The sequence below is a fragment of the Monodelphis domestica genome, chromosome 2, assembly GCF_027887165.1.
Source record: "Monodelphis domestica isolate mMonDom1 chromosome 2, mMonDom1.pri, whole genome shotgun sequence".
In the NCBI taxonomy this organism is placed as follows: domain Eukaryota; kingdom Metazoa; phylum Chordata; class Mammalia; order Didelphimorphia; family Didelphidae; genus Monodelphis; species Monodelphis domestica.
Window position 1 is genome coordinate 407,921,813 of NC_077228.1, and position 288,358 is coordinate 408,210,170.

The following is a 288,358-nucleotide window of genomic DNA, read 5'->3' on the forward strand; positions in this document are numbered from 1 at the left end:
ATAAGGCAATAAAAATAATGATCAGTAAGGGTACATGGAGAGTCAAATCAAAAATTAATTGGAAATTAAAAATATGATTCTCCAAAATCGATTAGTGAGAGAACAAATCATAGAAGTAATTAATAATTTAATTGAAGAAAATGATAATGATGAAACATCCTTTCAAAATCTATGGGATGCAGCCAAAGCTGTTCTCAGGGAAAAATTTATATCTGTGAGTTCATATATTAACATATTAGGGAGGGCAGAGTTTTAATGTATTGGAAATGCAAATAAAAAAAACTTGAAAGTGAACAAATTAAAAATCCCCAAAAGAAAACCAAATTAGAGATCCTGAAAATTAAGGAAGAAATTAATAAAATCAAAAGTGATAGGACTATTGAACTAATCAAAATGACTAGAAGCTGGTATTTTGAAAAAACAAACTAAATAGACAAAGTATTGGGTCAATCTAATTTAAAAAAGGAAAGAAGAAAATCAAATTAACAGTATCTAGAATAAAAGGGAGAACTCATTTCCAATAAAGAGAAAATTAAAGCAATCATTAAAAAAATATTTTGCCCAATTATATGGCAATAAACATGCTAATCTAGGTGATATGGATGAATATTTACAAAAATATTAAATTTTAATTAATGTAATCATTTTTATATAATAGTATATATAATAATAATAAATCATTTAATTAATGATTAATAGGAGAAGAAATAGAATTCTTAAATATTCCCATATCAGAAAAAGAAATTGAACAGGTCATCAAAGAACTCCTTACGATAAAATCCTCAGGGCCTGATGGATTCACAAGTGAATTCTATCAAACATTGAAAGAACAGCTAATCCCAATATTATATAAACTATTCGACATAATAAACATAGAGGAAGTTCTACCAAATTGCTTTTATGAACCAAATATGGTACTGATTCCAAAACCAGGCAGGTCAAAAATGAAGAAAGAAAACTACAGACCAATCTCCTTAATGAACATAGATGCAAAAATCTTAAATAGTATACTAGCAAAAAGACTCCAGCAAGTGATCAGGAAGGTTATTCACTTTGATCAAGTGGGATTTATACCAGGAATGCAAGGATGTTTCAATATCAGGAAAACCATCCGCATAATTGACCATATTAACAAGCAAACTGACAAAAATCACATGATTATATCAATAGATGCAGAAAAAACCTTTGATAAAATACAACACTTATTCCTATTAAAAAGAGTAGAAAGTATAGGAATAGAAGGGTCTTTCCTCAAAATAATAAACAGTATATATCTAAAACCATCAGCCAACATAATCTGCAAAGGGGATAAACTAGATGCATTCCCAATAAAATCAGGTGTGAAACAAGGAAGCCCATTATCACCTTTATTATTGTACTAGATATAGTAGCAGTAGCAATTAGAGAAGAAAAAGAAATTGAAGGTATTAAAATTGGCAATGAAGAGACCAAGCTATCACTCTTTGCAGATGATATCATGGTCTACTTAAAGAATCCTAGAGAATCAACTAAAAAGCTATTGGAAATAATCAACAACTTTAGCAAAGTTGCAGGATACAAAATAAACATGCATAAGTCATCAGTATTTCTATTTATCTCCAAGACATCTCAGCAGCAGGAATTAGAAAGAGAAATTCCATTCAAAATCACCATAGGCAAATAAAATACTTAGGAATCTATCTGCTGAGACAGACACAGGAGCTATATGAAAACAACTACAAAACACTTTCCACACAACTAATACTAGATCTGAACAATTGGAAAAACATTAACTGCTCATGGGTAGGACAAGCTAACATATTAAAAATGATCACCCTACCCAAACTCATCTATTTTTTAGAGTCATACACATCAAACTTCCAAAAATCTTTTTTACTAAATTAGAAAAAAAACATAACAAAGTTCATTTGGAAGAGCAAAAGATCAAGGATACCCAGGGAAAAAAAAATACAAAGGAAGGTGGCCTTGGAGTACCAGATCTCAAATTATACTATAAAGCAGTGGTCATCAAAACAATTTTGTACTGGCTAAGAGATAGAATGGAGGATCAGTGGAATAGATTTGGGGTAAGTGACCTTAGCAAGACAGTATATGACAAGCCAAAAGATCCTAGCTTCTGGGACAAAAATTCACTATTTGATAAAAACTGCTGGGAAAATTGGAAGACAGTGTGGGAAAGATTAAGTTTGGATAAACACCTCACACCCTACACCAAGATAAACTCAGAATGGATGAATGACCTTAATATAAAGAAGGAAAATATAAGTAAATTATGTGAACACCAAATAGTATACATGTCAGACCTTTGGGAAGGGAATAATTTTAAAACCAAGCAAGACAAAGAAAGAGTCATGAAATGTAAAATAAATAAGTTTGACTACATCAAATTAAAAAGGTTTTGTACAAACAAAACTAATGCATCCAAAATTAGAAGGGAAGCAACAAATTGGGAAACAATCTTCATTACAAAAACCTCTGACAAAGGTCTAATTACTCAAATGTACAAAGAGCTAAATCAATTGTACAAAAAATCAAGCCATTCTTCAATTGATAAATGGGCAAGGAACATGAATAGACAATTTTCAGTCAAAGAAATCAAAACCGTTAATAAGCACATGAAAAAATGCTCTAAATCTCTTATAATCAGAGAGATACAAATCAAAACAACTCTGAGGTATCGCCTCACACCTAGCAGATTGGTTAACATGACAGCAGAGGAAAGTAATGAATGATGGAGGAGATGTGGCAAAGTCAGGACATTAATTCATTGCTGGTGGAGTTGTTGAATTGATCCAACCATTCTGGAGGGCAATTTGAAACTATGCCCAAAGGCTGCTAAAAGACTGTCTCCCCTTTGACTCAGCCATAGCATCGCTGGGTTTTTACCCCAAAGAGTTAATAAAGAAAAATACATGGACAAGAATATTCATAGCGGTGCTCTCTGTGGTGGCAAAAAAAAAATTGGAAAATGAGGGGATGACCTTCAATTGGAGAATGACTGAACAAACTGTGGTATATGTTGGTATTTGGAATACTATTGTGCTCAAAGGAGCAATAAAGTGGAGGAATTCCATGGGAACTTGAACAATCTCCAGGAAGTGATGCAGAGTGAAAGGAGCAGAGCCAGGAGAACATTGTACACAGAGTCTGATACACTGTGGTACAATCGAATGTAATGGACTTCCCCATTAGTGGCAATGTAGTGATCCTGAACAACCTGGAGGGTTCTATGAGAAAAAACACTATCCACATTCAGAGGAAAAACTGTGGGAGTAAAAACACCAAAGAAAAAAACAATTGCTTGATCACATGGGTGGAGGGGGAAACAATTTGGGATGTAAACTCTGAATGAACATCCTAGTGCAAGTACTAGCAATATGGAAATGGATTCTGGTCAAGGACACATGTAATACCCAGTAGAATTGTGCATTGGCTAAATGAGTGGAGGGGAGGAGGAAGGGGAGGGAGGAATAGAAAATGATTTTTGTAACCAGGTAATAATGTTCAAAATTGACCAAATTTTAAAAATAAATTAAAAAAAAAGAATTCTTGGTCTAACAGCCTCTCAAAGATCTGTTATTACTCTATAAAGCATTTTTGTTTCCTCAGTCTCCCAGAAGAACATCATTAGCAAGATGTACTATCACGTTAATGTGTTAGTACCCTGAAAACAGAAATGATTTCTCATGTTTGTATCTCTAGTGTTTAACATAATACCCAATACATGGCACATTAATACATGTGCATCTTGCTTCATTGATCAGCCTTTAAAAGTCAATGAATGAGAAGCAGTGGTATTGTGAAGAGGAGAGCCGACCTTAGAATCACCTGGGTTCAAGTTCGACTTGTGACATATACTTTGTGACCCTGGACAAGACATTTAATTTCCAAGTTTTCCAAGAAATTATTCAAAAAGTCCAAGGCAGTTGCTGATAAAAAGCACTGGTAAACAACACTTCCTCATCTCAGCTTGGGTGACCTATCCAAGGTCAATAGAAGAACTTCTTGTGAGCTTATCACTTCAAATTATACTTCTGACGACACTTCTACACCCCTATATGAGACAGAATATGGAAAATAGCTTGTGTTACTTTCTCTCCTCTCAAATTATAGTAGCTTGATCACTGGGGTTCAAACCCTTCTAATCCACAATCTCTGCTTTCTATGAAACATTTCCTAGGGCCTAGGAAATTACCCCACTATCCTGATTGCTAAAGTCACCCTAAACTACAGCATAATCTGTTTGGCCTTGCTCTGAACTCCAATGCCCCATTTTTAATTTATCCCTGTGAGCATTGTTAACCATACCTGAAAAGGGAACACTGCCAGGTCCAGCATAAACACCTAGAGTAATAGAAGCGTCTCTTTGTGTTTATTCTGATTCATTCTTTTTTCATAGTATCCAATCAGGTCTTGCGGCAAATAACAGATGTTGTTAATAACACAGTATGGGCCACCATTATGCCCATTTTCTCAGGAGTGCAATTGAAGGATTTTCTGTGAATGTAGTAACAAATGACAAATTGTTCGTGTCTATTTTCATGAAATGTTTTGACTGCTGAAGTTGTTCTATAGCAGTTCATTAAAGGACTCATAAAATATGTAAGTTTACATTTTATAAAAAGATCATCAGGAATTCCTTGGCTGATAGTTTTCTTTCTATTAAGCATCTGTTTCCTATTTTCTAAAGGCTTACAACAGTGGATGCCGAGTTGTATTTTAAGAATAGTTGATCTAAGCTGGATGAAAAATGCTGTAATTTCTTATTAAAGCTTAATATCCCACAAATACAATGTCCTTTCCCTCAAACTGCAACCAGCAATGTGTATGTACACATCTGGTTTCAGAATATTAAAAAAAATGATAAACACTCACCGATATAGTCCATCTGCTCTCCCCATCTGCATAATTATGTCTTATTTTTAAAAGTGGAACATGGTCTCAGCTCAGCCTACTTAGTGGAAAAATTTGCTCCTCTTGTAAGTAGGAAATGATGAATGGTTGGCTTCTTTGTCTTTGAAATGTAATGATCTTGCCCTATTGTCTCATAGAGGTATGAGTTCTGGATCATTGTTCAAAGATGCGTTTCATAATAAAGTATGATATTAACTTGCAATTGTAGGTGAAATTAAGCTTGACAAAACTCTGAGAGTTAGACTAATTATCCTTCCCAAAGACTGTCAACAGTTTAATTTGAGTAATTTGTTAAGTTCTTTTCCCTTAAATCCTTCTATGCTTTTATAACTCAAGGTACTTAACCCTCAAATGTAACTTAGCCCCAAATGTATACTGGGGTGAAGCCATTCACAGGATCATAGGACTCACTAGCTGGATCTGGAGGGGACTTCAGAAACTAGCTGGCCCATCCCTTTACTTTTTATAGATGAGGTACCTGCAGTCCAGGGTAAATAAGTGGCAATAGCAGAGGTCGTATTTGAACCCAGGTTCTCTGAGCCCAGAACCAATTCCCTCATCACACTGCATCAAAATAGGCAATGTACCACTATGCTAAGTGCAGGCACACTGGGTCAGAACTTTGCCATTGTCTACCTTTGTTGCTAGTTCTGCTTTATCCTTGTACTCTGGTTTCATTGGATCCTTATCTTATATCCCACTGAAGGCCCTGCTCAGTTACTTTATACCTGGATTCCTGGGCAAATATACAAGTTCTTCTAGGGGGAGGACCTTGGTTCTTTCTCCTTCCCTTTTACAGAAGTCCTTTAAGTAATCAGAATCTTGACTCTAACCCAACCCTCACATTCCTCCTCCATTGTAATAGTAGATTTCTTGATGATGATTGGTTGCCTATCTGAATTTCTAACAATAATCTTATCAGGATCCACTCAAATTATTCCAATAATATGTAATGACTGCTTCATTGTATCATACGGCAGAACAGAGTAGAAAAAGCACTGAAATTGGATCTAAAAGCAGCACAGATTTGAACCCCAGCACCATTATTTATATTTACTGTATTACCCTGAGCAGTCATGCAATCACCAGATCTAAATTAGAATAGAAAATATAGACTTTGCGGTTGTAATAAGTTATTTTCAATGTGCTTATAAGACCAAGAACTTCCTTTTGGATTCTTTTGACAAGGGGTGTTCAAGTTTTTATTTCAGGACCACTAGGAACGGTGACCCAGTGTCTCCCAAGAAATCCCATTCCACTTTTCAGTCAATATTTATTAAACACTCATGATGTGCTAGACAATGTGCAAAGCACTGTGAATATAAAGAGAAGCCGAAAGGAAGACAGTATCTGCCCTCAAAGGTCTTATATATATATATATATTTTTAATAACCCTTACCTTCCATCTTGGAGTCAATACTGTGTATTGGCTCCAAGGCAGAGGAGTGGTAAGGGCTAGGCAATGGGGGTCAAGTGACTTACCCAGGGTCACACAGCTGAGAAGTGTCTGAGGCCAGATTTGAACCCAGGACCTCCCATCTCTAGATCTGGCTCTCAATCCACTGAGCTACCCAGCTGCCCCCAAGATCTTCTATTCTAATGAGGAGGATAACATAAAGGAAGTTGTAAAAAAGAAAGGAAGAGAATGAAGGTATTCAGCCTGGAGAAACTGTAGGAAAGTTAAAATATTATATCTAGGAAAGGAATGGATGCATATGTAGACAGGGCACTCTTTAAATTAGAGGTTCTGGGAGGAAATAAACTTAAAGGGAAAGCTAGAAGAGTGGAGGTTACTTCTAGAGCTAGAATGAACTTCAAAGGTGGAAAAGTTTCTGAGATGTAGGGAAAGTGGGAAAGGAGAGTCAAAAGTGCAATATGGATAGGAATAAAGGATAATAATTTGGGGGTAATTCTAATTTTCAGAGAATTTTCTTTATACCAAGCCCAAGTCTACCACCTTGTAGCTTTCACCCATTACTCCTAGTTCACAGCCATTGAAAACACTTTATAATACTTCAATTACTTGATCATAGTTGTTACATGCCCTCAATGTCTTCTCTTTTGGGATTCAATATTTACTTCCTCCAACCATATCTCTCTAGCATTATCTTTTCCTTACTCTTGGTTGCTCTGCTTTGGACACTCAGAATCTACTCAATGTATAATTTAAAATGTGTTACCCCAAAATAAGTACCAAACTCTAGATGTGGTCTATTACAGAGCAGAATACATCAGGACTATTACCTTTCTTATTTTCCACATTATACTTCTCTTAATGCAGACTAAAATTATATTAGGCATCTTGAACTACTATATCTCAACATTGACATCAATTGGGCTTGCTGGTCACTAAAACGCCAAGTTATTTTCCAAGCAAATTGCTATCTATCTAGTCATGTTTTCCCCATATGAACTTGTAAAGTTAATTTTGTAAAAGTCAAATAATGATGAAATGTTTTACTTATACCTCCATTAAATTTAACAACCTTACCTATCAAGATTTTTTTTTGAATCGTTAGACTTCCAAAGGTATATCCTTCACAAAATTTTGTCATCTTAGCATTTGATAAATATGCTATGATTTTGTCTAGTTCATTGATGAAAATGCAAAAGAGCACAGACCAAGGATAGATATTGTGACACAAGTATGTCATGAGGGATTTCTTGTCAAAATATTTTGCTTACAGGCTACTCCATCCCTCTGAGTCTCAGTTTCCTCACTTATAAAATGGGAATAATCCTACTCTTGTTAACTATCTCAAGGAGTTGTTTAAAATAAATAACTTTGTAATTTTTAAAATCCTATAAAAATGTGAACTATTAGTAATAGATGTGCTTCATCTACCTACTAGAATATTTATTTATCTATTGTTTATTTCTGGGACACTTATTTTTGTCCAAAACTTGAGATTGCTTAACTACATGATTTATCTGATCCTTTGATCTTGGCTAAGACCTTATCATCTCCCCCAATCTATACATCCTTATTATTAATTCAGGGATGCTCATCTTTGTATCCCAAGGAAAATAACTTTTTTTTTCTTCATAACCCACAAGGAAATTTCTTAGAAAATTTCAGTATATCTTTAGTTCAAAGTTAGTTTTCCAAATGAGTTATTTATCTAACACTTACTTCAATATTCCAAAGTTCCCTGATAAAATCACCAAACATATACTTCCATCATCACAACTCATAAGTTGTGGATGAAAAATGTCATCAACTGATTGCCAACTTTAATAAGCCTCTCCAGAATTAGTAAATTGGTCATTATATGAAAGCCATAAAATCTATCATTGGATGATATTTTAAACTTTTCTAATTCGATACAACCTATACTCCAATGATATGCCATAATAGACTGTCATACCAAAATAACACTTTAGTACGGCAACTCAGAATTTGAGGGATTCAAAATATAAAATCTGAATGAAGTTAATACCATTAAATTAAGAAGTTAAGAAAATACCCATTTCTAGTATTTTCCTTGGTAGGCATTAATTTCTTGGTACCTTGATTTGAAAGTATACACTGTGAGCTAAAAGATAGCATAAAAAACATGAAACTTGGATTCCAATCAAACATATTTAATTATTGAATTACCAAGGACTTTGTTGAAAAGTATTGTTCCTAAAAATAGTTATGGCAAGCCACTAATATATTTGATGGCTTCAAAACTCTACCTTGTTATAATTTGTACAGATGGTGTTTACTAACAAATTTATTATATTTTGTAGAGATAGTGCTTACTGACGGGCACTTGTAACCATAGGACCATTTTGAATCTATAGGGGATGCACAAAATATTTCAGAACTGTTATAGGGAAATAAGCAGGAGCAGGAGATCCTGCAAAGGCAGAAGCAAGAAGGTTCCAGAACTCTGGAGAAGTCGCAGGTCTGTTGCTTCTTCTAAGAGACAGTTGAGCAGGCATGACATTGAGTTTCTGTCTAGTCTTCTAGGGTGGACCTAGAGAACTAGATATTCTCTCTCCCCTGTGAATTTCCTCATGATCCATCTACCAACTGACTGTTCCTGTGGATCCTGTTGATGCTGAGAGATATTTCTACAGAGCTGCTGAAGACACAAAAAAATCATCTGTCAGTGAGAACATCCCTTTGAGCCCTGGTCCTGCTTTCCTTCCTACCTACTACCTCAATCACCATCCAAGAGGGGAACTGGGACTTTTAGGTAGACAGCTAACAGGCAGTGTAGCCACCATCTCTCTGAAGTTACCAGCTTGTTTTGTGGGAGGGTTATTTATTTTCTTTAGTTTAGATATCCCAAATCCTTTTCACCTTCCCCTTAGTTATTAAACTTAATGTCCTCTACAGTGTCCATGTTTATTAGCTCAGGGTCTGGCTCTGCCTGCCCTGGGATGGTATACCCCTCCCAAACCAGATTACTGACCCTATAATACCACCCTTGAACAAACAGGTGTCAAATTAATTATTTCAGTTAGATATTTCAGTACCTACTTATAACACAAAGAAATGTGATCAGTCCAATAAATATTCTATGAGTCTGATGTTGTTGAAAGTCCAGGATGTGACCCAGAAATTTATATTCCCATTATTTTCAAAGGTCTATTTCTGAATGAATTCTTTAGTATTATAATTACAGTAGACCTAAAGTATGTTTAAAATTTATGTCTTGTTGATTCCAAAGTTTGGTGAAAAATATTTTAATGATAAAGCCATTCTTTAAATGTATTCTTTCCTTCTCTTTCCCTCCTTGTTTTCCCCTTTTTCTTATTCTCTATTTCCCTTCTCTCTCTTCTTTCTTAATTGTCTCCTAAATTCTCCCCAGTAGTAGTTAAAAAAGTTCATAAAAAATGCACAAATTTTATAACAAGAGTAACTACAAAACACTCCCTTCATAAAACTAGGGCCCACTCTCCCCTAAATACACATAGTATGCATGGAAAGAGTAGGTTCAAATTAAGATACAGTGAGTACAGGGGGCAGCTGGGTAGCTCAATGGATTGAGAGCCAGCCCTAGAGACAGGAGGAACTAGGTTCAAGTCTGGCCTCAGACACTTCCCAGCTGTGTGACCCTGGGCAAGTCACTTGACCCCCATTGCCTAACCCTTACCACTCTTCTGCCTTGGAGCCAATACTCAGTATTGACTCCAATACGGAAGGTAAGGGTTTTGTTTAAAAAAAAAAGATACAGTGAGTACATAAGTAGAAAATATATGTGGAATTCTTTTTTTCATTTTCATTTTTCATTTAAATTTTCATTAAGTCCTCACACAGTCTCCTTTTGGTGTAGTATTTGCTGATTGATAAGCTGTTATTATCCTATTGTTAAAAGAGTTTTTCTTGATCTCTCCTTCTGTCTCTTTAAGAAGCAAGGGAGCAGAAAGATTTCTCAGTAAGAGCCTCTTAACTGACAGTTTTCTGTGTAAGAGCTCTGAAGGTTCCATTACCTAGGAGTCAAAGGACTTCTATAAGGAAAAGAGTATTTTGAAATTGGCTTTTGCCTCTGGAGTTTCCTAGAGTGCAGGAGCTCCATCTGTCTTTGTCCTATTCAAACTGGCAGTTGGAGTTTTTGACAGATAAGGTAAAGAAAATGGATTTAATGAGTTTGGAGATTGATTAATGCTTATTGATTAGCTTAGGTATGTATATAGATAGTGAATAAAATCTTAAGTAGACAGTATAGTTAAGATAGTCTGGTCCTGGCCCAGAAAAAAGCATCTGCCCTCAAGGCCAGTTAGATTAGGGTTTTCTTAAAATTTTTAACTAGGATTGGGGTTTTAGGTATAGTTATAAGATATTAGAGTAATATTCTTGCTTTTTTCCTTCCTATTTCCTATCTAAACTTTTCCTCAAAATAAAATTTTGTGTTTTACCAAACTGCTTGCCTAAATTTTGTGAAACTCCTACCCAAAATTTAACCCTCTACACTATGTTCTTCTCCTCACCATAATCTGCCCCTATTCTTGATTGCACAGGATCACTCTTTTCAAAGCTGCTTCCTCCCTTGAATGAGTTTCTCTCTGTGTCTATGTCTAGTATAAGTCATAGCTGATAATGAGGATTCCTTCCTCTAGCCCCATTTGCAGGCATCTCCTCCAAAATTGTCCCCTAGCTTGCAATTTCTCCTCCTCTCAAACTGCCAAAATTCATATAGGGGTTAGCTATTTAAATATAAATTTTAAAATAATTAATATTTATTTTAATATTTTAAATTATTTTTATTTAAATTTATTTTAATTAATTTGCATATAATAAATTAATATTTAATTTAATAAATTAAAAAATAAAATAAAAATAATAGAAATTTTACAAACATAAAATTTAAAAATAAAAAAATAGAGAAATGACTAATTTGCTTTCTCAGTCAATCAAATTGTTCCATTCTTTTTTTAATAGCCTTACCTACAGTCATAGAATTGATTATTGGATGGTCATAGAAGGAATAGAGTCTGAATGAAAAATTAAATATAACATTCTTTGCTTTATTTTCAGCATGATTTTTTTCTAGTGGAAGTAATATGTGTCTTGTTTTATAATATGATGAACATGGATATATGTATTACATGATAATATATATGTATATAATTATATCATATTGTCTTCCTTCTTAGAGAAGGAGGAATGGTAGAAGGGAGGGAGAGAACATTAATTACAAAATGTCAGAAAATGAATATTATAAACTTAATCAACATGTAATCAGAAAAAATTAAAAATTAAAAAAATAGAAATAAGTATTTATTACAAAGCCTTAGAGTGATAAAGGGTAGGCAATTGGGGTTAAGTGACTTGACTAAAGTCACATAGCTAGGAAATGTCTAAGGTCAGATTTGAATCCAGGACCTCCTATCCTTAGGCCTGGCTTTCTATCCACTGAGGCATCTAACTGTTCCAAATTTTCCTTTTTCCTTTTTTTTATAATTAATCAAAAAGATGGTGCACAACTCATAAAAAGATAACTATTTATGGGACTCCTAAATGTAATCAATTTACTTGCAGAGGGGAGAAAGATTCACATTATATACATATATTTGTATATAAATATCAATATGTATAAATGAGTACATATTGTATGCATGCATATATTTACATATAATATACATGTAAATATTTGTATATAATCATATGTGTACATATTTATGTAAATATTTGTTTTGTTGGTGAAAATGTATATATAAATATATTTTATGCATGTACGTATTTACATATATACACACATTTTCCAAAGAAAACCTACATATGTATAAATATATTTGTTTATATTTATACAGTTAATGTATAAATATATTTACATATATACACACATTTTTCAAGCAAAACAAATCAATTCATTGACCATTTAAAACTCTAGTTTATTACCAATCCATTGAGAGGTGGAAAGTATGTGTCATTATTAGTCTCTTGAAGTTGTCATTACAATTACTTTGATCTAAGCTCTGTGGTCTTTCAAGTCCATTTTTCTTCTTCTTATTGTTGTCATCACATAAATCATTCTCCTGGATCTTCTCACTTCACTCTGTATCAATCATAATATCTTTCCATTAAAAATTTTTGTTCTGTGATCCCATGATTCATGTTTTTCCCTCCCCTCATCCTTCCCCCCTCTAAGAATTGACAAGCAGTTCCACTGTATTATACATATATATTATCACTCAAATCAGTTTCCATATTATTAATTTTTGTAAAAAAAAAGTAACCCTTTAATACCAAAATCCCCATCACATACCCATGTAAACAAATGATAAATTACACATTTCTTTCTGGATTTCTACTCTCACAGTTATTTCTCTAGATGTGGATAGCATTCTTTCTCATAAGTCTCATAGAATTGTTCTGGATCATTGCATTGCTATTAATAGCAAAATCATTTTCCTTTGATGGTCCCACAATATTACAGTTTCTATGTACAATGATCTCCTGGTTCTGCTTATTTCATTGCACCTCCATCCATGTAGGTCTTTCCATTTCTTATAGAAATCCATCAATTCCTCATTCCTTATAGCACAATAGTATTCCATCACCATCATATACCACAATTCATTCAATCATTCCCCAATCAAAGGACATTGCCCATTTTCTTCCATAAAAAAGTGTAGCTATAAATATTCTTTTATAAACAGATTCCTGGCCCATATTTTTTAATCTCTTTGGGATATAAACCCTGTAGTGGTATTGCTGGATCAAAGGGCATGCATCTTTTAAGGCCCTTTGAACATGATTCAAAATTATCCTCCAGAATGGTCAGATCAATTCACAACTCCACCAGCAATGCAATTGTGCCCCAACTTTGCCACATCCCCTCCAACATTTATCATTTTCCTTTCTATAATATTGACCACTCTATTAGGTATAAGGTGGTACCTCACGTTTATTTGTATCTCCATTTCTCTAATAAGGAAGGATTTGGAATATTTTTTCATATGATTATTGATAGTTTTTGATTTCTTCATCTGAAAATTTTCTATTCATGTCCCTTGACCATTTGTCAATTGGGGAGTAATATAATTCCTTGTACATTTGACTTAGTTCTTTATATATATATGAGAAATTAGAGCTTTGTCATAGAAATCTGTTACAAATTTTTCCCCTAAATTTATTGCTTCTCTTCTATTTTTGGATGCATTGGTTTTGTTTACACAAAAACTCTTTAATTTAATGTAATCAAATTTATTCATTTTACATCTTGTAATGTTCTCATCTTGTAATGTTCTTATAATCATCTTAAATTCATCCCTTCTCCATATATATAACATGTAGACTATTCCATGTTCTCTTAATTTACTCACAATATTACTCTTTATGTTGGTTATATACCCATTTGGAAATTATTTTGGCATAGGGTGTGAGATATTGATCTGCACAATTTTTGACATACTGTGTTCAAATTTTCCCAGCAGTTTTTGTCAAATAGTGGGGTTTTGTCTCCAAACCTGGGATATTTGGGTTTACTGAATACTAGCTTGCTGAGGTCATTTACCCAAAGTCTATTCCATTGATTGAGCCTTCTGTCTCTTAGCCAATACCATATTATTCTGAAGACCACCACTTTATAGTACAATTTAAGGTGTGGTAGTACTAGAATCCCATCCTTCACATTTTTTCATTACTTCTCTTGATATTCTTGATCTTTTGTTCTTTCAGATGAACTTTGTTATAATTATTCTAATTCTATTAAATGTTTTTGGTAGTTTAATAGGTATGGCACTGAATACATGAATTAATTTGGGTTGGATTGCCATTTTTATTATATTAGCTTATGCTACCCATGAGCAATTAATGTTTTTCCAATTATTTCAATCTAGTTTTAGTTGTGTGGAAAATGTTTTGTAGTTCTGTTTATATTATTCCTGTGTTTGTCTTGGCAAATAGATTCCTAAATATTTTATTGTCTTGGGTGATTTTAAATGGAGTTTTTCTTTCTAAGTCTTCCTGCTGTGTTGTGTTGTAAATATATAGAAATGCTAATGATTTATGTGAATTTATTTTGTATACTGCAACTTTGCTAAAATTGTTGATTATTTCCACTAGCTTTTTATTTGATTCTCTAGGATTCTTTAAGTTGACCATCATATCATCTACAAAGAGTGATAGTGTCTCCTCATTGCCAATTTTAATACCTTTAATACTTTAATACCTTTTACTTCTCTGATTGCTGCCACTAGTGTTTCTAGACCAATGTTAACTAACAGGTGATAATGGCATCCTTGCTTCACTCCTGTATTGGAAAGGCTTCTAATTTATCTCCATTGCAGATGATGCTTGCTGATGGTTTTAAATATATACTGTTTATTATTTTTAGGAAAGATCCATCTATTTCTGTGCTTTCTAGTGTTTTCAATAGGAATGAGTGTTGTATTTTGTCAAAGTCCTTTTATGCATCTTTTGAGATAATCATGTGATTTCTGTTTGGCTATTGATATGGTCAATTTCCTTATATTAAACCATCCTTGCATTCCTGGTATAAATCTCATTTGGTCATAGTGGATAATCCTTGTGATAACTTGCCTTAGGCTTTTGGCTAGTATTTTATTTAAGATTTTTCATCTAGGTTCATTATGGAGTTTGGTCTACAGTTTACTGTCTCTGTTTTTGATTTGCCTGGCTTAGGAATCAGTACCATATTTGTGTCCATAAGAGGAATTTGGTAGAATGTCTTTGCTTATTTTATCAAGTAGTTTGTATATGATTAGGATTAGTTGGCCTTTGAATGTTTGATAGAATACACTTGGGAATCCATCTGGCCTTGGAAATATATTTTTATGGAATTCCTTGATAACTTGTTCAATTTCTTTTTCTGAGATGGGATCTTTAAAGTATTCTATTTCCTCTTTTGTTAATCTAGACAGTTTATATTTGTGTAAATATACACTCATTTCCCTTAGATTGTCATATTTCTTGCATATAATTGGGCAAGATAGCTCCTAATAATTATCTTAATTTCCTCTTCATTAGAGATGAGGTCATCCTATTCATCTTTGATACAGTTACTTTGATTTTCTTCTTTTTTATTAGATTAGCTAGTACTTTATATATTTTATTTGTTTTTTCCAATATAGCAGTTTATAGTCTTAATTATTAGTTCAATAATTCTTTTACTTTCAATTATCTTAATTTCTCCTTTTATTTTTATGATTTCCAATTTAGTTTTTATTTGGGGATTCTTAATTTGTTCTCTTTCTAGTTTTTTTTAAGTTGCATGCTCAATTCATTGACCTCTTCTCTCTCTGATTTGTTGATATATGCACTCAGGGACATAAATTTTCCAAGTATCGCTTTGGCTGCATCCCATAGATTTTGATAAGTTGTTTCCTCATTCTCATTCTCTTCAATGAAATTAGTAATTGTTTCTTTGAACCACCCATTTTAAAGAATTATATTGGTTATTTTCCAATTAATTTTAAATTTGCCATTCCATAAGCCCTTATTGATTATGATTTTTATTGTATTATGACCTTAAAAATGTATTTATTACTTCTGCTTTTCTCAATGTGTTTGCAATGTTTTATGCCCTAGTACATGATCAATCTTTGTGTATGTGCCATGTGCTGCTGAAAAGAATGTATATTCCTTTTTATCCCTATTTATTTTTCTCCAGATATCTATTAGCTCTAATTTTCCTAACATTTCATTCATTTCCCTTATTTCTTTCTTATTTATTTTTGGCTCAGTTTATCTAGTTCTGATAGGGGAAGGTTGAAGTCCTCCACCAGTATTGTTTTACTATCTATTTCCTCCTTAAGCTCCTTTAGTTTCTCCTTTAGAAAACTGTTTGCTATACCATTTGGTACATATATGTTGAGTACTTCTATTTTTTTCATTATTTATACTACCTTTCATCAAGATGCAATTACCTTCCTTATCTCTTCTAATCAAATCTATTTTTGCATTAACTTTGTCTGAGATCACAATCACTACTCCTGCATTCTTTGTCTCAGTTGTAGTCCAGTAAATTCTGCTCCACCCTCTTAACTTTACCTTGTATGTGTCAACCTGCCTCAAGTTCGTTTCTTGTAGACAACATATGGTAGAATTCTGGTTATTAATCCATTATGCTAACTGCTTCCTTTTCATGGGTGAGTTCATCCCATTCACATTCACAGTTATGAGTACTGTATTTGTATTTCCCTTCATTTTGACCTCCTCCTTTGATTCTACCTTTTCTCTTATCCTTCTTACCCTCCTCTCCAACTGTTAACTTTTAGTCAGTCTACCCCTTTTCCCCTCCCTAATGTTACTCCCCTTCCCACTTTGCCTTTCTTATTATTCCCCTCTTACTATAGTGCCTTTTAAATGACACCCCAACCTCTCTCTCCCTTGTATTGCTCCCCCTCCCCTCCAGCCCATTTATTATCCTTCTATTTCTCTATAGGGCATGATATAATTCTCTGTCCCAATGTAGCCTGCTATTCTTCCCTCTCTGAGCCAATTCCAATGACCATGAGATTTAAGTATTACCTGTCACCAACCTCTTCCTTCCTTTCATTGTATTGGTCTTCTCTCCCTTTCCCACCATGTGTTTCTTTATCAAATATATATTTACTTCATTTCATCTCTTTTCCCATTTCACTTAGTATTATCCTCTTTCTTGCCTCTAGTTTTTTTTAACGTATCCTTCTATACAGTTTACCACTGTGCCCTATTAGTATACTTCTAGCTACTCTGATGATAATAAAAATTTTAGCATTACCAATATAATCTTTTTATAAAAGAATACAAATCATTTGAACTTATTGTGTTCCTTAATTTTTTCTTTAGTTACCTTTTGGTGATTCTTTTGAGTTCTATATTTGGGCATCAAATTTATTGCTTAAATCCGGTCTTTTCTTCAGGAATGCCTAGAAATCTTTTTTATTAAATGACCACAATTTACCCTGCAAGAATATAATCAATTTTTCTGGGTAGTTTATTCCTAGTTGTAGACCAAGTTTCCTTACTTTCTGGAATATCATGTTCCATGCCTTCTGGTCCTGTTTGTGGCTCCATGATATCTAAATTATTTCTTTTTAACAATTTGTAGTATCTTTTCCTTTGTTTGGAAGTTCTTGAACTTTTCTATAACATTCCTAGGTGTTGTCAATTGGGGCTTTAATGAAGGAGGTGGTCTGTGGGTTTTTTCAATCTCTACTTTACCCCGTTGTTCAAGAGTATCAGGGCAGTTTTCCTGAATAATTTCCTATAGAATGATGCCCAGGCTTTTTCTTTGGTCATGATTTTCCAGTAGTTCAAGAATTCTTAAATTTTCTCTTCTGGATCTATTTTATATGTCTGTTGTTTTATCAATGGGGTATTTAATATTTTCCTCATTTTTTTCCATTCTTTTGATTTTGGTTTATTCTTGCTGCCTTGTGAAGTCTTTAGCTTTTTAATTGTCCAATTCTAATTTTTAAAGACTGAACTTTATCACTGACTTTTTTATTCTCCTTTTTCTTTTGATCTATTTTTCTTTGTAGGTCATTGCTTTTATCTTTTACTTTATTTGCCTCATTTTTGAGCTGGTTAATTCTGGCTTTTAAGACATTATTATTTTTGTTGTTGTTGTTTAGTTCACATACCTCTGTTTCCAGATGACCTATTTTGTTTTTTAAGTTATTTGCCCAATTTTCTTCAGCCCCTCTTAATTGTTTTTTGAATCTTGTTTTGAGTTCTTACAGAACCTGGTTCCAATTTGCTGGAGTTATTGAGTTTTTGCTTGATGTTCCTTTGTCCTCCTCTGTTCCATTTGTTCTTTGTTCATTACCTGAATAGAAGCTGTCCATTGTAATTTCTTTTTTTCTTTTTCTGTTGTTTACTCATATTTTTTTCCTTCTTTCCCCCTCCTTACTGACTCTATTCTTGCTACTTTGTTTATTTTCTGGATCTGTGAGTTTGGCCTGTTCTGCCCTGAAGTGGCTTCTTCTCAGCTCTGCTGATTAACTGGATTAGGCTGATGGAATTGACCTGTGGTATTAATGTGCCCTGAGGCCAAATCTTCCCCAGATGCCAACAGAGGCTAATGAATATGTGAAAATGAATATGTGGAGGGTGAAGGTAGTTGCCCTGAGTTCTCCTCTCTACTCCTTTCTGCTAGCTGCCTTACTAACAGCTGCCTAGTCAGAGCCCCAAGCTTCCTGTGATGGTACCAAGGTACTCCATCATGGTTTCAGGCTTCTCTCTGCTATACCCCTCAGCTGGAGTCCTACTAAGACTCTCAATACATTATGTAGGAGACGGGTGTTGCATCTTTCCCTTATACCCAATTATTCAACTTTATAAGAATATCTTTCAGGTTGAATGGAGTAGGAGGAGCCTGTGGCTCTGTCTTGTTGTTGAGTTTGGTTTTTTGTCTATTTTGTCTATTTGCTTTTCTGGTTGTCTGCTAGTTCTGTGAGTTTGGGCTTTTCTGCCCATTAGAGGCTTCTTCTCTGCACTATTGATAAACTGGATTAAGTCAGTTGAGCTGATCTGAAGAACTTAATTTTGCCTGAGGCCAAAACTTCCAGGGGCACAGGCCCAAGATGGAGGCATAGTACCTGAAGACTACAACCAGCCTGCCTTTTTCTCTGCTTCTCTCTTTCAGATGCTTCTTTGCCATCTTTGGTCAGAGCCCTGAGCTTCAAGTAGTTGTGGTAGCAAGGTACTCTGCCCTAATTGGATCCCTTATCCTGAGATCCCACTGACCACCTGAGTCTCTTATAGTAGGTGGGGGAGGGGCACTGGGACCTTCCTTCCTTTTTTCCTTAAACTTGAGAATTCACCTTCTCTATGTCCCTTTCATATTGAATCAAGCAGGAGGGTCCCACAGCTCTGTCTTGTTGTTGGATATGGTTTTCTGTCCCCCTAGAAGCATTTGGTTTTTAATTGGTGTCTAAGGATTTTCACAGAAGAATCGATTTTTGCTCCTTCTAAGTCACCATCTCAACTCTGCCTCTTTTCCAAGAGTTTTGAAGGTAGCTGAACCATGTACTTTGGAAAACTTAGAAGTTGGGAACTGTGGGGAATTTAGAGCCTGATTGAACATTGAAGATGCTAATATCATCGGCTGCATCACAGGCCAGCACCAGTCATCTTGAATTTTGTCTTTCCACTTGACTTTGATGACTCTAGAAGAGTCAGGCTGATGATTTTGTGAAATTCTGCCTCACTTAAATCAAATTAACACAGAAGACAAGATATCACTCTTGTGAAGTAATTGATCTTCAAAAATGAAGGGTGAAGAACAACCACAAAGGAAAGCCCCAGAAATAAAATGCAAGAGAAGTTAAATTGTGAGAACTTAACTTCCAGGCTTCAGGGCATTGAAATTGATCTTTTAAAGAAAGATAGATAGGAATTCAATAGATGTCATGTAGACATTTGTAAATAATTATAGAATCATAGAATTTAGAAATTGAAGAGAACCTGAAAGTCCCTCTATTTGAGTACCTTTCCTTTACAGTGAAGTTGAGTCTGAGAAAATTTAAATGAACTTCCCATGGTAAGATAGGTAGTATGTGGCAGAGCTAAAATTTTAATTAAATTCTCCTGACTCCAAATTCACTTTCACTTCCTCTGTACCAGACAAGATGAAGAACTAGAGGTCAGGAGAATAAATTTAAAAGATAATCTCAAAGAAGTTATGGTTTGAGCCATGGAAGTGAATGAAATTGCTAAGGGACACTAATATTAAGTCTTCATAATAGAATAACTGGTGTGAAGATTGGATTTGACTCTCCCCTGATTATAACAATAAAGGTACTTAGCTCTTCCTTGATTATAAAGATTAAATTGCAATCAGCTGTCTATTTTTAGAGTTTTAATCCCTAAAGTATAAACCCAGTGCTTAAAGTATATCTACCCATTTTAACCACAAAAAGGTATGAACTAACTACAAAAAAGTGTGAACTAACAGAAAAAAAAGATATGAACACCCATTTCATACATCAAGTGGGAAATCTGTGACCCACATGTGAAAGAGTGGGCAGTCCTGGAGAAGAGTGTTGGCTGTGATTGGTAGATGTAAAACTTAGGGGAGGTGACACAAGAGAAAAAGGTCTTTAAATAGTGGAAACTGAGACACACTGGATTCAATCAGTCACTCGGGTTTGGAGTGAAAATCATTCAGTCACTTGGAGTTGGACTGGAAAGCAGGCACTTGGACTTGGAGTGAAGAGAGACACTTGAGAAGAAACTGGAAGTCAGATACTCAGACTTGGTGTGAAGACACTTGGCTGTGGAACTGGACCCCTGGAGGAGCTCATGCAGGAGACCTCAGACTGTTTTCCTTTTAGACAGTCACAGTGGTGAGTATAAAGGCTGACTTCCTTCCTCGCCCTTTCTGAAGGTATGAACCTCCAAGAAAGGCCCATCATCTTGAGACTCCTTTCCCCTGACTGGTGACTTGGAAATTCTAATTTTTTATTTTGTTATTTTTTAAACATTATTTTTTTATTTGGTCAATTTCAAACATTATTCCTCGGTTACAAACATCATTTTCTATTCCTCCCTCCCCTCCCCCTCCCCCTCCCATAGCCGATGCACAATTCCACTGGGTATTACATGTGTCCTTGATCAGAACCCATTTCCATGTGGTTGGTATTTGCACTAGGATGTTCATTTAGAGTCTACATCCTCAATCATATCCCCTTAGACCCACATCATCAAGCAGTTGTTTTTCTTTGGTGTTTTTAATCCCACAGTTTTTCCTCTGAATGTGGATAGTGTTCTTTCTCATAGATCCCTCTGGGTTGTTCAGGGACATTGTATTACTACTAATGGAGAAGTCCATTATGTTTGATTGAACCACAGTGTATCAGTCGCTGTGTTCATTGTTCTCCTGGTTCTGCTTCTTTCACTCTGCATCACTTCCTGGAGGTTGTTCCAGTTTCCGTGGAATTCCTCCACTTTATTATTCCTTTGAGCACAATAGTATTCCATCACCAACATATACCACAATTTGTTCAGTCATTCTACAATTGAAGGCCATTCTTTCATTTTCCAATATTTTGCCACCACAGCTATTAATATTCTTGTACATGTATTTTTCCTTATTATCTCTTTGGGGTACAAACCCAGAAGTGATATGGCTGGGTCAAAAATGCCTTAGAAATTCTAAGTGGTTCAGAGGAAGCCCGAGCTCTCTCTTGCTCTCTCTCTCTCCCCCCTTTTCTCTCTTCCTTAATTTCTTCCCTCTATTGTAAAATAAATTACCACAAATTCCATTTACTTTTTGGGGGATTTAGTCATTAAATCCCTGGCAACCACCAATTTAATATTCAGTCAAACCATAAATAAATCTAACACTGGCAAGGTAACAGGGAGAACATGTGAGTGTGGCATATGAATAAAAAGCAAAGGAATAGAGAAAACTAAAAGATGGGAGGTGGTGGTCAATAAGAGCATCAAATACTGCAGAAAGGTCAAGAGAGTAAATTATTCCAAATTAGGTGAAATATGACACATTCATAATAAATCTTGGGGTCATTGATCATATATCACATTGGGTCATTGAATACTATGGTTGAGGATCTCCCAAAAAACAATGGAGAGATGCATTTTATTAATAAATAATTACAACAGATTAAGAATAAGGAATTAGGTCAGAAAAGCAGTTTCATGTATGTCATTAGAGAAATAGATGATGTGAAAAGGGTAGTATATTATATGAGGAAATCAATAGACAACTGGACAACCAGTTTGCTCCCTTTGAAGAAACAAATGGTAAAGATAGAGGATGGTTCTGAGCATGGTGGTTGGCTTCAGATTTGGTAAATGCATGAGAGTAAATGGATTGGTTCACATTAATACTGTAAAAATTAAATTAATCTCAAATAATAAAATATATTATATGAGGTTTATTAAAGATCATTAGAAATTAAGGAATAAAGAAGATACAAAATGAAACCACATGCAAATGGCTGATTAGCCCATTTAAAATCCTCAAGCTTAGCTTACTACCATACTTGCTGCATCACACAAGAAGAGAGCACATGGCAGGTGTTACTACCAGTTAAATACTAATAATGTGATCTTGCCAATGTGGAGAAGCAGGAGAGATTACAGGGAATTCTGGGAAATACCAAGGACTTCTGGGGAATGAAGTCTAAGGTTCAAAATCTCCATTGATATGTTGGGCAGCAACCTTGCATCACTGGAGGGAATATTTACATTGATAAGTTTAAAATTTGAATTTAGGAATACATGAGCTATTTTAATTTCTAGCAATAATTATGATTAGTCACTCTTCTGTTTTTCTGAATTCAAATTTCATTTTAAATAAATATCAATTGATTCTTTAAAGGGGAAAACACTTTCTTTCTTTAGGCAAGTAATATATTTCATAGTAGGCAATCATAGTTCTTTGGCATTTAGTGTTGATTAATAGCTAGTTAGACTAGAAAAAACATTCTCTCCTTCCTAACATTATCTTTAATGCTCTCAAGAAAGATTCATTTCTAATTAAAAACAGGAAAAGGAAACTAAGGAGGCTTTCTTTGTTGTTTGTAAGACTTAAAAGCTTCACAAAAGGATTTTGATTTCAAGCTTTAAATAGATCACTTGAAAGATCATATATTTAGAGTCAGAAGGGACCTTAGAGATCATTTCATTCAAGACCTTCTTCCCCTTATTTTACAGATGAGGAAACCTTGCTAAAGTTCTTCACTAGCTTTTAAATGGAAGAAATATTTTAAATATGTGTAAAAGCTAACTATGAAAGACCACTTAAAAAATACTTTTCATAGCACATCTCAGTACCAGGAAGTCTTAGATTGATAGCAGATTTGATGAAGGTTTTTCAAAAGAGGAAGGAGGCATCATTTTTCTGTCTTGTGTATTAGTCTAAGCTACATTTTAGAAGTTCTTTTCTACAGACAATCTAAATGAATATTTTGTTAATTTGAGATTTTGTGAAATTCTATATGATTCAGCAATATAATGCAATGTTGTTTCATATCTGCAGTCAAAACCACAAAAATCATGGAACTTTTCTTGGCTTCTACTTTACTCTAAAAATGTGCTGAGTCTCATGTTCCCATTATTAATTCTATAGAATAGCTGTGAAGATTGAGGTTTAACAAGTAATGTACTTTTGAGAACTACTTACTGGGATCTGCAATGTACAAGACTTGCTAGATGCTTATAGGAATACAAGGTAGTATATTGAAAAGAGTATTGAAATCTAAGGAAATCTGCATTCATACCTTGATTCTGAAATTTACTTAATAGATAAAGAATGAGCATATTTTTTAACCTGAGATTTATCATCTTGATAAACAGAGATAATATATAGGGTTGTAGAAAAGAGTTTTATGGTCTCATAGGCCCATGTAGTCATGTCCAGAATGGACTTTAAAGGTCATCCAGTTCAATACACAAACACACACACATTTTTAAGTTGAAGAAACTGAGGTCCAAGTTACTCACATAGAACAGAAAATGTCAGAAACAAGATGTAAACCCAAGACCTCCAACTCCACATTTAATGCTTATTTAAAAGACTACATGCTTTGTAAACCTTAAATCTCTAGAAAAAGATGAATTAATATCTTAAAAAATCAAGTCCCCTCCCCTCAGAGAACTTAAAATCTTATTGGTTATCAGTGATGGGCCTGGTTTTCCTCTCATAGATATATAAGGAGATTATTTTCCTAAAGATTGTCAGATATATCTTTGGGGAAGGAGAAAGGGAAAATAGAACTGTGATTTCAATGGTTTATGGAGCTCCTTGGCATGGAAAAGCCTTCCTCCAATGCAAATCAATGATAAATCTACAATATAGTTTTAGAGAGTTGCATGTTTTATTGAATCTTCCTGATTCTAATAATTGGCCCTCTCTCCATGTCATCTTATCTTTTAAATATACATACTTCATGAAATACAAATTGCTTTCACTATAGCAGTTACTATCTTGGTGTCACAGTTTTTCCAACAGGTGTGCTGGGGAAGTAGGGATACACTTTTACTATCATCAGCATCCATTTTCCTTTTTCACAGTATCATATCTTCAACAAAAGAGGATCTCAAGGATTGTTTGTCAAATAAATCAATGTGTGAATCAATAACACCCATAATGAGTAAATACATCCTGCTGCTTCTATTCCAGCTACTTTTCTTGCCAATTAGGAACACAGAGTTTGGTATTCTGGCCAGATAAAAGAGAAAAATGCTATAGGTCCCAAGTATATATAGAACACATGTAAAATATTTGATTTCCCTCTTCAAAGAAGGAAGCTTAGTTAATGGCATCCTTCATATGAAGGGAGAAGATGCAGTCACCTTGATCTCTAATGTGGGAGTGGGGAGTGGAGAGAATGGCTTCCAAATTCTCTCTCTGAGTAGAGAGAACCAATTATTTATGATATTTCAGTACTGTCCCATATGACACTATGGTGCTTTTTTAACTTTATGAAAATATCCTGGAAAAATGGAATTATTGATCACATAATGGTAGATTTTGAAAGGAAATCTGTCATCTAATCTTAATCTTTCATTTGACAAATGATGAAACTTGTAAAGTCTTGTAGAAGTGAGATGACTTTCCCAAGGTCATACATTCAGTAAGCAGCAGAAATAGAATTCAATCCCAGTTTTATTCCAAATATAGGATTCTTTTTCATTGTTCAGTGCTTCTTCCCTTCCTTAGTCTGTTATTTGTCTGCAATCATGGAGACATTCAATTATGCGATCAGCTGGCTCTGCCTTTGACTTTCTGCTCTGATAATGACCCCTCTGCAAATCTCCAGTTTCTTATTTCTAGAAAGCAACTAGACTATTCAGTGGAAGTGGAGAAAAATACATCTACCAGGGAAAAAATAGTCTTTGTAATATTGCCTACAGTTTTAGTGTTTTATACTGTTTGATCAAGTGGTAACATCTTATTTCTCAAGTCATTCTGGATAATATAAATCATGATTCAGTGACTGAATTAGAACATTACATTTAGAAAATATACTAATATATTCACCTCAAGAAAATTAAATTGTAAAATAATTATTATTATCATTTTCTTTGGTAGACCTTTACTTGTAGTTTTTTTTAATTTGATCATTCATTTCAAATTCAGCAAATATTTCTTATAAGATCATCATTGAAGTAGCATTTTTTTGTCTTTTCAATTTCACTTTAAAGAACTATCCATCCTTCTACTTTGAGTCCAGAGATCGTTTTTCATCATTAGGGAGAACAAAGTTCTAATCTTCTGGACACATGAGTTGTAATTTGAACTTGACCTGAAGAAAGCAAGTTCATAAGTAGCCTAGTTACTCCACATAAAATACTCTTGGGAAGACATTCAAACCCACATTGTCTTTTGCAACTTGGGACTGGGGCAAATTTTATGGAATCTCTAAAAGGTGACTCAAAGATTGCCATGTCGGCCAATGCTTGCTTCAACTCTTCCACTTTGCTCTCCATTAAGTAAGAGTTAAACAAAATGTTTGAATGGAACATTTAATAACAAAAGACATTTATGATGTTTACTTAATGTTTTGGACCATTAAGCATCAATGACATGAGTTATTGTAACTAATATCTGGCCAAAAATCTTTTGACCAATCTTTATTTTACAGCTCTCTGGCCTGACAGTATCCCAATTCGAAAAAATCTCTGGTCAAATCCGGGTTTTCTCAGAGGACTTTGGATTTGAAAATATCTCATCTTGCCAGAAAGTACCTTTTGAAGTTTACATTAACATGGATATTTATTTATTTTTTCCCTGTAACAATGACAGTGGTTGAGATAAACTGTTTAATTCTAAATAGAAAACACATCTGCTGTTTCTGCATTGTTTGTGGTTGCTGGAGGGGTGACAATTTAAACCAAGTAGCACACATGACATTTTAAGTGAGATGTTGTATGAGGGTTTGCAGCTGCTGACATTGTCTTTCTTTCCCCTTTCAGCTGGGCCTAGTGGGGCTGTTGTGGCCAAAGCACCAGCTCACATTTCTACTGTGAATGCCACTTCAGAGAGGATGCTTCTTTGGACTTGATTGATTCTCAGTGAGTATAAACAGGTAGAAATGTTGTTGTTTCTTAAATTGGCCAAGAAGTAGAAATTATTCTATATTTCTTTGGATGGAGAAGAGATGGTAAACTAAACGATGACTCAGGTCAGTGGAGGAATCATAAGACTCAAGAAGAAAAGAACAAATCTATGAGCATAGGATGAAATAAAGTCTCAGTATCTGATAAATATAAACTAAATAGAAAAAGAGTAGATTTTGGAGTAGTGAGCCAAATGCACTAGTCACTTAAACTTTGTATTCTATTAATGCTCCATGTTGGGAAACATGGATCATTTTGTGTAGCTAGATGACTCAGTGGACAGAGAGCTAGGCATGGAGAGAGGACATCCTGAGTTCAACTCTGGACTCAGATACTTCCTAGTTGTGTCAAATAAATGCAATTGCCTAGCCCCTCCTACTCTTCTCCCTTGGAACCAATAGTTAGCATGGATTCTAAAATAGATAGAAGGGCTTTTTTTAATGGATCATTTTCAGGCTATTGTTTCTGTTTGAGAATTGAGAGCTTGCTCATAGATCACTATACTTTTTGCTTATGTGTGATTTAAGGTAAGAATTTTCTAATTGGTTTGAGACATTTTATTTAATTTCTCTGTTTTCCTACATTTGCAATCATTATATTGAGATCTGAGGAGGAACCATTGTCCATTTTTTAAAAGTTGCTCCTCTTCTCTAAATTTAATAATAGCTTCCTTTTGCAAACTTCATGTAAATTATCTCATTTGAACTTCAAAACAACACTTTAATAAAAGCAACTAATATAACATATTAGTACTCTAGGAAACTCTCTAAGATGGTTGCAGAAGATGTACTGACTTTTATAGGTGGAAGAAGTTTCTTTTCCTGGGAGTTACCAATTAAATCATAAATATAATCTCTATCCCTCACTCTGTACATGTACAGATGAGGAAAATGAGGCCAGGGAAGAATACTTTACCTAAGACCACAAAGCTAGTTTCTGTATGAGGTAGGACTCAAATTTATATCACCCTAATTCCACATCTAGCATGCTATAGACTATGCCAGGTTGTTCTATACACTTTCAGTTCACACTATGTTGGTTGTGAAGTTAGAATTAACTCTCACCTTGCCTATTTTTAGCTAATCAAATAAAAAACTTAAAGTACCCCTACTTGACACTAAGTAAGAGAGTTGGCGACTTCCAGTCAAGATGGCAGCTTAGAGAAAGCTAAAGTTCAGAGCTTCAGAAACCCTTCCTTACCAATCTCAAACTGAATGCTTCTAGGGCAACGAAATTCAAAACAAACAATAGAATAAACCCCAGGAACACTCCTCCTGGACCTGGATCAAAAGGTATGGCCCCCCAAAAGTCAGAACCCAAGATCACTCGGATCTAAGGGGTAGGCAAAAGGAAGGTTCCAGGACCCATCCCCCCCAACCCAGAGCTCTGAATCCGAGGCAGCAGCAGAAACCTCAGGGCAGGCAAATGGGCCTCAGGAGTCAGCAATTCTGAAGGCCACACCCTGAAAACAACCTGAGCCAGTCTCGGGGGCACCCAGACAGCAGGGAAACAGAGAGAGACAGGGGGAGCCTGTAGCCCCCTGACCAGATCCTTCTATCTGAGTCTCACTGAAGGTAACTGCCTCAGGGCATACTCAGTCTGAGGTTAATCCTATCACTAGCCCCCATAGCTCCTGGAAGCCACGGGCCCTCCCCCTCAGAGTTCAGGGTTGTCTGAAACAACAGTAACCCTCAGGGCTGGCAAAAGGGCCTCGCAGCTGAAGGCCACATCCAGAAAACAACCTGACCCAGTTGAGGGGGCACCCAAACAGCAGGGAAACAGAGAGAGACAGGAGGAGCCTGTAGCCCCCTGACCAGATCCTTCCATCTGAGTCTCACCGAAGATCCCTGCCTCAGGGCATACTCAGTCTGAGGTTAATCCTATCACCAGCCCTCAGAGCTCCTAGAAGCCACGGCCCCTCCCCCTCAGAGGGCAGGCTCCTCTGGCCAGCAAAAGCATTGAAATACATCTGAGAGTGTTAAGCCAGGTGCAGAGCATTGAAGTAAGGTAACAGAGAAGCATCGGGAGGGAACTGAGGAGGGTAGTAACACAGAAACACCAGCAATTCTGGGCTTCCTGGGGAAGACAGACAATTTGCCTGGGGCTAAAGCCACTGAACACCAGACAGATGACAGAAGAGCCAGCCCCCCATCACTCAGATAGAGATGGCAAACAGCACAGAAACAAAAAAGCCTCAAAACAACAGGAAAAACAAGAAGGGGGCAACTTTGGACACATTTTATGGAGCAAAAATACAAAATACAGAGGAGATAGAGGAGGAAACACAAGTAAATGCACCGAAACCTTCCAAAGGAAATGGAAACTCTCCACAACCTTTTGAAGAATTTGAATTGAAAATGATCAAAAAGATGGAAGCCTTCTGGCAAGAAAAGTGGGAATTAATGCAAAAGAATTTCACACAACTACAAAACCAGTTTGACCAAACTGAAAAGGAAAACCAGGCTTTAAAGGTCAGAATTAGGCAACTGGAAGATGAGCAGGTAAAAGAGCAAGAATCAATAAAGCAAAGCCAAAAGATAAAGAAATTAGAAAAGAACGTAAAATATCTCACTAAGGTGACAGACGTGGAAAATAGAGGAAGAAGAGATAATTTAAGAATAATTGGACTACCAGAAAATCCAGAAATAAACAGCAAACTCGACATTGTAATACAAGATATAATCAAAGAAAATTGCCCAGAGATCCTAGAACAAGGGGGCAATACAGCCACTGACAGAGTTCACAGAACACCCTCTACACTAAATCCCCAAAAGACAACTCCCAGAAATGTAATTGCCAAATTCCAAAGCTTTCAAGCAAAAGAAAAAATCCTACAAGAAGCCAGAAAAAGACAATTTAGATATAAAGGAATGCCAATCAGGGTCACGCAAGACCTTGCAAGTTCCACTCTGCATGATCGTAAGGCATGGAACATGATTTTCAGTAAAGCAAGAGAGCTAGGTCTTCAACCAAGAATCAGCTATCCAGCAAAACTGACTATATACTTCCAATGGAAAGTAGGGGCATTCAAAAAAATAGAAGATTTCAAACTTTTTGCAAAGAAAAGAACAAAGCTCTTTGGAAAGTTTGATACCGAAAAACAAAGAGCAAAGGAATACCTGAAAAGGTAAATATGATGGAAAGGGAAAAGGAGAAAATTGTTACCTTTCCATTTATTCAAACTCTCTTCAAAGTCTCTATAAGGACTACATTTATATCAATCTGTATATATATTAATATATGGAAAATGTAATGTGTAAATAGGGGGAAAAGAAAAATCAAATAGAATAATCTTTCTCACACAAAGATTCAGATGGGAAGGGGAGGGGAAGAAAACTCCTATAAGAAGGAGAGGAAGATTGTTTTTACTTAAACCTTATTCTCAGGGAAATCAACTCTGAGAGGGAAAAACATCCAGATCCATTGGGATCTTGAATTCTATCTTACCCAACAAGGGTAGGGAGAAGGGAAAACCAAGGGGGAGGGGGGGAGGGAAAAAAAGGGGAGGGAAGGAGAGGGGGGTGGGGGAGGGAACAAAAAGGGAGGGGCTAGAAAGGGAAACATATCAAGGGAGGGGACAACGGGGACTGATTTAAAGTAAATCACTGGATTAAAAGGTTAGAGCTAAAGAAGAAAGGTTAGAATCAGGGAAGGATATCAAAATGCCAGAGAATTCACAAGTCAAAATCATAACTTTGAACGTGAATGGGATGAACTCACGCATAAAACGTAGACGAATCGCAAAATGGGTTAGAATCCAAAACCCTACCATATGTTGTCTTCAAGAAACACACATGAGGCGGGTAGACACCCACAAGGTCAGAATTAAAGGATGGAGTAAGACCTTCTGGGCCTCAACTGATAGAAAGAAGGCAGGAGTTGCAATCATGATATCTGATAAAGCCAAAGCAAAAATAGACCTGATTAAAAGGGATAGGGAAGGTAATTATATTTTGTTAAAAGGGACTTTAGATAATCAGGAAATATCACTAATCAACATGTATGCACCAAATAATATAGCACCCAAATTTCTAATGGAGAAAATAGGAGAATTGAAGGAAGAAATAGACAGTAAAACCATATTAGTGGAAGACTCGAATCAACCATTATCAAATTTAGATAAATCACATCAAAAAATAAATAAGAAAGAGGTAAAAGAGGTGAATGAAATCTTAGAAAAATTAGAGTTAATAGACATATGGAGAAAAATAAATAGGGGCAAAAAGGAATACACCTTCTTCTCAGCACCACATGGCACATCCACAAAGATTGACCATACACTAGGTCACAGAAACATGGCATACAAATGCAGAAAAGCAGAAATAATAAATGCAGCCTTTTCAGATCACAAGGTAATAAAAATAATGATCAGTAACAGTACATGGAAAACCAAATCAAAAATTAATTGGAAATTAAACAATATGATACTCCAAAATTGTTTAGTTAGAGGAGAAATCACAGAAACAATTTATAATTTCATCAAGGAAAATGACAACATTAAGACATCCTTTCAAACCTTTTGGGATTCAGACAAAGCAGTAATCAGAGGTAAATTCATATCCCTGAGTGCATATATTAACAAACTAGGGAGAGCAAAGATCAATGAATTGGAAATGCAAATAAAAAAACTCAAAAGCAATCAAATTAAAACCCCCAGCAGAAAACCAAACTAGAAATCCTAAAAAATAATGGATAAATTAATAAAATAGAAAGTGATAGAACTATTGATTTAATAAATAAGACAAGAAGCTGGTACTTTGAAAAAACAAACAAAATAGACAAAGTACTGGTCAATCTAATTTAAAAAATGAAAGAAGAAAAGCAAATTAACAACATCAAAGATGAAAAGGGGGACATCACCTCCAATGAAGAGGAAATCAAGGCAATCATTAAAAATTACTTTGCCCAATTATATGGCAATAAATACAGCAATCTAGGCGATATGGATGAATATATACAAAAATAGAAACTGCCTAGACTAACAGAAGAAGAAATAAAATTCTTAAATAATCCCATATCAGAAAATGAAATCCAACAGGCCATCAAAGAATGCCCTAAGAAAAAATACCCAGGGCCCAACAGATTCACAAGTGAATTCTATCAAACATTCAGAGAACAGTTAATCCCAACACTATACAAACTATTTGACATAATAAGCAAAGAGGGAGTTCTACCAAACTCCTTTTATGACACAAACATGGTACTGATTCCAAAACCAGGCAGATCAAAAACAGAGAAAGAAAATTATAGACCAATCTCCCTAATGAATATAGATGCAAAAATCTTAAATAGGATACTAGCAAAAAGACTCCAGCAAGTGATCAGAAGGGTCATCCACCATGATCAAATAGGATTTATACCAGGGATGCAGGGCTGGTTCAATATTAGGAAAACCATCCACATAATTGACCATATCAACAAGCAAACCAACAAAAATCACATGATTATTTCAATAGAGGCAGAAAAAGCCTTTGATAAAATACAACATCTATTCCTATTGAAAACACTAGAAAGTATAGGAATAGGAGGGTCGTTCCTAAAAATAATAGACAGTATATATCTAAAACCATCAGCTAATATCATCTGCAATGGGGATAAACTAAATGCATTCCCAATAAGATCAGGAGTGAAACAAGGATGCCCATTATCACCTCTACTATTTGACATTGAACTAGAAACACTAGCAGTAGGAATTAGAGAAGAAAAAGAAATTGAAGGCATCAAAATAGGCAAGGAGGAGACTAAGTTATCGCTCTTTGCAGATGACATGATGTTCTACTTAAAGAATCCTAGAGATTCAACCAAAAAACTAATTGAAATAATCAACAACTTTAGCAAAGTTGCAGGATACAAAATAAACCCACATAAGTCATCAGCATTTCTCTATATCTCCAACACAGATCAGCAGCAAAATCTAGAAAGAGAAATCTCATTCAAAATCACCTTAGACAAAATAAAATACCTAGGAATCTATCTCCTGAGACAAACACAGGAACTATATGTATGAACACAACTACAAAACACTCTCCACATAACTAAAACTAGACTTGAGCAATTGGAAAAATATTAACTGCTCATGAGTAAGATGAGTCAATATAGTAAAAATGACCATCCTACCCAAACTTATCTATCTATTTAGTGTCATACCCATAGAACTTGCAAAAAAATTCTTTACTGATTTAGAAAAAACCATAACAAAGTTCATTTGGAATAACAAAGGATCAAGGATATCCAGGGAAATAATGAAAAAAAAATACAAAGGAAGGGGGCCATGCAGTCCCAGATCTCAAACTATATTACAAAGCAGCAGTCATCAAAACAATTTGGTACTGGCTAAGAGACAGAAAGGAGGATCAGTGGAGTAGACTTGGGGCAAATGACCTCAGCAAGACAATATATGATAAACCCAAAGATCCCAGCTTTTGGGTCAAAAGTTCACTATTCGATAAAAACTGCTGGGAAAACTGGAAGACAGTGTGGGAGAGATTAGGATGAGATCAACTCCTCACACCCTACACCCAGATAAATTCAAAATGGGTGACTGACATAAATATAAAGAAGGAAACCATAAGTAAATTAGGTAAACACAGAATAGTATACATGTCAGACCTTTGGGAAGGGAAAGACTTTAAAACCAAGCAAGACATAGAAAGAGTCACAAAATGTAAAATAAATAATTTCGACTACATCAAATTAAAAAGCTTTTGTACAAACAAAACCAATATGACTAAAATCAGAAGAAAAGCAACAAATTGGGAAGCAATCTTCAAAGAAACCTCTGACAAAGGTTTAATTACTCATATTTACAAAGTGGTGAATCAGTTCTACAAAAAATCAAGCCATTCTCCAATAGATAAATGGGCAAGGTACAGGAACAGGCAGTTCGCAGCCAAAGAAATCAAAACTATTAATAAGCACATGAAAAAGTGCTCTACATTTCTTATAATCAGAGAGATGCAAATCAAAACAACTCTGAGGTATCACCTCACACCTAGCAGATTGGCTAACATGACAGCTATGGAAAGTAAAGAATGCTGGAGGGGATGCGGCAACGTAGGGACATTAATTCATTGCTTGTGGAGTTGTGAACTGATCCAACCATTCTGGAGGGCAATTTGGAACTATGCCAAAAGGACAATAAAAGGCTGTCTACCCTTTGATCCAGCCATAGCACTGCTGGGTTTGTACCCCAAAGAGATAATAAGGAAAAAGACTTGTACAAGAATATTCATAGCTGCTCTCTTTGTGGTGGCCAAAAATTGGAAAATGAAGGGATGCCCTTCATTGGGGAATGGCTGAACAAATTGTGGTATATGTTGGTGTTGGAATACTATTGTGCTAAAAGGAATAATAAAGTGGAGGAATTCCACGGAGACTGGAACAACCTCCAGGAAGTGATGCAGAGCGAAAGGAGCAGAACCAGGAAAACATTGTACACAGAGACTGATACACTGTGGTACAATCGAAGGTAATGGACTCCTCCACTAGGGACAATGAACAATCTGCAGGGATCTAAAAAACACTATCCACAAGCAGAGGATAAACTGTGGGAGTAAAAACACAGAGGAAAAGCAATTGCTTGACTACAGGGGCTGAGAGGAAATGACTGAGGCGAGACTCTAAATGAACACTCTAATGCAAATACCAACAACATGGAAATGGATTCGAACCAAGAACACATGTGAAACCCAGTGGAATTGTACGCCGGCTATGGGAGAAGTGGTGGGAGGGGGCCGAGGGGAGGAAAAGATAATGATCATTGTTTCCAATGAATAATGTTTGTAAATAACCAAATAAAATAAAGTTTAAAAAGTCAAAAAAAAAAGAAATATTTTGTTGAGTATGAGTATCCACACATCTTTGTCAGTTTCCACTTCTCCAGCATCTGGCATCTTCATCAGGAAGCCAAGTTCCTCTTGGAGTGTGGTCTCTGCTTGAAGTGACTCAGGTTCTTTTAAGGGCCACTTGATGGTGCAAGACCAAATAACTTGAGGTAAAATTTAATCTCTTCCAGGTCTAAATCTATTAATCTCCCTCTGTTCTTGAACATTTCAAGAACTTAAGAATGTCTGCTTCCCCCTCCCCTCTTCCCACCATCTTCATATGCTAAGTGTTTGCTCACATTGGGTATGGGACAATCTCCTGGTCTTGGTTGTTGTCTTGCTAAACTTTTTGAGCTTAACCTGAATTCATATTTCAGGTTACAGGAGAGCTGAAGTCACACCTGTGTGGTAAATCCACCTTATATATTTTACTTTTGTATTTATACTAGCTCTTGAGTTCTCGTTACCTTTGTGTTTATTAATTTCCTCCCGTTTTCCTCAACTTTAACTTTTTGAAGATGCATTGGATAAACATTAAAAAGGAAGGGGATGAGGAAATTAATGGTGGCTATAATAAAACAATTAGCCCATGCTATAAAAAAAAAAGAGAGTTGGCAAGTCACTTGCTAGAGTAGGTGACAACTCCAGAGGCCACTGCTCCACCCCTGGGCAGTGGTAGGCAAATTGAAAGACAGTGATTAGTTCCTGTAAAGTGGAGAAGAGACAGGAAGTTATGGGGGAAAAGGAATATAAAAGGTTCTGAATTTCCTGTCCAAAGGATCTTCTCCTTTGAACTTCTCCTTTATAGTTCATCTTTGGATGTGCTCTGCATTGAGGAGCTAGACTGAAGTAGGAGACTCTTTCCCTAGAACCCACATCAGCTTGCTGGGTGAGTAGCTTGTCTTTCTATCCTTGCTTCTGAATATATTGTTCCTGGAGAGGCCTTCCTTTCCTGGAGGAGGCTGTGTTGGTGGAATCTTTGTTGAAGACACCACTGGGACTCCTGGCTTAAGAGACTACCATGACTCCACATGGAGATCAGGACTTGAGAATCCTTGCCGGGTGGTGAGCTGGACTTCTTTGGTCAGAAATTATAGGTTATCTAGCTAGGCAATACTTTCTACATCCTACATTTCTCTCTTTTATTATGTCTCTATTAAACTAAATTGTTAAGAGAGGCTAACAGACTCATGAATTAAGAGTTAATTTTTAAATTGGCAACCACATATTACTTTATAACTTTAATAGTTATCATAAAATCTAAATTTTAAATTTTTAAATAGTTTGATCATTTTTTAATCAAACATTTATTGGGTCTATAATACTATAAGAAGAAATGTAGGGGATATAGAAACAAAAACTTCAATAAAAATTTATATTTTTTTGGAAAAGAATCTACAAAAAATTAATAAGCTGGTGGCAGAGCCACAATGGTAGAATAAAAGCAATAATTCCATCAAAGCTCTCCAAAAATTCTCCTCAGACCAACATTAAAATAGCTCTTGGAATCAAATTCTGGAGGAGCAGACCACACAAAAAAGAGTGAGATATTTTTCCACGTAAGACAACTGAAGAGATAGTCAAGAACTGTCTCTAACATTGGGGTAGAGACTCCAGTGTAGCAGCACCACTGGTGGACCATGAAGGGAGTTACAAAAATAGAAACAGCAGTAGCAGTTTTGTGAGCCCTTCGCCAAGGGAGCTGAAAAACTTGTCATAAAGATATTATAGGATTGTATACTGACACTTAGTGTATTGGTCACATGCGATTCTGGAATATAGTTCTAGGACAGACAGGGGGAACACTTGTATACTGTTTCATGGAAAAAGGACCCAGGTGCAATTACAAAGCATAGATAAGAATCAGTACTTGTGACTACAGGAAAGCAAAAGACTGGTCACAGATCCAGAGCCATGAAGAGAATTAGTTCTTATGACTAAAGGGAGACAGGCACCTTTCCTGGGGAAAGCAAGAGTGTAGACCTGGAGAGCAGTGACCTTACCTCTCTCTGGATTACACCACTCTGAAAGCACTGAAAACTCTCATAACCCCAGAAATATCTCTGAAAGTATTAGCAGTGCCTCCCAACTCCCAGGTGAGGAGGGCCCAACTTTAATACAAAGTCAAGAAATAGACTGAGGAAAAATGATTTAAAAAAACATATAAAAAAGAACTTTACAATAAAAAGCTACTATAATGACAAAGAAGACCAAGACAAACTCATAAGAAGACAACCACTTGAAAACTGCTATAACCAAAGCTTCAAAGAAAAATATTAATTGGATAATTGGACCCAAGCCCATCAAAAATTCTTGGAAGCATTAAAGAGAGAGCTAAGTGTGGGGGTAGTTGGGTAGCTCAGTGGATTGAGAGTCAGGCCTAGAGAAGGGAGGTCCTAGGTTCAAATCTGGCCTCAGACACTTCCCAGCTCTGTGACCCTGGGCAAGTCACTTAACCCCCATTGCCTAGTCCTTACCACTCTTCTGCCTTGGAGCCAATACACAGACAGAAGGTAAGGTAAACCCTTTAAATAAAAAAAGAAAAAGATAAGTGGAAGATGAAAAATTGGAGAAAAAGTTGAGAATGAAACAAAAAATTATGAAAAGAGAATTAACAGATTGGAAAAAGAGATACAAAAATACTGAAAAAAATAACACCTAACAAAACCGAATTGGTCAAATGACAAAAGAAATACAAAAATTTTCTGAAGAAAAGAACTCATTTAAATAGCAAAAGAGACAAAGTGGAAAAGGAGGTACAAAAATTCAACTAAGAAATGAATTTCTTAAAAAGCTGAATTGGTCAACTGGAAGAGAAACAAAAACTCATTGAAGGAATTATGTCAGAATTGTACACGTGGAAGCTAATGATTCCACAAAACATCAAAAAACATTCAAAATAATGTCAGAAGAATGCAAAAGAATTAAAGAAAATGTAAATTATCTCATTAGGAAAACAACTGAACTGGAAAATAAGCTGAAAAGAGAACACTTAAGAATTATTGGACTGGGGGCAGCTGGGTAGCTCAGTGGATTGAGAACCAGGCCTAGAGACTGGAGGTCCTAGGTTCAAATCTGGCCTCAGACACTTCCCAGCTGTGTGACCCTGGGCAAGTCACTTGACCCCCATTGCCTAGCCCTTACCACTCTTCTGCCTTGGAGCCAATACACAGGATTGACTCCAAGATGGAAGGTAAGGGTTTAAAAAAAAAAGAATTATTGGACTACCTGAAATCATGATTTAAAAAGTCTTGACATTATATTTAAAGAAATTACAAAGGAAAACCAACCCCAATATCTTGGGTTCAGAGGATTAAAACAAATCAAAACAATCCACTATCACTACCTAAAAAAGATCCTAAAATGAAAACTCCAGAGAATATTATAGTCAAATTCAAGCTTCTTGGTCAAGAAGAAACTAGGAAATATTGCAAGTGGAAAAAAAGGAAAAAAAAATCAAGTATTATGGATACATATTTGGCATCACACAAGATTTAGTAGCTTCCACATGAAAGAAACAGAGGCCCAGGATTACCGTATTCTGAAAGGCAAAAGAGCTAGGATATCAATTAAGAATAACCTATCCAACACAACTGAGTATAATATTTCAGTGGAAAAAATGAAAATTTAATGAATTAGGAGACTTCCATATATTCCTGATGAAAAGACCACATCACTGAAAAAAATTGACATTCAAACACAAAATTCAAGAGAAGCATAAAATAATGAACATTAAAGAATAATTGTAAGGAATTAAAAGTAGTTAAACTTTATATTTCTATATGGGAAGATAATATATGTATTTCCTAAGAACTTTATCATCTTTATTAGGGTTAGAATGAATCTGTATAGAAAGAGATCATGGATATGAGTCAATTATATTGGGATAATCTCAAAAAATGAGGAGATGAGAGAGGGGGGTGGATTGTGAGCAGGAAAAAGGGAAAGGTAGAATGGGGAAAATTTCCTCACATAAAAGAGGCATGTAAGAAAAGCTTTTATAGGGAGGGTAAAATAGAATGGTAAGGTGGCAGGCAATGCTTGAAACTCACTTTCATTAGTATTAGTTCAAAGAGGAAAGATTACACACACACAAACAAACATACACAGTCTCAATACTAGATATATACCTTACTAAATAGAGAAATAGGAGGAGAAAGGGATAAGAGATGTGGGCTAAGGGAGATGGTAAAAGAGAAGGCATATAAGGGAAGCAGTGATCAGAAGTGAAAGATATTTTTGAAGAGGAATAGGTTTAAAAAAAGAAATAGAAGGATAAAAAGAAGAATATAGGATGGAGGAAATAAACAATAATGGTAACTGTGAATGTAAGTGGGATGAAATCACTCATAAGACAGAAGCAGATAGCCAAATGGATTAATGTCGGAATTCATTAATATATTATTTACAAGAGTCACACATGGAATTGAAATAAGTGCTAGAGTAAAATCTATTATGCTTTAGCAGAAATTTTAAAAAGGCAATCACAATATCAGATAAAGTAAAAGTAAAATAGACCCAGTTAAATGAGATAATCAGGGAAACTAAATTTTTTGCTAAAAATATTAATAGACAATGATCTTTATAGCAAGTTTCCCTGACAAAGATCTCATTTCTCAATTATGTAGGGAATTGGGTCAATTTTATAAAAGTGAAAGCCATTTCCCAATTAATAGTCAAAGGACACAAATAGGCAATTTTCAGAAGAAGAAAACAAAAGATATATATATATATACATTTTATATATATGTATGTATGTATATAGAATTATGTTAAGATGTTCTAAATCACTACTGATTAGAGAAATGTAAATAAAACAACTCTAAGTTTCCACTTAATTCCTATCAGAAATGACAAATTCTGGAGAGGGTATGGAAAAATTCTGAAGAACCATTTGGAACTATGGTCAAGGGGCTATGAAACTGTGCCCTTTGACCCAGCAATACCATCACAAGATCTATACCGCAAAGAGATCAAACGAATAGAAAAATGACATATTTACATAAAAATATTTTTAGCAGTTCTTTTGTGATGACAAAGAACTGAAAATTGAGAGGGTGTTCATGAATTGGAAAATGATTGAAACAGTTGGGGTATAGGATTATAATGTAGTGCTATTGTGATATGAAAAATGATGAGGGTTTTAGTTTCAGAAAAGAAAAATAAACATAGTAAGACCTATATGAAGTGATGCAAAGTGAAATGGGAGATCCAAAATATTATTGTACTTAGTGTGGTAATGATGATCAATTGTTAAAGACTTGGCTACCTGATCAATATGATGATCCAAGATAGCTCCAAAGAAATCATGATGGAAAAAATGCTATCCACTTCCAGAAAGAAGATTTCTTAGTAAAAATTGAATTTTTTTTTACAATATGGCTAATATGGAAATGTGTTTTGCATGGTTTTACATATATAATTGACATTATTTTGCTTGTCTTCACAATGGATGGATGAGGGGTGGAAAACAAAGAGAACTGGGAACTCAAAGTTTCAAAAGAAAGATCAATTGAAAAATAAATAAATAATGAATGTGGAGGGCAAATAAAGAATTGAACTGTTGGGGGGTGGGGTGAGAGGCTACAATATACAGAATGAGATTCTCAGTTCCACAGAGGACAGACTCTGCTCCCAATAAGTTTTCATCTTTAGGTAGGAATAAGAACTATTCTAATCATCATAATTCAAGGTAAAGCATACACAAGATATAAGGTAGAAACCAGCATTTTTATGAGTGTGAGAAAACTAAACAGTTGATGTTTTTATTACTCTTGAGTATTATGAACAAGAAAAGTTATGATCTTTCCTTTAAATTTAATTGGTAGTCATTAGGATCATTATAGAGGATAGAGAAGAACTTCACGATCCTACCATCACACAATTCCTTTGTTATTCGTGGAATGGATGTACCCAAGAATTGTGGGAATGTAGATAAGTAATAAGGGATTTTAAAAGATTGATAATGATGAATTTTATAACCAAAGTCAGATAGTTGGCTAAAACCAAGAACTTTGGGTTTCCAGTTGAGTTGGTATCAGGCCAAATCCAACCAAAAGAAAAGGAAGTTTTAGCCTGGTCTTTTACTCACTGTTGATTAGATGTCTCAACTCATTGCCTTAATCTATGCAATAAAATATTTTTAACCCTTTCTTTCCAAGAACATTCTTATAAGCTTTTTTAGACCTTGAAGAAAATAGTAAAGAACTGCAGTTTCTGTAGTTTGTTCTGAAAGAAAAAAAGAAATGGAATAGCTGAAGATGGCACAGTAACAAGTAGATAGAAGAATTGTGGCAAATTTTGGCAAGCAGCAGGCACATCTATGATTCTACAGTGCCCTGAATTTCTGTGTGTCTTGTTCATCAATGTTTTTCTCTTTTAGATAATAAGGGAAAAGACTTGTACAAAAATATTCATAGCTGCGCTCTTTGTGGTGGCAAAAAAATGAAAAATTAGGGAATGCCCTCCAATTGGGGAATCTCTGAACAAAGTGTGGTATATGTTGGTGATGGAATACTATTGTGCTCAAATTAATAATGAACTGATGAATTCTATGAGAACTGGAACAACCTCCAGGAATTGATGCAGAGCAAAAGGCGAAGACCAGGAGAACACTGTACATAGAGACTGATATACTGTGGTACAATTAAATGTAATGGACTTTTCTACTAGTAACAATCCAGAGGAACTTTTGAGAAAGAACACTATCCACATCGAGAGAAAGAACTGTGGGTACAGCAATGTAGAAGAAAAACATATGATCGATCACATAGTTTGATATGGATATAATTAGGGTTTTGATGTTATCACTCTACTGCAAATATGAATAACATGGAAATAGGTTTTGAACAATGATACATGAATAACCCAGTGGAACTGCTTGTCAACATTGGGAAAGAGGAGGAAAGTGGGGGGAGGAGAGAAATCATGAATCGAGAACCATGGAAAAATAATTTAAACAAAAAAAATAATTAAAATATTCCTCTCTCTGTGCCTTCGCTGTGTATGCATATCCATGCCATATATGTTCCTAGCATGTATTATTTTTCATGAATGTTTCACAAACACATGTAGTCTCTATTTGTATGTCCTCCATGCACATTCCCTATTTATGAGTGGAGGCACCGTAATTGGGATGGTGTAGTAATCTGGGAAAGTACTTACCATCTGCCAACATCAGGGAAGGGGGAAGATCTTTTCTTGTTACTTAATTTCTTATAGTGTTTGATTAAATGTATTTTGCTTTGAACTAATATGTCCTATGCCTCATAAATATGTACATATATAATAAAATATGTATATATTATAAAACATATATGATATATATGTCTTCAAAGTACTTTACAGATATTATTTCATCATCACAACAACTCTGGGAGGTAGGTGTTATCAATATTTCCATTTTACAGATGAGGAAATTGAGAAAGAGTTTTAATGACTTCTTCAAGGTCATATAGCTAAGTACCTGAGGATAAATGTGATCTTGGGACTTCCTGACTCCAAGTTTAGCACTCTCCCCACTATCTTACCAGGCTACCTTCTTCTGTTGTAGAATAGTTAAGTAAAGTTTAGCTACAAATATCTAGGAAGTTCTGAAGTGAATATTTCAGGAGTTTTGTAGAAAAGGTAGAGGAGGTAATGTATAGTACATCTTGGTAAAGTACACTATCAAGAAAGTCAGGGAAGCAATCTCCTCGTTATATGTCAACAGAGGAAAATTGAGATAGCCATTTCCTGTAGGCAGCAGCTATGACAAAGTTCCGAATTTCTAACATAAGGCAAACTCATTTCTCTCCAGGAAGTATTTCAGACTTCTCAGATTATAATACCATCTCTTAGCTATAGTGTCAACCTGGAACCTTCATTAGTGCCTGTACTTTAATAATTGTTTAAAAAATCAAATGAGATAATATGAATAAAGCATTTTTCAAATCTTAAAATGCTATGCAAATGTTAATAATTATAGTCACAATGACATGTGTCTTATATCACAGCTTGAGAAATAGGGAAATATGTATTGCAGAAAAGCACTGGTATAATCTATATATGACTATTTACTGCCTCGGGAAGTAGGGGTGGGGTCAGGGAGGGAGGGAATACCTTACCCAGGTAATAGAAATGCTAAACTTCAATGGGAAAAGCACAGGTTCCTGGGATATTCCACTGGCATCCTTTGAAGTCAGATTAGAAACAATATATTTACCCATTCAAAGAATCCTAAATTTAAAAAAAAATTACTATCTTCTAGTCCACATTTTCCCACAAGAATATCATGAGAGATTTTGAGAAATGTTTTACTAAAACCTAAATAATATCTATCTCTAGCCCTCTACTAATCCATCAACTAAATAAACATGATCTAAATGAGGTTCATTAGCATGAATGGATCTTGATAAAACCATGCTGGCTTTATGTGATGTGACCAAATAAGGGGAAATGTGAAGAATGAATCAAACTTTTTTGTCTATCAATCAGCAAGTTTTAAATTAATCAATCAAAAACTTAAATACCACTACTTAACACTAAGTAAGAGAGTTTGCAAGTCACTTACTAAAGTGGGTGACAATTCCAGAGGCCACTGCCTTGCCCCTGGGCAGTGTCAGGCAAATTGAAAGACTACAATGGTTCCTGCAAAGTGGAGGAAGGGACAGGAAGTGATGTGAGAAAAGGACTATAAAAAGTCCTGAACTTCCTGTCCAAAGGACTTTTGACTTTGGCTCTTGCACTGCTTCTTGTAGACCTTTTCCTGAATCTTCTCCTTTGGACTTTGGTTTTAGAGGACTTCACATTGGGACTTGGCCTTCAGTCTTCTTTGGAGTTTGTCTAGGGTAAGTGAGTAGATGACCTTCCTTTCCTGGCTTCTGGAGAGATTCATTCCAGAGATTCCTGCTTTGGCTTTGGAGGAGGCTGCTTTGGTGGAACTCTAGCTGAAGATACAACCAGACATGAGGAAACCCCCACAGGGCTGAGCCTCACTTCGCTGGAGAATGGATACAAGTTCTGTTAAAACCTTTCTCTTTAGCTACCTTTTTCCATTTTCACTCATTCTACCTTTTTGTAAATAAAGCTACTAAAAGTCATTTTTGACTTGTTATAATATCTTTAAATTGGTGACCATAATATTACTATAGAATTCTCATTATTAGTATAAAAACCTAAATTTAAACTCTTACAGAAGGGTTAAATCTGGGGTAGGAGTTTGAACAAAAGTCAGAATCACAGCTTCTTAAACACAAAACACTTAGTTTGTTATTAGGAAAGTATGAATAGGAAATAGAAAGTGAGAATAATCTTATAATAGCTTATAACTATACCTGAGATCCAAAACCTAACTAAAATTTTTTAAAAAACAATTAATCTATCTGCCTTCAAGAGCAGTGCCTTCTGCTGGAGCCATGCTCCAGTCTAACTTTTCTACTCTATCTAATAATTTAACCATTATCTATCTATCTATCTATCTATCTATCTATCTATCTATCTATCTATCTATCTATCTATCCAATATAATCAATAATCAATAAAGTTCTTAAGGCCTTAAATCCATTTCTCTGACTCTTCACAGTCTCGGAGAACTCTTCCCAGAGGACCCAGAGGCAAAAGCCCTCTTTTCCAACTGCCAGCTATAACTGACTAACTCTCAGCCACACCCTTCTACCTGTCACAAACTGACAGTTTGCACAGCAGGGAGGCTCTTACTTAGAAATCTTATTGCTCCTTTGCCTTTTAAATATAAAAGGGGAGAAATTAAGAAAAACTCTCTTACCATATTAAAGGATTTGTTAATGAATGTGTAAATTCACTAATAATCCCTTTAATTTCATAACCTGAAATTTTGCCATAAAATTAAATTCAGTTTCCTAAAACTTACTGATTCTACTCTCTTTGTTTCTTTTAAAGATTAGAATAAAATTTTCCTATCTCTTCCATAAACTTTCAAAGATTACTGATAGTGACTCAAGCAATAACATCTGACAATTCTTCATATACAAGAATATAGTCATTCTGGGATTGGTTTTTTGAACATAGAAGGAGTTCCCAAGTATTCAGCAACTCCTAATCAGTCATTTATATTTCATCCTTCAAGTCCTAAAGGTCAACTTATTGGCCCACTGGAAAAAAAAACAAGAAAAGAGAAAATAAAACAACTCTTCCTCCTTATCTATCATCTATTATTATAATGTCATCTGTTCTAATTATCATCAGCTCTAAAGCAGAAGAGAAATAAGGACTAGACAATGGACGTTAAGTGACTTGCCCAGGATCACACAGGTAGGAAGTGTTTGAGGCCATATTTGAACCCAAGACCTGCTGTCTCTAGGCCTGGCTCTTAATCCCCTGAGCCACATAGCTGTACCTTCCCACTAAAAGAACTTTAAAAGAGAGACAACTACAATAGCAAACCCTTCCCAGCCACATATACTGAACTATAATCCTGATACCATTCTAATATAACCAGTTGTGCTCTTGATGTTTCCTCCCTCATATTCCTCCCTCCTTGCTAATATCTACTCTGTGTATCATTTAAAAATCTACATTGGTGGATAAAAAACAAATATACAAATATATTTAAACAAATCCTTCTTTTTTCTGCTTCATCAGAATTATGTCCATTTTAATGTTTCACTATGTAGAGCTTCCTATTCTTCTTGATATAACACTGTCTTTGGAAATTTAGGTCATAGATTCCTATTTATTCTTTTCCTGAACTCTTTGAGATCTGTTCCCCCAAATTCAGTATTCATGTTAAATAATTCTCAGATTTCTGCTCCTTCACTTTCAACAAATTGTAATTTTTTCCCCCTCACACCAAGTTTGGTATAATCTCCAATCCTGGAGCCATTTTCTGTTTGTTAAAGAGAATGGAGCCCCTTTATTCATTCCCTTCTTCTCCCAAATTACCAGTAAGACAAATCAAGAAACTATTGGCTACTCTCTTTTTTGTCATTTCCAACAAATATTTGAAAAACTTGAATTTCTCATTATGGTTAAGCAACTAAGTGGCAAAGGGCATAGAGGACTCAACTTAAGAGTCAGAATCATGGCAAATCTAAGAAAGTTGCTTAACCTCTGTCAGTATTGCTTGTTTTTTTTTTTTCCATCTAGAAAACAGAAATAATAACAGTACCTACTTCACAGAGTTGTTGTGGAGATAAACTTCTGATAACATGTGTAAATTGATTTCCAAACCTTAAAGTACTCTATAGATATTAATTTTGTTTATTATTATCATACAGGGTTATGAAGTTTCCCAAACTCCTTATCTATGTTTTCTTTCTTTCCAAGAAAGTGGTCTATAGTATACTCTAGCGAAAAATATCACTTTTATTTCTGCATTTATTGATCATCCATCAGATGATCAATCCCTTTGGACAGATGAATACAACTTTTAATGCACAATACTACTCCTTCCCAGCCTCTGCTCTTGCCTAGCCAATATATCATTCCATATCCATGCATCCCCATCTGATCAAATCTCTGCTATATCTATGAGTTAGAGTAGGCCTTTTTGCATTAGGATCTCTAGTTCTCTTTTATATGGCCCATACTTTATGTCTGTGTGTCAGAATATAGTTCTAGGAATCTTCTTTCTGGCTTCTTTCTAGGATTTTACTTTCTGTGAACTTTTAAGTGTCTCTTGCCATTCTTCCTGCCTTGTAGTCACTTTTTTATACCTTAGTATATTTACAATAGGCAATATTCACTGTCTTTCTTTCCAGTTCTCTACCCAGTGTACCACCTAGCTATACCAATAATGAAAATACTAATACTATTAGTTCATGTAGTGTTTAAACATTCTCAAAACACTTTATATTCTTTATCTCACATAATCCTTATATCAGCTCTGAAAGTTGAATGCTATTAATATCTATTTTACATATGTTTTGAGGGTAAGATTTGAAATCAGGTATTTCTAATTTCTAATCTCATACTTCACCCACTATGCTAGGCTGCTTCACACAAGTCCAAATCCAATTCTCATGATATCATTTTCTTTATTTACCTATTATTTCCCAGGTCTTCCTTTTCCTCTAAAGTCCATGTCTTCCATTGGTAGAAGTGACAAAAATATTACTCCTATTTCTAAAAATTTCTAAATTTTTATTTATTATTTTATTAGATAATATATATGAATAGATAATATTTATATATTATCTAAATATTACTCCTATTTCTAAAAATCTAAAATTTCAATTTCTTGCCCACCATTTCTTTTCTTAATTTAAATTTATTTGTTACATTAAAATATGCAGTAACTCCCTTCCTCCTCTCCTCTCCCACATTACAGAAGAAATCATTTAACAAAAAGATATCTATATGTATAAAACTATATTTTTGCTTTTTTCTATTTATCAGTTCTTTCTCTGGAGGTGGACATACATTTGAACAATAATTCAGTTGCCAAATACAATGTTCTCTTGGTTCATTTCCTTTCACTCTTCATAACTTCCTATAGGTCTTTTTTGTTGGTTTTAATTGATTTTAAAATAAAATTAAATTTTTCATTTAAATTATTTTAAAAATGAACTACTGTGCAGTAGTATTCCATCACAATCATATTTCACATCTTTTTTAGCCATTCATTCCCCAATTGATGAGCATCCCTTCAATTGACATTTCTTTGCCACCACAAAGAAAGCTGCTATCAATATTTTAAAACAGAAGATTTCATAATTTTTAGCCATACTTTCTGGATATGTCCTAACAGCATTATTTATATTCAGATGAATCACCAGAAGTTGTTAGTAGCTACCTAGTTTGAAATGTCTTGAAAGATTCTTTGTCCCATGCTGGATTCAATACAACTATTGTTTTTGTCAGCAAATAATTTCTTTTGTACCCTTCAGCATCACCAAAATAGGACTTCTTCCTCTGCACCCCAATAGAAACTCTCAAAGTTAGTGCCAACTTTGGATTCCTAGCCAAATACCTTAGGGGAGAAGCCCCTGCTTTCTCCACAGAATCTGGATTCCTCCTTTTCCAGAATAACTTCATACTTGCTTTTCACTTCCATTTGCTAAATAAGCCTACTTCTGTCCCTTCCTCTGTATCATATTCTTTTAGTCTGCACTCCCAACATTGGTTAATTTCCACATTCCATTTAATTTTTGTTAATAAACTAAATCTATTTTTAAAATATTAAAAAAACTTCACTATATCTCTTTGATAACCTTGAGAATGGACAAGATGTTCTCTAAGTCCCTCAATCTTTTCTTCCAGGAGGTAGTGTGATATGCATTTTGAAGAGAGATAACAATTATCAGGCCACTGCAGAAAGAAAAATAAAACAAAACAAAGTAAAACAATGCACACTTGATGCAAGAAATGACAAAATTCTCCCTACTCTCTGTGCTCTTTGGAAGCAAGATCTTCAGTCATTTTTTCATCCTTGCTAATAGCTTTCATGGCTATCACCAATAAACTGATATCTTGAAAATTCTGTCCCAATTATTAAAATAGAGCTAGGAATTAGGTATAACTTTATTTTGTCTATACCAAAGAAATGAGAGTAGGTATGGAAGGTAAGGACTTAAGTGACCAGGTTAACAACCATGGGAGGCAATGAAGGATAGAGCTGGGGAAGAAGCTAGGAAAGTAAAGAGCAGTCAAGTAGAGCTCCTTAAGAACATTTGTTTATGTCACAAATTCCAGAACAAGCCAGAAAGCATTCATTCCAGTATCAGGAGGTATGGTGTGGGGGACGGGGTGGTGGTGGAGGGGAAGATGGGAAGAATGAAACAAAGCAAGAATTCAAAAGAGTTAGAGCTAAGAAGATCAGAAGACTCTAATTTCTGAATATCATATATGAATATATTAGTTGGGCCTCAAAAAAAAAAGAGCAGTACTGGGGCGATGGGCAAATTTCTTAATGAAACCACAGATTTGACTCCATCTCTTTTTGAAGCATCACCTTAGAGTCGTTTTGATCATTTCTTTGTGCCAAAGACCTATTTTGCAATTTTGTCAAGGCAAAGTTATTTGCCTATTAATTAGGTTAAAAGCTTATTCAAAAGCCTTCCACTTAAGACAATATAGTACAAAATTACATGTAGCCCAGGTGGCAAAGTGGACGTATCACTGAACCTGGAGTCAGGTAAAGCTGGGTTCAGTTCTGTCTTCAGACACTTACCAGATGTGTCAACCTGAACAAGTTATTTAACTTTTCCCTGCTCTAGTTCCTTTATCTGTAAAATGAGGATAATCATAAAATAAAAGGATGATGGTGGGTAGCATCAAATAAGATAATACTTATAAAGTGCCTTGCAAATCTTAAAAGACTATATGAATGCTAGCCATTATGATGATAATATATACATTAAACCAAAATTAAGGAAGAGGACTTAAGAAGCTATCTATGAAAATATGTACCCATTTATTCAACAAAGAGTATGAAATTCTAAGTCTGCCATTAAAATTAGATGGGCATAAGTGAATCTACTGAATTTGTATTTGTGTAGGACAAAGTTTGCTTGAATAACGGAAAGATCTGATTCTTTTGTCTTATCCAGATCACAACCTAGCTATGATTTTGTAGAAAAATCACATAAAAAGTTGCCTGACTTACAGTGAAGTTAATTACAGGTTCTCAGAGCTTAAAGTTGAAATTTGAACCCATCTTCCAGAATAGATGAAAAAGCATTCATTAACCACTCAGTATATACAAAATTGGGAATACAAATAGAAAAATAAGGCATATTCTCCACTTAAGGAGCTCATATTCTAATTTGGGGAGAGCCCTGGTTTCTAATTTACCATCTCATGCAATACATCATGTTGCCTTTCAAATCTTCCTTTGTAAAAGGAGAAAACAAGTTTTAAAAGTGTTATATGTATATATATATATATGTACATATATATATATATGCATGTATGTGTATTTGGGGGCACAAAAGAGAGAGATAATAAATATGCTGCCACATAACCATTCAGTTTAGTATGGATTTACTAAACATAGTTTATTAGGCACTACACTAAGTTCTGGAAAATTAAATAATTTCTAATTCATAGAACTAACTTTTTGGGGGGGAACAGATAAGTAAATGCTACAAAAATATATAAAAAGTGCTGGGCACAGTGGCACATGCTTAGCTACCAGGGAGACTGGCAGATTGCTTGAACTTGGAAGTTCTGACCTTCAAAAGGCTAAGCCAATAAAATGTCTGCCATAAAAGTCTGCTACTAATATTGATTCTTTGGGGTTTTTGTCCTCCCCCCCCAAAGCCTCAAGATTACTTAAGGAAGGATGAAACTGTCTAGCTTACAGAGTACAAAAAAACTCCAATGTCAATCCTTAGTGAGAATGGTGACCTTCCCACTTGCAACTAGGCAAGACAAGGAGCTCTAATCTCTTTGTCTTTCTTTTTCTCTCTCTCTGAATAGGTTTAAATGTGTGTACATATATATTTATATATATATATATATATGTATGCATATATGTATGTATATGCATATTTATATGTATACCCATACATAAATAATATATGCAAAGTAAATGCCAAATAATATCTTATTAGAACACAGAAAATAGGATTCTGGCAAGATGGTCACTTAGATGCAGCAAAAGTCCAGACCTCTCTCAAATCCCTTCCACACTGATTAAAAACAAAGTGTTTTGAGGGGACAGAAAACCAAATCCAACAATAAGACAGAGCTAGGGGACTCTCCTGCTGGATTCAACTTAAAAGGCATGCCAAAAAAAGCCTGAATTCTTAAACTCTCTGGTTCAAGGGAAATGAAGAAGGAAGGGCCCTCCCTCATCTACTGTGATGATTCTCCAGTGGTCCCTATATTCTCTGGGTAAGCAAAGGTGCTAATCTGGAGGGAGTGCCTTGCTGGCACAGCTGTGCCAGCCTCAGGGTATTGAACACAGGCTGCAGGGAGGGAGCAGGAAGAGAAGTGCAAAGAGGGCAGCCTAGTCATAGCCAAAAAGCTCCATCTTGCCCCCCCCTCAAGGTTTTGGTCTCAGGGCGCATTGAGCTCCAAAGATCAATTCTGCCCTGGCTTAATCTTATTAATAAGACAAATAAGAAGCCTTCAGAGGCCAGGGAAGCCCAATCTCCAACACCCCTCCCCCATAGACAGTGGGGAGAGCTTTGCTGAGTAAGCTCTGAGAGTAAAGGCTGCAACCACTAGAGACTACCCTGATAACAGGGTGGGAAATCCAGCTCCCTTTAGCCTCCACACCTTTAGATAAACCTTTAGCTTCTGCTGCCAGCTGGGGAAGGTCTGACATCAGGTCTCATTAATACCACCAGCATAACCTAGTCAATCAGAAGAGGAGAGAAGAAGCCCTTTCAGGACAGAATAGCCAAAACTCACAGATCCAGCAAATAATCAGAGGAGCAAGATTACAGTCAATAACAGGGGTGAAAGAAGGAAAAAATATGAGTAAACAACAGAAAAAGAAAATTAAAATCACAATTGACAGCTTCTATCCAGATAATGAACAAAGAGCAAATGCAACAGAGGAGGACCAAGGAAAACCAAGGAAAAAACACAGAAATATGAGGAAATTGGACACAGGATTTAGAAGAACCCAAAACATAATTCAAAAAACAAATAAGGAAGGCTTAAGACAATTGGAAAAATAATTTTAAAAAGCAAAATAAGTCAGGTGGAGTCAAGATGGCGGCCTAGAAGGAGCAGGAGTTCAGACCTCTGAATACCCTTCCTTACCAATCACAAACTAAATGCTCCTAGGGGACTGAAAATCAAACTTAACAAGACAGAGCCAAGGAATCTTCCTGCTGGACTTAATTCAAAAGGTGCACCCCCCTGAAAAGCCAAAATCTGAGGACATTCCAGTTTAAGGAGAAGACATAAGGACGGTCCCAGGACCCATCTTGCCTCCCACCCAGAGAGCTGAGACTCCAGCAACAGCAGGAAATTCTGGGTGGGCAAAGGTGCTGATCTGGAGGGTATACCTTGAGGGCAGGGCTGTGCCAAGTTCAGAGTGCCCAACAGAGATGGCAGGGAAGGAGCTAGAGAGGGAGCATAGACCTGGCAGCCTGGCCAGAACTGTGCAGATTCTCCATATTTTCTCCAGCCTTCCAGGAGGTTTTGGATTCAGAGCACACCCAGTCCAAATAAGATGAATTTAATCCCATCAAAAGTCTCCAGAACTTAGGGAATCCCAGGCTCCACACCCATCCTCATTGACTGCTGGAATTTAATCCAACCAAAAGCCTCCAGAGGACAAGTAAGTTCAAACCCTCAACAACGCTCCCCCAGAGACAACAACGAGAGATCTTCTGTTAAAGCTCCAAAAGGAGAGACTGACAGAAACCCCAGAAACAAACCAAAACAACAACAACAACAACAACAACAACAACAACAACAACAACAAAATGAGAGGAGCAAGAGCACAAACAAATACGGGGAGTAAAGAAGGGGTGAATATGAGCAAACAACAGAAAAAGAAGAAAAATGACAATAGACAGCTTCTATTCAGCCAACTGAACAGAGGGGGAAAGATCAGCAAACGATAAATCAGAAATCCCAGTGAATTGGATACAGGCTGTGGGAGAACTCAAAACACAATTAAGAGAGGCTTTCTTAAAGATTAAGATAAGTCATCTGGAAACAGAGGCACTTGAACTAAAATAAGAAAATAGTGTCTTGAAAACCAAAATCAGCCAGCTGGAAAATGAGGCAAAGGAGATGAAAGATGAGAAAAAGGAGATGAAAGAGCAGGGAAAGAGGAGGAAAGATGACCTGCAAAGAAAATCAGACCAGAAGGAAAAGGATGACCAAAAAGCCAGGGATAAAATCCAGTCCTTAAGAACCAGAATACAACAACTGGAATTAAGTGACCTCACAAGGCATGAGGACACTATAAAACAAAACAAAAAGAATGAAAAAATTGAGGAAAATTTAAAGCATCTCATTCACAAAACAGACGATTTAGAAAATCGTTCAAGAAGAGACAATTTAAGAATAATTGGACTACCATAAGACCACGACAAAAGAAAAAGCCTGGACATAATATTAGAGGAAATTATCCAGGAAAACTGTCCCGAGATCCTAGAACAAGAGGGGAAAGTTGAAATTGAAAGAATAGACAGATCACCCCCTGTATTTAATCCCCAACTGACAACACCAAGAAATGTTATAGCCAAATTCAAAAACAATCAGATGAAAGAAAAGATATTACAAGCTGCCAAGAAGAAGCCATTCAGATACCATGGAAACACGGTGAGGTTAACACAGGATCTGGCTGCATCCACACTGAAGGACCAAAAGGCATGGAATACGATATTCCGGAAAGCAATTAACTAGGTCTACAACCAAGAATAAAATACCCACAAAACTGACTATATTCTTACAGGGGAAAGTATGGTCATTCAACACAACAGAAGAGTTCCAAGCATTCATAAATAAAAGACCAGACCTGAACAGAAAATATGATATCCAATCACAGAACTCAAGAGAATCATCAAAAGGTAATTAAAGAAGAGGGAAAAAAACAAACAAAACAACAACAAAAATTTTTTAAGAGACTCAATAAGTTAAAATGATATGTATCCATATAAGAAAAGAGGTCACTGGTAACTCTTAAAAACTATTGCTGGGCAGCTAGAAGAATTACCCTTAGAGGGAACAGTGACAAACTGTATAGGATGAAAGGACAAGACATAAATAGGCATATAGATATATGCATGCATAAATACATATACATGTGTATGTATATATATATATATATACACACACACAACTAGAGCTAAAAAAAGAGTTTATGACTAAAAGAAATGGGAAAAGAAACAAATGAGGGTAGATTTATATGTAACAAAGAAGCTCATGGCGGGAGGGGGTAGAATATCGATATACTGGACGGGTAAAGAGTTTGGAGATAAGAAATACTCAACTCTTAAGTACTTTGAAACTGACCCAAAGAGGGAAGAACAATCCAATCCATTGGGGAAGAGAATAGATTTGCGCCCTATAGAGGAGTAGAAGGGTAAAAAACAGACTGGTGGGGAGGGAAGCAGTACAAGGGAGGGAGAGGGTGGGGCAGAAATTTTTAAAAGACTACAGGGAAAATAAAGGGGGACAATAAGAAGGGAGGGGGTAGAAAGAGAAGTAAAATAAGGGTGGGGACTAGGGGGACTGTTTATAAACAAATATTGGTGTAGAAGGAAATAATTAAAAAAGAAAATGCAGGACCAGGAGTAGAAATCAAAATACTGGGAAATACACAGCTAGTAATCATAACTCTGAATGTGAATGGAATAAACTCACCCATAAAAAGCAAGCAAATAGCAGAGTGGATTAGAATCCAAAACTCTACCATATGCTGCCTGTAAGAAACACACATGAGGAAGGTAGATATGCATAGGGTGAAAGTAAGAGGATGGAGCCAAATCTATTGGGCATCAAATGATAAAAAGAAGGCAGGAGTAGCAATCATGATATCAGACAAAGCCAAAGTAAAAATAAATCTAGTTAAAAGAGATAGGGAAGGTAATTACATCATGATAAAAGGCAGTATATACAATGAGGAAATATCTGTACTCAATATGTATGCACCAAATGGCAGAGCATCTAAATCTTTAAAGGAGAAACTAGAGGAGCTCAAGGATGAAATAGATAGAAAAACTATACTTGTGGGAGATCTGAACCTTCCCCTCTCAGAACTAGATAAATCAAATCAAAAAATAAATAAGAAGAAGGTAAGAGAAGTGAGTTAAAGCTTAGAAAAATTAGAGTTAGTAGACATATGGAGAAAAATAAATAGGGACAAAAAGGAATACACCTTCTTTTCAGCAGCACATGGTACATTCACAAAAATTGACCATGTATTAGGGCACAAAATCATTGCAAACAAGTGCAAAAGGGCAGAAATAATAAATGCAACCTTCTCAGACCACAATGCAATAAAAATAATAATTAGTAAGGGTACATGGAGAGATAAACCAAAAATTAATTGGAAATTAAACAATATGATTCTGCACAACCATCTAGTTAAAGACCAAATTGTAGAAACAATTAATAACTTCATTGAAGAAAATGACAATGGTGAGACAGCCTTTCAAAATCTATGGGATGCAGCCAAAGCAGTACTCAGGGGGAAATTTATATCCTTGAGTTCATATATTAACAAATTAAGAAGGGCAGAGGTCAATGAATTGGGCATGCAAATTAAAAACTAGAAAGTGAACAAATTAAAAATCCTCAGCTGAAGACTGAATTAGAAATCCTAAAAATCAAAAGAGAAATTAATAAAATTGAAAGTCAAAGAATTATTGATTTAATGAATAAGACTAGGATCTGGTATTTTGAAAAAAACAAATAAAATGGACAAAGTACTAGTCAGTCTAATTAAAAAAAGGAAAGAAAAAAGCCAAATTGACAGTATCCAAGATGAAAAGGGAGACCTCACCTGTAATGAAAAGGAAATCAAGGCAATCATTAAAAACTACTATGCCCAAATATATGGCAAAAAATATGGCAATCTAAGTGATATGGATGAATACTTACAAAAATATTAATTGCCTAGACTTAAAGAAGAAGAAATAAATTACCTAAACAACCCCATATCAGAAAACGAAATTGAACAAGCCATCAAAGAACTCCCTAAGAAAAAATCCCCAGGTCCAGACAGTTTCACAAATGAATTCTATCAAACATTCAAAGAACAGCTAACCCCAATACTATACAAACCATTTGACAGAATAAGCCAAGAAGGGGTTCTACCAAATTCTTTTTATGACACAAACATGGTACTGATCCCAAAGCCAGGCAGGTTAAAAACAGAGAAAGAAAACTATAGGCCAATCTCCCTAATGAATATAGATGCAAAAATCTTAAATAGTATACTAGCAAAAAGACTCCAGCAAGTCATCACAAGGGTTATTCACTACAATCAGGTAGGATTCATACCAGGAATGTAAGGATGGTTCAATATTAGGAAAACCATCCACATAATTGAACATATAAACAAGCAAACCAACAAAAATCACATGATTATCTCAATACATGCAGAAAAACCTTTGACAAAATACAACACCCATTCCTATTGAAAACACTAGAAAGTTTAGGAATAGAAAGGCCTTTCCTAAAAATAATAAACAGTATATACCTAAAACCATCAGCAAACATCATTTGCAATGGGAAAAAACTCAAAGCCTTCCCTATAAGATCAGGAGTCTAACAAGGATGCCCATTATCACCTTTATTATTAAATATTGTACTAGAAACACTAGCAGTAGCAATTAGAGAAGAAAAAGAAATTGAAGGTATTAAAATTGGCAGTGAGGAGACCAAGCTGTCACTCTTTGCAGATGATATGATGATTTACTTAAAGAATCCTAGGGAATCAACCAAAAAGCTAATCAAAATAATCAACAACTTTAGCAAAGTTGCAGGATACAAAATAAACCCACATAAGTCATCAGCATTTCTATATAACTCCACCCAGTTCAGCAGCAAGAATTAGAAAGAGAAATTCCATTTAAAGTCACCCGGACAATATAAAATACTTAGGAATCTATCTGCTAAGACAAACACAGGAACTATATGAACACAACTACAAAACACTCTCCACACAATTAAAACTAGATCTAAACAATTGGAAAAAGATTGATTGCTCATGGGTGGGATGAGCTAACATAATAAAAATGACCATCCTACCCAAACTTATCTATCTATTTATTGCCATACCCATTGAACTACCAAAAAAACTATTTTACTGAATTAGAAAAAACCATAACAAAGTTCATTTGAAAGAACAAAAGATCAAGGATATCCAGGGAAATAATGAAAAAAATACAAAGGAAGGTGGCCCTGCAGTCCCATATCTCAAACTATATTACAAAGTAGTGGTCATCAAAACAATTTGGTACTGGCTAAGAGACAGAAAGGAGGATAAGTGGAATAGACTTGGGGCAAGTGACCTCAGCAAGACAGTCTATGACAAACCCAAAGGCCCCAGGTTTTGGGACAAAAATCCAGTATTTGATAAAAACTTCTGGTAAAATTGGAAGACAGTGTGGGAGAGATTAGGTTTGGATCAATACCTCACACCCTACACCAAGATAAACTCAGAATGGGTGAATGACTTGAATATAAAGAAGGAAACTATAAGTAAATTAGGTGAACACAGAATAGTATACATGTTACACCTTTGGGAAGGGAAAGATTTTAAAACCAAGCAAGACTTAGAAAGTCACAAAATGCAAAATAAATAATTTTGACTACATCAAATTAAAAAGTTTTCATACAAACAAAACCTATGTAACTAAAATTAGAAGGAAATCAACAAATTGGGAAACAATCTTCAAAACAAAAACCTCTGACAAAGGTCTAGTTACTCAAATTTATAAAGAGCTAAACCAGTTGTACAAAAAATCAAGCAATTCTTCATTTGATAAATGGGCAAGGGACATGAATAGGCAATTTTCAGTTAGAGAAATCAAAACTATTAATAACCACATGAAAAAGTGTTCTGAATCTCTTATAATCAGAGAGATGCAAATTAAAACAACTCTGAGTTATCACCTTACACCTAGCAGATTGGTCAACATGACAGCAAAGGAAAGTGATGAATGATGGAGGGGATGTGGCAAAGTAGGGACATTAATGCATTGCTGGTGGAGTTGTGAAATGATCCAACCATTCTGGAGGGCAATTTGGAACTAATCCCAAAGGGCAATAAAAGACTGTCTGCTCTTTGATCCAGCCATAGCACTGCTGGGTTTGTACCCCAAAGAGATAATAAGGAAAAATACTTGTACAAGAATATTCATAGCTGCATTCTTTGTGGTGGCCAAAAATTGGAAAATGAGGGGATGTCCTTTAATTGGAGAATGGCTGAAGAAATTGTGGTATATGTTGGTGATGGAATAGTATTGTGCTAAAAGGAATAATAAAGTGGAGGAATTCCATGGAGACTGGAACAACCTCTAGGAAGTAATGCAGAGTGAGAGGAGCAGAACCAGGAGAACACTGTACACAGAGACTGACACACTGTGGTACAAGAGAACGTAATGGACTTCTCCATTAATGGCTTTACAATGTCCCTGAATAATTTGCAGGGATCTATGAGAAAAAAAAAACTATCATCAAGCAGAGGACAAACTGAGGGAGTAAAAACACGGAGGAAAACCAACTGCTTGACTACAGCGATTGAAGGGACATGTCTGAGGAGAGACACTAAATGAGCACCCTAATGCAAATACCAACAACAAGGAAATGGGTTCAGAGTAAGGACACATGTGATACCCAGATGAATCGCATGTCACCTAGGGGAGGGGTTATGGGTGGGGGGTAGGAAAAGAAAATGATCTGTTTCCAATGAATAATGTATGAAAATGACCAAATAAAATAATGTTTTAAAAAATAAATAAATAAATGAACAAACAAATTAATTAATTAATTAATTAATTAAATAAAATAAACTTTACAAAATTGAGCAAAAAAAAAACTCCCTAAGAAAAAATCCCCAGGACCAGATGGATTCACAAGTGAATTCTATATATAGATATATATAGAATATAGAAATAGATGTATATATATACATATATATATACAAAGAACAACTAATCTCAATTCTATGCAAACTATTTGACAAAATAAGCAAAGAAGTTCTACCAAATTCCTTTTATGACACAAATATGGTACTGATTCCAAAACCAGGCAGATCAAAAATAGGGAAAGAAAACTAGAGACCAATCTCCTTGATGAACATAGATTCAAAGATCACATGGGTTGGTGGGGATATGATTGGAGATGTAGACTCTAAATGATCACCCCAGTGCAAATATCAATAATATGGAAATGGGTCTTGATCAATGACATATATAAAATCCAGTGGAGGTGACTGGGGAAAGGGGTGGGAAAGAACATGAATCTTGTAACCATGAGAAAATATTCTAAATTAATTAATTAGAGAAAATTTTCCAAATTAAAAAAAGACCTCAGAAAATATCATTTTGGAATTATTTTTCTGGCAGTTAAGGTTTATAGATTGCTTGGGTGTTGCATTTTGGTGTTTCATTACAGGCAGGGCAGAGTTCCTACTAAAAGGTAATCCACATCTAGAGAAATTTAGAAACTAGCCCCGAGAAAGCAAAAATCTGATCACTATACAATGACATCCATAAATTAGCTCTTGGTATGGAAATTTTAAAACTCATTAGGCCCCAGAATATAAAAAGTGATCCTATATAATCTGTGTGTGTGTGTTTGTGTGTGTAGCTAGATGGTGCAATGAATAGAGTACCTGGTCTGGAATCAGAAAAACATCTTCCTGAGTTCAAATCTAGCCTCAAACACTTACTAGTTTTGTGACCCTAGGAAAGCCACTTAGCTCTGTATGCCTCAGTTCCTCATATTTCAAATGAGCTGAGGAGAGAAATGGCAAACCACTCCTGTATCTTTGCCAATAAAATCCCAAATGAGATCACAAACATGGAACACCACTGAAAGGACTGAACAACAGATATGATCGCAAATTATGCACAAACTATAGAATAATTAGCATTAATAGGACAAACATAAGAAAAAAAGAAAAGCAATCACCTTTGTTTCCTGGTATTTGTGCTTAAAAAAGGGAAATGTTAATGTATTATTATCTATTTGGTTCTTATTATGGCTATTTAACATTTATTATGTGAAAACTGTGTACTTGACTCTAAACAAAGCATAAAGATACAGAAAAGACTAGAACTAAAAAAGACACCAGAGGAAAACTAATAAAGGAACTTAAAGTGCAGGGAGAATGCTGACATAGATTTGGCAGCAGGTCTTTAAATGGGCTGAGATCAGTGGCAGATTTATTGCATGGGCACCTAAAAAATGGACATTTATGGAGCAGACTAAGCCCTCTAGGCCTTAGCAAACTCATGGCAAGAATAAAAGAAACAGAAGAGAAAGATTTCAGGTTGGTTGTTCTTACCACAAGAATACAAGGGAGAAGTATTCCAAGTGGTATTGTAGCTTCTGATGCTAATACAATAAATCTTTTGTCTATTAACAAAGCTTTTCATATTTTCATTTGTAATTTCATAGAATCAAAATATCATAAGTTTAGAAATGGACAATACAGTAGAGACCATTGGAGCCACTTCCTACCCCTCTCCCTTTATTTTATAAATAAGGAAGTTTAGACTGGGAAAGATAAAGTGAACTGCTTGGGGTCACACAGCTAGTATTTAAGATGGGATCTGAATACATATCTCCCTGATATCAACGTCCAGAGCCCCAAAGATAGATTGTCTTGTTCATGGAAAAATCAGGAAGCTAATTTCCCCAAGAATACTTAAGAATGTGACTAGAAAGGTATGCATTAAGAAGTCAAAACATAGGGAATATCTGTTACTGCTTAGATAACATCCTATTTTCTACATTAATGCGGGAAATATATAAACCACCATTTTAAGGGTATGGGCCCAAATGCTTATTTAGCTGACCTTACTAGAATGTGATGTAAAGGAAACACAGAATTTTTAATTCTTAGATGTAAGTTCAATTCCTCTTGTTCTAAAAACAAGAGGGCTTAAACCCCTATAATTTATTCTATCAAGATAATCCTTTTGCCAGACATATTTCTCATATTTGGGGGGAATGCTTGATAGTGCAATTGGAATGGAAATAAAAACATAAGCAGAGTGCTAATGTGATTGGTAAGAAATGTTTTCATAAATAAGTACATTAGTTGGTCATATTGGAATTGAGAGTATGATGCTCAAATTCATAGGAAGCCTACGGTGAAAAATATTGTTTTGATTATGAAGGTTGTTGTATTGAATTAGGGGAAGTTATAATCAATATATGAACCTAGAAAGAAGATAGTTGTGTCATTTATTGTGATAATGTTGGCATATTCTGCTAAGAAGAATATGGTTAAAAGTTCTGCAGAATATTCAACATCAAAACCTGATACAAATTGCAATTCTCCTTCTTTCAGGACAAATGGAACTCAGTTTGTTTCAGCTAGTGTAGAAATGTATCATATTATGGTGAAGGGTCATGTTGAAATGAATAATCATATGTTTTCTTAAGTAATTGTTGGCTTTTTAGGGTCAATGAGCCATTAATAAGCATAATAGAGAGTAAAATAAAAACAATGTTAGTTACTTCATATGAGTTTATTTGGGTGACTGCTGCTAAGGCTCCAATTAAAGCAGATTTGGAGTTTGATGCTCATCCTGATCATAGGTTTGAATAGACTGATAGTCCTGATAGGGCTGGGATAAATAGGAGTCCTAGGTAAAGATAAAAACCAACAATTCCTCATGGGTAGGCAGAGCTAATATAATAAAAAAGACAATTCTACCTAAATTAATTTACTTATTCAGTGTCATAACAGTCAAACTATCCAATAATCATTTTATAGACTTGGAAGAATAAAAAAAGTCAAGAATATAAAGGGAATTAATGGAAAAAAATGTGAAGGAAAGTGGTCCAGCAATACCAGATCTCAAACTTTACTATAAGGCAGTAATCATCAACACAGTCTGGTACTGGCTAAGAAATTGAATGGTAGATCAAAGTACTAGATTAGATACACCATATACAGTGATAAATAACCTTAGCTATCTAGCCTTTGACAAACCCAAAGATCCCAGCCTTTGGAATAAGAAGTCACTACTTAACAAATACTGCTGGGAAAACTGGAAAGTAGTATGGCAAAAACTAAATATACTCTAATATCCCACACCCTATACCAAGATAAGATCAAAATAGGCATATAATTTAGATACAAAGAATGATACTATAAGTAAATTAGGGGAACAGAGAAAAGTTTACTTGGAAGATTTATGGATAAGGATATGACTAAAAAACATAGAGAATATTATAAACTGTAAACAAAGTATCAAATCAAAAAGCTTTCGTACAAACAAAAGCAATGTAATTAGATTAGAAGGGAAACAGGAACTGGGGGAGAAATTTATAACAAATTTCTCTGATAAAGGTTTAATTCATCAGATTTATAGAGAACTAAGTCAAAATTATTAGAATAGAAATCATTTCCCAATTGACAAATGGTAAAGATATGAAAAAGTAATTTTCAGATGAAGAAATCAAAGCTATCAATAATCATATGAAAAAATTCTAATTACACTTGTTTAGAGAAAGGCAAATTAAAACAACTCTGAGTTTCCACCTCACACCTATCAAGTTGGCCAACATAACACTAAAGGATAGTAATAAATGTTGGAGGGGATATGGCAAAAATGGGACCCAAAAGCATTGTTGGTGGAGCTGTGAACTGATCCAACCATTCTGATGTTATAAATATTAAAATTTCAAGATAAGATGTATCCCCCAGTATGAAGCAAAGCATACATATTTGTTTATGTTATATGTACATATATACATGTATGTGTGTGTATTAATTTGACATAATCTTTTTTTGGCAAGTATATGAGAAAAATGGGTTAATTATTTTGCTGATTCAGAGGCCTACAGAGTAAACCATCCTTCATCCTCATAGAACTTCATTTGGATTTAATGTAGATTGTGTATGAAAAACTGTCTCACCTATAAGACAAAAGTGATCTGTGTGTGTGAGAGAACTTTAGATCATGATTTATTTATCAAAAATGTGAGAGATTACAGATTTTGTGACATATAGAATATGCATTAGGAAAAACATAGAATACACATTAGGAAAAACACATAGGAAAAGAAGAAAGGAAGGAAACAAGGAAGCAATGAAAGAATGCAAAACAAGTATATTGAATTCTATAAAAAGAGGTAGGAGTTCCAGTATGAAACAGACTGCCCAAAAGCTCTTCAGACCCATATGGACAACTCAAAAGATTTTTTATTGATACAGCTACTTCATGTTTATTTTGGTCCAACTTTCTCTCTTGGGACATTCTTTGGGGCAAGTGAAACAACGCATGAATAGAAGCTGGGATTCCCCAACATAACCTTATTTTCATTAAAATGAGCAATTTGTCTCTTGCAATCCGCAATATCTTGACACTGCCAATAGTTTAATTGTTCTTTGCATAAATTGACACTGTTACAGTATCTTGCTTAACAAGATCTGGACAAAAGACTTTAGAATCTCAAAAACTTGCTCGAAATTGATGTGACAGAACGAATGCTAGGTTTCTTGATGGTCGGGGATTCTGAAAAATTCTTCCTAATTCAGTAAGCTACAGGACTATTCAAGAAATCAACTGGGTTCTTTTGTATTTTAATACCAACCAGTTGATAGTCAGCAAAAATGGAAAGATGAGTACCTAGGCAACATAATACACATCTCAGGAAAAGCTATACCATTAGCCAAATGAAAATTAATTTCAAAATGTCACCAACAAGGTAGAAAAAAATCACTCCAGAATAAGATTTATAACAGATGTATTTTTTCCAGAGCAAATGGTAAGTGATTGTAGATGTAATAGCAGCCAGGACTAAGTGAGTACTTGCTTCACCCTAAATGCTGTATACCAAACAAGACAAGAAGTGTCTGAGATGTCTCAGGCTATTAGAAGAAAAGGATATGTAACTATCTTTCATTCTTCTGCTTTGCATTTCCATTTTGTATGTGTATATATATATATATATATATATATATATATATGTCCATATAGGTGTTTTCAACAGGAAGGACAGAGAATTTATATATAAAATTTTTAAAGCTAGTCAATAGCAATAAATGAAAAAAATCCTTGAAGCAAGTTTTATTCAGGGGGTTATTGGTATGAACTTGAAAGAGCTTGCTTCTTTAAAAATGAAAAATGACAGACATGTTATCAAAATCATTAGTATATTATATAAATTAGACATAGCAATACAATCAATAGAGTATAAAGACCTTAAGATAAGAAATTATTTTACTTGTGATTTTCTGTCTCTAGTACCTAGCACAGTGCCGGCACAGAGAAAGTACTTGTTAAATGTTGAAAGGTTGTTGAATGCTGAACAAATGAATAACTTCTATCTTGAATGATTTAATTCAATTGAAGAAAAAACATTTATTAAGAACCCACAATGTGCTAGATGATATTAACAAAGAAAAAAACAAAATTGTTCCTGCGCTAATAGAGTTTATATTCTATTAGAAGTAAACAATGCCTATGTAGAAAATTAAAAACACAATATATGCAATGTTATTTTTGGAGTCAGGTATTAACCTAGCAGGATCAGGATAAAAGATAATTGTTTAGCTGAGCTCTGAAGAACCAAAGGGATTATGCCAAGCAGAGACACAGAGGGAGGACTTTACCAGCATTAGAAGGTGAGAGATGGAATGATATTTAGTAAACCAGTTTGGCTTGAACATAGAGTGAAAGAGAATGATTCTAGAAAGGTATATTGGAGCCAGCTTGGGAGAGACTTCAAGTACAGAACAGAAAACCTTCTATTTGATTCTTGAGGCATTTAGAAGACATAGTAACTTCTTGAGCAGGGAACACATGGTCAAACTTATGCTTTGGAAATGGTAGGTATGTTGAAAATGGAATTAAGAGGGGACAACATGGAAGCAGAGTTCAATTAAGTAACTAGATGAGTAGTTGCCATGAAAATGAAGAGAAAGGGGTGAGGGTTATAAGACATACTATGGAGGAAGAATTGAAAAAAACTTGGGAAATGATCAGACATTAATGATGAGATTTTGAAGCTCCAGCCAATGTACAAGCTATCTCCTTCTTTGCTTCTACCCAATTCAACCATTTTCCAACCCATTGCCAATAGCCTATTCCAGATGAACATAACTCTTCCAATTTTCCCTCTATAACGCCTACACTATAATGAGTGGAATTTCTTTCTCTTAAACCTCTCCCTTTCTCATTCATTCCATTTACTCTCACTCAATGAAAACAGGTTCCATTCTAATTTTACTACTTCTTTTACTTGCTCTTTCTAATACTGGCTATATTTGCTATTTGAGGGCAGCTAAGGTCATACTTGTGACAGGAATATTTGTGACTGAAAGGCTCTCAAATTGTTGTGACTTTTAGACACACACTGATACTCCCAGTGTGTACATGCATGTATGTTTGTATGTATTTGTGTCCAGCCACTGAGAGAACTTGTTTCGCTTGAGTATGCATATTTGCTACACTCCATTTGTGTTTTCTTTTTTTTTTTAATGGGTTGAAAAGTGAGAGGATAAGAAAATAGATTTTCATTATTATTTTTTTTAAACCCTTACCTTCCATCTTGGATTCAATATGGGGGTTAAGTGACTTTCCCAGGGTCACACAGCTGGGAAGTGTCTGAGGTCAGATTTGAACCTAGGACCTCCCACCTCTAGGTCTGACTCTCAATCCACTGAGCCACTCCGATTTTCATTATTTTTAAATAGATGGTTGTGCTACAAATGGGAAATGTGGCTTGAACTTTCAGATGAAGACATTTAGTAAAAACTTTATTAAACTGTTTTATTATGTTAAAAGTGAGCTGATCATGAAGTAGGAGTTATTTTTCAAAGTATGTATTACAAAAGTAAAGCATACCAATAAACTCAAAAGGGACAAAAATAGTGATTGATTTTACATAATACCCTAAGGTCTATACAGTTTTGAACATAATCTCGAGGTAAGATAATACAAATATCTTTATTTTATAGGTAAAGAAATAATTGGCCTACCCCAAGGCCTAACTGCTAGTAAAAGTTATGGATTGGGAGTCAGAGAACTTGGGTTCCCACCCTGTTCTATTATTTTCCATCCATGTGGCCTTGGGCAAGCCATTTCAGCTCTATCGATCTCAGATTCTTGACCTGTCAAATTCTTGAGTTGGATCAAATGATTTCTAATTTCTTTCAGCACTAACATTTTGGTACTTTTCTGTATTTAAATTCAATTAGTAAGGATTTAATAAGTTCCTACTATATTCTAGGCACTGTGCTAAGAGCTGGGGATACAAAAAGAGGTAAAAGATAGTCCTTGTTCTCAAGGATCTTACAGTTTAATGGGGAAAACAACATACAAACAAATATGTACAAAGTAAGCTATATGCAGAATAAACAGGAAATAATTAAAAGAAGGAAAACACTGAAATCAAGAGAGGTTAGGGTAGGCTTCTTGGAGACGTTGGGATTTTAGTTGGGACTTAATGAAAGCAAGAAGGTCAGTAGTTAGAGAGGAAGGAGAACATTCTAGGGATCAGAGAAAATGACCTAAGCTGAGAAACGAGTGTCTTATTTATGGAACATCCAGGAGGCCAGTGTCACTATGTATGTAGTTTTCAATGTTTATTAAGGCAGCATAAATATTTCTGTGAATATATTCTTTTGTCTTTTTCACTTGTACTCATTTGTCTTTACCATCTGGATTACAAGTTCATGGAAGAAAGGAAACATATTTTCTGTTTCTTTTGGATTTTTTCCCATCATATATACTAGATACAATGTTCTTTAAATCACTTCCTGAATGCCAGTCACAAATATGCCCTAACTACTCCTTAGCTCTGCTGCCACCTGCTAACAGTATTCAAAGGAACTAACATTTCTTTTCTAGCACGCTCTGAAAGCTGAGTGAGACACTCCACTTCTGCCTTCCTTTCTGTAGTGTAAATGATTTCCATCCGGAACATTTCAACCCTTGCAGAGTATGCATCAGGATTAACCAGAGCCAGGAGTATAGAAAACTGGGCCAGGGAATGTAGTAGGAATTGAGGAATGTACATTGGAAGAGTTATCTAGATTAGGTTCCACTGGCTGCTAGATACAAGGAGTGAAGACACAAGGTTTATGTAGACTTACAACTGCCAAATACACATCATGAAACATAAAGCACCATGGGAAAATGTAAAAATCCATCAAGACATGCCCAGGAAATACCAGTCCATTTACACAGTAACTCCTCATCTTCACCCTGAAACTCTTATGAGCAGCTGTACATTCTCTTTTTTTTCCAAAACTCTGGCCAACTCCCTCTTGACCCAGTATCTAGAGTCTGACTTTCCTTTACATTCTGACTGCCCTCTTTGCAAGTAAATGCCTGCTTGAGGAGGGTGGGAGGAACAGCAAGGTTTGAGGCTGGTCCTACTCCTGGTAAAGAATCAGTAGTTTCTCTTTGGAACTAAGAAAACATTGCACATGATTTACGTACCTCAGTTTCTTCGTTTCCTACAACATTCAATCTTTCTAAGAAATTCTTTGCCTCGATTCTGATTATAAAGTGGTTATATGGTACTAATTTGCTTTTCAATTTCATATCCTTAAATGCCTAATTAGTACAAAGTTCTTCCATTATGCTGTTTAAGCTTCTTTTCTACTTGTCAGAAAAGAACAATATTTGCACTTCAGATAATTGGCCTGAGAAATTATGATGTCAAAAATTCAAGTTCTGGGGAAATTATTTCTAAGATTTATCTATGTTTTTCAGGATTAATAGCAAAAATCTTTCATGGATTTTACTATATCTTTACTCATGGGTGGTAGGGACCATTGGTGATATCAGCCAACTGAATGTCTTGAGTGCATGGCCTCCTAAGCATGCCTGTCTTATATGGGTTTACTAATAGTTTTCTTTCCACAAAGTAAGTTAACTGTGCTGGGCAACAGCACATCTACATTTATATCCATCCCTGGAATGCTCTCCTCCATTATCTGTCAACTAGCTCCCCTGGCTTCATAAGTCCCAACTAAAATCTTATCTTCCACATGAAGTTTTTCCCAACCACTTTTAATTCTAGTGCCTTTTTCCTCTCTTCATCATTTCCTATTTATCCTATATCTAGTCTGTTTATAAATGTTTACTTGTTGTTTCAGCCTTAGATTGTCAGATCCTTTAGGACAGGCACAGAGTCTTGCCTTGTTTTTGTATCTCCAGCATTTAGCACAGTGTCTGGTACATATTAGGTACTTAATTAATTTTCACTGAATGAGTAACTGACTATTCTTAAGGATGATAAGTAAAGGCTGGATGGGCCCTAACCTTCATCCACTACAGTCAACCTGCCAGTCTACTTTTGTCTTGTTTCCTTTGGAATCAGATCAGCTAGTTTCTTCCCTCATTCTTGGCTACCTAAACAGTGGTGTATCCACAATTAGTGTAATTGTACTGGCAATAGTGGAGATGGGCAATGGGGTATTTCCTCATAGGAAGAGAAACCAGTGGGAGGAAAAGAGTCTTTTAGTCAGAGGTATATTCAAGAAAAATGAAATGTAAAGTAGATAATGAATAGCTTTTCACAATGTCACTGCAAAGTTCACTTACTAACTTTTCAAATAATTGTAATCAGAGTCAGTACTTTATTGCTTAGCATTTATTTCCTTTTATGCATGTGAAAATAGAACTGTCTCTGTAAGAGATTCTGGGTGCTCTTTTTACTGCCTGCTCCCATTTTGGAGAGGGACCCTTTAGACCAGGGCCAGAAAAAGAATTAGTCTTCAGAATTCAAGGCAAGGGAGAATACAATACCACTGTTAAGGAAACGGGCCACTCAGGAATCCTGAACCCAGGGCAAACCATGAGGGAAGCAAAGAAGAGTGATGGGCAAAGGTCACTAATCCATGAGACCTCAGCCTAATATGGTGCTGGACTAGCTAGATATAACTCTCTTTTATGAAGAAAACACACCCACTGGCCCCTGGAGAAGAACAGTTTTCCTTAGGGAGAACCTGCAACCTGAGTTGTATAAATGTAGAGGAATGCAATCTCTGATTAAGGGAAATCTGAACTGTTTGGAAGGATTTATTTAAATGACTTAGACATAGACTTTGAGAAAGGATGTGAAAAGAAAGATACATTGAGAGAGGCTGGAGATGAAATTTGAAATTTTGAATGAGAGACTGGAACCCTGGAGCTAAAGATATGTAAAGGGGTCAGTGATTCTTAACTGCCCTTGTCATATTCCTAGTCTTTTAGCCCTTGAAGCTTTAGAGACTACTACAAGTGGGTACAGAAGTGAGTTATTGTTCTTTGGTTTGAATTGGAACATCATCTTGTTCCCACATGAAGAGATAATTTGCTTTTGTGTATTCTTTGGTATATTCTTATCTGTTTTATTTCTCTGATTTTTATTGGCTACATTTTTTTTTAAATTTAAAAAACCCTTACCTTACGTCTTGGAATCAATACTGTGTATTGGCTCCAAGGCAGAAGAGTGGTAAGGGCTAGGCAATGGGGGTCAAGTGACTTGCCCAGGGTCACACAGCTGGGAAGTGTCTGAGGCCAGATTTGAACCTAGGACCTCCCATCTCTAGGACTGGCTCTCAATCCACTGAGCTACCCAGCTGCCCCCTGGCTACATTTTTAATAACAAGGTCTATTAGCTATTTGTGGTAATCTTTTGTGTACATTTTCTGAAAGAGGCTAATCTGTGTAAACTGAGGACATCCATCCCTCTTGAGAATGACCAGGGGAGCAGTTTTTGTACTAAACCCTTTTGAATCAAACTCTTATCCTAGAGGTATTTTGGGGTAGGAGATAAATATAATTATAGCTTGATATCCCTTCTTGGAAACTGGAGGAGCAAAAAATCATCCAATCATCCAGCTCCAGTGATGCTAGATTCTATCTGCCCTTCCTACCCATTTCTTCCTCATAATCTCAGCAAATATAAGCCACATGCCAGATCACAGCTACCTATATCATCCAGAAGCTTCACACCCATGCATACACACATATACACAGACACTATATAAAAAAGATAAATGGATTTTTAGACATTCTGTACCTATAAATATCCACATTTAAAGGTTACATGTATTTTTTTAGTTTTAATACATTTATGTTGCGTATACTTATATGTGTAAATATTACCACTCTAGATAGAATGTACACTTCCTAAGAACAAGGAATTTATTTTTGTCTTTGTAGCTTTAGAATCTAGAACAATGGCTGATAAATCATAGGTGCTTCACAAATGACTTTTGACTGATCATGAATCCTAAAGAAAATGAACAGTGTGGTCAGTCGGTTGTATATTTGCATGCCCATGTTTATATTTCATATCCAAATACATAATGATACTATCAATTAATATGTGCACTTGATCTTTAATCAATTAATCAGCAAACTTTTTTAAGCTTGTGTCACACACTGTGCTAAGTGCTGAGAGTGACAAGTTAAAACTGAGCAATTCCCTGATTTCAAGGGGATTACATTCTGTAGGGGGCATATTTGAAAATATCAGCATGTGAACAAATGTCTTTCTTAAAATGGAAATAATTAGAATGATGGTTCACATTTATACAATGATTTATAGTTCCCAGAGGCTTTTCCCAGAGTCACAACTAGAATAGAGCAAACAGTGTTTTGCCCCAGGGTGCTGACATCCAAGGACACTATGCTTTCCTCCCAGGGATTTCTACTTTTTCCTGTCTTCCTAACAATTCCATGACATAGGCAATATAATTATTATTAGTTCCTTTTAAAAGATGAGTAAACAAATAATGAAAGAGGTTTGTAGTTAGTGAATAGCAGGCCTATCTTGAACCCAGGACTAGTACTTTTACTATTTTTTCAAAAACCTTTCATATCCGTTCTATAATAATGGATTGAGAGTACACATATAACAAAATTTACATATTTATTTTGTACTGTAGCATGAGAGATGAATAACTAAAGATCCAGAAATCTTTTTCGCATCTTGATTCTTCTTTCCAAAAAGATGAAGAAGAACAAAAACAACAAAAAATCAAAACCCAGTAACAGACAGTGAAAGGGAGAAAATTTAGAAAAGAAATGACAAGAAATAGAGGGGATGTGGGAAAATAGGTACACTAGAGGATTGTACTGGTCTAATTATTCTGGAGAACAATTTGAAACTATACCCAGAGGTATATAAAATTATACATACCATTTGACCTAGCAATATCACTCCTGGGTCAATATCCCTAAAAAATCAAAGGAAAAGAAAAAGAGCCTGTATGTACAAAATATTTTTAGCAATTCTTTTTGTGGTGGCAAAGAATTGGGAAGACTGAACAAGCTTTGGGAGTATGATGGAATATTATTGTGCTCTAATAAATGATGAACAAAATGGTTTGAGAAAAATCTGATTTACAGAAATCAGATTTATAGAAGGAAAGAAAAATTTATATAAGTTGATACAAAGTGAAGTGAGAAGAACCAGGAGAACATTGTATCTGGTAAGCAATATTGTTATAATAATCAACTGTGAAAGACTTAGCTATTTTGATCAATACAATGACCCATGACAATTCTGAAAGACTCATGATGAAAAAAGCTACTTACCTCCAGAGAGAATGATTGAATTATGAGTGTAGAATGAAATTTAATTTTACACCTTATTTTCTTGGTTTCTTTTTTCAGCATGCTTAGTATGGAAATATGTTTTGCATGACCTAAGATGTATAATTAAATTGTATCACTTGCCTTCTCAAAGTGTGGAGCAAGGGCTAGAGGGAGAAGAAATAATTTAGAACTCAAAATTTAAAAAAAAATTAAACTTAAAAAAAGGTTTTTAATGCAGTAGAAAGCAAGTTGGCCTAGGAACCAGTTCTCTTCCTTTGTGATCCTGTGCAAGTCACTTGATTTCACTGGGCCTCTACTTTCTCATCTGTAAAACACTGTACTTGACAGTTCCTGAGACTCTTTTGTATTGTCTAACTCTAAATTTCTATGACTTCATGAAAAAGTATGCAATAAAAAAGCAGCATGATCATTAAGCCTATTGTACAGAATGAAGGCAGAAGTGTAGGGCAGTAATTGTGGACAGAGGCCCAAATGGGAGTTTGGAACCTGGTGTAAACAACAATTCTGGGACTTCTTCCCAGTTCCTTGGACTGACCTGCTGACTTACTCATGGATTAAATTTGGCATGATTTCACATATGATTGTTTAGCTTCTATTTAAGGGTAAGGTGACTAGGCTTCTTAAGGAAATAACTTCCTTTTCTACAGTAGAAGCATTTAAACTATGAGAAATATGTGTTTGTTGATACTTGTTGACCTTTTGGTTGTATAATGGGATGAAGGAAATGTGGGGGTCCTCACAATAACCTCTAAGTCAGTGATGGAGTGTGTTTCCAGCAATGCATTACTCTCAACTTTAGCTATAACCTTGTCGTATGTTATCCATTCCTCTCTTTGAAAAGTGAGACCAATAGCATCTGAGCCAGTAATAACAGAATTTTATCTCATCTGCCTCTAGAAGCAGCAAGTTAAAATCTTCTTCCTGAAACATTTGACTATCTTTAATATTTTCTCTCAAGTGATACCAAGAATTATAATGATTGGCTGAGTGAATAAATGAAAAGGCATTTATTAAGAACCTACTATGTGCTAGGTATGGTACTAAGTACTAGGGCTACAAATACAAAAGTGAGAGGGTATCTGTCCTTAAGTAGGTATCATTTAAATTATGGGAAATAATATAGAGAGAGTATGAGTGGCCAGAGAAGGGAGGATTTGTCTGGAGAGTCAAAGGACTTATGAGTGAAACACTAAAGCAATTCATTTTCATGACTTTTAAAAAGCAATGATAATACTAGGAAATGGCTAAACAAGTTATGATACATGAATGTGATGGAATACATTGCACAGTACTGTGAGAAGTGATGAGGGGAATGGTTTCAGAGCAACCTAGGAGGACCTTTATGAATTGATGCATAGTGAAGTGACTAGAACCATAATAATATATACATAAAAATATTATTGTAAGGATAAGTAACATTAAAAGATTATTAGGAATTCTGATCAACACAATGACCAGCCACAATTCCAAAGCACTTCTAATAAACATGCTATCTCACCTTCAGATGGAGAGCTGATGGACTCAGAGCACATAATGAGACAAGCATAAAATATATATATATATGTGTGTGTGTATGCATAAGTGTATATACATAGCTGAATGCAAAGACATATTACCTCATATATGTATATGCAAATACATGTGTCTCCTATATTAAGATATATGTCAATATATAAGGAATATGTGTGTGTTGTATGTAGGCAGATGTTGAAGGATTCTAGTGCAAGATATTTTTTTCTTTTTTATAGTATGAAGCAGCATTCTGGAAAGTTTTTCTGACTTGTGAAGGACTGAAGGAGTTCTTTTATCTGCTTCTCCTTAAAAAGCCAACATTCCTCTGCTTCATAGGTTTTCTACATTAAAAATGCAATAAAACATTACTGTTAACAGATGTACTGTTTTAGTTCCTTACAAACAAGAGGAGGAGTGCAAGAGAAGATTTGCAAAATTAGCATTGAAATTTTTTTTTAACCCTCACCTTCCATCTTGGAGTCAATACTGTGTATTGGCTCCAAGGCAGAAGAGTGGTAAGAGCTAGGCAATGGGGGTCAAGTGACTTGCCCAGGGTCACACAGCTGGGAAGTGTCTGAGCCCAGATTTGAACCTAGGACCTCCCATCTCTAGGTCTGACTCTCAATCCACCAGCAGCAGAGAGTGAATTTTATTTTGGTTCATTGTTGCTTGTAAGCACTTATACATATTTTTATACCCCATATAGATGCTTATTGCCTATATAAGATACATATGTAACTCATGTATAAATGCATGCCAATATATAAGGTATTTCTGTAATCTTATGTTTATGTTTATACACAGGCACATGTATACATGCCTTGGACATGTCTGTATTTAGGTGAATTCAAAGGCCTACCTTTGTGGAATTTATAGTCTTGTAGCTTTGTGACATATGAAGAAAAAGAACTCTGCCACCCAAAAGGATGTAATGAATGCAGAAGAACTGTCAAACAAATTGTTCTAAGTCCTCATCAGTATAGTACCTCCTGCCTAGGAAAGTTTCATGAACAGAATGGCATTTGAATTGGACTCTAGAGTAAGAATTCAATAGAAAGCATGAGATGTAGTTAGAGTCCAGAGAGTAGTCCAACATAGCGTGAGGGCAAAGTATATGAAAGAAGAGTAATGTGAAATGTGACTGGAAAGGAAAGGTGACACCATAGAGTGAAGGACTTTTGGAATCTATGTTTTATGCTCCTAAGATTTTTGAGTAGAGGACCAAACGGAATGGTTAGTTTGGTAGTAATGTGAAATGAGTAATTGATAAATTAATTATAATAACATGTGTAATTTATTATATATTGATAAATATTTTATTAATGTAATATTTAATATTAATTATTAATTATATTAAATTATTAGCCTGAAAAATATTAAATGATTACTTATTATGCTACATATTTTATTATATATTTATAAATATTTTCTTCATATAATATTGTAACATTAATTACTAATTATACCAAATAATTAGTCTGGTAGTAGTATGAAAGATGGATTAGAGGTTGGAGGTAAGAGGAAGAAGGAGACAGTAAGACCCTTCAATAGTCTATTATAATCTTCCTGACAGTTTGTAATGAGATCTTGTTTTTATCTTTTAATCATTTTAGTCATGTCTGACTCTACTGCTTTTGGGGTTTTCTTAGCAAAGATACAAGAGAGGTTTACCATTTCCTTCGCCAGCTTATTTTAAAGATGAGAAACTGAGGCAAATATGCTTAATTGACTTGTCCAAGGTCAAGCTAGTAAGTCTCTAAGGCCAGATTTGAATTAGCAAGTTAGTCATCTTTCTGACTTAAGGCCTAGCACTTTATCCTCTGTACCAGCTATCTACCACTAATGAGGCCTTGTACTAAGATACTAGTAGGTGAAACAAAGCGTGATTTATGAATTTGCCCCTATGTCCAATCCATATACACTTGCATCCTTTTTTTTCCTGTGAAGTAAAAACTCTGAATACTTTTCTTGCTTGATCATATCTTGAAGGAAGTAAAAAAAGAGAGAGAGAGAAAATGCACATTTTGGCCTTGTCAGGCATTATTCTCTAAGACAAATCAGCTAATAAACCTAGTAAAAAGGAAGATCAAAAGAAGTGGTGTAGAGGAGTATTCAGGAATATATATAGCAGAAAAACAGAAAAACTATTGAATAGATCAGTCTTCAAATTGGAAAATTTTTCTTTCCAGTTGGCTTTTTTTCTCCTTAAGTATTTCCAAGAGAAACATCAATTGACCTTTGCCTTTGAGTCTTCAAGGCAGCAAAATCTGTCAGCATCAGCTAAAAGGGGGAGGCGGCAGATTACACCACACAAGTCATATCAACACTATTTCTCCTCAGATTCAGATGAAGACAGTATTGGATTCTGAACCCAAGATTCTTGAAAAGACTGCTGTTTCTTCAGCCCAGTACCCTCAGCCATGATCCTGGGAAGCTTCCCTTGTAGAAATGTAGTCTGGCAACTGCTCAACCACAACTACTGAAACCTCAGAAAAGAAAGTTTTGCCCCCCAAATCCCCAGCTTTTCAAATTGTTCCACACAAGAAACTGATATCATTTTACCATTGGAGGTGACAATAAGGAAGAGGAATTCCTATCAGCTTTGCTACCACACACTAAGGACCATGGGACTTTTTCATTGGTCTTTCAGCTAAGACCTTCCATATGTGTTTATTTTCTCCATTAGAATATGAGAGCAGGGATGGTTACTTTTCTATTTTTATTTTCCTTTCTTGGCACAATCCTCTGCACATAGAAAGCATTCAGTGCTTTATTCCAACTATTTAACTATGCATACCATGTTTTGCCACCATTAAGTAAATCCCAATAAGCTTCCATGGGAAAATTCATGTCCATCTCATTTAATGTCCTCTATTACAAAACTCCAGGAAGAATGGAAAATGTTATTTTGATGAACATTTGGACAGAGAGGGAAAAAGAAGTTTTTAAGTGTGAATTTAGTCTCCAGAACACCTATTCCCATTCACAAATGGAATTCTACCCATGGCTACCAAAGACATTCAGATTTATCCTGATTTCCTCCAAAGTATACTGATATAACCTCAATAATAGCCTAGACTTATGTGGAAACTTCCCCACAAACTAGTCTTTTTCTACCTTTCCAGTCTCCTCACACTTCATTTCTTTCCATGTGTTCTACAATCCTATGACACTAGTCTTTTTGTTTGTTCCTTAAAAAAGGCATTCCCTTTACAGTCAATATATTTTCACTGAGTGTCCCCCATTCCCAAGGACTCTCCCTCCTCATCTCTTTCTCCTGAATCCCCTAGGTTCCCAAAAGATTTAGTTCCAATCTCACTTTATACAAGTCTTTCCTGAATTCCTCCATTGCTAGTGCCTTTCCTCTGAGATTACCTCCCATCTATTCTGTCTAGATCTAGTATGTATATAATCAAATAATCATTTGCATATTGTTTCCCAAAGTAAATTGTTAGGTCCTTTCATACAGGGATCTCATTCATGTCTTTCTTCAATTCTTCAATACTTAGAACAGTACCTGAAAATGCTATATAATTTTCTGGGGGAAAAATAAAAAGACATTCCTCTAGAATTCTGGAGTACTCAATGGATAGAAAAGATGATTATCTTTTTTCTCAAGTTCGAGTACTTTTATTGTTCTTTTTGCAAAAGGCATAGTCAATAAAAAATGACTTCTAAACACTTAATGCTTATTGACTGACTACCCTGGGCTCCACCTCCTAAGACTTACCCAGTCTAGTATATACAGTCAATATTTTCTAGACACAAACTTCTGAGGAAGTTGTGCCTGGAGGGAGGGAGGTGAGAGAAGAAGAAGGAAGGTGCTGGTAAATGTTTAACAAAAATATCTCTGACACAATTAATATTTTCTCCTTCAATTTCCTATCTTTACATCTTTGTGTTCATTTACTTGCTGGATTTTTCTTGGCCACTCCATTATCCCTGGTTGGTATGATGTTCCTCCACCAAGAGATTAAAATTTTTTGAGATAAATCTTTTTCAACCACTGTAGATGTAGGCCTGATTAGAAGTATATTACGACAATGCTGATGATAAATAATAGCTAACATTCATAGTGATTTAACATTTATGAAACACTTATAAGTATTATATCACTTAATCCTCACAGCAACCCATGAAGTAGTTGCTATCATTAATCCTATCTTACTGATCAATAAATTGCAATGGGTAGAAATGACTTGTCCAGAATCACACAGCTTTAGATTTCTGAGGCTAAATTCAAACTCAGGTCTTCCTTACTCCAAATCCAGTACTGCATATGCCTCTGCCAATTAGAAGTGACCAATTAGAAGTCTCTTAGTGTCTATGTTTTTTACAAAAAAAGCAGTAAAGGCTAGTGACCATTTGAAGGTGGAAAAAAATTTCATCCTTTCAACCCCTCAAGGTTCTAAAAGTAGATTCTACAGAAAAGTCTTTGTTCTCCAAGTATATTATAGAGGGTCTTGATGTCATTGAAAATTCTAATTATCAATGACAAAATGAATTATAATACCCTGGAAGAAAGTGCCATGAATCATGTAGAAGTAGGAATGGATCAGATTGGAAGGCTTATCTATTATCAGCTCCAATTATATCAAAAGGTTACATTCCTTAGAAGCAAACATTCTATAATGTAGACAGTTCTCTTACTGCATGCCTTTCTTTTTGCTTCATTTCTTCTGTATCAAGCAAAAGTTGGATTTGAAATTTGGATCTTCTTTCCCTGACTGGGGAGCTTTAAAATCCCACCCACAAGTTGTTTGATCAGCATATCAAGAAAGTGACTCCTTTTGCAAGGAAGACATCAAACTAAAAACACATTCCTCATAAAATTTCTATAGGACACCAGAGTACATCCCAGCATTTTTTAAAAGTTTGGTATTATTAATTGTTGCTATTATTATTATTGAAATAGACCCAAAAGATTGTGATATGATTGCTACCAAGAGAACTAAGATTTGAGAAAATTATTGGCTGCTTAAAGCATAAATTGTTATCCCTTGGCCAATTTCTTGTTATAAACCCAGTTATGCAATATTATACAAGTTCCTCCATATGGGACATGGACCCACTCTATCTTTTTGGATTGAATTTCAGCATCTTTTAAGTGATTTTTAGTATGTCTGCTACTTTATCTTCATTATAAAGAAAACAGACTTGTATATTGAGCTTTGAAGAAAGTCTATGGCCTCCTTAGGACACAAAGAAATTACAAATGGACATTTAAAACTTGTCATCTTAATTTAGATAACAGTTATTTATATTTTAATTGATTTTTCAGATTGAATCAATATGTCCATTCATCTTCCTTTTATCGATTTATTTATGTTAACAATCTGATTAAAGAATAATCTTATCCTTTTTTTGCTAATTAACTTTTGGAAAGGCTTAAGATTTCCCCTTAGTCCATTCTCCGTCTGATTTCATTTTCTTCACTTTTTATCACACTCTCTCCATGTCACTGTGTTGGAACAGAAACTCCATCCTTATCAAAAGCACCTATTCAATGGAAGTGTCGTTCATACCCAGACAGATGAGACATGACTGTGACAGTCAATTGTTCCCATTTGTTGGAAATCATCTTGAGGTTGTTCATGTGATAGGACTTCTGGTTTTCTGCATGCTGTGGCCATGGAGATGAGCTAATGTCAGTTGGATGGATTAAGTTGTAGTGTGTTTGTATGTGTTTTTAATCTTAACTGAATTAGCTATTATTTTAGAGAAACAGATTGTGTATCAAAAACTTCTGGCCATATCCACACACTGCCAGAACTCTGTTTCTACACTGAAAATGGGAATGTTTGTCATTTATACCCAACTGTTAGACCACTGACTGAATCTTTATAATCCAGCTATCAGGTGAATATTATATGAATAATTTGTGAACAAGTACGGAGGCAGGGCAATTAGGTTTCACAGTGGATTTAGAGAGCCAAGACTGGAGGCAAAAGAATCTGGGTTCAGATCTGGCCTCAGAATCATACTAGCTTTATGACACTGAGCAAATCACTTAACCTTGTTTGTCTAGCCATTGTCACTTTTGTTCTAAAATTGATACTAATACAGGATGTTAAGAGTTAAAAAAAAATGAAAGTTATAGAGGCATTGAAAGATGTGCTACTGAATGAATTAACCACACCAATAAGATCATGGATTCATCTGACTGCCAAATTAACAGAAATATTTCCATAACAGAAAATTAGGAAAGGGAGGGTGTATCATCCAGAGGCTTTCATATCTGGGTTTCTTTTTCTTTAACTTCTTTTAAAAGTTATGATGCAAAAAAATGATTGGTCCCTCGCAAAAAATTAAGGAAATATTTACACTTTCTTCTTAATACTAATCTTTATTGTATAATAATGACTTGTTCCTATTTGTGAAAATAAAATAAGTTGCCCACATTATAGAGATTTGTTGATTTGGTTATTTTTATTTTATTTAATTAGAAGATTTAGAATAATTTTCCATGTTTACAAGATTCATGTTCCTTCCCTCTCCTCCTCCACCCTCCTCCTGTATCAGAGGTGCAAGTCTACTTTCCCAGTCATAGCCCCACCGACCCATGTGCTCAAGCAGTTGTTTTTCTTCTTTGTTTTTTCCCCACAGTTCTTCTGGATATGGATAGTGTACTTTCTCATATATCCCTCTGAATAGCTCTGGATCATTGCATTGCTACTATTAGAGAAGTCCATTACATTTGATTTTACCACAGTGTATCAGTCTCTGTGTATAATGTTCTCTTGGTTCTGCTCATTTCATTCTGCATCAATTCCTAGAGGTCATTCCAGTTCACATGGAATTCCTTCAGTTTATTATTCCTTTGAGAACAATAGAATTCCATCACCAGCATCTACCACAATTTGTTCAACCATTCCCCAATTGGGGGGCATCCCCTCATTTTTCAATTTTTTGCAACCACAAACTGTGCAGCTATGAATATTCTTGTACAAGTCATTTACCTTATTATCTCTTGTTCACTTTCCGGTTTTTTTAATTTTCATGCCCAATTCATTGACCTCTGCCCTTTCTGATTTGTTAATATATGAAATCAAGGATTTAAATTTCCCCCTTAGTACTACTTTAGCTGCATCCCATAGATTTTGAAAGGATGTCTCATCATTGTCATTTTCTTCAATGAAATTATTAATTATTTCTATGATTTGTTCTTTAACTAACTGATTTTGGAGAATCGTATTATTTAATTTCCAATTAATTTTTGATTTGCGTCTCCATGTACTCTTACTAATTATCATTTTATTGCATTATTATCTGAAAAGGTTGCATTCATTATTTCTACTCTTTTGCACTTGTTTGCAATGTTTGGTTTTTTTGCCCTAGTACATGGTCAATCTTTGTGAATATACCATTTGATGCTGAGAAGATGTATTCCCTTTTGTCCCTATTTATTTTTCTCCACATATCTACTAAATCTAATTTTTCTAAGATTTCATTCATTTCTCTTACTTCTTTCTTATTTATTTTTTGGTTTGATTTATCTAGTTCTGATAGACGACGGTTCAGGTCTTCCACTAGTATAGTTTTTCTATCCATTTCATCTATTTCTCATTTAGAAATGTGAATGCTATGTCTTTTGGTGCATACATGTTGAGTACAGATATTTCCTCATTGTCTATACTGCCTTTTATCAGAATGTAATTACCTTCCCTATTTCTTTTAATTAGATCTATTTTTACTCTGGCTTTGTCAGATATCATGATTGCGACTCCTGCCTTCTTTTTCTCAGTTGATGCTCAATAGATTTTGCACCATCCACTTACTTTTACCCTATGTTTATATACCTTCCTCATGTGTGCTTCTTATAGACAACATATGGCAGGATTTTGGTTTCTAATCCACTCTGCTATTTGCTTCCACTTTACGGGTGAGTTCATCCTATTCACATTCAAAGTTAGAATTACTACCTGTGTATTCCCCATCATTTTGATTTTTTCTCCTTGTCCTGTCCTTTACTCTTTCATTATTTCCTTCCACACCAGTATTCTGTTTTTAATCAGTCCCCTAATTCCCACCCTTATTTTACTTTCCTTTCTCCCCCTTCCTTCGTATTACTCTCTTTAATTTTCTTTTGGTGTCTTTTTAAGCTACCCCACACACTCTCCCCATTTGTATTGATTCTTTTCCCACCCTCCCCTTTCCAGCCCCTCCCTTTTTATTCCCCTTTTGTTTTTTAATCTATTAAATTCCCTTCCCCCTCTCTTCCCCTCCCCCATTTAACTCCACTCCCCACTCCCCCCTTAGGTTTCCCCTATCAGCTTCCCAATAGGGTAAGATAGAATTCAATACCCCAATGGATCTAGATGCTCTTTCCTCTCAGAATTGATTCCACTGAGAATAAGGTTCGAATATTATCTTTTAGCACTCTCTTCCTCTACTTCTTATAGTTGTATTCTTCACCTCCCACTCCTGTGTGCCTTTTTGTGTAGTATAGATTATCCTAATTTTCTTATTCCTTCAAGTTTCTCTTGGTGCCATCCCCCCAACCTGTTTTCTTCTTCTTTATTTTTAACATTATTTTAAGCCTCTTAATACCCCAGTCTCTACATATGGATAATTCTTCTAACTACTATAAAAGTAAATACAATTTTGACAGTTACAAATAACATTTTTCCATATAGAAATATGAACAATTTGGCCTTGAGGCCCTTAAAGAGCAAAAATAAGACCCCTCTCTTTCTTATTTGCCTTTTCATGTTTCTCTTGGTTTTTGGATTTTGATGTCAAATTTTCTGTTTAGTTCTGGTCTTTTCTTTAGAAGTATTTGGAAATCTTTTATTTTGTTAAATGCCTATACTTTCCCCTGGAAGTATATAGTCAGTTTTGATGGGTAGGTGATCCTTGGTTGTAAACCCAATTCTCTTGCCTTTCTAAATATCATATTCTAAACCTTGCAGTCTTTTAGTGTGGAAGCTGCCAGATCCTCTGTAATCCTGATTGGTGCTCCTTGATATCTTAATTGTTGTTGGGGTTTTTTTCTGGCTTCTTGTAATATTTTCTTCTTAGCTTGGAAACTCTTGAATTTGGCAATTACATTCCTGGAGGTTGTTTTTTGAGTATTTAGTGTAGTGTGTGATCTATGAACTCTTTCAATGTCTATTTTGCCCTCTTTTGGGAGAACCTTAGGGCAGTTCTATTGGACAATTTCTTGAAGTATGGTGTCAAGGTTTCTGTTTGTTTCCAGGTTTTCAGGTAGGCCTATGACTCTCAAATGGTCTCTCTGAGATCTGTTTTCAAGATCAACCATCCTCTCAATGAGATATTTGGTGCTGCCTTTTAATCTGTCATCTTTTGGACTTTATTAATTGTTGCAATCTTGTGAGATCATTGGCTTCTACTTGTCCAATTATAATTTTTTATGACTGGTTTCAGCTAAGCTTTTTGATTTCCCCTTTTGGTTTGATCTATCCTGCTTTTCATGGCTTCTAGCAGGTCATTTCTGGTCTTCAATTTGCTTAATATTTCATTTAATTTCTTGCCTTCCATTTCCAAGTGGGTGATACTGTCTTTTAAACTGTTATTTTCTTTTTGAACTATTTCCCACTTTTCTTGCCACATCTCTTCCATTGTTTTGACAATCTCAGATTTAAAGTCTTCAAGAACTTGTAACCAATTTTCATTTTTTCGAAGTTTTGGGTGTATTTAATTGCTTGTCATCTTTCTTCTGTCTCTTCTTTCATCTGTTTTTTTTTGCATAAAAATTGTCAAGGGTCAGTTTTCTTATTGTTTTTTTTTTTTTGGTGTTTGTGGATTTTAGTTCCTGGGAGTTGGTGGCCATTGCCTTGTTCCTTCCTAGTCAGATGTCTAAGTGAGGTTTGTGGGTGATTTTTGTATTGGGCTCTGGAGAGGTTTTTGCCCTGAGGATATTTTTCCCAGTCCTCAGCAGTGTCCAGGTGTTCTTAGTGGCAGGTATAGCCCCTAATAACTTAAATATTTTCTTGCAGAGGTCTAGGTGTGAAGTGTAGGCAAGTCTCTGTATTGAACATTAGAGAGGTTTTTACCCAGAGGCTATTTTTGGAGTCTCTGTGGTGATTTTCTTTGAGCCACTTCCTTCTGCTCAAACTCTGTGACCTATCTCCATGTTTCCTCAGCCTCCTGGAGTCCCTAGACTTGCTATACATATGGCCAGGTCCAGCCCCTAAGAACTTAAAGATGCCTGGGAAGAGGTCTGGATGTGGAGTGTAAGGAGGTCTCTGTATTGAACACTGGAGAGGCTTTAACCTGAGGAATGTTTACAGTTCTCTGTGGTGTTTTGCTGTGAGCCACCCCTTCTACCCAAGCTCCACAACACCCTATCTTCATATTTCCTCAGCCTCTCAGTGTTCTGAGTCTAGTTTCTCTTAGAGGTAAATGTGTGTTGATCTCAGCCAGCCTCCCTCCTAGATCTTAGAAGTTTGTCCCATGCTCACTCAGACTCTGGAAAAGTAGGTGAAGTGGGGGAGGGGTGATGAGCTCATCGCTTAGTGGAAAAAATGTTGCCCCCTTTTAGCATGGAAATGTCCTCACTTTGCCTGCCTTCCATGCTGTGCCCTACTGTGGAACTCCTTCACTTGTTTGATTTTGGTTTTATCATTTTGAGGCACTCTGTCTTGATTGGTGGAGAGGAAAGGTAGAACCCAGCTTTTACTCTGGCACCATCTTGAACAGGAATCCCCAGATATGTTGATTTCCAGGCCAGTAAATTCAGGGTCATTTAGGTTAGGGGATATCTAGGTGGAATAGTGGATAGAGTACAATGCCTGAAGTCAGGAAGAATCATCTTCCTACATTCAAATCGGACCTCAGACCCTGTCTAGCTACATGTGACCCTGGGAAAAACACTAAACTCTATTTGCTACAGTTTCCTCATCTGTCAAATGAACTGAAGAAGTAAATGTCAAACTAGTCCTTTATCTTTGTAAAAAAAACAGATGGGCTGAGAAAGAATAGATGACTAAAAAATGACTGGGAAACAGCAACAAAATCTGAAATGTAGGTTACCTTTCTGAATGCACTAACTGGTCATATAACATAGATTTGCAACATGTTTTCAAACATTTTAACATACACAGCATTTTTGATCCAGCTTGCAAAATTTGAAATGACTCCTCACTTTCTAGCTTTCTAACATTTATACCAACCTGTATGATTACATTTTATCTCTTTAAAATCTTTATGATGATGATGAAAACAAGTATCAAGAGTAATTAATAAAAATATAAGAATAAAGTAGGCAGACTTTTGCTACAGATGATCTATAATAGATCTTACATCACAGCACAAAAAATGGCTGAGAGACATAGAGAACACAAGATGCCTCTTTATTTATTGACTGATTATTAGAGAAACATTTAATTTGGTGAGGAAAATGAAGCACTAAAGGTTCTTTTCTAATATCATGGTTCCAATTTATGTGTTCAAATCATACAAGATTCTTTTGTAGATACAACTTTGTTTTATGATCCTCTTACTGGCAAAATCAAATAATGCACTTAGCAATATCCTTTGAAAGGTGACAAACACTCTCACAACACATGCCCTATATAAAGACAAAATGGAAATCACTATACACAGTGTTGTTCTCCAAATGCTTTTAGTTGTGAATGATTTATACTACTTGCCCATGGATGTAAGACTTCCTGATACTTGCAGATACTTAAAAGATAATATCTGATAGAATGTAAATTCTTTGAGAAGTTTACTGCCCCTTCATTTACTGACCTAGAAATCAACATATCTCTATAATCTGGCAATTTATTTTTATTTTTTACAAATAGGATCAGACCTTAATTATACAACAAATATTAGCATTAAGGAGAAAATAAAAATGTTTTCTTTATTTTGGAGAGGGGTAATACTTTTTTGCATTTAAAAATTTTACATTATTACTTTTTACAAATCAAGACACATCACATTAATTGGAAATTCAATATTATATAATTGTTACATTAGATGAAGACTTTGCATTTCTTCAAGGGAATGACTTTTTATAACTTCTTTGATGAAACAACAAGCAACAGAACAGAGAAAACAGATTTATATAGAGTTTGGGAAGATATCCAGTAAAGACAGATCAATTGAAGGGCATTTAAGGATAGAACTGAAAGAAAAAATGGAAAATGTCCATGAAGAGCTCTACAATAAATTCTTTTCTCCATCAGTTATAGTGTGAGCCACCACATTTGAACTTCAACATCAATCCCTAAGGTGCCACATAAGAAAGCAGAAGTTGTTGAGCTAAAATTATGTAATTATATAATGTCTAAAGAATTCTAAGCATCACTTGTAAGACTATAGAGGTTCTCGGTAGGAGTGAGTAGATTGAAAATGAAGCATATTGCCCAACTCCTGACAGAAAGGAGAAGAAATTCAAATACTGAATGAGATTTGCATCGCTGGATGTGATCAAATTGGGAATTTGATTTTCTGAATTGTGTTTCTTTATTTTAAGGGTTTTCTTATTTGAAATTTTTTATTATTCAATTAATTAGGAGGAGGCAGTGAGTGAATAAATGATTGCTAGAAATAATTCATTATTTTTAAAATCTTAATCAAGAGCTTCTTCCTCAGTATGGCAGCTCAGAACACTTCAAAACAGCTAGCTGAAATACACCTTCTTGTCTATCTATTTATACCTCTAAGAAAATACACTACAATCTTGCATCATCTCAGGGACCATGCCATGGGATGATATTATTGATGTGCCTCTGCTATAATAAAGACACTCCTATTACTACAACCTTTTGGCTTAATTCTAGCCTAGCATTACACCAAAATTCACACTCCAGCAGTCTGTTTTTTGGTGAGATTCTAGATCACACAAGTGTTTGAAAGTAACAGCTTACTCCTTCCCAAAACATTTGCCATCATGTCAACGTGACCTTAAAGTGGTAAAGCATTTATTTGTATGACTCCTTGGAGGCAGGGCCTTCTGTATGTCTAGAACACTGTGAGTCTTTAGGAAATATTAAACAGAAATGCTATGTCCGGTACTTTTAGTCCAACAGATTAAAAATTACCAGCAGAAATCAGCTATGACTTTGATTTTCATTTCCTCTACTGAACTTTTTTCCATATTGTTAGCCAGATGTTGTATTTTAAGTCAGAAGTGATATATTTGGAGGGTGGGCCTAGCTATAATGGGAGGGGGAAAGGACAGATTCCAAGAGAAGAGGAATGGGATTTTGGATCAGAAGAAAGATAGAAAATAGGAGAGGATAAAAAGAAAAACTATAGTTACTAGACTGAAGTAAGGGAGTGCTAAGAGCCTAAATATTTTTCAAACCCTCACCTTCCATCTTAGAATCAATACTGTGCGTTGGGTTTCATGACAGACGAACAATAAGGGTTAGACAATGGGGGTTAAGTGACTTGGCCAAGGTCACACAGCTAGGAAGTGTCTAAGGCCAGATTTGAACATAGGACCTCCCATCTGTAGGCCCACCTCTTAGTCCACTGAGCTATCCCCAGAGCCCAAATATTAGAGGTAAGAATGAGAATATATTTTTCTACTAATCATTCAAGAAAACATTGTAGGAAAAGTTACTCCACAATCAAAGAATCTGGGTTCAAATACCAGCTTACTATAAATTACCTGTATTATATTAGGTAAGCCCCTAACCTTCCTTAAACATCAATTTACTTTTTCTATAAAATAAGGGGCATAATCTCTGAAGTCACTTGCAGTTTTAAATCAATGATCCTATGATTCATTCAACCAAGAATTTGAATATGTACTATGGAATCACTTAAATACATACATATATCTCGAAGCAGACAAGGCCATTTTTTATTCTTGAGGATTATAGTCCAGTTGGAAAACCAAATTTACTTTGATGATGTTACCATAGAACTAGGAGGTAAAAAAACAGTTTAAGCAAATGCCTGATAATTCAAACTCTGTACAGGGAACATAAAAGAAAGTGATTTATATAGCTACAGGCCAATCACTTAACTCTGATCCCATTGTTCATCCTTTGTTTTCAAAGAAAACCATTCACAGCACAGAATGGTGCTTGATTTACCAGGGAATTGGATTTAAGGTAGGCACTGTTAAATACTTGTCATCCTCACTCTCAGAGTCATCAAAATCTGGTGGCAATAACTAAAGATGGCTCAGGAAGCAGGGGATAATTATGACATCTTTGATGTCTGAACAAGCTCTAAGCACTCCACAGTGTCCACAGAAGCTGCCTTCATGCCTGTAGGACAACAAATTATTTTCATCCTCCTATTCCATTCCCTTATTTTGTGGAAGACACCTCCCTAACTTGTCAAAGGCTTTGAGGCATGTCACTTATTTTCAATCCAGTTTTGTCCATCTGTTGAGAAGATAAGTATGACTACTATACATACCGAAGCCTCTTGTAGTCAAAGGTGAAATCTGAGTGAGAGACAGATACCAAAGTTGAATGAATAGCCCTGAAAAGGGCTCGATACACCCTCACTCCAGAGGTGCTAGTCATCTTTGAGCATTGCAGAGCCTACAAAATTAGTGCTTCAAGACTGAGATTTCAAATTCCTTAATTTGATCCTTGAATATACTGAAGTCTGGAGCACCAAGGTGATTTAATCAGAGCTCAATTTTGACCCTAGATCTTCTTATTCCATATTATTTGACTCTTTCCAAAATATCATGCTGCTTAGGGAGTTCCTGTGAGGAAAATATTTTGAACAAACAGTCAAAAAAATCCTAACCATAGAAAATAATTATGTAGTCAAAGAGAAAGGCACAGACTCAGAAGAAGACAGTAAGATTAAAGCAGTCACAGTAAAAATTGCAAAGAAAATTGGCTCAGATTCTAGAAGAACTCAAAAAGGAATTCAAAAAAAGAGGCAGAAAAATGGGAAGAGAATTGAAAGTAATGGGAAAAGAAAATAACAGGTTAAATAGAAGAGCTGGCCAAATGGAAAAAAAAAGATGCAAAAAATCCAATCCAGAAAAGTTTCCCCAAAAGTAGAATTGTTCAAATAGAAAAGGAGGTTCAAAGCTCATGGAAAAAAAATGATTTCCTAAAAACAACTGATATGGAAAATAGATCCAGGAAAAATAATCTAAGAATTATTGGACTGCCTGAAAGCCATGATTTAAAAATAAAAAGGATAGCTATCATATTATAAGAAATTATCAAAGAAAACTATCCTGATATGCTTGAGCAAGAGGATAAAACAGAAATAGAAATTATCCATCAGTCACTTCCTGAAATAAACCACCAAATGACAACTTTCAAAAATATTATAGCCAAATTCAAGAATACCCAGGCCAAGGAGAAAACGTTGTAAGCATCCATAAAGAAAGAATTCAAATGTCATAGAGCCATACTTAGCATTACACAGGAGTTATAGTCTTCTACATTAAAGGATAAGAAGAGAATATGATATTCCAGAAGACAAAGGAACTAGGTTTGCCACCCAGAATCATCTAACAAGAAAAACTCAGTGAATTCTTTCAGGGGTAAGATAATTTTAATTTAGTAAAATAGGAGATTTCCAAGCACTCCTGATGAAAAGACCAGATGAAAACAGAAAATTTGATGTCCAAATAAAAGACTCAAGAAAAGCATAAAATGGTAAATAAGAAGGAGAAAATTTAAGGGTTTAACAAGTTTAAATTATTTATATCCCTACATGGAAAGATGATATTTCTAACTCTTAAATTTTTTGTCACCATTAGAGTGGGTAGAAGGAGTACACATAGACAAAGGGTGAGGAAGTAAGTTGATTAAGATGGCATGATATTTAAAAAAATTCAAGGAGTGAAAAAGAGAATTGCACTGAAAGAACAAGAAAGAGAAAGTTAAAATGGGATAAATTATATCATCCAAAGAGGCACACACACACACACACACACACACACACACACACACACACACACACACACACACACACACACACACATAAACCCATTACAGAGGAGAGGAGAATGAAGGTGGGGATGAGCAATGCTTAAACATTATTCTTATTGTAATTGACTCAAAGAGAGAATGACTGCCACGCTCACTGAGGTATAGAATCCTATATTAGTCTAAAAGAAATAGAAGAGGAATAAGATGGGGTGGTCATGGAGAGGAGAGAATTGGAAGGAGAAAGAAAATATTTGCAAGAATGGATAGAATAAAAGGAGAGAGAAAGAGGAGGATCAAAAGGGGAAAATAAGATGGAGGGGAATATACGTATGGAAATCATAACTGAATATAAATGGGATATACTCATCCTTCAAATGGAAATAGATAGCAGAGTGTATTAAGAACTAGAATCCTATGATATGTTGTTTACAAGAAAAACATTTGGGGTATGGAGACACACACAGAATAAATGTAAGAGTATGGAGTAGAATCTATTGTCCTTTTAGCTGAAATAAAAAAAAGTAGGAGTAACAAAGTTAAGGCAAAAAAAAGATTTAATTAAAAGAAATAAAGGAGGAATTTACATCATGATAAAGGGTATTATAAACAATGAAAATAATTTCAGTACTATACATATATCCATGAAATGGTATAGCCTCCATATTTTTAAAGGAGAAATTAAATGAGCTTCAGGAGGAAATGTATAGTAAAACTATACTAATGGGAACTTTTATCTTATCCTCTCACAACTAGATAAATCTAACCAAAAAATAAACAAGACATGAAGGAAATGAATGAAATTTTAGAACATTGGGATTTAATCGAACTCTGGATAAAACTGAATGGCAATAAAAAGGAATATACCTTCTTTTAAGCAATGCATGGTATGTACACAAAAATTGCCCATGTACTTGGGCATAAAAACTTCATCCAAAATAGAAAAGCAGAAATAATAGATGCATCCTTTTTGGATCATCATGCAACAAATCATATAATTGATAAGAATATAGGGAAATACAATTTAAAAATTAATTAGAAAATTAATAAACTAATTCCAAAAATGGGATGAGTCAAAGAATAAATCAATAAGTTCTTTAAAGGGATTAATAATGAGGAAATAACATATCAAAATTTATGGGGTATAGCCAAAGCCTTAATTAAAAGAAAATTTATCTCTGATTGCTTATATCAATAAATTAAAGGAAAGGCAGATAAATGAATTGGGCATTCAACTTTGAAAAATTGAAAAAGAACACATTTAAAAACCCCAACTAAAGATTAAACAAAAAAATCAAAGGAAAAATTAATAAAATTGAAATTAAGAGAAACATTGAACTAACATACAAGAGAAGGAGTTTGGTTTTATAACAAAATAAATAAAATAGAGCATTGGTTGATTTGATTAAAAAAGGAAAGAAGAAAATCAAATTACTAGTTTCAAAAATGAAAAGAATTAATTCACCACAAATGAAGAGGAAATTAAAGCATTTATTAGGAAGTATTTTGCCCAATTATGTGACAATAAATATGATAATCTAGGGGAAATGAATGAATAGTTACAAAAATATAAATGGCCCAGATTAACAAAAGAGGAAATAGAATACTTAAATTATCCCATCTCAGAAAAAGAAATAAAGCAATCACCAAGGAACTGCATGAGAAAAATCCACAGGGAAAGACAAATTCACAAGTGATTTCTATCAAACATTTAAAAAATAATGAATCTCAATACTATTTAAACTGTTAGATGAGATAGGCAAAGAAGGAGTTCTACCAAAAAAAATTCATGACAAGAATATGGTGCTGATACCTAACCCAGGAAAACCAAAAAGAGACCTGCTCCATCCTTGGCAACGATGCCCTTGCTCTGACATGTTAAAGGGTATCCAGGTGTTCTCTCCATATGTCTCTGTGACTCCTATGTCCTGCACTGGGGTGCACAGATCCAAGTCCACTAAATAATTTACTTCACACATAAGAATATATTGGGAAATTAATTGGTAAAAAAATTACTTGCGTACTGACCAAGAGACAGAAAGGAGGATCAGTGGAATACAATTGGGGTAAGTGACCGCAGCAAGACAGTCTATGATAAGCCCAAAGATCCCAGCTTTTGGGACCAAAATCCACTATTTGATAAAAACTGCTGGGAAAATTGGAAGACAGTATGGGAGAGATTAAGTTTGTATCAACATCTCATACCCTACACCAAGATAAACTCAGAATAGGTGAATGACTTGAACATAAAGAAGGAAACTATAAGTAAATTAGGTGAACACAGAATAGTATACATGTCAGACCTTTGAGAAAGGAAAGATTTTAAAACTGAGCAAGAGTTAGAAAAAAATCACAAAATGTAAAATCAATAATTTTGATTATATCAAATTAAAAAGGTTTTGTACAAACAAAACCAATGCAACCAAAATTATAAGGGAAGCAACAAATTGGGAAACAATCTTCATAACAAAAACCTCTGACAAAGGTCTAATTCCTCAAATTTACAAAGAGCTAAATCAATTGTACAAAAAAAATTCAAGCCATTCTCCAATTGATAAGTGGGCAAAGGACATGAATAGGCAATTTTCAGTTAAAGAAATCAAAACTATTAATAAGCACAGGAAAAAGTGTTCTAAATCTCTTATAATCAGAGACGCAAATCAAAACAACTCTGAGGTATCACCTCACAACTAGCAGATTGGCTAACATGACAGCAAAAGAAAGTAATGAATGCTGGAGGGGATGTGACAAAGTTGGGACATTAATGCATTACTGGTGGAGTTGTGAATTGATCTAACCATTCTGGGGGGCAACTTGGAACTATGCCCAAAGAGTACTAAAAGACCCTTTGATCCAGCCATAGAACTACTGGATTTGTACCTCAAAGAGATAAGGAAAAATACATGTAAAAATGTTCATAGCTGTGCTCTTTCTGGTGGCAAAAATTGGAAAATGAGGGGACACCTTTCAATTGGGGAATGGCTGAACAAATTCTGGTATATGTTGGTGATGGAATACTATTGTGCTGAAAGGAATAATAAACTGGAGGAATTCCATGTGAATTGGAATGACCTCCAGGAATTGATGCAGAGTGAAAGAAGCAGAACCAGGAGAACCTTGTACACAGAGACTGACACCCTGTTAAAATCGAATGTAACGAACTTCTCCATTAGTGGCAATACAGTGATTCTGATCAACCTGGAGGGATCTATGAGAAATAACACTATCCACATTCAGAGGAAAAACTGTGGGAGTAGAAACACTGAAGAAAAATAACTGCTTGATTACATGGGTTGAGGCGGATACGATTGGGGATATAGACTCTAAATGATAATCCTAGTGCAAACATCAACAACATGGAAATAGATTCTGATCAAGGACACATATAATACCCAGTGGAATTGTGCATTGGCTATGGGAAGAATGGGGGTAGGGGAGGGAGGGAGAGAATATGATTTTTGTAACCAAGGAATAATGTTCTAAAATGACTAAATAAATTTTTAAAAAATATATTTGCCAAAAAAAAAAAGAAAGTGCAAGAAGTCACTGAGCAGTCTCCTTTCTTCCCTGCTGTTCAAAGAGATTGACCAGTTTTTGAGGAAGCAATTTCCTCCATTTTCTTGGGACAGAAATTCAGGAAGATTATGAGGACAGATTGAACTCAGAAACTCTCATCCCTGTGGGGGAGTAAGAGGAGAAAGCAGCCAGCAGTAAGCGTGGTTTCTTTTTGCTCAAATTTGCTTCTGATTATTACCAGAGTCCTTTGTCTTTCCCTTAAGGAAAAGACCAGGCAGCTAGCTGGGTGCAACAGAAGACAGAATGGCAAACTAAAAGTCAGAAAATGCTTATACTCAAGATACTGACTGTGACAATGGCTGAGACACAGCCCCTTGGCTACAGTTTATTTATTTATTCAAGAACAAGAAAAATAATAATTAAAGTAGGCTTATTACTGATACAGAATGTTATTAATTAACATGGCTAGATTAAAAGAAAAATGGGTATTAGGGAAATGTATCAGAATTTCTAAAGTTTAAGAGTAAAAAAAGCAATCCCATCAATAAGGAACTCCATGCCACAGGAATGACATTTATAGGAGTCAGATTCTAATATATTTTAAGTTCTTTGGAATAATTCCAGGAAAACTAAACCATGTCCCCAAATTATGTGTATAGAGCTCTATTTTAAGGGAAATGGGAGTAGGTAGATGACTCAGTAGATTAACAGCCAGTCCTAGAAAAAAGTGGCCCTAGGTCAAATCTGGTCTCAGACATTTCCCAGATTTTAAACTTTGGACTAGTCTCTTAAACCCAAACACCTAGCCCTTACTGTCCCAATTCACAGTAGTCTTTCTAAGCAGAAGGTAAAGTTTTAAAGAAATAAGTGAAGATAGACTAAATAGTATTGTGTGCTAATAATATAGTACAGTGAATAGAGTGCAAGAAGCAAAGGAAAGTGGTAAATGTTGGAGGGGATGTGGCAAAATTGGAACACTAATCCACTGCTGGTGGAGTTGTGAATTGGTTCAACCATTCTAAAGGAAAATTTGGAACTATGTTGTAAAGGGCTTTAAAAGAATGCCAACCCTTTGACCCAGCCATTCCACTATTGGGTTTGTACTCCAAAGAGATAATAAGGAAAAAGACTTGTACAAAATTACTTATAGCCATGCTCTTTGTGGTGGCAAAAAATTGGAAAATGAGAGGTTGTCCATCATTTGGGGAATGGTTGAAAAAATTTTGGTAAATGATGGTGATGAAATATTATTGTGCTGAAAGAAATAATAAACTGGAGGAATTCCATGGGAACTGAAAAGACCTCCAGGAATTGATGCAGAACAAAAGGAGCAGAACCTTGAGAACATTGTACACGGAGACTGATACTTTATGGCACAATCAAATGTAACAGACTTTTCTACTCATAGCAATGCAATGACACAGGACAATCTAGAGGAACTAATGAGAAAGAACACTATCCACATCCAGAGAAATAATTGTGGAAACAAAAATGTGGAAGATAACATATGATCAATCACATAGTTCAATAGGGATATGATTGGGGTTTTGATGTTAAAAGATCACTCTACTACAAATATAAATAACATGGAAATAGGTTTTTGAACAATTATATATGTATAACCCAGTGGAACTGCTTGTCAGTCTTGGGAGGGGAGAGTTAAGGGGATGATGGAATCATAAATCATGTAACAATGGAAAAATATTCTAATTTTTTAATGCTCTTAAATTCCTAGGTCAAGAGGATAGTTCAAAACAAAAGCTGTATTAGCTAAAATATTTTTAAATGAGAATGCTGATACTTTAACAAATTAGGGTAACATTCAAAGATTTTCTTATAGAATCTCCTGTCTTGGAGGAAATATGGGAATCTCAGGCTTCTTTCCTCTCAGAGGTCCATACTACATTTCCCTGAGTGAAGATTAAACAGCACAGGCTTCCTTCATATGACAAATATTAGATAATATATGAAAAGCACTTAGCAAGTGCTATATAAATGTTAGACATGGGTATTAAAATCATTCCTAACATGATAAATAGATCAATATCCCAATATCATGTGAAAATTTTGCCTCATTCATCAGCAAATTGTAAATGAGAAGCATAGCCTTATGTCTCTATCACACTGGAAGAAGCGGAGGATGCAATGCTACAGGTGACTGGAGGTCATTGAAGGGGATTGCATATCCCCTTAACCCACTGTCAGGATCTCTTCTCTTTCTTAACTAACATATCTCTTGATTATTCTTTGAGTTCCATTCTCTTCTATCACCTGTTTTTGCACTGAGAGGAAAAATTCTACTTTATACCCTTGTTATGAACAAACTCAAATTGCAGTAAATATTTACCCACTCTCCCCACTTTCCTTCTAGCTAGTTAGCTACTTTTTATTAAGGTTCTTGAGAGCAAAGATCATGGGTTTTTTTTGTCTTTTTAATTCTAGCTCTTAACATTAGGCCTTGTATATAATAGACATTTAATAAATATCATTTGAATTTAATTAAATTGATCTCTGTCAATGTTATGTATATGCTGAGCTGCCTTTAAGAGTCAGATTTGCCATATTTTGAAGAACAGTCAATAATACCTATAGGTCCTCTAGAGAGTTTATTTTCTGAAGTTCCACAATCCTGGCAATTCTAAATGACCAAGATTTATGTGACCATAAGTGAGACTGTTCTGGAATGAATAAGATCTTATAGTTTAGAAATCCTCAAGCTATTCTCTAAACAAAGATGTGGGAAACTATTAATGTTTATATTGAAGATTCCCAAGAGGGAAGCAGGGTAGGTTTTTTTAATTCATTGCAGAATATGAATGGTAATATCATGTGAAATTCCTACCAAAGTCCTCATGTAACTACATGGAATATAACAGCTGTGAACTCAGTCCTGAAGGTCAAGAAAATGTTGAAGTGTTGAGGAAGTAGGCAAACATCTTACCTATTTTTCCTACTTCTCCTAAAAGCTACTGCTAAAATTTTTAAAAATGAAAACAATAAAAAACCATTTTAGTTGTGCTGGGAAAGTATTCTGAAAACAAGATTAGCATATGTAAAACTGAAATTATAATCTTAATTTCTCACGCTTACTCCTTTTTTTAGATTTCTTTATGTAGGCCCCTTTCCACTCTTACTTTCCTGCCATTACCCAATTCCATTTGTCTTTGGTTCCACCATTTTTATTGTCCCTGGAATGAGATTAGTTATGTATTATTGTCAATTTGATTTCCTTAATATCCCTTGCTTCCATCCTATCTTAGGATTCTGTCAGCCACATCATTTCCTCAGAAATGCATTATCTTTTCAAAAATCTATTATTTCTTTATTGTTTATTCTGTGGATTTTTATAATAGCTTTCTAACTAACTCTTTAATGCCAACTTCTTATTGCCCTTCCAGGTTGATATAAAGCTCATCCTTCTGAACCACAGGTATGATAATAACATTCTGTTACCCAAATTTTTCCTGTTGCTTATTAAGTAAAACCCAAAGGCCTTAGCATGATTTTAGAGCCTTTCACAATCTAACAGTTTTCTTTTTTCAATCTTATCTTGCATTATTATTTCTCACATACTTTGTATTCCATTTAAACTGAACGACTACTCACCATCACCCACATACCCTTCTCTCTCTCATTTAAAAACTCATATCCTTCCCCATATTTGGAATACTGTGCTCTAGCACAGGGCAAACTTATAAGTTCTTGGAGGGAGGGTGGCTGAGTTCAACACAGACTTAACCCTAAGAGACTCTAGACTTGGAATACTTAGAGGCTAAGAAAACATTGAGATAGGGTGTGGAGCTTGGGGAGAGGGGGCGGCTCACAGCAAAACACCACAGAGCACTGAAAAAAGCCCTCAGGCTAAAACCTCTCCATCATTAAACACAGAGTCTTTCCTATACTCCATACTCAGACCTCTTCCAGGCAATCTTTAAGTTCTCAGGGGCTGGACCTGCCCATAAGAACAGCAAGACTAGGGACACCATGAGGCTGAGGAAACATGGAGATAGGGCACAGAGCTTGATTCAAAGCAAAGCATGACAGAGACCCAAAAATAGCCTCTGAGTTAAAACCTCTCCTCTGCTCAATGCAGAGACTTGCCTACACTCTACACCCAAACTTCTGCAAGGCAATCTTTAATTTCTTGGGGGCTGGACCTACTTCTAAGAGCAACTGGACAATGCTGAGGATTGGGAAAAATATCCTCAGGGCAAAAACCTCTCCAGAGCCCAATACAAAGATTACCCACATTCCGCACTTAGACATCTGGCCAGGAAGGAACAAGGCAATTGCCACCAATTCCTAGGAACTAAAATCCACAAACACAAAAAATACCAAGAAGAAAAGGTTAACCCTTGATCATTTTTTATGCAGAAAAAAAACCCAGACTAAAGAAGAGACAGCAGAAGATGACAATTAAACACACCCAAACCTACAGAAAAAAAATGGAAATTGGTCACAAGTTCTTGAAGACTTTAAATCTGAGATTGTCAGAAAAGTGGAAGAAATGTGGCAAGAAAAGTGGGAAATAGTTCAAAAAGAAAATAACAGTTCAAAAGACAGGATCTCCCACTTAGAAATGGAAGCCAAGAAATCAAATGAAATAATAAGCAAACTGAAGACCATAAATGACCTGCTAGAAGTCATGAGATGCAGGATAGATCAAACCAAAAAGGGAAATCAAAACATCTTAGCTGAAAACCAGTCATTAAAAACTAGAATTAGGTAAGTAGAAGCTAATGACAGTAGCTCACAAGACAGTAACAATTAATAAAGCAAAGTCAGAAGAATGACACATTAGAAGGGAACACAAAATATCTCACTGAGAGGGTGGTTGATCTTGAAAATAGATCTGAGACAGACAATTTGGGAATCATAGGCCTACCTGAAAACCAGGAAACAAACAGAAACATTGACATCATACTACAAGAAATTATCCAAGAAAACTGCCCTAAGATTTTGCAACAAGAGGGCAAAATAGATATTGAAAGAGTCCATAGAGCTTCCAAGCTAAGAAGAAAATATTACAAGAAGCCAGAAAGAGACATTCATATATTAAGGAGCACCAATAAGGATTACACAGGATCTGGAAGCCTGCACACTATAAGACTGCAAGACTTAAAATGTGATATTCAGAAAGACAAAAGAAATGGGTCTACAACCAAGGATCACCTATCAATCAAAGCTGACTATATACTTCCAGGGGAAAGTATGTGCATTCAACAAAATAGAAGATTTCCAAATATTTGTAAAGAAAAGTCCAGAACTAAACAGAAAATTTGACATTGAAATATAAAAATAAAGATAAACATGAAAAGGTAAATAAGAAAGAGAGAGGTCTTATATATTTTTTTTCATTAAGGGCCTCAAAAAGGCCAATTTGTTTATATTATTATATGGAAAAATTTTATTTGTAATTGTCAAAAATTGTATTTAAGATTATAGAAGTTAGAAGAATTATCCACAGGTAGAGATTGGGGTACTAAAGTGGTTTAACATCATATATTTAAAAAAGAATAAGAAAGAAAGGGGTATGGTGGTGGGAGAAGATGGCACCAAGAAAAACTTGAAGAAATAAGAAAATTAGGATAATTTATACTACAAAAAAAGGCACATGGGCTGGGAAGGGGAAAAATACCACCATAAGAAGGAGAGGAAGAGAGTGCTAAAAGGTAATACTTAAACCTTACTCTCAATGAAATCAATTCTGGGAGGGAAGAGCATTTAGATCCATTGGGGTATCAAATTCTATCTTACCTTATAGGGAAGTTGAAAGGGGAAGACTAGGGTGGGGGAATTTTAAAAGAGGGGAGAGAAAGAGAGGGATAAGGAAATTTAATTGACAGTAGAAAAATAAAGGGGGAATAAAAAGGGAAGAGGAGGAAAGGGAGGGAAGGAAGAGAAGCAAGACTAGGGAGGGACAGTGAGTGGGGTTACTTAAAAATACCCCAAAAGAAAAGTAAGAGAGGAATAAGAAGTGAGGGGGTAGAAAGGAAAGTAAATTAAGATTGGGGATTAAGAAGACTGATTAAAAATAGAACACTAGTATAGAAGGAAATAGTGAAAGATGAAAGGGCAGAACAAGGAGAGAAAATCAAAATATTGGGGAATACACAAGTAGTCATCATAACCTTGAAGGTGAATGAAATGAACTCACCTGTAAAGTAGAATCAAATAGCAGAGTGGATTAGAAACCAAAATCCTACCATATGTTGTTTACAAGAAACACCTGAGGCAGGTAAACACACACAGATTAAGGGTGAAAGGCTGGCACTAAATCTATTGGGCTTAAAATGAGAAAAAAAGGCAGAAGTTTCAATCATGATATCTGACAAAGCTAAAGTAAAAAAATAGATCTGATTAAAAGTGATAGGGAAGGAAATTATTTCCTGATAAACGGCAGTATAAATAATGAGGAAATAAAAGTAATAAACATGTATGCACAAAATGGTATAGCATCCAAATTTCTATAGGAGAAATTAGAGGAGTTGAAAGAGGACATAGATGATAAAACTATACTAGTGGAAGACCTGAATCTTCCTCTTTCAGTTTTAGATAAATCAAACCAAAAAAATAAATAAGAAAGAGATATGAATGAAATCTTAGAAAAATTGGAGTTCATAAATATATGGAGAAAAATAAATGGGAACAAAAATGAAATACACCATCTTTTCAGAAGCACATGGTACATTCACAAAGATTGAGCATGTACTAGATCATAAAAACATGGTAAACAAGTGCAAAAGAGCAGAAATAATAAATGCAAACTTTTCAGATCATAATGCAATAAAAATAATAATTAGAAAGGGTACATGGAGAGGCAAATAAAAAATTAATTGGAAATTAAATAATATGATTCTCCAAAATCGGTTAGTTAAAGAACAAATCATAGAAATAACTAAAAATTTCATTGCAGAAAATGACAATGATGAGACATCCTTTCAAAATCTATGGGATGCAGCCAAAGCTGTACTAAGGGGGAAATTCATATCCTTGAGTTCATATATTAACAAATTAGGGAGGGCAGAAGTGAAAGAATTGGGTATGCAAATTTAAAAAATAGAAAGTAAAAAAATTAAAAATCCACAGATGAAAACTAAATTACAGATCCTAAAAATTAAAGGTGAAATTAATAAAATTGAGAGTCAAAGAACTATTGAATGCATAAACAAGACTAGTAGCTGGTACTTTGACAAAAAAAAAACAAATAAAATAAACAAAGTACTGGTCAATCTAATTAAAAAAAGGAAAGAAGAAAACCAAATTGACAGTATCCAAGATGAAAAGGGAGACCTCACCTCTAATGAAGAGGAAATCAAAGCAATCATTAAAACTATTTTGCCCAATTATATGGCAATTAATGTGGCAATATAGGTAATAAGGATGAATATTTGCAAAAATATAAATTGCTTAGATTAATGGAAGAAGAAATAGAGTACTTTAATAACCCCATATCAGAAAAATAAATTAAACAAGCCATCAAAGGATTACCTAAAAAAAATCCCCAAGGTCTGCTGGATTCACAATTGAATTCTATCAAACATTCAAAGAACAACTATACCCAATATTATACAAACTATTTGACATAATAAACAAAGGAATTCTACCAAATTCCTTTTATGACACAAATATGGTACTGATTTAAAGCTAAGTAGAACAAAAACAGAGAAAGAAAACTACAGACCAATCTCCTTAATGAACATAGATGTGAGAATCTGAAATGGAACCCTATCAGAAAGTCTCCAGCAAGTGATCAGGGGGTAATTAATTATGATCAGGTAGGATTTATACCAGGAATGCAAGGATAGTTCAATATTAGGAAAACCATTCACATAATTGACCCTATCAACAAACAAACCAACAAAAATAACAAGATTATCTCAATACATGCAGAAAAAGCCTTTGACAAAATTCAACACTCATTCCTATTGAAAACACTAGAAAGTATAGGAATAGAAGGGTCTTTCCTAAAAATAATAAACAGTATATATCTAAAACCATTAGCAAACATCGTCTGCAATGAGGATAAACTAGATGCTTTCCCAATAAGATCAGGAGTGAAACAAGGATGCCCATTATCGCCTCTATTATTTAACATTGTACTAGAAACACTAGCAGTAGCAATCAGAGAAGAAAAAGAAATTGAAGGCATTAAAATAGGCAATGAGGAGACCAAGCTATCACTCTTTGCAGATGATATGATGGTCTACTTAAAGAATCCTAGAGAATCAACTAAAAAGCTAGTGGAAATAATCAACAACTTTAGCAAAGTTGCAGGATAAAAAATAAACCCACATAAATAATCAGCATTTATATATACTTCCAACTCATCCTAGCAGCAAGAGTTAGAAAAAAAATTTCCTTTAAAATCACCCTAGACAATGTAAAATAATTGGGATTTTCTCTTTCAAGACAAGCACAGAAACTATATGAACACAACTACAAAACACTCTCCACACAATTAAAACTAGATCTAAATAATTGGAAAAGCATTAATTACTCATGGGTAGGACAAGCTAACATAATAAAAATGAAAATCCTACCCAAACTAATTTACTTATTTAGTGCAATACCCATCAAACTACCAAAAAACTTTTTTTTCTGAATTAGAAAAAAACAATAACAAAATTTATTTGGAAAAATAAATGATCAAGAATATCAGGGGAAATAATGAAAAAAAAGTGTGAAGGAAGGTGTCATTGCAGTACCAGATCTTAAACTATACTAGCCTTGCATATTAAACTGTACAATAAAGCAGTGGTCATCAAAACAACATGGTACTGGCTCAGAGGCATCAGAGAGGGAAAGAACATGAGTCTTTTAACCATGGAAAAATATTGTAAATCTTCTAATTAAATAAAATTTGTAAAAAAAAAAAAGACTGGCAAACTAAATGTAGATACTCCTCCCTCTGCATCTCCATTATTACTGAAGAATGGCAGAATGTAATTGAGAATAGCAGTAGCAGATGCAATTAGTAGAGATGCTCATCAGAAAACATCACCGTAAAAAATACAAAAAAAGCAATTCTCAAAGGGCATTCATAGATCTGTAGTATACAATGACTGATCTGCTCTCCATACACTTGCCCCATCATCCATGTTCTGTTATGTGGCATTTAAAAGAGTGGGAGTCATAAACTGTAGTGAGATAAAATGGTTGAGGGTCATAAACTGTAGTGATTAAAATAGTGGAAGACTTAAATTGTAGTATATATAAGAATGGATGAGTAAATGTGTGACCACAGAAAAATATGTTTTCACTACAGTGTCTTGTTTTTAAATCAAATATAAGGTGGTCGCCAGGGAAATATTCCCAATTATTAAATATATACCCAAGTCAACTGGGTTTTATAGAGATTTAATTAATACTACAATGAGGAATTAAAGAAAGAGAGAAAGAGTAAGAAAAGAATAAGTATGAAGGGCCTTAAGCCAACATGGCCTAGACCTGAGTCTTAAAAGAGAGATCAGTCAGTCCTTAATCACTCACCACAAGATTTGTTCAAGTGAAGATTCAGGGGGACAGAGTCTCTCCAGAGGGAGTTCCAGCCAGAGTCAGCCTCCCTTGAAAGACCTCATTAGAGATTGTCTCTCAAGACCTCTATATATCAAGAGCTCTTTTCTTATATAGCAGATTTTCTCCTATGTTACCTCCCCTAAGTTCTTCCATCTACCAATCACAGTAGACGTTTTCCAAAGGACGGCCCATTCTGAATTCACACCTGAGTAGATTAATCCTTTTAGTAATCCACACCTGAGTAGGTTAGAATCTCTGTGTAAGTTTTTTCCTCTTTGCTCCTTTTAAATTCACAAGTTGCCTGACCTTTATAGGTACTTAGTACCACTTTGTAATAATTCTAAAAATAGGCATAGCTTAAGTATGGGTTTAATTAAGTACTTTTCATTGTTCTGTAAGAAGTTTTCTTCCCTAAAGCAGTCTTAAGTATGGGTGGAGTAGAGGTCTTCCCATTTCTGATTTAAGTAGAGTTCTCACATTTTAGATCTAAGTAGCTTCATTGTTTAAAATGGGGAATGGTCCCTAATAGGGAATTGTCCTAATGGAGAATTCCCAAATGGGGAATTTTTTAACATTCACAAGTCTGAGAAATTTCAAGATTCACACTTATCATATGTTGTCCTTTCATGTCATATGTTTTCCTTTTATGGTATATGAACTTATGGATTAGTATTAGGGAAACATCCTCAGTTTCCACCAAGGTTGTGGAAGATTTTTGTCTCATCTTGTGATGAAATTTCTTCAAATTTTTGAATCTTCTGATTACATATAATATATCAGACTGGTTAGAATTGGCTGATGGAAGAAACACATTGCTCAAGACTCATGAAATATATAATTTTAATATATATTAATAATAATATTAATATATTAATAATAATAATAATAATAACATGTCATTAATTGGGGAGTGGGGAAGAAAGCTGGATACATATTAGGAGGTAGTTAAGGATTATATATACTTATAGCCTCCTTTTGTTTCTGGGAAATTATGACTTACTTGTAACTAGGTTAAATTCAGAAATCCTCTCAGAGTCTTTAGAGCTTAAGTTAATTCATGATCTCATCACTGCAGACATGAAACACCTCAATGTCTTCTAATTTTTTGTGATTCTTATTTATGTCTTTCTATAAACCTTATATAGACTGAATTTACATTGGTGTGTAAAAACAAATTATATTCTTAGATTTGTGTATGTATCTCTACCTACCTACCTACCTACCTATCTATCTATCTATCTATCTATCTATCTATCTACCTATCTCCCCTTTTAAATATTATTAATCTAGATGTTAGTTGCAGATACTAAAGTCTAATCACTGTTTCCATAACTAGAGTGGCAGAGGGGGCTGGTGGGAAGACCCCATGCTTAATCTCCTAAACTTAAATCTCTTACCACCAAATAGCAGTACCACAGTGAATATACTTAGGAAGTAACAAAGAAAAACATTTAGTCAAGTCATAGACAAACAGAAATCAAAGAAAGTATAAATAGGAAAAACTATACCTAGCAATATATTGAAGGAGATCCCCTATTGGCATTTAGGTAACAACTCAATTAAAACCATCCTGGATTTATACCAAATACACAGGGATGATTTATTATAAGAAAAACTTAATGTAGGCTTCTAACTTATTCTCATTACAGATGATGGTTTTAGGTGTACATATTTCTTTTCATTCAAAGGGAAAAAATCTATTTATTCTGACCAAAATAAACCCAAGAACTATATGAGGATAATTATAAAACACTTTCAAGTCAGATTTAAATAATTAGTAGTAATATTAATTGTTTGTGAGTAGGGAAGAACCAATAAAATTAAAATGATAATCCTACTTAAGCTACTTATTCAATGTCATCCCAATTAAATTACCAAAATAATTATTTTATTGAACTAGAAAAAAATAAATGAAATTCAGTTGAAAGATCAAAAGGTAAAGAATATCAACAAAATAAGTGAAAAAATTATAAAGGAAGGAATACAAGAAGTGCCAGATTTTAAACTGTTTTGTAAAGAAATAATTATTAAAATTATCTGGTGATGGCTAAAAAAATAGAAAAGTTGATCAGGATAACTGAACACAGATAAAATAAACAGCAGTAAAAGATTATAGTAACCATGTATTTGAAAAAACATAGATTCATGTTTTTGTGATAAGAAATCACTATTTGGTAAAAAAAAATGTTGGTACAACTGGAAAGTATTCTGATAGATACTAGGTATAAAACAATATCTTATTCTATTTGCCAATGTAAGATTAAAATATATGCATGACTTAATCATAAAAAGAGGTATCATATGTAAATTAGAAGAACAAGAATGATATCATCCATCATATTTATGGATAGGAGAAGAATTTGTGAATAAACAAGAGAGAACATTGTGAGACAGAAAATTGTTAAAGTTAGTAGTAGTAGTAGTCTCTAGGTAACTGAGGATGACTATTTTCTTTGTGTGTTTTTGTACACAAAGACACTTGTGCATGAAGATTTAAGTGGAAAAGTCGATGCACAGAGACAGTCCCACTCTCTCGGCATTGGAAGCCTGGGTCCAGTGGCATGAAAAGTCATTACATCTGGAGACTTCCTCAGCTGCATTGGATGGCCATGTTGTCTTTTGTGCTCCAACATGCCCTAAGCACTCCACAGTGCTTTGCTGCATCGCCATCTCAGCCATTGAACCTTCTTGTTGGTTTCTTCCACCTGTTCGACTGAAGCAGTCTTCACATGCTGGGTGAGCAAAGCCCTAGTTCACCAGGGGTTCACGACGACCCACGCCATTGCCCAGGGTGTGGCCACTGCCGCATGCTAGCAGCTACTAGGAGTCACAAGTGAGAGCTGGGTGTCAGGTGAGGGTCAGAGGCTGGAGAGCTGCCCTAGGAGGGCACGACAAGCCCTCCATATCAAAGATATTACTCCTTCCTGAGCACCCCATAAACCCCATTGTTAAAGTTAATCATATTTAAATGTAAAAAAGGTTTTGTACAAGTAAAACTAGTGCAGACAAGATTATACGGAAAATAGAAAACTGTCAGAAAATATTATAGACAATTTTTCAGATAGAGGTCTTACTAAAATATTTTTAAAACTTTGTCAAATAATATGAACCATTTCTCAATTTATAAATAGACAAAGGATATGAACAGACAGTTTTTGGATAAAGAAATCAAAACTATGTATAACCATATGAAAAATGCTCTGAATCACTATTGATTAGAGAAATACAAATCAGAATAAATATGAGATATTTCACACTATGAACTAAAAATTCTTTTGATTATTCTTTTAGTTTTTTTTCCATATTTTATAAAACCAAATAAAATAACCATTTCCATCTACAAAGATAAAGAAGATTGTACAAAAATAAAATAATGAATCTAATATGGTTAGCTTGCTTTTCTTCATAACTACAAAATAAATTCCACACAAAACTTTCAATGTTTTACTGTCTGTCTCTGGTTCCTTTTGGATATTCCATTATTTTCTTTATTCATTATTTTCTTTATTATTTCATAGAATTTATCTGCAAGTGTCCCAGTCCCTCTTCAGCCTCCATACATCACATAAGGTATCTTCCAGTAGACAGACATGTTCATACAAATTAAAGCTTATGTTTCCACCTTTCAGTTCACTCTCTGGACATTACATTCACAATTTACTCTTCCAATATTAATTCTATTGCTATATCTATGAATTATGTACTCTTGGGCCTACTCATTTTATTATTCTTTATCCCTTAAAGTTCTTTCAAAGTTTTTTTTTAATTAGCCTTCTCATCATTCCTTAAATTGCTAGTAGTATTCCATTACAATCATACACCACAATGTTTAGCCATTTCCCAAATTATGGACATCCTCTCTGATTTCTGTTTTTTTTTTTTGCCAGTACAAATAAAGCTACTATAAATATTTTACAACATATATTTTTTTCTTTTTCCCCTCATCTCCTTGGAAAATAAACCTAGCAATGGTATTGCTGAGTCTATGGGTCTATAGTTTCATAACTCTAGGTGTAAATCCAAACATCTTCAAAATAGTTGGATAAGTTCACAATTCCACCAACAGTCCCCACAACCCCTCGAATATTTTTCATTTTGATCTTTTGTCATTTTATCCAGTCTGATGGTATAAGATGATATCCCAGAATTGTTTTGGATTGCATTTCTTTAATCACTAATGATTTAGAGCATTTTTTCATATATAGATATATAACTGATTTCTTTATTCAAAAATCATGTCATTTATTTTGCCTATTTATCAATTGGGAGATGGGTCTTATTCTTATAAATTTAATAAAGTTCTCTATATATTTTAGATATGTGACCTTGCTATGAGAAGTTGTCTATAAAAACTTTTCCCCAAATTTTTACTTTTCTTCTAATCTTGGCAATATTTGCATAAAACTTTTCAATTAATGTTCTTAAAAATATTAATTTTACATTTCACCATGTACTCTATCTTTTGACTCATAAATTCTTCTCCTACTAATAAATTTGATAAGTAATATGTTCCCAATGCTCATTTACTATATCTCCTTTAATGTCAAGATTATGTACCTTTTTATATCTCATTTTAGTGAGTGAGGTAAGATATTAATCTATACCTAATTTCTGCCAAACTACTTTCCACTTGTCCCAACAATTTTTACCAAAAAGTGACTTCTTATTCCCAAAGCTTTGATCTATGATTTTGACAAATATATTAGTATAATCTTTTACTGTTGTTTGTTGTATGTCTATTTTGTTCTCCTGATCTACCTTTCTATTTCCTAGCTAACACCAGATTTTGACAATTACTGTTTTATAATACAGTTTAAAATCTGAGCCTGTTAGACCTCCTTTCTTTTTCTTTTTATTAATTCTTTTGATATTCTTGATATTTTGTTCTTCCAAATGAATTTTTTCCTAACAATAAAATATTTTTCCTAACTCAATAAAATATTTTCTGATGATAAAATAAAATTGAATAAGTAGATTAATTTTATGTAGGATTATCATTTTAATTATATTGACTCTGACCACCCATATTTCTCCAATTATTGGTATGAAGTATTTTATAATTATGCTCATAAAATGTCTGGGTTTGTTTTGGCATATATCTCCAGTATTTTATTCTATCTATGGTTATTATTGAATTAAATGATAAAAGGGGAAAGTGACAAATGTTGAAGGGGATGTGAAAAAATAGGGACACATACACTATCGGTGGAACTGTGAACTCATCTAAGCATTTTGAAGAGCAATATGGAATTATTCCCAGTGGGTTATAAAATTATGTATATCATTTGACTAAGCAATACCATTGTTAGCTTTGTTTCCTAAAGTGATCAGGGAAAAAGGAAAATAACCTCTATGTTCTAAAATATTTATAGTAACTCTCTTTGTATTGGTAAATAACTGGAAATTGAGAGTATTGCCATCAATTGAGGAATAGATAAATAAATTATGGCATATTATTGTGATAGAATATTGCCAACTTATAAGAAATTATGAGCAAGATAATTTAGGGAAAAATGGAAAGACCTACATGTAAGTATGAAGAGTGAAATGGACAGAATGAATAGAACATTATATACACAAATAGCAATATTGTTTGGAGAATAACTTGTGCATGTATCACTCCAGAGAAAGAACTGTTAAATAGAAATAAAACAAACAAGATATAATTTTATATGTACATATATCTTGTCAAATGAGGTCTTCTCTAGTATAAAGAGGATAGGGGTGGAGGAGATGCCTGGGAACTTTAATGTAACAAATAAATAGACTAATTTGTTAACTTAAAAAAAAGACAGAGGTCTATATCTCACCCAAAGGAAAGTTCTTGTAGTCCCTAGTGTAGAAGCTGCAAATAAAGGCATGATGGATACTACCAGCTCCTTTCATGTCAGCTTCTTCACCAACTCTTTTCCTCTAGCACCCCGAAGTGGGTTGCACTTGAAGATGCTACAAAAAGTGAAGAGACTTAAGTGACTCTCCAAGTAAAAAGAGAACAAAGATCTCCTCTCTCCTTCTCCAACCAACTTCACTTTACCCTCAACACAGACACAGGGAATTGATCTCTACCAGTTAGGGGACTATTCCAATTTAAAGGGCTGTTGGATTTGGTTTATATATGTATCTTTGTATATAGTTGTTTTCATTTTGTCTCCCATTAGACTGCAACCACTTGAAGGACAGTAATTATTCTTTTTTACTAATATAATTTGTTTCCAAGTATCTCAGCCCCTCCCTCCTTCTTCCCCTCATAGAAGACATCATCTGCCAAAAAGATAGGTTCTATAGATTATATCTTTCATGTTTCCATTTTTCAGTTCATTCTCTGGAGGTGAACATCCACAAGTTAGTCTTCAAATACCAAATCTTCATGAGCATATAATATCCTCTTGGTTTTACTCATTTCAATCTTCATGTTATGATGTAGTTCTTTCAGTATTCAAAAAAATTATCTGCACATCATTTCTTATGGCAAAGCAGTATTCTATCACAATCATTTACCACAATTTGCTTAGCCATTCACCCAATTGGTGGATATCCCCTTGATTTCCATATCTTTGCTACTACCTTTTCCTTATTCTCCTTGTGACATAGACCCAGCAATGGTATTGCTGAGTCTAAGAGTATACATAATTATATGGCTCTCTGGGCATAATTCCAAATTGCTCTCCAAAATAGTTGTATCATTTCACAGTTCCACCAACGGCACATTAGTGTCCCAACTCTTCCAAATTCCATCTAACATTTGTCATTTTGCCCATCCTATTTTTGCCTCTTTTTTGTATCTCCAACATTTATAGTGGTCGCCACATAGCAGTTGTGTATTAAAGGTTTGTTGACTTTTTAAGACAAAAGGAGACTTACTGAATGAATTTGTTACCACTAAATTGATTGCTCTATTCTTAATTTTTTAATTAAGGGTATGCTTTTAGCGTTTCAGATAATTAAAAATCAAATTTTTAGCTTACTGTATTTATTTTCAATTAAGCATCTGGTTTCCCCCACCTCAGCCTAAGAAATGTCTTCAGTTTTCCTCCAATAGTTTCATATTCCAGATGAAATCCTCTACTGGATCCTGAAATGACAAAGTTTGCCCATCATCCTACCCTCAACTATAATCTATATTTACTTGTATTACATTTAAACATCTCACTTGTGATAACTCCAAGCTTTTAACATGTCACTTTGATGAAGGCCTCATTATGGTTTATTATTACCTGCAGTATGTTCTTATTAATATAAACATTAACTATATTAACAAAAGCTCTTTGGAACTGGATTACATCTGTCATCCTGTAGATACATTAAGAAATATGGTAAAAAATGTAGTAGTTTACTATTAGCATTTTAATTCTTTGACTGGAATTTTGAGATAAAAATTTCATCATTTATAATTTGGGAAATGTAAATACAAGTGGATTATGACTATTCTAAGGTTCAGGTCACTGTGAGCCAGTCAGGTTTGAAATGTGGGAGAAATGACTTCCTTAATATTTTTCAGTCTTCAATAGTACTTCTTAAAAGAGGAATACTGGTTTAAAGGGTGATGCATTTCACATGCTTAACATGTACCTATCAAACTATGTTCTTTGGTCAATATATGGTAAGTTTAAGAATTGAAAAAATAATTAATGATGTCCTCACATCATAGGATCATAGATCCAAAACCATAAGGAACCTCAGAGGTCATCTAATCCAAACTCATCAATCCACTCAGTTGACGATATTGAGAGGCTGAGTGATTTGTCCAAGGTCACATATTCAGTTTGAGTGAAATTTGAACCCAGGTCCCCTGAATCCAGAGCCAGTGAACTTTTCTACAATATCACTGGCACCACTCTGTTCTTTAAATAGCATTTATTAAGTGTCTACTAGTTAGAGGTAGGTGATATAAAGACAAACATTGAGTAATCCCTTCCCTCAAGGAGTTTACAGAGTAATAGGAGAAGAAGGCATGTATACAGATAAGAATTTTAAAGTGTGACATACCAAAACAGACAACCAACAATTGAGAGTGGGCAGAAAAAGCCATAAGTGGCACTACACCTATACTTTGAAGGAAAGTAGGAAATCTGACTTCACTCATTCTTTTTCCTTCTCCGAGACCCATAGGAGTTTTTTTTTTTTATGTCCTATTTCTTCCTTCTAAGGTTAGAAAATTTTTTTGGTTTATTTCTAATTCCTCTGTAATTCTATCTCCCCATGTAAATCCTACCTCCTTACCTAATGTTTCCCTTTTGATTTCCCTGAGGCTTCATATTTTTTTCTATAAATTGTGTATGTGTTCTACTCGACTTTGTCCCATTTAAATGAAAGTGAGGTTCAAGTGTAACATACTTCTCTAATTTATTCCTCTGTTTGTATTGTCTTTTCCTCAACTATTGTGATTATATGAAGTTGAAAACTGAATCTTCTTTCTCTTTCTTTTTTAATGTACTCCATTTTCCCTTCCTTTTTCTTCTTCATTTAATATCACTAAAACAATAACAACAAGCTCCAGGATCTCTTATTTAACTCCCTCTATGACTCTAAAGAATTAAGATTCTTAGAAGCAGTTGAGTAGCACTATGGGTAGAGCACTTGGACTAGTGTCAGAAGCATCTTGGCAAATCACTTAATCTTGATTGCCTAGTCCTTGCAGCTCTTCTGTGTTAGAACTGATTCAAAGACTGAAGGTAAGGGTTTAAAAAAAGGAATTAAGATACTGAGAGAATATATTTTTTTTCTTTCCTTCACCCTCTATTAGAAGCATAGTAGATACTTAAATACCCAGTAGACACTTTCTCGTTGTCCATTTTTGTTACTTCAATGTATTTACTTTTCTGCATTTCTATCAACTCAAAATTCCTACTTAGATATGGTTTTTTTCCATCATAAATGCTTGAAAGTTCTCTATTTCATTAAAGACTTGTTTTCCCCTATAGAATATATTCAATTTTGCTGAGTTAACTAAATTCGGTTATAAGATTTTATTGCCTTTTTCCTTTTTTATGGAATATTAAATTCCAAATTCTCCCAGACTTTAGAGAGAGAGTTGCCAAAACTAATGAGACACAAACACTTTCCTTCTTACTAATCACAGTATTTTTCTTTAAAATAGAAGCTCTGGAGTTTGGTCATGTCATTCCTGGGAGTTTTGATTTAAGAGTTTCTTTCAGGAGATAGCCAGTGGAATCTATTCCTCTTTGCCTCTAGTTCTAAGTGTCTAGACAGTATTTCTGATTTCCTGAAACATAGTACCAATCTTTGTTTGTTGATTATAGTTTTCATATAATTGTATGATACATTATCTGTCTACTTGCTTTCTCAGATAGTTGTTTTAATAGAGGATACCTTACATTTTTTCCTCTTTCATAGTCTTTTGATTTTATGCTTGGGTTTCTCATTTTTCATAGAGTGATTTCTATTCAGTTCCTTATAATTTTCTGGATAGCCATTATGTGGGTAAAATTTTGCACTCTCTATGCTAAACATTTTTTTTCTTTTATCCAGAACTCTCACTTCATTTATGATATGCTTTTCATCTCTTGTTTCACCTATTCCAGGAGAGATTTACTTCTACAATTTCAGAATTTGTTCTTTCTCATTCCATTTATGAAGACACCAAACTCTGAGTCCAATGATATCAAACATAATTTTTTCATTTGTTGCTATTATTTTCAGTCATTTCAGTCACATCTGGCTCTTCATAATCCTCTTTGACATTTTCTTGGGAAAGACATTGGAGTGATTGGCTATTTCCTTCTATAGCTCATTTGATAGATGAAGAAACTAAAACAGAGAGGTAAGATGACTTGCCCAAAGTCACATACCTAGTAAGTGTCTGAGGTCAGATTGCAACATGGGTTTTCCTGACCCAGTCTTCCTTACTCCAGACCTGATGATCTATGCACTATCACCTACCTACCTATTTTTTACATTCCTTTCAAAAAAAGTTTGAGCTATTTTTCTTCTAATGGACCAAATATAGCTTGATTCTCCCTTCTCCTCAGAAGAGAAGAACTGTTATGTTGTGAATAAACAAAAAGTTATCTTACACAGGAAATTGCAGTTATTCCCACTTGATGAAAGGAATGAAAATAGTCATCTTACAAATGCTTGCTGTGGGTAGGTAGTTCCTGAAGTAGGAATGTCAGGAGACTGGGTATAATACATGTAACTGGGAGCTCTGTTGCCAAAGTATTACTGTCACCAGTGCTGCTTTGTGAGCCAATTCTCTAGAAAAAAACCTTTATCATACTCTTCATTAAGCTTTTCTACTGATATCCACAATAGCATGCCAGAAGTTTACAGGCTTGTTCTTTTTTAATTTAGTCTCAAGCATTGTTGCTTATTGAACTGACCCTTTGAAAGAATAGACCCTGGTTTGTCTCACTGCACTAGAATTTAATTTATCACTTATACTATAAATTGATTTGCATTCATTCTTTCTTCCAAAAATGCCCCACCCAGAATGTACTAGAAGATGAGAGATTGAATCTCTAGTGAATGTGAAACAGAGAAATAAAGGCACTAAATTAGTGGTTGCTTTTCTGTTTCCATTTAAAAAAATTTTCTCCCTCTTAAAAAGTATTATTTTGAAGGAATCCAGCACATCATCTATGATTTAAATCTCTCATATTTCTTGTTTATTTTCCTATTATTCCCCAAAATGAAACATCCTTTCATCCTTCTGAAACTGAGCTTACTCATCTATAAAACAAGAGGATTGGATTAATTGATCTAAAAGACCCTTCTGGATTTTGTATCTGTAGTCCTGTGATCCTTTTGAGTTGGGACTAAAATTTTTTTCTCCATTATTTTTCTATTTCCCAAGGTACGTAGCTTGTGAGCATGAGGCAAAGGCCTCATACAACCCAACATCCTAAGGCACTAAAGAATTTCTCAGCATCTTAGACACTACTCTTTCTCAGTGAGTACATAATATTTCAGTTCATTATACTAAAACAAGATAGCAAAAGTCAATACATCCCCCACCGAGAAATATATTTTTCTTTTTTTCCCCATAGCACGCATCAAGTCTTTAAATGTTAACCTTCCTATGCCTTTTGTCTGATTGGGGAGGCTATTTATTAGGAGCCATACAAAATAAACACGAAGAGTTCACCATAAAATATGACAACCACTTTAAATAATGTTGACTTAATTAAACTTTAAACTTTATTTATATATTTTATGGTCATAGTGTGAGCTCTTCTCGGATGTTTACTTCAGTGAAAGATCCATCATGTGAGGACCTTGAAAGGAATTAATCCCCGTAGCCCTGGCACAGAACTCAGCTCCAACAATTCAGATCTAAATATTTAGTGATGGATGATCCCTGTTTATAGAACCGAGGGCAGCATGACATTTAAATGGGATCTGTGCTTGCTATAGCAAGACCGCTGTTGAAAAGAAATTGGAAACTGAAGTCATGCCAACCATCGGAAGTTGATAAGTCCATTCCTTGACTATTGGGTTTTTGTCCCCTTTCAGCCAGTTCTGGTTCTGATGGCTTCTTCACAAACATTATAAATGGTTTTCCAAAGTAGAGGTTCTGCTGACTCTTGAACATTTTCTAGTGCATTGCATGGTTAAACTAATAGCCTTGCTGGGTGTCAGCCAAAGGTTACAGGCCTCTCAAAATATTCCTGGAAGAAAAAAAGTTTATCACTGAACTAAAGTTTCTCATTAGTAACCCTGTGTTGTCTAATCTGCGAAATTACATGATTAACTCTTTTGCAGAGACAGCTTCAGCCAAAGCTTACAGTCCCACAGGAAGTTATTAAAAGTATCACCGAGATAATTTCTCTGCTTTGTACTTGGCCTCTGGGGTAAAGGAAATACATCATTAGAAGAATACTTTATAATAAAACCATAGATCACTCACAATTATTAAATGACTGTCAAAGAAGATTATTATTTTTGATAATTAAAGACTATGATTTGAAAAACAAATAAAAAACTTGAAAGAAACTAATGCTTCTTTTGTTTTTTTGAAGAGAAATAACAAGCATGCCTTTTTCTCTCCCCCATTAATTTTGAAGTCAATATTTTAATGTATCTCGATCCAAGCACATATATCTTACCTCATACACATTTTTTTTCTTGGTAATTCACAGGTTTATTTACATGCAAAAAATCCTCATTAGCCATTGAAAAGTAAGAAAGAAACCAATTAAGGCAGGCCAAAAGAAAAAGTATTGGAAAATAATCCATTGACATGAACGAGAAAAAAATTTTTATCTTTTAATATCTAAAGGAAGAAACTATATATAAATAATGCAGGATCCAAAAAAAGTTTTATTATGGAGACCATAGTGGTTTCTTCTAAAGTACTTTAGTACCTTTCTTAGTACTAGACACGGTGCCCAAACACTTAGTAGATACTTACTGAAATTATCCCAGATAATTAATTGTTATGCCAGTTGAACACAAGGATAACTACCCTGAAGGGGAAAAAGTAATTGATGTAGGATATTAATTCAAACACATTGCAAATATGTGTAGCTGTGTCTTGGTACTCTAAAATACTTACCATAGTGTCTGTATGTAGATAGAATCCACTCCCAGGCTCTGCACTTCCTATGTTTGTCCTACCCCACATTCCATTTTGCGTGCATACTTTGTGTGACATTTCAGCTTCCTGATTCAGGTTAAAGTATTTTAGTTAGGCAATATTTTCTGTCTCCTTCCTACATTTCCCTCTTTTTACTTTATGTCCATTTTGATTAAAATTTAATTGTTAAGAGCTACTAACAGACTCGTGACTTGAGAATTAATTTTATAGATGCCAACCACAACAATATTTTTTATTAATATTACATTTAATGATTTCACTTTCATTATTACCTTTGTAAGATGTGTTATATAAAAGTTAGCTATTGCTACTTGAGGATGATGGTAGCTCCTTGAAGCAATGCTAATTCTGAAACCTATTCTGGCTAACTTGTTTAATAATATCTTATTTTTGCCTTTTAGAAAAGAAATTCTGACTTCTTTTTTCTTTCTAACTCTATGAAATGTATTGTTGCTTATGAAACCAAGGTCTCACAAAGTTAGTGGTATGTGGAAGAAAATTGCTGGGCAAGGTTATTCACATAGCAGCAAATAATACATGTGAATCTGATTAGTCTTCCTTCTTTCCCCGTAGCTACCCAAATTAATTGAAAGAAGCCAAATTATTTAGTGTAGAGTAGATGAGTTGAGGTATTTAGAGTGCCAAATATCTCACAAGTTCCTGAAGATTAAAGACAATTAAATGGGGGCAAATTAATAAAAGACTGATTCGATTTGGGTTTTTTAAAAAATGAGTCATGTAACCATGGAAAAATATTCTAAATTAAAAAATTAAAGAAAAAGAAATAATAAACAAAAAAAAGTTAGGAAAAAAATCACATGTGGAATAGATTCATGTTTTAGGTACTAAAACAGGAGTCCCCAAACTATGGCCTGCAAGCTCCATGCGGTCCCCTGAGGCCATGTATCTGGCCCTCACCGCACTTCCTGAAGGGGCAATTCTTTCATTAGGGGTCAGGGAGAAGAGTACCGTATGTGGTGGCATCACAAAGTGCAGCATAGCTCACATACAGTACTACTTCCAGTGACATAATCCTTTGCATGGTGCCTTACAATGAGGCGCCTTGCAAAGGACTTTGTTGCTGCACAATGGAAGATATCAGCATGGTGAGCGGCAATCTGGGGGAGGGGATTCCACAGTGTGCATACTGCTGCTGGGTTAGGGTTAGGGTTATGGTTAGGGTTAGGGTTAGGTTTTTATAGTCCGGCCCTCCAACAGTCTGAGGGACAGTGAACTGGCCATCTGTGTAAAAAGTCTGGGGGCCCCTGTACTAAAGCTTACTATAGAAAAAGATGATTGAAGAGATACAGGAGTGGTTTTAGCTACTTTTGAAGTTATTTTCTCCAATCAGAACTTAATTGTAACATCTTCATAAAACTTGTCTAGCTGCCACTTGAGTCTATCTTTGAAAGGAAAGGTGAAGAATATGACTATATCAAGAATTATAGTTTTTCTCTCTTCACTTTTGTTGGAATGTCCAGAATGTAACTTCTGCATTGGATTAGTCAACAGTGCAGATGGAGTCAGTTCTGAACTTACTAGAAAGGTAGCCCCTTATGTGGTGTTACTTGAAAAATATTTTAAGTGTTTCTACTCATAACCATCTTCCTCCTCAGCTTCCTAGAATTCCCACAATTAGCCCCATTGAATTAAAGCAATAAAAGATTCTGTTATCTAAAAGGATTTTCACAATAACAAAGTTAACACTTTAATCATTTCGTGAGTTTATAATGAACTAGATCACAGAACAAATAGTCTTTGAGAAGAGGAGAGCATCAGGATAAGTCTGTAACTTGGGGTTCTACTGGAAAGTGTCAGGCCTATGATGAGGCAGCAACATAAAGGCAATACATGCCTTGGTATGAAATATACAGAAAGAGGGATAGAGGGTAGAATCATGGGATCATAAAATTCAGGTCTGGAAAGTACTTCGATATCATCTATTCTGACCTCTGAATATCACAATTAAATAAATTAAGTGCCAGAAAAGTGACGCAGCAAGTTTCAAAGTTGGAATTCATGCAACACGTTTCAGAGTTGGAATTCTGACTACAAATTCAATACTCTTAAAAAATATTGATAGTTTGTTTTTATATCCCCTTCATTTATCAACTCTCCTCCTCTGTTCTTTTCCACCCATCACTAATAGCAAAGAAGAAAAAGAAAAAAAAAGTAGACCAACAAAAATAAACAACCCATTAATTGTCTTTCAGTACATGTAGTATTTCTATACTATAATGCCTATAGTCTACATAACTATGGTCCCTAGCTATACTTCTCTGCCTAGGAGGACCAGTGTGGAAATCCACTGTCCAAGCTGAGATGAAATAGTAGGCTGCCTGAATGAGTAGGTTTTTACTGAGTTTCTAGTAATAGAAATCAACAGAAGTTATAACCCTGAGGCAATAAGACTTTAACATTTCAAAGTGTTTTAGAATTGCAAAATAAGGGGAAAAGATCACAGGGTGGTCTGTAATGGAGTCTCTCAAATAGAGGCATGAACTTTCAGTTATGTTACAAACACGTCATTCAGAAGATGAAGTTATAAGTCAGTCGGGTTACAGAATTATAGTTCATCACAAGGTAGGGTAAGCATCATTTGCCTTGTGGCAGTGATTTTATCGAAACCAGATGGAAGATGGAAGCAAAGAAAAGCAAGTCCAGGAAGATATTCATGACTTAAACAATGCATAGAAGAAGGCTATCAAAAATACAATAAAAGCTCTTCCAAAAGAACATAACCTCCTTTAGGAAGGACTTGATTTTTGAAAAGACTTTTATTGATTAACACAGTGCCTGAAAAATAGTATGCACCTAATGTTGAATGAATGGAGTTGTTCTATAATCACAGAGACCAGTAATGATCCTGTCTTTCTGCTAAGCATGCAAAAGGTAGAAATAGTTATTTTTAGGACTATTCTGGATGTCTACTAACCTCTTTTAATTCCAGTAGGTAAGATAATTCCCCAAACTACAAAAAAATTCTTCTAGGATATTATTTACATTTATAACTGGGCTGCTATCTTAGGCCCTTTCTAACCATAAGCAATTTACATTTCTTCAATTACTTAGAACAGGATTTATTTGTGTAAAGGTGTTTTGTATTTGTGTTCATATAATTCTTGGGTTTGTCTTGACAGGTAGACTCTCAAATATTTTAGTGTCTGTTCATTTTAAGTGAAATTCCTCTTTCTATCTCTTGCCATTGGACTTTTTTGGTAATGTAAAGAAATGCTGATAATTTATGTGAGTTTATTTTATATCTTGCAGCTTTCTGAAGTTGTTAATTATTTCAACAAATTTTTTGGTTGTTCTCAAAGTATACAACATATTAATTAAAAAGAGTAATAGTTTTGTTTCCTCATTGTCTATTCAAATATCTTCACTTTCTTTTGTTTTTCTTATTGCTAGATCTATTATTTCTATCACAGTGTTGAATAAATGTGGTGATAAGGGGTATCCTTTCTTCATTCTTGATCTTATTGCTTTTTATTGCCATTAATGGATATTGTTTACTGATAGTTCTATATTGATACTACTTATATTTTGGAAGAAATTCCATTTATTCCTATGTCTTCCATTGTTTTTTTTTAAACAGGAAAAAAGTGTTGCATTTTGTTTAAAAGTCTTATCTGAATCTATTGATATAATCATATGATATTTACTTTTTATTATTGATACAATAGTTTTTTCTTATATTATGTCAATGTTTATTAAATAAATTGGACTACGATTTTCTTTTTTCTGTTTTTTTTCTTACTTTCAGGTCTAGATATCCACACAATATTTGTGTCATGAAAGGAATTTGGTAGGACTCCTTTGCTCATTTTTTTTCAAATTGTTTATATAATATTAGAATTGGTTCTTCTTTAAATGTTCATTAGAATTCACCTGTGAATTCATCTGGCCCTAGGCTAGGGATTTTTTTTACTAGTGAGGACATTTGTGATTTGATTAATTTCTTTATGATATGCTTGTGTTTTTTCTTTTAGGCACTGGATGTAGCACTTTTGACTTCATTGTTTTCTTCTGATGTTGTGTCTTGATATTCATTGTCACTATAGTAACTTTCTATGATCAGACTCTTTCATTGTTCTTTGCTCATTTTCTAGCCTATTTCTTAACTTTTACCATCATGTTAAAATTGATCTCTGCTTCTGGATCACAATATGAACTTTCCCAAGTTTCAGACTTTTCTTGTTGCTCTTTTCATATCTAGCTCTGGTGATTTGTAGGTTTTCAGTTCTTACAAAATAGTGCAGTCTAAGGAGATGGATGGTCATTGCTCTCCTGGTCTGTGCTATGGTCTATGAGCAACCACAAGGATCTCTTCTCCACCTTCATACTGTGATCAGTGCCCCTATATCCCTGTGGATACAAGTGCTAGTAAGCTAGCAGTCCTCTTCCCTCTGGGACTGAAACCTGTGTGGGGGCAATATTCTACGACCAGTGCTAACAAGGCAAGAATACAAAAAAGAAAATATACTCCTTTTGGCCAGTTATCTTACCTCTTTACCATTTGTGGTTTAAGAGCTCCCAAAGCTGTTGCTAATGATGAACTTCCTCCACGTTCTGTTGCCCATACCCCAGCACCACCTGCACTGGGCCATGTGTGTCAGGTCAGCTACCACTCCACTGAGAGAGACCTTTCTTGCCAAGTTTCTAAGTTATCCTGATTGTTTCATTCCCAACATTTTGTTGGTTCTGCTGCTCAAGAATTCAATTGGAGATGCTATTTTAAAGTTGTTTGAAGGGGAATTTGGAAGAGCTTAGGCTAATCTTTACCTTTTCTGTTCTATCTATCTCCTTTGACTATATATTCTTAAAAACATAAACCAAGATTTTATGGATATGTCAATATTGTACCCAGTTCCAAATGCAGAAAAATCTAGGGGTTCATCATATCAATAAGGGAAACAAACATCTTCATACCAAAAGTCATTCCAATAGAGTATTGCCAGCAGTATGGGCACTAGAACTTATATACTCTCTTCCTAAGAAAAAAACTAAGTTCAATCAGCCCTCCTCTGCCATTGCTAAATTATCTCACCTTAAAAAGGTAAGAAAGAACTACAGTAGAGGGGGAAAGAGAAGATGAGAGTGGTAGGCAATATTTGAATCTTATTCTTATCAGAATTTGCTGAATAGGAATAACACACACACACTCACTCAATTGAGTATAGAAATCTCTGGTATTGTTTATATATACATATATGTTCAACCTTCAAATTTCCTACTTTTTTCATTGTTATTGTTCATATTTATTCCTCTAGTCACAAAGCACTTCACTCCGATCTTGCTTCTTCATTCTCATCTTAATTTAATTCTGCTCTTCTTTTTTTTTTCTGTTTAAGGTCCTGGAAAGTTTTTCTATTTTGAGAAAGATCTGTTACATTGTAGACATTTTCCTCAAATTCTCTTTCTACTTACTTGCCTAAATTTAAATCTGTTTTTTCTCTGTTGGTAGCAGTCCTCTTCAATAATGGCCTCTTCTATAAATTCTCTTTATCTCTCTAACTTATAGGGAAGAAGACTTAGAAAGAAGGGTTGGTATACCCCATGGAACTTAGGCTTGGCCATTTAATCATCACTCATTATTTATCATTATTTTTCATCTTTTGAAATCCATGCCATCAAATTAGACCACTCATCACTATTCTCTGAAGTTGTCAATCTATGGAAAATTCTCATACTTTCTTCAGTAAGTTCACCACATAATTCATAGTCAATCTCTCTACTCCATTCTCTCTTTTTAATCTTGCCAAATTTTGTGTTTATTATTTGCTTATTTATTTGAAGAAGCATATGTTAAATGTCTACTAAATGCAAGGCACAGAGTATTCTGGATAGAAAGAGGTAAAAATAGGTAGTCCTTGCCTTCAAGAAAATAACCCTTTTAATACCCTGACTTGTTCTACTTAGCACCAATACCACTCATTGCTACTTCACCAACACAGTCATACCTTTGGCTTCATCACTTAGAATTCTTTTATTTCTAAGATCTCTGAAAACATTTGCTTGGGCCACATCTTCCTATCTCTCTAGCATGTTCCTTAATACTACCATATATGATATGCATCTTTATCTTGCCCATAGTTTCTTAGACCTCTCCCTATAATCCAATCCCACTCCAGTTAAGCTTCCATTATCTCCTTGTTTTTTTTCCTGAACCTATAATGATCCCTTTGAAAAATGTAGCTACTAAGTAACCTGAAATTCCTCAACACTGTGACCTCCCATTCCCACCTTTTAAACCTCATCCCTCAATGATTCCCTAGTATCAACTTTCTATACACCTGGACTGCTGAGCACTGCTAAAGAAAGTCTTCAAACAGTGCTAAATAGGTCTCCTGCAAATTCAGATCTAAATTGATTTATTCTCTCCCTACTGTTTAGTGATATTTCTATTTATATTTTGTTAATTCTCTGTTGTATTCCCTGCAATGGCTGCTCTAAACATTTTTTTTTCACTGTGACATTAATTCTCATCAGGTAACATTTCTTGTTTCCTTGGGCCATGAATATGTAAAGTGACAGATTCAAAACTTATCAAATCTGACAAGCAATACCTACTCCTAGTGATTCATGGTGAGACAAATGGTACTGCCAACCACAACAACAACAAATGCTTCTGGGGATTATGAAATTCTGGGCCAAAAAAAAAACTGAAGACAGAAGAGGTACTGGTGACTTCCCCACCACTGCTATGCTTTGAAGCTATGGAATTTAGGAAGAGAAAGGAAGAAATTAAAGTAAACAGCTGATTCTTATAAAATGGTGCTTAAGATTAGAATTGTGTTTCTGAACACATCAAAAGGTAGGCTCTTGGAAAAGGTTGTAGTATCCATAGTAGCAACTGAGGAAATATTTTTTCTTAGATTCTTGCAAATTTGAACAAGGGAACTTTAAACTGAAATTAAGGGAAGATAAGCAAAGGAAGGAAAGTGCTTATTCATATCTATCTAGATAAGTGCCATACAGTGTAACATCTATGATAGAGAAAGAAAAATAGCAAAAGAAAGGACCAATAATTTGTAGAAAACAAATTCCAAAAATAATAAAAGCCCTGATCAAATGTGTATGTACCCAAATTATAAGAAATACAAATTAAAGATTCTAATGCAGAGGAAAAATAAACTGAAAAGAAATCACTGAGGATCTCTAGGGAGTAATTCAGGGCTCTTGAATATTATAGACCCTTTACAAATAGAGCAGAATAGGAACAAAGTTTTAGTTTCAGAAGATATATTCAGGTGAGCAAATTCAAGAATCAGTTGGAGAAGAAACATGGTGGAGAATATTTCTGTTCAAAATTAACAGGGGGGGAAAGGAGTAGCATAAGCATCTGTTTGGGACAGAGGACAGAGCACTACAGTGGATAACACTCTATTTTGTTCCACAAACCCTTGTCAACATTAATAAAAGAAAAAGTATAATAAATGCCCAGGATGAATCAATATATAAATTATAATCTTCTTTAAGATCTATTCATTAAGAATTGACAATAATTGCAATGATTAATTTTACACAAAAAAGGTCCAAACTGAAATTTACATGATACAATATAAAATATAAGATTTTATTCTACCTACAATCATGAAAACTAGAAAATTCTAAAAGTGATTATATAATAACCATGAACATTTAGTAAGAATTAAAAGAAGTAATCCAGCAAGACTTCATATGTTTGCTATTCATTATCTGCAAAATTTTATATTAAATTTTCTTTTTCCAGATATAGATGAAAATAAGCAATGTTTATAATAATTTACAACTTGTCTTGACCCAAATATTGCAAACCTTTGTGCAAATAAAAAACATTCAACATAATGTAATAAAATAATAATATGTAAACTTAATTTTGGCATTGTACTTTTTTATTTAAACAAATAATTGCAATATTTGGCTCAGTACCAAACAGATATGTTTTTAAATGTGGCTCTGAATCAAGTTAATTTCTGGAATTTTACTTAAAATGAATAAGATAAAACTTGTTCACAGAAATGTATAGTGGAAATGATAAGAGAATTTCACAAGTTCTTTTGCTGAAAGATGAAAATTTATTTTTTTACTTTTAGCCAAATAGCTGATTGATGAAAATTAATAATGTTACAATAAAAAATTACTTTTCTACTGGATAATGAGGTGCAGTATTAAACATATGTAAAAATCAATTATATAATTTTTTTTACTTTAACAATATTTACACATAAACTAGATTTTGTAAAGAAGTGATTTTATTCTCTTCCACCACTGACATTCCAGATATTCTATGACAGAAATTCTAACGACCAACTGATCAATGTTGCTGATGAATTCTTAGACAAATAGTAACATATGCAAGGATTAAATTTAAAGTTTTTTAATCCTTAACATGAAAAAGAGAGGCAATATAAGATTTGTTTTTGCAGAAACAAATTGTTGATGAGCTCTAATGGTTTCAAGATGGCTTATAATATGCATGCCCTATGATCATGATATTCAAACACTCAGAGATAAGAGGAATATTTCTTCTTTCACTATCAGGCTTATATCATCCTTATAGCAGGATGTGCTATAAGAACACAAAGGTGTATGATATCTTCATCTGATGGATATGATTTAATGGAAATGGAAAGGCCAGCTAGGTAGCACAGTGGGTAGGGTACCAGGCCTGGGGTTCAAACCTAGCCTTGAATACTTCCTATATGTGTGAACCTGGGCAAATAATTTATCCCCAATGATCTAGCCCTTACCACTCTTGTCTTTGTATTTATACTGAGACAGAAGGTAAGAGATTTTTTAAATGGTGATAAAGGGCAGTGTGCAGAATAAAAATGAGGGTATGTGTATGACCATCTGTTGGGAATCAGTTTGCAATCTTTGCTTTATTTTAATAGACCAAAATCATCAAGTGAATGATCATGACAACCTTGAATCACCAGTGAACAAGTCTATAATCAAATATTCACATTCACATTTTCACAATGGAAAAATATATTTATAATAGAATTGGTCTTACTTCTTAAGGTACCATTGAACAATTTTTAGCACAAACCCCTTAGACCATCATAATGAACACCCCCAGAAGTTTGCATATCACTAAATGGAAACCACCACATCATTAGACTTGAAATCAGGAAAGTCTGAGTTAAATCTGGCCTCAGACACTTACTATCCTTCTGATCTTGAGTCAGTTAATCTCTGCCTCAACTTCCTCATCTGTAAAATGAGGATAATGATAGCACATATCTGTCTGGATGACTGTGAAGATAAAATGAACTAATATGCATAAGAGGTTTTATAAAACTTCAAGCACTGTTTATTTTCTGCTTATTATTGTTATTATTGATATATAATACAGGTAAACTCAAAGAGAGGGACAATATATATGAAGAGTTCAGGAAAGAGTTTACAATCCTGGCAAGATGACATGATAGAGTATTGATGGGAGACTTCAATTATCTAGACATTTGCTGATATCTTCACTGCTAAAAGCAAAGCCAATAACTTCTTGGCATGAAAATGATAATATGATTCTTTAAAAGGTTATAAATACAAAAGGGGAGGTGCTATTCTGTAGATGATTCTTTCTAATAAAGATGAACTGGTTGATGAAGTAAAATGAGATAATGTGTGTAAAGTGCTATGCAAACTTTACAGCACTATATAAATGTCAGTTGTGTCATTCTTTCCATGCTTATGTCAGATGGAGCACTGTTAGAAATGGTCCTAGGACAAGTAGCTATCCTGTGATTATTCCTTTAAGTTCAATAAACTATTATGTAGGTGGATAAAATGATTGATTTTTTTGTGACTGAATGAAAGGCCTCATTTTCTGTAGCCCAGCTAAAAGCATCTGCAAGGTAACTCAAATAAGAGGATGATGGAAATGATATGGATTTCTTCCTCTCCCCATGAGGTTTTGCTTTTTGCCATTAGGTTACAGTTATGTGAGAGAGAATTTTATTGCACGTAGCTTGGAGCATGGTAACATCTATTTAAAATGTCCCCAATTTTTTGTTTGTTGTTGTTATGCCTGAAGGATTATAAGAAATAATTTTATTTTTAATAGTGGCTTTGGTTAGTTTATTGTTGAATTCTCATGTATATTTGGGGTTTCTTTTGTAGTCTGGAAACTTATCGTATTGGTATATCAGAAATATGGAGTTTTTAATATATAATTCAGACAATTTCATGTCTTTGTAGTTATTCAGTAACAGTTAATTTTTATAACCTGAAGTGATATATGGTACAATTTCTCCCACCTTCTTCAAGTCTGCATCAGAGCCTATGTTCCTTAAGACTGAGATTTCTGTAGTGTCCAGAAGCACTAGCCTGATCTTATATGCAATAAAAAATCTCTCTTGTTCTATTAAAAACATGGTTGAATCAGACATTTGTTTGATCTTTCTTTGTTGACACATTGCTAATTGAGTTTTATTTCTTCCAGAAGCACACTGTTTGGTTCCATTCTTGGATGCTGCCATTCAAGCTTCATTAGATAGTAAGTCAATGCCAGTTCTCTTTTTAAAAATGAGATCAATGACATGGATTTCATATTACTTTTTATTTACATATGTGTTTGTTTGTTACATTATAATTCCCAGGTGCACCCTCCCTCATCTCCCTTCATTATAGAAGGCATCAATTAATAAATACATAAATATATCATTTCATATATATATATAACATATATATGAAGAAATATGGTCTGGCAGTACCAGGTCTAAACTGTACTATAAAGAATGTATTTGGAGGTTTTGTTTTTGTATGAGTGTGCTATTACAACAATAACCAAAGTGGGAAAATGTTTTGTAATAAAAATACAAATGTATTTTTAAATGACATGTATAACTGATGATCCACTATCAGGGATCTCTGAAATTAACTCTTGGGAGATTGGAGAAATGCAAATAGGGTCATAATATTTAAAAGGGGGGAGAAAATGAGTGAGACTGCAAACTATAGAACAATGACAATTTAATTCCACGCAAAATTCTAAATTGTATTATTAAATATATGGGACCTAGAGTCAAGAATTCTTGAGTTCTAATTCCACTTCAGACACTTACTAGCTCTGTGAGCCATGGGTAAGTTACCTAACCACTCTTTACCTCAATTTTCTCATCTGTAAAATAGGGATGATAATAATAGCACTTATCTCCCAAAATCGCTATGAGGATTAAATGAAAAAAAGAATTGTAAGGTGTTTAGTACCATGCCTGGCACATAGTAAATGTTATAGAAATGTTTATTATTATTGTTCTAGTTGTTAATACCCAGTATCATTTTATTTATAATAGATCCTGCTAGAATAAGTTCATTTTCTTTTTTGTTTATGGGGTCACTAGACTCATGGTTTGGAAGAATACTTAAAATATAGTTTCTCCAATTTCTCTAAAGCATTTGATAAAGTTTTTCATACTATCTATGAGGACAAGAGGTAAATAATTGAACTGGATGGTAGCTTATTTAAGTAGATTAAGAAATGATTGAATGAGTGGACTCAGAGTTGAATGAAAGCCAAAAGTTCAATGAAGTTCTCTAATGGAGGGTCCCAGGATCTGTCAACTCATCATATTTAACTCTTCATCAATGAATTGGATGAAAATAGAGAGGGTATGCTTTCTGAAATTTGTTACAAAACTAATACAGATTAATAGTTAAATTGATTGACAGTTAAAGTCATCTTGACTTTCTAGAATAATGGACTACATCTAATAAAATGAAATCTAATGAAGATGATTATGAAGATCTACCATAGGTTGGTTCAATAAATTGAGTTTCCAAGTCTAAGATATGAAGGAATAATGGGACAAAAGCAATACAATGTGGGTAAGAAATATTTCCTCTGAAAATGATATAGGTATTCTAGCAGACTGCCTTCTCAATGTTAGCCAAAAGTGCCTCATATCAGTCAAAAAAGCTGATGTAATCTTGGGCTTTATTAAAATCCACAGTTTCCAGAATAACAGAAGTGAAGCATCTCATTGTATATATAGCTTGTGCTAGTCAAACTACATCTAGAAATGTGTGTTAATTTTTAAACACTATATTTTATAAAGAACATTGGCAAGCTACAAGAGATTCACAGAGGGTAGTCAGGATGATGAAGGGTATAAAATGGTATGTCATAAAAGGATCAGATGAGGAAATTGAGGATGTCTAATCTAGAGAAGGCAAAAAAAAAATTCTGTTTCAATGTGTATAAATAGTGGTGGTATTAAAAAGGGATTAACCTATTTCTGCTTGGCACCAGAGAGGAGTATTAGAATAAATAGGTGGAAGCTGAAGAGAAATAGATTTAGACTTCATGTCAGGAAAAAATTTCTTAGCAATATGAGTTTTCTAAATGTGAAATTTCTTTCCTTGTGAGGGTAAAGGTCTCCATACACTAATTGTTTCCTTTTTCTTACTTCAAGTCCCAACTAAAATCCCTTCTTCTTTCCCAATCCTTCTTAAGTCTAAAGTCTTCTCTTTGTTGATTATTTCCAATTTATTTGGAATATAGATTATTTATACATAGGTATTTATATGTTTTCTCTCTCACTTAGCTATGAGTTTCTTGACTATCTTTTACCTTTCTTTGTAACTACAGCACTTATGACAGTACCTGACTCCTAGTAGTCATTTAAATATTTATTCACTGAAAAAGATCATTTGTTGAAGGTGTTATGAAGGAAATAAAAGTATTCATTGAACTAGAGGGCCTCTAAGGTCCCTACCAATTTTGAGGTCCTATGACTTAGGACAGAGCTCACTGGGGACTCATTTTCCCTCCTATGAATATATTCATGTCTCCCTGAGAAGTCAGTTCTTATGGGGAATATCCATATCTGTGCTCTCTCTGTTGAGAGTGGCATCTGGGGCAAACACAGCTGTTCTATGTTGGGTCATGGAAGTATATATAGCAATGAAAAGCAAAGCTTCTTGTCTTTTTATCTATTGCTCACTATCTCATCAAAGATGAGATATTCCAGTTTCTATAGCAATGATTATATCAGGCCCTTATATATTGGACTATGCACTCCCTGAAGTAAGGAATCATATTTCACTGAGTGCACCATTATGCTTAGAAAGGTTCTGAATAATTATCACTCAAATATATATTAATTTAATGAATGAAGTTCATTCTGATAGAGATCATTTCTTTGAAAAAGGAAATTTCAATACTGATTCCATTTCACCTCTGCTGCCCTATCTAGTTTCAGGTTCTTCAGAATAACATCCATCCTTATCGTCCCACCTTGTGATTTCCTGCCTCCTTTTGTGTGTTTTCCCCAAGTTTTCCATTAGATTATAAGCTCTTTGAAAACAGAAACTATCTTCATTTTTTAATTATTATTACACTCAACATGGGGCCTAGCACATGGTGGACACTTAAAAAATGTTGATTGAATTGGATTGGATTGAAATTTAGTTTCTAATACTCCATGACTTCCATAACATTGAAGTATAGGCCACATCTAGTCTAATATTTAGCTTCATCCTCAGCATTTTTGTGGTAATTTAAATGTAGAAGTAGTAGTCTCTCAGTAACCGAGGATGACATTTGTCTTTGTGCACTTTTATCTGTGATGTAGATGAGTGTGCACAAAAAAACACTTGTGCGTGAAGGAGATTTAAGTGGAAAAGCTAATGCACAGAGACAGTCCCACTCCCTCGGCGTTGGAAGCCTGGGTCCATTGGCACGAAAAATCGTTACACCTGGAGACTTCCTCAGCTGCATTGGATGGCCGTGTTGTCTTTTGTGCTCCAACATGCCCTAAGCACTCCACAGTGCTTTGCTGCATTGCCATCTCAGCCGTTGAACCTTCTTATTGGTTTCTTCCGCCTGTTCCGCCAAAACAGTCTTCACATGTTGGGGGAGCAGAGAGCCCTGGTTCATCAGGGATCGACGACCCGATGGCTACCCTCACAAGGTTTAGCCGGCCTGTCGAAGCCGTTGCCAGGCCACTGCCACATGCTAGCAGCTACTGGGAGCCATAAGTGAGAGCTGGGTGTCAGGTGAGGGTCAGAGGTTGGAGAGCTGCCCTAGGAGGGCACGACAAGCCCTCCATACCAGAGATACTACTCCTCCCTGAGCACCCCATAAACCCCAATTTAAATATAGTACTATTTTATTAATTAATCAAAAATTCATACCTCTGTTACTTGCAAGCCACTGTGGGATACGTTGTGGGAAAATATTAAACATAAGCTGCCTCAAGGAAACTAGCATGATATGAAAGATATGAAAAATGACAAAGGAAGATATGAAAATAATCTTGAAAAATTGACTAATGATGGAGGAACATATATAAGTAACAAACAGATGATAAAGCCAGTGGACTTGCTATATGAGTTAAGAAGAGGGAAACCATAACCAGAGAATTTCTGGTGTGGAAGAAACTGTAGCATAATTGTACCAGAGGAATGTGAAAGGGAAGTTTTTATTTTGCGAGCCTTAGGACACAACTTCCAAAACACAGTAGGATCCCTGTCTACACTGGATTGTTTTTATATAGTCAGTAATACTATAAGTCAAATTCTATCTTTTGAAAGAGAAACAAAAGGTAATCATAGCATATTTGAACTACTACCTCCTTGTCAGTCCTGCCTATCCCTGACTCCACTCTTGTCAGTGTTATAAAGGATTTCTATCATGCTGATATTCAACCTGTCTGTAATATGAGGCATTTTGGAAAAGTGTTGTCTGGATGTACAGAATGATCCTTTACCTTATATCCTCAGTATCTGGTCTTCTATCTCAAATGTAAACATGCCTTTAAGATATCCAAGTTGTTAAAATTTTCACTGTTTTAATTTCAGGTAATGAAACCTTAGTGTGTCTGGTTTTTGTTTGGCAGCCAAGATCCTATTAGTTTAGAAGAATTTATGAATGGGTTTAGTGAACCTGTGAAAAGGCATAAAATCACTGACTGAGCCCTACATTTGCATATTTTTGAAGATATAAATGGCAAGCAAATCTTTAGATGGGGTGGGAGGAAGAGCAGGTAATATGTTAAGCTGAGACAAAGTTAGTAAATATTCTACATTTTGCACATAGAGATTTACTGAGGGCTTAGGAGCTCTGGTCCACATAGATAACCCATGAGATACAATTTTCACTTCTATAGAATACAAGAATTTTATTATACAATTTGATTTGATCCGGTTTTTGACCTATATGTAGAAATTAAGATTAGACTTAGAGTCAGAATACCCAAGTCCTAGGCCTCCTATTTTTACTAGCTATGTCTGTGTGTGTAAGTGAATGAATGAATGAATCAATCAATCAATCAATTAGAAAGCATTTAACAAATGCTTTCTGTGTTCCAAGCATTGTGCTAAGTAATGGAAATGCAGATCCATAAAGGAAAATAGTCCTTGCCTTCAACGGAACATATATTTTAATAGGTGAAGAGAAAAAATATGGGGAGAGGGGGCCAAGAAGGGGAGTTTTTGTCCAGAAAGTCAAAGGGCAAGAGAGTGGAGTAATAAGTCAATTCTAGGAATAGCAGTATTTATTTCAAATCTATGGGTAGAAAGAGAGAGGGTAGGAGTGGGGAAAACATGGATTTATTTAGGTGAGCAGGGAGCAGTATGGTGGATCTAAATCATATTATGGTCATCTCTAAGAAGCTTGGGGCTCCATCATGTAAGCCAGAGTGCTGGGTCAGGGGTGGAAGCTAGAATACATAAACAGGGCATGAAAATAATTAGGAACAAGAGCATTCTAATAAATGTTTAACAAGTGGCTCTCTGGCAGGGAAAAATATTTATACTGTACACTTTTAAGTTTAATCTACATTGTTGAAATTTTCTCCATTGCTTTCTTAAATCTAGACAACCAGAACAATAAATCAATCCCTTGTTTGTAGCATTTTACAATTTCCAAGTTGTAGATGTTCACAATGAAAATTTAACAAACAGTTTGCACTAGCTGATATGAGTTGATTCTAGTATCTCTTTGGTTAGAAGCCATATTTCCGGGGGCATCTGGGTGGCTCAGTGGATTGAGAGTCAGTGACTTGCCCGCAGTCAACAGTTACGAAATTGTCAGGCCTGATTTATACATAGGACCTCCCATTGCTGGGCCTGACTCTTAATCCACTGAGCCATCTAAACTTCCCCAGGAAGCCCATTTTCTCATTTCTTCTCCAGAAAGAGAGAGGGTAGGAGTGGGGAAAACATGGATTTATTTAGGTGAGCAGGGAGCAGTATGGTGGATCTAAATCATATTATGGTCATCTCTAAGAAGCTTAGGGCTCCATCATGTAAGCCAGAGTGCTGGGTCAGGGGTGGAAGCTAGAATACATAAACAGGGCATGAAAATAATTAGGAACAATAATCCAGGGCCAACCTTAGTCATTATAATGACAAAGCATTTACCTCAGATACTTCCTAATTGTTTGACCTTAGGCAAGTCACTTAACCCCCATAGCCTAACCTTTAACACTCTTCTGCCTTGGAACTAATACACAGTATTGATTCTAAGATGGAAGGTAAGGGTCTAAATTTTTTTTTAAAAGCCATATTTCCTTCACAATTTCATTCACTTAACCCTAAAAATATGTTTCAACATCTTAATACTTCATACATAATAATACTTGGTCTACCAAGTGATCTATGCAAATAAACTGCCTTGTTACTGTGCTAAAATTTTGACAGAGAACACCCATAACATTTGCCATGAATCTCTACAGAGAAGCAAAATTTAAATTTCTAGGAAATAAATTTGAGAAACAAAACTACTCAGAAGTACCTATTAAACTTTAAAATTAATGTTTTTCTATGGTGTATGAATTGAAAATCCATTAAATTTCAAATATTTCTGAAAGAACATAAATCTTATAATTATTTAAAATGTAATTATTTTAAAGCTGATTAGACTTAGAGGTGGAAGAAACCTTTATAGTCCAAGTATTTCAGTTCACAGAAGCAGAAACTGAGAGCAGAGAGGTTAAGTGATCAATACTCACTTTGTTTCCTATCCAGGGGAAAAAAAATATATATACATATATATAGTTCTACCATTACAAAAGACCACCTAGGAACTTCCTGGAAGGCCAAGGTCTCAAGCTAGTGAATAATTTTGTCCAATAATACTGCTTATTCAAGGCAGGGTCATTTTTATTATCTCTGTACACTCAGTTCCTAGAACAATACATTATACATATTAGGTGTTTAATGAATGCTATTTGAAGTATATAAATGCTATTTCTTATGATCAATTATCTCAAAACCAATATAGATATAACACAAATCCATTAACCAGCACTTATTAAGCTTCTACTATATTCCAAGAACTGTCCTAGGCAGGCAGTGACAAAAATGAAACAGTTACTGCCAAAAGGAGTTTATGTTCTCTTAAGTGAAGTAATATGTAACCAAAAAAGTAAATACAAATTATATACAAAGTAAAGGAAACAATAATTGGAAGAATGAGGAGAGTTCAGGCAAAAGATGGCTCTTGAGCTGAGCTTTGAAGAAAATTAGATTTTTTTGTTGTTTAATTTTTAAATTTATTTATTGGTTTGTTGTCTTAAAATTCACAGGTTATTGCATTAACATTTCCTTCCTCCACTCTCCACAGTCGAGAATACACCATTTGATGGAAAGATATCTATATCTATATCTATATCTATCTATCTATCTATCTATCTATATATATATATATATAGAGAGAGAGAGAGAGAGAGAGAGAGAGAGAGAGAGAGAGAGCTATATATAGAAAAAAAGGCAGAAGAAATCCAGCATTTTGCTGATACGAAAAACTACAAACAATTTTTCAGTGCCCTCAAGACTGTCTATGGGCCATTAAAACCCACCACCACTCCCTTGCTATCCTCTGACGGTGACACTCTCATAAAAGATAAACAAGGCATCAGCAACAGGTGGAAAGAACACTTCAGTCAGCTTCTCAACCGACCCTCTTCAGTCGACCAAAGCGCCCTTGACCAGATCCCCCAAAACCGCTCCATTGAACAACTTGATGTCCCTCCTTCAATAGAGGAAGTCCAAAAAGCCATTAAACAAATGAGTGCAGGCAAGGCACCCGGTAAAGATGGGATCCCAACCAAGGTGTACAAGGCTTTAAATGGAAAGACGCTTCAGGCATTCCACATAGTGCTGACCAGCATATGGGAAGAGGAAGACATGCCCCCAGAACTCAGAGATGCCTCCATCATAGCCCTATACAAGAACAAAGGCGCACGAGCAGCCTGTGATAACTACAGAGGCATCTCACTACTCTCCACTGCTGGAAAGATCCTCGCCCGTGATATACTCAACAGACTCCTGTCATCTGTTTCAGAGCAGAACCTGCCTGAATCACAATGTGGCTTCCGACCAGATCGCAGCACCATCGATATGGTCTTCACGGTGAGGCTAATGCAGGAAAAATGCCTTGAGCAGAACCTGAGTCTCTACATTGTCTTCATAGACCTGACAAAGGCGTTCGACACAGTGAACAGGGACGCATTGTGGGTGATCCTCAGCAAGCTCGGTTGCCCAGCAAAATTCGTCAAACTGATCCAGCTCTTTCATGTCTACATGACAGGGGAAGTCCTATCTGGTGGAGAAACTTCCGATCGCTTCAACATCTCCAATGGCGTGAAACAAGGCTGTGTCCTCGCTCCGGTACTATTCAACCTATATTTCACCCAAGTATTACGACATGCTGTGATGGATCTAGACCTGGGCGTCTACATCAAATACCGACTGGATGGCTCACTATTCGACCTTCGCCGCCTGACTGCAAAAACAAAGACAACAGAGAGACTCATCCTGGAAGCTCTCTTCGCAGATGACTGTGCTCTCATGGCCCACCAAGAAAATCATCTCCAAACCATTGTGGACAGGTTATCTACCGCAACAAAACTGTTTGGCCTGACTATCAGCCTCAGCAAAACAGAGGTACTGTTCCAACCTGCACCAGGGAGGCCAACTAGCCAGCCGTGCATTACAATCAACAGCACGCAGCTTTCTAAAGTCAACACTTTCAAGTACTTGGGCAGCACCATCGCCAACAACGGATCCCTAGACCACGAGATTAATGCCAGGATCCAAAAGGCCAGCCAGGCACTCGGGCGGCTGCGCTCCAAAGTCCTCCAACACAGCGGTGTAAGCACTGCGACGAAGCTCAAAGTGTACAACGCAGTGGTCCTCAGCTCGCTCCTGTAGGGTTGCGAGACATGGACACTGTACCAGAAGCACATGAAACAGCTGGAGCAATTCCACCAACGCTCCCTCTGGTCAATCATGAGAATCCGATGGCAGGACCGAATCACCAATCAGGAAGTCCTCGTCATGGTCCTCAAAGCCCAGCTACGATGGTCTGGACAAGTCATCCGCATGGACCCACAGCGAATACCAAGACAGGTATTCTATTGTGAACTGTCAGCTGGACTCAGGAAACAAGGCCGACCAAAGAAAAGATTCAAGGATCAGCTAAAGTCCAACTTGAAGTGGGCTGGCATGACACCAAAGCAACTAGAACTCGCTGCCTCTGTCAGAAGCAGCTGGCGAGCCCACATTAACCATACCACCACCACTTTTGAAGATGAACGACATCGACGTCTTGCCGCTGTGTGTGAACGCCGACACCAGGCCACAACCGCACCTCCAGTAACAACTGGCGTCCCATGCCCCATGTGCCACAAACTCTGCGCCTTTGGACTTCAAAGCCACTTGAGGGTACATCAATAGATGATGCACAAAGACAATAGATGCACAAAGACAATAGTCATTCTCGGTCACCGAGAGACTACCACTAACTATAAATTATAGATTTTTTGAGAATCAGAGATGAAAAGTATTGCATTCCAGGCATGAAGATCAACCTGTGTAAAGAAACAGAGATAGAGATGGAATATCTTATCTAAAGAATAGCACAAGTCTAGTTGGACTGGAAAGTAGAAGAAGGGAAGAAGAAGGAATGAGAAGAGAAGGAAATGGGAAAAGAGAACGGAAGAGAGATGTCTTCCTGACTTCAAGTCCAGTGTGCTATTCACTGCCATCTATCTTCGTGTAAGTTGGTAATGTTTAATAAGCCTGGAAAAGTAGACTGAGGCCAGGCTATGAAGAACTTTAAATATCAAGAAGGGCTTTATATTTGATCCAGTGGCAATAAGGAGCCCCTAAACCTAATTGAGCAGAGTAATGTTTGCATGATCATACCCATCCTTTAGGAATATTATTTTGTCAACTGGTAAAAGATGAATAACAGAGGGGAGAAAAAGACTTGAGAGGAAGGCTAACCAATTAGAAGGACATTGCAATTGTTGAAGAAAAGAGAGACAAAGATTTGAACTAAGATGGTGGCTTTGTGAATGGAGAGATGGAGAGATTGATGTTGTAAAGTTAGAATTGACAATCTTCAGCACCTGAAGGAATGCAAAATGGAGTAAAGAAGGATGTGGAGTTAAGGGTGACAAAAGTTGGTAGCCAAGGAAACTAAAAGAATATTAGTACCATGACCAGAAATTGGGAACTTCAGAAGAAGATGAGAATAATCATATATCTGAAGTGAGAACAGAAGGGCTCCCTTTTTGTTCCATTACTTACTATTATGTAAACATCAATAGGTTATTTCACTAGTCTGGCTGGGCATTTCATCAACTGCAAAAGAAAGGAGTCGAAATAAATGACCTCTAAGGTCCCTTTCAACTAGATCCTGGATGCTCTGATCACCAAATTAATTGACTTCAGCATGATGATTTTTCCCCACAAAAACAACTCAAAGGCTTCCTACTTAGTTATTAAGGCATCAAAGGGTAATTCCATTCAACATGAATTTTACTAAGAACTTCTTTTGTATTATGTCCTAGGCCTATAAAAGCAGAAACATCCCCTGGCCTCAAAGATAGACAATTGAACAAATTATACACTGATCTCAACATCATGGTGTTATTGGTCTTCTTTGAGCATGAAGGATGAATGACAACCTGTGTGTGCACACAAATGTATATTTAATCCTTACATGTGTATATATGTACTGATTATATCTATATACATATATATATATATATATATATATATATAAAACACATTACAAAAGAGCATTTTTCCATGGGATAGTCTTTGAAAAGTGATATAAAAAAGAATAACAAGAAAATGTTTTTGAGAATGCTCATGCACTCTTAAAATGAATTGAGTGTCATACCGTCAAGGACTAGGGAAAGGGTAGTCTTGATATAGTTGAACATATTCTAAGTCCCAATATAGTCCCATCATTAAGATTGTGGTCAGTTCTAAGTTTTACACTTGAGGAAGCACATTTGTATACTGGAGCAAAAAGAGCAAGCTGTAAGGCGAAGGCCCTCCAGCTCCTAGCATATGAGGACTTATTTAAAGAACTGTGGATGTTTAACCTAAAGGAAAGAAGATTTAGAGGTGCCATGTGTAATGCACAGAATACATGTCAAGCCAATTTATCATTTCATATGGTAAATAGTATTATGGAAATATTATATATAATTTATGATCATCAATGCACATAACCAGCCTTCATTATTGACAGGATGCTATAATCTATGTCATAATGCAGACAGAAACCTCTGTAGGAACAAACCAACATGATTCTTAAAGGTCTTGGTCAGAGGGTCTCCTATTAGTGCTTATGATAAGATTCCCTCTCTGTACAGATGCAGGCTACTTTGTCACCCTTGAGGGTGGCATTCTGACACATCTCCATCAATCAGTACTGTTCTAGGGATGCTTGAAATGTGCAAGGAATGCAGGAGTCACTTCTGGTAGCTACCCAGAAACATTGATGGCTGAGGTCTCCAGTAGGTTTTTATGGTTCTGGCTCACAGATTTATAAGTTATGTTAAAATTCTGATTAGTGATCCTCAGCTTATGATTAAACAAAACTACCAAAGTTTAAGTTTCCCAATGTCATTAGCAAGTATTGGTCAACTTTTTGATAAACCAAATTTGTAATATAAGCACATCATTAGCAAATGTTTGCCTGTTGTTTACCATATTTGGGGAAATATACATGTCATTAATGCTTGTGTACCAGATTTGGAGTAGTTTCTTGGTAGAATAGAGCGCTAGTCCTGGAGTCAGGAGGACCTGAGTTCAAATATGACCTCAGAAACTTATTAGCCGTGTTAACATGGACAAGTGAATTACCCCTATTTGGTGTCAACTTATCTGTAAAATGAGCTGGAAAAAGAAATGGCAAATCATTCCAGCATCTTTGCCAAGAAAACTCCAAATGGGTTCAGCAACTAATCAACAACAACAACCAAATTTGGGGAATACATGCATCATTACCAAGCTATACACAATTGTTTATTACATAAAAACCACTTACATAACAACTACTTAGTCATCAAAAAGTAAGTTAAAAAGAATGGAGCTGCCCATTTTAAATTAACATTCCCATTCTGTCTATACAATAATAGTTGTCTTTAAGTACTTAGAGGATTGACATATAGAGGATAGTTTAAATGTGTGTTGCTGGGCCCTAAAATAAGGCAGGAGTTGAAAAGAGACAAAGTTAGGCTATATAGAAGAGAATATAGAATAATTAGGCATGCTGAAAAGTAAAATGGGCTTTTTCCAAAGGTAAAAACAATTTACATAATTATAGCACTTTGAGGTTTGCAAAGCATTGCATTTACATTATCTCTTCTGAACTTCATAACAAACTGATAAGGTAGGCATTATTATCTCCATTTTACGATGAGGACATTAAGGCCTAGAGTATTTAGAATGAATGAAACTTCTTGAGGACAGAGATTATTATTTTTGGGTTTTGTATGCCTAGTGTCTAGCACAGAATCTTACACAGAGTAGATACTTAATAAAAGTTTATTAAACTGAATGACTTTGACTGTCTTCACATAACTAGTAATTTTAAAAAGCAGAATTCAAACTCAGGCTTTTTCTGGCTCCAAGACCAATGTTCTTTCCATTGGCTCACATTCTCTCTCTTGAAGGAGCTGGTTGCCTCTCCTTGGAGATCTTCAAACATGGACTGTTTGATCATTTGTAGGGTATGTCAGTTCTCTAGATGTCATGTGATCCCTGTTATCTCAGGGAGGAAAACTCAGACTTGGCATTTTTGTCAGAAATATTTGGACAATGGAAAAGAGGAACTGAATCTGTGGCCAGAAGACCTGGGTTTTACTTCCATCTCTGAGAGTCTATGATTCTGTGAATTTGGCATTGTTTTTATCAGTAAAACTAGTCACTTACTTGATTAGTTTAATTTTTAACATTGAACGGAACAATGTATTTAATGAAAACTATCCATCAATCACATATAGATAAGAATTTGGAGTAATACTCGGGTTCTTAACCTATGGATCAGAAATCTAGGAGCAGAAAGAAGTAGGCTTTTGAAAGGGGTCCAGGAATCCATAAGTAATCCATAAGTAAGCAAATGTAATTTTTGTTTATTGCACATATATTTAATATATGATGGATTTGATATTATGTTTCATGTACATGTATTACTATTTTTTCAAAAGTATATCCATGTTATTACCCACAAAAGGCATTAAGAAATATTCTTGAAATCATAGTATCTTTTGGTAGGTATGAATTTTATTTAATCCACAAAAGCAATTTTATTATTATTAAAATGGAGTCACTTGCAAAATTTATTGAAATTACAAAGAGATTTTCATATTCATAAGGATTAATAGCCATAATATTTCCTTTTCATGTGTACAGTTGAGTTAGCCAAAAGATTCTGTTTTTATATAACCTTGATATCAGTAATGGTAATAGAGACCTTCCTTTGTTAATAGTTGCCACAGCTGCAGATCGTAAGACAGCCTTTCACTGAGGCATAGCTTTCTAATAATGCATCATACCTGTCAGCTCTATCTGCATCCATGGTGAACACACTGTCAGTAATATCTTCTTTGAACACAAATGAAAACACAATTTGCTAGAAGAAAAATTCCACCTGGCTTTCCTGCTATTATACCTTGTGTTTATATCCTTTATTTTTTAAGTATTTATGGATAAACTGTCCCTATCATTTTTGTCAGGAACATGCAAAATAGTAGAGAGGGAGCTAGATTTAGAGTCAGTGGCCCTGGGTTCAAATTTTGACTTAACCATAAAGTTATATGTACGGCCTTAGGCAAATCACTTAATCTCTATGGGATTCAAGTTCTTTATCTACAAAGTGAACTAGATTACTTCTATGGTCCTTTACCAACATAAATATCTGATCTTTTAATCAAAGAAACACAAATATGTACAGCTACATATATATACATTATATATACACATATGTACACACACATACACACAAATACATGTCATTCCAAAGCACATGCATATGTGGCGGGGGCAAGTGAGGTTTTTTTTCTCAGAGTCTAATGAACAAAGTTCTAAGATTTTCTATATGATGTAGCCTTGCATCTGCTTCACACTCAATGAATATTCATTGAATGACTGAACAAATTCTAATTAATTTGAGATTAGTTGGCCAAAGCATTGCTTTCCAAATAAACTGTGAGCAAAGAAGCCTGAGATATCAATGATATGACTTAGAGCAAAGAATGATGTCACTTAAGTTATTTATTTTCTATTGTGTATAAACAAAATGATTCTCCATATATTTTGCTTTGTATGTGAGTTAGAATTATGAATCATTTCTTCCTGAAATAAGAAATAGTATTTTCACTGACTTGGTGATTGATTTACATCATTCTGAATGTCATCCTCCACTCCTTATTCTCATACCACATAACCTGTCAATTATTGTATCTTGTCATTTTCACCTTCACGACACGTCTTGCAAAGGTCTCCTATCTATTCAATCAAATGGAGTGTATGTCTATTAAAAGAATATTAGCACCTCTGGAGTGAGGGCTTGCCAATCCCTTTTCAGGGGTGCTCATCCACTTTTGGTGTCCACCTGACACTCTCATCTGTGGCTCCAAGAAGCTGTATCACATGTTGTGGCCACACCCTAGTAAACTATCTCAGTAAATGGGCTAAACCAGGTTGAAAGTTACTGACAGACCTGAAACTGGTCAGTGAATTAGAAGTATGTTTACTCCAAATATATGAAGACTTGCCCTGGCAGAAGGGATGGAAGAGAACAATTTTTCCCGGTGTCCATAAAGGCAACTAGAGCAGGTACTGTGGAGTGCTTAGGGCTTGGCTAGACATTGAAGACACCACGGTCATCCATTGCATCCTGAATCATTACCATTCATCTTGACTTGTGTCTTGTCACTGGATTACAATGACCCTAGAAGCCAGAATGGGACTCACAGCTTTGTGTAACTATACATCACTTAAATTCAATTCATGCATAAGTCAAAATATCACCTCATGAGGTCACTCTTCAAAAATGAAGGTAAAATGAAAACTCAATCAGATACCATTCTAGTTCAGACCCTCGTTAATTCTTACCTAGATTATTGCACTAACCTTTTGTGATTTTTTGGTCTCTCTGCCTCAGTTCTCTCTTATCTTCAATCTCTTGTCCTCAAATATCTCTTCTTTTCACTGAGACATTCTTATTACAGCTTCATTTGAATATAAATATGTATCTGTACCCTTTGAAAATTCAGAAAACTACTGATAGTGATAAATAAGAAGTCTACCAGGGGAAATCATGTTTACAAATGTACCCTAACTGAGTTCAAATTTCATACTGTCAAAGCAATACTAATAAATAATATATGTTTACTTCTACTGCTTTGTTTTTAAATACTAATGAATCAATGGAAAAGGAAATATTAATAATACAAATAAATCATATGGCATTGTGGATAATGTGAAGCTAGATATGAATCTTGCTTCTAAAAATTAATTAGTTGTGTGACCATGGTCAAATCTCTTAACTTTTCAGAAACTCAAATGAGATAATATATGGAAAATGTTTTGCAAAACTTAAAATATAATAATGGCCATTATTACAACAAAAGTAAAACAGTATTAATATGAGCTATTAAAACAATTGTGTAATACTTTCCTTTACATCCTTCATTTTAAATATCTTGGACTGATCATTTCTCTGGCATTTTGTTCATCTTTTATTCTTATTCTCATTTGATTAATAACTTCATCTTCTAATCTTTCATTCAATAATTTAAAACCCTTTAAGTATTAAATTTAAGTTTTAACAAAATAAACTTCTTCAAACAAATGATTTAATGTGATTTCTATTTTCTTCCCAAAGAATACTCATTGATCATTCTTATACCTAAATAGATGTTACAGCTTATGTGAGCATGTGTGCCTCTGATATGACTAATGTACAAACTCTAGGTAGTATTTAGATTAGCCAGATGATCTCAATTTAATCCAAAGGGCCTAGACTAATGTTTCATTTTAATAAATAACCAAAAGAAATATGTATCAGTATTGAAAAATTTAACAGCATCATTCTCTACTAGGAACAATTTAGACCACCATCTATGGTAAAAGTTCCTTAAGGCTCACTAAGAGCCTAGCAAAGATTTATGAATTATGATCTAGTTGTCCATAGGACCAGGAGTCCAGAGGCCCATCATGGGGGGAAGAGCACAAGTGGGATGAGTTCTGGCAGCTAGGGAAAACTTTTCCTCTGTGTTAATGTCCCAGAACTCTGAATCTTGGAACCTTTTGAAGAAAGAGAAGACATCTCTGTTCCAATAGGATCTTCCACACTATTTCCTTTGTTATTCAACTACTTTAACCAGAAGAAGTCCTAATCCCAGCCCCAGTCCCATCTGACTGTCTCTCTTAAGAACAATGTAATTGTCACCAAAGAGATTGATAGCAAAAGGCAACCTAGCCAGTTCACACATAATTGACACTGTTCACTGAGTACACAAACACACACACACACACACACACACACACTAACTCATACACACACACACACACACACACACACAGGTCTCATCAAGGAGAGGAGCTAACGATCTTTCTATCTGAGCTAATTTATTGAATTAAATGTTCTTTCTCTAGGTCCATCCAATTTATTTTGAATTCAGATCCCTACATTACTTCTGAGAGTTGATATCTGATTAACTAGATTCACAATTTGCCTACCCTAAACCCCAAACGTGTTTTGTTTTGATCATCAGATCACAAGACTTGGGTCAGCTGTTCCAACCTCCTCATTTTACTAATATCGAGAAAGGTCAAGTATCTGGACCCCAAGTCAGACATGTAGAATCAGAAGTGAAATTTGAACCCAATTTGAACCACCAACACCAAAGTCAATATTCTCACTATTGTAATTATTGATTCCCAAATAAAAACATAGGCCAATGGATCACCACTAATATAATCTTCATCTGATTTTTGGAGGTGGCCTCACCATATTCCATACTTTCCAGGAATTATCCATACTTATGTTATGTTTCACTACATGGGATGCAGAGGAACTTAACCTAGGATTACTGGTTGGAGAAATTTCATAGCCTCTGATACAACAAGCCCAAAGTCAGGAATTAAAATCAATAAGAGTGCTGTTGAGTTTCTTGACTCTTCTAATTATAGCAACATTATACAGACTTTACTGTAAGAGTCTTTCCTTCTAGAGAGTCAAAGGCTAAGGTTCAGCTCAGTGTGGTAAGTGAAAACAAGAAAGAGGGAAAATCTGCGTATGTCTAGTAACCTGCTTTTCCCTTTATTTCATCCTAAAACATTGTTTCTTTCAGCTTTGAATAATGTGGCTCCCTATCTCTCACCCTTTCACCCCATACTTGGAGAGCTGGGTCCCTCTTCTGTCTCAATAGAGAGAAATAGAACCCAAGGGGAAAATGCTTGGGCTAAAATAAGCTTGTGAAGTATTCTCATAATTACTGAAATCAGAGATTTGTTCTCTTGACATGCTGTAGCAACCACAACAGAGATCTCTTGGCTCCTGCTGCTTTTGTGGGTTTCTCCCCCTCCCACTGAGATGACTGTTCTGACCTTCTGCCTTTTCTTGTTTCTATATCTGATGTAGAAATTCTATCAGCTGGGGGGAAAGGGGTCAGAGGTGGTCCCTACAAGTGGCATCAGCTTAGTGTTGAAATCTCAATGTTGTTCTTCAAATGGTGATCAGTGGGGTTGGAAGCCGATAGTCACTTTCTGAAAGGGTTGGATATTTTTAAAGGGCTTTGCCTCCATCTGTCACTGAGGGGCTGTTTTATATCCTGCAAGGTCAGAGGGAATGTGGCTGAACTCTCCTTCTGGAAACTCTCCCATCTCAGTCCTGTTGCCCCAGGTGGGTGGGTGTAAGAATGAAAATATAGCTGAACATAACCAAAAAGCCCCAAAGTAAGAAAGGAGGTGGAGAAAGAGGATGCTAGCATGGGAGAATTGCAACAGGCACCCTGTTTAACATGTGTTTCAGGGAAAGGAATTTCCCTTTCTCTGCTTTATGGTGTTTATTTTCTGTGATAAAATAATAACGTTTAATTTATAACCAGAGGCTCGTGGTTTTAAACTAAGCAAGGAGTTCTGCTCACAGAATTGACCAAGTCTATAAGACATTTCTTAAAACAAGTCACCAATTATCTCTTAATAGCATTGCCAAAAAGGTACAACCCAGTATCTTATAACATTAACATTACCATCATTTGCCTTCATATATATGCTATTCATATTGTGCTTCAATTGTTGATAAAAGCCATTATTCATTGTTCTGTGTTTTATTTGGTAGAACACCAGACTCACAGATGATTAGTGATAACTGGTAAAGTGAACTTTCTTAGCAGTTCAGGGATCTTGTATTATATAAAACTGAATTTCTAAAATCAGGCTCTTTGATGTTCTCCCAGTACAAATAGTGAAATCACAGTTAGATTCTCTCCCCCAAAAAGAAAATGGTTAAAGACAATCCTTTGGAGATATCTCTTTCTGGAATGTTTCTCAGTGACTACTACTGATTTCATAACTTACATGAATTTGCCAATTCTTTTTTCTGTGTCATATTCCAAGGATTTTATTAAATAAACAAACCACTTGCTTAACTTTAATAGATAACTAGTTTTATACTAATGTTCTGTCTTTCATACATAATCAAAATATTTTAGTCCACAGTTTTAAAGGAAAAACAATAAATACCTACGTGCAATCTCATTTGAGGACAGGGAACACAATTATATTTTAATAATGTCATCCAAAATAAGAAAAAACAGTAATACAGCCTACACAGAATTTTCTGATCAAAAGGTTAGGAAACATTTTTCTACCAAGGACCATTGGTGTAGGGATAAAAATTAGAGACCACAAAAGTAAAATCAATTTAATTTCATTTTTTGTGGTTTCTTTTTGAGAGAAAGAAGTATAATAGCCTCTTAAAATTAGAGTTGGAGGGGCAGGTAGGTGGCTCTATGGATTGAGAGCCAGGCCCTGGAGATCCTGGGTCATCCTAGCTGTGTGACCCTGGGCAAGTCACTTAACCCCCATTGCTAAGCTCTTACCACTCTTCCACCTTAGAGCCAATACATAGTATTGATTCTAAGACAGAAAGTAAGGGTTTAAAAAAATTAGAATTGGGAGGGTCTTTGAAGGGCATCTATTCCTACCCTCCATTTTATAGATGAGAAATTGAGGCTCAGAGTTCAAATAACTTGCCCTGGGTCACATTGGGTAAGGCAACAGAAGCAACATTCAATCACACATTATAGTTATAGGTAAATAACTATATTTTTATGTAGAGTTATAGTTTTTAAGGTAAAAACCAAAGATTCAAAACTATACTCAGAAAATGAAAGAAATGTTATATATGTGTCTCAGTTTAATGATAATACTGAATAATGAAGAGATATAGAAAATAAGGAAAGAGGTAGAAAAAGAAAAGGAGTACAAGGAGCCAAGTCTATAAAGGGCAAATGGAAATAGATAAAAGCATACCAAAATAGAAAACTGGGAGAGCCTCGAAGCATCAAAACACACAAAGTAGGTGGGAAAAGAGTGAGTGATTGATAGATAGATAGAGAGAGAGAGAGAGAGAGAGAGAGAGAGAGAGAGAGAGAGAGAGATACATACACTACTGCTTGCTGATCTTCCTATTGGGTTTGATTAGAGATCAACTTTCATCTCACAAATTTATTTCATAGAAAATTCCACCTTATTCTGCTACTCTAATTTATCTCTGATAAGCCATCTTGTGTCTTCCTGTTGAATAAAAAATCAACTTGTGTCAATTAGGAATTATCTAAAAGTTGGGCATTATTTTCTGAACCTACAAATTCCCCACAACTTTTTAAAGAAATTAAATGTTCATTTTTCTGGCTATTTGTCCACAGGCCTTGTGGAGAAAAATGAAAAAAAAAATATTGTTCTGCAATTTTTATGTGTTTTTTTTTTAAAACTTCATCAGACAAGGACACATGTAATACCCAATGAAATTGCGCATTGGCTACAGGAAGGGTGAGGAGAAGGGAGGGAGGGAAATAATATGATTCTTGTAATCAAGCAATAATGTTCTAAATTGACTAAATACATTAATTAAAATAAATAAATTAAAATAAAACAAAAATAAAAACATCATCAGAATTCACATTTTAAGAAAAAGAACATTGGATTACAAAAATTATCTGTGAAAGAAGACAGCCAAAGGTTAGCAAAAGAAAATGTACATCATAGCCTTTGACCATCAGAAGCCAGAGGGATACCAGAAGGTAAGACTTCATAAAATGTAAATTAAATCAAATTTACAAATATGCCCTGTCTGCCATTTGCTCAGGTGTTCAAATACAGTTATAGACCCATATATTTTCTGTCAATGAAACACTAAGTAGTAAAGGAGATTGTTCATTTCCTATCTTGAATTTGACAATACATGTAATCAACCAGTCACCAAACCTTTATGAATACTCACTTTGTCAGCCATACTAGGAATACAAAAACAAAGATGAAATAAATACTCCTTGACCTCAAGGTGATGGCGTTTTGTCAGAGGAAGCAACATGAGTATCGGTAAATTATGTAAATGAATACAAGATAATTTTTGGAGCTCTAGAAAAGGTTTTGTGTAGGAAGTGGCACATAAAACTTAAAAAAAAATCCTAAGAGTCATAGAGGAGGAGGTGAGGAGAATGTGGTTTCTAGGCATAGGCAATAACCAATTCAACAAGCACAGAGACTAGAGATTTACTGTCCTGTGTAGGAAACAACAAGAAGGCTAGTTTGGCTGAACTGTAGAGGGTTCAACTGGAGTAACATAAAATATGACTAGAAAGGTAGATTGAAACAAGGTAATGAAAGCCTTAACATGCCAAACTTTATTAGTTTTATTTTTTGTGGACAAAATGTAGAAATACTTAGAGAAAGAACAAGATGACTGGCATATAACACATATTCAAACAATAATACACAAAAAGTTTAGTATAGAAATATATTAAACTCAACAACAAAACAAATTGAGAGAAGAGAGTGGAGAATAAGGAGAGGATAATCAGAAGGAAAACAAACTCATTTCTGAGGATATATTATAAAGGAGGAATTAGAAAGAAAAAAAGAGTGTGGAAGAACCATTTATCAGAATTTGGGCCGGGAAAAGAGAGGAGAGATGATTAGGATGAGATTGTCCATGAAAGACAGGAGGAAAGCAGAATGGAATAAAAAGTGAAGTAAACAGAAATGTGAAAAAAAATTTGCAGTGACCACAATGCAGAACTAAAAAATATATAATTTTGATAGTGTTATGAACATTGGTTGATGCAATGACTAATCCCAATTATAAAAATCAAAATGGGAGCATGGTTCCTTCCTCTTAACAGAGAGTAATAAACCTGAGATGCAGAATGAGACATACATGTTCATACCTGACTAATGTGTGGATTTGTTTTGCTTAAATATTTTTGTACAAGGGAATTTGGATAGTGAGAATCAGATGTTAGAAGAAATATAGTGGGGGGAAAAGGCTATATGTAAGAAATGTATGGTTTAACATACAACTAATCCTCTTTTTTCTCTCTTTTGTATGTTTCATGCCTCTTGTATTTGAAAAAATCAGAATAACAGAAAATAATAATCATTTAAAAGTTGCTTCTAAGGTATATATGAGGAGACCTGAACTGTAGCTGGAGGGGTAAGAAAGAAGTAATGTATCTATCTGATACCTGAAATCCAAGAAGGTATTAATGAATCTGAAGATGAGACATTACAACATTGAATTACATTCAGACAAAGGTACAGAACTATAAGGTAAAGATCACTAAATTTCATGATCAGTATATTATGGCTCATTTAGCTCTACTTATTCATACATGTGGTCTTCTGATTATCCATGGCCATTTCTTCAAAAACTCTTTGGTAGGAGAGTAGGTGGAAACAAAAATCTAAGTTTAAGAACAAAAAAAAGAGAAAGAGAATCTGTAAAAATGGAGACTTGAATCCAGGACTTCAATCCCCAGAAGTCCTTGCTCCACTTCCCCAGAATGCCTTGTAACCTCACTTGGGCTGAGAGCGAGATGGGGTATTTAACCTGGTTGTGAAAAGGCTCTGCGTTCTTTCCTACTTCTGCTTGGGAGCAGACACTACTCTCCACCTAGAAGGCAAGATGTGAGTGGTCATGAATTGGCTCTTTGGGCCTAGACATGTGCCACTCTTACTTGTATTTTCTTTATATTTTAATCTTCAATAATCCTCTAAAAATACAATACTCCTTGCAGAGAGAAACTAATTTGTACCTGCCTCAGTTTCCCTAAATTTTAACTCTTACAAATCCATGATGGAAATCAGTATTGAGCTCACCCAATCTTCTGAGTTAAGAAGGAATAAATATTTTGCCAATGTTTTAAACAATGTTTCATAAATAACACCTCAAATTGATACTCTTGCAGAAGTTTGTCAAGATTGGTTTTAAATCATATTTGGTAGAAATTAGAAACTATCATTGGGGAGGTGGAGAAAGGAAGCCTTTTGAAGGGAAATTGACAGCAAATCAAGTCAAAATTGCTAGCCAATAGAAATAACAATAAAACAAACTATTGTCTATGCCATGAGGGATACAGATGTGGAAAACAACCCAGCAAAGGAATGTCAGGCAGAGTGGCATATATTTGGGACTTAGAGGGACCTGTGACCATTATGGAAGCTGTGATGGTCTAGAAGAAACTCAGAAACATTGACCAATTAGGCTCTGGTGACAGTTGATTTAGTTAGTATCCCCATCATTCTATCATAACTGTTCCTGGGGTGACATAGGCTAGCCCTACTTAAAATTGTCACGATGATTGGCCCAAAATAGAGGGTAGCAAATCAAATTACCTCTTCCTTCAGAGATACAAAGATACATGAGTGCATGAAAAATTACTGAGAAGGCACCTTACCAGCTTTTACTCTCATTCAAGTCTTAATCCCACTTTGCTTAACAAACACATCTTATATCTATCATCCAAAGGATTTCAACACAAAGAATCCAAAAGGCAATATATATATATATGTATATATATTATCCAAAGGATTTTGAATACAAAGCATCAAATGAAAATTCACAAATATGAGAAAATAATATATAACTGAGAGTCAATAAGGACAAGCTAGTTAGTACATTCTAGGTTGGGACAAGCAATTAGTTATCTATCCATTTAGAAATTATTGAATAAGCTGCTCCAGAACACTATAGCATAGGTGCTGCTTTTCCTGATTATTTCAAGACCTGGATCTACTTCACATTCCTGGATTATTCATTTACTATAAATGTATATAGAATGGGAATGAAGAGAAGGGAATTATCATTTACATAACACCTAATATATGCCAAGCACTATGCTAAGCACAGTATAGACATTAACTTATTTCATCCTAATAGTAACCCAAAGAAGTAAGTGATATTTTTATTTTCATTCTACAGTTGAGGAAACTGAGAAAATTGCAGTTAAGTGAATTGTCCAGAGTGATATAACTAGTATGTGACACTAGTTATGACTTCAAGTATTACTAATTCCAGATCTAGCTATTTATTTACATTGAAATCAAGTACCTCTGGTGTACCAATAGTTACCTCTGATGTATGAAACAGATTTATATATTAAATAGACTCAAGTGTGCTGATAGTACTGAAGAATTTGGTGTCTTTATGGAAAATTAGTCTCTGTTTAAGACAAGCTACCAACACAATAATGTCAGACCCACATATGAACTGTGGCCTCTTTCATAGAGACAATTTACCCCTGTTAAATTTCTGTCTGGCCTTAAATTTTTTATCATCTCTTATGACTAGAACAAATTATGTCTTCCAAATTATGAAAGGAGTTATGGGATAGATAGATGACTCAGTGGATGAAGGACCAGACATGGAGAGAGGAAATCTTGGATTTAAATTTGAACTCTGACCCTCAGCAAATCACTTAACTCTAATTACCTAGCCTTTACCATTCTTCTGCCTTGGAACAAATAGTATCAATTCAAAGAAAAAAGTAAGGTTTTTTTTAAGGAAACAATTGAACTAAAATATGTTATTAGTCATCCTGATATCAAACTATATAGTCACCAGAAAAACAAAAACAAATTAAACAGTTCCTTCATCACATATATCTTGATTGCCTTTGTGTAAAGGAAACTAGAAATAAGTTCTGAATTTTCTGCCACTGTGTTGGAACAAGCAACAGTGGGAATATCAATAGAGAAGAAATTGTCAAGACTAACAGTTGGTGGGGGAAGGGGGCAACTGGGAGTGGCAGTTGGGTCTTATGACTTGCACTTCCTTCCTGCTGGGCTTTACTTCCTTTCTGGTGTTGGAGGTGGAAGGAGTGTTGGCTTCCCAGTCTGGATACAGAGTGCCTCTTCTCGGTTCAGCCCAAAGCCTGTAAACACCAAAACTGTAAGGATAATTTTTAGTGTTTTGACTTAAAATCTAAATAAGTGGTTGCCATGGAAAATTCCCAAATATGAAAATACCAAAGTCAGCTGGGATTTATGGAGATTTTAATTAATAAAGAAAAAAGGAATTAAGAGAAGGAGAGAGAGAGAGAGAAAAAGAATTAATTTAAACTGCTCTGGCTCAGGCTGAGCCAAGCAATAGTTAAAGGCCTAGGCCAAAGTGGCCTCCCTAAGCCTAAGGGAGAGCGAGTCCATCTTAATCACTCACCACAAGACCATCTCCAAGCTGGGTTCTTCCACTCCAAACTGAAATTACTCTCCAAACTGAAATACCTCCACTGACTTTTTACCCCTTCCTTTTAAAGAAATTTTCTCTTATGTCACCTCCCTTAAATTTTCATGTCTACCAATCACAGTAGATGCTTTTTTTTCAGGACTGCCCATTCTTAGTTTTCACCTTCTTTGGTTTTCACCTTCTCTGGTTAGATTACATCTTCTGAGTACTTCACACCTCTTTGTTAAGCTTGCCTTTTGTAAATTACTTAATGGTTTTAGGTACTAATTTAACCTTTTCAGGTACTTAACACCTTTTTGTATTAGATCAAAAAATAGACTTAGCTTAAGGTTCTAGCTTTACTATAAGGTATGAGTTGGGGACTTTCATTGTTTGATCAGGAGTTTACAACTTTATCTTCCCCTAAGGCACTGTCTGAGTAGGGTGGAGTAATTTTAAAAGTTCCCAATATATTCCTGATCAAGTATCTCCATTGTTACAATAGGGGAATAGCTTAACCAAATCTTCTAAGGTACAGTCTGAGTAGTTTTTAAGATTTACAAGATACAGGCCCAATCAGTTTTTAAGGTTAGAACTTTCCTTGGTTGCTTGCTGTCTACTTGCTAAGTTTCTGAATTTGACAAAGCTAACACAGATATAGAGTAGATGGGCATGGGAGAAACCCTCTACCAGCCTGTGAGGCCTAGCCTCAGCTCCAAGCTGAGGAAGGCTCCAACCTTATTTAGGCACATCCCTTCTCCCTCTTTCCTGATACCACTCCAATCCTAACTGGTTATTAAACTTTATCTTATTTGAACTCGCAGTCTCATAAGTGGACTATCTTTTTCTGGGGCATAGAGGGAGCTGAACATCAGTTCAGTCATTCAAAGACAAACGTTCCTTATCAGACCCCTGCTGCTTCCTCTCGGCAGGGGGCATCTCTCTCCTTTGCATCACCAAGCAATATTCCCTCTCTCCCCTCAACTCCTTCATACCATGCTACAAACCTTCCTTATCCCCTGTTCTTCGTATCCTCCCCAGTCTTTTCCCAATAAATATTACACCTTCATTCAAATCATCAGGAGTTCAAACATTTATTAAGCACCAATTAGGTGCCATCCAATGTAGTAGTCCAGTATAAAGAAATAAAGGAGAGACTATATAATTGATAAAGTCAAGTAACTTTCTACCATTCTGAAATTAAAAATCAAATGTGAAGAACAAATTTGAAGAAATTAAAACCTATTTAACCTATACTTTCTGAACTATAATATGGACTGACCTAGACTTGAAATATATGGTATGAAAACCCCCCAAACAGTATTAAAAAAAACACAGAGCTCATTATCTGTCCTAAATCAACTATTAAAGATGAATATATCACACCCAAAAAGGAGGTAAGAGATAAATAAGCATTCTTAGAGCATATAATAAACAAGTTAAAAACTCACTGAGGGTCAGCTGGTTGTCTCCAAGGATAAAGAAACAGGCCTGGAGATAGAATAACCTGAGTTCAAATCTGGCCTCATACACTTCCTAGCTATGTGACCCTGGACAAGGCACTTAACCCCCATTACCTGGTCCTTACAACTTATCTGCCTTGGAACTTATATTTACTATCAATTCCAAGACAAAAGGTAAGAATTTAAAAAACCAAAAAACTACAGAAATGCTTTTGGGAAAAGAAGAAATACTTTCATCAAGCAATATTAAAGTCTGATAACAAGTATAATTCAGTTTTTTTAAGTCGTGCCTGGTTCTTCATGACCACATTTGGGGTTTTCTTGGCAGAGGTACTGTAGTTGTCATTTCCTAGTCCACCTCATTTTACAGATATAGACACTAAGGCAAACAGGGCTAAGTGACTTGCACAGGGTTGCATAGCTAATAATGATTGGGGCCAGATGGGAACTGAGAGAAATGAGTCTTCCTGACTTCAGGCCCAGCATTCTATCCACTGAGTCTACTAGCTGCCACTATAACAAGCATAAATCATTAGAATTGTCAATGTAACTAACCAATTTGTAGAAATACAAATGAAGCCAATGGAATGGCTAAGATCCAAGAGTGGAATCAGAGGCCCTTTCATAGGTGAAATCTGCATGAAAGCAGTCAACTAACTTAATAAACACAGATCTAACAAGTAGCAAAGTTTAGTTTTAGTTGTGTGGAGAGTATTTTGTAGTTGTGTACATATAGTTCCTGTGTTTGACTCGAGAGATAGATTCCTAGGTATTTTATTTTGTCTAAGGTGATTTTGAATGGGATTTCTCTTTCTAGATTTTGCTGCTGATCTGTGTTGGAGATATATAGAAATGCTGATGACTTATGTGGGTTTATTTTGTATCCTGCAACTTTGCTAAAGTTGATTATTTCAATTAGCTTTTTGGTTGAGTCTCTAGGATTCTTTAAGTAGACCATCATGTCATCTGCAAAGAGTGATAACGTGGTCTCCTCCTTGCCTATTTTGATGCCTTCAATTTCTTTTTCTTCTCTAATTGCTACTGCTAGTGTTTCTAGTACAATGTCAAATAGTAGAGGTGATAATGGGCATCCTTGTTTCACTCCTGATCTTATTGGGAATGCATCTAGTTTATCCCCATTGCAGATGATATTAGCTGATGGTTTTAGATATATACTGTTTATTATTTTTAGGAATGACCCTTCTATTCCTATGCTTTCTAGTGTTTTTAATAGGAATGGGTGTTGTATTATATCAAAGGCTTTTTCTGCGTCTATTGAGATAATCATGTGATTCTTGTTGGTTTGTTTGTTGATGTGGTCAATTATGTGGATGGTTTTCCTAATATTGAACCAGCCCTGCATCCCTGGTATAAATCCTACTTGATCATGGTGGATGACCCTTCTGATCACTTGCTGGAGTCTTTTTGCTAGTATCCCATTTAAGATTTTTGCATCTATATTCATTAGGGAGATTGGTCTATAGTTTTCTTTCTCTGTTTTTGACCTGCCTGGTTTTGGAATCAGTACCATGTTTGTGTCATAAAAGGAGTTTGGTAGAACTCCCTCTTTGCTTATTATGTCAAATAGTTTGTATAGTATTGGGATTAACTGTTCTCTGAATGTTTGATAGAATTCACTGGTGAATCAATCAGGCCCTGGGGATTTTTTCTTAGGAAGTTCTTTGATGGCTTGTTGGATTTCATTTTCTGATATGGGATTATTTAAGAATTCTATTTCCTCTTCTGTTAGTCTAGGCAGTTTGTATTTTTGTATATATTCATCCATATCACCTAAATTGGTGTATTTATTGCCATATAATTGGGCAAAGTAATTTTTAATGATTGACTTAATTTCCTCTTCATTGAAGGTGATGTCCCCCTTTTCATCTATAATGCTGTTAATTTGCTTTTCTTCTTTCCTTTTTTTAATTAGATTGACCAGTACTTTGTCTATTTTGTTTGTTTTTTCAAAGTACCAGCTTCTAGTCTTATTTATTAAATCAATAGTTCTATCACTTTCTATTTTATTAATTTCTCCCTTAATTTTTAGGATTTCCAGTTTGGTTTTCTGCTGGGGGTTCTTAATTTGATCGCTTTCGAGTTTTTTTTTATTTGCATTTCCAATTGATTGATCTCTGCTCTCCCTTGTTTGTTAATATATGCACTCAGGGATATGAATTTACCTCTGATTACCTCTTTGGCTGCATCCCAAAAGGTTTGAAAGGATGTCTCGCCATTGTCATTTTTCTTGATGAAATTATTGTTTCTATGATTTCTTCTCTAACTAAACGATTTTGGAGTATCATATTGTTTAATTTCCAATTAGTTTTTGATTTGGTTTTCCATGTACCATTACTGATCATTATTTTTATTCCCTTGTGATCTGAAAAGGCTGCATTTATTATTTCTGCTTTTCTGCATTTGTGTGCCATGTTTCTGTGACCTAATGTATGGTCAGTCTTTGTGAATGTGCCATGTGGTGCTGAGAAGAAGGTGTATTCCTTTTTATCCCTATTTATTTTTCTCCATATGTCTATTAATTCTAATTTTTCTAAGATTTCATTCACTTCTTTTACCTCTTTCTTATTTATTTTTTTATTTGATTTATCTAAATTTGATAATGGTTGGTTCAAGTCTCCCACTAATATGGTTTTACTGTCTATTTCTTTCATCAATTCTCCTAGTTTCTCCATTAGAAATTTGGGTGCTATATTATTTGGTGCATACATGTTGATTAGTGATATTTCCTCATTATCTAAAGTCCCTTTTAACAAAATATAATTACCTTCCCTATCCCTTTTGATCAGGTCTGTTTTTGCTTTGGCTTTATCAGATATCATGATTGCCACTCCTGCCTTCTTTCTGTCAGTTGAGGCCCAGAAGGTCTCACTCCATCCTTTAATTCTGACCTTGTGGGTGTCTACCCGCCTCGTTTGTTTCTTGACGACAACATATGGTAGGGTTTTGGATTCTAATCCATTCTGCTATTCGTCTATGTTTTATGGGTGAGTTCATCCCATTCACGTTCAAAGTTATGACTGTCACTTGTGGACTCCCTGGCATTTTGATATCCTTCCCTAATTCTAACCTTTCTTCTTCAGCTCTATCCTTTAGTCCAGTGATTTACTTTAAATCAGTCCCCCTTGTCCCCTCCCTTGATATATTTCCCTTTCTAGTCCCTCCCTTTTTGCTCCCTCCCCCTCCCCCCTCTTCTTCCCTTCCTTTTTTGTGTTCCCTCCCCTCTACCCCCCTTCGTTTTCCCTTCTCCCTTCCCTTGTTGGGTAAGATAGAATTCAAGATCCCAATGGATCTGGATGTTCTTCCCTCTCAGAGTTGATTTCCCTGAGAGTAAGGTTTAAGTAAAAACTCTCTTCCTCTCCTTCTTATAGGAGTTTTCTTCCCCTCCCCTTCCCATGTGAATCTTTGTGTGAGAAAGATTATTCTATTTGGTCTTTCTTTTCCCCCATTTACACATTACATTTTCCCCACATGTTAATATATATAGATTGATATAAATGTAGTCCTTATAGAAGAGAGTTTGAATAAAAGAAAAAGATAACATTTTTCTTCTTTTCCCTTTCCTTCATATTTACCTTTTCAGGTATTCCATGCTCTTTGTTTTTCGATATTGAACTTTCCACAGAACTCTGGTCTTTTCTTTGCAAAAACTTGAAAATCTTCTATTTTGTTGAATGCCCAAACTTTCCCTTGGAAGTATATACTCAGTTTTGATAGATAGCTGATTCTTGGTTGAAGGCCCAGTTCTCTTGCCTTTCTGAAAATCATGTTCCATGCCTTATGGTCATTCAGAGTGGAACTTGCAAGGTCTTGTGTGACCCTGATTGGCATTCCTTTATATCTAAATTGTCTTTTTCTGGCTTCTTGTAAGATTTTTTCTTTTGCTTGAAAGCTTTGGAATTTGGCAATTACATTCCTGGGAGTTGTCTTTTGGGGATTTAGTGTAGAGGGTGTTCTGTGAGCTCTGTCAGTGGCTGTATTGCCCCCTTGTTCTAGAATCTCTGGGCAATTTTCTTTGATTATATCTTGTATTACGATGTCGAATTTGCTGTTTATTTCTGGCTTTTCTGGTAGTCCAATTATTCTTAAATTGTCTCTTCTCCCTCTATTTTCCAAGTCTATGACCTTGTCAGTGAGATATTTTATGTTCTCTTCTAATTTCTTGATCTTTAGGCTCTGCTTTATTGATTATTGCTCTTTTACCTGCTCGTCTTCCAGTTGCCTAATTCTGACCTTTAAAGCCTGGTTTTCCTTTTCAGTTTGGTCAAACCGGTTTTGTAGTTGTGTGAAATTCTTTTGCATTAATTCCCACTTTTCCTGCCAGAAGGCTTCCATCTTTTTGATTATTTTCAATTCAAATTCTTCGTGGGTTTGTGGAGCGTTTCCATTTCCTTTGGAAGGTTTCGGTGCAATTGCTTGTGTTTCCTCTTCTATCTCCTCTGTATTTTGTATTTTTGCTCCATACAATGTGTCCAAAGTTGCCCCCTTCTTGTTTTTCCTGTTGTTTTGAGGCTTTTTTGCTTCTGTGCTGTTTGCCATCTCTATCTGAGTGAGGGTGGCTGTCTCTTCTGTTATCTGTCTGGTGTTCAGTGGCTTTAGCCCCAGGCAAATTGTCTGTCTTCCCCAGGAAGCCCAGAATTGCTGGTGTTTTGGTGTTACTACCCTCCTCAGTTCCCTCCCAATGCTTCTCTGTTGCCTTACTTCTATGCTCTGTGCCTGGCTTGACACTCTCAGATGTATTTCAATGCTTTTGCTGGCCAGAGGAGCCTGCACTCTGAGGGGGAGGGGCCATGGCTTCCAGGAGCTCTGAGGGCTGGTGATAGGATTAACCACAGACTGAGTATGCCCTGAGGCAGGGACCTTTGGTTAGACTCAGATGGAAGGATCCAGCCAGGGGGTTATAGGCTCCCCCCGTCTCTCTCTGTTTCCCTGCTGTCTGTGTTGGGTGCCCCCTCATCTGAGTCAGGTTGTTTTCAGGAAGAGGCCTTCAAAATAGCCGGCCCTGTGGCTCTGAGGTTGCCTCTGCTGCCTCGGACTCAGCGCTCTGGGTTGGGGGGGATGGGTCCTGGGACCTCCCTTCTGCCTACCCCTTAGGTCTGAGTGATCTCGGTTTCTGGCTTTTGGGGGGGGGGGCGCGTACCTTTTGATCCAGGTCCAGGAGGAGGATTCCCGGGGCCTATGCTGTTGTTCGTTTTGAATTTCAATGCCCTAGGAGCATATAGCTTGAGATTGGTAAGGAAGGGTTTCCAGAGATCTGAACTTTAGCTTTCTCTAAGCCACCATCTTGACCGGAAGTCCGAGAGTTCTCATAATCTTAAGGATCCTGGACTTAGCAATCAATGTAGATTGTTCAAGGAAATGGTAGGGACCATGCAATACATAACTACATGTTGTAAAACTTTAGCAGCCACTGACACTTTATTAAGGCATAACCTGAGGGCTAGAATTATAAATGACTGTCTTTCATGGACTGTCTGATGACATATCTCCATATTACAAATATAAACCTCAAAATAATCTGGAGAACTCAAAGAATAAATTATACTGGAACCAAGCCATCAATTATTGTGGACAAAACTGTTATCCATAATTACCTGGACATAACATTATGCCATAAAAACTTCAGAACAATAATTTTAATAGGTATGTAATATATGACAATAATTTTATTATGTATAACAATTGAAGTCACACCAATCATTTTCTCAATGGACTTATAATGTATAAATGAATCTTAATAACTTTATTCAACTGTAAAAAGCAGTTATTTTTCACCTGTACAATAGTATGTGGAACATTATGTCTAAAAGAATAGTATTATATGAATCTCATTTTTAAAAAGGGAAAAGATAGGTTTTATTTTTATTTAGAGAGAATGACAAGGCTAGCAATAATAACAACATAGAAGGATATTATCATATAGCTATCATTATAAATCAGAAGTTTTCTGTATTTTTAGTGAGAAGTTTCCTATCTTACATAAACTAAGAGATGACATCCTTATATTATAAATACCAACTATAGGATGATGTTCAGACTTAAGCAGATAAATGCTGGAACTAGAATATTATCACAGACAAGACTGTTGCCCACAATTACTCAGACAAAAAGTTGATCAAAAAAAATTCAAGAATAATGTTTTAATAGATGTTTCCATGCCAAATACTCATAATCTGCAACTATGTATAATGATAAGCTTTCAAAAAACAGAGACCTGTCAAGAGAATTAAAAACCGTATGAGACCATGATGAAGTAGATATTGTCAGTATCCTGAATGTTATTCGAGTTGCCCCAGAGATGCCTTCAATGGGTCTACAGAACATGAGTTTTATATCCCAACACTCTTATTCAATTATAAAAACATTTATGATATTCATCTGTGCAATAGCCTATAGAATAAGGAAAATAAATCAAGATGGAATTTGCCCTAGAATCGCAGCTTCTTTGAACAAGATAGAGTTACTAATACTGTAGTCATTTGATCTTTGGAGTTTAAAAATGGGTTACCTCATTACAGTGGTATGAGGTAGGTGATATGAGTGCTTATTAACCTATTTTAGCAAATGAGGAAGGTAACTATCCCAATAGCAAGCTGTATGTAGCTTTATCAATACGGGGTCTCCCATAGGAAAAATGGCCATTGTTTTCTGTGGATAAAGAGAAGCCCACAGTGGACAGGATACCTAAAAGCAACTGTTTATCCCTGGATTCTTGACCTTTTTTTGTGACATGGATAATCGATGAAGCCTATGGATGCCTAATAGAAATGGTGTTACAAATGAATAAAATAAAAGGCATAGGATTACCAAAGAAATCAATTCTATTGGGAAAATAGTTAATATTTTTTTCAAACAAAATTAGTTCAGAGACCCCAGATTAAGAACCGCTGCTCTAACTGAAGAGAAGTAAATGCAGGAGTGAACAGCCGACTCCTGGCAGAAGCCAGAAAATACAAGAGGACAGGATAGAGGGAGGGGTCATTACTGTGGATTTCTTAAACCATCACATTACACTTGCACTCATATACACATACACAGGCTTCTTTCTTGCTTGTCCCATGTCAGACTTTTATATGCTACAGGATCATTTCTCCATGGTGATATTTCCCCTGTTCACATGGACAACCACATGAACCTTTTCAGAATTCTGCAAGATGTAGCCATAAAAATGACTTCTGCCCAACATGTTTGCCTGTAGAGCTGATATCTATCCCAGATCAAATAGTTTTTGGTCTATAAACAGAGGGTTTGACCTGTTCATTTTAGCCTGCTTGTCTAAACACAGCAGTTCAGTAGAGAAGTGATCCAGATTTCATAAGAGAAGGGGCACACACACACACACACACACACACACACACACACACACACACACACACACATGCCTAGAGAACAATCTGGCAAAATGCCTTGACTGAACAAATTCCCAGCATCTGCTGAGAGTACTCCATGGGGGTCACTCAGTGTATGATCAGGACTGAGAAGGAAGGAGGAAGGATTCTTTCCAGAGCATGATTCGTTCACTGGGCAAGAAGATGACAAATAGGGAAAAGAGCAAATTCAGGCTACATTGACTATTGAGTTCCCAGTCAAGAGGGCAAGGAATATGGAAAGGGAATTGGGGGTGGGGGTGGGAAGAAATGATGGGGGGAGGGGTGGTACCTGTGGTCAAGCAGCTATGATTACTGAGATGGCAAGATTCCAGGGAAACAGAACCTCAATTTGGATTTATCAGGATCCTTCCTAAGTTGCTATTAAGAAGTATTTTTCAACAATCTCATTTTTATTAGCCGTTTGTGCCCATTATAGTTTTTGAGTTGCTAGTTTGTTATGGCTTTAACATAAATAAGGTTCTAAAAATGTCTCACTTGAGGAGTTGCAGGGCTGGGTATGCCATTTAGACACAGATAAAAACCTACGTAAAGGGTTTTCTTTGTAATGGGACTATTTTATATTTAATAGAACTGTCATATAAACATATACTAGCATTTAAAATGCAGTTTCTGGGCTATAAAATAAACACCATTTCCAATATTGCTGTTGGCTTTCACATACATGAAGCTTAGTTCATTAAAGTCCTTACTCCATTTACGTGAAATGTGTTTTACCGCCAGAGAAACATGTAATGTATGTTTCTCTTTAAACCTTAGTTGTTACCAAGCAGAGTTAAGGCCATATAGACTAAATGATTTCTATGGGGTGCACATGCCAAAGAGTCCATACACAATAAATGCTTTCTTTATGTCATGTAAATGAGGCATTTTTTCTGGCTTTATTTAGCATCTTGTACCATGCCTTTCCCATGAGGACTTCTCAATAAATACTTAAGGATGATTAGTCATGATAGCAATGTGTATGCAGATGTTTATGCAAGCATATCTTTTAGAATTTGAATTACAGTTTTATTCTTTAAAATGCTTATAAGGATTCACTGTTAAATAATGTTTACTTGAGTTAAAAAGATATCATTGCCTTGTTTTCTTTTACTACTTGGATTAAAAGTATGGTTTCTGATAGGAAATTTCAAGATTCAAAAATCAATGTTTTGAAAAGTTTTGCTCCCTTTAAATCATAGCTTTTAGAGTTCAAGAGAACCTTAGAAATCATCTGTCTAAAGCATCCATTTTACAGATGAAACTAGGGCCTAGAAAGAAAGTGATTTGTCCAAATTCACAACTGAGGCAAAACCAGGATTTAATACCAGGTCCTCTGGCTCCCAAATCAATGATCTTTCCAGTGATTTCTATTTTTAATAGACTTGCTGCTTAAATGCCCATATGAGTTAAATCTGTATAAATGAATTTTAAAAAACAAATGTACCTCAATACAGTATCTGAAACTTGGGAAACACTTATCAAACGCTTGATTAAACCTAATAATACAGAATAATTTCAAATAGTTTATCAATAATTCTAATGTTCCATTTATAGGAGAGGACAATCAACCTCAGAGAAGCTGACTTGCCCAGAGTCATGAAGATATTATCTAAAATGTGATTCTATTAAATTGTAAACTTTTTGTGTAGATTATTTTGTTTCTCATCTTTTATAACCTCATTGCCTAGAGAAGTACTTTCTACACAGTATATGATTAAGAAATGTTTATTTATTTGAATCAAATATTGTTTGAATAAGAATTGTTTGAAAAAGAAAAAATCTAATGTTATTTGAATAGAAATATAGATCAGTGATAACACAAGGCAGTTCATGAAAGATGACATTGTGAAGCAAGACAAAAAGTGCTATTGAAGTTCAGAAAGTAACTCAATTGAAGAGTAGCTAGATGGCACAGTGGAGAGAGTGACAGGCCTGGAATCAAAAAGATTCATTCTCCTGAGTTCAAATCTGGCCTCCAGACACTAGCTGGAAGAATCACTTAATCCTGTTTGTCTCAGTTGCTCACCTGTAAAATGAGCTAGAGAAGGAAACAGCAAACCACTCCAGTATCTTTGTCAAGAAAATCCCGGATGGGATCATAATGAGTCAAACTTGACTAAAGCAACTAAACAGCAACAACAAAGCTCACTTTAATTCCACAGACATTTAGTAAGTGCCTACAGTGTGCAGCATTGATGGTGGTGGAGCTTCAAAGAGTTTATCTAAAAGTCTGTCCTAAGGAACAAGTTTATCTACCTCTGGAAGGATATAAAATGTACAAAGATAAATACAATGTAGTTTGAAGGAAAAGGGAGCTGGACCTTGAAAGGAACTAAGTAGTCCAAGAGACGGCTAAAAGGTGGGGGTGCATTCCAGAAATGGGGGACAATCTGTAATAACACAGAGACAAAAGATAGAGTGTCAAGTTCAGAGAACAGCCAGTGAATCAGAGTCTTGGCTGGAACATTGAGTGTATGAGGGAAAAGAATATGGAAGGGAAAGCTGAAATCAGATTTGGGAGGGCTTTAAATACCAGACTGCAGAATTTGTTCTTTATCCTAAAGTCAAGAAAGAGCCATTGAATATTTTTCAGTAGGATATTAACATGTTCAAATTTGTGCCTTTAGAAAATTAATTTGGCAGTTGTGTGAACCATGTGTTGAATAAGGGAGAAACTAGATTCAGAGATGCCAATTAGGAAGCTATTAGAGTTGTGCAAACCTCCATGTCAATTCATTACTGTAGTCAGAAGGCAGGGCACCGATATGACTACCAAGAAGGCAAATGCCAATAACCCTGCAGAGAATTCATCTTTGAGAAGAATACCAGTAGCCAACCTGTAGAAAATAAATGAGTGTAAGCTCCTAGCCTGGAGTTTCTAAACTGATTCTCATGCTGCAGAAATAATTTTGCTGTCAGAAAGGCAAGCTAAAAATGTGTTTAGGGCTTCTGGGTACCAGAGCAGTGTAGTTCTGGGAAGTCTGAGTTTCCAATATTTGCCCAGTTGTGTTGGAGATATCCTTAGAGATAGTATAGGTGCAACATGCAACCATGGAAATGGGCAGTTATTATGCAGTGCCAAGAGGGCAGTGGCATAACACCTTCTGAACTTTTCCTTATATCGTGAAGCATGCTTATTTCTCTACTCCAAAGACCTTGATGATATATCTTGAGTCTGGGAAATCTTTCTAGAGAAGGCAGGACCTTTAGGGACTTCTAAGAATGAGTTAAATGGGTGTAAATGTCATAATACTAGCAATCTAGTAATGTCCCCAGTGAAGTAACCTTTGGACTCAAAACTCGGGGTCACTGCAGCCCAACTCACTCACATTAAACAGTGAATTAGAAAACTTCTCAGAGTTATACAGCTAGTGTCCAGAGGCTGGATTTAAACTTGGAAATATGACTCTCTCTGACTCGAGGCTGTCACTGTGCCACTTAGCTGTCCTTCAATTGAGCTTGCTCTCCTCTGAACTTCAAAAGCATTTGTCTTGCCTCACAATGTCACCTTTCATAAACTGTCCTGTGGTATCAGTGATCTTTATTTCTATTGAAAAACAATATATTGTCAGAAACATCTATAGAGCACCTATTGCAGTAAGCACTTTGGAAAGTTAAAAAGGCAATAAAATATATGACCCCCACCCTATAGTGTTTATAATCTAATGTGGGGGTGGGGTGAGTATGAAGACAAGTGACAGAAATGTAAATATGGGCACAAACAGCTGGAGAAAGAGAAGCAAAAGTATTTTAGAAGAGAAAGACACAGGATGATAGAGATTTATAGAAAGAATAGAGTCAAGTAGGCTAAGCCAAGGAAGCTTACTAGGGAAAGTGATTTTTGAACAGAGTTTTGAAGTGTGGTAAAAGAGGCAATAGCTCAATAAGCAGAAAGGAATGTATAGAAAGAATATGAAAGAGAAAGGAACGGTTAAGTTAAAAATTCAGATGATTAAAACCCTTACTCTTAAGAGTTTGGGAAGGACAGAAGAAAGGCTTACCTGCAGTTCTCTCTCAAGCTTTTTAATCATCCAAGCATACATACCAACTCTGTTCTTGCCCTCTTTCATTAAAGTGCATCCTTCTAACAATCAGACACTATTGGAGACCATTTCCTGCAGGCTATAATCCACTCAGCTTTGGGACTCCCTCCCTGAGACTGAACGATCATGATTGGTGAATGAATGAGCCATCATATCTAGCAGCATAACACCATCAGATTCTGTTTCACATCCCATCCAGATATCTAGCCCAGTCATCTTCTTACAATCTGTCCCGACATTACATTCTCCAGACTACAAGACCTCCAGAATTCATAGGCTGTGGAGAATTTAAAGCATTTAACTTTGCAACTCCCATCCTGAGACTAAACTGCTCTGATTGATGAGAACAAATTTATATTATAGATCTAACAACCTTTGATCCCCAAGGCTTTCTCTGTGACATAGCCTTAGATATATTTTGCTTGGAAAAAACCAAGTCTTTAAAATCATTGTCATAATCCATTCATCCAATTTGGCCTCTAGATTTAAATTCAAAACTGTTAGCTTCAATTCTGTCTCGATATACATTGTTTATACTTATTAAGTTTAAATGGCATTTTAATATGATTAGAGGTTTCAAAAAAGTTATGTATCTGTTTAATGTGGTTTTTAGTGGAGTTTTTAGTTTTATATTCTCCAGGTACATCAAATAATTAACAATTTTTTCTGGTATAATACAATCTTTGATTTAAGAGTTGCATAGCTTTATTCAAAAGTGATCATGGACTTCAGTCTATACAGAACCATAGTGGGCTTAAATTGTCTTCCTCTTTGGAAGATTCTATATTTTATATTAATTGTTGTCAACATCACTGAGTTGCTAGCATATTTTAAATAAAGAAGAAATTTCAATGTATATGCTAAATTCTCCAGCATTCTCAATTCTAATATATTTTGTTATATTTAGAATTTGCAGCTAAGTCCTGGAGTGCAAAATTAAAGCTATAAAGAAATTATGATCTCAATAAAACTAGTGTAAATATTATGATACTCGCAAGTTAATTGTTCAGTAATTGTCAAATTAGTGATGAGTTGTTCTTAATATCCCAAAGGCCCTTTGCCACACTATTTTTGCATCTCAGGCAATGTATTGTTTTCTTGTAAATGTTTATAGATATTTTGAGTGAAACAAGCTGTGAATGCTTTGTATAAATTACATAAATATAATTGTTTTATATTTAGAGTGGTCAATGATGTTATCTTAGAGAATAAATATATTTTAAGCAAAAAAAGAGGTGGAATCATTCTTACATAAGAGAGGAAACTAGAAAATTGCTTTGTCAATAATCCATGCAGCACTGTGAAGCATTTGCATCAGTAATTAAAGAACTGATTCAGACCAGTAGCTTTTCAGTTTTGAAGAGAAGCTAGAGTTTCAGTCACTTTTCTTAATATAAGCATTTTTTTTATTTTTATACTAATGTATGTAAATTATTTTGCATTGAATTCAACTTGTACTTTCATTGTATTGAATTTCTTTTCACTGTAAAGATAACCAGAAATTCCTCAATCATTTTCTCTCTAATCTAATTCTTTAGCCTCTTAAGCCTTTATAATAACTTTTGTTTATATTGAATTGTTTATTTGGTAGTTTATAATGCTTTTCCCCCTCTTATCACATTAACCTCTTGGCTAAAGTTTTAATTCTTGATTAAAGATATAAAAAATTTCCAATATTCTTTTCCATATTCCATTCCACATTGCCATTTTATTGTTTTTAATTGGATGATATCAGATTTGAGCATTCTAATTCACTTAACTAATTATATATCCATGTAATCTTTCAAAATATTTCTATAGATCTCCAATAAGTGGCCTTAACTATTTCTGCCATGGGAGTATTTGTCTCTGAATTTTAAAAAATATCTGTGTAACTTCACCTTGTCCCTATGGTCCTCACTGTAGCAATGACCACAATATACTTTGCCATATGTATGTACTAAAATATTTTTATATTGTCAAATATTGCAGGGAAAAGAATTTATCTATGATGTCAATCCTACCTGGTTTTCTAAAAAAAATGTTTTGGTTTTGTTGTTCTATTAGTTGGATTTATGCATCAGGCTTAAGAAGAATTTTTTGAAATTCCATTCTAAGTATATCTATCTCCCTTTCAAAAGAATTCAAAACATCACTATATTTTTCATCCACTTGAAATAATTTTGTTAAGTATAAATGTCTAATGCCTTCAAGGAGTCTGATTTTTACCTTTTCAGATTTAAATAACTTCTCAATTTCTGCTCTTCTTTAATATAATCTGGGCTTGGAAATATGATTACTTTTTTATTTGCCCTTCATTCATGTGTAATCCATTGTTGTGTAACTTGGAACTGAAGATACCAGTGACAAAGAGCAACATGAAGTCTCTTGACCATAATTGTTGTTATCTCCTTCCAATTTGATTAGGCTTCAAGATCTGCATTAAAGCTTTTTCAATAGGTTAGGAATTAACATTTCTGATTTGTTTTAAAGAATATTTCCTTCTTTGAGTACCAGAGTATGAAGGAGCACCATTTGCTCCACTGATTATTATAATGGTTTCAAGTTGAACCAGTCTGCAAATCTGCATTTTGCTCCATGTACTTTATTTTGTAGGAACAAGTTTATCACACTGACTACTGCCAGAGCCCAAGTGACCAGAGTTTCACAGTTTCTGCAAGGCCTTTCTGTTTACCATAGGAGGCTTAGGGCACACAGAGTGTCCAACAGTCTGACTGTATACCTTGAATTTTCTTCCATACCTTTCTTCCACCTTGTGATATAGATAACGGATTGAACTTTGAGGGGATTGAGTGATGATGATGATGATATAGCATCAGAAGACATACTGAGAAGATTTTCCATGCTTTGGGCATTGTCTCTGGCTATCTCCCATACCAGGAATTTTCTTCATCCTAAACTCCTGGCATTTATAGCTTTCTTCAAGTGTCATCTAAAATCTCATCTTCTACCTAAAGCCTTTCAAAACCATTCTTAATTCTAATACTTTCTCTCTTTCAATCATTTCCTATTCATCCTATATATGGCTTGTTTGTACATATTTATTTGATGCCAGCCTTAGATTATGAACTCTTTGAGAGCAAGAACTGTCTTTTACCTCTTTTTGTATTCCCAGAACTTAGCTTAGTGCCAATGTATAGTGAGTGCTTAATAAACACTCATTGACTGATAGTGCTTAGCATGATGCCTGACATAGAGTAGGTGTTCAATAAATGTTTGTTTACTGATTGACTCCTATTCAATAAACTTTCTATAACCTACAGGATCAAATCTTGTTTGATGTTAAAAATCCTTCAATATCTGCCTCCTCTTGCCTTTCAAGATTTCTTACAACTTACTTTTCCCTCTCCCCATATACCCTGCAATCCAGTGACAGTAGAGTCATTGCTATTCCTTTCACTATATAATACTCCAGACTCTGGACATTTTCACTGACTCTTACCCAAGCCTGGAATAATGTCCCTCCTCATTTAAAATTCCTGTCCCTCTATTATCTCTGATTTATGTTGTACATGGATTGTTATTTGTTTGCTTGTTGTCTTTCCATTAGATTGTGAACTCCTCAAGAACAAGGATTGTCTTTTGCCTTTTTTTGCATCCCTTGCTCTTAAAACAATGTTTGGCATGCAGTAGATGTTTAATAAATGTTTATCAACTTACTTCTCTTTTACATTTTAAATACTACATTGATTTATTTGTTTATTTGATACATTAAAATACTCAGGTAACTCTAATTTCCAGTTTCACATCTCCAGCAGCTTATTGGGCATCTCAAACTGAATTTCCTATTGTGATAAAAGATGGAAAGGTTTGCAATTTATCACACTACAGATATATTAAATTCAGCATGTCTGAAGTTGAACTTGTTATCTTTCTTCCAAAGCTCTACTCTCTTCTTAATTTTGTAATACGTTTGACTCACAAACTAGTTGTCTTTCTTGATTCCTTATTCTACCTTTTCCCATAACCAATCAAGTCCAAAATCTTATTGATTCTACTTTTGTAACATCTCTTCAATATTTAACCTTTCTCTGACACACACTCACTCTCTGATCAAGGCCCTCAGTCCTTCATAGGTGCACTATTGAAATAGCTTACTCATTAGTCCCTACCTCAAGATCAATATGACCTTCCTAAAATATGGATCTGACCAGGTTAACTCCCTATTCAACAAAACATAATATTTTTCTTTTGTCTTGCAGTTCAAATACAAAATCTTTTATACTTTTTGAAGCCTTTCATAATCCCTTTCTTTTAAGTTTTCTTATATCTTAATCGTCTTCAAACATTCTGAAATCCAGTGCCATTGGCCTCCTTGCTATTCCTTGAACATGTGTCTCTCCATCTTGCTCAGTGCATTTTCACTGTCCATCTGCCTTCTATATAATTAGAATGTTACCCTAAAGACTATGATTCCCAGCAAAACTATGATTTCCAGCACCCTATTCACTTCCTGACATAGAAAGGATTTAAATTGGGGACAGTTCTATCTCTCTATTTTTCCTTCCTGTTGTGGTTTTGGTGGAGCAGAGATTTTTGAGCAGGTAGAAAAACTTAGTCATATGATTCTATTTTGTCAGATAATAAACTTAAAAAAAATAATACTTTAAGTATTGGACGTCAATTTAAATCTTATATTTCTGGCAACCAGAAGTGGGGTTCAGAACTCTTAATTCTCTCTGAGATTAGTTTGGAAAAAAAATCCACATTTATCTTGCCACAGTTTCTCTCTCTCTCTGTCTCTGTCTCTGTCTCTCTCTCTCTGTCTCTGTCTCTGTCTCTGTCTCTCTCTCTCTCTCTCTCTCTCTCTCTCTCTCTCTCTCTCTCTCTCTCTTTCTCATGTCTTTTATGGCTTACAGTCTCATACCAGAGGAGTTGGGAAGGTTTTCCTAGGGGGTGTGGTACCCCTGGATGGTTCCCAAAAGGGAGTATTTCCCATGAAGCCTAATAGCTTCTGGATGGTTTTTTAACTCTTCTGTTTAATCTACTTCCACCAGAATGATCTAGATTCTTGGTGATATTTTAGACCCAAGACGTTTTCTTGAATTAGATGCTTTGCTATTTTTTTCTTATAAAGATGTTTTCTTAGTGAAAATTAATGTATCCTAGTTGATCCATGTGTTTGTCAGCACCTTCCTGGGGGGGGGGGTGTAATTGTCATAAAATTTACTTTTATAAAAGTTAAGAATCTTGCTACCTCCCAGAATCCAGGAAGTTAACTGCTTAGAGAAGGTACCATGGAGAAGCCTGCAGAAACCTCACATTGTACCAAAAGATCCAGACTGAACTTTGGGATGAAGTGAAATTGAACTGTGGGGAGTTGTAACACATTTATTTTGTATGTATACTCTTGTGCCAAAGGGGACTTCCCCCTAATGGGTTTTTTGTCAATATGGCTAGCAATCATTGGTTTTGTTCTCTTTCCCTTTTATCCCCAAATTATTGAAATTTATAAGTTGGTTATGTTTACAAGATCCATTTGGAATACTAATGTTCCAAAAGATCTCAGGGAGGGTTGTGTAATTAGAATCCATTACCCTAAAAACTACAATCTCCAGCAAAACTACAATTCCCAGCAAAAATATGATTCCCAGCATCCAGTGTAGTTCTGTCTCTCTTACTTTTTCCTTTCTGTTTTGGTTTTGGTGGAATGGGGATTTTTGAGCAGGTTGAAAAACTTAGTCATGTGATTCAATTTTGTCAGATAATAATCTTTAAAAAAATAATACTTGAAGTATTTTATATTACTTATATTAATATATACTTAAGATATCCTTAAATCTTACACTTCCTTCCTCATTTCTACTTCCTAGCTTCCTTGAAGATTCTGTTCAAATCATATATTCTGTAACCAGTATCTTCCTGGCTTCTTGAATGCTAATACCTTCTTTCTGTGATTATCTCCAATTTAGTTTGTGTAAATATTGTTTGTATATAAATATACATTGTTTACCCATTAAACTCAGCTCCTTGAAGATAGCAACCATTTTTGCCTTTCTTTTTTATCTCTAGCACTTGATACATTTATAGTAGGTATTAATAAATGCTTTCAGAATGACTGAAAATTATTAACTAAGTACAGTTTCCATTATTATTTCCAAAGTTTCTCATAATTCAGCATATATCAGAAGGGAATTATATTAACTACTTGAAGCTTCCTGATGGATACTGCAAAAATATTGGTGGTCAATACAACTTCTTATCCTAATTCTTTCTAAAAGCCAGTGAAGACAACCTAATTATGTTGATCATTTAGCTATCACTAGTTGCTTGTCATTTTAGTGACAATCTCAGATACTCTTGGGCATTAAACATTAATTTATAAAAGGATACATTTAAAACTAAAAGGGATGAGTGATCTTTTAATCTAACCTGTTCATTTTACAGATGAGGAAAGTGAAGCCCAGAAGGTCACCAAATTGCAATTAGTATAGATGTGATTTGAGCCCAGGTAATCTCTGCCAAGAGTATACAAGTTGGAAAGGGAAACCAGAAGTCAGGGAAGGTGGAATGTTTCCTCAGAGTTACATTTGTTGTACAAACTGAATTAAAATGTAGAGAGACTATAAAAACAGATTTCATTTTATCAGATTGGTAATTATTTAAAATCAATGCTTATTTAAATGTAAACCCTGAAATAGTAGCCCTTGATAGTAAACACTTTTCAGTAAGAGTAATTCAGAATTAGAAATAGCTTCATTCTTCCTTTTTAAAAAAAAATCAAATCTAACATATTCAAGATAGTAAAAGAGATTTGGAAATTATTGATGCCAAAACACTCATCTCCTTAATCATTTGTAGTCAATTACTCCCCTGAGTTAATGCCCAATCTCTTACTTTGATAGTAAAGAGAGGATTCATTTCCCTTGCTTTTGGTCCAAAATTACTTTGTTACTTAGTACAGTAAAAATTGTCAAAAACAGCTTACATGTTTGCAGAAATGCATTTGTCTTCAGTTTATAGGGATATAGTTCTATGGGAGAAAAAAGGCAGAACTTTTATAAGAGGGCATTCAAGGTTCAAAGTATGTTATAAATGTGTCCTGTCATTTCCAAAACCAACAGAGACAAGATGCTACAATAATGTTATAACATTATTGCTAATTTAATGATATTAATTTTATCAAAAACAGTGTAACTCTTTTATAATCCTTGGATTGGACAGAATACTAAACAGGTTAAAAATGTTGGACTATTTCCACATGTACATTTATAAAAAACATAACTCATGCATAAGGCATTGCTTTTAGATATCTCCTAGATATTATTAGATATAATATACTAATCCACCTCCAGAGATATCTTGATGGCTCACAGAATAGTGCTAGTCCTGGTCCTTTCAGAAGCTGAATTGGGATAGCTTCTCCTGCTGGGAAATTCTGCCATAATTCCCCTTTATCAAAGTTAACGTCCCAACATCCTGCTACCTAACTTACTGGGAGGGCCATAGTTACGTACTCTTACACTTGCACTATGTCTTACTTAAAAAAAAAACAACAACCTATAACTTCCTTTCTTTCCCATCTACAGGAAACCAAAGAACTGGTTTAAATTAATTTTTTATTCTTTAACGTTTTTTGGTATTTTCTTTGTAAGCATCATCCAAGTCAGAAGGAGAAAATGGTCTGAATCATACTGAAAAAAGCCCCTAATATTCATAAATAAAGAAAAAAGAGAGGATCAATAGACAGTGGGGGTTTAGTGAAAGGAATACTGGACTTCATAGATTTGAATCATGGATCTTATTTTACTACTTCTTGTGGCCTTAAATAAATCACTGCTTTCTAGACTTTGGTTTCCTCATTGGTAAAAATGGCAAGGGGGAAGTAGGATTAGATCTCTCAGGCCAAACCTCACTTAATCCTATGGTCTTTTGTTATTTATCTGATCAGTGTTCTGTTCCTAATTGGTAAGTGATAGAAAATACAAGATCTTTTTCTTGAGCACAGATTAGGAATAGAATGGTCATCTAGATGTAGCTGGGATACAGTATTGGATTTAGAGTTAAGAAATCTTGAGTTCAAATCTGACCTCGGACAAGTACTAGATATGTGACCCTGGGAAAGTCATTTAGTGTCTTTATTTTAATTTTTATTTTTTTTAATGTATTTAATTGTTTGGCTGTTGCACTAAAATTCCCAGGCATTTCCCTCCCTCTCTTCCTCCCCTCCTCACACTATAAAATCCATCACTTGACAAAAAGATATATATGTAATATATATGCATATATGTGCATACAAAAAATATTGTATTCATACATTTAATTTGTTTGATCAATTTTCTTACCTATAAAATGGAGATAATAATAAAAGTACTTAACCTTCTGGGTTGTTGTGAGGATCAAACAAGATAATACTGGAGGAGCACTTAAAACAGTGTCTCTTACATATTAAATGATATATATATATATATTTACCTATTATTGTTTATCTTAATAGCTATTATACAACACTGTAAAATAAATCCCAAGGAATGGAGTATTAAGAGATGAACAGAGAGTTGAGATTAATCTTGAAAAAAAAAAAGAAAGTTACATATAAGAAATCAGAAAAGATAATATCTGACCCACAGAAAATCTGTTGTCATGATCTAATTTACACTCTCCACCATCACTCAATCTGTAAACAATAAAAACTCCAGGGCTGTGAATCAAATGGTTTGATCCTGAAAGGATCTAGCAACAATTTCCTGCTGTTTGCAAGCTTTAAAATAACCAAAGAGTTCCAAAATTGTGAATATCTTATGACTCAGTAATACCACTATTAGATTTATTTCTTAGGGTGATCAAGGAAAAAGAAAAAAAAAATAACTATGTTCTAAAATATTTAAAGAAGTTCTTTTTGTGGTAAAGAACTAGGAACTGGGGGTAGGGGTGTCCATTAATTGGAAAATGACTGAATAAGTTTTGGTATGTGATTGTAAAGGACTACTTTTGTGACATAAGAAATGACAAACAAGATTATCACATACACACACACACACACACACACACACACACACAAAAGAGAAAGAAATATTAGGTGATGCAAATTGAAGTGAGCAGAGCCAGGATAACATTGTATACAGTAACAACAATAATATATAATAATCAACTGTGAATGATTTAACTATTATCAATAAGGCAAGGATCTAGGACAACTCCAAAGTACTCATAATAAAAAAGGATATCCACCACCATAAAGGTAGAGATAGAGTCTGAATGCAGATTGAAACATACCATTCACTTTATTTTCTTCATCAATTTATCTCTACTGAAAGCAAAATCTGTATTGTTTCACAATACAATGATAAACAGAGAAATATATATTAGATGATAATATATGCATAATGAATATCATATTACTTGGCTTCTTGGTGAGGGGGAAGATGGAAAGGAAGGGGGAAAGAATGAGAAAGACTTTCAAACATAACTAATGTGAGAATTTGTTTCTCTTGGATAAACATATTTGTTATAATTTATTACATTTGTATAACAAATTTTATGTTATATTTTGTTATGGTATATGTTGTTTTATATATAGGAAAATAAAAATAAATGGAAACCCAAAAATAGAATTAATAGGGAAAAAAAATAACCAGAAAGTTCAAGAGATAAGTGAAGTTGTCTGAATGCTAATTTAATAATAAAATAATTATTTATTTTTAAATTTAGTAGTGAAAATACGTCTAAAAGACATTACAAAGATGGTATTCCAACACTTGATCAAGCTGTCACTCTTGATAGGATGCCAATCCTAACACCAGGAAGACATGAATTCAAATTCAGTCTCAGATGCTTACTAGCTGTATGACCCTGAGCAAATTATTTAATCTGTTTCCTACAGTTTCCTCATCTATTAAATAAGGATAAATAATTATAGCACCTATCTCTCAAGATTTTTGTGAAGATCAAATGATATAATAACTGTAATACACTTAGCAGTGTATCTTGTACATAGTAAGGAATAGTATAAATGTCAGCTATCATTATTATTATCATCATTTGTATAAATAGTTCCTCCAATGTAAATTATAATATATTCATGCTTCCTCATATCTAATTATTGTTTCTATATTTCTTTTAAAAATTATGGTGGGGCATTTTGGGGAAAGTATAAATGAATTAAACCTGTATTCTTGAAGAAAATTTCCAAATAAAAGAGATAACAGATTCCTTTTAGAACTAAAAGTTATTTTCTATACATTTTTCATGGAGAAGTATTAGACAATGCAATGGAGTGTTTCCTCTGGGATTGTCAATTTTTTATGGCTAGCTGTACAATATTTGGAGTGTCTGTTTGCTATATCATTCTCACTTCATCTGTTTACTCTGGTTGCATCATCCTTGGTGATATTATTATTGGTATGTTATTTCTTTTGGTGTGACATCTGTTCTATCTATATCTCGCCTATAGATACAAAAGGCAGTGTTGCTTAATGGAAAGACAGTTCATTTCAGAATTGGAAAAATCCATGTTCAAGTTCTGCCTCTAACATATCCCATGTATATGGTCCTGAAAAAGTCACTAAAGCTCTCACTGTAGAACATTCATTGTTATATATTAGTAGAATGAATTTCCTTATTGGGTATTCCCTTACATCAATTAAATTTTCAGCTCCAGATAAAAATAAGAAACTTATCTATATTAAAGGAACACACTAGAAAGAAACCATGGCATATAGAATTAGGGATGGAGCAAATTGCAGAGGGATATAACACACCAAACTTAGCACAACTTAGGATGTGGTCCAACTAGGATAGAATATAGAAGAAATTCAATCTCTTGTCCTAGACATGATTTCTCTCTTAATATGGTCTAAAACTTCCTATTATACTCTTTGTATATGTAGAGTTTATAGTATAGTAAACTCCCAGGTCATTGTCAGGTGAATTATTATCAAACCTCATCTTTCCCATTTTTATTTGTAAAGCTGATATTTGGAATCCAACGCAATTACAAGTAACCTTATTAGATTTCATTGTAAAAAAGTAGGTTCAATATTCTAGCCTTTCAAAATCTTTTTGAATCTTTACTTTGTCCTTCATTATTCTAACTGTCACTCTCATATTTGAGAAAACTGTCTCATGTTACAGGCAAGAAAAGTGAGACCCAGTAAGGTGAATTAACTTTTCCACAAGATTACAGAGCCATTTTATGCCAGAACCAAGATAGGAGTTGTAAGTTTTGGGAATCCAAATCTGTTTTCCATTACATTACATTATGCTCCATCTTATGGCCTCACATGGTTAAAAAAAATTGAATCATCTAGACTGATTCCAAGGGGTAGGTAGACCAACTCTATGAAGGAATCTCTTATTAGGTTATTGATTTTTGAAAGAAGATTTCTTCTCAAAAACTTATGAGGCCCTATCTCTCTTTAAAATATCTTGCATGGGAAGGAAGAAGGTAGCAGTTATGGTATTGCTACTGATACTAATAGCTTCTTTTTTCATCTCACTAAGGACCCAGGTAATCACAGCTGATATTATATTAAGCTTTCAAGTGAACAGAGCTCTTTACCAAGTCCAAGAGTGCATAAAAAGTCTGCCAGTGTGAAGACTCTGATCAGGCAGGGATCAGGTAGACAGAAGGCTAAGCATACAAGCATCCCATGGCAGAAGAGGACACCAGACTGGTGCCCAGGCAGCACAATTTCCAAAACCCCAACCTCCAGGAAACCCTTTCTGAACCCCAGTAGCATATAGAGCCAGACCAGTGTTCAGGCAACTCAGACACAGGAATTCCATGCATGAGCCATAAGAGGAAAAAAGACCAGGGTTATAGGTACAAAGCAGATTTTGTTGGGTCTCTCAGGACACTTGAATCCAGTCTATCAAGCCATAAAGGGAGAGTTTTAAGATTAAGAATGAGAAAGAAAATGACCAAAGCCAAAAGCTAAGTCAAGTCACCAGGGTGCTAATCCAATTTCAGGAATTCTTACAGAGGTTGGGAAGGGGGAAGCTAGGCTTAGTCACCACATCTAGGACGAAATAGGATTGGCCCACTTTCCTCAAGAATAGGAGAGGAAATATTTTAACCTAAGCATAAATGATTAAATGTTACAGAAATTGAGAGGGATATATGGGTAAGCAGAAGAAACTGCTGAATACAATGAAAAAAATATCATTGGTTGGTTGGTTGAGAGAAGTCCAAGAAGAATAGAATAACTACAAGAAATACACATATAGTCTCAGAGAAAACAAATGTGTAGGATACAAGTTCTACAAATAGAAGTAGAATAAATGAAGCAAAAGATACAAAATGTAATGTTAAATAGAACAACAGCAAAGGAACAAAGAATGGCAGTGATAAATAATAGCTAAGAAAAGAAGATGGTCAATAATATTTCTTAAGGCAGAAACAGAAGAAAAACATTTGCTTGAATACATGGTTTAATGGGGTCATGATTGGGGATGCAGACTCTAAATGATAACTCTATTGCAAACATTAATAATGTGAAAATAGGTCTTGATCAATGATACATGTAAAACCCCGTGGAATTGCTCTTTGTCTATGGGAGGGGGAGGGGAGAGGGGAAAGAAATAACATAAATCATGTAACCATGAAAAAATATTCTTAATTAATTAATTAGAAAATTTAAAAATAATATTTTCTAAGAATTAAATTCTTATATAATTAAAATGGGCTAAAAAGAAAACAATAACTCTATGAAAGGACAAGATATATTAGAATTATATCCAAAGATTGAAAAAAAGAAAAAATATATGGTTTATATTATTTTTTAAAATTAACCTAGAAAACAGGATGAGGAGAGGTAATCTAAGAGTCATTAGATTACCTAAAAATCATGAACAAAAAAGAAATATCATGAATGCTACATTACTAAAAATCATAAAATAAAAGTACTCAGATATATTAGAACCAGAGAGCAAAATGAAAATAGGAAAGAATCCACCAGTCATCTCGCCCCAAAAGACATATAAAATGAAAACTCCTAGGGATTTCACAGCAAAAATCCAAATCTTTCAGGTCAAAGAAAAAAAAATACTTCAGGCTGTAAAAAGTAAAAAGTCAGGCAAATTAATAGCATCAAGGATGAAAAGGGGGATCTCACCTCCAATGAAGAGGAAATTAAGGCAATCATTAAAAACTACTTTGCCCAATTATATGGCAATAAATATACCAACCTAGGTGATATGGATGAATATTTACAAAAATATAAATTGCCTAGACTAACAGAAGAAGAAATCGTTTTCTTAAATAATCCCATATCAGAAAAAGAAATCCAACAGGCCATCACAGAACTTCCTAAGAAAAAATCCCCAGGGCCTGATGGATTCACCAGCGAATTCTATCAAACATTCAGAGAACAGTTAATCCCAATACTATACAAACTATTTGACATAATAAGCAAAGAGGGAGTCCTACCAAACTCCTTTTATGACACAAGCATGGTACTGATTCCAAAACCAGGCAGGCCAAAAACAGAGAAAGAAAACTATAGACCAATCTCCCTAATGAATATAGATGCAAAAATCTTAAATAGGATACTAGCAAAAAGACTCCAGCAAGTGATTAGAAGGGTCATCCACCATGATCAAGTAGGATTTATACCAGGGATGCAGGGCTGGTTCAACATTAGGAAAACTATCCACATAATTGACCACATCAACAAGCAAACCAACAAGAACCACATGATTATCTCAATAGATGCAGAAAAAGCATTTGATAAAATACAACACCCATTCCTACTAAAAACACTAGAAAGCATAGGAATAGAAGGGTCATTCCTAAAAATAATAAACAGTATATATCTAAAACCATCAGCTAATATCATCTGCAATGGGGACAAACTAAATCCACTCCCATTAAGATCAGGAGTGAAACAAGGATGCCCATTATCACCTCTATTATTTGACATTGTATTAGAAACACTAGCAGTAGCAATTAGAGAAGAAAAAGAAATTCAAGGCATCAAAATAGGCAAGGAGGAGACCAAATTATCGCTCTTTGCAGATGACATGATGGTCTACTTAAAGAATCCTAGAGACTCAACCAAAAAGCTAATTGAAATAATCAACAACTTTAGCAAAGTTGCAGGATACAAAATAAAGCCACATAAGTCATCAGCATTTCTATATAATTCCAACACAGCTCAGCAGCAAGAACTAGAAAGAGAAATCCCATTCAAAATTACCCAAGACAAAATAAAATACTTAGGAATCTATCTCCCGAGACAAACACAGGATCTATATGAACACAACTACAAAACACTTTCCACACAACTAAAACTAGACTTGAACAATTGGAAGAACATTAACTGCTCATGGGTAGGACAAGCCAATATAATAAAAATGACCATCCTACCCAAACTCATCTATCTATTTAGTGCCATACCCATGGAACTTCCAAAAATTTTTTTTACTGATTTAGAAAAAAACATAACAAAGTTCATTTGGAAGAACAAAAGATCAAGGATATCCAGGGAATTAATGAAAAAAAAATACAAAGGAAGGGGGTCTTGCAGTCCCAGATCTCAGACTATATTATAAAGCAGCGGTCATCAAAACAATTTGGTACTGGCTAAGAGACAGAAAGGAGGATCAGTGGAATAGACTGGGGGCAAGCAACCTCAGCAAGACAGTATATGACAAACCCAAAGATCCCAGCTTTTGGGACAAAAATCCACTATTTCATAAAAACTGCTGGGAAAATTGGAGGACAGTGTGGGAAAGATTAGGCTTAGATCAACACCTCACACCCTACACCAAGATAAATTCAAAATGGATGAATGACTTGAACATAAAGAAGGAAACTATAAGAAAATTAGGCGAACACAGAATAGTATACATGTCAGACCTTTGGGAAGGGAAATACTTCAAAACCAAGCAAGAATTAGAAAGAGTTACAAAATGCAAAATAAATAATCTGGATTACATCAAATTAAAAAGTTTTTGTACAAACAAAACCAATGTAACCAAAATCAGAAGGGTAGCAACAAATTGGGAAACAATCTTCATAAAAACCTCTGACAAAGGTTTAATTACTAAAATTTATAAAGAACTAAATCAATTGTACAAAAAATCAAGCCATTCTCCAATTGACAAATGGGCAAGGGACATGAACAGGCAATTCTCAGCCAAAGAAATCAAAACTATTAATAAGCACATGAAAAAGTGCTCTACATCTCTTATAATCAGAGAGATGCAAATCAAAACAACTCTGAGGTATCATCTCACACCTATCAGATTGGCTAACATGACAGCTATGCAAAGTAATGAATGCTGGAGGGGATGTGGCAAAGTGGGGACATTAATTCATTGCTGGTGGAGTTGTGAATTGATCCAACCATTCTGGAGGGCAATTTGGAACTATGTCCAAAGGGCGATAAAAGACTGTCGGCCCTTTGATCCAGCCATATCACTGCTGGGCTTGTACCCCAAAGAGATAATGGACAAAAAGACTTGTACAAAAATATTCATAGCTGCGCTCTTTGTGGTGGCCAAAAATTGGAAAATGAGGGGATGCCCTTCAATTGGGGAATGGCTGAACAAATTGTGGTATATGTTGGTGATGGAATACTATTGTGCTAAAAGGAATAATAAAGTGGAGGAATTCCATGTGAACTGGAACAACCTCCAGGAAGTGATGCAGAGCGAAAGGAGCAGAACCAGGAAAACATTATACACAGAGACTGATACATTGTGATACAATCGAAGGTGATGGACTTCTCCATTAGTATCAATGCAATTACCCTGAACAATCTGCAGGGATCTAAAAAAAAAATGCTACCCACAAGCAGAGGATAAACTGTGGGAGTAAAAACACCGCTGAAAAGCAACTGCTTGACTACAGGGTTGGAGGAGATAAGACTGAGGAAAGACTCTAAATGAACACTATAATGCAAACTCCAACAACAGGGAAATGGGTTCGAGTCAAGAACACATGTGATAACCAGTGGAATCATGCATCGGCTATGGGAGAGGGAAAGGCGGGGGGGGGGGGGAAGGGGAGGGGAGGAAAAGAAAAGGATCTTTGTTTCCAGTGAATAATGTATGAAAACGACCAAATAAAATAATATTAAAAAAAAAAGTAAAAAGTCACAGGGTAATACAAGCCTTACAGGAGCTAGTTATAGGAGAAGTAAGCACAGAATATGTCATTCCAAAAGAAAAAATAGTATACCACCAAGAATAAATTACTTCCAAAAAATAAATGTAATCACCATAGAGAAAAATGGAACTTTAATGAAATAGGAAATTTATGAGTATTCTTGATTTTTAAAAAGACAGAGACAGAAGGAGACAGAGAGAGAGAAATTTGTGTAATAAATAAATTAAACTCAACAAGAAATTGGTAAAAAAAAAAAAGGAGAGTGAAGAGGTAGGTTTAAGGATGGGATAGGATCAGTGAGGGTAGCAAAACAAACTGATAAGTGGTAGTGGCAAATAAAAAGGAGATTAAAAGGAAGTAAGGAAAAAAGAAAAGCCTAACATTTGGGAGTTATATTGATGAGGAGAAGGGAAATACAGGAAAGAAATGACTTCAATTTTAGTATGAATCACACTTCTCTTTTACCAACTTTTTACTTGTAAAGAGTGTTATATAGAAGATAATGAGAGGGATAGTACAAGATTATGAGATGGAATGAAATAAACAATCAACTGTGAATGAGTGTGATAAAATCCTCTGTAAAATAGAAGAGAATTAAAGAATGAATTAGAAATGAGGGTCCAAGACTGTGTGGTTTATGATAAATATACATGAAACATATAAATTCAGACAGTTTAAATTATGAAGATAGGATTAACTCTCCCTTTGTCTATTTTTAGCTAATCTAATCAAGAACTTAAAGTAACCCTACTTACCATTAAGTACAAAAGTTTACAAGTCACTTACTAGAGTAAACTCAAACCCCAAAGGCCACTGCCCCACTTTCCCCCCACTCACCTCCTGAGGGAAGTGGTAGGCAAATTGAAAGACTGTAATTGGTATCTGTGAAGAAGGGGGATTGACATGAAGTGATGTGTAAAAAGGAGCCTAAAAGAAGAGACCAACATGGTCTAGGAATCATTCCTTTCCTGGTGTTTGGAGTGAATGAATATATTATTTTAGTAGTCGCCAGGGATTTAAATTCAATCCTAATAAAATACTCAAGTCAGTTTGGGATTTTTATGGTGTTTTAATTACAATAGTAGGAAGAAATTAAGAAGAAGAAGAGAAAGGAAAGGGTATAAGATTTCTCTAGCCTACCCTAAGCCAAAGGAAGTTTAGAGACCTCAGCCAAGGGACCTTCTCAGAAGATTAAATCTAGCTCAGGTTACAGTCACGAGGTCTCCTCTGATATGAGGGGCCTCTTTGGAGGATAGTGCCTTTTAGGAGATCAAGGAAAGGAGGAATCAGCAGTCTTACCACTAATCAAGGTTGCTCAGGGAAGATGCCTCACCTAAAACATGCTACAGAACCAAAACCTGCAAGCACACCAGAACATTGTCCAGAGCTCCCAACACTGATGAGCGATCTCTCAATGCCACCGAGAGAGTCCAACCTCGCTAAGACTGAGAGACAGAGAGAGGAAGTGACATAAAATAAATAGGCAGTGCTTTACATCACTTCCTTCAGCTCACATGTACCAATGGTAGCTTAAACTTGGCTTGGTACAGCCCAGCAGGTCTGTCAGTTGTTTCTGATTTGTCACTTGCTAGCATGTGTCAGTCATAGGCCATCCTCCTCACAGTTAATCCTTAAATGGGGGTATATACATTCCTGGTTGCTAGAATTCTAAAGATGAAGCAGGGTTGGGGGACTAGTCTCCCCAATTGATCACTAAACATAATCATCTTGCACCTGTAAATTCTTCTAATTGCAGATGCATACAAAATGTTCCCTTCTAAGAGGAAACTACAATAGTTAGAGATGAGGGGAATAGAAGAGAGAAAGCAAAACCAATGTTTTGCTTGGCACATTGACAAAAAACAATTATAGGGCAGTCCACTTTTGGCATAAGAGTATACATTCAAAATAAATGTTCAATCAACCATAAGTCCAATCAAACACACCCAAATTTCATTCTGGATCTTCCTGATGTAGACTAGGTTTTTCAGGCATCTTTCTGCAAACAGTTCATTCTCTGGATTTTAGGAATTAGTAAGCTTCTTTCCTTGAAGATCTTTCTCGAACAAAAATTTTAATCTTGAATTTTTATTAATATACAATCCCCCCATAAAGCAGGTGTTAAGAAACACCCAGTTCAGCTCAGGATGCATAGTTGAGTTATGGGGTTGTATGTGTCAATTATCAAAAGAAGAGGGAAAACAAAAACAAAAACATAAAGAAAAAAATGGAAGAAAGATAAACTTTGGGGAGAAAGAAAAAAAATCAAAATCAGAATCAAAATATCAAAATCTAAGTATATAAAATTTTGAGTAAACAAGATAAATTCATAATAGGCCCTTATATTAGGGTCCAATAAAAGTAATTTCTATCCCACAACTCTGTAGGAGTTTTATTTCAATAATATTTCACTTACCCATTTGCAGCCAAGACTACAGGAAGTTGCAATACTATAAGAGAGAAAAAGGACTAAACATTTTGTGTGTGATAGGGAAATGTCATTCCCTGGTCTAATTTTTTTTTCATTCTCAAGGAGAGGGGGATCCAGGAAAATAGTCAAACCAAACTTCAGTACTTATCAGTGAGTATTTCACAAAGAGTGTGGATACAAGGAAGTCCTACCTTTTAACATATGGCAAGTGTCACAACCTCGAGTCTCGCACTAGGTTCAAGTCCTTTTGTATTGACTTAGAAGTACATCAATCCTATCTGGTTGGTTTCTATATTTTGACCTGTGTGCTCCTTTCTGGCACTATTCAGGTTAAGTTTTGGCTTCTATGGCACTGTATAGATGAATTCTGTGATACTTTTTTATCCTATTTTTTAGAAGCAGACACAAACATTAATCACAGTCCCATAACATTTATCAGTAAATAGCAGGTTCCCACAGTCAAAAACTTTGGGTATGCATTAATATTATAGCATATATATATATATATATATACATCTATATATTAAACTTATATTACTGTAGAATAAAAAAATAATATTACTTGTATATACCTTAAGAACAAGAAATGAAAAAAGGGAAAAAATGAAATATTCTAATCAAAATAAAAGAAAAACAATAATAAAAGTAAGGAAAAAAATTCAGGGATTCAATGTGTTCCCCAAAAAAACAGTATCCACATGTCTATGGATTATTATCTCCAATGCATGTGATAGGATACAGTCAATCAGTTTCAATACTGGTGACATGTGCTTCAAATGTAAAAAAAAAATGAGAGAAAAAAATCAAATACTGTTTGGCACTAGTAAAGTGCAACAAAATATAACAGATCCATCAATAGGGAAAAAAAACAAACAAAAAATGTTAAAAATGTGTATATTTCATAAACAGGGGTACTGTATTAAAAAACCCATTTCTTCTTCTATCTTCCTTCTTCCTTCTTCTTTGCTGCTATTTGGTAGGGAGACAAAACTGAAAAGGGTTAATATCTACAAAAACAACAGAATCTAAAGGGAACCACCTTCTGCCCCACATGGAGGGGCAGTAGCACCCTTACTATTTCTTGAATGAGCTCCACTTAAGTTATATTGTTGTTGGGTCATTTGGTTTGAGTTATCAATTTCCCAATTTCTATTCCTATAGTTATCATTCCTAAAGTTGTGATTTCTGTTATCATTATTATAGTTATTTCTATAATTATTATTTCTATAGTTGTTATTAAATTTCATATTATTTATGATTGCCTTGAATAAATTTCAACACTCCATCATTCTGTGGCCCTTCTTCTACAGAATTGCAGGTATGGAATGATAGTTGGATTCTTGGAGATGGGCAAGTGTCATTGGTTGAATATCATGCCCTTTTGCCAGTTTATCAATCTTATCTCTTAAATATTTCAATCCTTTCCCCATTGTTTCTATGAGATCACAAGTCTCTTCCTCTTTTTCTTTGTTTCCCATTGAAAAATATTCAGCAGTTTTTCTCAAATCATCAAGATCCATTTCAGGCTACTTTGGGCAATGAGTTCTAAAATAATCCCTGATCACTTTGCAAGAGTTATTGACAAAGTGCCTTCTAATTTGTCTTATGCAATTTTCTTTATAAAGGTCAAAATCTGGGTATTGACACCCAAACTCAATTATTCTATCCATGAATCTGGAAGGTGTCTCATCCTTATTTTGCTTAAGTTTCTCACATTCCATCCATTAATCCATGATTTCAGAGCATTCTCTCATACCAGTTAGAATGGCCTCCCTACAACGATATAGTTGTAAATAAGCATCAGAGTTGTTATAGACCCATATGGGATCCTGAGATGGCCAGTGTGCTTCATTGAGCCCCTGGACTTTATTGACATGAGAAATTATTTTATTTTTATCACTTTCCATTAAGAAAGCCTGGAGTAAGTTTTCAACAACTTTGTAAGATGGATTATACTGAAAAAAAATGTCTATCATCTTTTTCGTTACCATAAAGGGATCTTGTTCATATGTGGGAACATTTCATGTGAATTAATTTATGTCTTGGGGAGTAAACAGTATATGGTGCCTTAGAGTCACCACATCCCCATTGCATCCTATTTCAGTTACTTCTCTTAGGGGAAAAGGTATCTAGTTGAATTTGATATGTGTGAGTCAGTTAGACTAGAAAGAGTTTCTTTAGAAAGACAAGATATCCTTGGGGCTAGAATTGGATTTTGGGTGGAGACGGGACTGGAGAAACAGGGATTTCAGAAGAAGTTGGGATTTTAGGAGAAGGGTCTTGGAAAGTAAGTTCAGCCAAGATTTGCAGGCCACTAGAGAAGCAGTCCAGCTGCTGAGCTATAGGAAACGTGTTTTCCATCCCCAGTTCAAGGGAAGGAATTTCCTCATTTAGAGGTGCAGAAGCAGGTTTGTAAGGGTCAGACATGTTTTGGGTGGGGTCAGTATTTGCCATTTGACCCTGTGAGAAGTATTTATCCAATTGGTTTTGTATATTTTCCTGAATTTTAGCTTCAAATTTTCTCAAGGTAGCATTTCTTGTCACAATATTTAGGAATATAAAAATGAAATGATCTAAGAACATAAGAAACGGGAGGCATTCTGAAATCTTTAATGTCCCTAATTTTTCAAACACCATGAAAATTTCATAGAATGTAGTATATATATATATATATATATGTATATATATAATTATTTATAATTCGGGTTTTAGTCAGCAGATGTCCCTACTGGCTAGGGGTTAAAGTCAAGGTGTGAAAACAAAAGATATGCGTGTAGCCTTTTTTAAAAGCCTTTTAATTCAATCAACTCTTCTAGGCCAAAAGGAGACAGAAAACAAAGCCTTTTGCCTGAGGCTAAGGCTGAGTTTTTTGTTTAATTTGGGAGAAGTCACAAGCCTTCTCTTCTTCCCCTTCAGGGTAAAGCCATTTCCCTCTTTGAGCAAAGCCCCCACTTTTCCTAGTTGGCCTCACCAGGTTTCTTACTTCTCACTTAATTTTAAAAGTAGAGACACATGGGGACTTTGTCAATTAAAGGTTAAGAAAACTGTAATATTATGGGAAGGGGTCATCATGCTAGGACAGAGAGGAATATATATCTCCCTTAAACACTTCACTGTAGTTAAAGACATACTAGTCTACTAAAATGAAAAGAATCACCTCTATATACTATCACTCTATGCAGGGATCTATAAAAAGACCACCAGTGTTCTGCAAGGAGAATGAGATAATGCCTCTAGTGTGAATTGAGGGTGAAGAACAGAAAGTATTACATAGTGTTAAGGTAAAAATTAGGGTTGTTGACTGAATATATTATGTTAGTGGTCCCCAGGGATTTAAATTCAATCCCAATAAAATACTGAAGTCACTTTGGGATTTTTATGGTGGTTTAACTACAATAGAAAGAAGAAATTAAGAAGAAGGAGAAGAGGGTAAGGGTAGGAGATTTTCTCCAACCTGGAGTAAGTCAAAGGGAGTTCAAAGGCCTTAGCCGAGGGGCCTTCTCAGAAGATTAAATCTAGCTTGGCTTCTAGCCACAAGGCCTCTTTCAAGATGAGGGACTTCCTCTGAGGATAGTGCCTTTCAGGAGGTCAAGGAAAGGAGGAATCAGCCTTGGTTTACTCACCAAGGTCGCTCAGGGAAGACACCTCACCTAAACTAAACTACAGAGCCAAAACACACAAGAACGCCAAACACCACCCAGAGCTCCCAACTCCACAGAGAGAGTGCTCACAGGAAGTGATGTGAAATATATAGGCAGTTCTTTACATCACTTCCTGCATCTCACATGCACCAAAGGTAGCTTAAGCTTGGCTTAGGACAGTCCAGGGGCTCTGTCAGTTGTTTCTGATTTGTCACTTGCAAGCACATGCCAGTCATATGCCTTCCTCCCCAACACTTAATCTTTAAGTGGGGGTGTATACATTCTTTGCTGCTAGAATTCTAAAGACTAATCAGAGTGGAGTAAATCTAAAATTCTGAATCGTCTAGGAGTGTATTACCTACTTTGGTTCAGTAGCACTCAAACCGCAAATTTTCCCTGTATCCCATATTAGTTGAAGAAAACTGTGGTTCAATCTGAGTTGAAAGGGTGTCCAAGGTCAGTTTATGCCATTCAAACATTGTCCTGTAAGAAATAACATGCGATGAATGCAGAGGAGCATGGAAAGAGCTGTGTGAACTTATGCAATGAAGTAGAGCCAAATAAACAATATACAGAGTAACTACAATACAGTAAAGGTAAAGAACAACCACACACTAAAACAACAAAAGCAAATGTAACAAATTTGTAAAGATGAAAGAGAGCTAAAGGAAAGAAGACAAAGAATCACTAAGAAAATTTTTTAAAAGACAAAAGACAGCAGAAAGAAGTTTCAGTGGAAGCCCAGGAAAGTAGAATAATTTTTAAAATGACATGTTGAATTTATTATTTCCTTTGTAGGAAAGAAAATATCCATAATAGAGATATTTGTTCATTTTTGTTCTATTTTCATCTATTTTATATTCATTCTAGTTGTCTGTTGTACCTCAAAACATTTTTGTAAACATGATATAGAAATAATAACTTTTTTAAAAATTCTTTGTAATATGATTCATTTAGGGATTGGATCAGGTGTTATTCTGTAATGTATAATTAAAAATCTGTTACCCTAAAAAAAGAACTACATTTCCCAGGAGCCCACTGACTTCCTGTCATTAAGTACTTCCTATAGATAGGGAATAAATTGAGTGGGTGGTTCTAATTTCTCTCTCTTTGGCTTGCTGGCAAGGATGGTGGTGGTAAGTGTGAGGATTTTGAATAGGCTGATTAGCCATGGGCACATGGTTGGTGTTTTTATTTTGTATCCTTTTTTTCCTTTATTTCTAATGATCATTAATAAATCTCTTAAAATATAATATTTTTATTATGATGATTTAATCTTAATTTTTACAACAGGTAGAGGAAAAATGTGAGAAAAAATCATAAATTCACTAACAGTGGTATTAATTTAGTAAATTTTCCTGTATTCAAATATAAAAATTCATCAAAATATCACATGCCTTCTTAAAATAGTTGTTCCTTGGTCACAATATTTGCATATACACCTGCTGTATTGAAATGGTACCCTTTGAATGAACTGGAACTGATGGCAAAGATAGTGCCCCAAAATAATGGAAATTGTTGTATTGAACAGAACCTTTAAAATCAATCAACAAGCATTTAATAAAGGACTTCCTAAGGGCAGCTAGGTGACTCAGGATATTGAAAGCCAGGTCTGTGGATGGGAGGTCCTGGGTCAAAAACTGGCCTCAGATATTTCTTGGCTCCTTGACCCTTGGCAAGTCACAACCCCATTGCCTATTCCTTAATGCTCTTCTAAGTCTTGGGACTAATTTACATCAATTCTAAGACAGAAGGTAAGGGTAAAAAAAAAGAAAGAAAACAAAATAGTACATACTATACTCTAGACTGGAACAACAAAAACATAAAAATCAAAATGGAAAAGTTTCAACCCACAAGGAGCTTATAATATATTGAGAGCTGTAGTATTATTATATTATATAAAACCTTACTTAGAAAGTTTTTTCCTACGTAAGTCTATTCCAAAAACAAACAAAATTAAAAAAAAAATTTATAAGAACACTTGAAGAAAAAAATATTTTTAAATGGCATTTATTTTTTAGAAAAGAATGTGGAACTGAGAAAACATTTTTATAACAAAACTCTTTGATGAAACTTTAATTTCTAAAATATATAAGGAACTAAGTCAAATTTACAATCAAGCCATTCCCTAATTGACAAATGGTCAAGGGACATAAATAGGCAGTTTTCACATGAAGAAATTGAAACTATCAATAAGCATATGAAAAAGTATTCTAAATTCCTCCTGATTAGAGAAATGCAAATTAAAAACAACTCCGAGGTACCATCTTACACCTAGCAGATGGGCCAATATGGCAGCAAAGGAAAGTGATAAATGTTGGAGGGGATGTGACAAAATTTGGACACTAATACACTGCTGGTGGAGTTGTGAATTGGTCCAACTGTTCTGGAGGGCCATTTGGAATTATGTCCAAAGGGCTATGAATGCCTGCCTTTTAATCCAGCTATACCACTTCTGGGTTTGTACCCCAAATATATAATAGGGGAAAATATTTGAACAAAAATATTTATAGCCATGCTCTTTGCAGTGGCAAAAACTCAGAAAATAAAGAGATGTCCATTGATTGGGGAATGGCTGAACATGGTGTGGTATCTGATGGTGATAGAATACTATTGTGCTGAAAGGAAGGATGAACTGGAGAATTTCTATGTGAACTAGAAAGACCTCCAGGAAAGGCTCGCCTGCAGAATGAAAGGAGCAGAACCAGAACATTGTATACAAAGACTTATATTGTTGCACAATCGAATGTAATGAACTTCTCTACTAGCAGCAATGCAATGATCCAGGACAACACCAAGGAACTTATGAGAAAGAATGCTATCCACATCCAAAGAAAGAACTATGGGAACAGAAACACAGAAGAAAAATATATGATCAATCATGTGGTTTGATAAGGATATGACTAGGGTTTTTATGTTAAAAGATCACTCTATCACAAATAGGAATAACATGGAAATAGGTTTTGAACAATGATACATCTGTAACCCAGTGGGATTGCTTGTCAGTTCCAGGAAGGGGAATAGAATCATGGAAAATATTCTAAATAAATAAAAAGAATGTGGAAATGTTGGAGGTGCTTCTAACTAGGAAACTTGAGCATTAAAATCTAAGTGTGATAATTTTTCAAGAAAGGAAGATAAATTCAATTAACCCTGAGTATTTAGTTCACATAAATGAACTTGGACTAGAAACCAAACGCAAAGGCAGGCACAACATGATGAAGCTGACATGTCTTCCTCATGGCTACCTGCTGTCCATAAAAGCTTTATTTCTGTACTTTACAGAAGATTTGCATGGGAAGGTTGCAGTAGTGGGGGCTAGAGAAACATGTAAATAAGGGATCTCTTGGAATGAGCATAAAACCAAGCCATGAGAAAGCCACAAGAAAAGCCCTTCATGGATCCATATGGTATGTAAGGCTTCTCCTCCATGACATTTTTATGAAGGTTATGTATATGCCCCGTTCATCTTCATTCTTCTGGTGCTAATTGCTGTCTATTGGATCCTGTGCTACTGTGTACAGAGACCACATGCTTCCCTCTGACACTGCCACAGCAGCGGGTGCATAGCATTGTTCTGCTGTCCATAGATAAGAACCTGCTGCTGCTGCTGCTGCTGCTGCTGCTGCTGCTGCTGCAGCAGCCTGACCACAACAGCTGGAAATATTCTGCCCTTAAAAGCTTATCTTGTTGATACTCAAGTTGAGCTATTACATAGTGGAACAAGCAAATGGAGCAAAGGGACTCTCTGTGGGCAGCTCGTGGCAGCCGAGAAACCTCCCATGCGCTTTTGGATGGGTGTCTCATTTGGGGAGTTGATAATGATGTTTAACATAGATGCTTCCTGTGAAGGGAACATGCTGATGGAGCTAGCCTCAGGATCAAGAGAAACATGGGTAACAGATCCAGAGTTTATGATTCACTGCAAGCCCTGTGACAAGTCTGGGATTTTTCTCTCCTCTTCCCCCTACACTCTCCTTTCCAAGTTTCAACACATTTAATTTTCCAGGGAATTTATTTTGGAGGAGAAAAAGAACAGGAAAGAGCAGTCCCTGCTTTGGAAGGATAAGCACAACAAAACAAACTTAGTCTTATTCTCACCTTCAGGACCAGAAAGATGCTGGTTATATTTCTTCTTGAGCATGAAATTAAAAAACAAAAATAGCTCCATTCCCTTCCAGCACTCTATTTTCACTGGAACAATCAGCCACTGCCTGGGAAAGAGGTCCAGCCATACATTCCAAGAAGGTTAATTGTACAAACCCAGGTTAGAGTCTAGTGCAGTGATAAACAATTTAGTTTAATAAGGAAAGCACAGGATTTAGACCTGTTTTCCAATCATTGCTCTACTACATACTCCTTCTATGACTATGGGAAAATTACTTCACTTTCGTGGGCTTGTTTCTTATCTATAAAAGAAGGGAAATAGACCAGATGTCCTCTAAATTTCCTTGTAATCTTAGATGTATGATCCTATTTCTAAAGGAACCACCAAGAAAGAATCATCATAGCAGTTAGCCTATGCATTGTCCCAAGCAAAAAGAAAGTCAATGATTTTTGATTCTTGAATTCTCTCATGTTGGCCACAAGATGATTATGTTCTATAATTAGATGTTAACAAGATGTTGAGATAACCCAAAAGCTTTTTTATAAGCATCTCTTCCCTCTTTACTTTTGGTAATCTTTGCATCCTTCTAAGCTTATCCTCCCTATTCCAGTACCTATCTTTAGCCAGAGGTTCACCCTTCCTTTCAAAAGTGTAGATCCCAGCTATCCACACTTTGGATTCTTGTCCATGTCTCAATTATCCCCCACCCAAACTGAAAAGGAACTTTCTCTAGGTTCCTTACCAATATAACTGATCAATTACTCATAAATCATCTTTTGCTCTTACTATATGATTGACTCACTTTCTTTTCTGGTCATACCACTTTTTGAAAATATCAATGATTCCCCTATTGGTGTGCAATTCTACATTATTAATATGCTGAAGGCAATATGTGCCCACTAAATGCCTCTCCTTGACCAGTTTGGTGACCTAGAATTGTGATTCCTTCAGAGATTATTATATTCCATGATCATGACCATATGGTATCACCAGAAGAAAAATGATGTTAAAAACTGAATTTTTAATGAAAACACTGGATCTTTAAAAAATATTGTGCAGTTTCCTAAAGGTCAACCACATACCTGTTTCTTCATATTCAATTTTATGCCAAGGTAACTATCCACTCATAGTGTTTGTTCAAGACATTTTTATGTAATTTTTTTCAATTACATATAGAAATAGTTTTTAACAATGATATTTACATTTTTTAAAAATTCTCTATATTCCTACCCTCTTACTCCATTGGTAACCATCTAATATAGGTTGTTCCAGTGTTGTCATGAAACATAAATTTCCATATTCCTCATTATCTGAAAGAAAACATATCACATATGCAAGAAAAAACTCATGAAGGAAATAAGGTGAGAAATGGTATCATTTATCTGTATTCATATATTTTCAATTCCTTCTTTGGCTTCTGGAAATCATTTTTCATTATGAGTCCATAGGGTTTTGTTGGATCCTTGTATTGCTGATAATAGCTTAGTCCTTCATAGTTGATCATTGCACAATATTTCTGTTACTGAATGAAATGTTCTCCTGATTCTGCTCACTTAAGTTTGCATGAGTTTATACAAGTATTTCCAAGTTTTTTTTCTGAAATTATCCTGTTTGTTGTTTCTTATGGCACAATAACATTTCGTTATACCATATATCACAACTTGTTCAGCCATTCCCCAATTGATGGACATCCCTTCAATTTCAATTTTTTTCTTAAAAAAAACAGCTACAAATATTTTTGTACAAATCAGTCCTTTTACACTATTTTATTCTTGGGTTAGAAAAATAGTAATGATATTGCTGGGTCAAATGGTATCCACAGTTTTGAGGCACTTTGGGCATAGTTCCAGATTTCTCTCCAGAATGGCTGCATCAGTTCACAGCTCCATCAACAGTGTTTTAGTGTTCCAATTTTTCTATACCCCCTCCAGTGGTCATCATTTCCTATTTTTTCTCATATTAGCAAATATGATAGGTGTGAGGTAGCATCTCAGAGCTATTTTAATTTGTATTTCTCTAATCTAATCTAATAGTGATTTGGATGATGCTTTCCTATAACTGTAAATGGTTTTTATTTCTTATTCAAATAGTTTCCTGTTCATAGCCTTTGAAAATTTATTAATTGGGGAATGACTTATGGTCTTATAAATTTTCCTCTGTTATATATACATATATATGAGAAATTAAGCTTTTGTGAGAAATACTTGTTATTAAAAAAACCTTACCAGTTCTTTCTTTCCCTTCTAATCCTGTTGCATAGCTTTTGTTTATACAAAACTTTTCTTTCAGTTAATGTAATCAAAATTATACATTTTACTTCTCATAATGTTCTGTGTGTCTCGTTTGGTCCTAAATTCTTCTCTTATCCATGAGTGTAACAGGTAAATTATTGTGTGTTCCCCTAATTTATTTATGCTATTACCCTTGATTTCTAGATCATGTATTCATTTTTATTTTTATCTTGGTATATGGGGTAAGATGTTGGTCTATGTTTAGTTTCTGTCATACCATTTTTCCAGTTTCCATAGAAGTTTTTGTCAAATAGTGAGTTCTTCTCCCAAAATATTGGATCTGAGGAAGAGAGAAATTGGGAAAGCCTGCAAGAAGATAGGAATAGCTGGGACTGATTACCTGTCATTCAAACAAGAGCATTCTGTTTGGAATATGGCCAGGAGAAGCAGTTGGAGGAAGTGGAGCAAACCAACTGAAATCTGAACTCTTGGTTTGGGAGACAGAAAGGTATGTGTTCCCTTTTGGCTTGGAAGACAGAAGAGGTCTGATGTATCTTGGCTTTTGGAGACTGAAGCTTTAAAGTTGTCTCTTGACTTGGAGAGAGAAGAAAGAACAAAGTACGGCTCTCTCTGATTTGCTCTGTTGTCATAGTGACTGAACTTCCAGACCTATCAGTCACTTTCCCAAATTGAACTATATTCCACCATCCTTCAACCTAAGACTCATTCTAGTTTTAGGGAAATCTCATACCCTCTCTCCTTCCGTTTTGATTTTTCCTTTCTTCCCCAATAAATCCCTTACTTAATTTAGAGAAGTGAGAGTATTTTAGTTGAGACATCATAAACTCACCCTGAATTGATTTAAGAGGCTAATAGAAGATCAACAGCAACAGGAAGGGGGAGGGAAGAAGGGAGGCTGAAGGGAGGAAGATGGGAGAAAGGGAGGAAGGAAGAAGATAAGTATATTTATACATATATGTATATAAGTCCCTTATAACAGATCTTAGGGGAAAATTTATTCATGGCTATATTTTCCAGGGAATTTTATAGGAATGAGTCTTGTGGTTTTTTCTGCATTTATAAAGTTAGTCATATCATTTTTTTGTTTCTTTCTTCTTAATGTAATCAATTAGGTTAATAGTTTTTCTCATATTAAATCATCTTTTCATGCCTAGTAAAAATTCTGTTTGTTCATAATGTATAATATTTTTTTATATATTGTACTCTTTTGGCTAATGCCTTATTTAGGATTTTTGCATCTATATTTATTCATAAATGAAATTGGATTGTAATTTTCTTTCTGTTTTTTCTCTTCCTGGTTTAGATATGAGAACTATTTTTTTTTCATAAAAGGAATATGGTAGGACACCTTTACAATTGTGCTAATTTATTTAATATTGGAAATCAATAATCTTTAAATGTTTTATAAAATAGGAAGAATAAACTTAATACCATCAGTAAATATTAGTTGTAGTGAGGATGTTAGGAGCCTTCCCTACAAGATCAAGAGTGAAACAAGGATGCCAATCATCACCAGTATTATTTAATGGTGTAATAGAAATGCTAGCAAAAGTAATGAGAAGAAAAGGAAATTGAAAAAATCATAATGGGCAAGGAGGTATTAAAACTATCTCTGTTCGAAGATGACATGATTGTATATATGGAAACCCTAGAGATTCAACTTAAAAATTAATTTGAACTACTAATTTATTACAGTAGCAAGGGACAAGAATAAACCCACGTAAATCATCACCATTTCTATATATCACTAGATATTCTTCAAGAAGAAAAGACATAACCAATTTAAAATGATCATAGATAGAATAAAATACCCACAAGCATATCTACAAAAACAAACCTAGAATCTATGTGAACATAATTATAAAACATTTATATAAATAAAATTAAATATGAATAATTTGAGAAATATTAATTTTTGTGAGTGGGGGGAATCAAAATAATTAAAATGACCATCTTACATAAACTAATCTACTTTCTGAATGTCATTAAAATTAAATTACCAAAAAATTGTTTATAACAATTATAAATAAAGTTATAACAAAATTCATTTGGAAAAATAAAATCCTGAGAATATCAAAGGGATTAACAAAAAATGTAAAGGAGATTTAGCAATACAAGATTTTGACATATTTTAAAGCAAAACTATCTGGCACTAGCTAAGAAATAGAAAAGTTGTTCATTGGAACAGAAAAGTCATACCACAAACAACTGCAAAAGATTCTAGCAACCTGGTATATGATCCAATTTAAGATCCAAGTTTTGGAGATAAGAATTCACTATTTGATAAAAATTGTTGGGTAAACTCAAAAGTAGTCTGGCAGAAACTATATATATAGACCAATATTTTATATCAATACCAAGATAAGGTCAAAATTAATAGATGACCTAAGCATAAAGAGAGATAAAATAAGCAAATCAGAGGAAAAGGGAACATAATATATATAAGATTTATAGGTAGGAGAAGAGTTTATGCATCAGCAAATAAAAGAAAGTATTGTGAGATATAAAATGCATAATTGAATACATTAAAAGGGTTTTCTTCAAATAAAACTATGGTAGCCAAAATTAGAAAGATAGCAGAAATTTGGAGAAAAATTTATAGACAGTTTCTCAGAAAGAGGTCTCATATGTGAAATATATAGTGAACTTATGTCTACCTCTAGAGAAAGAATTGATAAATAGAAATATGACATAGTTTTATATAAACATAAACATTTTTGTCAAATGGGGAGTGGGAAGAGAGAGAGAGTTAACTGGATATTTAAATGTAACAAAGTAACAAATTTAAATAAATACAAACCAAAATAAAGCAAAAGTTTAGATCTTTGGGTTTATTGAATACTAGGTTTTTTATCACTATTTGTTGATTACCTTATCTATTCCACTGATCAACTATTCTATTTCTTAGTCAGTACCATATTTTTTGATACTGCTTTGTAATAGAATCTGTGAGGTGGTATACTTAGGCCTCTGTTCTTCATTTTAAAAGGGTTAAATATCTTGATATTCTTGACCTTTTGTTCTTCCTGATGAATTTAGTTACTTTTTTTTCTAGTTCTGGGAAATATTTTTGTGTACATTGATTGATATGGCACCGAATAGACAAATTAAAGCACAATTGCCATTTTATCATGTTGGCTTAGTCTACTTGTGAACCCTTAATTTTTTTTTTCTGTTTAGGTCTGACTTTGTGGGCAAAATATTGTGTAATTCTATTCATACACTTGAGTTTGTTTTGGTAGGTACTTGGTATTTTATGTTGTCTTCAGTTATATTGAATGGAATTCCTTTTTCTATCTCTAGCTGTTGTACTTTCTTGTTGGTATGTAGAAATGCTGATGATTTATGTGCTTTTAATTTCTATTCTGCAACTTTGCTAATGCTATTGGTTGTTTTGGTTAGTTACTATAGTTGATTCTTTTAGATTCTCTGAATATACCATCATATCATCTGCAAAGAGTGATAACTGTTTCCTCATTATTTATTCTAATTCCCTCAATTTTTTTTCTTCCTTTATTGGTATAGTTAGTTTTTCCAGTACAATACTGAATAGGAATGGTGAAAATGTGCATCCTTGTTTCACTCCTGATCTTATTGGGAAGGTTTTTATCTTATCTCTATTAAAAATAATGTTATAGTATGTAATCCTTATGATATATTGCTGTAATCTCCTTGCTATTGTTTTATTTAAAAATTTTTCATCAAATATCCATTAGGGAGATAGGTTTATAGTTTTATTTCTCTATTTTTTTCTCTTCCTGGTTTAGGTATAAGCATCATATTTGTGTCATAAAAGGAACTGGGTAGAATTCCTTCTTTATTTTTCAAAAAAAAATCTTATTTGGTAATGAAATTAATTGTTCTATAAATTATTGGTAGAATTCACTTGTGAATCTATCTGCCCCGGGGGATATTTTTCTGAGGGAATTTGTTGATCATTTGTTAAATTTCTTTTGTCTGAGATAGGATTGTTTAAGTATTCTATTTCTTCTGTTAATTGGGACAATTTATATATTTTTTAAATGTTCATCTATTTCTCTTAGATTATCAAGCTATTTGCATATGATTGGGCAATTGTTTTGTTTTTTTATTCATTGGTAATGAATTATTTTTTTATTTTTGAGACTAGTAATTTATTTTTAATCAAATTAGCCCAAAATTTTCTCTTTTTTATTTTTTCTAGAATAAAAATAGTTCCTTGTGTTATTTATTATTTCAATGTTTTTTTTTTTTACTTTCAACTTTAGTAATCTTTCCTTTGATTTTCAGGATTTCCACGTTTTGTTAATTGAGGGTTTAAATTTGTTCTTTTTCTAGTTTTTTTTTTGTTAAGTGCCCAATTAATTGATCTGCTCTTTTCCTGTTTTATTGATGTAAGCATTTATCTCTTAAATTTTCACTTTTCCATTTAAATTTTTATGCTTCTATGAAGTGTTAAATTTTATATACAAATTTTCTTTCACCTCTGGTCTTTTTTCAGTAATGTTTGGAAGTCCTCTATTTCATTAAATTACAATATTTTCTCTGATGGATTATAATCAGCTTCTCAAAATAGATGATTTGTGGTTGTAATCCTAGATCCTTTGCTTTTTAGAATATCATGTGCTATACTTTCTGTTTCTGTAATGTATAAGTTTCTAACTCCTGTGTAATACTGACTGTAGCTTCATGAAACATAAATTGTTTCCTTCCATCTGCTTATAGTACTTTGTCCTTTATCTAGGAGTTCTGGAATTTGGTTTCACTAGTCCTGGGATGTTTTATTTTGTGTTCTATTAAAGGAAATGATCAGTGGATTCTTTCCATTTCTATTTCTCCCTCTCTTCAAGGATATTTAGACAGTTTTCCCAAATGATTTCTTGAAATATCGTGTCCTGGCTCCTTTTATGAGCATGTCTTTCAGGTGTTCTGATGATTCTTAGATTATCTCTCCTAAATCTATTCTCCAGGTCAGTGTTTTTATAGTGATAAATTTAAAATCTTTTTTATTTTTAAAATTTTGTTATATTATTTCCTTATTTAGTATGCACATATTAGCTTCCACTTGTCCAATTCTAATTTTTATACAGTGATTTTCTTCCTTATGCTTTTGCAATTCCTTTTCCATTTGGCCAATTTTACTATAAAGGAGTTGTTTTCCTCATTTTTATTTTTGAATCTCCTTTTCCATTTGATCCACTCTAGTCTTTAGGAAATTTTTTCTTCAGTTTTTTTTTGTTCCATTTCCATTTGGCCCATTCTAGTTTTTACATAGGCATTTTCCTCTTTGGATTTTTTTCCAAGTTGGTGACTATCATTTCTTTTATTTGATTTTTAACTTCTTGCCTGTCACACTTTTTGTTCTTTCCTTTGAGGTTTCATATATTTCCATTTTGGCATTTTTGTCTTCTTCCAAGTTTGTATTCTGATCTTCCCTCTCACTAAAATAACTAAAGTCAGATTTTTCTTTTGTTTTTTGCTCTACCAGTTTTTATTTTTGTTTTTCATTACTTTGTCTATATATTGAATTTCTGCTTTGCTCCTGGAGTAGAAAGTGTCCCAAGCCTACAGTGTAACCTGTTTTGGCATTTGGAGTAAGTCTGACTGCTTTTGGGTGCCACAGTGTGCACTTTGTGGGAGGGGGACTTGTTGAATTCTCATGTAAAATTTATTTGGAAAGATGAGGAGGATATGGAGAACAGGGGATAAGGAAGGTTTGTAGCAGGGTATGGAGGAGTTGAGGGGAGAGAGGGAATATTGCTTGGTGAGGAGCAAAGGAGAGAGATGCCCCCTGCTGAGGGGCAGCAGCAGGGGTCTGATAAGAACTGTTTGTCTTTGAATGACTGAACAGATGTTCAACTCCCTCTATGCCCCAGAAAAGATAGTCCACTTATCTGACTGCAAATTCAAATAAGATAAATTTTAATAACCAGTTTGAATTGGAGAGGTATCAGGAAAAAGGGGCAAGGGATGTCCCTAAATAAGATTGAAGTTTTTCTCAGCTTCAGAGCTGAGGCCAGACCTCACAGGCTGGTGAAGGGTTTCTCCCACTCCTGTCTACTCTATATCTGTGCTAGCTTTATCAAATTCAGAATCTTAGCAGTAGACAGCAAGCAACTAGAAAGTCTGACCTTCAGAGCTAATTGGGCCGGCTCTTCTGGCTGATCCAAGTAGAGGCACTCCACTCCAGACTGGGCAGAATGAGTTCCTCCCTCTTCCAACACCAGGAAGAACATCAAGCCAGCAGGAAGGAAGTGCTAGACAAAAGACCCAACTGCCACTCCCAGTTGCCCCTTCCCCCACCAACTGTCAGTCTTGTTTCCTTTCCACAGTTGTTGGGATATTTTTCAGCTCTTCTGTTCATTTGGGTTCTATTCTCCCTGTTGCTAGTTCCCCTGGTGTTTGGAGAGATGGGTTGATCCTCAATCCCATGACACTTTTTCCCTAGGTTGCATTTGGTAGAATAGCCTGACTGGTACTATTCCCTGGGCCACATTCTGTAAGCTGGGCCTACCTGTACCCTATTTTATGCAGAGTTTTATGGGCTGGTCCTACTGTTTTCCTATGCTGTGTTTTGTGGGCTGGCCTCACCTGTACCCCATCCTAGGCTGAGTTGGTGAGCTGATCCTGCTGGTATCCTTCCCAGCCAAAGTGAGTGGGCTAGTTTTGCTGGTACCTTTCCCTAGGCCAAGTGTGTTTGATTGATCCCTGACCTACAAGTTCCCCAATGTCACAAATGCTGACCTACTCTCCCTTCTCACTCTATAAGCTGGTTTAATCTTGCATTTCTTCATTTTGAGGCTTTTTTCTTTTATGTGTGGTTTGGAGAAAGATTTGGGTAAGCTGGGAGAGTTCCTTAATCTGCCATATTAGTTACCAGAAGTAGAAATCTTGTTCAAGACATTTACACTCAAGAAACACATCTATAGGCTATCCATTCAAGTGAAAGCCAGAGTAGGCACACTTTACCCACTTGTTTTTCCCCAAGTGAAGCATCAAGTAGTACTATTTTATTATCAGTAACCAAAAGTATTTATTAAGTATTTGATAAAGGCAAGTTACTATCAAATGGTGGAAGGCTTCACAATGTTTCCAGTCTTCAGGTACTCAGTATATTCTGAAAACAGGAAATTCCTCTCAATACTCTCTCTATTATCTTTACCTCTTGAAATTTACTAACATATGACAAATTTCTATCTTTTCTCCTTAGAAATAACATGTCAGCTGGTTGTTCTAAAAAATTAACACATGCTCATGGGAGAAAACAGTAGACCAACTCACTAATGATATATGAATATTTAACCATAAATTTCTGGAGATCTTTTTTTGTTTTCTTATTTTTTCTTCATTTGTTATCTGATCTATTCATTACTCTGACAGGAGAAACAAAGCAAAGATTGTCACAAGTAGGTCAGTGGAAATAATTGTGAGGTGAACCTGGACAACTGTATCCATGCTTATAATTGTATAGAAGTTCATTCTTCTCTTCTTGAGTATGAACTACTTGAAAGACTTTTTTTAGGTAGATATTAAGCTTACATCCCAAAACTTTTATTTAATTACAAAAAGTAGCCATCTACTTGAAAACATTAAACATAAGAGAATAATAGCAGAATGGTGGTCAGGAACATTTCTATCTGAATTTTATCATAGTAAGTTGAGAAAAATAAGATAACCATAATAATAGTAATTCATAAAAATTAATATTTAAGTAGATGTCATAAACATTCTTAGTTTCCAAGCTATATGAAAGAAAAATCTTTCAAAATATAAACATTTTAACAGAAGAGATCAAAATGATGTGGAACCAGGATAAGAAATATATCATATTTATTGTCCTGAATTCTATTGCAGTTAATCCTACCGAGGAAGAATTTACATATTAATATTTTATTTAACTACAAAAGGCAATTATTTTATCCATCTATGCAAATGCCAATAGAATTTTAAATATAAAAGAACAATGACTACATAGTGACTTGTCCAAGTGCAATTTCTAACTGAAATTCTTCAAAAAAGATGAGAATGATATAAAATAATTTAAATTTATACTGTACTTTAAAGCATATCATCAAGAGAATAAAATCCTCCTTAAAAACCCTTACCTTCCATCTTCAAATCAATACTGAGTATCAGTTCCAATACAGAATAGTGGTAAGGGCTAGGCAATGGGGATTAAGTGACTTGCCCAGGGTCACACAGGAATAAAGTACTGTTGCCTTTCTGAAATTGATTATCTTCCTAAATAATCCTTGGTTTCTAGACATTAGCATCACAAAGTCATATCCCAGTTTCTTTAGAAATTTGGCCTAGATCTTCAGGATAAACACTGAACATTTGAGTCTAAAACTTGGATCTTTTATCTATAAGTCACCAAACATCTAAGTATTTGGAAAGATCCACATTTGGGAATAATTTTTTCATTATTTACTTGATATTTGTTGCTATATAGATCAGCATTTATCAAACTAATTTGGCAACAGAGCATTTTTGTAATTAAAATATACTACAGTACATGAGAATGCAGAACTCTCAAGATAGGTCACTCAGAGAGTTAATGCAATAGCTAGGGCCAGAGTTGCAACACAAAGAAAAGGGAGTTGTAAATGTAAAATAGAAAACTGAAGTTAGGGATGTGGTAGCTATCTTTTTCTGTTTCTTACATTTTTGGACCATATGCTGGGAAATAGGTTGAAGGGGAGATGTGTATGACTCTCACCAGGAGCAAAGACCAAGAATGTTCTCTTCTTCTCTTGTTCTATACTTGTAGAAATGGTACTATGAAGATTTGGGGCCAGATTCTGTGCCAAATCTAGAGAGGGAAAGAGTCCCAAAGCCTAAAACAAGGACCTTGAGTCAGATCAACTTTGGCGAGTTGGGGAGAGTATAGGTAGCTCCTTTCTAGAAATTATGATGGACATTCATTTTTAATAATCAGCAACTTGCCATCAAAATTGTTAATTCAGTGGTTTTCAGTCATATCCAACTCTTCCTATCCCAATTTGAGATTTACTTGGCAAAGATATTGGAGGAGTTTGGCATTTTCTTCTTCAGTTCATTTTACAGTGGAGGAAACTAAGACAAGTGATTTGCCAAGGGATGTCATACAGCTAGTAAATGTCAGATTGGAACCCATGAAGATGAGTCTTCCTAACTTTTGGCCCAGCACTCTATCCATGGCACCACCAAAACTGCTTGTCCAGATACAAATGCTTGCAAACTTTTGAATATGGATGTGTAAGAGGAGAGCTTATAGATAGCTTGTCAAAAGATTGACTCACAACTTCCAGGAAGGTAATAGGAGAGAAATGAAGATATGTGTTAGTCAGAAAGGATTCTGGAATGTGATCATTGCATTTTGGCACATAGTCACCTCCTAAGCAATTTTAATCATAAAAATTAAACAGGAGCATGACCAATTTTCTGTGGTGCTTATTACTCACTACAGAGGAAAAAGTCCTAATAACTTTAAAATGAATTTGAGAATTGTTTGTAGGGTTTAGCATCCTAAGATCATTTGGGCATTGTCAAAATAAAACACAAAACTATACAACTTTCCAGTGCATTCAGAAGTATAAGTTGCCTATCTGACATATCAAAAATAAAACCAAGACTACTGAATTTTGAGATTTCTGTCCACATCTATGCTAGAGAAATTATTCAGGCAAAATACAATTTGCTTCACTCATGAACTGAAATATCTGCTTAGATAGTGTGTAATTCAACAGATAATTGTGCAATATTCTGCTTTATTTCATCTATGTAGATTGGTCAAAGAATGTAACTAAAGGTCTTTAGCCTTAAATACATTAAAAGTATTCACTTTTAAAGTGGTAGGATAGATGCTTCTGGGTAAACATGGCAGCAGTCTAGACACAGGACTCTTCCTCTCCTCAGCACCTACCAATATAGACTACCTCAAAAGTCCAAAAAACCCAAATTCATATGAACGAAGGGACTCTACAGTATGGTGCAGCATTGAAGGGATTTGGGCATTTCCACACTATAAGGGGGCAAAAAAGCTCCCACCAAAACATGAGCTGATCTACCCTCCCCCACCCCACCTTCAAAGCCAGAGTCAGAGCCAGCATGCCAGAATCAGTGAATGAGAAAGAGGAACATCTAGAATGAGTGAGGGGCACCTCTAGGTCCTTGGCAACTGAATAAGACCACCAAAGACCTACCCCTGAGAGCAGCTAGACCTGAAACCCCAGCAGGCTGAAGAGTGCAGACCATGGGTGCTCATAGGAAGATAGCACATTGAAGGGCAGCAAACAGCAGAAGCTACAGAGATTTGAGAACTGGCCTCAGACAAAATCCTTGTTCCTTAACTCCATACACAGAGAGCCTGCCCATCATAATCAGACTTCTCACTAAAAAGGGAAGGAAAAAGGAAGGCCTGGAACACGATATTCAAAAAGGCAAGAGAACTGGGTCTTCAACCAAGAATCATCTATCCATCAAAATTGACTAATTACTTCCAGGGGAAAGTATGGGCATTCGACAAAATAGAAGATTTCCAAGTATTTATAAAGAAAAGACCAGAACTCAGTGGAAAGTTTGATATCCAAAAACAAAGAGCAAGAGAAACATGAAAAGGTAAATATGTAAGAAAGGGAAAAGGAGAAAAATGATTTTTCTTTTATTCAAACTCTCTTCTATAACGACTACTACTATATATATATATATTAATATGTGGGAAAAATGTTATGCATAACTCTCAAAAATTGTATTCATTATTAGAGTAATTAGAAGAATCACTCATAGGGAAAGATTGGGGCATTAAGACGATATGGAGAAAGGAAAAAAAAAGAAAAAAGGGAGGGGACAATTGATAAGGATACCAAGATATACTTGAAGTAATAGAAATAAATTAAATAGAATAACCTTTGTCACACAAAGATACACATGGGAAGGGGAGGGGAAGAATTCTCTTATAAGAAGGAGAGAAAGAGAGTGCTAATTGATATTACTTAAACCTTACTCTCAGTGAAATCAAATCTGAGAGGGAAGAGCATCTAGATCCATTGGGATCTTGAATTCTATCTTATCCAACAGGATAAGGGAGAAGGGATAATTAAAGGGGAGGGGAAGAAGGAGGGAGTACAAAAAATCAGGGAAGGAGAGGGGGGAGGGAAATTAACAGACCCTAAAAAAAAAAACAAGACGGGAACAAAAAGGGAGGGGCCAGAAAAGAAAGATTATCAAGGGAGGCCACTAGGGGGACTGATTTAAAGTAAACCATTGGTTTAAAAGGTTATAGCAAAAGAAGAAAGGTCAGAATTAGGGGAAGATATCAAAATGCCAGGGAATTCACAAGTGACAATCATAACTTTGAACGTGGATGGGATGAACTCACCCATAAAACATAGAAGAATAGCAGAGTGGATTAGAATCCAAAACCCTACCATATGTTGTCTTCAAGAAACACACATGAGGCTCACGAGGTCAGAATTAAAGGTTGGAGCTAGACCTATTGGGACTCAAATGATAGAAAGAAGGCAGGAGTTGTAATCGTTATATATGACAAAGCCAAAGCAAAAATAGAACTGATTAAAAGTGACAGGGAAGGTAAATACATCCTGACAAAAGGGAGTATAGACAATGAAGAAATATCACTAATCAACATGTATGCACCAAATGGTATAGCAGCCAAATTTCTAATGGACAAACTAGGAGAATTGAAGGAGGAAATAAATAGTAAAACTATATTAGTGGGAGACCTGAACCAACCATTATCAAATTTAGATAAATCAAATCAAAAAATAAATAAGAAAGAGGTAAAAGATGTGAATGAAATCTTAGAAAAATTAGAGTTAATGGATATATGGAGAAAAATAAATAGGGACAAAAAAGGAATACAACTTCTTTTCAGCAGCACATGGTACATTCACAAAGATTGACCATACACTAGGTCATAAAAACATGGCATACAAATGTAGAAAAGCAGAAATAATAAATGCAACCTTTTCAGATCATAAGGCAATAAAAATAATGATCAGTAAGGGTACATGGAGAGCCAAATTAAAAATCAATTGGAAATTAAATAATATGATACTCCAAAATCAGTTAAAGAACAAATCATAGAAACAATTAAATATTTCATTGAAGAAAATGCCAATGGTGAGACATCCTTTCAAACATTATGGGATGCAGCCAAAGCAGTACTCAGAGGAAAATTCATACCCTTGAGTGCATATATTAACAAATTAGGGAGGGCAGAGATCAATGAATTGGACATGCAAATCAAAAAACTTGAAAGCGAACAAATTTAAAAACCCCAGAAGAAAACCAAATTAGAGATCCTAAAATTTAAGGGAGAAATTAATGAAATCAAAAGTGATAGAACTATTGAAATAATAAATAATAATAGAAGCTAGTACTTTGAAAAAATTAACAAAATAGACAAAGTACTGGTCAATCTAATTTAAAAAAGAAGAAAAGCAAATTAACAGTACCATAGATGAAAAGGGGGAACCTCACCTCCAATGAAGAGGAAATTAAGGCAATCATTAAAAACTACTTTGCCCAATTATATGGCAATAAATATGCCAATCTAGGTGATATGGATGAATATTTACAAAAATATAAATTGCCTAGACTAACAGAAGAAGAAATAGAATTCTTAAATAATCCCATATCAGAAAAAGAAATCCAAAAGGCCAACAAAGAACTGCCTAAGAAAAAATCCCCAGAGCCTGATGAATTCACAAGGGAATTCTATCAAACATTCAAAAAACAGCTAATCCCCATACTATACAAACTATTTGACATAATAAGCAAAGAGGGAGTTCTACCAAATTCCTTTCATGACACAAATATGGTTCTGATTCCACAGCCAGGCAGGTCAAAAACAGAGAAAGAAAACTACAGACCAATCTCCTTAATGAACATAGATTCAAAAATATTAAATAGGATACTAGCAAAAAGACTCCAGCAAGTCATCATGAGGGTTATTCACTATGATCAGGTGGAATTTATACCAGGAATGCAAGGATGGTTCAATATTAGGGAAACCATCCACAAAATTGACCATATCAACATGCAAAACAACAAAAATCACAAGATTATCTCAATAGATGCAGAAAAATCCTTTCATAAAAAACAACCACCATTCCTATTAAAAACACTATAAAGCATAGGAATAGAAGGGTTTTTCCTAAATATAATAAACAGTATATAGTTAAAACCATCAGCAAACATCATCTGCAATGGGGACAAAATAGATGCATTCCCAATAAGATCAGGACTGAAACAAGGATGCCCATTAGCTTTTTTATTTAACATTGTACTAGAAACACTAGCAGTAGCACTTAGAGAAGAAAAAGAAATTGAAGGTATTAAAATTGGAAATGAGGAGATCAAGCTATCACTCTTTGTGAATGATATGATAGTCTACTTAAAAAATCCTAGGGAATTATCTAAAAAGCTAGTGGAAATAATCAACAACTTTAGCAAAGTAGCAGTATACAAATTAAACCCCCATAAGTTATCAGCATTTCTATATATCTCCAACACATCTCAGCATCAAGAATTAGAAAGAGAAATTCCATTTAAAATCAACCCAAAGAGCTCTAAAAGGATGTCTGCCCTTTGATCCAGCCATAGCATTGCTGGGTCTATATCCCAAAGAGATTATAAGGAAAAAGACATGTACAAGAATATTCATAGCTGTGCTATTTGTGGTGGCAAAAAGTTGGAAAATGATGGGATGCCCTTCAAGTGGGGAATGGCTGAACAAATTGTGGTATATGTTGGTGATGGAACACTATTGTGCCCAAAGGAATAATAAAGTGGAGGAATTCCATGGTGCCTGGAACAACCTCCAGAAAGTGATGCAGAGTGAGAGGAGCAGAACCAGGAGAACATTGTACACAGAGACTGATACACTGTGGTACAATCAAAGGTAATGGACTCCTCCATTGGTGGTAATTCATCAATCCTGGACAACCCAGAGGGGAACAGGAGAAAAAATACTATCCACATGCAGAGGAAAATCTGTGGGAGTAAAAACACTAAAGAAAAACTACTACTTAATGGCATGGGCAGAAGGGGATATAAATGGGAAAACAGACTCCAAATGAGCATCCTACTGCAAAAACCAACAACATGGAAAGAGGTTCTGATGAAGAACACAAGAAATACCCAGTCAAACTGTGCATCGGCTATAGAAGGGGTGGGGAAAGGGGATGGAGGAAAAGAAAATGATTTTTGTAACCAAGGAACAATGTTTGAAATTAAAAATTAAAATTAAAAAAATAAATAAATAAAAAGGGAAGGAAAAACCTCTACAGTAATGGCAAATAGTGCCAAGGAACAACAACCTCCCTCCACCAAGAAAAACAAGAACAAGGGGTTGACCCTGGAAATTTTTATGGAGGAAAAAACCACACTACAGAGGAAATTCAAATAAATGCACCAAAACATTCCCAAAAAATGGAAATTGTCCACAAGCTCTTGAAGAATTTAAATTGGAGCTTATCAAAAAAGACGGAAGCCTTCTGGCAAGAAAAGTGGGAAATAGTTCAATGAGAAAAATAACAGTTTAGAGAACAAGAATTCCCTATTGGAGAAACAGCTGGAAGCCATGAAAAATCGGATAGATCAAATTAAAAAGGAAAACCAGTCTTTAAAATGCAGAATTAGGCAATTGGAAGACAATTATCATGCAAAACAGCAATAATTAATAAAGCAAAGTCAAAAGACTGAAAAAATAGAAGAAAACATAAGATATCTCACTGAGAAGATGACAGATCAGGGAAACAGATCAAGGAGAGACAAATTGTGAATTATTGGTCCACCTGAAAACCCAGAAATAAACAGAAATCTTGACATCATACTTCAAGAAATTATCCAAGAAAACTGCCCTGATGTTCTTGAACAAGGGGGCAAAATAGACATTGAAAGAATTCATAGAACACCCTCTACACTAAATCCTCAAAAGACAACTCCCAGGAATATAATTGCCAAATTAAAGAGCTTTCAAGTTAAGGAGAATATTCTACAAGAAGTCAAAAAGAGACAATTCAGATAGCAAGGAGCACCAATTGGGATTACACAAGACCTGGAAGCTTTAACACTAAAGGATCATAAAGCTTGGAATATGATATCCAGAAAGGCAAGAGAACTGGGTCTTCAACCAATGATCATCTATCCATCAAAACTGACTATATGCTTCCAGGGGAAGGTATGGGCATTCAACAAAATAGAAGATTTTCAAGTATTTGTAAACAAAAGACCAGAACTCAGTGGAAAGTTTGATATCCAAACTCAAAGATCAAGAGAAACATGAAAAGGTAAATAATAAATAGAGGGAAAAGGGGGGAAATGTTTTTTATTCAAACTTTCTTCTTTAAGGGCTACAGTAAGATCAAATTATTTATATTAATATATGGGGGAAATGTTATTTTCAACTCTCAAAAATTATATTCAATATTATAGTAATTAGAAGACTCATTCACAGGAAGAGATTGGGGTAATAAGTGCTATAAGATGATATGCAAAAAAAAAAACAGAAAAAGGGTGGGAGTGGATTGAAGATGGAACCAAGAGATACTTGAAGAAATAAAATAAATAGGATAATCTTTATCATATAAAGATACACATCAGAAGGGGTGGGGAAGAATACTCTTATAAGAAGGAGAGGAAGAGAGTACTAATACATAATACTTAAACCTTAATCTCAGTGAAATCAGTTCTGAAAGGGAAGAGCATCTGGATCCATTGGGTCTTGAATTCTATCTAATCCTACAGGGAAAGTGAGAAGGGAAAACTAAGGGGGGGAGGGGAACAGGGAGCACAAAAAGGGAGGGAAAGAGAGGGGGAGGGAACTTAATAGAGCCTAAAAAAATAAGAATGGAACAAAAAGGGAGGGACCAGAAAGGGAAGCATATTAAGGGAGGAGATTAGGGGGTTGATTAAAAGCAAACCACTTGTTTAAAAGAATATAGCAAAAGAAGAAAGGACAGAACGAGGAGAGGATATCAAAATGCTGGGGAATACACAAGTGACATCATTACTTTGAACATGAATGGGATGAATTCACCCATAAAATGAAAACAAATAACAGAATGGATTAGAATCCAAAATCCTACCATATGTTGTCTACAAGAAACACAACTGAGGTGGGTAGACACTCACAAGGTTAGAATTCAAGGTTGGAGGAAAATCTATTGGGCCTCAAATGATAGAAAGAAGGCAGGAGTAGCCATCATGATATCTGACAAAGCCAAAGTAAAACTAGATCATATTCAAAGGGATAAGGAAGGTAAATATATCCTGATAAAAGGGAGTATAGACAATGAGGAAATATCACTAATCAACATGTATGCACTAAATGGTATAGCAGCCAAATTTCTAAAGGAGAAACTAGTGGAATTGAAGGAGGAAATAGTAAAACTATACTAGTGGGAGACCTGCACCTACCACTATCAAATTTAGATAAACCAAATAAAAAAAAATAAATAAGAAAGAGGTAAGAGATGTTAATGATATCTTAGAAAAATTAGAGTTAATATATATGGAGAAAAATAAATACGGACAAAAAGGAGTACAACTTCTTTTCAGCAGCACATGGTACATTCACAAAACCTGACCATGTACTAGGGCATAAAAATATGGCAAACAAATGCCGAAAAGCAGAAATAATAAATGCAACCTTTTCAGATCATAAGGCAATAAAAATAATGATCAGTAAGGGTACCTGGAGAGCCAAATAAAAAATTAATTGGAAATTAAATAATATGATTCTCCAAAATCGGTAAGTTAGAGAAAAAAATCATATAAAAAATAATTTCATTGAAGGAAATGATAATGATGAGACATCCTTTCAAAATCTATGGGATGCAGCCAAAGCAGTACTCAGGGGGAATTTTATATCATTGAGTTGATATATTAACAATTTAGGGAGGGCAGAGGTCAATGAATTGGACATGCAAATCAAAAAACTTGAAAGATAACAAATTAAAAATCCCCAGAAGAAAACTGTAATAGAGATTCTAAAAATTAAGGGAGAAATTAATAAAAATCAAAAGCAAATGAATTATTGAACTAATATATAAGACTAGAAGCTAGTACTTTGAAAAAAAACAAACAAAATAGACAAATTATTGGTCAATCTAATAAAAAATGGAAAGAAGAAAACTAAATCAACAGTATCATAGATAAAAAGGGATGAATGAATAGGATGAAGGCAATGAATAGGAAATTAAGGCAATCATTAAAAAACAATTTTGCCCAATTATATGGCAACAAATATGACAAATATGAGGTTATATGGATGAATATTTACAAACATGTAAATTGCCTAGATTAACAGAAGAAGAACTAGAATTCTTAAGTAATTGAACAAGCCATCAAAGAACTCAATAAGAAAATATCCCCAGTGTCTGATGAATTCACAAGGGAATTCTAGAAAACGTTCAAAGAATAGCTAATCCCCATACTATACAAACTATTTGACATAATAAGCAAAGAGGGAGTTCTACCAAATTCCTTTCATGACACAAATATGGTTCTGATTCCACAGCCAGGCAGGTCAAAAACAGAGAAAGAAAACTACAGACCAATCTCCTTAATGAACATAGATTCAAAAATATTAAATAGGATACTAGCAAAAAGACTCCAGCAAGTCATCATGAGAGTTATTCACTATGATCAGATGGAATTTATACCAGGAATGAAAGGATAGTTCAATATTAGGAAAACCATCCACATAATTGACCATATCAACAAGCAAACCAACAAAAATCACATGATTATCTCAATAGACACAGAAAAAGTGTTAGATAAATACTGCTTATTATTTTTAGGAAAAACTCTTCTATTCCTATACTTTCTAGTGTTTTAAATAGGAATGAGTATTGTATTTTGTCAAATACCATCAGGCAACATCATCAGTAATGGAGATAAACTTGATGCATTCCCAATAAGATCAGGAGTGAAACAAGGATGCCCATTATCACCTTTATTATTTAACATTGTACAAGAAACACTAGCTATAACGATTAGAGAAGAAAAAGAAATTGAAGGTATTAAAATTGGCAATTGGGAGACCAAGCTATCACTCTTTGCAGATGATATGATGGTCTACTTAAAGATATCTAGATAATCAACTAAAAAACTAGTGGAAATAATCAACAACTTTAGCAAAGTTGCAGGATACAAAATAAACCCAAATAAGTCATCAGCATTTCTATATATCTCCAACACATCTCAGCATCAAGAATTAGAAAGGGGAATTCCATTTAAAATCACCCTAGAGAACATAAAATACTTAGGAATCTATCTCCCAAGACAAATACAGGAACAATATGAACACAACTACAAAATACTTTCCACACAATTAAAACTACATATAAACAATTGGGAAAATATTAACTGCTCATGGGTAGGACGAGTCAATATAGTAAAAATGACCATCCTACCCAAACTTATCTATCTATTTAGTTCCATACCCATTGGACTTCCAAGAAACTTTTTTACTGAATTAGAAAAAATATAACAAAGTTCATTTGGAAAAACAAAAGATCAAGGATATCCAGGGAAATAATGAAAAAAAAAAAAATGCAAAGGAAGGTGGCTTTGCAGTACCAGATCTCAAACTATACTATAAAGCAGTGATCATCAAAACAATATGATACTGGCTAAGAGACAGAAAGGAGAATCAGTGGAATACAGTTGAGGTAAGTGACCTCAGCAAGATAGTGTATGATAAGCCCAAAGATCACAGCTTTTGGGACCAAAATCCACTATTTGATAAAAAAAAAACTGCTGGGAAAATTGGAAGACAGTGTGGGAGAGATTAGATTTGGATCAATATCTCACACCCTACACCAAGATAAACTCAGAATGGGTGAATGACTTGAACATAAAGAAGGAAACTATAAGTAAATTAGGTGAACACAGAATAGTATACATGCCAGATCTATGGGAAAGGAAAGATTTTTAAACCAAGCAAGGCTTAAAAAGAGTCACAAAATGTAAACTGATTACATCAAATTAAAAAGTTTTTGTACAAACACAACCAATGTAACCAAAATTAGAAGGGAAGTAACAAATTGGGAAACAATCTTTATAACAAAAACCTCTGACAAAGGTCTAATTACTCAAATTTACAAAGAGCTAAATCGATTGTACATAAAATCAAACCATTCTCCAATTGATAAGTGGGCAAGGGACATGAATAGATAATTTTCAGTCAAAGAAATAAAAACTATTAATAAGCAGATAAAAAAGTGTTCTAAATCTCTTATAATCAGAGAGATGCAAATCAAAACAACTCTGAGGTATCACCTCACACCTAGCAGATTGACTAACATGACAGCAAGGGAAAGTAATGAATGCTGGAGGGAATATGGAAAAGTCAGAACATTAATGTTTTTCTTCTGTGTTTCTACTCCCATTTCTCTGGATGTAAAAAGCATTCTTATAAATCCTTCAGAATTGTCCTGGATCATTGCATTGCTACTAGTAAAGAAGTCTATTATATTCATTTGTGCCACAGTGTATCAGTCTCTATGTACAACGTTCTCCTGGTTCTGCTCTTTTTGCTTTGCATCAGTTCTTAGAGATTGCTCCAATCCACATGTAATTCCTTCACTTCATTATTCCTTTTAGCACAATAGCATTTCATCACCAACAGATATCACAATTTATTCAGCCATTTCCCAATCTAAGGACATCCCTTCATTTTCAAATTTTTTTTGCCACCACAAAGAGCATGGTTATAAATATATTTTTGTATATATTCACCCATTTCACCTAAATTGTCATTTATTGCCACAGAGTTGGGCAAAATAGGTCTTAATAATTACATTAATTTTCTCTTCGTTGGAGATGAGGTCACCCTTTTAATCTTTGATACTATTAATTTGATTTTCTTCTTTCTTTTTTATTAGATTAACCAGTACTTTAACTATTTTATTTCAAAGTACCAGCTCCTACTCTTATTTATTAGTTCAATAATTCTTTTGCTTTCAATTTAATTCATTTCCACTTTGACGTCTTTGATGTCCAATTTAGTTTTTATTTGTGGATTTTTAATTTGTTCTCTTTCTAGTTTTTTTTATTTGCATGTCCAATTCATTGATCACTTCCCTCTCTAATTTGTTGATATATGCACTGTAAAAATTAATTTGGCAAGTTGTAAAAAAAATACTTAGATGGAAAAATTGTTCTAATGTAGGTTCAAAACTGTTCAAAACTGTTTGGATATTTTTGGATACTAATCAAAAGTATCCTCAGTGATGAAGTGAAGCTCAAATATGAACTTCCCTTCAGGGCCAGGTGCAAGGACACTAAAGGAACTCTTATTATAAACATAAAAATTTTATTGAAATACATAAGGATAAATAAAGGATTTCTAATTCTAAGGGATTATAAATCCACCCAAATAACCTTCCAGGTTCCACAAGGAACTGATTCTCCTGTGTTTCACAGGCTACACTAATCCTCCCTGATCTGACTAACCCAAATTTATACTATCTAAATAAAAACTACCACTATTATCCTTATAAATATTAACTTTGCCTTCAAATTATAAAATAGCAAAGGCTAGTTAGTTGAGTCTCAACAAGAATCAAAATAGCACTCTGAGTCTTAGCAGTTTGCTAAGACTCAGAGTACCAACCAAAGACCAGGTTTTTCTTTGGTCTTCTCAGAGTTAAACAATCTATAAAAACAATAATATATATTCAATAGTGTTTCCCAAGTTGGGAAAAGAAAACACTAAGTTCCTTCAGATCTTTCCCTCAGAGAGAGAGAGAGGCAAAGAAGTTATCCCTGAGAGTGTCTCTGAGTGTGTCTCTGCCAACTGCAAGAATCTAACTCCCAACTGCCAGAGAGAGTAATTGATATAGAAAAATGGTTATAACTGTCACATCTGAAATTAACATGCTCTCTCAGCTCTGCTTCAAACTCCAGTTCTTTTCTCAAGCCAGTCACTCTACTTCTTATCCCTAAACTAATAAAACTATACTTATTTTCTATTATCATTCTTACAGCACTCAGGGATATAAATTTTTCCGAGTATTGTTTTGGCTGCATCCCATTGATTATGATAAGTTGTTTCCTCATTGTTATTATCTTCAATGAATCAGTAATTGTTTCTTTTATTTGTTCTTTGACCAACCAGTTTTGACGAATTAGATTATTTAGTTTCCAATTAGCTTTAAATCTGCCTTTCCACAGGCCCTTATTGATTATGATTTTTATTGTATCATGGTCTGAAAAAATGTCATTCATTACTTCTGCTTTCCTACATTTCCTTCTAATGTTTTTATGACCTAGTACATGGTCAATCTTTGTATATTGTGCCATGTGCTGCTGAAAAAATAAGGTATATTATTTTTTATCCTTATTTATTTTTCTCCAAATATCTATTAGCTCTAATTTTTCCAAAATTTCATTCACTTCCATTATTTCTTTCTTATTTATTTTTTGGTTCAATTTATCTAGTTCTGATAGAGAAAGGTTAAGGTCCTCCACTAGTATGGTTTTACCAGCTATTTCCTCCTTAAACTCCTTCAATTTCTCCTTTAGAAGTCTGATGACTATACCATTTGGTGTATATATGTTGCGTATTGATATTTCTTTGTTATTTATACTATCTTTCATCAAGATGTAATTATCTTTCTTATTTATTTTAATGATATCTATTTTTGTTTTAGCTTTGTCTGAGATTATAATTGCTACTCCTGCCTTCTTTGTCTCAATTGCAGCCCAGTACATACTGCTCCAACCTCTTACCTTTACCCTGTGTATATCTACCTACCTCAAGTGTGTTTATTATAGACAACATATGATAGGATTCTGGTATTTATTCCATTCTGCTATCCACTTTCTTTTTTTGGAGAGTTCATCCCATTCACATTCACAGTTATGATTACTATTTGTGTATTTCCTCAATTTTGACATCCTCCTTAGGTTCTGCCTTTTTTTCTTATTCTTCTTACCCTCCCCTCTAACTTTTACCTTTTAGTCAGTTTCCCCCCTTCCCCTCCCAAATATTATTCCCCTTCCCAGCACCTCCTCTCTGATTGATTCCTCTCTTACTAGTGTCTTTTACACTACCTCCCAACCTCTCCCTCCCTTGTATTGCTTCCCTAGTCACCATCCCACTTATTACTCTTTTAATTCTTTATAGGGCATAATACAATTCTCTGCCCCAATAGATCTGATTATTCTTCCTTCTCTGAGTTAATTTCAATGTGCATAAGAATTAAGTATTACCTGTCTCCAACCTCTTTCACCCTTCCATTGTATTGGTCTTCTCCCCACCATGATCACATGTGCTTCTTTATGAAATATAAATTTACCCCATTTTGTCTCTTTTCCAATTTCTCTTTGTGTGTCCTCTTTTTTAGCCCCTAGTTAGATAGATAGATAGATAGATAGATAGATAGATAGATAGATACATTTTTTGACATTTCATCCTTTACAGTTTGTCACTGTTCCCTCTAAGTATATTTCTTCCAGCTACCCTGATGATAATAACACATTTTAAGAGTTATAAATATCATTTTTCTTATAGGAATACAAATCATTTGAACTTATTGGGTCTCTTTTAAAAAGTTCCCCCCCCCTCCCCTTTCTTAATTATCTTTTGGTGATTCTCTTGAGTTCTATGTCTGGGCATCAGATTTTCTGTATAGGTCCAGTCTTTTCTTTATGAATGCTTAGAAGTCTTCTATTTTATTAAATGGCCATACTTTCCCCTGCAAGAATATAGACAGTTTTGCTATGTAGTTGATTCTTTATTATAGACACAGTTCCATTGCTTTCCAGAATATCATATTCCATGCCTTCTGGTCCTTCAGTGTAGATGCAGTCAGGTCCTGTGTTATCCTAACTGTGGTTCCATGATGTTTGAATGGTTTCTTCTTTGCAGTTTGTAGTATATTTTCTTTGGTCTGGTAGTTTTTTAATTTGGCTATAAGATTCCTAGGTGTTGTCAATTGGGAATTAAATGCAGGAGGTGATTTGGGGATTCTTTCAATCTACACTTTTCCCTCTTGTTCAAGAATGTTGGGGCAGTTTTCCTGGATAATTTCCTGTAGAATGATGTCCAGGCTTTTTCTTTTGTCATGATCTTCTGGTAGTCCAATAATTCTTAAATTGTCTATCCTGGATCTGATCTATTTTCCAAGGCTATAGTTTTATCAATTAGGTGTTTCATATTTTCCTCATTTTTTTCATTCTTTTGATTTTGTTTTATATCTCTTGCTGCCTTGTGAAGTCATTTGCTTCTAGTTCTTGGATTCTAATTTTTAAAGAATGGATTTCATCCCTGGCTTTTTGGTCATCCTTCTCCTTCTGGTCTGATTTTCTTTGCAGGTCATCTTTCACGTTCTTTGTCTCATTTTCAAGCTGGTCAATTATACCTTTCAAGATACTATTTTCTTATTTTAGTTCATGTGCCTCTGTTTCCAGATGACATTTTGCTTTTTAAGTTCTTTTCCTAATTGCCTTCAGTCTCTCTTAATTGTTTTTTGAATTGTGTTTTGAGTTCTTCCAAAGCCTGTGTCCAATTCTCAGGAATTTCTACATTTTTTTCTGGGTGTTCCTTGATCCTCCTCTGTTCCATTTGCTCTTTGTTCATCACCTAGATAGAAGCTGTTATTATTTCTTTTTTTTCTTTTTCTGTTGTTTACTCATATTTTTTCATTCTTTCCCCCCTGTAACTGGCTGTAATCTTGCTCCACTGTTTATTTGCTGCATCTGTGGATTTGCGCTATTCTATCCTGAAGGGGCTTCTTCTCTGCTCTGCTGATTGAATAGATTAGGCTAATGGAGTATTAATGAGCCTTGAGGCAAGATCTTCCCCAGATGGAAGCAGAAGCTGAAGGTGTAGGTGCAGGTGTAGAGGCTAAAGGGATCTCTGCTTCCTCCCGGTTATCAAGGTTATTTTTTTAATAGTTGCAACCTTCATCCTGGGAGTTTAGTCAGTGAGGTTCTCAGCACAATCAGTAGATTGATTTGGAAATTGAGCTTCCCTGCCCTTTGGAGGTTTCTTTTCTGCCCTATTGATAAGATTAAGCCAGGGAAGGGTTTATCCTCAAACTGAATGTGCCCTAAGGCCAAAACCTTGGGGGGGGTGGGGATGAAGAAAACTCTATGCCTATGGCTAGGCTGCCTTCTTTAAGCTTCTTCTCCAGGTGCATCCCTGCTGTCTCTGATCAGCACCCTGAGCCTGGCACAGCTGTGCCAGTAAGGCACTCCCTCCAGGCTGGCACCATCACCCTGAGATTCCAGCAACCAGTAGGTGGGGAAAAGGTCCTAGGACCTTCCTTCTTCCTTTTCCTTAATCCTGAAAATTCGGGGTTTTTTGGCATAACTTTTAAGTTAAATCCAACAGGAGGGTTCCCTGGCTCTGTCCTGTTGTTAGATTTGGTTTTCTGTCCCCTTGAAGTACTTTGTTTTTGATTGGTGTGGAAGAGTTTTCACAGAAGTCTGGACTTTTGCTGCATCTAAGCAGCCAACTTGACTATGCTCCCTAGTGTTCAATATTATCTGAGACATGAGCCCATTTGGGGTTTTCTTGGCAAAGACACTGGGCAGGTTTGCCATTTCCTTCCCTAGCTCATTTTCCAGATGGGGGAAGGATGCAAACAAAGTTAAGTGAGTAGTCAGTGCATGGTCACAGAACTTATAAGTGTCTGAAACCAGGTCTGAACTACAGAAGATTAATTTTCCTGACTCCAGGCCCACCCAACTACTCTATCCATGGAGCCACTTAACTGCCTAGGTGTCAGGGAGGCTTGAGTTCAAATTTGGCCTCAAATTTTTCATAGCAGTTTAACCTGGCACTACTCACTTCACCTCTTTGCCTCAGGTTTCTAATCTATAGAATAGAAATAATTAATAGTATCTACTATGGATCAAATGAGATAATAATTGCAAAGTGCTAATCACAGTGCTTAGAATAATAAATGCTACAGAAACATTAGTTATTAATAAAAATAATTTTAAAAGGATAGCTTAGAAAACAGATAATCACTTTTATTTTATGGGCATAATCTTATTTCAACTCAATATGTATCGCTGATTTGATATGATAGACTATTTGAAAATAAATTTTCTTTCACTTATATTGTTCATTTTTATATCATATCCATTTTTAATATATACGAGTCAGCCTACTCTCAAAACAAAAGCAATTCAGCAGAGTCAATCAACATAACAATTGTATCTGAAAGTATATTTAAAATTCCATACCTATAATACCCAACATTTTTCCAATTAATAGATGAGGGTACATTTCTTCATCTCTTCTCTGAAGCCAAGAATGGTTATTATAATTTCTCAGCTTTCAGTTTTGTGTTAGTATTCTTTCCCTTAATATTGTTAAAGTGTGCAGTGATTAGTCAAGAATTAAGTTGTTCTTTGGTATAAATTGTTTATCTTTTTCCATTTCCTCTGTAAGAGTTTAAATTTAGCTTTTATACTAAATATGAAAGTTATAAAGTTACATTGTGGTTGCTGATTTTAAAATATTATAGCTTAAGAAAAATTACTTTTAGCAGCTTTTATTTACAAAGAGGTAGAAAGAGTGAAAGTGTAAAATGTAGACAAAGAGACAGATTCCTAACAAGCCTCCTAACCCTTCTATGATGAAGTCCAGCTGCAGGGGCTTCCCTAAGTCCCTATCTTAATGTGGATTTCCCAGTAATCCTCAACCAGAAGTACAGGTGATGTATTCAGCCAGAGTTCCACCAATGCAGCCTTTTCCAAAGCCAAAGCAGGAATCTCAGCCAATCTCTCCAAACACCAGAAAAAGAATGTCCAGAACTTATCTCTCCAAAGACCAGGAAGGGAATGAATCCTAGACCATGCTGGTCTCTTCTTTTTCCACATCACTTCCTGTCCCTCCCCCTTCTTCACAAAAAGCAAGGGCAGTCTTTCAATTTGCCTAGCACTGCCCAAGGGGTGAGGTGGGGGGGGACGGTGGCTTTTGGAGGTGTGAGCTTACTCTAGTAAGTGACTCATGAACTCTCATATTTAATGGTAAGTAGGGGTACTTTAAGTTCTTGATTTGATTAGCCAAAAATAGACAACAAGAGAGTTATTCCTATCTTTACACTTCCCTCTAAATCAATTTATGTCAGTCTTCTCATGCATGTTTGAGTTTTTCACATCTAACATTTCTCATAACTCAATAATCTTCCCCCAATTACATGTAAAAAAAATTTTAACATTCATTTTTTAAAAGTTTTGAGTTCCCAATTCTCACCCTGCTTCTCACTTTTTCTCCTTGCCTTCTAACTCTCACCCCTCTCTCAGATGGTAATCAATCTGATATAGATTTTACATGTTGCATCATGTAAGACATTTTTCCATATGTCATTTTGTGGAAGAGATCTCAAACAGAAAGAAAAAAAGGAGAAATCAAGTGAAATATATTATCTTTTGGTCTACTTTCAGACTCCATTAGTTCTTTCTCAAAGGACATGTAACATTTTTCACCATGAGTCTCTGGGACTGTTTTGTATCACAGTGTTGCTGACAATAACTAAGTCAGTCACGGTTATTCATCAAAACATATTGTTGTCACTGTGTACAGTGTTCTTTTGGTTCTGCTCATTTCACTTTGCATCAGTTACTGTGTCTTCCCAGATTTTTTGACATCATCTTCCTCATCATTTCTTACAGAACAATAATATTCCATCAAAATCATATACCACAACTTGTTCAGCCATTCCCCAATTAATGAACAACCCCTAAATTTCAAATTCTTTGCTACCACAGAAAGAGCTGCTATAAATGTTTTTAACAAGTAGGTCCTTTTCCCTTTTTTACCTATTTGGAATACAGGCCTAGCAGTAGTATTGGTGAATCAAAGGGTATGCACAGTTTTAGAGCCCTTGGAACATAGTTCCAAATTATTATCCAGAATGGTTAGATAACATCACAACTCTACCAACTGTGCATTAGTCCTATTTTCCTGTATCTTCTCCAACATTTATCACTTTCCTTTTCCGTCACATTGTCCAAACTGAAAAGTGTGAAGTGGTTTCTCAGAGTTTTAATTTGCATTTCTCTGATCAAGAGTGATTTAAAGCATTTTTTTCAAATGACTATTGATGGCTTTGCTTTCTTCTGAACCTGTCTGATCATATCTCAATCATTTATAATTGGAGAATAACTTATATTTTTATAAATTTGACTTAGTTCCTTATGTATTTAAAAAATTAGATCTTTGTCAGAGATGCATCTATAAAAACTTTTTCCCAGCTTTCTGTTTTTCTTCTAGTCTTAACAGGATTGGTTTTGTTTGTTAAAAAAAAAAACTAAAAAAAAACCCTAAAATTTAATATAATCAAAAATTTCCATTTTACATTCAATGCTCTTTCTCTTGTTTGGTCAAATATTCTTCCCTTATCCATAGAGTTGACTGGCAAACAATTTTATGCTCTCCTAATTTGGTTACGGTTTCTCCTATTTAAATCATGTTGACCTTTTCTTGGCACGCAGTGAGAAATGGCCCAGTCTCTATCCCCAGTCTCTGACATGCTATTATCCAATTTTCCCAAAGGTTTTTGTCAAATAGTGAGTTCTTATCCCAAAAGTATGGATCTTTTGATTCTTCAAACATCAAGTAACTATTATCATTTATTGCTAGGTATTATGCACTAATCTATTCCACTGATCCATCACTCAAATTTTTTTATATAGTACCAGATTGTTCTTCCAAATGAACTTATTTTTTCCAGCCCTATAAAATAATTTTTGGTCAGCTTGATTGGCATGATACAGAATAAGTAGATTAACTCAAGTAAAATTGTCATTTTATTATATTTGCTAAGTCTACCCATGAGCAATTAATATTTTTTCAATTGTTTAGATATAACTTTATTTATGTGAAAAGTGTTTTGTAATTGAGTTCATACAGTTCCCAGATTTATCTTGGCAGGTATTTTATATTATCTATCATTAATTTTAATGGAATTTCTTATTCTATCTCCTGAATAATCTTCTTACATACTCATATATCACAATTTGTTTAGCCATCCCCCCATCAACAGACATTCAAGATTCATTTTCTAGGATAATTGCCAATAGTTGTTCCAGACTCTTTCTAACACTATATTTAATTGTGAACAACATTAAGGCCAAAACAGAGTTATGAAAATGGTTTTGGCAGAATAATGAATACTATCCTTATCTTCCTGACTATCTCATTCTCACATAACATCTCCTATGGATAGATAATGTACTAGATTCTGAGGAAACAAAAAGGCATCCCTTGTCCTTCAAGTATAGTCTGGTTGAGAAGCTCTCTATTAAGGAGAGATTGATGTTTGAAATCCCTTTCAAGACAACATCCAAAATCCTAGACTGCAATGAAAATGAAAGAACCTTCTATGACACCCATTTATAAAATGTATGTGTGATATTGTGTTTTCTTCTTTTATTTCTTTTTTCTGTAACAGAATTACTTCTCTAAATACCACTAACACTTGCCAATGAATCATTCCCTAGAACAAAACAAAATTTGAGAAAAATCAAGCAAGAAGGTAATTGAATTTGAAAATATATGCAAAATTCAATAAACACAGTCCCAATTTCTTTTCAAAATCAGAGAAATGTTCTCTATTATATTTTCTGGGACCAGAATTTACCATTGCAATTAATAAATTAAATAGAAATTTAGTGTAAAGAGAATATGTTAAATGCTTAAGGGAGAATTTCTTTATTCAACTCAGTTAAAATTTTTAAAATTTATTGCATCTTGGCTAGAATTATACAAAAAAAGAAAGGAATATTTTCTTTAAATTAATGACTTAAAACTTATTTTTATGTTTGCCCAAAACTAAATGTTGTTAAATTATATTAATTCTAAATTAATGTCATTCTGTCTTTTCTGTATGCATTTTGAACTCTTTTTGCAAGACATCTTTAGGAAGCTCATTTATTTTTTCCTTGGTGTATAATTTACAAATAAATTGTCCTTAAGACAATTTAATAGAGGTAAAAGAAATAAAGGATTCATTTGACCTTTTAAACTGCTATCAAACCAGGCTAATTATCCTATCAAAGTGGAGATCATGCTTGATTGCCTAAATAATATATTTTTGTAATAATGAGTAATTGTCTTTGATTTTTACATTATTTACTTTTTTAATGTTAGGAAGATTAGAAAAACAGAGAGCTCTTGGAACTTAAATGAGGGGAACTCTATAAAGAAAAAGAATAATTAAGATTTTTATTACCCTAAATGAGCCATAATTAGATTAGGAGACAAAGAATGATCTTCAAACCTCTGATTTTCATTCTTTGTTAATGGAAACATTCTTGGCAAATACTTTTCATTCTGGTCTTGTGGAGCTACAAGAATTTCACTTCTAGTGGCACAAGAGGAATGCCTCTGCCTGTCTCTCTTAATCATGTCTCTCTTAGTCCCAGTCCCCAAAATGAACAAAATAGAACTGGGGTCTCTATTCCATTTTTCCTGGCTGGGATATCTAGACAACTTGGGCCTGCTTTGAATACTATAACCTTTTCAAAGTAAAGGAAGGCTTTGGGCCCTATGGGACTCAGCTAATAATATTAAGGAGTTACTAAGAATTAGGGGATAGGGATAGGCCATTACTCTCAGAGTAGACTAGTCAGCTCAATCCCAAGATCCAGCTACGAGCTTTTTAACTGTGGCAACTCTAACTTAGACTATTGAACCTGGAGTTACTGGGTCACCCAACTTTCCCTCCAATGGATCCTCATTAAGAATTTAAAATCCACTCATTCCAATTACAGAGCCTCAAAAGAATCCTGTATACATTATTTTTTGTCACTACATCCCCTTGTGGGGAAGAGTGATTTGTCACAAGTCCCAGCAAAATTTTATAGGGCAGATGCACTCACTCGGTCACCTCCTTCAGAAAGGTATACAAGGAGGTGGGAATCAGTAACCAACCCAGAAGTAGATGTACTGAACTGGCAAGGTTGAGGGTAAAGAAGCTGGACTTGGGTTTAAGTTAGGTTCATGGTGAATGTTGTCTGAATTGGGTATCCTGGCATCTGAGGTGTGCACCAATCTGGACAACTATGAAGACCTGGCTGAATTTTTTATTAATCTTGCTGAGAAAAATAAAATATTTAACATTTTTAAAGCTTCCATCACCAAAAAATAGTGATGAATTCACAGAACCTCTCATAAGAAATTTGTTAGTCTCCTAAAGACCATGCAGCCCTTAGCTAAGCCTTCTATCAAAGACAAAAAAGGAAAAGTTCATGGATAAGTTACAAGTACTTTGCCAACCAGATAACCCTACAATCCAGACCATCCTTGATAAAGGTGGTGTAAAAGTAGCCACGGATGTCCTCAAATCACTTAGAGCTCTAATCACCTGTGCTACAACATGTGAGAAATGAAGAGGCTGAACAGAGTGACAAGGCAAAGAAAGAGTCAGAGTGGGAACTGAGACAAAGACAACAAATGGGGATATTGGTCTCCATGGAGGTCATGTTCTAGAACTCAGATTAGAAATTATGAGAATTTTAGTTATCTAATTAGGAAATTAAGTCAAAGTTTTATCAAAGAACCTGATTAATATAGGGAGAATAATGACAGATGTTGAGATTAGTCTGTGGACCTAGCCTCCCTCCTAAAAAGCATTCGATGGGGAAATTTATAATGACAGAGTTACCAGTATCATGTAGTTTGGGTGGTTTGTATTGCTTGAAGGAATAAGGAACTTGTGGGAAAGTTTAGATTACATCTTTGAGCTTCCAAGGGAAGGCTGAGTAGTCAGGGTTGCTGATGTGATGTGATGTGATGTGATGTGATGTGATGTGATGTGATGTGATGTGATGTGATGTGATGTGATGTGATGTGATGTGATGTGATGATCAAAGGCCAGAGGGATAGGGTGTTGAGTCCTATCTTTCACTGGGACCAAAATCAGCCCAAGCACAAAGGAAGTAGATAGGGATATTGAGACTATCTAAACCTTGCCATCTTTTTGAGAAGAGCAATGAGGAAACCTCTATGAGGAACTCTAATAGATCCATTTGCCTCTCCCTTTTTAGTATCCCAGAAGTGAAAGATAACATACTCCAAATGAAATGCCTCCCTTGGAACTCATATCTTAAGAAATGAGAGGTTTAATAAATGATTGTGGCCAATGTCCTTTATTGGAAGAGATAGGAATCCTTTTAAATTCATGATGAATATGATGAGGGTTTGGAGATTAAATTAGTTGATAAAGATCCTCTATTCCTCAGAGGGAACACAAATCAAAGCATAGATATGAGCACCATTAAAACTATTAAGAATCCTGATGCCTCCCTGTCCCAAGCTGCAATGATGACAAATGTCAAAGAAAGGAGAGAACTCAAACAGGCCCAGGGTAAAATGGAGACTTTCCTGTAGGACTCAACAAACACTGAGTGGATCCTCTGACTGATATGGATGAGAGGAATACTGTCAATAACATGCAGGGCATTGGGATGGTTCCTAACAACATACCCAAATGGAAAAAGTATACTTTGAAGGAAAGACCCAGCTGTCAGTCATTGAGAAAAGGGAAAGACACCCCATATTCAAACATAAGGAGCAGATTGTTCAGGCTATTCATAGCAATAAGATCCTGATTGTTTTTGGAAAGAGAGGTTCTGGGAAGACAGCACAGATCACTCAGTACCTGTCTGAGACAGATTACAGTTTCCAGGGGAAAACTGGATGTATACAGCCTTGAAGAGTGATGGCAATGTTGATGATCAACAGTGTCTGAGAAGTTTGTTGGGAATTTGTCTTAGGAGTTGGTTGGGACAAAGGTGAATTCACTATTCAATTTGAAGACTACACCAATTTGGAAACAGACATCAAATACATGATGGATGGGATATTGCTTAGGGAGTGTTTGATCAACCCTGACCTTATTCAGTATGCAATCATCATTTTGGATGAAGTTCATGAGAAAACAATCCACACAGATATGCTCTTTAGATTGTTGGAAAAGACAGTGAAGAAATGGAAAGACCTGAAGCCAATAATTAACTCAGCTATGTTCATTCCAAGCCAAACATCCCATGGAAATTATCTAAACTAAAGAACCTAAAGCAGTTTCTCAGATATTTAACTAAATAAACCACTAGGCAATATCCAAATTTCTGATTGGTTAGGAAGAGAACAGTATTGCCTTTGAGATCTTGTATAAATGCATGAAGTCTCTGGGACCTGATATAGCTTTGTTAATCATCCTACCTGTGCATTCTGCTTTATAAGTGAGAAGAAACTCTGATCTTTGACCTGGTTTCTACTGGTAGGAGGAAGGTTGTAATTGCTACCAACATTGCTTCTGAGATATCTCTGACTGTTGATGGGATCTACATGGGTTTTACCCCTAGTTTGTGAATCAGAAAGTACACAACTTCAAGACTGGGGTTGACCACCTGGTGGAAACCCCCTTCTGTCAGTCTCAGGCAATGTAGAGAGAAGCTGAGAGAATAGGTGAATTGAGTGGATTGGGAGTGGATTGGGAAAGTGTTAAGAGCTCTACACAGAATGGTCTGAGACAAAATGCTGACCACCAATATGCCTGAGCCCTGGCATATTGACAAACATGGCACTCTATCTTGAGGCCATGGACATCAACAACCTGCTTTCCTTTGACTTCATTTGACTTTGACCTCCCAGTGGAAACTCTTAATCACAGCCATGGAGCATCTGAACATAATGGGAGCCCTTGACAGTTTGGGCCTATAACCTATCTAAGTCACAGGATGATGGAGTTTCCTCTGGAGCTATATTGCACAAAATGCTGGTCATATTCATGCATATGGGATGTGAAGAGATCCTCACAATTGTGTCCCAAAATACTAGTGCAGAACACCTTCTAAGAGCATAAGGAAAAATATGCCTTTGTTTATCAGAAGAAAGCTAAATTCTACCAGACTGAAGGTAATCATGTAATTCCTTTGGTCATATACAATTCTTTTTTAAAAACTCTTTCCTTCTGTCTTAGAACCAATTATGTATATTTGTTATAATACCAAAGAGCAGTAAAAGCTAGGTAATGGGTGTTAAGTGACTTGCCCATAGTCATGCAGCTAGAAAGTCTCTGAGGCCACATTTGAACCCAGGATCTCCTGTATCTTGGCTGGGTTATCAATCTATTGAGCCACCAAGCTGCCCCCAGTATATACAATTCTTGCAAGACCAACAAGTTTTCCATTTCCTGGGGTTATGAAAATTTTATACAGGTTCATTCCGTCTGCTGACTCCAGGACATTCAGAAAAAAGGATGTTGGGTATCATGGATAGACATATTTTTATGTGGTGTCCTGTGGCAAGACTCCATATATGTTCAAAAAGTCGTCGGCAATGGTTTCTTCTGAAATACTAGGAAGAAGGATCCACAGGAAGGCTATAGAACTTTTACCAGCAAATGGTCTATAGCCATCCTTCTAGTGCTTTCTTCAACAGCCAGCCAGAAAGGGTAGCATACCATAAGGTGGTACTGACTACCAAGGAGTACATGCAGGAGTCCCTACTATTGTCTTCCATCTGGTTGATGGAATTTATCTCAGCCATCTTCAAGATGTTAGCTCCCATTAAGCTAAGAAAGCAGCAAAGGAAGCAGTGGCTCTAGTCCCTAGGCATAGGGAGCTGAATCCCAGGCTTTCTGGAGGTGATGCCAAGAGAACCACAGGTTCTGGCACCAAGTACTCAGTGTCTGGTACCATACCCCATGGGCCTGAGGCCCAGGACTCTAGCCACTTTTCTTTAAAACTCACCACCAGGGGCATCACTCTCCCCAAAGACAAAGCAGAATATCCTTAATTTGACTCTCACGTCTTTCTTTGTAGTGAAATAGCAGAAAGCATGAGCTCACCCTGGTCTTGAGGTGCATGTCACTCCCTCAGCTGGGACCAACTTGGGTCCTTTAAATGACAGGTATATAGCACCTTTTTCTGCAGAGGTAAGCTGGAGGACTTGTTACATTTCTGAACAACTCATGCTATATGATCCTCATACCAGAGGACCCCAACATGCCAAGCACAGAAATGCCCGCCCATCACTCCAGAGCCTTTTGAAGACTTAGAAGCAAAGGCCACTGGTGATACTTCCCTGACTTTCCACCCACTCTCCAACTGCTTTCTCCAGGTTAAACCCTTTGGAAATATGCATTTGTTTGTTTTTAAATATATGCATTTGTGTTTATGAGTATATGTGTATACACACATATGTATCTATGTATACAAAACACATGCATATATGTATATATGACAAGGGATAATATGTATATGGCAACCCATAGGAAATTGAATTTGTAGGATTTAAAGATAATTAAAAATAGTTTGTAAATCTTATGGAATTAAGACATAAGAAAAATTTCTTGTACATGAATCTTTTCTTTACCAGATGTAAGTTAACTCAAAGTCATCTATAGGTCTAAGAATAACATTTGTAGATAGAAGTGAATTATGGTCTTAAAGGCTTTGATCTAGCCCAGCCTTCATTAAGAATTATGTTAATGGCTATTCATAAAAGCAATAAAAAGGACTGCATACCATGTTAGGAAAATAATTGTAATATACATGCTAATAACCAAGTTCCTTCTAGCTATGCAATTTTCTAATAGAAAAATATGCTTCAAATCCTACATGGAAAGGGTAGAATACTAACTAACATACCCACTTCTTCTTTTGGATTGCCTAGTTCAGGATGTCTACCTAGAAAGAAATAATATTGCTGTTGGTCCACATGACTTCAAAGTGAATGTATTTGGCCAAAGAAGATGTTGAAGAATGAGCTATTTAACAACAGAGTAAAAGGACAGTCGAATGAGAGGAAAGAGTTCTGGGGTTGGATCCCAACTCTGCAGCTGAAATCACAAGACATGAAAATAACTTATGCCCTATGTCTCATTTACCACCATCTGTAAAGTATTCCTTCTTTTAGATCACTAGGATGTTTTAACAGTCAAAGTAAATAATAGAAGTGCAGGCAGCAGTTCCCAACATAGGAGGGGATTTGGGAAGGTAAAGATGAGAGGAATTAGCTTCTCATGGTTGGGATGGCACAAGATGGAAAAGGACCAAATAGCTAGTGGAAGGAGTCAATGAATGAAAACATAGGCACACTAAGAATTGGCATTTTGTAATATGAATAAATACATTTTGCACATAGGCTGCCATTTTTAATGTATGTAAGAGCCACTGAAATTTAAAAATATACAAATTCATTTGAATATGTTTTCCTTTTCAGAGGTTTTGTCCTCATTTATTTTCTTAATCACTGGATATTAATTGTGTGACTACTATCAGGTAGGGATTCCAAAATAGTTAAGGGACTTAAGCCTTTTCACTGAGAAAAACTATCTGCTATGAGTGTGGTTTTGTTATATTGATCTTTCATATTTATTACTTGAGAATAAATTGCTTTCTTGATTCTTCTCCCTTTCAAAAATGCTAAATTAAAGCTAACAAGCATTTTTAAATGACTATTCTATGGAAGACATTATGCTAATTGCTGGCATTACATCCCTGCTTAACATTAGAGTTTACATTCAACTGATTAGCACTATAATATCTATTTCATAATGACTCATTATGTTGATTGATTTTATAAAGTAACCTAGATTGAGATACATAAATACCTCTTTTAGAAGCTTTTCCTTACTGAAATTCAGTCAGGTCATGAAAAGGACAGAGCACTGAACTTCAAATTGGGAAGATTTGAATTTCCATCCTGTCTCACACACTAGTTGTAAGACCCTAGGCAAGTCACTTAACTTTTGCTTACTTCATTTTCCTCATCTGTAAACTTGAACTGGTGATAATGTCTACCTCCCAGAATTGTTCTGAGGATAAAATGAGATAATACTTGTAAAGATTTTTGCATACTCTAAAATAACATACAAATTCTAGCTATTATTATGGTTATTTTATAAAAAAACAATTTTCCATGCAAGCATACATTCATGAGATATATATTTTTATGAAATAATTTTCTGGAAAATTCACTTGATTACCCTTGTAGTTCAAAATAGCTAAAAAGTACATGGGGAAGGAGGTGGCACAATGAATAGAGGACCAGGTCTGGAGTGAGAAAGACTCAACTTTCTGAGTTCAAATCTAGGGGGAAGAGCCAAGATGGTGTCTAAATAGCATCATAAACTGAAACAGCTCAGAGAATCCTCTCAAACGAACCTTGAAATGGCTCCTCAAAATGACTGACATCATAGAACCCACAGGGGAGGGAATGAGTTGACTCTCCTGCTAAAAACCACGTGAAAGGTAGGCAAAGAGAGCCCATTTTCACAGGAAAATGGGGAACAGGAAGTAAAACTGTATAATGTGCAGGCCACCCAAGTTCAAAACCTCAGCACAAGAAAACTGTGAGACCTCAGGACCCTGCCTAAGCCAACAGCCTAGCACCTCACACCCACCCTTTGAAGTCCCAATCCCTGGCACCATCTCACAGGTAGGCCCTGAGGTCCAGAGCCCTTGGCCATTTCAAGCCTTCAGGGAAGCCCTTAGCCCCAGGAAAAAATAACTCATAGTGCTCTAAGTTCTATAAGCCATCAGCAGGGGAGACTGAATCAGCAGTTTTCATAACTCCCAACCCACAGACAAAAAAAAAAAGACTGGAAAATTGAACAAGCAGCAGAAGGAACACCTAACCAAAGAAAATTTCTATGGAAACAAAGATGGGCAGGACACAGACTCATAGTAGGGAACAGTGAAACTAAAAAGTCACATACAAAACTTCAAAGAAAAATGAGAATTTGCTTCAGGCACTTGTAGATTTCAGAAAGCGATTCAAAAATCAAATAAGAGAGGTGGAAAAAATGGGGAAAAGAAATGAAAGTAATACAAAAAAGAAATAGCTTGAAAAGCAAAATTCAAGGGGGCAGCTGGGTGGCTCAATGGCTTGAGAGCCAGGCCTAGAGACAGGAGGTCCTAGGTTCAAATCTGGCCTCAGACACTTCCCAGCTGTGTGACCCTGGGCAAGTCACTTAACCCCCATTGCTTAGCCCTTACCACTCTTCTGCCTCGGAGCTGGTTCCAAGACAGAAGGTAAGGGTTTAAAAAAAAATTAAAAAAAAAATTCATCAAGTGACAAAAAGAGACACAAAAAATGCAATGCAGAAAAGAGTTCCACAAAAAGTAGAATTAACCAATGTTAAGAATCAAAATTAATCTTGGAGACTTCATACTGAATTATAAATATTTATTAGTAAAGCGAAAGAAAGAGAAATAAGGTTTCCAACCTTTCTAACTTAAAGTAAATACTCATCTGAATTATTTCTGCTCCATCAGGTCTTAGTTTCCCTTTGGGCGCTGGTTCATTTCACAAATGGAAATCAGGGAATCTAGCTATGCACAAGATTAGGCCAGACAAATTAATGCCACTCAAGTAGCAGGCTTAAGTTCAGGAAAAGGTTGGAGCCCAAGAGATCTAGCTGTCAGATTCCTAACCCATCCGGACTTACCAGAAATGACTTACATAGATAAGTACCTGGAGCCAAAAGAATGACAGAGAAGTCATGACCAAGCTTTTCAAGCTTGATTTAAACCCTTCTCCAGGATACATAAATTCACCCATGGTTTCACCTCATTCCACATACGTCACATCTCCTGACTTCTGTGACTTGTCAGTCAGGAATTTCACCTGCTATGCTGACAAAAAACAAACAAACAAACAAACAAACAAACAAACAAAACATGACACTCTGTGATGACTACTTATTGTGGTGAGTCATCCAAGATTGGACTGGGTTGGAGGCCCCCAGATATTCAATTCACACACCAACTAGAAAAAGGTAAAAAAAAATTAATAAAGAAAAGAGTTTCATGAAAAGTAGAACTAACCAAATGGAAAAGGAGAATAAAAATTATGGAAGAAAACCATTCTTTAAAAATTAGAATTGGTCAAATAGAAGCTTGTAATTTCATGAGACATCAAGAAACAATAAAGCAAAATTTAAAAAACATTTAAGTACCTCATTAAAAAATTGAAAATATTGAAAGTAATAAAAAAGTGAAGGATAGGAGCCTAGTAGTACCAGATCTTAAACAGTACTATAAAGCAGTGATCATCAAAACAATATGATACTGGCTAAGAGACAGAAGAGTAGATCAGTAGAATAGACTAGGGGTAAATGACCTCAGCAAGCTAGTGTTCAAATAAACCTAAAGATCCCAACTTTGGGGACAAGAACTCATCATTTGACCAAAACTGCTGTGAAAATTGGAAAACAGTGTGGAAAAATTAAGTTTACATCAACATCTTACACCCTATACCAAGATAAATTCAAAATAGCTAAATGACTTAAATATAAAGAGTTAAATTATACATAATTAGGTGAACACATAATAGTACACCTGTCATATCTGTGGGAAAGGAAAGAATTTAAGACCAAGAAAAAGATAGAGAACATTTCAAAATGTAAAATGAATGACTCTGATTATATCAAATTTAAAAACAAAATCAATGCAGCCAAAGGAGGAAAGCAACAAACTAGGGGGAAATTTTTATAACAAAATTCTCTGACAAAGTTTTAATTTCACAAATATATAAGGAACTAAGTAAAATATGCAAAAAAGTCAAGCCATTCCCCAATAGACAAATGGTCAAGGGGCATTAATAGGCAGTTTTCACGTGAAGAAATCAAAACTATCAATAAGCACATAAAAAAGTGTTCTAAATCCCTCCTGAGTAGAGAAATGCAAATTAAACAAAACTGAGGTACCACCTCACACTTAGTAGAGTAGCCAATATGGCAGCAAAGGAAAGTGAGAAATGTTGGAGGGGATGTGGCAAAATTGAGGCACTAATATATTGCTGGCAGAGTTGTAAATTGGTCCAACCATTGTGGAGGGCAATTTGGAACTATGTGCAAAGGGCTTTAGAAGAATGCCTAACCTTTGATCCAGCCATATCACTGCTGGGTTTGTACCCCAAAGAGATAATAGGGGAAAATACTTATACAAAATATTTATAGCCACACTATTTGTGTTGGCAAAGAATTGGAAATTTAGAGGATGTCTATCAATTGGAGAATGGCTGAATAGATTGTGGTATCTGATGGTGATGGAATATTATTTTGCTGAAAGGAATGATGAACTGGACGATTTCTATGTGAACTGGAAAGACCTCCAGGAATTGATGCAGAGTAAAAGGAGCAGAATGAGGAGAACATTGTACACAGAGACTGATACATTATGGCACAGTCAAATGTAATAGACTTTTCTTCTAGTAGGAATGCAATGATCCAGGACAACACCAAGGAACTTATGAGAAAGAACGTTATCCACATCCAAAGAACTGTGGGAGTAGAAACTCAGAGGAAAAACATGACCAATCACATGGTTTGGTTGGGGTATGATTAAGGTTTTGATGTTAAAAAGATCACTCTTCTGCAAATAGGAATAAAATGGAAATAGGTTTTGAACAATGATATATGTATAACCCAGTCGAATTGCTTATCAGCTCTGGAAGGGATGAGGAAAAGGGGTGGGAAAATTCATAAATCATGTATCCATGGGAAAATATCCTAAATAAATAATTTTAAAAAACAATTTACCTCTAAAATAGATACAGGAGAGATAATCTGAGAATTACTGGACTTCCTGAAAGTCATGATAAAAAAAAAACCTAGACATCATTTTATAAGAAATTATCAGAGAAACCTCCCCTGATATCCTTGAAAAAAGGGCAAACTAGAAATTGAAAGATTCCACAGACCACCTGCAATAAATCTCCAAGTGACATTTCCCAGGAATATTAAAGCCAAGTTCAAGGGTTCCCAGGCCAAGGAGAAAATACTGCAAATAGCCAGAAAAAAAAATTCAAATATCATGGAGTTGCAGTCAGGATTACACAAGATCTGGCAGCTTCTACACTGAAAGACTGGAAGGCTTGGAACATGATATTCCATAAGGCAGGGGAACCAGGTTTACAGTCAATAATCAACTACCAATTCAGGGGGGAAATGATCATTTAATGAAATACAAAATTTCCAAACTTTCCTAAAGAAAATACCAGACCCAAACAGAAAATTTGATAGCTGAATATAAAATTCAATAGAAGCATAACAAGGTAAATATGAACGAGACGGAATTTAAGGACTCAATAAGGTATAATTGTTTACATACCTACATGGAATGATGATATTTGTAATTCTTAAAATTTTTATTATCATAGTATTTAGAAGAATTATATATAAAAAGAGGAGGTAGTAGTAAGCTATTTAGGATGATATGCCAAAAAATAAAGGGGTGAAAAAGAGGATTGCTCTGAGAGAAAAGAAAATAGAGAAGTAAAATGGGGTGAATTATATAACAGAAAGATGCATGGCAACTTGAGAGGGTGAAAAGACCCTAAAGAGAAGCAGGAATGGTATAAGAGGGATGGTGGTGGGAAGGGGAATTATATAAACTAAGGAGTGGGGGGATTATTCAAAGAAAAATGCTTGTGTAGAGAGGCAGATCAAAAGGAGAAATGGCAGAATAAAAAAGGGAAAACAAGATGGAAGGAAATACACAGATTGTAATCATACCTGTGAATGTAAATGGGATAAACTGACCCATAAAACAGAAATGGATAGCAGTCAATTAAAAAACTGGAATCCTACAATATGTTGTTAACAAGAAACTCTTTTGAGGCAGGTAGACACAGAATAAAATAAGGGGATGGAGCAGAATCTATTGGGTTTCAATTGAGATGAAGAAAAAAAACAGGAATAGCAATCATGATTTCAAACAAATCCAAAGCAAAAATAGATATGATTAAAAGAGAGAAAGAAGGTAATTATATACTGATAAAAGGTAGTATAGGCAATGAAGTAATATCAGTATTTAACAGATATGCACCAAATGGAATAACCTCCAAATTTTTAGAGAAACTGAGTTCAAATCTGGTCTCAGATACTTACTACCTGTGGAAAGAAAGAAAGAAAGAAAGAAAGAAAGAAAGAAAGAAAGAAAGAAAGAAAGAAAGAAAGAAAGAAAGAAAGAAAGAAAGAAAGAAAGAAAGAAAGAAAGAAAGAAAGAAAGAAAGAAAGAAAGAAAGAAAGAAAGAAAGAAAGAAAGAAAGGAAGAAGAAGGAAGGAAGGAAGGAAGGAAGGAAGGAAGGAAGGAAGGAAGGAAGGAAGGAAGGAAGGAAGGAAGGAAGGAAGGAAGGAAGGAAGGAAGGAAGGAAGGAAGGAAGGAAGGAAGGAAGGAAGGAAGGAAGGAAGGAAGGAGGAGGAAGGGAGGAAGGGAGGAAGGGAGGAAAAGAAACACCCTTTACCTTGAACAATAATTTGAAATGCACTCATCTGTGTGCAATTTATATTTCACATTTTTTTTTCCTTTTTCTATTGTGCTGGAAAAATCAACCCTAAATGTCCTTTTCAAAAGTACTATTTCAGACAGTCATTTATCAGGTGTACATTGTGTGGCTGGGTGGTGTTTAAAGATTCCATTTGCTATACGTTATCTGTGATCCTTACACTCAGCCTTCATTTGTCAGGGATTTAGATCTCAGCTGTGTTTAGTTTTGGGGGCTTGAGAACAAGTCGACCCATAGACAGACACCTAATCATATAATTTGTGCAGTGCAAAAGGTTTGACTGCCCTCTATCAACCTCTATGTAGACAGTTCCTTTGAATGTAATAATGAATGACAATATCAAAAACATAAATCTCGGCAAACTTCAAGGTTTCCTGGAAAACATGACTTTTTAACTTTAGGCTTATAGACATTTGGCACAATGTCAGAAACTCTTGGACTATTCATTTATCCACTACTAGCCAAAAATAACCAAAGTCTCGATGTGTCTGTTGATTTGTTTTGAAATCTGCTCAAAACTGTAAAGTTAGAGACCAGCAATTTAGAAATAAGTTCCATGCAATAGGAAAAGCCTTCTTCTTTATATTTCAGCATAGGGACCATAGAACAAAACAATGTCCCTCAGAGGACACATTTTCCCAATACAAATGGCGAATGATATATATAAGAGAATTAATACCAGAATGCAGACACTCAAGGAAGATGACTGGAAGAAAGCAGAAGGTTATATCATTTCACTTACCAAATTTCAATATCACTAACATTTAACTTTGATGGCTATAATTAAGCACTATAATAACTCACAAATTCATTATCTCATAGGTGATTTTTTAAGAATAAAGTAAAATTTATCATGGAGAAACATTAAATACATTAAGAATTCATGTTGTTTTCCCTCAAAATAAACAATGAATTAAAATGTAGAAAACAAATGCATCAAAATCAGGTAATTAATAATTTCTTTATATTTATTAACTCCACAAAAAAGGTCTTGCTAATAACCAAATTACATTTTGTAACATAAGATTTTATTTCTCAATATTAAGTACTGTGTTGCCTCCATTTGAAACAGTTTTTTGAAATCACATTCATTTCTAAAAATACACAATTAGCAATAATTATTATAGACAATATGAAATAGTGTGATAATCTCCAGTCAGTTGCTTTAGACAATCCACTGGGGAAGGGGAGGAACGATAACACTGCTATTTCTATTTTTTTTTTGTTTAAAATAGGAAAGTAATTAAGCTTTGATAATAATTAATATACATATTAGAATTGGCATCCCTACTCAGTTCATTTTTCAAATGGATATGCATAATATATAGCACACCCTAAAGAGGGATAGGAGATTCCACATTGAAGAGAGGTTGAAAATGGATCCCTCATTCATTCATTTCCTTTTAATATATTGAGACATATTACTATGCTATCTACATGCCCCTGGTTAATTGGATTTAGAAGTTATATGATCTATTTTTAACTAAGCATGAGCACTGGGATTAGACCTATTATTTCATGGATTTACAGAGCTCATGTTGACCCCTCTTCATTTGCACTTTTAGAGAGCTACCTAGAGGTAGCTGCAGGTAGCAACTGATAAGGAAGACCTCAGTTCAAATCTGGCCTTAGACACTTATTAACTATATGAACCTGGGAAAGTCACTTAACCTTGATTTCTTCATCTGTAAAATGGCAATAATAGAACATACTGGGGTTGTTATGAGCATTCAATGAGATAATAATTGTGAAGCACTTAGCAAAATGCCTCTCATATATAAATATTAGATATTATTATTAAAGGACTGAGGGGTTAAGTGATTGGCTCAGGATCATCTAGCTAGAAATGAGACTTGGACTAGGGCATCCTCCAATTTAGCTCTTTATCCATTACATTATACCTCTTTTTGCCCTCAAAAATGGGCAAGGGTCTTTACTAGATTCTGTGAGATACTTCAAACTGAATCAAACTGAAGACAATACTAACAAGGTGAGCAAAATGGCAAAGCTAACACTTCTACTCCTAGTAAGAGCTCTTTCTCATCTGTATTTTGAAAATAATGACAATCTAATTGATTCACAAGAAATTAGCCTTAAAGTTCAAAAGTAGCAGGAAAAATCTTTTTGAGATTTAGGTAATATCTGCTATTTTTAACAATGAGTCTCACCCAGGTAAATGATTTCTTAACACATTAACTAATAATATTATGAATCTACCACAATCAACAAAACACCTAAAATCCAGGATTTTATTTCCAAGAATCATGTGAGTATCATCTATAACATTTTTTATCTAAACCATTTAAAAACTTGGAAATGGAATTATCTAACTTGTTTAAAAATCTTTTAAACAAAATTTCAGGTGATATTTTTGGATCTTTTCCTTAGAAGAATAAAAAGGCCAGAACTGATTATATTGCAAGTAGAGCTGATTATCATCAAGGAAAATGGAAATTTAATAGCCAATTTCAACAAAAACCCTGAATAATTGGAATTTAGGATTAAAATTGAGCATCATAATTCATCAAGAATACTAGTATGCCACAGTAATGAATAAATAAACAACAGTTTGTTTTCAAGCCTTAACTTCTGGAAATTTGTGGGTCTGTTAGAATTGATCTTTGCATATTCACAGTCAATAAAGAGTATAATCAGATCTATCTCATTCATTGTTAATCAAAGAACATTACTAATTTAAATTTCGTGATTTATTTCACATGAAGCAATAATATACAAGTCTAAAACATAATAAAAAAGTTTGGAAGAGATTCTTAGGAATCTCATCTCAAAAGTGAATCTTTATTATTTTTTTGCATTTTGTGAATTGTTCAAACTTTAATTTTTCCTAATTACATGTAATGACAATTTAATAAATACAACTCTAAACATTATTTAAAATATTGTTTATTTCATCTAAATCTCTTCCTGTTAATATCTATTTCATACCTATTTTATTATACACGATGCCTTTGTATAAGGGTGTATTGTAGAGGTGTACTGTCAACAACTTGGGCAATGAAGTGGTACAATCCTTGGCCTAAAGAAAGGAAGACTTATCTTCCTGAGGTCAAGACTGGCCTCTGTGTAAGGTAATTTTTTATTCCCTTTGTGTATTTTAAGTTAATCAATCAAGAACTCAAAGTATCCCTACTTAACATTTAGTAAGTCACTAACGAAGAAAGTTCACACCCTAACAGACCACAAGCACAACCTTCCCTGGTTCACTCCCTGGGCAGTGCTAGGCAAGTTGAAAGGCTGTGATTGATTCCTGAGATGTGACAGGAGAGCTGAGGGGCTGAAAAAACTATATATATATATATATATATGTGGGAGGCTGAGAGAGATTCTCTCTCTTTTGATTATTAAGCCCTTTATGCTTGGAGCATTCTTTGGCTCTTCATTCTTGGTGGTATATTAATTAGAATCTATTATTATTAAATATAATACATAGAGTATTGAATATTAATTTTTAAAATTTACAGTAGCCTCTAGACTAGGAAACGTGAGCTCTGTTGGGATTCTTGGAGACCTTGGCCTTCTATGTGCTCAAAGTTCTGCTGGTTTTTCAGCATCTTTGGCTCTTCGGATTTTGGCTTCCTAATCTGGACTTTGGATTCTGGTGAGATTCCAATTCGGGTTTGCATTCACAGTCTGTAGGCACTAGGATTAGGATTGGGATATTTTTAGATAGGTAATATTTTCTATGTCCTTCCTATATTTCTGTAAGAGCAAAGGAATTGTAGAGGATTAAAGAGGTAGAGGGGATAAGGAAGGTTTTGTAACAAATGGAGGAGTTAAAGGGATAGATGGAATATGGTTGATGGTGAGGTAAAAGAAGAGAGATACCCCCTACTGATAGACTGTTTTTGAAAATGGGGTTCATGAGAAACGGGTCAAGTATAATAGCCTGAGGGGATATCTTCTCTATTGAATGATGTTGAAGACACCCCAGAGCAGGTAAGCATGGACCCCCCTGAGGGACAAGCCTCCCCCTGGACCAAGGTCACCTGGCAGGGGTCCAATAAGGACCATTTATGGTTGAATGGTGGTCCTTAGGTTCTGTTCCCTCTATGTTCCCCTGAAATGAGAGTCCTCTTATCTGACTGCAGGTTATTTAACTCAAGATGAATTTAATAACAAGTTTGGATAGGGAAGATATAAGGGAAGAGGGATTCCCTATACTTTTTCCCAGATTGTGTTTGAGTCTCTCTCTGCTTTTGAGATGAGGCCAGGCCTCTCAGGCTGGTGGAGGGTTTCTTTTATTTCTGTCTATGCTAATCTATGCTAGCTTTTTTAAGTTCAAAGTCTTAGCAGTAGAAAGCAAGAGGAAAGAAATGTTCTGACTTTCAGAACTGGTTGGGCCTGTCTCTTCAGGCTAGTGTCCCCTAAAGACCAGCCTTACAGTTAAAACCTCTCCCCTTTTGTTTGATGACACAATCACAGGAATCCAGAGAGAGCAAACAGTTGGTAAAAATCAGGAATAGAGGTACTTCTATCCAGAGACAGGGAGAGAGACCTCCTTCCAGATCAAGGTCTAAGAAAAAGAGACCTCAAGAGCAACTGTCACTTTCCCAGTCACCCATCCTCCCACCAATTGTCATTGTTTTCACTATCTTCACTCCAAGATTCCAACTGCTGTTTGTTCCACCTCAGTGACAGAAAGTCCAAAAGCCTGATTCAGTTTTCCTTTCCACAATTGTCCCTTTTTTTTGTTGTGACCTTCCCAAGGTCACTTATATTTATTATACTTATCAAGCTACTAAATCTACTTTCTAACTACTCCCCCAAAATAATAAACTTCCCTCAATTACTCAATCACTATTCTATGCTAACCTTATCTACTCTAAGGAATTCTTTGCAGGAAAGTTTTGGGTAAGGGTAGTTTTGGGGTTTTACAATAAATTCAGTACAATAAATATTTGAACAAAACCATTACAAGATATTTGAAATTTAATGCTAATACTACTTGCTCTTGCTGTTAAACTAATACAAACATTTTTCTTATTTTATTTATATATAATTATTTGCAAACTATTTTGTCTCTCTCTCTATATATATATATATTTCCATTAAACACAATTTTAGCATTAACTTTACAATAAAAATTAAAAGTTTACTATCTGTAAATGTAGCTTGTCTATTTCTAAGTATACCTAACTGTCTATGTTATGCTTAACTTAACTTACTCTTAATCTATTCCCTACTTATCATAACTATTCTCTAAATCCCTAGTCTAATCTATAACCTAACCTTATGTGCAATTTATATACATGCTATGCTACTTATTTACAGACCCTATAACTATGTTACTAACCTAATTATAGTATATACATTATTTACAGCGGTTATTTACATATAATACAATAATATACATTGTTCCCACATCCTGATGTCAGTCAAATAGAAATGTCTATTGACCTTTCTATTTACCTATGAACTTATGGAACTAACTATATACATATTTACACTTTGCATGAATGCAATTTCAGACCCTCATTTATTTACACAAGGTCTCCCAATATATGTCAATTGGTGATTTTGTGTTTTGTACCTAGTAGTGTGGTCTTGAATGGATACTTATCAAGTTTCTTCAGATTTCCACTTCTCATGTTGACTGATGGCTCTCTTCTTTCTTCCAAGTTATGTAGTGTTGCATGCTATTTCCCTAATATGTGAAATTATTTTTGTTTTATGCTTTTTGCCACACTCAGGCTTACATATAAGTCCCATTTTCTGTCTGTCCTCTTTTTGTATAAACAAATTTACAAAGTTCAAAATATTAGCTGTTCATTTCAGCTTTTTCTCTTTTTTTCTTCTCTCTAGCAGCTTTTCTTAATGCTTTTCCACTGGGATGCTTTAAAATCTTTTCCTCTTGGTTGGAAAGTCATATTCTTCTTGTTGCTATAGCATGCTTGACTGCTGGGATCTTGTCTCAAACATTGTGTGGCACTATTCTTTCTTTATGGTATACTTTTTGATGTTAATCAGTTTTTGTTTTCATCTCTTGTTTTCATTTCTCAGCACTATCTTTTGTGTAATTATCTTCTTCTATGTCTGTTACAGTGATGTTGGATTTTTCTGGTTTTCTACAGGAACAGTGGAACCATGAGTCTTTCCCTGCAATTTTTATAGCTGTTGGGGTAGTAAGTAATATTTTGTGTGGTCCAGTCCATTTTATGTCTATAGCCAATTTTCTATTGAAATTGTTTATGTATTCTTTTTCTCTTGATTTGATGTTGTGCCAATTGTAATCAAAGGGAACTGTTTGTTGATTCAAGCCCATTTTGTGCAACTCTGCTATTCTTGTTTGTAAAACTTGTATATACTTTGTTAATTAACAATCTCCTCCAATTATTGCAATGTAAGGTGTATTATAAGTCCTTCCTTGCCAAATTGTGTGTCTGTATAGCATCTCAAATGAAATGGAGAGATGTTTTTAAAACAGATTTAATTGCTCCTGTATTGATAAGGGCTGGGTAAATTTCATCACTCATTTTTATCATGACCCTTGGTTCTGTGTTCTCATTTTGTTGTCATACTTGGACCATAGGTGCTTGTATTTCTATTTTATTCATATCCCCATTTTGATCTTCAGATACAGACTTCTCTTGTTGCTTTGAACATTCATTTCGCAATCCATTATCAGTTTGTAATGGAATTGCATTAGCATGGAGACTTAAGGAATAGTGTAATAATGATTGTATTTGCTTTTTCTTGTGCAGTTGCTATTGGTAGGAATTCTTTGACATAAAGATTTAAGGTTGACTTTTCTATTATATCATTGGTATGTTCTTTTGTAATATCATCCCTGCTTTCAGTGTCATTGTCTCTAGGAGGCCTGCTAATTTGAATGTTCTCTGTTATTGCATTTTCCTCCCCCTTGGGCCATTCTGTTGTTGGCTTATGTGCTTCAATTAATTTAGTTGCAGTTTGTTTAGAATCTCTAGAACCCTCTACTATTTGTGTCTCATATGGTTCTGTTTTTGCTTTTGCTGTTACTATTTGTTCTGTACTTTCTATTTCTAAAGTATTTCCTTTCCACTAAGTTACTTTTGTCTTGTGCTGAGAAATGTTGCAATTCACTGTTGCTTGGATCTACTCTTTCATGTTCTTTGCTTTTTAAGTTATAATGTCCTAATAAGTTTAAAGTTTGTGTGTTACAGACTGTTGCCATATGTGTTCCTTCCCCTTTCTTCTTATCTTGTTCCATTGTTCCAAAAATTTCCTCTCTAATCTCTGTAATATCATTATTTAATTGGATTTCTTCTTCTATCTGCTCTTTAGTTTTATTTTTTCTTTTTGTACTCCCTAATTGTATGTCAATGCAATTTTCCTCCAAGTCTTTTCCCCATTTCCTTTCCCACTTTTCCTTTTCTCCCAACTGTCATTGTTGTCAGTATCTTCACTCCAGCATTCCAACTGCTGTTGGTTCCACCTCATTGGCAAAAAGGTCAAAAGCTTGATTCCATTTTCCTTTCCACATTTCCCACTTTAATATCTCTACCTTGCTGTAAATAAAGCTACTATCAGCCTATTGATTCATAGTTTAACTTTAATTTTTATAAATGGTGACCACAACAATTCTTTTTTTTAACCATTATTATCTTTGTCAAACCAAATTTGTAACTATTACATTTGGACGCCCAATTTTAATTATTACACCTCAGATGCTAGCTTTGTGACCCTAGGCAAGTTACTTAAGCTTGTTTGCCTCAGTTTCTGCATCTGTAAAATGGGCTGAAGAAAGTAATGGCAAATCACTCCTGTATCTTTGCCAAGAAAACTTGAACTGGGATCATAAAAAGTTAATTCCTTTACTTGGACATAATTAAAATGCTTGAACAATAACAAGCACTATCCACAAGGTTTAGAGGACATTGAAATAATGAATAGAGTATGGGACTTTGAACCAAGAAAACTTAGATCAAATCCAGACTCAGATACTTGACATCCATGTAACCCTGAGGAATTTGCTCAATCTTCCCAAGGCACAGTTTCTTGATCTGTAAGATAACAGTAAGTTTCTCTCTAACACCTACTCAATTATTATTTTGTTATAACCCTTACCTTCTGTCTTAGAATGTATACAAAGTATTGGTTCCAAGGCAGAAAAACAGTAAGGACTAAGCACTTATATTAGGTGACTTTCTCAAAGTCACACAGGTAGGAAATGTCTGAGGTCATATTTCAACCCAGGTCCTCCTTTCTCCAAGCCTAGATCTCTTTTCATTAAGCCACCTAGCTGCCCCATCCAGCAGGATTTTTTATGAGTCTCAATGTAAATAAAGCACTGAAAACTTTAAAGTTCAAGATAAATAATATTTTATCATTAATTTATAAACTAATATCTCAAAATTGTTATAAATTGCATTTATAATATAGTAATACATTACATTTTAAACTATATGTATTTACATTAAATATAGATATTATATTTATAGATTATATTTTTATAAATTAACTCTAAATAATTGTCGATGTATCCCAAAATTATTGTTTTTTAGTGAATCACAATTTGTTTCATTACATCGACCAAAGTACCTACTAAAATATGTTAAGTGTTTTTAAAGTTTAGAAAGCACATTTCATTTATTTTCAGTGTGGAAAAATAAACAAGCTTTACCAGCAAATCTTCATAACTCATCTTTGAACAATCCTCACTGTGGTTCCCAAATTGAAGATCTAGTTATAAACCAAGTCCCAGAATTCTGCACAAGTTCAGTTACTTGTTGGCATGCAAGTCAATTAATCAATCAACTGGAATGTATTAAATACCTTCTTTGTGCTAGCCAGTATTACAGACTTTGGAAAAACAAAGACAATAACTAAGCAATCCCTTCTCTTAAACAGATTACACTCCATAGGGGGAAACATGGTATACAAGTAAATAATGAACTCTTTACACAAAGTCTCATTATAAATGTAGAAAGGTTTAGATGAATAGTTCTAGAACCATGATTTAAGTGCAGGTACTGACCTAATCAGTTGCAGAATTCTTGTCTTTACTAAATTATTATTCAGGTTAATAAGTTGGGTGGCAAATGCCTCACAACAGTTCACATGATTAATATGAAAATTTATCTTTAACATTTCACTGAAATCACAGAATCAAACAATTTTAAAGATGGAAGAGACTTCAGCAAACATGTATCTATAGTCAATATTTGAAAACAATAATCTCTGAAACAATATAGCCAATGGCTGATATTTAATCTCTGCTTGAAAGTCTCTCCAATGAGAAAACGTTCCCTCCCTCCCAAGACAACTTATTCACCTTCGGTGTTGTTATTTTTGTTCAGTTGTCTAACACTCTGTGATCTTACTCATGGTGTTCTTGGGAAAAGATATTGAGTGGTTTTCCATTTTCTTTTCATTTTACCAATGAGGAAACTGAGGCAAATAATGTTAAGTGATTTGCTCAGGATCACACATCGTGTCATTCCTCTATATTGTTACAGATAAAAAGAGTGGTTGCCTTAAACTGTGACCGCAAAAATATGGTTTCAAGACAGTGTCTTGAGTTAAATCAAAAATAAGGTGGTCGCCATGGGAAAAATTCCCAAATATGAAATACCCAAGTCAGCTGGGTTTTATGGAGATTTAATTAATACAAATTAAGGAATTAAGGAAAGGGAGGGGGAGAGAGAGAGAGAGAGAGAGAGAGAGAGAGAGAGAGAGAGAGAGAGAGAGAGAGAGAGAGAGAGAGAGAGAGAGGAAATAATGGGAAAAGGGCCTAGGCCTGAGCCTTAAGAGAGACTAGTCAGTCTTTTATCACTCACCACAAGATTTTGTTCCAAGCAAGCTCTAGTGTTCAGAGAGACACTCCAGTTCAGCTCCTCAGCTTAACTAAGTTCAGCCACCAAGAGACTCCAATTCAGCTTCCTAAATTGAACTCCTGACCTCCAATTCAGCTCCAAAGCTGAACTAATTTTTAGAGCCCTCCAGCTCCTTCCTTTTAAAGAAAATTTTCTCCTATGTCACCTCCCCTAAATTTCTACATCTACCAATCACAGTAGATGTTTTCCAAAGGACTGACCATTCTTAATTCACACCTGAGTAGACTAAAACTTTTGTGTAATTCACACCTGAGTAGACTAATTTTGTCCTTTGCAAGTTGCCTGATTAATTTGATCTTCATAGGTACTTAGCACCCCTTTGTATTAGATCTAAAAATAGGCCTAGTTTAAGGGTTCTTGCTTCACTGTAAGTATGGGTTGGGGACTTTTCATTGTTTAATCAGGAGTTTACAACTTTATCTTCCCCTAAAGTATGCCTAAGTATGGGTGGAGTAATGTTAGAGTTCCCACATTCCTGACCAAAGTCCCTTCATTGTTTTAAAAATGGGGAATAGTCCTAACCAAATGTTCTAAGGTAGAGTCTGAGAATTTTTTAAGATTCACAAGTCTGAGAAATTTTAAGATTCACAATATGATGGTCATCTGCCATGTTACTCATAAATCTTTTCTTCAGGCTAAACATCTTCATGTTCTTCAACAAATACTCACATAAGGTAGACTCAAGACCCTTCATTATCCTGATTGCCTTCTTCTGGAAGTTCTCCAATTTTCCACTATCATCTTTAAATTGTGACACACAGAACACTCCAGAACTTTACTCTTTATGAACAAATAAAGAGGCAACATTGTCTCCTTTTTCCTGGAAACTGTGCCTCTCTGAAACTTCAAGCTCTAATGATTAGCTGACTTCTTGTACTGCTATATACGTATACGTTATCTCAGGGCAGCTAGTGGTGCAATAGAAAGAGTCCTGGAGACAATAAGACTCATCTTTATGAGTTCAAATCTGGCCTTAGATATTTATTAGCTGTGTGACTCTGAGCAAGTCACTTATCTAAGTTTTCCTCAGTTTTCTTATTTGTAAAATGAACTAGGGAAAGAAATAGTAAACAACTCCAGTATCTTTGGAGAGAAAGTCCTAAATGGAATCACAGAGAGTTGGACACTACTGAAATAAGTGAACAACAAATATAACACCTCAGGAATACACATGAGAAATATGGAGTATTAATGACTGTAAGTAATAAAGTCAGTCTCATTACTAGATCTTTAGGATAGTTAACATTATCTGAAATACACATATCTCAAGCAATTAACAATACAGAGGGCCAACTTCAAAATGAAGAATAGCCAATGCCTGATGACTAGTCACTATATTATATGCAAAAGGATGACATTTTTTCAAAGCTGCTAGTATTTTGCCTATTGGCCAGTTATGGTAAATTACACAAAGCAGAATTAATCAATAGGTGCATCCCAGCTCAGTAGATGGACAGGAAATGTGTATTTCTTAAGTACTTACTATGTGCCGGGCACTGTGTTAAGTGCTGGGTACATAAATATAATCAAAAAGAAAAATATTCCCTGCCCCTAAATATTATATTCTAGTGTATAAATACACAAAATGGAACTGAAAAATGTGAATTGTGAGAGAGGGACAAATGTACCTAGTGTTAGGACACAATTTGTTGTTATTGTTTTTTAAATTTTTATTTAGAATATTTTTCCATGGTTATATGATTCATGATTTTTCCCACCCCTCTTTTTCCTCCCCCCTCCCAAAGCCAAAAAGAAGTTCCACTGAATTATACATGTATCATTGTTCAAAACCTATTTCCATGTTATTCATATTTGCAGTAGAGTGATCTTTTAACATTAAAACCCCAATCACATCCCTGTTGCACTACATGGTCAAGAATATATTTTTCTAATGCATATCTGGTTCCACAGTTCTTTCTCCAGATATGGATAGTGTTCTTTCTCATAATTTACTCTGGAATGTCCTGAGTCATTGTATTGCTTATGGTAGAAAAGTCCATTACATTTGATTATGCCATAATATATCAGTCTCTGTGAACATTGTTCTCCTGGTTCTGCTCCTTTCACTCTGCATCACTTCCTGGAGGTTGTTCCAGTCTCCATGGAATTCCTCCAGTTCTTTATTCTTTTCAGCATAATAATATTCCATTACCAACATATATTATGATTTATTCAGCCATTCCCCAGTTGATGGACACCCCCCCATTTTCCAATTTTTTGCCACCACAAAGAGCATGGCTTTGAATATTATCATACAAACATTTTTCCTTATTATCACTTTGGGGTACAAACCCAGCAGTTATATGGCTGGATCAAAGGGCAGGCATTCATTTAAAGCCCTTTGCACATAATTCCAAATTGTCCTCCAAAATAGTTGGACCAATTCAAAAATCAATCAACAGTGTATTAGTGTCCCAGTTTTGCCACATCCTTTCCAACATTTCTTACTTTCCTTTGTTGCCATATTGTCCAATCTTCTAGGTGTGAGGTGATACCTCAGAGTTGTTGTTCTAATTTGCATTTCTCTGATAAGGAGGGATTTAGAACACTGTTTCATGTGCTTATTGATAGTTTTGCTTTAATCCTGTGAAAATTGCCTATTCATATACCTTGATCATTTGTCAGTTGAGGAATGACTTGATTTTTTGTAGATTTAACTTAGTTCCTTATTTGGGAAATTAAACCTTTGTCAGAAAGTTTTGTTATTAAAATGTTCTCCCAGTTTGTTGCTTTCCTTCTAATTTTGGTTGCATTGGTTTTGTTTGTACAAAACTTTTTTTTTTTAATTTGATATAATCAGTCATTCTTTTTACATTTTTGTAATGTTCTCTATCTCTTACTTGGTCTTAAATTCCTTCCTTTCCTACAGATCTGACAGGTATACTAATCTGTGTTCCCCTAATTTATGATTTAACTCTTTATATTTAAGTCATTTACCCATTTTGAATTTATCTTGGTATAAGGTTTAGAATGGTTTAAAAGGATCACCAAATTGTAATAATTCAAATTAAACTATGAGCCTGTTAGTAGCTTTATTTATAGCAAGGTAGAGATATTAAAGTGGGAAATATAGGAAGGAGGTAGAAAATATCACCTCCCTAAAAATACCCTAAATCCTAATCCTAGAGCCTTCAGACTGCGAATGAGAATCCAAATGCAAATCACACCAGAATCCAGAGTCCAGATCAGGAAGCCAAAATCCAAAGAGCCAAAGATGCTGAAAAAAAAAAAAGCCAAGAACCTTCAGTCCACACAAGGCCAAGGCCACCAAGAATCCCACCAGAGCTCATACTCTACCAAGATTCCCAGAATGAAGAGAGTGTCCCATGGAAGTGGAAAAAGAGAGAGAGAGAGAGAGAGAGAGAGAGAGAGAGAGAGAGAGAGAGAGAGAGAGAGAGAGAGAGAGAGAGAGAGAGAGAGTTCTCACCAAAAAGCCAAGGAGGAAGGAAGGAATCTTCTCCTTGGTCCTGCCTTTTATAGTCCTTTTTCCACATCACTTCCTATATCTCTCCCACTTCATGGGAACCAATCACAACCTCCCAATTTGCCTAGCACTGCCCAAGAAGGGGCAGTGGTTGTGGCCTTTAGGGGGGTATTAATTTTTTTTTTTAGTAAGTGACTTGTGAACTCTCTTACTTAGTAACTAAGTGTTAAGTAGGGGTACTTTTCGTTCTTGATTGATTAACTCAAAATAGACAAAAAGTAATAAAAATAAAATCCTTTCACAGGTGTAAGATGTTGATCTAAACCTAATTATCCCCAAACTGTTTTCAAATTTTCCCAGCAGTTTCTGTCAAATACTGAGTTTTTGTCACAAAAGCTGGAGTCTTTGGGTTTATCAAACACTAGCTTACTGAGATAAGAGGGTATGATGATATGATATATATATGCCATTGATATGCATACATATCATATATATCATTACATATCATCACATTTACATATATATCATTGTATAGCATCATATACATCATATTATCATAATCAGCTTACTTTCTGACACTCTTTCTGAGTAAATTCCTACTATTTCTCTACTACTGAGAGTAATTTTTGAGAATTTTAGAAATTCTCTTTCCACATAGACATATAAACATTTTGAACTTGATAAATCCATTAAATTTTCTCTTTCATATTTACCTTTATGGGTTTCTCTTGTGTCTTGTGTTTGGACTTCAAGTTTTTTGTTTAGGTCTGGATTATTCCTCAGGAATACTTGGAAATCTTCTATCTTATTGAATGACCATTTATCCCCTGAAAGAATATACTCAGTTTTGCTGGTTAGGTGACTCTGGCTTGTAAACCCAAATCTTTCACCTTTCTGAATATCATATTCCATACCTTCTGATCATTTAATGTAGAAGCCCTTGGTTCTGAGTGATACTGATTATACTTCCATGGTATTTGAATGTTTTCTTTCTGGCTCTTTGAAGTATTTTTTTCCTTGGCTTGATGGCTCTTGAATTTGGCTATTACATTTTCGGAAGTTCTGAACTGAGGATTTCTTTCTGGGGGCAATCTGTGAATTCTTTCAATTTCAATCTTATTTTCTTATTTAAGGATCCCTGGCAATTTTCTTTGATAATATATTATAATATGATATACAAGGTTTTTTCTTCATTATAGCTTTCAGGTAATCCAATAATTCTCAGATTGTCTCTCCTAGATCTGTTTTCTAAGTCAGAATTTTTTTCAATAAAATATTTGACGATTTCCTCTGTTTTTTCATTCCTTTTATTCTGCTTTATTGTTGCTTGATTTCTCATGAAATCATTAGTTTCTAGATAGTTCGTTCTGATTTTTATGACCTGGTTTTCCTCTGTCAGTTTCTGGTTCTTCTTTTTCAATTGGCCCATTTCTTTTTGTATCACTTTCGTTTTCCCTCATTTCCTCTACCTCTAAAAATTGGTTTTTGAAGTCTTTTTTTGAGCTCCTCCAGAATCTGTGTCCAATATATATTTTTCTTTTGGATTTTGGGTATGTTTACTTTGCTTGTTCTGTTCCCTTCTGTGTCTACACTTAGCTCTTTGTCTCCATAAAAAGTCTTTAGATTTAAGTACTTTTTTGATTTTTTCTCATTTTTCCTATCTAATTATAGTTAGACTCTGTTTTCTGGAGAGTTGGGGTACCCTCTTAAACTTCAATACTTCCTTGATATTATTTTTGACTTATTTTCTGGGTTTTTACTAGTTTACCCAATGGTCTGAGAACTGAAAGATCTGAAAGTCCCCTCTCACTGATGATTCAATTGACCCTTGAGATACTGATAGCTTAAAGACTTTCCTCAGGCTTGGGTGGAAGCTTTTGATCTCAGTCTGAACTTGATGATGCCAGGTGCTGATCAGATTCTAGCCCCGTTTTGTCTCAAGGTATTCTTCATTCAATTAGACATACCCTTGATTTCCCTGTCTTGGAGCTCCAACCTTAGTTTTATATGAAAAAGTCCTGGGCAGGCTTCCCCTGAGAACTGTGTCCTCACCCCAAGCCCAGACTGGGATTCCTGGCTTCACTCTGGATCATCCCCCTTCAGCCTAGATTTCTTTGGGCGTGGACTCCAGACTTCTCAACAGGTTTGCAATTTCAAGAGGTATTAGTTGGCTTGGATCACTAATTGCCTAGCAGAATCTCAGGGTCTGACTTAGCTTGAGCTTAAGTTTAGAACCTGTGAGAGCATATGTGTGAGGCAGTGGGGGATTGTGGTTTGCTCTTGACTTGCTCTTCACACACTACTATGCCTCCTGCTAGCTCTGCTCCCTTCTCACATTACTTCCCCATATGATCTCTGCCTACTTTTGTGTTTTTCTTTTTTGAAGTTTGTTTCCCTCTGTCTCTGTTGATTTTTTCACTCCTGTTTTCATTTTGTGGTGATATTTTACTCTTAGTCAGAGAGGATTTTTGTGGTGAAACAATGTACTGTTGCCCTGGTTATTCCTCCATCTTCTAAAACATGCTTTTAAAGCCAAGAAAATCAGTTACAAGACCAGGAGGAAAATGAAGGCCAGGCAGTTTTAGGATCCATCACAAAACAGAGGCTTCCAGAGGAATAAACCAACCAAAAAGAGGAGGTAGGTATTTTGAATGGATGTTCCAAGGAAAGAAGGCCCCAGGTACTGATAGAAGTTCTACTATGAGTTGGCAATAGAGCCATGATTTTAATATTAAGAGGTCAGAAACAGAACCAAATGGAAAAATTATCACATGATGTGGAGAAGAGAGGAATTACAAGACATGCAGCAAGACAAGAAGCTGGAGCTTGATCAGCTGTCAATCAAAGGAAAATTCCATTTGGAACATTACTGGGAAAAGCCATTTGGAGCCAAGCCAATAGTGACTGATTTTCTGGGACTTAGCTGAGGGCTTTTTTGGCTGATGGTGGTGACTTTGTCGAAGAAGTTGGGTTTATCTCTGGGACTTGGGATAATCAAGTTGAAGGTTACCTGGCTGGTTTGAAGGCAGAAGAAGGACAGTAGTCCATATCTCTCTCTCTCTCTGACTTGCTCTGTTTCATGCTAGTGACTGAATGGCCATTTTTCTCAATATCCTCCAACCTAAGACTCACTGTAGATAATAGGGAAACTTCCAACCCACTTACCTTCATTACCTTTCCTGTTTTTCCCAATAAACCTTTATTTGAGATAAAGAAGAGAAAGGAGTATTTCCTCTGAAACATCATAGTTTACCCTGAGTGACTTAGAAGGAGGCTGAAGAAGGGGGTAGGGGAAACTGAAGGGAAGAAGTAAGGAAGAAGGGATATTGGAAGAGGGAAGAAGGGAGGTGTAGAGAGAGGAGGCTAGGAAAAAGAAGATAACTACATGGTCCATTAGTTATCTAGTATCCATCAAATATACCCTCCAATATCATCTATTACAATTTGGCACCCCAGGCTGACTGAACTTCACAATCCTAAAAAAACAAACAGCAAGATATTCAAGCAAGTACTCTGTGGGTTAGTTGCTCTGGCAGCCATTATGGCTTACTGGATTTACAATATCCTGTATAGTAAAATGACCACCATGATTGTTGATTTGGTGGAATACCTGGGCAACACCATGATACTCATACTACAATGGCCATTCCAAAAAGAAATGGTCCTTTGGAACATTATAACTCAAGTTTGTATTATCTCCATGGCAGCCATACAGGCTCTGACCTATTTGAAGAACATCTATAGATTTGTAATCCCCCAAAAGGCAGCAAAGAAAATGGTGGTGGATACTAACTTGGAAAATGTTATTAAGAACATATTTGAGGAATTTATCAAGGCTAAAGGGCTAAACCAGATTAAGGACAAGAACCATGGCCAGACAGATAGTGTACCCAAAGAGAAAGGCAAAGAAAACAAAGGCTAATGCACAGGGAAATGACAGTGACAGGACACTAAGTCTGATAGTGAACCTGAAGAAACGTTTCCACTAAAGGATGTCACTAAATTATCAAGTACAGCTAATGTGTTACATGTGTTACATTCAAAGGTGCATAGACAGTTTACATCACAGGAGCTTGATTCCCTGAAAAAACAGGTTCCAAAATTTATTGATCAGCCCTTTAAGACTCAGAAAGAACTCAAACATGCTTTCCAAAACTTTGATCCAGATTCCAAGATGTGGAATTTCTCTTGTCTGAACTACTTAGCCCCCATGAGCATCGCCAATTTATTGAAAAGACTAGGTAAGAAAACAACCTGACTAGTTGGCCCACAGAGGAGCACAAGGGAAGACCTTGATTTTGCTAATCCCACCAGCATGACTTACTTAAGGAAATGTAAGGAAGACTTGCTCCAAGCTATTAAACTCTGTTGTTCAAAGCCTAATGCATGGGCAAAATTTGACAAACTCATGCAAAATAAAGGGGAACATCCAGCTTCATTTATAGATCATCTCTCTGAAATGGCTGAATCAATTATGGGTTTAGAGGCAAATACTGATGAGTATGAATCACATGAGAAGACATTTTTTGAATGAGTGCACTCCTCACTTGAAATTTTTTTTTAAACATTACTTCCCAAAGTATGATCCTGTGAGTCTGATCAAATTACGTGAAACCTCAATTTACCTTCATGAAAATCATTCAGAACAAAGTAAACAAATGCAGGATTTAAAGGAAAAATTAGAGGTGACAGAAAAATTTAAGAGACAAGGAAATTGAGGAAATCAAGAAACTAAATACTATTAGGAGATACAGTCAAAAGAGGGGGAAGATGAACATAAACATCAGACTGATGATAGAGTAAAATCTATAAATATTAGAAACATCATTGAATATCTGCAAGAAGAAACTAACCCCATACCATCAAGTTTACTAACTCGAAACAAAAATCTAAAGCTTAACAATGAGAAACAACCAGAAACTGATTTGGGAAATATAAAATCTGGTGACATAGGCTTCAATCAACACACAAAGCCAGAGTTAAGAACATCTGACACAAGTTTACATGGCACTGAACAAAATCCAAGGAATAACATAATGATTGGATTCAGTGAGTCAGAATCAGATACAGAATCAGAAGAAATACCAGATGGTGTAATAATAATGGACCAAGATGATTTAGAACAGATGCCTTATCAATTTTATAAGCTTTATGAAGAGGTAAATGAAGAAGGGGATGTGTGGGACACAAGTGAGAAAATTGAATACCTGGAACCAGTATAATCAAAACCTTACCAAGATTATGATGACGAGATGTTCTTTGGGCACAGAACAAGTTGTATACCATTAGAAGAACATTTACATGCTTTGGCACAGTTGAAAGAAGCTATTCTATCAACTCCAGCTTTGGGAATACTGGATTATAAGAAAGAATTTCACTTGTATGTCTATGAAGCAAAAGACATCACTTCTGGAATTCTAGCACAGTATTTTAGGTTAAATCTAAGGGCCATTGCATTTTATAGTTCTATCCTCGACTCAGTTGCACAAGGAATAGTGCATTGCCTCAGGAGCATAGTAGCTACAGCTCTAATGGTCAAGAAATCATATGATATGGTACTGGGAGGTAAATTTCATGTGTATTCTGCACACTGAATTGAAAAACTGTTATGGTCTCAGAATATGCATTCATTCACCAATGCAAGAATATCCCAGTATGAAGTCATTCTATTAGACAACAATAACATCACAATTCATAGATGTGTACCATTGAACCCAGTGACCATGATTCCTGATTTGCCAATGGGTGGAGAAGAATTACATGATCGTGGTCAAATAGTAGAACTCATGCACAAACCAAATGAACATCTTAAAGACACACCTCTTATGGATCCAGAAATAGTTATACACAGATGGGTCCTCCTATATGCGCAATGGGAGAAAATTCACAGGGGCAGCTGTAGTTGACAATGACAGAACACTTTGGCATGCATCATTGCCAAGTCATGTTAGCGCCCAAGGAGCTGAGCTCAAGGCTCTGCTCATGGCCTTAGAATTAGCTAAATGGAAAAGAGCTAATATTTTTCTGGACTCATATTATACTTTCTCCACTGTACATTGGTCATCATACATATGGAAAAACAGAAGAATTATTTTATGAATTATTTTTGAAAACTCTTGAATACTTAAAAATTAGTTGGAATTTATTCTGTTATGCCTACTTTTATTAAGAATTCATCAATATTCAGTAATGCTGGCACCATTTAATAAAGACCACTTATATGTGCTATTTCTCCTTATAGATAGTCTTACTTTTTCCTGCCCCCACACTTCAGACATAACAAATGTTTAATAAATACTTTTTTCATTCATCCATCCACCATTAGTTTTAAAATGACCATTTTATGAGTTGGAAATTTAGTATGTGAAAATTTAAAATAGTAGCAAACAGATGGAAGAAATATTTATCAAAGTGAAAACAAGAATACCCAAGTTCTTTTCTAGTTCATTTATTTATCTAAAATTTCATAGTTCTTATGTTATTGGATTATAATTTTTATTCTTTAGCAACCCCATATTCTCCACTGAAAATATTAGGAATATATTATTATTAATTCAGGAATTTTATTAGGGATCCATTAGGAAAATAATTGATAAATTAAATTGGGGATTGGGAATATTAAACAAAGTCTACAGAATTTTGCCCATGACTCTGCTGAAGGTGAATATATTTTGCTTTGTAAAAAGAAAATCATGAGGCCATTTACTGTGTATCTGCTTCCTTACGTGAAATGATAAGAATTATGAAAGGAACAAATCATAGTAGTCCTCATAAAATCCTCTTCCTGGAAAATGCACCCCTTCAAAGAAGGGCTGCTAATGAGTATTTGTTTCAGTGCTGGAGACAAGATAATGTTGACTGTGCAGAGCTGAGTTGACTGACTTAAGAATGGAAGGAGTCACACTTCTGATAAAGGACATTAAACCATATCTATTACAACATTTCATCTTCCTTAATAGCATAGAACTATTTTGGTGCATTTGTATGAATGTCAGCTGATGACCATGTTAGAAAATTCTGAATAAAGACCTTCCCTTAACATTTGACAGTAAGAATGTGTGATGAAGTTAACATATTTTCCATACAGCTCTCTGGAGAAGAAAACTATACATTTCACCCCCTTCTCTCCTCTGACACAACTGCCACCATGGTGCCAGTCCTTGTCACTTCACACCTGGACAACTATAATAACCCACTAGTTGGTCTCTCTACCTTGAGTTTCTCTCAACCCCAAACCATCCTCCAAACAGTTGTTAAATTGATTTCCCTAAAGCACATTTTTCAATCACATCACATGTACCACCTTCCTTCATTCAGACAACTCCAGTGGCTCTCTATTGCCTACAGGATCAAATAGAAAATTCTCTCTTTGGCTTTGGAAGCCTTGAAAAATGTGACTTCTTGTCTTTCTAGTATTATTACTTTTCACACACCCCTGCTCCTGTACTGTGAGACTCAGTGACACTGGCCACTTTTTACTGCTCCTCACATGGCACTCCATCTCCCCACTCAGATCATTTTCACTCACTTTCTCCCATGTCTGGAACATCTCCCTCTTCATCTCTACTCCTGGCTTCTTTCAAGATGAAGCCAAAATTGCACTCCTATAAAAAGTCACCTTTAGCTGCGCTCTTTGTGGTGGCCCAAAAAGCTGCGCTCTTTGTGGTGGCCCAAAACTGGAAAACGAGGGGATGCCCATCAATTGGGGAATGGCTGAACAAACTGTGGTATATGTTGGTGATGGAATACTATTGTGCTAAAAGGAATAATAAAGTGGAGGAATTCCATGGAGACTGGAACAACCTCCAGGAAGTGATGCAGAGCGAGAGGAGCAGAACCAGGAGAACATTGTACACAGAGACTAATACACTGTGGTATAATCGAACGTAATGGACTTCTCCATTAGTGGCGGTGTAATGTCCCTGAACAACTTTCAGGGATCCAGGAGAAAAAAAACACCATTCATAAGCAAAGGATAAACTATGGGAGTGGAAACACCGAGAAAAAGCAACTGCCTGAATACAGAGGTTGAGGGGACATGACAGAGGACAGACTTTAAATGAACACTCTAATGCAAATACTATCAACAAAGCAATGGGTTCAAATCAAGAAAACATCTAATGCCCAGTGGACTTACGCGTCGGCTATGGAGGGTGGGGGGGGAGGAAAAGAAAATGATCTATGTCTTTAACGAATAATGCTTGGAAATGATCAAATAAAATATATTTAAAAAAAAAATAAAAAAAATAAAAAAAAGTCACCTTTCACAATCATGTTAGTGCTGTCACTCTGTTGATTTTCTCTAATTTACTTTATGTACATATTTATATTATATATGTATACACATACATATATTAAATTCAATAGATATATTTATATATATAAACAAAAATATGTATGTATATTTATACATTGAGGTTTGAAGGTTTTAAACTCATCAGTAGGTTAGAAGAACATCTACCCTAATGATACGAAGACTTCCCCCAGTGGAATGGGTAGATGAGAATGATTTGTCCCAGTAGCCATGAAGGAGGCTGAAGTAAGTACTATGGAGTCCTTAGAGCTTGGTCAGATATCAAAGATGCCTAGGTCATCCACTGCATCCCAGTCTATTGCCAGTTGTCCAGACTTTTGTCTTGACACTGAGCTTTGATGACTCTGAAAGAATGAGGCTGAAGATTGTGCAATTCTGCCTCCTTTACATCCAGTTCACTCACAAGTCAAGACATAACCCCATGATGCCATTTATCCTCTTTGAAAATGACAAACAATAGTTATATATGTGTGTATGTTTGTACACATACCACAAATGGAGCCCAGAGTTGGACCCAGAACTGAAAAATAGGAAGAAAGTGCTTTTCACAAAGTAAATGCTAAACAAATACTTTATTCATTCATTCAGAATAGACTGTATTACTTTGGAAAATATCAGAGTACTTTTAATAATATCCTTGAAAGTTTCTTTCTGAAACAAAGACCAACATCTTTTTTAAGACAAATCTCTTTCTGATGTTGTAAAGATTCCTAGAAGTCATGAAATCTCTGAAGGATTGAAGTTAGAGGTCACTCAAAGGGCAGTTTAGCACTGCATGCACAGGCTGTAATAAGTGAAAAATGAGAAATTATGAAAGGGAAACAATGTAAAAGGTATCATCCAAAAAGTATGATTAAAAAGAATACAGGCTGGTCATGTGTAAAGAGCATCAAATGAGCAAATAATGAACCAGAAACAACCATATTCTTGGAATGGCAGAACTTGGGTAAGAACTCCACAACTCTGAATCACCTCCTTGTAGAGAACTTAGAGGAAGTCACTAAAGAAAGTTACATAGGATATGCAGCCAAACATTGGGATCTACATTGTTGGAAGGAATACCCATATTGAAGATGTGCTAGTAAAGTTTAACAACCAGATCTTCAAGGGGGAAAATGTATTTACAACACACTTTTAAGTTTAATATGAATTATTCATATTTTTCAAGTCTAGATAATCACCAAAACAATAAATCAGATCCTAACTTGTAGCTAACACTCACAATAAAAATTTAACAATAATCTCTCAAGACCCAATTAGAGTTAGCTGTAGGACATGCTTTAATCATAGTTCCACTGGAGAAATGTAATCGAGACATATTTAATGTAAAATGCAAATTTTGCTACAGAACGGTTTGAACAAATAAGTCTCAGCTAAGATTTTTCTTAAACTTGCTATCTTACAAAAACAAACACAGGTATAGTTTGAATGAGGCAGTTTATTATTCTAAGGCAGCATCATAGATCATCTTACGAGGGCAGTGGTGGCCATTTCAACTGGCTAAAAGCTATTTCCACCCTCACAAATAATCAAAAAGTAGAAGAGCTTTTGGCATCTGACCAAGGAAGTTGTGTGTCTCCCTGCTGACTTAGCAGTCAAATAGCACTTTTGAACTGTAAAAATATATGTATAATTATGCTTGTTATCTGACATATTTATGGGGTTGGCCCAGAAGAGGGGAAGAGCAGGTAGGCTTGGATTGGGAAAGAACTATGGAGGAGGCTTCCATAATTTCTCTCTCTGTTTTTCAAGGGAAACAGACAGAATATAAAATGTATAAGGAATGGGAAGACATGATAAGGTATATAAGGGAGAGAAACCATTTCCAAGATCCAAAAGCAAGGCCATATCTGTGTATTTCTTCAACTATGTCATAACTAACACATACTGACTTTTCATGCCTTAGCAAGTCAGATCAACACAGCCAGGGGTGGGGGTGCTTGAGGTTGTTGAGGCAATTTGTTAGATTTTCAGTATGAGCATTCACACCTCAGAAATCTACAAACACTACAAATCAGTACTTGTCTTCTTATTTGTTGAATCTGTATAGCCTTTTAAAATGATAAAGAAAATAATAATAATGCAGATTAAACTTAACAATGTCACACAGCCTGTCATTAAATATTTAACAGCATATTCCTGATTACAGCTCATCCTAAGGTACAGAGAAGCGGGACAAGCAAGATTGCCTTGCTTAGTAGAGAAGGATAATATATAGCACTTTAAAGTTTATATAGCCTTTACACATGTAATATTTGAAACATGACAAATCTATAAGGTAAAACATTGTCCTTACTTTGCAGATGAGGAAATTAAAAATCAGTCAGGTTATGGTCATATAGCAAGTAAATTTCAGTGTTCTTTTTTCTTTTTCTTTTTTTTTAAACCCTTTCCAGGGGCAGCTGGGTTGCTCAGTGGATTGAGAGTCATATTCAGAGACAGGAGGTCCTAGGTTCAAATCTGGCCTCAGACACTTCTTAGCTGTGTGACCCTGGGCATGATGGAAGGTAAGGATTTAAAAAAAAATTATTTTCTTCTGTCTTACAATTAATACCAATTCTAAGGCAGAAGAGTGATGAGGGCTAGGCAAGTAGGGTTAAGTGACTTGCCCAGGGTCACATAGCTAGGAAGTATCGGATGCTAAATTTGAACCCAGGACCTCCCATCTTGTAATGATGGAAGGAGAGAAATGGAGTGCAAACAGGAAACAGAGGATTTTGCAAAGAGAGAAGTGTGCTGGGCCTGACCACATGCATGTGTTCTGGAACATGGGGAATGGATAAAAGTGGACATCAGGAGTGACTGGGGGTCTCTTGGACTTCCTGTTGCTATTATGGTTTCCCTGATACCTGAACAACTCTGGTGTTCCTGTCTGAGGAAATCCATCATCCCTTGAGATCCCAAAGTGTTTCCTGCCTACTAAGAGAGCGTTCTCTGCTTCTCTGAAGATCTGTGCTAGAAAGCCAGTATACCTATCTGTGGTAGGAAGGCCATCTTAGGCCTAATCCTGAAAGGGTTGAACCCTATTATAAAGGGTTCACCCTAAAGCTCCTCTGAAAGACTGTAAATCTTAACAAAAGTTGTCTGGGAGGATTAATAGCATCAGATAATCAGATATCCAGGAATTTTAGATAGACAGAGTAGGAGTTTAAGGAGCTTGGAAGAAAATAGAAGAAATCCCCAAGTGAGAATTGTAGAGGTGAGGATTTAGCTAGAACCCTTAGTAGGGTATCCTAATTCCTTAATCCTCCCTTCCATTTTACCTTGGTTCAAAAATAAACCCTGTCCTGTTTTGAAATCTGTCTGAGAGTCTGATCAGTGCACTGGCCCTGTGAGAAGGCTCATAGGTTCCCTTCCCTGTGGGGTACCAAGGGGTCAACTAAACCTTATTACCTCACCATTAACAACATCAACCATCCAGGACATTCATCTATTTCAGTCTCCACATCTGGCTGTCTAGTCACTGAGCCACATAGGTGCCCTTATGCTATTAAAAAATAGTAGAATTTCAGGATTAGAAGAGACCTCAAAGACCATCTTGCCAAACCCATACTTGATGAATTGACAATTCTTGTCCTACAAATAACCATCAAGTTTTTGCTTGATGATCTCTAGAAAAAGGGAACTAGCTCTATATCCCAAGGCAGTCCACTCCATGTCCTTACAGTTAGGACTTTGAGAAAGTAAGGAAGTTTTTCCTTCAAGCTTAAATTTGCCCCTTCGTTAATTTCCCACACTTTTCCTACTTCTCCTCTTTGAGCCCCAGAAAAGTGAATGTTTCTTCTATTCCCTCAAAGCACATAGGGATCCTTAGCTAAGTACTTTCTTCTTTGGGGTACACGTCTCCAGTTCCTTCAAACAACCTTTATATGGCATGAGTATGAGGTCCTTCACCATCCTTGTTGCTGTCCTCCTAATGTTGTCTGACATCTTTCACCAAATTGGACCCAAGAACTGAACATCATTTCTGATATGGTCTGACCAGGTCTGATCACTAGAGTGATGCAATTACCTTTATCCTCCTAGATAGAATGCCACTCTTAAAATAATTCTAAAATTATAGCCGTTCTGAAGGGAGATACTTCATCATACTATTGGCAATATTGAGCTTGCTATCTAATAAAATTCCTAGGTTTTTTCTAGAGAACTAGTCTCTTCCATCCTATACTTGATTCTTTTGACATCAAGTAGAAGGCTTCATTTAGCTCTATCAAGTTCCTTTGTATTTAATTAAACTATTTTCTAGTCTGTCAAGATATTTCCCTGTGTGTTGCCAACTTTACATCAGCTATAAATTTGATAAATTTGCCATAGGTACCTTTATCCACATCATTGACAAGCAAACTTCCTTGAGATGCTCCACCAGTGGCTTATTTCCTAACCCTAAAGCCATTAAGGTGAGGCCATTCAAAGGAATAAAAATCTGCCTATTCCTACTAACATCAAAGCTACATCTCTTTTCTCAATGTAACAGTAGCTATTCCACAAAAATATAGAAAGTCTCCCTTGGTCAAACATTTTGCTAGCATCTAGGGAAATAATACCAAATGATATTATATGATCATGATACTATGATCTCTGCTTCCTTTTCTTATTCATTAACCATACACATTCATATTATATCTGAGAATTTTTCAGAAATCAAAATCAAGCTCACTAGACTTTAGTTTGTAAAATCCATTCATTTCCTTTTTCTGAGAATCATTCCAATATTTTCTCTTTTCCAGTACTTTAGCAGCTCTTCCATTCCCCATATTTCCAGGACCACTCACAGAGGCAGCCAGGTTAGCACCAGGGATGAAGTGCCAAACAGTCTGACCACAAATACTTCCCCACTGTGTGACTCTGAGAACAGTCATTTGGGGCAATATGTCCAATTGTCTTGTCCTTACTGTTCTGCCTTAAAATGGATACTTATTTTTGATTATAAGGCCAAAGATACGGGTTCTTAAAAAATCACTGATAATGGCTTAGTGACCACATGTCTTCAGTTGTTTCTTCAAATTGTCTATAATTCTTAGGTGGGTTCTGTCTACTAGAAACTTGTTTCTGGTCATCAATTAAAGTACTCTTTTCTCTTTTACCTCATTGGATTCACATTTAACATTCATTAATGATAAATATCATTATTCATTTTTATTGATTTAACCATAATACTTAATGAAAGTCTATATTATAGGTAGTACTCCCCTAAATAAGATGAAGACCTCTAAAATTTAAGATGAATATCATACTTATTCTTCTTTAAATTACTTTGTATTTATTTACTTGTATATATGTGGTATATTCTCATATGGAATATATGCTACTAGGGGGCATGGTTTTTTCCACTTTGTTTCCCAAGTACCAGGCATATAGTAGGTGTTTAACAATTGTTTGTTAAATTGAATTGAATGGGATAATAGGAAAGGTACCATATACAGATAGATAGATATATATGGGAAAACGGAGGGAAAGACTTGATCTCCTGAGCAACTAAATCTATAGCATAGCAAGATGAAAATAGACTTTCCTATATGTAATTAAATTTTAAATAACTGTAAAACTAAATTATGTTATAATCATAAATTATTAATATTAATAATCAATTATTACCTAATAGATGGATATAAAAATGAAAGACTTACAAAAGTGTGTGTAACTATGAATATAAATTGAGAGATGTGGTAGTCAAAAAACTCATTATTTTATCATTGAGGAGAATATCTCTTGTGGAAAATACTGATGCAAACCAGAAATTCATCTGTAGCTTAGAGTCTAACAATAGTTTCCTAGAGCACTTATAGGTAAATTGACTTGTCCATGATCTCATAGCTGGCATGTATCAAGAGACAAGTCTTGTTTGAACTCCTGTCTTCATGATTCTGAGACTCTTTCTACCATGAATAAAAATTATCAGAAGCATTAGTAGTAAAAAGGCAGGGATTATTCAGATCTTCATATAATAGAATTCCTATTCATATCACCTTCTATTTCTGGATTTACTCATGCAAATGAAATAAGTGGCTAATGCCTAACTTTTACTGGCCTAACAATTTATGAATTTGGCTACTCAAATCCATATCATATATAAAGTAACCAAACTGGAATAACAAGCCACTGATATTAATAAATATACCCAATGAAAAAATTAATTGACTCAAATATCATTTGAGTAATGCGGATTTCATGTTTATGACTAGGACACTATGCCAAAACCTTATCATTCTTACTGCTTGTTCATCATCATTGAAGATTGTTTCTTTTAACAAAGGATAGAGACCCCCTTCTTTTTCTTTGGTATCCAGTTTATATTAGTGTCTTGTCTTGTCATCACTCAAGTCAGGCTTTGCTTACCATGTTTAATTCCTTTGATCTTCATAAGCCACTGAATTATTTTTGTTTCTCTCCTCCAAGCTCTGATTTAGGTTTTCTGATTCAGGTTTCAAAGGTACCCCAAACTAACTAGAATATTCCAAGTGTTGTCTCTTAAAATAGGAACTCTCAACTTTTCTTTGCAATTGTAGAACTTTAACATAATCTGCTTAATTTGGGGACCTTGGTACTCTGTCTAAAAATTCTGTGTGAAATATAATTCTTTTCAAAATGAACTGATATTAAATCATTTTGACAATTGAATGGTAATGAAAATCACCTAGAAAGGTCATAAATATAACTTAAGAGAGAAATTAGTCTATCAAAATATATTTATTATCACCTACTAGGGCTAGTTTAGGGTTCTCTTTGAATATATAATTATTCTAGCTAATCATCAGTTTGATCAACAGTCAATAAGCATTAATTAAACATTTACTATATGCCAGTCATTGAGCTAAGCTTGGGAATATAAGAAAAGGCAAAAATATGGTTCTTTCTTTCAAGGAGCCTACATTCGAATGGAGTACAAAGCAGAAAAAGCCCTGAGAGTGTAAGATGACCAAAGATTTAATTCATGTTCCACTATTAATTGTGAGACCATATAGGAAATCATATCATATGCTCCTAGATGTTCCAAATTTAGAGTACTGGAAGGAAACTGAAATATATTTTCTTAATTCCCTCATTTTCTACATGAAAAAAAATTGAGACCCAGAGTCTATTTTATGCTAAAGGCAAAAGGGAGCTTCTTGAAGAGGGAAGAGATATGGTTGGACCTGTGTTAGGAATATCAATTTATCAACTGTGTCAGGGATAGATTAGAGAGTGGGGAAGCCAGAGGCAGGAAGACTAATTAGACATTTATTACTATATGTCCAGTGAGAGGTGATAAAGTCCTAAATTAGAATTGTGAATGGTGTCAGTAGAGGAAAAAAAGGATGAATCTGAGAGCGATTGTTGGGTGAATCAGTAAGATATGGCATCTGACAGCATATAAGTAGAAGGGACAAGGAATCAGCTTCAGCTTTCAGGTTCTCCATGTGGGTGACTGGAAGGATAATGACATCCTCAATAGAAACAAAAACTTTTAGAAAAATGGAAGGGAGAATTAAAGGAAAATATAATGAATTCTGCTTTGGACATATTGAGTTTAAGATTGGTTGTTTGTCTTTTGTTTTGAATAAGACTGATGACATCATGGGGTGATGCTTTGACTTTTGTATGAACTGTGTTTAAGTGAGGCAAGGTTGCACAAAGTCATCATCCTCACTCTCTCTTCCAGAATCATCAAAGTCTAGAGATAAGACAAAAGTCAGGACAACTAATGATGACCTGCAATGCAGTGGATGGCCTTGGCATCTTTTATATCTGACCAATCTCTATGTGCTCAGCAGCACTTGCTTGAGTCACCTTCATGGCTATTGGAACAACTGGAACAACTTGTTTTCATCTGCCCATTGCATTAGGGAAGTCTCCACATGCTTCAGATAGACATTCAACCTAACTCAGGAATTGGTTTGAGATCTGTCAGTTACATTCAATTTGGCTTAAGGTCTGCAAAGACCTTGTGGAACAAAGATATACCCAATCAGACTCTTAGTTGAAAGATTTCTTAATCATATTACTTTGTGGGAGTACAAAACAAAACAGCTCCTTCCCCTAGAGTATTTGCATTTTAATATAAGCAACAACACAGACAACTAGATAATCTGAAAGAGGAAGGTACTAATAGCTGAAGTGACCTATTAAGTCTTCTTTCAGAAGGAGAGATTTGAACAGTCTGACCAAAAGTCAAAAATACTAAGAGGCAGAGGTGATGGAGAAGGGTATTCCAGGTCGAGGGGACAGTCAATTCAAAGGCAGGGAAAAAATGATTTTTGACAAAAAAAATTGAAAAAAATATTTTAACTTATTAAATTTGCTGATTAGCTTTGAAGTAGATTTTACATTAGCCTTTTTCCTGGCTAATTAAGCATTTTTATCAAATAATTATGAAAACCATCACTCATACTAATTGTTCATGTTAGATAGCACCCTAACATTTGCTAAATCTTTTCTCTTGTAGCACTTCTGTGGAGTCAGCATGCAACTGCCATTTTCTTCACTTTATAAATGAAAAATTTACTTTGAAATGACTAGGTTTCTTGCCTAAAGTGACATAGTAAGTCTTCTAATCTATAACTATTATTCTACTATAATTCTCTCCAATCATAAAAGAAATAAACATGGCATTGTCCTTGAGTTTCCTATATGGAATAGCAAGGCAATATCATGCATAACCCTCTTTCCATGGCACAGGTCACCCTAAATAATTGTTCCCTTTTTTAGCATTTTCTCAATTTCTGTCCTTTTTTCCTTAGTAAAGAGAACATAATGTAACAATAACATCACCTTTAAAATATTTTTTTTCTTTTTAAAAATGTTTTTATTTATTTTTCTTTATTCAAGTACTTTTCCATGGTTACATGATTCATGTTCTCTCCCTCTCCTCTTCCCTCCCACCTCCCAGAGCCAACAAGCAATTCCACTGGGTTATACATGTATTATCACTCAATACCTATTTCCATATTATTCATTTTTGTAATAATCTCTTTAAAAACAACACATCCAATAAAATCTTATAAACAAGTGAAAAATCAAATTTTTTCCTTCTGCATTTTTATTCCCACAGTTCTTTCTCTTGATGCACACAGCATTCTTTCTCATAAGTCCCTTGGGATGATCTTGGAACATTGCATTGCTAGCAGTAGCAAAGTTGATTACATAGGATTGTCCCACAATGTTTTAGTCTCTGTGGACAATGTTCTCCTGGTTCTGCTCATTTCACTCCATATCAGTTCATGAAAGTTTTTCCAGCTCATATGGAAATCAAGCAGTTTATCATTCTAAAAGTACAATTTAAAAAACAAATCAATTACCAAGCACTTATGTATGTATGTGCTAGTCACTGTAACTAGAAGCTCAAGATGCAAAGACAAAAAGAAAAAGAAGAAAAGAAAAGGAACAGTAGTCTCAAGGAACTTAAATTTCATTGGAGTCAAAATATGTAAATATAAAATTTTATACAGAATAAATACATAAGGAATAAATACAAAATGAAAATGAGGTAGCTAAAACACAAGACAATCGCAAATTTGGAAGGAAAGGGAAAGGCATCTGGTTGAAGGTGGTCCTGAAATTTTGCCTTGAAAAAAGTGAAGGATTCTAAGAGCCAGAGGTATAGAAGTATTGATTGTCTTCTGGGTTTTGGAGACAGGTAATATGATAGTGAAGAGATGGTAAATGGAGTCATTCCACACTTATAAAGGTTAGTGTGGAGAATAGAAAGAAAACCAGTTGGTTAGTGTTTGGAAAGAAATAATATATGATAATACTGGAAAGAGACAAGAGACAGGTTGAAAAAAGCCCAAAAAAGCAAGGTAGGAGTTTACATTTTATCTAGATAAAGCCAGCCTCTGAAATTTCACTAAAAGAAATGGTCAGCTCTGCATTTCAATAAAATCATTTTGGCCACTATTTGGAAAATGAATTGGAAAGAGGAGACTTCAAGTAGTGAGATCCAGGAAACCTCAGTACAACAATGCAATTTCTCTAATTTCTTTGCCCTTAAAATGGTCAAATAATGTTAGTAGTTATATTTGTATCTTTTTCCTTAATGAACAATGTGGAATGCCATTCAGAGACTAATTTCCTAACTCTAAATTATGCAGATTAATTTTTTCCTATGCAAGAATTTAATATTTAAACCATTGTATGAATTTGGTTAATTTTTTGCTTCTTATTCATTAACAGATTGATTTTCCCTAAAGTTTCCTTTCACTCACCAATTTTCTCACCAATTTTCCTAACAAAATTCTCTTATAGTCTCCAACTGCTCTTAAAATATGAATTCAATGTGCTCTTGATTGTCCTTATCTTTTTTGTACTATAAAATTGTTTGACTCTTTCCCTCTCCTCCATTTCCAGAAGATTTTCTTTTGAGTCTGTCCTTCATGAAACCATTAGATAATACTGACTGTTTGCATTCTTCCTTTCCAGAGGAATTGCTGTTTTTAACAAAACCTAGGATTTTCCTGGCTTCTTAAGCATGCTATAATTTTAATACTTCCTGCCAAAGGGCAATATGAATTGTGTGTGTGTGTGTACAATGTGCTAATCTATAGACTCCTCTGAAATGAAATTCCCATGCTAGCAATAAAAAATATCTTTTACTTAAGTTACCTTCAGTAATAATTCTTTTACAGGAAAATAAAGAAATATCTCAATGTGGGCAAAATTATGAATTCTTTTCCATTGTTAGCTATTTCAGCCATCAAAGCTGCTTTTCTTAAGTAGATCAAATTTTATTTCTTCCCCAGGAAAACTTTTTTTAAAAAAGGTTAAAATGTAATGATTTTTAAGAAAAAAATCCTAAAAATCAATTTTAGGTGGTGAGAATTTACTTTCAAAGCTAGTTGATTCTGAAGTCTCTCTAGTTTCTCGGCTAACAGGTTGACCTTTTAAGCTAATGGTGTTTTAATATACCAGCTAACTCTCTACTGCTATGCATAGCTCTAAGGAATTAGATATAGTGAAAATCATTTCATCGGAGAATACAACAATATGAGTAATCATATTTTCATAATAGAATATTTTAATAAATAACATACATGGATGTTTAGGGAGATTTTTATAGAAAAGATTAGAATTTATCATTTAATTGAAAAAGCACATCAATGTCATAATCCCTCAGTATCCTTGTAATGTATGTTATTTTCACTATTAGCAAAACATAAAAATTAGGTCATATTAGGTTATTTATATTAGGCCAATAGAATGATCCTTTCTCATCAAACCAGGTCAAATATGTTAAATATATGTGTGTGGTTTTATTATTCTATTTTTGGTAGCATGTCTCTTATCATTTTTAAGTTCTTGGAAACTAGAAGTCTTGCTTTCTCTGGCTTTTATAAACCTCTCCCGTGACTGGTAGAGCAAATATGACTATAGTGTGAAGCAGTTATGATAGAGGAACAAGAGTAGGAACCTGGGTATCAGATGACCTGGGTTTGAGTGAGTTCCAGCTCTGCAACATGCTTGTGACTTCTGCAAATCACTTAACCTCTATAAGCTTCAATTTCCTGATCTGTAAAATGGGGATTAAAAATACTATGTTTACATAATAAATATGGTTCATGTTCAACACTGATTAGTGTATTTGGCTGATACAAATTCTTCATGTGGGGAGGATGACAAGAGTTGCTTAAACATGGAATGGTAATATGTCGTGACTATGAAGCTTACATAGACTTTCAGTAAGGGGAAGGTCCTTGGTCCTTCTCAGATCACCCACTGGCCCTATAAAAAAAGAGGCGCAGATGCTTTACCTGCCTTCGCATTTACTCTTTTGTTTTAGCTTAAAGGAAAGCAGTGTCCTTATGTCCAAGCATCAGTCTTTGTTTTTATCTATCTTCAGCCCTCTCAGCATTGATACCCCAGAGTAAGCTTCTGGAGTGACCTTCCACACCAAGTCCAAGGGAAGTGGATGAGGACATCTGAAGTCATGACACCTCCGAACATGAACTTGGTGGGACTGAAGTTTCATAGGAACTGTCCTGAATGAATCTACTCTCCATAGGTGGTATGAGGGAAAGCCAGAGCCCAGGTACTAGGGGTAAATGTCCATCCTTTTGGACTTGTTATATTTTGGAAATAAATATCCCTTTGTAAATGTCAATAAATGTTAAATGTGTATCAAGGAGTCTGTCATATATACTTTGCAGGGAGGCAAAAATAGTCACATCTCTCATGCCTTCCTCCCCCTCTCTTCTCCAAAAGAGACTTTAATTCCTGCCAGGAGGAGAAGGAAGAGATTGCGACCGGTAAGACTGTCCTCTGCTTTCCCCAGAGAGAGGAGGTAAGGAACTAGAATTACATCTATCTGCTTCATTAAATATTAGTTATGGGGATATAATATTTAGGCTCAAACTAAACTCCCTATTGATATTTCTTAAAGAAGGAGAGTTCCTGAACTTTTGTATCCAAGAGTTTCCTACCAAATACAATGAATAGGAATCGCAAATAGCAAAAGATGCATTTATCCAAATATATAGGAAAATAGAAATCATAGAAAGTATACATATGAGAATATATAGCAGAGAATACAGAGTAAAGGAGCTCTCCTGATGGAAGTGAAGTCACAACTCAACCAAGAGGATGCCTCAGATCTCATCCACAGGGAAAATCGGCCAAGGGTTCTAGTGTAGCAAGCGAGAGACTGCCACTTCCTTTCAGATCAGCTTCTCCCCCTCTTAATCCATTTTCATTGACTAGAAGAAGGATTGACATCACCCATTCTCTCAAATCTGGAAGCCAGATGATCCTGAAAAGACTGAAGAGACTAGATTTGTCTTCTCTCCTGTGGTCCCACAGCAGTGGGGTATTGATCAATAGCAGAGTCCCAGACCAATAAATACTGGAATTGGGGCTCAGATTCACAAATGGGCAGTTGTCTTGGATATGGTGGCTCAGGTGACAAATGGTTGAGGATAGGGGGTGCTGTTTGGTTACTGGCACCTAACAATGGGGAGAATACAGTCAGTAGTATGGACTCCAGCCAATAGCATTAGAGAGGAGACACATATAAACCACCTTAGGGGTGCATTGGAACCCTGAGGGGCAAGAGGTTTCCTGACTGTGTAAGTGTGTCAAGGCATACCCTCTTTAGTGAGTGCTTATCTCCTAAGGTTGTACTAAAGACTGAACTAGAAAAATGTGACTAAAACCCTTCATAAGATAAAAAGTGTTCTTTGTTGTTGTCATTCAATTGTTTTTTTTTAGTTTTAAACATTATTTTATTTGGTCATTTCCAAACATTATTCACTGGAAACAAAGATCATTTTCTTTTCCTCCCCGCCCCCCCTCCCACCACCTTTCCCTCTCCCATAGCCGACGCATGATTCCACTGGGTATCACATGTGTTCTTGATTCGAACCTATTTCCCTGTTGTTGGTATTTGCATTAGAGTGTTCGTTTAGAGTCTCTCCTCAGTCATATCCCCTCAACCCCTGTAGTCAAGCACTTGCTTTTCCTCGGCGTTTTTACTCCCACAGTTTATCTTCTGCTTGTGGATAGTGTTTTTTAGATCCCTGCAGATTGTTCAGGGACATTGCATTGCCACTAATGGAGAAGTCCATTACATTTGATTATACCACAGTGTATCAGTCTCTGTGTACAATGTTTTCCTGGTTCTGCTCCTTTCGCTCTGCATCACTTCTTGGAGGTTGATCTAGTCTCCATGGAATGCCTCCACTTTATTATTCTTTTGAGCACAATAGTATTCCATCACCAACATATACCACAGTTTGCTCAGCCATTCCTCAATTGATGGGCATCCCCTCGTTTTTCAATTGTTTTTCAATTGTATCTAACTCTCTGTGGTTCCATTTAGGGTTTGCTTCATAGAGCTACTGGATTGGTTTGTTATTTCCTTTTCCAGCTCATTTTACATATGAGGAAACTGAGGTGAGTAGGCATAAATGACTTGAGCAGGTTCACACAGCAAGTGTCTAAGGACAGATTTGAACTCAGGAAGATGAGTCTTCCTAACTCTAGGCCCAGTATTCTATCCACTGTGCCACCTAATTACCCTGAAATATTTTGGCTGTGGCTGCTAGGTCCCACATTTAACTTTAATTAGTGGTTTAATGTTATTTGTTGTTCAATCCCATCCAACTCTTGATAACCTCATACCATCTATGGGGTTTTCTTGACAAAGGTACTAGAGTGGTGTGCTGTTTTTTCTTCTAGTGGATTAAGGGCAAATAGAGGTTAAGTGACTTACCCAGGGTAACACAGCTAGTGTCTGAATTCAGATTTGAACTCAGGTCTTCCTAACTCCAGGGCCAGTACACTATCTACTGAAGTATCTATTTGCCCCTAGTCCTTTATAGTGACTACTCAATAAATGTTAAAAGTTGAATTATAGTCATTCATTCATACATTATGAAGAATCAGTATTTTCCTATGGAAAGTATGACCCTCTGGATAATTTCCCCCTCAGTAAAACTGACATAGAAAAACTTCTAGTCCTTGTCTTCTCTGCAGGAAACAGTTCTCCAGAATTCTAATCTCAAATGTTCCTTATGACAAAATGCCTAAGTGGTCTGTGATTCATTTAACCCAGCATCAAAGAGGGCAGAAGTTAGGAATAAGAAAGGTCAAATGATTTGCCCAGGGTCATACATCCAACAAGTCTGAAGCAGTATTTAAAACTAGGTCTTCTTTGCTATAATTCTATTACAAAACAATTCACCAAACTTTAAAGAAAAATAAATGTAAACATTTTAAAATGTTCAAATGTCAATAATCCCAAGCAAAGTAAGAAATGGATCCAGAAAGATGAAATGTGTCCTTAATGCCATCTAGTTAGTGCTATCAGCACTGCTGGGGATTTTCCATTCTGTGAAATAGGTCAGATAAGTCTATGGCATAACTCTGGAAGGAAACAAAATGGAAATATTTGTCTACTCTAAAAAGCAACACTTCCTTGTAAGGAAATTAAACATTGCAAAAGGAGTTTAACAGCCATTTAACAGAGTTTTGAGGTCTTAAAAATCACTTATTTAAAAGATTTTGTTTACTGTTTGGATTTTTTCTCTCTGGTTTTAACGTCATAAAATACTGCATGAATCAATAAGGAGTATATGCATTTGTGTGTGTGTGTGTGTGTGTGTGTGTATGAGTGTATTTAATTTCATGTCTACTGTCCATAAAGTTTTGTTTGTAAAATCCATTGCTCATATCTACTTAACTTTTATCAGTGACAAAAATAGTTCCTGCATTTTTTTTAACTCGAGTAAATGATTTTGTAAAAAAAAATATATATATATATATTAAAAGAGAAATAATCCAGGGAAATACTATGTTATTTGGTGTGGGGGAGGAGGGGAAATCTATCCCCAAAATATTCCTCATTATTTAATTCTCCTGTTAGTACTTCATGTTTTTAGGTTAAATTATCTTCTCACCCCACATTCTAAATGCCCAGGGAAATCCAATAGATCAATTTACATCAACTAGATGAGTTGTTTTGTTTTGTTTTGTTTTTTCCCCAGAAAACTCTTTCCTCCAGTCTAGGGAAGCCTCAGGGTAGTATGAGAGCCCTAAGCTTCAGAAAGGGAAGGAAGTATGAGGAAAAGAAAGGCAAAGGGCACCAAAGATGAAGCTGGCCTACTTCATGCTTTTTTCCAAAGCCCTGCCCCTTCTCACCCAAATTAGCTCTCATAAAACCAACAGCTGAATTAGGTCAAACATCATCTTAATCAAAGGTTTTCAAATTAACCTTCTATATGAATTCAATTTTCCATTCTGTACTACACATACAAAATTAGTAAGTCTAGACAAATTTCCAAAATAAAATTTGGAACCCTAGAAAGTGACAATTTTTATCTGGAGCAATTTTTAGTGACTTTGAACAAGTCACTTAATCTGAATGCCTCAGTTTTCTCATATGTAAAATAAGAATAATAATAGCACTCATTTCAAAGAATTGATGTGAAGATGATGAGACAATATTTGTAGAAATTATTTGCAAACAATAAATTACTATATAAATGCTAGTTTTATTACTAATATAATTAATATAATCAATTGATATCATATATTTAATTTATAATGTTACATATAAATGGGAAACAATTCACTAATGTTAATTAGCATTAATAATGCATTATTTGGGGAAAATTGATCAAGAAGCATTTAAGAAGAAATAATCTCACTCTCAGGAAACTTATATTCAATTAGGAAAAATGGCATGTACATTTATAACTCTATATACACAAAATGAATATGCATAATAATACAAGTTAAATAATTGAGATTCTGTTTCTTCACAGATCATCTGATAGATGCATAGAATACATTGGTACAAACAAAGAGATGGCAGAGGGGCAGTTTATATGTGGTGCTGGGGAAGGGAATGGGGGAAGCTACAACTACAGTTTGAGAAAGATTGTTAGTTTTTCCCCAAAAAATTAATTTTAAAAAAATTAATTTAAAAAATATGAACTTAGAAAATATTATGTGGAATGAACATTTCTACATACATCGCAAAAAATAAGGCAAAAGCTATATAAAAAACAGCCAAACTATTATTTAGAGCTTATAAATTCAACATGCATCTCTCAAAACTGTCCTACCTGGCTTTCTAAAATGAGTAAATGAATAGATAGAGATAGATAGATAGATAGATAGATAGATAGATAGATAGATAGATAGATAGATAGATAGATAGATAGATAGATGGATGGATGGATGGATAGATGAGTGGAGGAAAAGAAGAAGGGAGGTATTGTGTTACAGAGCATAAAACTTGGTAGTATATTAAACAGGTTCAAATCTTACTTCTGATAGTCACCAGCTCTCTGGCCTTGAGTAAGTCATTTAACATTCCTCAACTTTAGTTTCTTCACCTCTAAAATAAGAATAATTATATATAGAACACCTATTTCGCAGGATGTTGTGAGGCAGAAAAGAGAAACTAGATATGAAAAAGATGGGAAAAAATAAATTGTCCAAATACTATAAGGAAAAATCTTTAAAATCCTTGTGAAAAGGGGCTTTAACAAAATGATCCATGGCTTTACCATGTATAGTTTTGATTTGAGGAATGGGTTTCAAGGGAGCTTCAAAAAGGCCTTTCACCCAGATAATTTATAGTCATTACCCATTAGAGCGATTCAGAGTTTAACACTCTAATGAAGTCTTAACTCTCCCATAGGACTGACCTAAAGAAGGGGCTTTCTGTAGCCTGTGTCCTACTACAGTGCTTGGGAGGTTTCTCTTGGGATGTGTACAGTGAAATAAATACCACCCAAGCCGTCCTGCATTGTAAAGATGAGGAAAGGCTAAAGAAGGGAGGGATGTGAAACAAGATCTGTTATTTTGTAATTAACAGCAGGTCAGGGGGCCTTGTTTGCTTGGAGGATCAGAATTTAAACATATTCTACTGAGCATGAGCCATCTTAGTACAGTGTTGAGGAATTGCTGGTTAGACGGGATTAAACCTAAATAAGAACATAAAAAATAGCTGGGTTTTGTTTTTTAACAAAAATTGGACTTAACTATATGTTATGGAAACTTATGGACTAACTTCTTCCATCCAAATTCTGATGATTAAAATATCAGGTAAAAACATTTCCAATGGATAGAATAGAAAATTATAATTACAACTCTGGCAGAGACCCTGCTAGAACCACATTTTGATCATCTTTAACTTCCAAACTCCTTTTAAAAATAACTTTTTATAAGAAAATGCATGTGGCAATCAAAGCTTTGGGATCATATGATTTAAAGCTGAAAGGGACTGTGGGGGAAATTTAGTCCCATTCCCTAATTGCATGGATGAAGAGACTCTGGATCAGAGAAATGAAGGTATGATATAAGTTATATAGTAAGTAATGAGTCCAGAATTCAAATCTCACTCCACTGATTAGGAATCTATTGTTATTTCTTCTGGCCAAGCCATAATTGGGAGTATTTTTATGCCTGAATCAAGGAGATAAAAGATGGTCAATGTGATAGGGCAAGAGATGGAATCTCACCTGGGTTATGGTATTGCCCATATAAAGAGACATTATCTATATAAGTTTTCTGTGCAAGTGAAAGACTAACTGCTGCTGGGGAACTTTATTAACCAGAGTAATATGGCAGTTAAAACTGCCAAAGGAGGACAGTCATCATCAATGATTTAGCTGAGGCTGGGAAAAGAACTCACCTGAGATGTGGCCACCTGGAAGAAAGAAATATACCCCCAACTTGGTTCTATTGGCATTCTCTATATTTTAGCACTGGAACAAAGACAAGTTTTGCATCCCCTGATTATAATTCCACCTCTGGACTATGCTGATAAGAATCTATAAAATGGATCTTCTTTCTTTATTATTCAGCAGAGTATATCCCTAAACTATATGGGCTATAGACCTTTTCAACTCATTTTTATCATTGAATGAGATATAAAGAATAGGAAAAACGAGGGATGGAATTGTTCATTTAATCTCAGGTAATAGATCTACAAAAGGGCTTTGAAATACCAATTCCAACCTTTTATCAATTCATGAAGATGTTTTCTTTTAAAACTTTTTAGTTTCATTATTATAATATACATAGAGGTTAGTGGATATGGATACTATTGAAATAAAAGTAATTTACCATTTTGATTGATCTCTTTGCCAGAAGAAATAGAAAGAACTATCCCATTTAAAATAGCTACAGACAGAATAAAATACCTGGTACTATACCTGCCAAAGCAAACCCAAGAAATATATAAAAATAATTATAAAACACTTTTTTACACAAATAGAATCTGATTCAAATAGAGCACATTTTTATTGTTCATAGATGGGCAAAGATAATATAATTAAAATGACTATCCTACCTAATCCACTTTTTCAATGCCATTCCAATTAAATTATCAAAAAAAATTTTACTGAACCAGAAAAAAAATTCATTCAGAAAAAACAAAACCTCAAGACTAATAAAGGAATTAATGAAAAAATGTGAAGGAAGGAAATCTAGCAATACCTGATTTTAAACTCTATTACAAATCATTAATTATCAAGACTATCTGGTACCAGCTAAGAAACAGAAAGATCAGTGGGAAAGAATAGACATATAATAAATAGTAGTAAAAGATTATACCTTGTACTTGACAAAAATAAATATAGATTCAAGTTTTAGGGATAAGAACTCCCTATTTGGCAAAAATTGCTGGAGTAATTGAAAAGGAGTGGGCAGAAATTAGATTTAGACCAGTGTCACATGCCATTCACTAAGATAAAATCAAAATGGATATATGACCCAGAAATAAAATGAAATATCATAAGAAAGTAGGGAACACATTCGCCTATTAGATTGATATATGAGAGGAATTTTAATAAACAAGAGATGGAGAACATTATAGGATACAAAATGAATAATTTGGTTATATAAATTTTAAAATTCCTGTACAAATAAAACTAATGTAACTAATATGAAAAGGAAAACAGAACATTGGGGAAGGAGGAATTTTATAGACAGTTTCCAAGATAGAGGTTTCATATGTAAACTATATAGAAAACTTTGTCAAATTTGTAAGACTAAGTCACTCTTATTGAAAAATTGATAAATTTATTGATAAATGGGCAAGAGAAATGAATAGTTTTGGGATGAAGAAATCAAGGCCATATAGAGATATATGGAAAAACTCTAAATCACTACTGATCAGAGAAATGTAAATCAAAACAATTCAAATGTCATCTAACATCTATCAGATTGGCTAAAATGAAAAAAAGGGAAAAATGATAAATGTTGGAGAAAGGTATGGAAAAACAGGGACACTAATACAATGTTGGTGGACCTGTAAGCTGAACCAGCCATTTTGGAAAGCAATCTGAAATTATGTTGAGAGAATTATAAAACTGATTATACCTTTAGACTCAGCAATGGTATTTCTGATTCTGTTTCCCAAGAAAATAAGGGGAAAAGGAAAGGAGTCTATATGTTCTAAGATATTTTTAGCATCTCTATGGTAGCAAAGATTTGAAAATTAAGGGGTGTCCATCAATTGGGAATGGCTGGACAAATTGTGATTTAATATTGTGTTGGAATACTACTACACCATAAGCAAATGATGAGCAAGTTAATTAAAAAAAAAACTTGGAAAGAACTACGTGAAGTAATGAAGAGTGAAATGAGTGGGAACCAAGAGAACATTATGTACTGCTACAGAATTGGTATTTGACAAATAACTTATGAATGTCAACCTCCAGAAAAGGAACTAAAAAATTGAAACACAAAATACAGAATCTATACATATTTTTTTGTGTGGGGATAGGGGATATATGGTGGGGATGGGGAAGGAGGAACAGAGATACCTGAGAATCTGTTAAAGAAATAGGTACCTTTTTAAAAGAAAAGAGAAGCATATTAGGAGGATATTATAATTAACTTCAAATAGATGAAGGAATATTATTTGAAATAATGAATGAAAAATTCTTCTTCTGATATGCCATGGGATCTCACTTTAGTAAACATATTTCATATCTTTGGAAGTTTTAACAGCTACTGTCTGACCTCAATTGTGTCACTTAATCTTATGTCTCGATTTCCTCATCTGTAAAGATAGTGATAGTTGTACTACCTATTTAACATGTTTGTTGTGTTACTCAAGTGAGATCATGAGCATGAGAGCAAAAGTGTTCACACAACATAAAGTATTGATAAAACATTATTTCATGGATTATAGGTGTCTCAATGATTGATACTGGCAAAGATTTTATCAATAATAGTCTTCTTTATCATTTGTTTTCAATATGATTTCATCATTTCCTGTTACTTTATCTGCAAAGACAATTTTTTTAATAATAAGAAAAAAATAGTTGTTGAGGCCAGAGCAGTATGAAGTGACAAATTCCTCTTCTTTGGCTGGTGCTATTGACAAATGATGAGTGAATAAACACAAAATACTTATCTTTCTTTTTAAAACTCTGCCCTTCATCTGCTTATGAGACATTTTTCCCTTCTTCTCATATATATCACTCTTGAAACAAACAGAGGTCTACAGACCTAGGCCCTAATAAGAATTAGAAAGAAGAACTATGGGGAATAGCATTGTGCACTCAGTATCTTCAGTGAGTTCACAGGGAAGCTAACCATGTTTGCCAATAGGTACTTTTGCTTTCTTGGTTGAAGTATACATAGAAATGATCTGTCCATTTCCCCTAAATTGCTCAAGCAATCCACTTCCACAAAGGAAAAAAAAATTCTAGTGAAAACTTAGTCAAAGCAGTAATTGAACTAAATTCACACTTTGATGTCAGGGGCCATTTTTTACTGAATTTACTGATTAATTCAGTTAAACAAGTTAATATTTATAGATATATCATTGTGATAAACCTTGAACCATTTATTTTTTCATTTGAAATATTCTCTGAAGCACACCCACCCTATGCCAACATCCACTGAGTTGACTTGAGGAATCTAATTGATAATGGAATCCTTGCTGTCTGAAGCACACCAAACCAATCATCTATTGTATTTTGTCAACTTTACTGGTAACACATGGTTTGAATTAGAGAGCTTATTAAAACTTTCACTTCATTCAGGTTAATCTCTATGGTATAATGCATGGAGACATTTTATTTTACTTACCCAAACCATCATTGGTTTATTGATCATTCATTATTCCTTATTATTAGAGGAGAATTGAGCCCAAAAAGATATCAAGGCTTTTTTTTCCCCTTGAGTTCTCAAATTACATTATTTATTTGATCAGATTATTAAATACAAAATTGTAGCAATAACAATCCATTTCATTTCCATTATTGTATTGCATTCACACAGCAATCACTTTTCAACTTTATTCTAAATAGTTTCCATTGTACAACAAAAGTTTGCATTAGAAATATCTGCATGGATATATAAATATCATTGCAACTGATTATATTTACCAAAGGAAACATCTGAATGATTTTTTTCTTTTTCCCCTTTAACTTTGATTCCATTATTTGTACTTGCCTGGATTGCATGTTTCTTTTTAAATTCCATTCTCTAAAAGTTCCACTTTAACCTTAGAGCCTGAGTCTGATCCCACAATTGTGTTGTCATTACTTCCTATCCATGTATTCCAAGACTCATCAGGCATTAGTATTGAAAGCTCTTCATGATCAGGTCCCTTCCAACCTTTCCATTCTTCTTTTTTGCTTCACTTTCTCCCTCTGTACTCAAGGATCCAGTGACTCTAGCATACTTGCTATTCCTGGCATATGACATTCCTCCAGGTTCTGTACCTTTTGTACTGGCTGCCTCTGGAGTAGAATTCTTTCCCTCCTGAACTCTGACTTAGCATCCCTGGTTTCCTTCAAGACTTAGTTCAAACATTATGCTTTCAAGAAATCTTTCCAGTCCACAGATGCCAAAACCTTCTTGTCTGTGATTACCTTCTATATAAGGTATAAAGATCTTGTATACATCTATTTATTTACATGTCTTCTCTTCCATTCAAACTTAAATGCCTTGAGGGCAGAAACTCTTTTGGCATTTCTTTATATCATTTGTACTTTGCTGGTGGAGTGACCAGGTACTCTTTTTGTCAGAAGCCAACCTTTACTACTTTTCAATTCAATTTGATAGGTATTAATGAAGCACCTTCTATGTGCTAAGTACTGTGCTAAATACTGGGAAATCAAAAAGAGAAAAAGGCAGTCCCTGCCTTCAAGGAGCTTACAATCTAATGAGGGAACCAAAACACAAAAGGAAGCTAGAAAGCACAGTCACCAGTGAGATGCCTAGTGCAGAAGTATCTTCTCTGGAAGGTTCTTCTTATTCCATGGAGTTGATACCAAGCAACTGCCTCAGTTGCCCTCTAGTTCACACCAATAGAAAAACTAAAGAATAAATATAGGAGTGACATCCAAAATCTTTTAGATGTTTTTAAAATGTTGACACAAATCTTTCTTTGCCTTGTTGAGTTCAAGATCTTCCTTCTTACACCTAAGATACACAGATGAATTATACATCTTCAGGTTATTCTGGAACATAATTTGAAATAAAAATTTCCAATATAGCTTTCCCTTCATTATCTTCCATCTTTTATAGACAAAAAATTTGCATGATGACATAGACATTGAGATCAGGCAGCCATAGATGACTTCCAAAGGCACACCAATCTCACAACCAGTTGTGATTTCTACTGGAAAGTGCTACAACTTTCCCAAGCCTCCATAGGAAAAGGGACTTTCTTCCATCCCAATCCCCTTCCTCTGCTTCTTCAAGCACTCACCAACCTCCTAGATGTTTTTAAAGGATAAATGCTACAAGGGAAATACATAATGTGATGGGATAACAGTGAGGGGATACAACAACAAATAAAAGATCTATTAAAGCACATGTTTGGACAAAAATAAATAGAATAAATATTTTATGTTTACTTAGTGTAAATATCCTGTGGAAGGATCATCTTCCACAGCATCCTACACTGATGTCTCTTCATGATATGGAAGAAACTTGAGATTCTTCAAGACTATGTCAGCAGAGTGCAAACTTGGGCAAGTTCCCCCATGCTGCAAATGCTTTTAGTCTGGTTCTAGCAAGAGAGTGCTATCTAGGGACCCACCTCACTAGATGCAGAAAGACTCCTCAGTAGTAGACTGACTGCTGGCTAATTAATTTTTTTGGTCACACTGGGAAATAGGGAAACAACAGCATATCCTAAGAATCATGCAATATTTAGATCATTCATAAATTTTAATATGACTAGTTTTACCCTCAACCTGGGATCCTTATCCAGTGATCCAGAAATGGATATGATGCTTGAAGGAGCAGAATCCTATAATTCCCTTTAGCACACTCCTGATTACAAACAGAATAAAAGGGAAAAGACTTGCAAAAATTATCATAACAAACTATTTTCTCTCTCCAGGACAATGGAATCACTCTACTTGGACCTTAACATTGAAGTGTCATATGTGTATAGAGAATAAAAATGGAAAAAGTAGTCAGGTGTGACAAAGTGTTTATAGAGGCCAACAAAACTGGAGGGGACATAATTTAAGAATAGCATAAAAGAAATATAAAAGAAGATATCAATGGTATGGAAAATGTTACAGATGTTGTTAATACTAAAAGAGACTAAGGTATTATCTATACATATAGTCCTACTCTTCTATCTGTCCAAAATCTTTATAAAAATCATCTACTCATGAATCAAAACTATCCATGATTGAGGGGATTAGTAGGAAATAAGCAAGATTTAACAAGCATTATTTAACAATAAACCACTTCTTTCCCATCACAGTTAAAAATAAGATGCAAAGAATGTAAGACCTCCTTGTGTTTAATATGAATGTTCATTGAATATGAAAATTTGATTCAGTAGAGCAAAATCATTTTAAAAGCATTTTTACATGATATTCCTCTGCACATATCAAAAACATTCAAGATTTCTTAAAAGATATCCTATACAAAAAAATCCTATTTAATGACCCTCTGGTCACAAACAAAGCAAAGAATAAAACAAGAAGATTATATTTGCCAAAGGTGTCTACCACTACAATAGATGAGATCTAGCACAGAGTCCAAGTCAAAGAGGGATTTCCTATAGATGATAAAATCCTAGAGATGATCCTATTTGCAGATTATATTATGAATTGCATGAAGCCCTAGAACATTTTGAAACCTTCTGGGAGAGACTTGTAATCACAAGTGATTTTTGGACTGAGAAGACCAAATGGATGAAGACTGTTTCCTGAATTACAATATGCTTTAGGATGAACACCCTATAAAGTTTATCTTTCAATGTGCATTTCCAGGAAAGACAGTATAGATGAACAACAAATTAGGCCTAAAATTAAATAGGCAGAGGAGAGACAACAGTATTCCCTTCAGAAAATTGCAAAATGTTTTTAATGACTGAATTTCCCATGCAAACAAAAGTCCATCTTAAAAATATCAACATTCTGCCACTGTTGACATATTATAGTGAAACATGAAATATAATAGCTTCTAAAGAATTAAAAATTAGTATTATCCACAGACAGACTGCAACAAATAAGCAAAGCATGGCTCTTGGAAAAGCAGGAATAAAAGATGTCCTCAAAGAATTATATGATATATCAGAAGAGAGGTTGGGCCAATTACATGATAAGGGCAAGGAATGACCAGTGAGAGATCAGAGTGCTCCAACTGTACCTTCTTAATATCAAAAGAAAACTAGAAAGTCTTCTGTCATGTTGGGTGAACTGCCCTGCGAGGAATTTTTAGGAAGACATGGACAAGATTGTTGTTTGGATAGCTATGAATGGATTGCAACTTGAATCACTAGAGAAAACAGTTAGCAATGACATTATAGAGCTATTCAAGTGAATTTCTGTCTACCTGTTATCCATCCCTTCTCCATCCCCCCCAGGACTTAAGGTCTAGAATTATTTCATTTTGTCTTTGTAGCCCAAATACCCCTCACAATACCTAGTACATATAGGTATTTTTAAAATGCTTACTGAACTGAATAGAATTGAATTTTTAGCTAAATTGTTTCTTCTACCTGCAAAAATAGACTTGTCTCTGATTGCCTTATTAAATAGCCTCTTTTTCTATATTTATTTGCTCTCAAAAAATTGAACTTTTATTCCCTTATAGCATCACTTTGGCTTCTTTCACATTACGTAAATCTGGTTGATATAAGCACAATCCAGCACCAATTTTTCCCCTTTTTCTGGTCAATGTGAGTCAATTGTTTCCTTAGCTAGGCTGCTGAGTGACTGGTTCAGGTTTGGACCTCTCTCCCTGGTGAGCATCCCTACAACAACATGTTTTTACAAAGTTTAAATGAAAACTGCATGGGTAGCAAGCCTAATTAAAACATTCTCTGTTCTTTCTCTAATCTCCTTACCACAACTAACACACACACACACACACACACAAACACACAAACACAGCCTTTGGTGCTCCTCAAATCTGCCCTTTTTCCCTCCCTGTCTGCTATTCCCCCTTGCTGCTTCCCATCTACCTAAATATTCACTCTAGCACTCCTCTCTGGAGACCCATATTCCTCAAGCAGTGCTTATCAGTCCTTCACTCTATGTATCCCTTTCGGGTTCTTCTAGCTGACTGGCCAGCTAATCTCATAAACTAACCAGAACTAAAGTCTTAATGGATAAGGATTTATAGTAAAGACAGGGGCCATCAGTGCCTTAGCCCAGTGAAGTAAGCAATGGAAGAATTTAAGACTTTTGATGAAGCACCTTTCAAATAACACAAGGCAGGCAGTTCCCTAATTTTCTTCTGCATAGTCCAATATTGCTTTCGTGTCTATATAAAGTGGGACAGAAATCAAACTCATTAGAAACTTGGGATCATGAACTATGAATCATATGAAACCAAGATGCCAGAACTTGATGAACTAGAATCCTTAACAATGAAGGATTCCTTGACTTCAGACTGCATGAATTGCAGATGTGCCATTGATCAGCAGTTGTTGCTACTTTTGTTTTGCTTCAAACACACAGTTTCCAAAGAAACTTGCTATTGCAGAATAACATGTGGGGTTTTGCAAACGTGTCTGCATGAGCGAAGTTATGGGCATTATGGAGAATGATTATTTTTCCAGGAGTTTGCATATAAGTTTTCCAAGAGCATTAACTAGTAATGGCCCACTGGTTTCCATAGTTTGGTTCTTCTTATTAAAAAGAACATTTCTTGGAAATCAAAGCAACTCTGGGGTACCACCTCATACCTAGCAAATTGGCCAATGAGGCAGCAAAGGAAAGTGATAAATGTTGAAGGGGATGTGGCAAAATTGGGGCATTAATTGTGAATTGATCTAATCATTCTGGAGGGCAATTTGGAACTATGCATAAAGGACTTTTAAAAAATGTCTGTCCTTTGATCTGGCCATAGCACTGCTGGGTTTGTACCCCAAAGAGATAATAAGGATAAAGACTTGTACAAGAACATTCATAGCTGCGCTCTTTGTGGTGGCAAAAAAAAATTAGAAAATGAGGGGATGTCCTCCGATTAGGGAATGGCTGAACAAATTTTGGTATCTGATGTGGATGAAATACTATTGTGCTCAAAGGAATAATGAACTGGAGGAATTCCATGTGAACTAGAATGACCTCCAGGGATTGATGTAGAGTGAAAGGAGCAGAACCAGGAGAACATTGGTACACAGAGACTGATATATTATGGCACAATCAAATGTAACAGACTTTTCTACCAGCAGCAATGCAATGACCCAGGACAATCCAGAGGAATTTATGACACAGAACACTATCCACATCCAGAGAAAGAACTGTGGGAACAGAAATGCAAAAGAAAAACATGATGGATCATGTACCTCAATGGGGATACAATTGGGGTTTTAGCATTAAAAAATCACTCTACTGAAGATATGAATAACATGGAAATCAGTTTTGAACAATGATATATGTATAACCCAGTGGAATTGCTTGTCAGCTCCAGGAGTGGATGAGGGAAGAGGGGTGAGGAAAATCATGAATCATGAAACCATGGAAAAATATTCTAAATAAATTCATACATTTTTAAAAAGAAAAAGAACATTTTTCTTGTTAAAAAATGTTCATTTCCAGAAAAAAGTTGGATTTAACTCTAGTTTATAAATATTTATGTATATATTTCCCAAGAGTAAATGGGTTAAACAGCATTTCCTTATTACTATGTGTCTAATATATCATGTTAGACCTCACAACTTGTACTTTCATAATAAAATTTTCAGATAAGAAGGTAGTTACCTAAACAAGATGAAAATAAATCAGCAGACACTTGCAAAAAATAAAAATTGATGTCAAGGTAGAATCCACAAAGGTGATAGATATTTCATCAGAAAAATCCCACTTAAAATTACAAAATTTCAATCAAAAGAAAGGCATATACTTGACAGTTGAGAGAGTTAATCAAGTCCTCTAAGACAAAAAGCTGAGTCAATGAACATATTCTCCTTCTTTTGTTGTTGATCCTTAAAGGGGAAATGAGACATGGTATGGCATATAATGATGACTTTGATATTGGAAACTGTGAATGAAAGTCTGTGACAGAGGCTGGCACTAGAGAAAAAGTACCAGGCTGAAGAGTGTGTGAAACTGATCACCTCAATGGGGGAGGGTCCCCAGGAGTTTGGAATCTTGAGGAGGAGAAGACTCTGGCTGGTAGAGGAGTTGGGCTCTCAGTCTTGAGAAGTCAAAGACAGAAGGTGGGAAAAAGACTTTCTCCTGAGGGTTACTCACCTTTCCTGCTGGTACTGGAAATCTTTCCCCCCAACACTTCCCAATTGAAGGGACTTTATGAAGAGAAACCTGAGCAGACTTTACCTTAGCTCCTGTTTCCCAGGGGTGAGTCAATTTGACTTTCTCTCAAGGGGCTTAGGCTGCCAAGGCCTGAGTTCCCCAAAAACTTAAAGAGGGAGGGGAAAGGGTTTAGATAGAGACAGGGACCCCCTTTCCCCACTTTCCATTTCCCATTCTTTACTGCCAGTTATTCTTTTGTATTACCTGATTGGGTTGACATTAAAAGTTATCTGTTCCCCAAGCTGTGAACAAGTGTGAGTGAACAGATCAAGTAGAGGGGGGACAAGAGGGACAAGAGTGAATCTTGGAGAGCAGCTTTAGCTAAGGAGGGAAGGAAGAAGGGGGAAAACCTTCAAACACCCTCTCCTCTCTCTGAGCCAACCCTAAACATCAGCTGTCTCCCCTGAACCCTGCTTTGAAGAGGGAGGTTCTCCTTTCTTTCCCCCTCTCAATACTAAGAGACTGAACCCCTTGGTTACTCATTAACCCCCCTTTATAATACAAGCCTAACACAGTATAATATTCATTCCCACCCTACAGGTACTTGAGCATGAGAACTGGAATAATTCCAATGTAGAAAAGAAATAATTTCTCCTAAGAGAGAGGGGTATACTTCCCTCTCTTCCCAAGAATGGACCTATCCAATCTATACAAAAAAGAACTCCATTTTCAGTAATAAAATAGTTTCTTTCTTGATTTGGTTTAATAGTTTTAGACATGGAAATTTTCAGTAAACTTCTAAAGAACAGTTATCTTTTTGCTACACAGTTCTGAAACATGCCATGAGTGCTCTTACATTTGATCATAGGTTTAGAACTAAAAGAACCTTCAGAGGATCTTTAGTCCTCACATTTCACAGAGGAAGAATTTGATGCCCTTCAACAAGGATGGCCAAAACTTTGGCTAACACTACTTCGATAGTAAATAGTGGAACTAAATTTCACAACTAAATTTTCTCTGAATCCAAATCCAGCCTTCATTCCATTGCACTACCCAGTCTCTCCTAACAAACTGAACCATTGTTCAAACTAATCAGTTCAAACTATTACTTTTTAACCACAATGTACATTTTCTTCTTGAGAGACAATATGATGTAGTGGGAAAGTACTAGACTTGAAGGAAAATTACCTAGTCTCAAATTTTGACTCTGATATTTATTAGTTGTGTAACTGTGAGCTTGGGGGCAGCAAGATGGTATAGTGGATGGAGGGTTAGGTCTGAAGTCAGAAAGACTCATCTTCTTGAGTTCAAATCCTATCTCATATACTTACTAGCTGTGAGACCCTGAGCAAGTCATTCAACCCTGTTTTTCTCAGTTCCTACTCTGTAAAATCAGCTAAAGAAGGAAATGTCAAATCTCTCCAGTATCTTTGCTAAGAAAACCCCAAATGGGGTCGTGAAGAGTTGAATAACTGAAAATGATTAAATAATAACAAATAAAAGACAGAACCTCTTCAGGCTTACTTTTTCTCAACTCCAAAACAGAATGATAATATTTGTTCTATCTATCTCTTGGAGATTTTTTTCTATGAAGAAAGTGCCTTATGAACTTGAAGGTTCTATATCAATGTGAATTATCATTCTCTTCCCTTATTTTCCTTTTCTTACACTGATTGTCTTTTCTAAGCAAAGGGGCTCCCAAAAAATACTTTTTCATTTTCTAATCTATGATTAGAACCAGACTTAATTTCAAGTGAATCTCAGTCCTGATTAAATTCAATTCAATTCAGCAAACCATTATTAAGTGCCAAATGTTTTGTCTTCTCCTCCCTTGATTTCAGTAGACCTTGAGAAATGAGCTAGCAATCAGGCTGAGCTTGTGTTGTGTTTTTAGTACTTGACTGTCAGAAGGTCTCTGTTTTTTGCAGGCTGTTTGTAGGATGTTTGCAAGGACCCCAGGGAGAGACTCTGCTAATGAGTTACAGACTCCCTAATCTATCCAATTCTTTGACTATCTGTCCAATCTTTCTAAGTTCTTAACCTTATGCTTCCTCTTCCCTCCTACTAGTTGTCCTTCTGGGAGACACTGGATACTGGAGATGAAACATTTTAATCCCAGTGCCTACAGCCTTGTCAATATGTACAACTCAGGAGCCTGTTGCTTTGTTTATCTTTACTTGTCTAGTGGGAGGCTTTGCATAGTAGGGAGACTTCATAATGTGGCTTTTGGACAAATATCTGAGCATGATTATAATTTTTTTTCATCCCAGTCATCAAGTCAGGGATATAAAATATAAAACTTGGACTGTTCTACTTAAAAATGAAGCCATATATTATGAAAAAAGCTATTCCTTTCACTTGGTTGAAGGGGCAAATATTTATTTTTCTACTTTGATCTCATTGTGGAACAATCCATCTTCCTTTTGACTATCATTTGTTCTCTCATGATCTGAAAGGGTTTCCAAATGAAAAAATTGGAGCTTGGAGAGATTTCTTGGAGAGATGTAGAATTGCCAAGATTTGACCCTTGGTCAAATCATGATTTGTTTTTGACAAAATGAAACAGATTGAAGGAAATGGGATTTAAAGACATCATTTTGATGCATGCCTTCCGTCTTTTAGTTGGATTTTCATTTAACACAAAGGATTTCAGCAAACAGAAAATGCCCACTACATATTAAGACTGAGTTTATGTAACCTGACAGCTCATAGGACTATGCATTTAAAGAAGGTAGAGATTTTAGAGATCATAGGATCATAGATTTAACAACAGAAGGGAAATTAAACATCATCTAGCCTAACCCATTTTACAGATGAGGAAATAAAAATACAGACAAGCTAATCAATTTACCCAAGGTCATACAGTTACTAAGTGGAAGAAATGGGATTTGAACCTCAGGTTCTATTCTTTTCAAATCCATTGTTTTTCCCACCATAACACCAATACCCTATGGAAACAAATCCTAGACATTATGTATAACAAGAATTAGAACAATTCTTGACCCTTAGTATGTAACATCTCTCCTTTGAACACAGGGTTCCTATTTACTTCAAAGGGTCTCTTGTCTATGGAGGAGGTATAGAGCCAGGCCAAGGGATATGATTTGGGCAGAATAATTCTTGTCTCAGTGGAACTGTTCTTCAGAGCTGAACTTTTGTGAGTATTGGAATGAGGTATGTGTTAGATGCAGGGAGTGTCTGAGCTTCAAAGAATATAGGACACAGCATGTGATATCTTACATCACTTCTCAAAATCTGTGCTTAAACAGGTTTTTTTTTCTCTGATTAAGGCTTTCAGTCCTCCAGAGTTCAAAAGTACAATGTAGTTCATATTGACTATATCCCTTGTGTATGGGAGGATCAAAAGCAACCAATAAATATTTCTAATTATTTATTATTTATAGACATTGGGATAAAATCTCCAATTTTCTTGATGTGTCATATGCCTAACTGCCATTGTTGGTTTTTTCCACTCACTCATTTCCTCTGACCAAATATATTGGCTAATCATTTTTAATTCAAATATTTGTTAGCCTGCTCTCCAAGATTTACAAAGAAGGTCTTGTTAGCTGAAAAATCACACACAGGAATTTACTTGATCTCTATAGGTACAGAACTTAAAACTGAACTGGAGCTTTCTGTTATGTGAACTTCATATAGAGGCTAAAAACAAAGAATAAGAATAAACAAAGAAAATGATGCTTCTAGTAAATGTGGAGCATATAAAACACTATATAATTCAATAGATTTATTGAGCATGAAATATCCCTGTTGGCCTCAACAACTATCTACTTTGTTTTCCTCAACTACAAAGTGAGGATTATAATAGCACTTTCTTCACAAGGTTGCTATGAGGATCAAATGAAGAAATATTTGTAAAATGCTTAGTACAGTGCCAAGCACCTAGAATATACTTAATAAAGTCTTATTCTCTTTCCTTCTTTTGGTTTATTACTCTAGTAAAAAGCTCACTCTCATTTCTAACCTAAAAAAATAGCCCCTTTGCATTAATAGACAAAATGTAATAAACTAAAATGGCCAAGAAATTCTTTGGAGGGGGGCACATATCTTACTTTGTTACTTTATATTCATACAATATTTTTTCAACAGATTTATCTAGCATTCTACCCATGAGATATGCATTCTTAAAAGTGAAGATTTGGCAAATATTAGAAACATTTGGAAAAACAATATTATAGTCATGAATTTCTATAACTTTAGAGAATGTTTTCTTTAGGAAAGATAGACAGGAAGAGGGAGAAAGAGAAGTGATCATGGACTTTTCAAAGTGAATTACAAATAGTTATCTATATACACAGTAGGAGAAATGTAAACATTGTTTCCCCTTTAGCTTTTATTTTTGTCTTTCTGTCCCCAGCAGTGAATACCACATAGTAGGAGTTTAATAAATACTGTTGGATTGATTGATAATGAAAAAAGCATTACTAATCAGGAAATAGAAATCTTAGCAGCAGTACTGCTGCCTATTACTGGTTTTATACTTCATCTCTCAGCCTGAGTTTACTCATCTTTAAAATGAGAGAATTGAATCTTTAAGGACCCTTTCAATTCTAAGTTAATGATCCTATGATCTTTATACAGTGCTTCTTTTGAGAAAGAGAGCTAGATAGAAACAGAGAAAGGAAAACAGAAACAGAGACAGGTAGATAGTGTAAAAATAATAATAATGGCAAGCTACATAAAAATAAATAGAAAACTCACCAATACAGGTTCAAAACTGTTCCAAAACTTTTGATAGATGTAATCAAAAGAATCTTCAGTGATGAAGTAAAGCTCAAATGTGAACTTCCCTTCAGGGCCAGGTGCAAGGAGGCTAAAGAGACTCATAAAAATAAAATATTTATTGAAATATATAAGGATAATAAGGATTTCTAATTCTAAGGAATTCTAAATCCACCCAAATAAACTCCCTGTTTCCACAGGGAACTGCTCCTCCTGTGTTTCACAGGCTACATTAATCCTCCCTGATCTGACTAACCCAAATTTATACTATCTAAATAAAACTACCACTATTATCCTTATAATTCTTAACTTCACCTTATAGTTATAAAATAGCAAAGACTAGCTGGTTGAGTCTCAACAAGAATCAAGTTAGGACTCTGAGCTCTCCCCAAGCCTATGACTTTCTAGTATAAAGTAACCCTTTATATATGTATTGTGCTCACCCTTCTCTCCACCCCTCTTAGAATGTAAGCTCTTTGGAGGCAGGAGTTACTTTTGAATGCGTATCCCCAGGATTTACAAACTGTTTGGCAAATTTGTTGTTCAGTTGTGTCTATGATGCCATTTTGAGGTTTTCTTGGCAAAAGATACTAGGGTTGTTTGCCATTTCCTTCTCCAGATCACTTTACAGATGAAAAACTGAGGCAGACACAGTTAAGTGACTTGTTCAGGATCCCACGGCTAGTAAGTGTCTGAGGGCAGTCTGAACTTAAGAAGATGTGTCTTTCCGACTCCAGTCTATCCACTAAGCCACCTAGACACCCTAAGAGGGAGCCGTGGGTGTGAGGGGGGAGGTGGGAAGTGACAAAATGTCTCTCTGAGTGGCCTTTGAACTCTTTATAGGAAAGGCATAAGGTAAGTGAGGTAAATATTGGCAGTGCGACAGTTAGAAAATAGCATCCTTCATTGATTATGACATGTTAAAGTCTCATTTAGTTATAAAATAAAAATTTTACATTTTTCTACCCCAAGAAACAAGTTACTAGAAACTACTGGTTTTGACCAAAGATGTGCAATTTCTTTGGTACAGAGAAATCTCAATGAAGAAACCTTCTCTACTAAAATGGATTGGCAACTGATCTTCAGGAGAGGTACATTCACTGAGAAGTTAAAAGGACTTGCCCAGGGTCAGAGGTAAGACTTTAACTCATCTAACCTGATTTGAAATCTCCAGCTTCCTATCCATTATACAACACAAATAGGAAAAAACTGAAAAATTATGGTAAGATGACTCTACTATGTTATAAATTTTACTATATGAAGTTTTAAATCTCTCCTTCAATTAAATATATTCAATAGGATTATACATAATATAAATAAATTATTTAAATAGGATTATACATAATATAAATAATTTCAAACTTTGGTATTTAGCCCTCCCCCTTATTTCAGTACTTGATTAACATAATGAGATTAAATATTTAAACTTATAGTGATCATTCTCATTAGTGATTAGGTTTTTAAGCCAAATTATCCAGGGGGAGAAAAAAATTTGACTTTAAAGTTATCATAGGTGCTAAAATGATAGCTATTTGTTACCAAGAGTCTTGTAGTAATAATGACTTCCTTAATTACAAGGCGGGGGGAATTTACAATCCCTTGGGATAAATGGCCTTTGAAACAAACTGAAATGATACCCAGAGTCAGGATTCATTTTATCCTGACTCATTGTTAGCAACCAGATGGCTGCCCATTAGAAGTGAAAAGAGAAAGCAATTAGAGACAGGAAATCTGCCTGTATTTTAAAGATGAGTTCACTTGTTCAAGAGAGTATTAAAGTCAGGCAAGGCCATGGATGGCAAGTCTTCAAGCATTCTGTCTTCTGGGAAGCTTTTAGACCAAGATAATTTAAAACTGAAAATGACAAGAAATGTTTTCAAAGAAATCTGAGAAATAATAGTTCCTAATAGCTAACAAATATAGAGCTTTAATGTTTGCAGACAACTATAGATATGATCCCACTTGAATCTCCCTCACAAGAACCCTATGAAATAAAAGCTGGTGATTAATATGGGTTTAATATATATATTGATTGACTGATTATAATTATTTTTACAGATAAGGAAACTGAGTCTGAGAAATATTAAATTACTTTCCCACATTCCCAAGGCTTGTAAAGTCAGAAGTAGTTTAGATTCTCCTGACTCCAAGTCATTCCCTAGTCTGCTGATATCTCCTCACAAATCATCTTGGGACTCAGAGTTTCCTTTCCCCTTCTCCCCCCCCCCCATCCAGAACTATGAACCATTATCAAATCAGCTCTGACACACATAAAATTGGCATGTCATTCGACTGTCCTATGGCCCCACTCACCATCCCTTACTGAACTAAAGTGACCCTCCTGGGTCATGACTCCTCTGGGGGTATTGTCCTCATCCATAGTAGATATATTCTGTAAGTTTTGCAAAAGGAGTTCGTTTTGAGTTTGTACCCACAGAATTTACAAAGTGCTTGATAAATAGGAAGAATATAATAAATTATTTTTTCATTCATTCATTGATTACTGCAAACAGTGTGCTTTTTAAATTAAACATTATTTGTCTTTTCTTTTCCTTTACATTTTCCCCCCTCAAAAAAATTCCCATTAAAGACAAGGAAAAATAAGAACAGAGAAAAGGGACAATTGCCTATTTGGAGCAATCAGATATTTCATGGTTACATATATTTTTTCAAAATACTTTCAACGACAAGGGACCCAAGGGACCCAGATGAAGACCCTACATTAGATTAGAGATTTCAAATATATATGGAGTTATTCTCCTTGCTCTGGGATGTCTATATAAGCTTCTGAAACTTTAATGTAATTTAAAGCAATTGTCCCCATGGGGAGGTTTGAAAATGTGACCAGCTGCATCAAAATATTTGAACTACCCAAAGAAACTACCAGGGTTAGAAAAATTTGAGTCAATTTCATGACATACTTTCTGGCAAAGAATCATGTTCCAGAATTTATATTTATTAATATTGTAGTATTTTGGTCAGACTCCCACAGGAAATCCTGAGGAGTGTACGTCTCTGGCATGTTT

General features: G+C 35.1%; 1 pseudogene; it reads left to right on the forward strand.

Moving 5' to 3' along the window:
- Positions 1-220,243: 220,243 nt before the first annotated feature.
- LOC100617589 (ATP-dependent RNA helicase DHX8-like) lies at positions 220,244-233,388 on the forward strand (annotated as a pseudogene).
- The last annotated feature ends 54,970 nt before the right edge of the window (positions 233,389-288,358 follow it).